Below are 234,604 nucleotides of genomic sequence, written 5' to 3'. Positions count from 1 at the left end.
AGGAGTGGTACAGTAGCACGATCTTGGCTCACTGCAGCCTCCACCTCTCGGGCTCAGGCGATTCTCCTGTCTCAGCCTCCCAAGTTGCTGGGACCACAGGCGCGCGCCACCAGAAACGGCTAATTTTTTTTTTTTTTTTTTTTTTTTTTTTTGTATATTTACTGGAGACGGGGTTCATCGTGTTGCCCAAGCTGATCTTGAACTCCTGGGCTCAAGCGATCCACCTGACTTGGCCTCCCAAACTGCTGGGATTACAGACGTGAGCCACCACGCCCAACCTCCTTGCGTACTTTTTTTTTTGAAACGGAGTCTCGCTCTGTCTCCCAGGCTGGAGTGCAGTGGCGCGATCTCCGCTCACTGCAAGCTCCGTCGCCCCCCGCATTCACGCCATTCTCCTGCCTCAGCCTCCCGAGAAGCTGGGACTACAGGCGCCCGCCACCACGCCCGGCTAATTTTTCTATATACTGGAGACGGGGTTTCACCGTGTTCGCCAGGGTGGTCTCGATCTCCTGACCTTGTGATTCGCACGCCTCGGCCTCCCAAAGTGCTGGGATTACAGGCGTGAGCCACCGCGCCCAGCCCTTTGTGTACTTTTTAATATGAATGTATCGCCCGAGATCTTGCCACTATACTCCAGCCTGTTTAAAAATTATTATAGTTGAAACTTTGTAAATTATTGTGAGTATTCTTAATCTGCTTCAGGAGGTAGCAGTAAACAAGATGTTCTGGATTTGGGAGGAGAAAATACAAAAAAGAAATGAACAAGATATTTTTAAAATGTATCAGGCCGGGCATGGTGGCTTATGCCTGTAATCCCAGCACTTTAGGAGGCTAAGGCAAGGCAGATTGCTTGAAGTCAGGAGTTCGAGACCAGCCTGGCCAACATGGTTAAACTCCATCTCTACTAAAAATACAAAAATGAGCCAGGCCTGGTGGTGCAAGCCTGTAATCCCAGCTATGGGAGGCTGAGACAGGAGAATCGCTTGAACCCTGGAGGTGGAGGCTGCCGGAGCCAAGATGGCACCACTGCACTCCAGCCTGGGCGACAGAATGAGTGAGAATGTCTTAAATGAATTAATTAATTACAATAAAATAAAATTTATCAAATGTGAAAGAAATTTAAGGGTTGAACGCTGGGCATGGCGGGGCACACCTATAATCCCAGCTACTGAGGAGGCTGAAGTGGGAGGATCTCTTGAGTCCAAGACTTCCAGATCAACCTGCTCAAAATATTGAGACCCCTAAAACAAATTACCCACATGTGGTGGCTGTGATGGCTGCCACCTCTAGCCCCAGCCACCCGGAAAGCTGAGGCAGGAGGTCCAGGCTGCAGTGAGCTATGATAGTGCCACAGCCCTCCAGCCTGGGTGACAGAGAAAACCTCGTCTCTAAAACAAAAATGTAAATATAACAAGAAAAAAAAAATGTACAGGACAATGTGATAGAAATTAATGGGAGGGAAGCTGGCAGTAGACTGGCTAGGGAAGTCCTCTATGGTGAGAGGAAAAATAGCCAGAGCTGAGGTTGGCCTTGGAGGTATTGGGCCAACGTTTGAACCAGTGATACAAATCCCCTGACTCATGGGAACACAAAGGTGTGACTTTCTTCTTGGAAGGAAAAGAAAATCCTACAAGAACATGGTAATACATTAATAACAAAATGTCAAGGAATAAAATCCTGAACTGACTGAAGAAATAGATCACCTAAAGGGAGAACAAAAAAGAGGAGAGTGCTTTTGAGAGTAGGAAGGCAAGACTGAAAGCAGAGAAGAGAAAAGATACGTCTCTAAGACTATGAAGAAAATGAAGGTCTGGAGGCCAGGCACAGCTCGTGCCTGTAATCCCAGCACTTTGGGAGGCTGAGGCGGGCGAATCACTTGAGCCCAGGAGTTCAAGACCAGCCTAGCCAACATGGTGAAACCCCATCTCTACCAAAAATACAAAAATTAGCTGAGCATGGTGGCTTGCGCCTGTAATGCCAGCTACTCAGGAGGCTGAGGTTGGAGGATTGCTTGAGCCCAGGAGGCAGAAGTTGCAGTGAGCCAAGATCACACTACTGCACTCCAGCCTGGGTCACAAAGTGAGACCCTGTCTCAAAAAAAAAAAAAAAAGAGAGAGAGAGGAAGAATGGAAGGGAAGGAAAGGGAAGGTCTGTGGATTCTGTGGGCTCCCTGCAATACTCTGGAAAAGGAACGGGATCTCAGTTTTATCTAAAGAAGCTCAAGAATTCGAGAGAATCCCCCGCTACAGATGTCTCAGGAATTTTGGAGGACTACACAGCTTTGAACAGCATATTCTGATACAAACCGAAGACATAGGGCCTTTCCCCAGATGGGCTTCTGTTCCACTTAAGAAACTAGGGCATTCTCCCAAGTTTTTACAGGTCAGAAAGTAAATAGTGACTAAGATTCAATTTCCCACCAGTAAAGGGATGGGATCAGAATCAGATTAAGTTTTATTATTAAATATAAAGCCATAAGACATTTGTTACACAAGTTTGTGGAGTAAATTCTCAGTGGCATCATAGTAATTTTTTAAATCTCTACTTTTCTCTGAGAGACATACCCAACACGTTTTGTGTACATGGGGTATATCATGTGTAGCCCTACGACTTAAAAACTGCAAAATTTTTCAGCTGCAAATAAAAATGTTCAGTGACATTAAATTGAGAGAACATACAAAAACAACTCTACCACCTACCGGCCGGGTGCGGTGGCTCGCGCCTGTAATCTCAGCACTTTGGGAGGTCGAGGCGGGCGGATCACGAGGTCAGGAGATCAAGACCATCCTGGCTAACACGGTGAAACCCCGTCTCTACTAAAAAAGAATTAGCCAGGCATGGTGGCGGGCATCTGTAGTCCCAGCTACCGGGAGGCTGAGGCAGGAGAATGGCGTGAACCCAGAAGGCGGAGCTTGCAGTGAGCTGAGATCGCGCCACTGCACTCCAGTCTGGGTGACAAAGCGAGACTCCATCTAAAAAACAAAACAAAACAAGCAAACAAAAAACCAACTCTACCACTTACCTTCCAATCCCACCCCATTCCCTCTTTAGATGATCTTATCTCTAAAGATCTAGTAATCCTAGCTACCGGGAGGCTGAGGCACAAGAATTGCCTGAACCGGGGAGGCTGAGGCTGCAGTGTGCCGAGACTGCACCAGTGTACTCCAGTCTGGGCAACAGAGTGAGACATTGTCTCCAAAACAAAACAAAACACGGTGCTAGAAAGTCAATCTTTTCCTTTCAAGTTACTTCACTCAGTGGAAACAGATGTTAGCAGTATTAAGGAAGAAAGGTGGGGTGTGGGGATAGGATAGTGATGTGTGCCAGGCTCTCTGAATTTGAAGGAATAATGACAGAGCTAACATATTGAGTGCTACCATATGCTGGGGACCTAGTACTTCACATACATTAATTCAGTTAATGAAGGAGGTACATGCCTCCCCATTTTACAGATAAGAAAGCTTTAACATAATGAAATAGTGTCCAAGTTGACATAGCTACTAATTAGTAGAGATGGACTTTCAACCCAGACAGTTCATCTCCAGAGCTCCTCAGTCTTTACTTTCTCCACCTTCTCTAAAACAGACGATTGTATGAGGTAATAATTGAAGTTTGGTCGCATCTCCTTGAGGATTCGTTATCCTTGTTACTAATGCTCTCGTACTGTATAAATGTCAGATCTTCCAAAAATAAAAGTTTTTAAAATATAGGGCAATGTGGGGTATCCAAATCATCTCAGTTTGTAACAATGTTATCTTTTGTTTTTATTCTTGCGTGTGTGACAATGACAGAGGTGAACAATGTAATTATATGCCACATGAGCCATAGAAGCATCTCTACACGTGTTTCTACCAATGACGGATGGTCCACAGCTTTTACGTAGGTTCCGAGGTTATTCTGGGCTATTCTGAATGGTGGTTAAGACTGCACTCCCTGCCATCCTCTCCCCACCAAACAACCTAAGCACACAGTCAGTAGCCTAAAACTACTAAAGCACTGTGGATCGTGACAAGGGCACTGGGATAAACTGGAAAATAAATAGGCTTTAGAGTCCGTCTTAAATTTTATTCTCATAACAATTCCTACTCGGTTAAGTCTGTCTCTTCTGCAAAATGAAAACAATGAAGCCTACCTTGCAGGGTTGCGTTTAGAATGAGGAAGGAAAATATGTAAAGGATAAGCAGTGCCTTTTGCAGAGTTACCCTCAATCTGTTCAGTTCCCATCCACCACTCTCCGCCTCCGCAAGGGGATGAATGAAAGCTAATGTTCTTTGCCAAAAAGTAATATATTGTAGAGTTTATTGTCATTTCCTATTAAAAAAAAAAAAAAAAGGTGGGGAGCTGGTGGAGCCCCGCCCCTGTGTCTGGTGCACAGTAGGGAAAATCCACACACGCCTATGCCTCAGTCAGAACAGAACCCGCTTTCTGGGCTCTCTCTGGGATCTCCCAGGCATTTGTTGCAGCAGGGCTCCCGGCGCTGCCAAGTCTCCACGAGCTTCGGAGCTCCGGCCCTGCCCTGGCCGCGCACGCGCAGTGACGCGCCGGCCATGCCGCCGGCTGTTGTCTGGCCTCCAGTGGGCGGGGCCGCTGGCGGAGCAGAGCGGAGGCGCAGCCGGGCGGAGGGCCCACGCGGGCTCAGCCTTCCTGGTCAACAGTGGTGACAGTAGCCCAGAGTGCCAGGGAGCCGTTGCTTTTCCCAATTGCTCTCTTCCAGGCTCCCTCGGTGGTCGGCATGGCCCGTGAGTGTGCAGACTGGGGTGGGAAGCTGCGGGAAGCGTCCGGCGTGGGAGCCTAGCGCTGAGGCGCGGCGGGCGGGGGAGGCGGGGTCTGGCTGAAGAATCCCTTTGGGTCCCGCAGGGCGGGAATCCCAGCTTCAGTCTGCAGAGAGAGAGCTCGCGGGTAGTTCTGGTCCGGCTTCTGAGGCCGGACTGGTGCCTGTCTCTTAGGTGCGAGTTTGTGCGGTAAAGAACACACCCCGGAGATGTGGACACGGCCGCCCGGGGAGGGTCCTTGTTTGGAGGAGGTTTATAGCTGATACCTCAAGTCTTAAGGCCTAATGAGGACCGGGAACTCCAGTGAGTCGCCTCCCTGGTTCTTTTGTTTGGCGCTCGCAGCTAATAGTCGAAAAAACAGGAGGCTTTAGAGCCGGTCCTAAATCTGATGCTCGTTTCTACTAGTCCTAGGTATTAGGTCAGTCTGTTCTGCAAAATGAGAACAATGAAGCCTACCTTGCAGGGTTGTGGCTAGAATAAGGACGTAAAGGGCCCACATTGCCTTTCGCAGTTACCTTCAATCTGTTCAGTCCCCATCCATCCCTCTCCGCCTCTACATGGGGATAAGGATAACTCTCAAGTGATGGGCTGAACTTGTGATCTCTGTGTCTAGCTTTCTCCTTCCACCCACTCCCCTCAAAAGCCAGAACTTATTTTGGGATACTGGCCCAAGATTCAAGTATCTGTTTTAAAATATCTGGTATTTATAGCTAGTGACCACCTTGATTGGGATGATAATACTCTTAAGTCTTTAAGTGTTTGCCTTTAAGCCACTTCCTTTTTGTCAGATTTGGGAACACCATCAGTCTGTTACTCTGCTGGTTTATCTATTAAAACACAAACTAAAGATGCATTTAAACAAGACCTATTCATTGGAATTATTAATAATTTTGGAGATGGGAAAAGAGCATGACTGTTTGACTTTGTAGGTGGAAATCAACGAGAACTTGCCCGCCAGAAAAACATGAAGAAAACCCAGGAAATTAGCAAGGGTAAGAGAAAAGAGGATAGCCTGACTGCCTCTCAGAGAAAGCAGAGATAAGTGGTACTAACTTAATTCTAAAGTCGCTGACGTTGTGATTGAAGCCACATTTGGGGCTGGGTGTGTTTTATCATGCCTGTAATCCCAGCAGTTTGGGAGGACTGCTTGAAGCCAAGAGTTTGAGACCAACTTGGACAACATAACCAGCCCCTGTATCTACAAAATATATATTTTTTTAATTGGCCAGACATGGTGGCACATGGTTGTGGTCTTGACTACTCCAGAGGCTGAGGCGGGAGAATCGCCTGAGCCCAGGAGGTTAAGGCTGCAGTGAGCTGCGATTGCACCACTGCACTCCAGCCTCGGTGGCAGTTAGACCATGTCTGAAAAAAAAAAAAAGGCCTCATTTTTGGGGAACGAAAAGCATTTTGTTAAGCCCTCGGTAGAACAGGGCCTAATGATTTGTGCCAGGCAGACTAAAACCACGTGGGGAAGCCATCCCAACCCATAGATAAAGCACGTAAAGCTCTGAGGCTATTTGTTTCGCAGAGACTCATGCAGCTCCTCTACAACCATAAGAACTTTATAGGCTGGGTGCAGTGGCTTAAGCCCATAATCTCAACACTTTGGGAGGCCAAGGTGGGTGAATCACCTGAGATCAGGAGTTTGAGACCAGCCTGACCAACACAGTGAAACCCTATCTCTAATAAAAATACAAAATTAGCTGGGTGTAGTGGTGCATGCCTGTAATCCCAGCTACTTGGGAGGCTGAGGCGGGAGAATCGTTTGAACCGAGGAGGGGGAGGTTGCAGTGAGTGAAGATCGCGCCATTGCACTCCAGCCTGGGTACTAAGCAGGAAACTCCGTCTCAAAAAAAAAAAAAAAGCTTTATTCAGCAAAATAACATCTTCCATATGCAAAACACTGTGAGGTGCTAGAGTTACAACATTTTCAAAGCAGACAGCGTACCCAAACTACTCTGGATGACAAGTGACTCAATTGTTGATATAATGATAATAGTTCTGAAGAAGATGCAAAAAAAGTATATGTATAATAGCTAGCTATGCTGATTTCTGAAGATCCATTGCATTGGAGAGAATTCACGTACATAGCCTTAATATATGACTATATGTGCCAATGTAAAACTGCTACAGAAATACTTTAGACTGCAGCTTAAGTAAAAAAAGTACATTCATGTTTCTGAAAGAACTAATCAAAGCTTAATTTTATTCTCAAATCATGTTGTCCATATGGAACTTGGAGGTTAAGTGAATAAGTGACTGCACGTGCTTCAGTGTGGCTTGTTTGGCGTTCTCAATCCTGGCTGCACATTAGAATCACCTGGGAAACCTCGACAGCTACTCAAGCCTCGCCTTATGCTCAGTTCTGATTTTTTGTTTTTTAAAAAATTGAATTACGATAGTTGTACATATTTTGGGGGTACATGTGATATTTTAATACCTGTATGTGGGCTGGGTAGTCCCAGCCACTTGGGAGGCTAAGGCAGGAGAATCACTTGAACCTGGGAGGCGGAGGTTGCAGAGAGCCGAGATCCTGCCACTGCATTCCAGCCTGGGTGACAGAGTGAGACCCTGTCTCAAAAAAAACAGCAAGAACAAAAGGAAACCAGCTGGGTGTGGTGGCTCATGCCTGTTATCCCAGCACTTTGGGAGGCTGAAGTGGGCAGATTACCTGAGGTCGGGAGCTCAAGACCAGCCTGACCAACATGGAGAAACCTAGTGTCTACTAAAATTATAAAATTAGCCGGGTGTGGCAGTGAATACCTGTACTGCCAGCTACTTGGGAGGCTGACACAGGAGAATCACTTGAACCTGGGACGTGGAGGTTGCGGTGAACTGAGATCTTACCATTCCACTCCAGCCTGGGCAACAAGAGCGAAATTCCATCTCAAAAAACAAAAACAAACAAAACCTGTATGTGTAATGATCAAATCGGGGTAATTGGGATATCTCTATGCTCAAACATTTATCTTTCATCCAGTTCTGATTTAATTGGTCTGAGGTCGAGCATTAAAAAGCACCCTAGGTAAATTTTATTGTACTTAGGTTAAACCCTTTTTTTTTTTTTTCTTTTTTGAAGACACAGTCTTATTCTGTTGCCTGGGCTGGAGTGCAGTGGTGTGATCTCGGCTCACTGCAACCTCTGCCTCCAGGACTTAAGCGATTCTCCTGCATCAGCAATCCAAGTAGCTGGAATTGCAGGTGCCCACCACCACACCCAGCTAATTTTTGTATTTTTAGTAGAGACAGGGTTTTACCATGTTGGCCAGGCTGGTCTCAAGCTACTGACCTCAAGTGATCCACCCACCTCAGCCTCCCAAAGTGCTGGGATTACAGGCGTGAGCCCCGCGATAGCCCAGTTATACCTTTATTTTTTTATTTATTTTTTATTTATTATACTTTAAGTTCTAGGGTACATGTGCACAACGTGCAGGTTTGTTACGTAGGTATACATGTGCCATGTTGGTTTGCTGCATGCATCAACTTGTCATTTACGTTAGTTATTTCTCCTGATGCTCTCCCTCCCCCAGCCTCCCACCCCACCCAGTTATACCTTAAACTGAACTTAAAACAGCTCCCAGGTGATTCTGATGTGCAGCCACTAGTAAGAATCATTGATTAATGAGATTAAAGACCTTAATTTAAGGCAAAGGTCCTGACACTTTTTTTTTTTTTTTTTTTTTTTTTTTGGAGATGGAGTCTTACTCTGTAACCCAGACTGGAGTGCAGTGCCACAGTCTCACCTCTCTGCAAGCTCTACCTCCCAGGCTCAAGTGACCCTCCCACCTCAGCCTTCTGAGTAGCTGGGACTGCAAGGGCACACCACCAATCCCAGATAGTTTTTGTATTTTGGGTAGAAATGGGGTTTCATCATGTTGTCCAGGCAGGTCTTGAATTTCTGGGGTCAAGTGATTTGCCCACCTCAGTCCCCCAAAGTGCTGGAATTACAGGCGTGAGCCACCATGCCCGGCCCTAACATTTATTATTAAAGTGATAAGCTTTGCCTTCAATTTCTGTTTACTCACTTTAGAGTAAAAATGAACATGGTATAAATCAGTGACCCTGCAGTAGTATTTTTATTGGAGAACCTAGTCTAGCTTGGTTCAGAAATTGTCATTGTTGGCCGGGCACGGTGGCTCACGCCTATAATCCAAACACTTCAGGAGGCCGAGGTGGGTGGATCACCTGATGTCAGGAGTTCGAGACCAGCCTGGCCAACATGTTGAAACCCCGTCTCTACTAAAAATACAAAAATTAACTGGGCATGGTGACAGGCGCCTGTAATCCCAGCTAGTCAGGAGGCTGAGGCAAGAGAATCACTTGAACCTGAGAGGGGGAGGTTGCAGTGAGCGGAGATCGTGCCATTGCACTCCAGCCTGGGGGACGAGAGACTTCATCTCAAAAAAACGAAAGAAAAAGAAATTGTCATTGTTTACCAAATATGCACTCCTTATTAAGTTCTGTACTAGATGTTCTATATGTGTTATTCTTTATTCATCATAACCCTGAAAAATGGTATTAACACTAATGTGTAGAATAGGAAACTGAGGCTCTAAACTTCAGTAACATTACTAAGGTCATATAGTAAGCACAGCAGAGCTTGGTTTCAAATAGGGAAGTAACCGTCATGGTTGTTTTTCCACTGTACTTCATTTCTTTATAGCTGTGTTTTTTTTTTTTTTTAGTGAAAGCAAGTTTGTTAGGAAAGTAAGGAAATCAAGATTGGCTACTTCATAGGCAGAACAGCCTGTAGCTGTGTTATTTTGCCTTTCTTCTTTATTTTTATTTATTTATTTTTTTTGAGACTGAGTTTCGCTCTTGTTACCCAGGCGGAGTACAGTGGCGCAATCTCGGCTCACCGCAACCTCCACCTCTTGGGTGCAAGTGATTCTGCTGCCTCAGCTTCCCAAGTAGCTGGGATTACAGGTATGCACCACGATGCCCGGCTAATTTTGTATTTTTAGTAAAGATGGGGTTTCTCCATGTTGGTCAGGCTGGTTTCAAACTCCCGACCTCATGTGATCCACCTGCCTCAGCCTCCCAAAGTGCTGGGATTACAGACAGGAGCCACGGACCTATTTTGCCTTTCTTCTATTCCTTTGTTTTTGCTATTGGCTTTACAGAAATGTCTTACTGTCATGGCTGTAGAAATCAGTTTAGCAGTTCCTCAAAAAGTTAAAACAGGCCAGGCTCAGCGGCTCACGCTTGTAATTCCATCACTTTGGGAGGCCAAGGTGAACGGATCAACTTGAGGCCAGGAGTTCGAGACAAGCCTGGCCAACATGGTGAAACCCTCTCTACTAAAAATACAAAAATTAGCTGGACGTGGTGGCACATGCCTGTGATCCCAGCTACTGGGAGGCTGAAACAGGAGAATCACTTGAACCAGGGAGGTGGAGGTTGCAGTGAGCAAAGATTGTGCCACTGCACTCCAGCCTGGGCAAAAGAGCAAGACTCTGTCTCAAAAAAATAAATAAAAAAATAAAAAAATTTGAAATATGAGGTTAATAAGTCAGAGTTGTGGGACTTTAACCAGAGCTGGTAGAGTGCTTGACACACAGTAGATGTTGAATACATGGCCGTTTAGTCTATTTTTAAAATATGGGTCCATGGACTCATGAATCACCTAACCCAAGTAGTCTGGTCATAGTTCACAGTTTATATGGCATGTGTCAGTTTGACCAGAGATGAAAAGGGTTAAGGGCCGGGCGCAGTGGCTCACGCCTGTAATCCCAGCATTTTGGGAGGCCGAGGCAGGCGGATCACGAGGTCAGGAGTTCGAGACCAGTCCGGCCAATATGGTGAAACCCCGTCTCTACTTAAAATACAAAAATTAGTCAGGTGTGGTGGCGTGGGCCTGTAGTCCCAGCTACTCAGTAGGCTGAGGCAGAAGAATTGCATGAACCTGGGAAGCGGAGGTTGCAGTGAGCTGAGATCATGCCACTGTACTCCAGCCTGGGCAACAGAGCGAGACTCCGTCTCAAAAAAAAAACAAACAAAAAAAGTACCCTGAACATCCAGCTTTTCTTTAGTATAATCCAGTTTCAGTGACTAGCTTTTGGGCTTTTTTGCTTCTGAGAAACTGAAATCCTTCATAATATCTATGTTCTAGTCATAGATACCAGTTAGGATATCTAGGAGAATTCATAAATGCCTCTTCTTTCAAGAAAAAAAAATTAGAATGAATTAACTAGTTAACAACCAGGAGTAATAGCTATTATTTCTACATGTAGCTGCCTAATGTCAGACACTTTTAGTGATTCCTTGTGACAACCTTGATACATATTGCTCGGATTTTGTAAGGGCTTTGAGGTTATTTGCCCAAGGTCATTATAACAGAGATGGTATTCAGAGTAAGATCTGACTTCGAGGTCTTTCCAGTCTTTGTCTTTCCATTTTGTCTCCAGCCATGAAAATGGAAAGACAAGAATGTTTACATCATCTTTTCAATTGTCTTCTAATACACTGAATGGGTTATGTGTAGAAAACAAGTGAGAATATAAAATTGGTTTTTCTGTAACAACTTATAGACTTTTCCCTCATTGTAGGGACTCTGAGATCATGCAACAAAAGCAGAAGGCAGCTAATGAGAAGAAGTCTATGCAGACAAGAGAAAAGTGATGACTGGCTATTTGGAAAACCTGGGTGCTAATGCCAACTGGGTGTATCATAAGCTCTAAGATCAAGATTTTGTAGAGTGGACAGTCATTACATATGTTATAACTTATCCTTTAAAAACTATTTTAAACTTTGCCATTTCAGCTTGACTTAGTGCGATGTTTTAGAAGCAGTCTTCAAAGAATAAAACACTAACCATGCATGTGACGTATTGGTGAATATTATTTTTATTATTGAACATTCATATATAATTTATCAGGTAATATGATCAGATAATAGGATCTCTTATGTAATAAAAAAATCTTTGTCATCAGCTTTGTTAACGTAGTTTTTTTCCTCACAGTTTCTAAGGATAAGGATAAAGTAGATCTTTGAAGTAAACTTAAATATATAATAGAAGTTAAGATCCATTTGTATAATTTTGCTTTGAAATCAACTTCCAGGACCAGGCGCAGTGGCTCATGCCCGTAATCCCAGCACTTTGGGAGGCCAAAGTGGGCGGATCACTTGAGGTCAGGAGTTTGAGACCAGCCTGACCAACATGATGAAACCCTGTCTCTACTAAAAATACAGAAAAAAAATTAGCCAGGTGTTGGCGGCACATGCCTGTAATCCCAGCTACTCGGGAGGCTGAGGTAGGAAAATCGCTTGAGCCCAAGGTAGAGGTTGCAGTGAGCAGATACTGTGCCACTGCACTCCAGCCTGGACAACAAAGCGAGACTCTGCCTCAAAAAAAAAAAAAAAAAAAAACCAACTTACAAAGCTTTCTTGAAGAATTTACAACAGATACTACAAACCACTGGAATAGAAACTAAGTGGATGTAAACTGAGGTCTCAGTTCTACTTATAACTTTAATATTTTTTGGAATGGAGTACCATATTTTCTGTTCTCAGCCCCTTCTAAAACTTGAGTCTTGATGGTAGTTATAAATTTGGAAATATGTAACCTAGGGAAATTAAGGTTTGAGACCTTGCTGCATTCTGAAGTAAACGCAAAACTATGTCAAAGAGAATAAAAATGCCGTTGTAATAGTAAATAGAATAACTTTAAAGTAAGTATTCTACAAATACTTGATTTTTCACATAATGCAGTTTAACAAATTTTTCTGATCGTCCAATACGTCAACCACTCTCTGAATGGACAGATCCTGAAGAGTTAGCCTAATATAATAATATCGTGTGATATGTCTCTTACCAGTGGTAGCACCCATAGGTTATAGGCTATAATTTTTTGTGTCTAATATTGAATTAGACAACCAGGAAGTTTTTTGTTTTTTTGTTTTTGTTTTTGTTGTTTTGAGACAGAGTCTTGCTCTGTTGCCCAGGCTAGAACGCAGTGGTGCCATCTTGGTTCACTGCAACCTCCGCCACCTGGATTCAACTGATTCTGCTGCCTCAGCCTCCTGAGGAGCTGGGACTGCAGGTGTACGCTACCAGACCCAGCTAATTTTTGTATTTTTAGAAGAGACGGGTTTTCACCATGTTGGCCAGGCTGGTCTCAAATTACTAACCTCAGGTGATCCACCCCCTTCTTGGCCTCCCATAGAGCTGGGATTACAGGCATGAGCCATCCCACCCAGCTGAAGTTTTTTAGCCTGAGTTTTTATCTTCATATTAGCCTAAATTTTTCATTAAATTAAAACATTGTTCTGGATCTTTGGTTAACTTTAGTCTTCAGAATATTCTATGATGGTAGTCACAAAGGCAAAAAGATTACAGTAGCTTAATTTGTGGGCCTGATTTCTGTAATTCTGTCTCCAGAATTTATTTCTACACAGAGTAATAAGCCATAAGTTTTCTTTTCTTTTTTTTTTTTTTTTTTTTTTGAGACTGTGTCTTGCTCTGTTGCCGAGGCTGGAGTACAGTGGCACAATCTTGACTCACTGCAACCTATGCCTCCTGGGTTCAAGCAATTCCCTGTCTCAGCCTCCCAAGTAGCTGGGATTACAGGCGTGCACAACCACACCTGGCTAGTTTTTTTGTATTTTTAGTAGAGACAGGGTTTCACCATGTCAGCCAAGCTGGTCTCAAACTCCTGACCTCGAATGATCTGCCTGCTTCGGCCTCCCAAAGTGCTGGGATTACAGACATGAGCCACCATGCCCAGCCCTGGAGAGTAATTATTATTATTATTATTACTATTATTATAATTTTTGAGACAGAGTTTCCCTCTTGTTGTCCAGACTGGAGTACGTTGGTGTGATCTTGGCTCATCACAACCTCTGCCTCCTGGGTTCTCCCACCTCAGCCTCCCAAGTAGCTAGGATTACAGGCATGAGCTACCACACCCAACTAATTTTGTGTTTTTAGTAGAGACAGGGTTTCTCCATATTGGTCAGACTGGTCTCAAACTTATGACCTCAGGTGATCCACCCGCCTTGGCCTCCCAAAGTGCTGGATTATAGGCGTGAGCCACTGTGCCTGGCCTTAGGAGAATAATTTTAAAAAGTAAATTCATGTAATGACTTTATTTAGTTTGGATATTCTTAGGGCTTGTTGCTAAAGAAAGATAAAATTATTAGGTGAGATAGTACCAACTTTAGAATGTAATTTGGAAAATACCAAACTCCATGGAACCTCCCCTTTAAACATCAAAAATTATATTTTGCATCATTCTCAAGAGGAGGTAGTGCATTATCATTAGCAATTTTCAGTAAGTCCTGCTGAAAATGAGAAGTAGCGGCCATTACTGCCCAAGATACACTGTGGTCCATTTTATCAGTTCCTTTTTTTTGAGACAGAGTCTCGCTTTGCCATCCAGGCTGGAGTGCAATGGTGCGATCTCCGCTCACTGCAACCTCCATTTCCATGCCTGGCTAATTTTTTGTAGTTTTAGTAGAGATGGGGTTTTACCATCTTGGCCAGGCTGGTCTCGAACTCCTGATTTCAAGTCATCCACCCACCCAGCCATCAGTCATTTATTTTTGAATGCCTCTTCTGTTAGTAGCATGTGTAAGAAATTGTGTTCCATTTATCAAACTCTAGCCTGTTTTTGAAAATAGGGCTAAAAGGGAACATTGATTTCTGATATTTTCCAAAAACTTAAAAAAATTTTATATAGGCTGGGCACAGTAGCTCACGCCTGTAATCCCAGCACTTTGGGAGGCCAAAGCAGGTGGATCAGTTGAGCTCAGGAGGTTGAGACCAGCCTGCGCAACACAGCAAAACGCCATCTCTACCAAAAAAAAAAAAGTTAGCTGGGTGTGGTGGACTACACGCCTGTAGTCCCAGCTACTTGGGAGGCTAAAGTGGGAGGATCACCTGAGCCCAGAAGGTCAAGGCTGCAGTGAGCCGAGATTTCATCACTGCCTTCCACCCTGGGCGATAGAGTGGGACCCTGTCTCAAAACATACACACACACACACACACACACACACACACACACACACACACACACACACACACACTCTCTCTCTCTCTCTCTCTCAACTTAAAAATACTTGGTCTGTTACTTTTATGAAATTTTCATAGTTATCTCTTAGACCAGAGCTGAGTAAGAACATTTATTATATTGCCTCCTACAACTTTATCAGCTAATGTATTTGCTGTGTAACAATTACATATTGTAATATATTATCTTTAGAGATGGCCAAGTCATAAAACTGTCACTGAGAAAAGGAGAATGACACTGTGTATCCTCAAATCTACTTCCCTATAAATTCCTGAAAGATATGAAACTTACTACAGGTTTGTTTGTTTTTTTTTTTTCACAACTTCACTTTTGTTTTTGTTTTTATTTTTTTTTTTAGGCAGAGTCTCGATCCATTGCCCAGGCTGGAGTGCAGTGGTGCCATCTTGGCTCACTGCCAGCTCCGCCTCCCGAGTAGCTAGGACTACAGGTGCCCAGTACTACGCCCAACTAATTTTTTTTTATTTTTATTTTTTTTATTTTTAGTAGAGAATGGGGTTTCACTGTGTTAGCCAGGATGGTCTTGATCTCCTTGATCTCCTCAGCCTCCCAAGGTGCTGGGATTACAGGCGTGAGCTACCGCGCCAGGTCCCACACCTTCACTTCTTAAAAACAAATCTTTTACATAGCAGTAACTATCTAATGCACATTAAAAGTTTGTAAATAGCCTGCTATTGGATCATTTGCTTTGAAAAGTTGAGATATTCAAATTTGATTATAACATAACTTTTGTAGAAATACACAGCCAGGTGCAGTAGCTCACACTTGTAATCTCAGCACTTTGGGAGCCTGAGGTGGGAGGATCGCTTAAGGCCAGGAGTTTGAGACCAGCCTGGGCAACATGACAAAACCCCATCTCTACAAAAAGCACAAAAATTAGCCAGGTGTGGTGGTGCACACCTGTAGTCCCAGCTACTTGGGAGACTGAGGTGGGAGGATGGTTTGAGCCTGGAAAGTTGAGGATGCAGTGAGCCAAGATCACGCCACTGCACTCCAGCCTGGGTGACAAAGTGACACCTTGTCTCAATACTAATTTTTAAAAGGCACCTGTAATCCCAGCACTTTGGGAGGCCAAGGCGGGTGGGTCACGAGGTCGGGAGTTCAAGACCAGCCTGGCCAATATGGTGAAACCTGTCTCCACTAAAAATACAAAAATTAGCCAGGTATGGTGGAGTGCGCCTGTAATCCCAGCTACTGAGGAGGCTGAGGCAGGAGAATTTCTTGAACCCAGGAGGTGGAGATTTAAGTGAGCCGAGATTACACCACTGCATTCCAGTCTAGGTGACAGAGCAAGACTTCGTCTCAAAGAAAAAAATAAAAAAACAAGGCTGGGCACGGTGGCTCAAGCCTGTAATCCCAGCACTTTGGAAGGCCAAGACGGGCGGATCACGAGGTCAGGAGATCGAGACCATCCTGGCTAACACGGTGAAACCCCGTCTCTACTAAAAAAAATATAAAAAACTAGCCAGGTGAGGTGGCAGGCGCCTGTAGTCCCAGCTACTCGGGAGGCTGAGGCAGGAGAATGGCGTAAACCCGGGAGGCGGAGTTTGCAGTGAGCTGAGATCGGGCCACTGCACTCCAGCCTGGGCGACAGAGCGAGACTCCGTCTCAGAAAAAAATGGTGTCTCACGCCTGTAATCCCAGCACTTTGGGAGGCTGAGGCTGAGGCGGGCAGATCACCTGAGGTCAGGAGTTCGAGACCAGTCTAGCCAACATGGTGAAACCCCGTCTCTACTAAAAATACAAAAAATTAGCCGGGCATGGTGGCGGGCGCCTGTAATTCCAACTACTTGGGAGGCTCAGGCAAACGAATTTCTTGACCCCAGGAGGCGAAGGTTGCAGTGAGCTGAGACTGTGCTACTGCACTCCAGCCTGAGCAACAGAGTGAGACTCTATCTCAAAAAAAAAATTCCATTCCACATACTACTCGTGCTAGTTTACCAGTTGGACATGACTGCTTGCTGGTACATAAGTGCCAGACCATTTCCTTGAAGCGGTCTGGCTGACTCTTTGTGTTTACAAGAAATTTACCTACCAGCCTGGCTATAATTGACACAATCCTATTGAATACTTTCCTTTTATGAACATGTATCACATAAGTTTTTGTCAAATACTTTTTTTTTTTTTTTTGGTCAAAGGCTGTAGCCTTGTACCACTCAAAGGGGCTGTTAGGGTAGCTTGTGAATGGATATTTCACACCGAGTTATGTATTTAACCCATTTCCTGTTTAGAAAAAAAAAAATACAGCTCGCTGCCAGCGCCCATTTAATTTTACATAAACACACTCTTAGAGGTTGATGCCAATTAATTTTCAATGTGAAAATAAAATAAACTATTCTAAGAGTTATTTCTAAACAGAACTTGTCTCTAATCCTAATATAACAGAAATGTATATGATGTTACATTAGGATTTGAGGCAAGAGTATTCTTGGGGCAAAAGGGAAATGGGTTAATATATACTTGAAGTAATGTAACCACATCTAACCTGATTTCATGATATATTGGAATTTTTGGTTGCAAGCAACAGGATCAGATTAATTAACTTACTGATTAAAAACCTTATTTGAAAGAATGAGAGACTCCAGAGTCATGGAGAAGTTGAGGACTTAAGGCTTTGGAAAGATCAAGAATTGCAACAGTTTCAGGTATCTTAAGAGTAGGTGTGGCCGGGCGCGGTGGCTCAAGCCTGTAATCCCAGCACTTTGGGAGGCCGAGACGGGCGGATCACGAGGTCAGGAGATCGAGACCATCCTGGCTAACACGGTGAAACCCCGTCTCTACTAAAAATACAAAAAAAACTAGCTGGGCGAGGTGGCGGGCGCCTGTAGTCCCAGCTACTCGGGAGGCTGAGGCAGGAGAATGGCGTAAAAACCCAGGAGGCGGAGCTTGCAGTGAGCTGAGATCCGGCCACTGCACTCCAGCCCGGGCAACACAGCGAGACTCCATCTCAAAAAAAAAAAAAAAAAAGAGTAGGTGTTATGAAGTGTTTCCCCCCGCCCCCTCCCAGTGCTGATATCAGATTGAAATTCTGACAAGTATATTTAGCCTTTATGTCACTTGGAGTGCCTCCAACTGAAGTTAAATGGGTTAGGTACCCATCCCTCAGCAAGAGGAAGGCAAGTTGATGGTAAAACCAAGACTATGTCTAGTAAGGAATAGGTGGTCCCCTGTATTAGTCCATTCTCATGCTGATAATAAAGGCATACTTGAGACTGGCTAATTTATAAAGGAAAGAAGTTTAATTGACTCACAATTGTCTATGGCTGGGGAGACCTCAGGAAGCTTACAATCATGGCAGAAGGGGAAGCAAATGCATCCTTCTTCACAAGAGGGCAGGAATGAGAAGTGCAAAGCAAAAGGGGAAAAGCCCCTTATGAAACCATCAGATCTCCTGAGAACTCACTCATTATCACGAGAACAGCATGGAGGTAACCACCCCCATAATTACCTCCCACCAGTTCCCTCCCATGACACACGGGAATTATAGGAGCTACAATTCAGGATAAGATTTGGGTGGGGACACAGCCAAACTATATCATCCCCCCCAAAAATTTAGGATTCTTTGCCAAAAGGAAGGAAGAATGGATGCTAAGCAGACTAAAATAATAGATTTTAATCCCTCTTATTGAAAGCTAAGACTAAATTTTTTAAATTGTATATATATATATATATATATATATATATATTTTTTTTTTTTTTTTTTTTTTTAGATGGAGTGTTGCTCTGTTGCCCAGGCTGGAGTGCAGTGGCGCAATCTCGGCTCACTGCAACCACCACCTCCCGAATTCAAACAATTCTCCTACCTCAGCCTCCCGAGTAGCTGGGACTACAGGTGCATACCACCACGCCCAGCTAATTTTTGTATTTTTAGTAGAGATGAGATTTCACCATATTGGTCAGGCTGGTCTTGAACTGACCTCAGGCGATCTCCCCACCTTGGCCTCCCAAAGTGCTGGGATTACAGGCGTGAGCCACCACGCCCAGCTAATTTTGTGTTTTAAGTAGAGACGGGGTTTCGCCATGTTGGTCAGGCTGGTCTTGAACTCCTGACCTCAGGTGATCCGCCAGCCTTGGCCTCCCAAAGTGCTGGGATTACAGGCGTGAGCCACCATGCTTGGCTATATTTTTAAATATAAAAATTAGCCAGGCATTGTGGTGGGTGCCTGTAATCTCAGCTACTCTGGAGGCTGAGGCAGGAGAATCACTTGAACTCAGGAGGTTGCAGCGAGCTGAGATCACACCTCTGCACTGCAGCCTGGGTGACAGAACGAGACTCCATCTAAAAAAAGAAAAAAATGTATTTTTAAAAATACATGATATGGCAAATCATGAAGGTGGTATCTGAAGTGTGAGAAATAATCATGCAGCTTATGCAATTTTTGTCTCTACAAACCTTTCAAACCCTCAAACTACAATGCTTGCTCATTATAGAAAATCTGGGAAAATACAGTAAGTTCTAAATATCCATAAATTCTAAATAGCAGCTCTTTGAAAACTAACTCCTTGGGCATTTATCCCAGTGAAATGATAATAAACAGCCAGCATTTGAAATGTATGTTTCAATGACTCGTATATGAATACTATGTTCAGATCACAATAAAGGACATTTCCAGCACCGTCTTAGATAATGCCTCCTCACTGATTATCACCATAAATAGTTTTGCCTGTTTTTGAATTTTATATAAATGGGATCACACGGTATGTGCTGTAGTGAGCCTAGCTTCATTTGCTCAACATTATGTCTGCAAGAATCCTCTATTTTGCTGCTACGCAGCAGTTCAGCCTTTTTCACTGCTGTATAGCATCCCGTTATATGAATATACCATAATTTAGTTACTCTACATTTCATGGACCTTTGAATTGCTCCCACTTTGGAACTGTTATGAATAATGCTACCATAACATTTTTATATATCTTACGGTGGTCTTAAACACGCTATCTACTGAGTATATGCTAGGAGTGGAATTGCTGGGTGATAGGGTGTGTGTCTATACACACATATACACACATTTTTTAGTAGGTACCATTAAACAATTGCATTTTTGTTGTTTTTGTTTTAGTTTGTTTTTAATGACCATACCATTTTACCACCATCAATAAATGAAGGTTCCATTGCTCCATACCAGCATTAGGTATTATCAGTCCTTTATCCATATTGGTGGGAGGTAGTGATATCTCACTGTGGTCTTAATTTACTTCTGTATACTTAATTTAAATACACTCAATTTATATACACACATGTATACTCTCTCAGCCTTCAATAAGCCAGTCTCATTCCCCTGAACTAACCAATGTTAAAAATGGTATACTTCTCTCAGTGCTCATGCAAACATGCGTACACACACACACACATGAATAAGGGATGTGGGAAGGTATTTGATTCTGAGAGCTGCTGTAACAAATTACCACAAACTTAGTGGCTTAAAACAACAGAAATATTTCTGTTCACAGTTCTGGAGGCCAGAAATCTGAGAGCAAGGTGTCAGCTGGGCCACACCTTCCTCTGAAGGCTCCAAGGGAGGATCCTTGCTTTCCTCTTCCAGCTGCTGGTGGCTCCAGGTATTACTTGGCTTATGGCATATAACTCCTATCTCTGCCTTTGTCTTTGTGGTCTTCTTTTCTGTCTTCTTCCCTTCTTTTTATGAGGACTTTTGCTATTGGATTTAGGTTCCATTCTAACCTAGGATGATCTTATCTGGAAATCCTTAATTGATCTACAAAAACTATTTTCTCAAATAGGTCACATTCATGCATATCAGATGGACAGATGTATCATTTTGGGGTCCACCGTTCAACCCACTACAAGGAGTTTTTTTAAACAAAAATAGGAAACTTAGATGTAACCTAGCACTTTTTTTTTTTTTTTTTTTGAGACAGAGTCTCGCTCTGTCACCAGGCTAGAGTGCAGTGGTGCGATCTCAGCTCCCTGCAACATCTGCTTCCGGATTCAAGAGATTCTCCTGCCTCAGCCTCCCTAGTAGCTGGGATTACAGGCATGCACCGCCACACCCAGGTAATTTTTTTTTTTTTTTTTTTTTGAGACTCGCACTGTTACCCAGGCTGGACTGCAGCAGTGGTGTGATCACTGCTCACTGCAACCTCTGCCTTCTGGGTTCAAGTGATTCTCCAGCCTCAGCCTCCCAAGTAGATGGGATTACAGGCACCTGCCACCATGCCCAGCTAATTTCCTGTATTTTTAGTAGAGACGGGGTTTCACCATGTTGGCCAGGCTGGTCTCCATCTCCTGACCTCGTGATTCACCCGCCTTGGCCTCCCAAAGTGCTGGGATTACAGGCATGAGCCACAGCCCCCGGCCATAATTTAGCACTTTAAAAAAAAATAGCCATGTTGGGCCAGGTGTGGTGGCTCATGCCTGTAATCTGAGCACTTTAGAAGAATGAAGTGGGTAGATCCCTTGTGCTCAGGAGTTCAAGACCAGCCTGGGCAACATGGTGAAGCCCCATTTCTACTAAAAATACAAAAATTAGCTGAAGGGAGGGGATAGGCCGAGTTCCGGGTGTGAGGGGGCCGCTAGGGAGAGCAGAGCAAGGTGGCTGAAGGCTGGTCAGAGCCCCGATCTTCCAGATTGAGGGCCTTACCCAGAAGCTGGACCCCAAGGAGATGAAACGGAAGATGCATGAGGATATGATCTCCTCCATACGGAACTTTCTCATCTATGCGGCCCTGCTACGAGTCACTCCATTTATATTAAAGAAATTGGACAGCATATGAAGATTGGACATCACATGTGAATGCATGATATGAAGAACCTGGTTACAGTTTCTACTGCCCTCTGCAAGTAAATAGGCCCAGAAAAGTGTAAGAGACTCTTTGAATGGACATAAAAATTCTGCTTGTTAAGAACAAGTTTGGCTCTGGTAACTGATCTTAATAGCTAAAACATAAAAATATTTGGGAAGTCTGAAACGAGGTCTCCTGGTCATGGTGTGCCGTTATGTCTGTGGCACTTGGCCTCTGTGAATATTGGTATAATTGTAGATAATGTCAAACTCCATTTTCTAGCAAGTATTAATAATTAAAGGAAGTATGTCTGAAATGGCACTGTCTTGTCAGTCATTTCTGTTTACCCTTCTGTCTGGAGTGTATTTGTGAAGAGTCCCTTATAAGTTATGTTTTACGGACATCAGCACATAACCACAATGACATTTAAGCACAAGATCATTAGTCTACATTTTATTTTATTATTATTATTGTTATTTTTATTTATTTTTTTTGAGATGGAGTCTTGCTCTGTCGCCCAGGCTGGAGTGCAGTGGGGCAGTCTCGGCTCACTGCAAGCTCCGCCAACCGAGTTCACGCCATTCTCCTGCCTCAGCCTCCTGAGTAGCTGGGACTACAGGCACCATGCCCGGCTAATTTTTTGTATATTTAGTAGAGACGGGGTTTCACTGTGTTAGCGAGGATGGTCTCAATCTCCTGACCTCATGATCCGCCTGCCTTGGCCTCCCAAAGTGCTGGGATTACAGGTGTGAGCCACCATGCCCGGCCCATTAGTCTATATTTTAAATAAACATACCAATTAAGAAACAAGCCAAAAACAAAAAGTAGCCAGGTGTGGTGGCACGTGCCTATAGTCCCAGCTACTTGGGAGCTGAGGTGCGAGGATCACTTGAACTCAGAGGCAGAGGTTGCAGTGACGCAAGATGGTGCCACTGCACTCCAGCCTGGGTGACAGTGAAACCCTGTTTCCACAAAAAGAAAAAAAATAGCCATGCTTATACTTCAGTACTTACAGATTTAACTTTAGTATAGATGTACAGTAATTTATTCAATCATTTCCTTACTCCTAGACAATTAGGATGTTTGCAACTTTTGCCACTACAAACAATTCTGTGATGTAGATTATCATATTTATTCCCATTTACTGGTGCTTTCATTTCTATAAGAATGGATTTTTAAAGATAGAATTCCTAGGAAATAGTTATGTCAAAGCCAAATATCATACAGAGACAAATCTCTAAAATTTGGTAAGCAAGAGCTGCAATTCAGGGCATACACACAGACCAGGCTAATCATTGTTATGATCAGGAGAATAAAGGGAAGGTTGGGGCTGGGCGCTGTAGCTCATGCCTGTAATCCCAGAACTTTGGGAGGCTGAGATAGGTGGATTACCTGAGGTCAGAAGTTTGAGACCAGCCTGACCAACATAGAGAAACCCCGTCTCTACTAAAAATACAAAATTAGTTGGGAATGGTGGCGCATGCCTGTAATCCCAGCTACTCAGTAGGCTGACACAGGAGAAACGCTTGAACCCAGGAGGTGAAGGTTGCAGTGAGCTGAGATCGCCCCATTGCTCTCCAGCCTGGGCAACAAGAGCAGAACTCCGTCTCAAAAAAAAAAAAAAAAAAAAAAAAAATGAGAAGGTTCAGGGTTTTATGAGAAAGAACAGTGTTACATACTCTTTTGGAAGAAAGCTCATTCACACTAGAGCTTGTGGGAGCTAGCAAGCTCTGATTGGTGAGTGATGCTGTAGGTAAAACCAGTCTTAGAGTCATGGCAGTTCATTTCAGCAGCTATTAGGTAAAACTGGTCTTAGGGATACAGAAGTCTGTTTCAGCAGTTGGACTTGTGGAAAATTTAATTCTTGAAGCAGATGCTGTGTACCCCAAATGCTTTTTCCCCCTGGCCCTTCAAGTCTGATTTAGTTGAGTATTTCAAGAATGACCAAATATATGTAATCAACTTTCACAGGTATACATGTCTTAAACTTTAAACAGATGTTTTGGGTTTTGTTGTTGTTGTTTTTGAGATGGAGTCTCATTCTGTTATCCAAGCTGTAGTGTAGTGGTGTGATCTTTGCTCACTGCAACCTCTGCCTCCAGGGTTCAAGTGATTCTCCAGCCTCAACCTCCTGAATAGCTGGGATTACAGGCGCCCGCCATCACGCCCAGCTAATTTTTGTATTTTTAGTAGAAATGGGGTGGGGTTTCACCATGTTGGCCAGGCTGGTCTTGAACTTCCGACATCGAGTGATCCGCCCCCCTCAGCCTCCGAAAGTGCTGGGATTACAGGCATGAGCCACTGTGCCAGGCAGTCTTTCTTTCTTCTTCTTCTTCTTTTTTTTTTAATGACATGGGGTCTTACTTTATTACTCAGGCTGGTCTCAAACTTCCAGCCTCAAGGAATCCTCCCACCTTGGCCTCCCAATTTGCTGGGATTACAGGCATGAGTCATCATGCCAGACTATAAACAGATATTTTCAATAAGAGGATAAAAGTTCATTTCCCCATACTTTGCTAACATCAAATGTTACTAATTCCTGATAGTTTTGCCAAACAGGGTGGAAAATGGTGTGTTAGTTTTTCTGGGTTTTCTTTTTAAATTTTTTTTTTCTTTTTTATTCATTGTGACACTATTCACATTTTTTTTATTTTTTATTTTTTTGAGACAGGGTCTCCCTATGTTGCCCATGCTGTTCTTGTACTCCTGGGCTCAAAAGATCCTCCTGTCTTGGCCTCCCAAAGTGCTAGGATTACAGACATGAGCCACCACGCCTGGTTCACAATTTCTTTTTATTTTTACTAAAGGCAGGTATATTCCTGAATTTTTTTGTTTTTTTGAGATGAAGCCTTGCCCTGTCACCCAGGCTGGAGTGCACTGGCACGATCTCGGCTCACTGCAACTTCCGCTTCCCAGGTTCAAGCAATTCTTCTGCCTCAGTCTCCCAAGTAGCTAGGATTATAGGCACTGCAACCACACTCAGCTAATTTTTGTATTTTTAGTAGAGACGGGGTTTCACCATGTTGGCCAGAATGGTTTCCAACTCCTGACCTCAAGTGATCCGCCCACCTCAGCCTCCCAAAGTGCTGGGATTACTGATATGAGCTACCATGCCAGGCCCGGAAATGTTATCTTAGTTTTCAATTTGTAATTCCTTGGCTCTAGAGGTTGGGCATTTTCTCAGATCTCTAGTGGACATTTGGATTTGCTTTTTGGTGAACTGTGCAGTTTTTCTCTCTGCTTTACAATCTTTATTATATGTAATCTTCACATGTAGGTACTACCATTTTTTTGGTTTTTCAAACAGGGTATTGCTCTGTTGCCCAGGCTGGAGCACGGTGGCAAAAACATGGCTCACTGCAGCCTTTGACCTCCTGGGCTCAAGTAATCCTCCTGCCTCAGCCTCCTGAGTAGCTGGTACCACAAGCCCACACCACCACACCCAGCTAATTAATTTTTGTAGAGATGGGGCCTCACCATGTTACCCAGGCTGGTCTCCAACTCCTGGGCTCAAATGATCTTCTCTCTCCCACTCAGCCTCCCAAAGTGCTAGGATTACAGGCATAAGCCACCATACTTGGCCCTGTTTTGTTTTTTTTGTTTTTTTGTTTTTTTTAGGCAAGAGTGTTGCTTTTTCTCACAGGCTGGTGTGCAGTGGCATGATCTCAGCTCATTGCAACCTCTACCTCCCAGTTTCAAGTGATTTTTGTGCTGCAGCCTCCTTAGTAGCTAAGATTACAGGCATGCACCACCATGCCTGGCTGACTTTCGTATCTTCAGTAGAGATGCGGTGTTGCCATGTTGGCTAGGCTGGTCTCAGACTCCTGACCTCATGTCATCCACCTGCCTCGGACTCCCAAAGTGCTGGGATTACAGGTGTGAGCCACCGCCCCAGCATCATTTACTTTATCATGAGAGAGGTCCAAAAGTCACTGAAGAGAGATTTTTGGTGTGAAAATTACATATGAAAAAAGACTGATTCCAGTACATGAAATTAAATTCAGTATTTACATTAAGTGCCTTCAAATCTGGTAAAATGGTTTCTTTTGGCAGTTTACCTCATTATATTTTGAATGATTTGTCTATCATATGAAGTAACTCTTATAGTAACTCAGTCCTGGGCACAGCGGCTCAAGTGGGAGGGCTACTTAAGCAACTGAGTTTGAGACCAGCCTGGACAACATGGGGAGACCCCTTCTCTCCCAAAAAATAGCTGGGCATGGCAGCATACTGCTAAAGGAGACAGAGTTTTTTTTGTGGGTGATTAAATGTTCTGGAATTAGATAGCAGTGATGGTTGCACAACCTTGTGAATATACTAAGGTTTCCATTCAATCTATCATTCAATTGTACTCTCTAAAATGATGAATTCTATAGTATGTCAACTATATCTCTAAATAATAAAAACAACAGGAAACAGCTGGGCACAGTGGCTCATGCCTGTAATCCCAGCACTTTGGGAGGCCAAGGCGGGTGGATCACAAGGTCAGGACGAAACCCCGTCTCTACTGAAAATACAAAAATTATCTGGGCGTGGTGGTGCACTCCTGTAATCGCAGGTACTTGGGAGGCTGAGACAGGACAATCACTTGAACCCAGGAGATGGAGGTTGCAGCGAGCCGAGATCGCTCCACTGCACTCCAGCCTGGGCGGCAGAGCGAGACTCTATCTCAAAAAGAAAAAATTTTAAAAACAAACAAAAAGAAACCTAGTTCTATATTTTGTTTAAATTTCTTTTTTTAACCATCATGGAATATGTCCATGTAATTTGTTTAAATTTTGACATCAAATGCAATTGTGAGAATTTTTATGATTGAGAAAAATATAAGCAAGCTTTACAAAAATACATATCTTTTTTGACTTTTTTTTTTTTTTTCTCAGAGAGTCTCGCTCTGTCACCCAAGCTGGAGTGCAGTGGTGCGATCTCAGCTCACTGCAACCTCCACCTCCCGGATTCAAACAATTCTCCTGCCTCAGCCTCCTGAGTACCTAGGATTACAGGTGGGTGCCACCACCCCTGGCTAATTTTTGTATTTTTAATAGAGATGGGGTTTCACCATGTTGACCAGGCTGGTCTGAAACTCCTGACCTCAAGTGATCTGCCTGCCTCAGTCTCCCCAAGTGCTGGGATTACAGGAGTGAGCCACCGTGCCCGGCCTTTTTGACTTTTAAATTATCTTGATCCTTTCATAGTTCATAAGTGTGATAATTGGGTTTTCATGTTGATGTATGAGATGTACCTTTGGCACATTACTCTCCTGACATGACATTTAAATTTTTTTTTTTTTATCTTGTGACAATTTAACTTTTTTGACATATAAAAACTGTATGTATTTATTTGTTTGAGATGGAGTTGCACTCTGTCACTCAGGCTGGAGTGCAGTGGCGTAATCTTGGCTCACTGCAACCTCCGCCTCCTGGGTTCAAGTGATTCTCCTGCCTCAGCCTCCCAAGTAGCTGTGATTACAGGCCTGCACCACCACACCTGGCTAATTTTTGCATTTTTAGTAGAAACGGGCTTTCACCATGTTGACCAGGTTGGTCTCGAACTCCTGACCTCAAGTGATCCACCACTTTGGCCGAGGATCCCTTGAGCTCGGGAGGTCGAGGCTGCAATGAGCCGAGATGGCGCCACTGCACTCTGGTGACAGAGCGGGACTCTGTCTCAAACAAAAAAGGTTGGGGGATCAAATGTCTTCTAGTGTTTAAGGATCTGCCTTCCTTCCCGCCCCCATGTTTGTCTTTCCTTGTTTGTCTTTATATAGATCAAGCAGGTTTTAAATTCGTAGTAGGAGCTTACCATTTACTTTTCCAGTGGGCGGGGGCGGAGGGGAATACACACACACACACACACACACACACACACACACACACCCCATTTACTTTTCCAGTGGGCGGGGGCGGGGGGGAATATACACACACACACACACACACACACACACACACCCACCATTTACTTTTCCAGTGGGCGGGGGCGGGGGGGAATACACACACACACACACACACTCGAGTTAGAGACCAGCCTAAGCAACATGCCGAAACCCCGTCTCAACTAAATATACAACAAATAGCTGGGCGTGGTGGCGCACGCCTATAGTCCTAGCTACTGGGGAGGCTGAGGTGGGAGGATCGCTGGAGCCCAAGAAATCGAGGCTGCAGTGAGCCGAGGTCGCGCCGCTGCACTCCAGGCTGAGTGACAGGGCGAGGCTATGTCTCAAAACAAAACAAAACAAAACAAAAAAGAAAGGAAATTATATAACACAGTGAAATGAAAGGATTGAGGGAGGCTGGGCGCGGTGGCTCAAGCCTGTAATCCCAGCACTTTGGGAGGCCGAGACGTGCGGATCACGAGGTCAGGAGATCAAGACCATCCTGGCTAACCCGGTGAAACCCCGTCTCTAGTAAAAAATACAAAAAAAAAGCCGGGCGAGGTGGCGGGCGTCTGTAGTCCCAGCTACTCGGGAGGCTGAGGCAGGAGAATGGCGTAAACCCGGGAGGCGGAGCTTGCAGTGAGCCAAGATCCGGCCACTGCACTCCAGCCTGGGCGACAGAGCAGGACTCCGTTTCAAAAAAAAAAAAAAAAAAAAAAGGATTGAGGGAAATTAAAATTACACGCCATAAAGGTGGGAGGGCGATAACCACTCGTACAAAACGTGCGAAGTTATTTCAAGCGGTCCTCCAGGCCACCGTGCTGTTCCGCTCCCAGAAGCCCCGGGCGGCGGAAGTCGTCACTCGAAGAAGGGAAGGGGCCCCACGCTGCGCACCCGCAAGTTTACTATGGCGATGAGCAGCGGCGGCAGTGGTGGCGGCGTCCCGGAGCAGGAGGATTCCGTGCTGTTCCGGCGCGGCACAGGCCAGGTGAGGTCGCAGCCAGCGCAGTCTCCCTACCGGCGCTCGCAGCACCCTTCTTCCGGCCCGACTTTCCTTCCACAGCCGCGGGACGGCGTCAAGTCAATCCGCTCACTGGAGTTGTCCGCGTTTTTTACGTCTTTTCTCACTCCGTTCCCTGCGAACCCCATCCGTAAGCTCCTTCCTCGAGCAGTTTGGGCTCCTTTATGGCGTTGAGTGGAGGCCCTGCCGCGACTTGGCAGTAACTTATTTTGTTCACCCGTCTTTGGCTGGTGTCGGGGAGGTGAGGGCATTAGGCCAGGGTGAAGCAGGGAAACCACTTAGGAGTCTGTTAAGATGATCCGGACTTTAGATCAAGATGTTATTAACAGAGTTAAAGTATTTGGATTGTGGATATATTTTGAAATCGGAGGCAACAGGTTTTTCAAATAGATTCGATAACGGAGGTTATCCTGAATAGTTGAAAAGATACAGTTGCTTTTTACTTAGATGCGAAAGAGCAGATTGCCAGTAGAGCAGATTTCTCAGGAGTTCAGTCTTGGGCATAGCATGGTGGGGGTGAATTTGACTGGAGTGAGTTGGAGAGTAGGAGAAGAGAAATCCAAGGCAACATTTGACCAGCCTGGGCAACATAGTGTGACTCCGAGTCCACAAAAATTAAAAACACAAAATTTACACAGGCGTTGTGGTTCGCGCCTGTGGTCCCAGCTACTTGGAAGGTTCAGGTCTTGGAAGGCTCAGGGAGGTTGAGGCTGCAGTGAGCTGTGATTGCGCCTCTGGGCGACAGAGCCAGACCCTGTCTTAAAATAAACAAAAACATCGGTAGACATATTTCAAGGAATTTTATTTAAAAAAAATTTTTTTTTTAAGAGACAAGGTCACTCCCTGTGGCCCAGGCTGGAGTGCAGTGGCGTGATCCTAGCTCATTGCAGCATCAATCTCTTGGCCTCAAGCGACCCTCCTGCTTTAGCCTTTGGAGTAGCTGGGACTAAAGGAGTGAGCCACCACGAAATTTTATTATAAATGGAGGGTAGAGAAATTGGGCAATAAATGGAGGGGAAAGTGAGGTAAGAGGAATTTTAATTGTGTGTGTGTGGTTTTGAGAGAGGGGGGTCTTGCTCTGTTGCCCAGGCTGCTGGGGTGCCAGTGGCGCAATCATGAATCACTACAGCCTTGACTCCTGGGCTCAAGCTATCCTCCCACCTTTGCCTCCCAAAGTGCTGGGATTACTGGTGTGAGCCACACTGCACTAAGATGGGAGCAACGTGTTTCAGCATGTTTGTGGATTGATGGGAAAGAAGAATGGGAAAGTTGATGTCGCAAAGAAGAGAATTGCTAGAGCAGTGTCCTAGAGTAGGTAAGAAGGGATAGATTTGGCCTTTGTTGGAAACATTAGCGGTTCTTTTGGTAACTAACAGCTATATAGTTACACATCTATGATATGTGAATGGGCAGATAGGATGGCAGGAGATTTTGAAAGTTCTCTTGATTCTTACTGTTCTCTTAGTGAAAGAAGCAAGGTTATCAGCTAGGAGCTAGGATGTGAGAGGAAAGAGAAGTTGGGAAGTAGATAGTTCTTTAGAAAAGTGGGCAAGGGTTGGACAGGGAAGTTTAGTGGAAATGTTGCTAGGCAACATAAAAGGCCTACTTGAGATTCGTGGTCATGAGTTGAAGGAGACCAGACAGCAAGATTGTGTGTATGAGGGCAGCCACAGAGTAAATGGAGAGTTGAAATTAATACGATTGTAGTTTTACCACGTGGATATGAAGAAGTGAGGGGGAGAAGTACAAAGGAGTTATCTTAACAATTGACCATGAAATTTAAGCTGGCTAAGAAAGGAAATGAGGATATTAAGACCCTAAGAGACAGTTTAAAAAGTGGGAGGATGGGCCGGGCATTGTGGCTCACTCCTGTAATCCCAGCACTTTGCGAGGCCGGGGGGGGGGGGGGGGGGGCAGATCACAAGGTCAGGAGTTCGAGACCAGCCAGGCCAATATGGTGAAACCCAGTCTCTACTAAAAATACAAAAATTAGCGGGCGTAGTGGCACATGTCTGTAATCCTAGCTACTCGGGAGACCGAGGCAGAAAAATTACTTGAACCTGGGAGGCAGAGGTTACAGAGAGCCGAGATCACGCCTTTGCACTCCAGCCTGGGCAACAAGAGCAAAACTCCATCTTAAAAAAAAAAATACAAAAATTAGCTGGGTGTGGTGGCACATGCCTGTGATCCCAGCTACTTGGGAGGCTGAGGCAGGAGAGCCACTTGAACACGGGAGGCGGTGGTTGGAGTGAGCTGACATCGCGCCACTGCACTCCAGCGTGGGTGACAGAGCAAGACTCCGTCTCGGGGGGAAAAAAATTAACTGGACATGGTGGCAGGTGCCTGTAGTCCCAGCTACTAAGGAGGCTGAGGGAGGAAAATTGCTTGAACCTGGGATGTGGAGGTTGCAGTGAGCCGAGATCGCGCCACTGCACTCCAGCCTGGGTGACAGAACGAGATTGTCTCAAAAAAAAAAAAAAAAAAAAAAGTGAGAGGATCAATGTATTGCCAGTCCTAGTGAAGTGGAATGTTTGTCCCCATTAAACCGCTAGTAGGAGTAAGTTGCAGAGCCTAGAAGGTGATGGTTGAGAGAGTGGGATTCTTGAAACTGTGTTTATGGAGAGGTTGTGATTATTGGTTATAATAAATAAATACTCTTGAAGCGAGTGAGTAGCTGAGATTTGGGGATGTGTCAGTTCATTCTCATACTGCTACAAAGACATACCTGAGACCAGGTATTTATAAAGATAAGAGGTTTAGTCAGCTTACAGTTCTGCGGCCTGTACAGGCTTCTCTTGTGGAGGCCTAAGAAAACTTAACAGTCATGGCAGAAGGTGAAGGGGAAGCAAGCACAGTCTTCGTGTGACCAGCAGGAGAGAGAGAGAAGGGGAAAGTGCTACATACTTTAAAACAACCAGATCTTGTGAGAACTCTTAGCAGGAGACAGCACTAGGGGGATGGTGCTAAATCGTTGGAAATCACCCCCATGATCCAGTCGCCTCCTATCATGCCCACCTCCAACACTGGGGATCACAATTCAGCATGAGATTTGGGTAGGGACACAGAGCCAAACCACATCAGGGAATGTACAAGATTGTGGTGGATAGGAGTTTAGAACCCTGCAAATACAGGGTAGTTGAAGGGATCATTTACATGGATATTTAAATCACCAAAAATTATGGCAGTGTTGGAGAGAGAACTGCAATGTAAACATTAAGGAATGAGGAAGAGTGACTCAGGATGCTGTAGATGACTGCAGTAGGAAGTGATAATAGACTGTGAGTCTGGTGACAAGATTTTCCTTCTTACCCCGCCCCCCCCAAACAGAGACTCTTTCTCTTGCCCAGATGGGAGTGCAGTGGCGCAATCATGGCTCACTACAACCTCCTCCCAGGCTCAAGTGATTCTCCCACTTCAGCCTCTCAAGTAGCTGGAACTACAGGCACTGACCACCATGCCTGGCTACTTTTTGTCAGGATTTTCAAAGCTGGGAATTTTTAGAGGGGAATGGAGGAGAATAATCTGGAAGTGCAAGTAAGAAGCAGGGAAGATTTCTTTCCCACATCTCCAGTAGGTACCGTGATATGAAGAGTGTGGAGGAGAAAAGAGGAAACATCTAACATTTGAGATGACTGCAGAGGAAAAGGCATCCTCGGGGAGTTGGATTTTACTTAGAGTGAGAAATGAAGGGATGATTCAGAGGTTAAAGAGTGGGATTTTGTTATTTACTCAAGGGAGCACAGTGGAACTTTCAGGAAGTGGTAGGAGAAGGTAGAAGATGGCAGGGTGTTGGGAATAATTTGAGAAATCTGAGCTGCTGGAAGTGACTGAGAATCGGATATAAAGGCGGTCCTGATGTTCTGTTCTGGCTGCCCTTGCTGTGTAACGAATCTGCCAAAACTTAGTGGCTTGAAACAACAAAGAACATTTTATTATTTCTCATCGTTTCTGTGGGTCAGGAATTTGTGAGGGCCTTGCTGGGCAGTTTTCGTGCAGCTGTCTCGTGGTTGTGCCTACATAGTTGCTAGAGCTTCAGTAGCTGGGGACTGAGCAACTAGGGATTGGCGGGCTATCTCTTTTTTTCAGGTAGTCTCATGAAGATTTCTTTATGTGGTTTCAATGTGTGGGCTGGTTTGGATTTCATTATAGCGTGGTGGCCTCAGTTGGATTGATGTTTTGTGATCCTTCTCATCCCTCCTTGTCCTGTCCCCAGACAACCACTGATCTACTTTCTGTCACCATAGATTAGCTTGCATTTTTAATAATTTTATAAGCATGGAATGATAAGTACCTTTTTTGTCATGTTTCTTTTACTTCGCATAGCTATTTTGATTTTCATCCATTTTATTGCTGAGTAGTGTTCCATTGCATTTATATACTATACTGTATCCATCGCTTAGTTGTGAACATTTGGGCTTTTTCCAGTTTGGGACTGTTAATAAGTAGAGCCACTGTGAATATTAGTGTATAAGACTTCGTATAGCCAAGGCTGGCAGATCACTTGAGCCCAGGAGTTCTGAGACCAGCCGGGGAAAAATGGTAAAGCCCCTGTCTTTTTATTTTAAAATCAAAAATTAAAAATTTTCTATAAAAAGAATTTTAGAAAGACTTTATATAGACGTATACTTTCATTTTTCTTGAGTAAATACTTAGGTCACAGGGTAGATGTATTTTTAAGTCTTTTAGGAGCTGTCAAACTCTTCTTCAAAGCGGTGGTTGCACCGTTTTACTTTTGAATGTAACAGAGTTTAATTGAGCAAAGAACAATTCAAAAGTTGGACAGCCCCCTCAACTAGAATAGGTTCAGAGCAGCTCCCCCATTTTGCATTTTGACCAGCAATGTATGAAAGTTCCATTTGCTCAGTGTCCCTGCAAACACTTGGTATGGTCAGTCTTTTTAATTTTAGGCATTATAATAGATGTAGTGGCGTCTTGTGATTTTAATTAGCGTTTCCTAATGACCAGTGCTGCTCTTGATCATTTCATGAGCTTATTTGCCATCCGTATATCTTCTTTGGTGAAGTGTCTGTTCAAATCATTTGGGTTTTTTTTTATTTTGGAGACAGTGTCTCACTCTGTCACCTAGGCTGTTGTGCAGTGGTGCAATCACACAGCCTACTGCAGCCTCCACCTCCTGCTCACAATCTTCTTGTCTCAGCCTTCTGAGTAGCTGAAATTACGAGCACGCACCACCATGCCTGGCTAATCTTTTTTTTCTTTTTTTTTTACACGGAGTCTCGCTCTGTTGCCCAGGCTGGAGTGCAGTGGCACAATCTCGGCTCACTGCAACCTCTGTCTCCCAGGTTCATGCCATTCTCCTGCCTCAGCCTTCCCAGTAGCTGGGACCACAGGCGCCCACCACCATGCCCGGCTAATTTTTTGTATTTTTAGTAGAGACGGGGTTTCACCGTGTTAGCCAGGAAGGTTTCCATCTGCTGACCTTGTGATCCACCTGCCTCTGCCTCCCAAAGTGCTGGGATTACAGGCGTGAGCCACCACGTCCGGCCAAACTGGCTAATTTTTTAAAAATTTTGTAGAAACGAGGTCTCGTTATGTTGCCTGGGCTTGTCGTGAACTCCTGGGCTCAAGCTATCCTTCCTGCCTCAGCCTCCCAAAGACTGGGATTGTAAGTATGAGCCACTGCACCTGGCCAACTTACTCATCTTTTAATTGAATTTTTTTGTTGTTGCAGTTTGAGAGTTCTTCGTATTTGCTGCGTACAATATCTTTATCAGATAGGTAACTTGCATGTATTTTCTCCCGGTTTACCACTTGGTTTTTCATTTTGTTAGCAACATCTTTTTAAGAACAGAAAATCTTAATTTTGCTGAAATCTAATTTTTCAGTTTTCTCTTTGATGGTTTTGAGAGAGGAGGTAAAAAGAGACTAGCTAGGCCGATAGACAAAGAGTCCTCGGTAGAACTTCCCTTCTAACAAAAAGCAGCCCAAGAAATCACTTCTGTTCCAACTAGGAGCAGCCTGGAAGATCGGGCTGTAAACATTGATAAAGAAGCAGTTCTGACACCGAGAGGGAGCTTCCTGGGTAATCAGCAAGCTTCACATATGTACAATGGGTCCCAGTAAACAACAGTGGACCTTAGTGAGCACATTCCTTTTTTTTTTGGACATACTCAGATAAGGAAGCTGAAAGCGTGCATGTTGTGGGTTGTTGGGGATGCCTGCAGCTGCACGGAGAGAAAGGGGCACCTGGGACCAGGCATGTCCACCATGGAGGCTCCACCTCCCCTTATTTAGCACATGCACGATAGGAAAGAGATAAGCAATGTGGAGTAGCTCAGGCCAAGGACCTGCCTGCATAATAAAAGGTGTCCACCATGGAGGCTCCACCTCCCCTTATTTAGCACATGCACTATAGGAAAGAGATAAGCAATGTGGAGTAGCTCAGGCCAAGGACCTGCCTGCATAATAAAAGGTTGGGGTGGGGGCTGCCAGAGATTCACGCTCTATGCAGATGGCACACCTGGTCCTAACTGGTTTTTTGCTCCCTATGGAGATAAGATACCCCCTTTCCATTAGGTCATTTATAAAAATGCTTGCATTTCACCCTGGAATGGCAACCCTTTTCAGGACTCCTCTCTGCAGGAGAGAGCTATTCTCTTTTATTTGCCTATTAAATTTCTGCTCTAACCTCACACCCTTGGTGTGTCAGCGTCCTTGATGTCCTCGGTGTGAGACCAAGAACTTCGGGTGCCATCCTGGGCAACAAAGCCATTTCAGTTTGTTCTTTTGTTATAGGCAATCCGTGATCACAGATTTCTCTCTCTTTTTTTTTTTTTTTAATACAGTTTAGAGTTTTAATTTTACACTTAGGTCTGTAATCCATTTTGAGGTAATTCTTATATATGGCTCAATGTAGGTGGAAATTTGGTTTGTTTTTGCATAAGGATTTCCAATAGTTTTACCATCATTCCTTGAAACTACTATGCTTTCTCTGTTAAACCACATTTGTAACTTTAGTTAAAATCAATCATAAGGCCGGGCGCGGTGGCTCAAGCCTGTAATCCCAGCACTTTGGGAGGCCGAGACGGGCGGATCACGAGGTCAGGAGATGGAGACCATCCTGGCTAACACGGTGAAACCCCGTCTCTACTGAAAAATACAAAAAAAAAAAAAAACTAGCTGGGCGAGGTGGCGGGTGCCTGTAGTCCCAGCTACTCAGGAGGCTGAGGCAGGAGAATGGCGTGAACCCGGGAGGCAGAGCTTGCAGTGAGCCGAGATCCGGCCACTGCACTCCAGCCTGGGCGACAGCGCGAGACTCCGTCTCAAAAAAAAAAAAAAATAAATAAATCATAATATCACAGGGCTATTTCTGACTCTAAATTCTGTTACATTGTCTATTAGCCTATATTGATGTCAGTACTACACTTTTAATTACTATAGCTTCAGAGTATGTCTTGTAAACCAAAAATAAAATTATAGGCACCCCCCTGCACAACCAACTGAATGGACCCATCCTCTCATCCAAGGGCATTCCAAAATTAACCTGAAAAACTAGTTCAAGCCATGATGGAAGGGGGAGTTGGACATGTCTCATCACACCCTCCTCCCTTTTGGAATTACTGATACAACAGACTCTTAAAGTCTGATAAGAAACATTTACAACCTACCCTCTCTGAAGCCTGCTACCTGGTAGCTTCATCTGCATGATAAAACCTTTGTCTCCACAACCCCTTATGGTAACCCAAACATTCCTTTCTACTTGAAATTCTGTTGATTTCAAGTAGTGGCCAATTAGAAAATCTTTAAATCTTCCTATGAGGTAGAAACCTCCCTACCCCCACTTTGAGTTGTCCCGCCTTTCACGACAGAACTCATATACATCTTACATATATTGATTGGTGCTGCATGTCTCCCTAAAATGTATAAAACAAAGCTGTACCCCACCACCTTGGGGACATGTCATCAGGACCTCCTGAGGGCTGTGTCATAGGTGCGTCTTTAACCTTGGCAAAATAAACTTTCTAAATTGATTGAAACCTGTCTCAGATACTTTGGTTTACAATCTTAAAGTTAGGTAATGTAAATTGTCCAGCTTTGGTTTATTTGTGTCCTTAGTATTTCCATATAAATTTTAGAATCAGCTTTTCAATTTAATATACTACTTTTCTCTTAGATCCACAATTAAATATATTTGATGCTAACAATTCTGGTTTTTTGTTTTTTTGTTTTTTTGTTTTTCTGGACAGAGTTTCACTCTTGTTGCCCAGGCTGGAGTGCAGTGGCGCAATCTTGGCTCACCACAACCTCTACCTCCTAGGTTAAAGCAGTTCTCCTGCCTCAGCCTCCTGAGTAGCTGGGATTACAGGCATGCACCACCACGCTAATTTTGTATTTTTAGTAGAGATGGGGTTTCTCCATGTTCATCAGGCTGGTCTCGAACTCCTGACCTCAGGTGATCCACCCACCTCGGCCTCCCAAAGTGTGGAGATTACAGGCGTGAGCCACTGCGCCTGGCCAGTTCTGTTATTTTTAAAACCCAAGTTTCCCTGGTCAATCTTGGTTGGATGAAGCTTATTTTTAGTAGATTCCCCTGAAAGGCTAGGGAGTACAGTATTCTACATTTTAATCTTTTCTTAGTCTTGCTACTTCAAGCATATAAAATTCTTGGCTCATACTTTTTCCCCATAAATTTCTATGAGAAAGTCTAATGATAACTGATTTTTTTTATTTTGTAACTTAGTCTTTTTGCTTAGAGGCTCTAAGGATGGGAGGGGGTTCTTCCTCCCATCCCTAGGAATTTTTCTTTTTTTTTAAATTCCTGACCACTAGACCACCAGGGACATTGTTTTGTTTTTATTCTTCAGGGACCCCATGTGTACCTATGTTAAATAAATACTGTTTGCCAACTTATCAACCATTTTGCTTTTTATTTATTTTTGTTCCTTTGGTTCTTTTTCATGCCTTTGCTTTGGTGCTCCTTAGGTTTTCAGTCAGATATATTTGTCCTTGGGTACCTTGTAATCAGTATTACTTTTTCTTCTGTCAGTTTGTTTTCTGTTCGTTTTGAAATTACTTGTTTCCTGGTCTGGCAGTAACAGTTGAGATATGAGGAGTTTGAGTTACCATCTGTCTGTGTATCTTGCTTTAAGACTGCACTCTTCTATTGATATCACTGTTCTCTGATTCTGTGATTTCCTTATTTCTTCAGGACCACCCTTCATTTTCTACTGTTTGCTTCCTTTTTTTTTTTTTTTTTGAGATGGAGTCTCACTCTATCACTCAGACTGGAGTGCAGTGGTGTGATCTTGGCTCACTGCAACCTCTGCCTCCCGGGTTCCAGCAGTTCTCCTGCCTCAGCCTCCCAAGTAGCTGGGACTACAGGTGCACACCACCATGCCCAGCTAAGTTTTGTATTTTTAATAGAGATGGGGTTTTGCCGCATTGGCAGGCTGGTCTCAAACTCCAGACCTCGAGTAATCCACCCACCTCTGCATCCCAAAGTGCTGGGATTACAGTCATGAGCCGCCGTGCCCGGCCTCCCCCGCCTACCTCCCCCCCCTTTTTTTTTTCGAGACAGAGATTACAGGTGTGAGCCACTGGACTCCAGCCTGTTTTTATTCCTTTTACCACATCTCCAAGGAACATCTTCCCTTCCAAGTGGGAATGTAACCTTGAACAAGTCAGTTAATCTCTTTGTGATTACTTTTCTTATCTGCAAAGTGACTTAATGCTTTTAAGTACTTTTTTTTTTTTTTTAAAGACAGGGTCTCTGTCACCCTGGCTGGAGTGCAGTGGCATGATCTCTGATCTCCACTCCCTGCAATCTCCTCTTCCCTGGTTCAAGCAGTCCTGCCACCTTAGCCTTCTGAATAGCTGGGACTACAGATGTGAACCACCACGCCCAGCTAATTTTTGTACTTTTTGTAGAGATGGGGTTTTCCCATATTGCCCAGGTTGGAATTATAAGTACTTTTTATCATACAGCAAGATTGACAGTTTTATATTGGAACACATTTATCTCTATATAATAGAGATTAACAGGAAAATGACAAGGCTGGGTGCGGTGGCTCATGCCAATAATCCCAGCACTTTGGGAGGCTGAGGTGGGAGGATCACTTGAGGTCAGGAGTTTGAGACCAGTCTTGCCGAGATGATGAAAGCCCATGTCTACTAAAAATATAGAAATTAGCCCAGCTTGATGGTGGGAGCCTGTAATCCCAGCTACTTGAGAGACTGAGGCAGGAGAATCACTTGAACCTGGGCAGCAGAAGTTGCAGTGAGCTGAGATCATGCCACTGCACTCCAGCCTGGGTGGCAGAGCGAGACTCTTGTCTCAAGAGAAAGTGAACAAACAAACAAACAAAAAAAATAACAAACTTTTTTGGAATTCATTGGCTAATACCGTACCAAATCCAAAATACTCTATAGTATACCAAATCCAACTCTACCTTATAGTATAAATTGGATTCTATTTGGACTTGTCTCACTGATCCCTCAAACAGTGTGTTTTATTTTTTATCGAAGTAAAAAAATTTGTCATTTTAGCCATTTTTAAGTATATAGTTCAGTAACATTAAGTATGTTCATGTTGTTGTGCAATAGATCTTCAGAACTTTTTCGTCTTACAGCCTGAAACTCTACCCATTAGCAAATCCCCATTTCTCCTTCCACTTAGCCCATGGTAATCATCATTCTTTCTAATTCTATAAATTTGACTATTTTAGTTACCTCACATAAGTAAATTCTTTTTTTTTTTTTTTTTTTTGAGATAGTCTTGCTCTGTTGCCTAGGCTGGAGTGCAGTGGCACTATCTCGGCTCACTCTAAGCTCCGCCTCTTGGGTTCACACCATTCTCCTGCCTCAGCCTTCCAAATAGCTGGGACTACAGATGCCCACCACCACACCCTGCTAATTTTTTGTATTTTTAGTAGAGACAGGGTTTCACCGTGTTAGCCAGGCCAGGGTGGTCTCGATCTCCTGACCTCGTGATCCACCCGCCTTAGTCTCCCAAAGTGCTGAGATTACAGGCATTAGCCACTGTGCCTGGCCTCACATAAGTAAATTCTTATAGTGTGTTTATTTTTGCTTCCATACCTTTTTTGTTGTCCTTGTTCATGTTCTTTCTTGGAATGCGTTCTATTTTGTCTACCTGTACAAATCCTATTGGTTTTTTGGTTTTTTTCTTCCCCCCCCCGACAAAGTCTCAATTTGTTACCCAGGCTAGAGTGCAGCGGCACCATCTCCACTCACTGCATCCTTGACTTCCTGGGCTCAAGTGACCCTCTCGCCTCAGCCCTGCAGGTGGCTGGGACTACAGGCATGTGCCACCATGCCCAGCTAAATTTGTTTTTTGTTTGCTTGTTTTTGAGACGGAGTCTCACTCTGTTGCCCAGGCTGGAGTGCAGTGGCACAATCTCGGCTCGCTGCGATTTCTGCCGCCTGGGTTCAAGCGATTCTCCTGCCTCAGCCTCCTGAGCAGCTGGGATTACAGGTACCTGCCACCACGCCAGTTTATTTTTGTAGTTTTAGTAAAGATGAGGTTTCACCTTGTTGGCCATGCTGGTCTCGAACTCCTGACCTCGTGATCTGCCTGCCTCGACCTCCCAAAGTGCTGGAATTACAGGCGTGAGCCACCATACCCAGCCAAAATTTTTGTATTTTTAGTAGACACAAGGTTCTTACCCTGTTGCCTAGGCTGGTCTCGAACTCCTGAACTCAAGCAATTCACCTGCCTTGGCCTCCCAAAATGCTGGGATTACAAGCCACTGTGCCCAGCCTAAATCCTGTTGGTTTTTTTTGTTTTGTTTTGTTTTGTTCTGTTTGTTTTTTGAGACAGAGTCTCGCTATGTCTCTCAGGCTGGAGAGCAGTGGCGCGATCTTGGCAGACTACAACCTCCGCCTCCCAGGTTCAAGTGATTCTCCTGCCTCAGCCTCCCAAGTACCTGGGATTACAGGCATGTGGTACCATGTCCAACTAATTTTTCTATTTTTAGTAGAGACAGGGTTTCACCATATTGGCCAGGCTGGTCTCGAACTCCTGACCTCGTGATCCACCCACCTCGGCCACCCAAAGTGCTGGGATTACAGGCGTGAGTGGTTTTTATTTCTTAGGTCGGATTCCTGCATATGATCTTTCAGTATACATTAGTTTCTTTCCTTTTTAATTAAAATACTGTTTATATTTCACATTTTGATGTTTGTTCAGATTTGTTTTATATTGTTTTTTGTTTCGTCTTGTGTGATCGTCTTAAATCCCTAGTTAGATCATAACTGAACAGTAACATGTTTCTATATATCTCTCAGTGACTTGCACAGTGCTAGTAGTGCTAAAAAAATATTTATTATTCTTATTTTGTCGTCGTCGTTGTTAGACAGGGTCTTGATCTGTCACCCAGGCTAGAGGGCAATGGGAAAATCATTGCTTACAGCAACCTCCAACAACTGGGCTCATGTAATTCTCCTGCCTCAGCCTCCCAATTAGCTGGGGTTACAGGCATGAGCCACCATGTCTAGACAAAAATATTTCTAGGTGCGGTGGCTCATGCGTGTAATTCCCACACTTGGGAAGCCGAGCGAGGCTGGAGAATGACTTGAGCCTAGGAGTTCAAGACCAGCTTGGCTAAGTGGCGAGACCCCATCTCTACAAAAAATTTTAAAAACTAGCCAGGCATGGTGGCATGCACCTATATTCCCAGCTACTCAGTGGGCTGAGGTGGAGGGTCGTTTGAACACAGGAATTTGAGGGGAGAAAAAAGGCAGAGAGAGAGAAGTGAAGAAAGAAAGGAGGGAGGGAGAGAAGAAAGAAACAAAATAAAGGAAAAGAAAGAAAGAAAACTGATACCAGGAAAGCAGGAAAGGGAAATGGAAGTAAAAAATAATAATAAAAATAAAATGAAAATTGGTTAGTCACTATTAACTATTTTGTATCCTTATAATCTGGAAACATAATTTCAAAAGAAAAAATATTCTTTGGATCATAGGTTCTGAGGTCAGAACAGCTTTCCCATAGTCTAGATGAAGTCAAGTTTTATCTGATCTTAATTGAAATAAGTGTAGCTGGCCTTGAACAAATCTACTCATGGTCTGTAGATAGGAATTAAATTGTAGGGGCATTCACTTTATGGCATTCATTCTTAGAACATTTACCTGTGTCCAGCTTTTGAAGTAAAGTCACAAAACCTCTAAGCAGGTTAAGTTTCCTGTGGCTTTATTTAGGATTTTAAATACTCATTTCAGTGTAATTTGGTTATGTGTAGATTAAGATGACTGTTGGTACTAACATACATTTTCTGATTAAACCTATCTGAACATGAGTTGTTTTTATTTCTTACTCTTTCCAGAGTGATGATTCTGACATTTGGGATGATACAGCATTGATAAAAGCATATGATAAAGCTGTGGCTTCATTTAAGGTATGAAATGCTTACTTAGTTGTTTTCTTATTTTCTCTCGTTATTCATTTGGAAAGGAATTGATGACATACAGTAAAGTGTTAAAGTACATGTTACTCAGTTTTCGTTTTGAAGATTAGATGATAATATGAGTTAGTTAAATCAGGTGATATCTTCCTTTAGAAGTTGATAGCCTATATATGTCATCCTTTTTATGAAGGCAATTTAAATAAAATTTAAAATATTTATTCCTACCTGGGTATGGTGGCTCACTCCTGTAACCTCAGCACTTTGAGAAGCCAAGGCAGGTGGATCACCTGAGGTCAGGAGTTCGAGACCAGCCTGGCCAACATGGTGAAACCCCATCTTTAATAAAAATACAAAAATTAGCCAAGCGTGGTGGCACATGCCTGTAATCCCAGCTGCTTGGGACACTGAGGCAGGAGAATCACTTGAACCTGGGAGGCAGAGGTTGCAGTGAGCAAAGATCGTACCACTGCACTCCAGCCTGGGCGATAGAGTGAGACTTCATCTCAGAAAACAAACAAAAAGTGTATTCCTTTTAGTATTTTTACATTGTATCAAACTATAGAAGTCCTCTAATTGAGATTAATAGGAAAAGGACAACCTGAATTATAATTTTAAACATTTAACAAGCATTTAATAAAATAATGATGAAGATAAATAGCATTAGTACGGCAATTAATACTTGTAGCATGCTGACAGTACTCTATGTGCTTTGCATATATTAAATTAATCTAATCATCTCAAATTCTGTAAGTTGGGTATCAAGTCAAGTGTTCCTATTGGGTAGGAATATACAGTTCTTTTAGGAAGTGTAGTATGGTTCTGTGTCTCAAGACACTTATACAGTTGGCCAACATCAGCACCTTCTCCACTCTCTGAGATGTTTAATCTTACTGAGCACTAAATAAGGGTCATCAGTAGTCCAGGCTACCTTGAACAGAGCATATACTCATACGGTGTATAAAGAGTACCAAGCATACAGAGTTCATGTCTTTCTCATAGTTACTCTTGTAACGTGAGCTAAGGATCAGACCTCTATGTCACCTTTGTAACTGATTTCTAGATTTTTTTTTTTTTTTTGAGATGGGGTCTTGCCGTGTCACCCAGGCTAGAGTGTGTAGTGGCATGATCATGCCTCATTGTAGCCTTCAACTCATGAGCCCAAACAATCCTCCTACCTCAGCTTCCTGAGTAGTTGGGACCACAGGTGTGTGCCATCACACCCAACTCACTTTTGTTTTCTATGTAGAGATGCAGTCTCACCCTGTTGCCCAGGCTGGCCTGGAACTCCTGAGCTTAAAAGATCCCTCCGCCTTGACCTCCCAAAGTGCTAGGATTACAGGCATGAGCCACTGCACCCGGCCTAATTTTTAAATGTGCTTTCCAGTATACACTGAAACTAGAAGTCAACGAAAGAAGAATTACCAAGAGAGTTCTATAAAATAGAGATTGAAATGGGGCTCAGTGTGGGGTGGGTTGGTTATATTTCGGGGAGAAGTAATCTGAGTAAAGGAGGAAAAGAACTGACGCGGGAAAACGATAGTTTTAGTAGTGAGTTTGAGTATGAATTAAGTTGAGATTGAGTTTGAATTAAGTTGAGGTTGAATATGAATTAAGTTGAGGTTGAGTTTGAGGTATGAATTAAGATGTGAAATTGATCATTGGAAATGTTAGATTGAGAACAGTCAGAGCTGGATTAAGAGCTTCATAAGTGTGTTTGCAGACTGTTGTAACTAAAGTAATAAGAATAGATGGCCTTGGCTGGGTGCGGTGGCTCATGCCTGTAATCCGAGCACTTTGGGAAGCCAAGGCGAGCAAACCACGAGGTCAGGAGTTCAAGACCAGCCTGGCCAATGTGGTGAAACCCCATCTTCACTAAAAATACAAAAATTAGCTGGGCATGGTGGTACACACCTGTAATCCCAGCTACTCAGGAGGCTGAGGCAGGGGAATCGCTTGAATCCGGGAGGCGGAGGTTGCAGTGAGCTGAGATCAGCGCGACTGCACTCCAGGCTGGTGACAGAGTGAGACTCTGTGTTAAAAGAAAAAAAAAGATGGCCTTAAGCAAGTAAAGAAGGATGGCCAGTTCTTATTGGGAATGCCTAAATCTAAGGTTTAATCAGAAGTAATGAAACCACTGGGCCCTACATTGCCATGACATCCAAGGGGCCATGAATATCAGGAAGAAAGATAATTAACAGGGTCTAATGTTACAGAGAGGTTGAGAGGAAGGAGATTTGATTAAAAGGGTCTTTAGAGCTGATAATCAGATGTATGATGCCTTTAAGAGCAGTTTTATAGTGTAGGGAGTGGTCAAAAGAGGAAATAGATGCTTTCTGAGGTGATGGAGCCTTGAGACTAGCTTATAGTGGTAACTGGGTTGTGTTGTGACTTTTATTCTATGCACCACCCTGTAACATGTACATTTTTATTCCTATTTTCATAGCATGCTCTGAAGAATGGTGACATTTGTGAAACTTCAGGTAAACCAAAAACCACACCTAAAAGAAAACCTGCTAAGAAGAATAAAAGCCAAAAGAAGAATACTGCAGCTCCCTTAAAACAGGTTATTTTAAAATGTTGAGATTTAACTTCAAAGGATGTCTCGTTAGTCCTTATTTAATAGTGTAAAATGTCTTTACCTTAAGTGATTAGTACAGTGTTTATGTTGACATATAATTACACAACTTCAAAAACAACTATTAAATTTTCTGTTATTTAGGAACATGCATGTTAGTCATGAAAGTATAAAGAATTAGATGGGAATGATAAATGCTAAAATCAGGACATGTGTTCCATTTGTGAGTGGAAGGCAGGGAAAAGGTGCCGTTTGGGAGGAGTACCCAAGAGCCGTAAGCTGAATTGGCAGTGTTTTACATCTTAAGCTGAGAGATAGATTTTTTTTCCCCTTTTTCTTCAAAAACCCTAAAACTATTAATTCCAAGGAACCCAGAAGTCTAGGTGGATTATTTCTGCTAGTAGTCCTGAAAGCTGAATATTTTGGTGTCTTTTGAGCCAACTTTAGTTTCATCATTACCAAGGGGAAGAGAGCTGACAGTTGACGAGCACTTGGTCTAGGCCAGTCCAGAGTGCTGGGCACCATATGCATTTTCTCTCCCTCCTGCTGTTCACCACAAATATGGGAGGTAGCTTATATTATAGCCATCTAATAAGATAGGGAAACTAAGACTCAAAGAGATTCAGAAACTTGTACATGATTATAAAAGCGAGAGTTGGAATTCAGATTTATGTATTTAGACCCCAAGCCTTTCTCATTACATTATTTTGCCTTCCAAGTGTCTACCCTCTATCCTTTGCCTCCACACTGATCAAAACAAGATATTAGTTTGCCCTCTTCAAAAGAAATGTGTGCATGTATATATCTTTGATTTCTTTTGTAGTGGAAAGTTGGGGACAAATGTTCTGCCATTTGGTCAGAAGACGGTTGCATTTACCCAGCTACCATTGCTTCGGTTGATTTTAAGAGAGAAACCTGTGTTGTGGTTTACACTGGATATGGAAATAGAGAGGAGCAAAATCTGTCCGATCTACTTTCCCCAATCTCTGAAGTAGCTAATAATATAGAACAGAATGCTCAAGAGGTAAGGATACAAAAAAAAAATTCAATTTCTTGAAGCAGAGACTAGATGAGAAACTGTTAAACAGTATATATAGTTGTCAGTTTGATCCACTGAGGCATTAATTTTTTCTTAATGACACTCTTATAACAAAAACCTGCATATTTTTTCTTTTTAAAGAATGAAAATGAAAGCCAAGTTTCAACAGATGAAAGTGAGAACTCCAGGTCTCCTGGAAGTAAATCAGATAATATCAAGTCCAAATCTGCTCCATGGAACTCTTTTCTCCCTCCACCACCCCCCATGCCAGGGCCAAGACTTGGACCAGGAAAGGTAAACCTTGTATGAAAGGTTTTCCAGAAAATAGTTAATATCGGGACATATAACCTCTCTGTTAACTAATTTGTAGCTCTCCCATGAAATTTTTGTAGCTTAAATACACAAGAATTTTTTGAAAAGGAAATAAGGTGATGCAAAATAGTTAATTTTTAAAAAAAGTTAGACACTGCAGTGGATGCAACAATGCTTTATATGAAAGATTTATCTGGTTACTTTTGTGGAGTATTAGGTATTAGACTGATAATTAGTACACTTATATAAGTTAGAAAGTATAATAGTGGGCCAGATGCGGTGGCTCACACCTGTAATCCCAGCACTTTGGAAGGCCAAGGCGGGCGGATCACGAGGTCAGGAGTGGAGACCATCCTGGCTAACACGGTAAAACCCCATCTTTAGTAAAAATACAAAAAAATTAGCCAGGCATGGTGGCAGACACCTGTAGTCCCAGCTACTCGGGAGACTGAAGCAGGAGAATGGCGTTAACCTGGGAGGCAGAGCTTGCACTGAGTCAAGATCGTGCCACTGCACTCCAACCTGGGCGACAGAACGAGACTCCATCTCAAAAAAAAAAGTGTAATAATAATTTATCATTAGCTGGATGATACGCTGTTGTTTCCCATGTTACCTGTATAAGATATGTAAAATAAGAACACTTTATTTACATCTAATACAGATAAAATCCTGAGGCGCTCTCAGATTGTTTTGTAGAGTTCACATGTAAATATTGTTTTCATTTATGGTCCTTTTGGTTATAAGTAACAGAAATCAACTCTAAAAAGATTTTATTATAGGTTAGATTATGTCATGGAACCTAAGGGCTTGTCCCTTTCTAGTTCTTTTGTGTAAAGTAGTGATTCTTCCATGGAGGGGATGGTATTTAGGCAAATTTTGTGGTTTTTTTTTGAGATGGAATTTTGCTCTGTTGCTCAGGCTGGAGTGCAGTGGCGCCATCTCGGCTCACTGCAACTTCCACCTCCTGGGTTCAAGCTGTTCTCCTGCCTTAGCCTCCTAAGTAGCTGAGATTAAAGGCACCCGCCACTGCACCCGGCTAATTTTGTATTTTTAGTAGAGACAGGGTTTCACCATGTTGGCCAGGCTGCTCTTGAACTCGTGACCTCAAGTGATCTCCCCACCTTGGCCTTCCAAAATGCTAGGATTACAGGCGCCCGGCCTAGGCACTCATTTTTAAAAATCAAGCATGACTCATCAAAAGTTTTAAGATTTTCCGTGATAATGTTCTTATTGAGGCTTACATTATATTATAGTTTCTTGACTCTAAAATGATGTATCCTCTTAGAATATATATATCATGCTTCATTGGTCTCAGGGGGCTGATTTTTATAAGGTGAGAGATTTGCTAGTTTTCACAGCATGTGCTTTAAGTTAGCATATATAGCTAAACAGGCTTTCATAAAAACATTATACAATTTAGTTAATGAAATTCGGGATATAGTCTTTTATGATTGAAATAATTTTGCTGAATAGACTGTCTTCTGATTTATTAGGTAATTACCACTCTTATTTTGTTTTACTTCCTTAATGTCTACATAGAAAGGAAATGAGAAAAATCCAGAGGTTGTCATTTGACTTATGAGTCGGTTTGACTTCAGGATTTGGTACATGAAATTTCACTTAATCTTTTTGATATGTATAATACAAATATTCTGGGTAATTATTTTTATCCTTTCGTTTTGAGTCCTTTTTATTCCTATCATATTGAAATTGGTAAGTTAATTTTCATTTGAAATATTCCTTATAGCCAGGTCTAAAATTCAATGGCCCACCACCGCCGCCGCCACCACCACCACCCCACTTACTATCATGCTGGATGCCTCCATTTCCTTCTGGACCACCAGTAAGTAAAAAAGAGTATAGATTAGATTTTGCTTTCATATACAATTTGATAATTAGCAGAATAGAGGATCGGAAAATGTCATTGTAGACCATCCCTTGGGCCAGATTCTAATGGGTAGAAATTTGAACTAAACCTCCGGGGTTTTTTGTTTGTTTTTAATGCCTTTCTGTTACCCAAATGCAGTGCTCTTGTAGTCCCAGCTCTAAGCTCTAGGTTGCCTGCTTCTTTCCTGGCAGAAGTTGGTATCTAGTCTATAGGGAAGTAGTTCCTGTTAGAAGGGATTTAATTATACCATATATAAGGGATTAGTGTTTGCCCTTCTAGGTATAGTTGGATGTTAGCTTCTGATGTAAACTGGATTTCTTTTTCTTTCTTTTTTTTTTTTTTTGAGGCAGAGTTTTGCCATTGTCGCCCAGGCTGGAGTGCAGTGGTGTGATCTTGGCTCACTGCAACCTCTGCCTCCTGGGTTCAAGCAGTTCTGCCTCAACCTCCCGAGTAGCTGGGATTACAGGCGCCTGCCACCATGCCCGGCTAATTTTTGTATTATTAGTAGAAATGGGGTTTCACCATGTTGGCCAGACTGGTCTTGAACTCCTAACCTTAGGTGATCCACCCACCTTGGCCTCCCAAAGTGCTGGGATTACAGGCGTGATCTACCGCACCCAGCTGTAAACTGGATTTCTAATGTTAGATTTTTAGGTATTAACAATAGATACAAAGATACTTTTTGGCATACTGTGTATTGGGATGGGGTTAGGACAGATGTTCTACCCAAGATGTTTGCTTAAAATGGCCCTTGAAATGATATGTGAGCTGTGTGTGTGCGCGCGCACGTGTGTGTGTCTGTGTGTGTGTGTATTAAGAAAAAGCATGAAAGTATGCTTGACTTTTTTTTACTCATAGCTTCATAGTGGAACAGATATATAGTCTAAATCAAAATGTTTAAATTTTTATGTCACTGTCTTTTGATCCTTGTTAAATTTAATTTTGTTGGTATTTTGTTGTTATTAGTTGGCTTTCTCCAAATGCTAGCTATATTAAGAAATTTAAGGCCAGGTACAGTGGCTCATGCCTGTAATCCCAGCACTTTAGAAGGCCAAGGCAGGAGGATCACTTGAGCTCAGGAGTTTGAGACCAGTCGGGGCAGCATAGCAAGACCTCGTCTTTGTTTAGGGGAAAAAAAGAAATTTAAGTAGGAGATGATCTAAGCAAACATACAATTAATATCTAGCATTCACTGTATAATATAAATCTCCAGACTTTACTTTTTTGTTTACTGGATATAAGTAACATCTTTTTCTGTCTCCAGATAATTCCCCCACCACCTCCCATATGTCCAGATTCTCTTGATGATGCTGATGCTTTGGGAAGTATGTTAATTTCATGGTACATGAGTGGCTATCACACTGGCTATTATATGGTAAGTAATCACTCAGAATCTTTTCCTGACAATTTTTTTGTAGTTATGTGACTTTGTTTTGTAAATTTACAAAATACTACTTGCTTCTCTCTTTATATTACTAAAAAAAAAATAATAAAGTACAACTATCTGTCTGAAGCTTAAATTACTCTTGCATTGTCCCTAAGTATAATTGTAGTTAATTTTTAAAAGCTTTCATGCTGCTGTTAGATTATTTTGATTATACATTTTTGAATTGAAGTTATACTTTTTGTAAATAATGTTTTAATATCTGCTTTGATTTGAAATTGATTGTACGGGAATGGAAAAGATGGGATAATTTTTCATAAAAGAAGAATGAAATTCTTTTTTTTTTTGAGACAGAGTCTTGCTCTGTCGCCCAGGCTGGAGTGCAGTGGTGCGATCTTGGCTCACTGCAAGCTCTGCCTCCCGGGTTCATGCCAGTCTCCTGCCTCAGCCTCCCAAGTAGCTGGGACTACAGGTGCCTGCCACCACACCCGGCTAATTTTTTGTATTTTTTAGTAGAGGCAGGGTTTCACCATGTTAGCCAGGATGGTCTCGATCTCCTGACCTCGTGATCCACCTGCCTCGGCCTCCCAAGAAAAATGAAATTCTTCTTATGCACAAAGATCTGGGGTAATATGTACCACATTGAACTTTGGGGAGTATGGCTTCAAACTTGTCACTTTATACATTAGTCTCCTACAGACATGTTCTATTGTATTTTAGTCAAAACATTTAAAATTATTTTTAGAAGGAAGCTCATGTGCCCTGCTAAAATTATGATGTGATATTATAGACACTTGAATTTTTAGTAAATTAATATAGAAGAAACAACTGACTTAAAGGTGTATGTTTTTAAATGTATCATCTGTGTGTGCCCCCTTTAATATTCTTATTTAAAAGTTAAGGCTGGGCATAGTGGCTCATGTCTATGATCCCAACACTTTATGAGGCGGAGGCAGGCAGATCACTTGAGATCAGGAGTTCAAGACCAGCCTGCCAGCATGATGAAACCCCGTTTCTACTAAAAATACCAAAAAAAATTTAGCTGGGCATGGTGGCATATGCCTGTAATCCCAGCTACTTGGGAGGCTGTGGCAGGAAAATTGCTTGAACCAGGGAGACGGAGGTTGCGGTGAGTTCAGATTGTGCCACTGCACTCTACCTTTGGTGACAGAGTAAGACTCTATCTCAAAAAAAGAAAAAGACCTGGCACAGTGGCTCACACCTATAATCCTAGTACTTTGGGAGGTTGAGGCAGGTGGATCACTTGAGGTTAGGAGTTCAAGACCAGCCTGGACAACATGGTGATACCCTGTCTCTACTAAATACACAAAATTAGCTCAATGTGGTGGCGGGCAGCTATAATCCCAGCTACTTGGGAGGCTGAGGCAGGAGAATCACTTGAACCTGGGAGGCAGAGGTTGCAGTGAGCCGAGATCACACCGCTGCATTCTAGCCTGGCCAACAGAGTGAGAATTTTGGGGGAAAAAAAAAGTCACTCGTCAGTTGTTGTTGTATAACCTTGGTATATTTGTATGTATCATGAATTCCTCATTTTAATGACCAAAAAGTAACAAATAAACAGCTTGTAATTTGTTTTGAGATCAGTTATGACTGTAATACTCTAAGCTTTTATGTTTTTTAAATTATGAAATAGTTGAAGAAAAAATATATAATATAAATATAAAGTACTGGTATAATTTATGTTCTAAATAGCTTTCTTGAGATATAATTCACATGGTGTGCAGTTTACCTTTGAAAATACGCAAGTTGGCTAGGCGCAGTGGCTCACGCCTGTAATCCCAGCACTTTGGGGGGCCAAGGCAGGCAGATCACGAGGTCAGGAGATCAAGACCATCCTGGCTAATATGGTGAAAATATCATCTCTACTAAATATCCAAAAAAAATTAGCCAGGCATGGTGGCGGGCGCCTTTTGTCCCAGCTACTCGGTAGGCTGAGGCAGGAGAATGGTGTGAACCCAGGAGGTGGAACTTGCAGTGAGCCGAGATTGCACCACTGCACTCCACCCTGGGTGACAGAGCGAGACTCCGTCTCAAAAAATAAAATAAAATAAAAAAGAAAATATACAAGTCAGTGGTTTTGGTTTTCACAGTTATGCAACCATCACTACAATTGTAGAACAATTTCATCACCCCAAAAAGAAACTGTTACCTTCATTTTCCCCACCCCTAGGCAGTCAGTACGCTTTCTGTCTCTATGAATTTGTCTGTTTTCGATATTATATATAAATGGAAATATACGATATGTGGTCTTTTGTGTCTGGCTTCTTTCACTTAGCTTACTATTTTCAAGATTCATCCATGCTGTAGCATGCATCAGTACTGCATTCCTTCTTATTGCAGAATATTCCATTGTTTGGTTATATCACATTTTATCCATTCATCAGTTCATGGACATTTAGGTTGTTTTTATTTTGGGGCTATAATGAATAATGTTGCTATGAACATTTGTTTGTGCTGTTTTTGTTTTTTGGTGTTTTGTTTTGTTTTGTTTTTTGAGACAGAGTCTCGTTCTGTCACCCAGGCTGGAGTGCAGTGGCGCGATCTTGGCTCACTGCAAGCTCCCCCCACCAGGTTCACCCCATTCTCCTGCCTAAGCCTCCTGAGTAGGTGGGACTATAGGCACCCGCCACCACACCTGGCTAATTTTTTTTTTTTTTTTTTTTAGATGGGCTCTTGCTCTGTCACAGACTGGAATGCAGTGGCATGATCATATCTCACTGTAGCCTCAAACTCCCGGGCTCAGCAAGGCCACTTCCCCACCATGCCCAGCCCAGAACATTTTCATTACCCAAAAAGAAACCCCATACCCATTAGAATTCACTCCTTAATATCCTGTCGTCCCAGCTCCTGAGAACCACTAATTTACTTTCTGTGGATTTGCCTATTCTGGACATTTTATATAAATGGAATTCTACAATATGTGGCCATTTATACCTGGATTCTTAGCGTAAGTTTCTCAAGGTTCATCCATATTGAAGCCATATATCAGTACTTCGTATCTTTTGTTGCTGAATAATATTTCATCATATGGACATAGAACATTTTATCCAGAAAGGTGTTTGGGTTGTTTCCTCTTTGGGTTATTATGAATAATGCTGTTAGGAATGTTTGTTTGCAAAATTTTGTATGGGCATGTTTTCAGTTCTCTTGGGTATACAACTAGGAGTGTAACTGTTGGCTCTTAGGCTAACTCTGTGTTTAACTCTTTGAGGAACTTCGAAACTGTTTTCTGAAGTGGCCGTACCATTTTACATTCCCACCAACAGTGTATAAAGGTTCTTCTTTCTCCACATTCTCTTCAGCAGTTATTGTTGTCTCTGATTATAGCCATCCTAGTTGTGTGAGAAATGGTACCTTACTGTGGCTTCAATTTGCATTTCCTAATGACTGAATGATGTTGCATCTTTTCATAAGATGCTGCTGGTCATTTATATATCTTCTTTGGAGAAATATCTTTTCAAATCTTTTGGCTTTTTTTTAATTGGGTTTGTCTTTATTGTTGAGTGTTAATAGCTCTTTGTATTTTCTGGATAATAGGATATCATCATAATCTCTTACCTTACTGCAGTAGTTCCCAAATCTCATGTCTCACCCTGCTAAATTTATTTTTCATACAGAAGCTAGAGTAATATTTTAAAAATGTAAAGTAGATCCCACCTCTTCCTTTAAAAGACTCTCCAATAGCTTCCAGTCACACTTGGGTTAAAATCCAAACCTTTTACCCTGGTTTGCAAAGTATATCATGTTGTATTTCTTGCCAGTTTCTTTGCCTAAATCTCATTTCATGCTCTCTCTTCCTCTGCTCCAGCAACACTGGCCTCTTTTCTTCCTCTTATATACCAGGTTTATAGCTTCTTCAGGGCCTTGGCACTCATATTCTTTCATCTGGAAACCCTACCTCAGATTTCACTTGTCTGGCTTCTTGCCATTCAGATATCATCTTAAATTTCACCTTCCCTGTTCATTCTGGAAGTGACACCCCCTCATTCTCTGTCACTTTATCCCACTTAGATTCTCTGTGTAGCATTTGTCATTCCCTGATATAATTTTTCTTTCCTGTTTTATCTGTTTATGTCTAGTAGAATGTAAGTGCTGTGAGAGCAGGGACTTTGTCTGTCTTGTAGTCCTTGTATCTTGTATCTGTGGCCTTTAGAACAGTGCCTGGTTCAGAATAAATTTGGTTCAGAATAAGTTGGTATTTTGCCAAATGTTGAACATTAACAAGGTTTAACTCTGATAATGAGATAACCATTTTTATATATAAAGTTTTTTTGTAGATTATTTCCTTATGACTAGGAAGTATCATTATCAGGTGAAAAAGTATAAACATTTTAATAGCTTTTGATACACGCTGACAACTTGCCTTCCAAAATTCTTATTCCTATATGCATTGCCACCAGTACAATTTGAAAATGCCTATTTTACCATAGCTCTAGATAGTTATGGATCTTATTATTGATGGTTCTAGCAATAATTTAAAAATATGAATGCACTTATGTGTTAGAATATAGTTGATTTGAAGGTCGATAAGGATGAAAAATTAGAGTTAAATTGTACTTAAACATTCCTGTTTCAGGTACTTGATAGAACTGTTATTAAAACCTAGTAGGTTTTTCAGTAGACTTTTGACTTTTACTGAAAAGTCAGGACTTTTTTTTTTTTTTGAGACAGAGTCTTGCTCTGTCGCCAGGCTGGAGTGCAATGCAGTGGCACAATCTCTGCCTCCTGGGTTCAAGCGATTCTCCTGCCTCAGCCTCCCAAGTAGCTGGGACTACAGGCATGCACTACCACACCCAGCTAATTTTTGTATTTTTGGTAGAGTCGGGGTTTCACCATGTTGGCCAGATGGTCTCGATCTCTTGACCTCATGATCGCCCCCCTTGGCCTCCCAAAGTGCTGGGAATACAGGCGTGAGCCACTGCGCCTGACCTTTTTTTTTTTTTTTTTGAAACAGTGTCACTGTCATCCCGGCTGGAATGCAGTGGTATAATTTTGGCTCACTGCATCCTCCGCCTTCTAGGCTCAAGCAATCCTCTCACCTCAGCCTTCTGAGTAGCTGGGACTACAGGCATGTGCCACACCTGGCTAATTTTTTTTTTTTTTGAAATGGAATTTCGCTCTTGTTGCCAAGACTGGAGTGCAATGGCACAATCTCAGCTCACCGCAACCTCCGCCTCCCGGGTTCAAGCGATTCTCCTGCATCAGCCCCCTGAGTAGCTGGGAGTACAGGCTTGCACCATCTTGCCTGACTAATTTTGTATTTTTAGTAGAGACCGGGTTTCTCCATGTTGGTTAGGCTGGTCTCAAACTCCCAATCTCAGGTCATCTGCCTGCCTCGGCCTCCCAGAGTGGTGGGATTACGGGCGTGAGCCACCGCACGTACAATTTTTGTGTTTTTTTTTTTTTGTAGAGATGGGGTTTCACCATGTTGCCCAGGCTGGTCTTGAACTCCTGAGCTCAAGTGATCCACCCACCTCAGCCTCCCAAAGTGCTGGGATTACAAGCATGAGCCTCTTGACCAACAACATCCAGATGTTTCTGTTTCTTTTACTGGAGTTTGAGCAGCAGTTGTTGGGCAGCGCCTTTTCCAGAATATTTGCCACAAATTCTAGCTACCTAGAGAAATGATCTTTACTTTTAGAAATATTTTTTGCATATATGCATTCATTAAAGTTAATTAATTAAAATATAAACATATGAACTTCAGCAGTGTTAGGAAATTCCACTTTCCTGAGCCTGCATTTTTGTCTCTTGGAAATTTTTATCATTTAAAAACATAAGCCAGCTGGGCACAGTGGCTTAGGCCTGTAATCCCAGTGCTTTGGGAGGCCGAGGTGCAGTGATTGCTTGAGGCCAGGAGTTGGAGACTTGCCTGGGCAACATGGTAACAGCCTGTGTCTGCAAGCATTTTCTTTAAAAATTAGCTAGGCACGGTGGCATGCGTCTGTTATCCTAGCTATTTGGGAGGCTGAGGCAGGAGGATTGCATGAGCCCAAGAGTTTAAGGCTGCAGTGAGCTATGATATACACCATTGTGTTACTGACCATGGGTTCTTCGGCTCTCAATGCAATAGAAATTGTGAGGCCAAAGGAGTTTTCCCAAATAAGGCTTTATTGGACCATATGCCCAGGCATAGGGATGGCAGCACAAGAGAGAGAGAGTTTTCTGGCTGGCTCCCCAGAGGGAGTTGGAAAGGCAGTTTTTAAGAGGCTACAGTGGGAAAAGAGTGACTTTACGTATGTAGAAGCAGGGAACTTTTAGCACCTGTGCAGTTTCATAACATGCTTCTTCATGCCTGGCATGTCACATTAACATGTTACATCTCCACCCCAGGTGTGATTTTTAGTATTATAATGAAGCTAAGTTAAGGATTGGTCCTTCTCTGGCCTTGTGTGTATGCTGGAGATAGAGCTAACTCCCTTGAGTGAGATTTATGATGGGAGCTGCTTATTTTAGCTCCAAGGCATCATAATCAGTAGGTATGGCCCCTTGAGTAAGATTTGTGGTGCATGATCCAAATGGTTTGGTTGGGGTCTCCGCTGGCCATGGGGCCTCCCCTGCACCAGCTTGCAGTAGAGGTCCTTGGTGGGGGATCGGGGTAGGGGAAGGAGACACTGAGTCCTGTCCCTACTCTGTCTGAACTGCACTCCAGCCTGGGCAACAGAGAGAGATGCTGTCTCTAAATAAACAAAAAGAACAAGCCACTGCTGATGGTTAGGTTTTCCAACAGCTTTAGTGTGTTTTTTTGTTGTTGTTTTGAGAAAGGAATTTTTTTCTTTACATTTTTAAAAAGTAGAATCAGGGTCTTACTCTGTCTCCCAGGCTGAAGTACAGTAGCACAGTCATGGCTCACTGTAGCCTCAATCTCCCGGGCTCAAGTGACCTTCCCACCTCAGCCTCCTGAGTAGGTGGGACTACAGGCACAAGCCACAACGCCCAGCTGATTTTTTAAATTTTTAATAGAGATGAGGTCTCCCTGTGTTGCCCAGGCTGGTCTTGAACTCCCGGGCTCAAGTGATCCTCCCACCCTGGCCTTTCAGAATGGTGCAGTTATAGGTGGGAGCCAGCCATTCCCATTCCCTGGCCCAGCCTAAGTGGTTTTCTTTTTTTTTTTTTTTTTTGAGACAGTCTTGCTCTGTCACCCAGACTGAATGAAGTGCAGTGATGTGATCTCAGCTCACTGCAACTCTGCCTCCCGGGTTCAAGCGATTCTCCTGCCTCAGCCTCCCAAGTAGCTGGAACTACAGGTGTGTGCCACCATGCACGGCTAATTTTTTGTATTTTTAGTAGAGACAGGGTTTCACGTGTTAGACAGGATGGTCTCAATCTCCTGACCTCGTGATTTGCCCGCCTCAGCCTCCCAAAGTGTTGGGATTACAGGCGTGAGCCACTGCGCCTGGCCTTAAGTGTTTTTAATATGTCATTGCCTTAAGCTAGCAATTCTTAACCTTTGTTCTACTGAAGCCATGTGGTTGAGATAGGCTCTGAGTCTAGCTCTTAACCTCTATCTTTTTGTCTTAGAAACCTAAGCAGAATGCAAATGACTAAGAGTAATGTTGAAATAACACAAAATAGGTTATAACTTTGATACTCATTAGTAACAAATCTTTCAATACATCTTATGGTCTCTTAGGTGTAGATTAGTAATGAAGTGGGAAGCCGCTGCTGCAAGCTAGTATACGTGTAGGAAAAGATAGAAAGCATTGAAGCCAGAAAAGAGAACATTTGGGCTAGATCTGACAAGAAAAACAAATGTTTTAGTATTAATTTTTGACTTTAATTTTTTTTTTAGTGAATACTGGTGTTTAATGGTCTCATTTTAATAAGTATGACACAAGTAATTTAAGGTCATATATTTTATTTGATGAAAATAAGGTATAGGCCAGGCATGGTGGCTCATGCCTGTAATCCCAGCACTTTGGGAGGCCGAGGCAGGCGAATCACTTGAGGTCAGGAGTTAGAGACTAGCCTCAACATGGAGAAACCCGGTGTCTACTAAAAAAATATACAAAATTAGCTGGGCGTGGTGGTGCATGCCTGTAATCCCAGCTACTTGGGAGACTGAGGCAGGAGAATTGCTTGAAACCGGGAGGCGGAGGTTGCGGTGAGCCAAGATCACACCATTGCACTCCAGCCTGGGCAACAAGAGCAAAACTTCATCTTAAAAAAAAAAGGAAGAAAAATCTTTTTTTAAATTAATTAATTAAATTTTTAAGATGGAGTTTCGCCCTGTCGCCAGCCTGGAGTGCAATGGCGCGATCTCGGCTCACTGCAACCTCCGCCTCCTGGGTTCAAGCATTTCTCCTGCCTCAGCCTCCTGAGTAGCTGGAATTACAGGCATGCACCACCACGCCCAGCTAGGTTTGTTTTTTTTTTGTTTTTTTTGTTTTTTTTTTGAGAGGCAGTCTCGCTCTGTCCCCCAAGCTGGAGTGCAGCGGCGGGATCTCGGCTCACTGTAAGCTCTGCCTCCCAGGTTCACACCATTTTCCTGCCTCAGCCTCCCAAGTAGCTGGGACTACAGGCGCCCGCCACCATGCCCGGCTAATTTTTTTGTGTTTTTAGTAGAGATGGGGTTTCACCGTGTTAGCCAGGATGGTCTAGATCTCCTGACCTTGTGATCCACCTGCCTCGGCCTCCCAGAGTGCTGGGATTACAGGTGTGAGCCACTGCACCTGGCGTAGTTTTGTATTTTTAGTAGAGTTGGGGTTTCTCCATGTTGGTCAGGCTGGTCTCAAACTTTGACCTCAGGTGATCCGCCCACCTTGGCCTCCCAAAGTGCAGGGATTACAAGCATGAACCACCGTGCCCAGCAATGTTTTTAAATTTTTGAAATTTAAATTTTATTTTTTAGAGACAGGGTCTCACTCTGTTGCTCATGCTGGAGTGCAAAGGCACATTCACAGCTCACTGCAGCCTTGGCCTCCAGGGCTCAAGCAGTCCTCTCACCTCACCTTCCCGAGTAGCTGGGACTGCAGGGATATGCCACTGCACCTGGCCATTTATTTATTTATTTATTTGAGGCACAGTCTCGCTGTGTCACCCAGACTGGAGTGCAGTGGTATGATCTCGGCTCAGTGCAGCCTCCACCTCCTGGGTTCAAGCGATTCTCCTGCCTCAGCCTTCCAAGTAGCTGGGATCACAGGTCCCTGCCACCACACCTGGCTAATTGTTTGTACTTTCAGTAGAGATGGGGTTTTGCTGTGTTGGCCAGGCTGGTCTTAAACTCCTGAGCTCAGGTGATCCAACTGTCTTGGCCTCCCAAAGTGCTGGGATTATAGGCATGAGCCACTGCACCCAGCCTGAGCCACCGCACCAGCATACTTTTTAAATTTTTTATAGAGACAGGGTCTCATTATGTTGCCCAGGGTGGTGTCAAGCTCTGGGTCTCAAGTGATCCCCCTACCTCAGCCTCCCAAAGTCATGGGATTGTAGGCATGAGCCACTGCAAGGAAACCTTAACTGCAGCCTAATAGTTGTTTTCTTTGGGATAACTTTCAAACTTTTAAGTTGATTAAAAGACTATCAACTTAATTTCTGATCATATTTTATTGAATAAAATAAGTAAAATGTCTTGTGAAACAAAATGCTTATTAACATCCATATAAAGCTATCTGTATATAGCTATCTATATCTATATAGCTATTTTTTTTTAACTTCCTTTATTTTCCTTACAGGGTTTCAGACAAAATCAGAAAGAAGGAAGGTGCTCACATTCCTTAAATTAAGGAGTAAGTCTACCAACATTATCAAAGTGAATCTTACTTTTGTAAAACTTTATGATTTGTGGAAAACAAATGTTTTTGAACACTTAAAAAGTTGAAATGTTAAAAAGTTGAAAGGTTAATGTAAAACAATCAATATTAAAGAATTTTGATGCCAAAATTATTAGATAAAAGGTTAATCTGCATCCCTACTAGAATTCGCATGGTGTCAAAGTATCATTGCACCAAATACTTAACGGGTTGGTTGTGTGGAATAAACATACTTTCACAATAAAGAGCTTTAGGATATGATGCCATTTTATATGACTAGTAGGCAGACCAGCAGACATGTTTTTTTATTGTGATACGAGATAATCTAGGCATACTGCACTGTACACTCTGACATATGAAGTGCTCTAGTCAAGTTTAACTGCTGTCCACAGAGGACATGGTTTAACTGGAATTCGTCAAGCCTCTGGTTCTAATTTCTCATTTGCAGGAAATGCTGGCATAGAGCAGCACTAAATGATACCACTAAAGAAACGATCAGACAGATCTGGAATGTGAAGTGTTATAGAAGATAACTGGCCTCATTTCTTCAAAATACCAGTGTTGGGAAAGAAAAAAGGAAGTGGAGTGGGTAACTCTTCCAGATTAAAAGTTATGTAATAACCAAATGCAATGTGAAATATTTTATTGGGCCCTATTTTGAAAAACCATCTGTAAAAGACTGGGGTGGGGGTGGGAGGCCAACACGGTGGTGAGGCAGTTGAGAAAATTGGAATGTGGATTAGATTTTGAATGATACTGGATAATTATTGGTAATTTTATGAGCTGTGAGAAGGGTGTTGTAGTTTATAAAAGACTGTCTTAATTTGCATACTTAAGCATTTAGGAATGAAGTGTTAGAACGTCTTAAAATGTTTAAAATGGTTTAACAAAATGTGTGATGTGATGCATATGTGGCAAAATGTTACAGAATCTAACTGGTGGACATGGCTGTTCATTGTACTGTTTTTTTCTATCTTCTGTATGTTTAAAAGGATATAATAAAAATATTTAATATTTTTTTTAAAATTAGCTATGTGTCTGTGATTGTATTTGTTTTTTGCATATTATTTTGCCCTTTGGCCCATATTTTGATATGGATGCCACCATAGCGTTTTGTGTATGTGCATGTGTATTCCCACTTAATGTCACATTTTTCATGTCTTTACATATTCTTATTTTTGTTTATTTTTGAGACAGAGTCTCACTCCGCTGCACAGGCTGGAGTGCAGTGGCGCAGTCTCAGCTCACTGCAACCTCTGCTACCCGGATTCAAGAGGTTCTCGTGCCTCAGCCACGTGAGTAGTTGGGATTACAGGCATGTGGCACCACATCCCGCTCATTTTTGTATTTTTAGTACAGATGGAGTTTCACCATGTTGGCCACGCTGATTTCAAACTCCTGACCTCAAGTGATCTGACCACCCCGGCCTCCCAAAATGCTGGGATTACAGGTATGAGCCACCGCGCCTGGCTTTTCTATTTCTATACATAGCTTTTCACATATTATGTTTATTGTTTATATATTGTTTATATCTGTATTTCCTCTTTCATTAGAAGAAAGGTACTACATCTTATTCTTCATGGTGTCTACAATATCTGGCAGTTTTTGGAAGTCGAGGATGAACTTAGAGCATAGACTGGTGGGATTGTCAAAGAAGAGAGCAAATGGAAGAGAAATGTCAGTTATTTTTGGATCAGTCTTTAATTCATCATGACAGGTTAGGCATTAGTTGTAATTCTTGCAAATTTTGAAGAAGACTTAATAAATCCTACATTAGGTAAATGGCTTTGAAAGTTGAGTTAATCATAATGGTGTTTGACCGAGGCCCTATTTATCTTAATATCGAATAATGAAGCGGCTTCCCCCTTAGATATAGACAGAAAACATCAAAGCCACCACACTACCTGACTGGACTTATCCTAGTAATAAAGTCAAAACTGAGCTAGTTCTCTGGCTTTAACTGTAACAATTGTCCTTGTGGTTGTAAGGAATCTAGATGAAAATTACATGGTCTGTTCTACAGCCATAGCTGTACCTACATTCAGAAGACAGGCACAAGTTGCTGTGTTTGAAGAGATCCTTCATTAAGGGATCAGACAGAGATTACTTTGAGACATCTAAGTTTAGCTTTTCTGCAGGTTTGCCATTAACAGAAATAAACTACAGAGTTAACTTTTTTTTTGTTTTTTCGATACAGTCTCACTCTTGCCCAAGCTGGAGTGTACTGGCATGATTTCGGCTCACTACAACCTCTGCCTCCCAGGTTCAAGCAATTCTCCTGCCTCAGCCTCCCAAACAGCTGGGACTACAGGCATGTGCCACTAAGCCTGACTAATTTTTGTATTTTTAGTAGAGACAGGGTTTCGCCATGTTGGCCAGGCTGGTCTTGAACTCCTGACCTCAGGTGATCCACCCGCCTCAGCCTCCCAAAGTGCTGGGATTACAAGTGTGAGCCACTACGCCTGACCCAGAGTTAAGTTTTTAAAAATGTTTTTATGAACTTAAGTCTTGTGTTGTTTGAAATAATGGATTCAATTTAGACATCAAATTCCAGAAGTTACTAAGAGCAGCTGGGTGCGGTGGCTCACACCTGTAATGCCAGCACTTTGGGAGGCCAAGGCGGGCAGATCACCTGAGGTCAGGAGTTCCAGACCAGCCAACATAGTAAAACCCCGTCTCTACTAAAAATACAAAAATTAGCCGGGCATGGTGGCACGTGCCTGTAGTCCCAGCTACTCGGAAGGCTGAGGCAGGAGAATTGCTTGAACCCGGGAGGTGGAGGTTGTGGTGAGCCAGGATCGCGCCACTGTGCTCAATCCTGGGCTAAAGCGAGACTCCGTCTCAAAAAAAAAAAAAAGTTACTGAGAACAACTCTGGGCCAGGCACAGTGGCTTACACCTGTAATCCCAGCATTTTGGGAGGCTGAGACGGGCGAATCACTTGAGCCCAGGAGTTCAAGACCAGTGTAAGCAACAAAGCAAGACCCCTGACTCTACAAAAAATTAAAAAATTAGCAAGGCATGGTGGTGCATACCTGTAGTCCCAGCTATTGGAGAGGATAAGGCAAAAGGATCACTTGAGTACAGGAGGTTAAGGCTATGTAATGAGCCATGTTCACACCATTGCACTTCAGCCTGGGCAGCAGACTGAGACCCTGTCTCAAAAAAACAAAACCAAAAGCAACAAACAAAAAAACGAGCAACTCTGCTTCTGTACACTTTTTTTTTTTTCTCTGCTTCTGTACACTTTTTTTTTTTTTTTTGGTAGCAACATGATCTCATTATGTTGCCCAAGCTGGTCTCGAATTCCTGGGTTCAAGCCATTCTCCCACCTCAGGCTCCCAAAGTGCTGGGATTACAGACATGAATCACCATGCCCAGCCCTTCTGTACACTTACCCTTTTGTGATTTTTTAAATGTTTGTGTGTACATTTATTGTGAATTTTTTAAAACGTAATTAAGGCTAGAGGCAGTGGCTCATACCTGTAATCCCAGCACTTTGAGAGGCCAGGGTGGGTGGATCACCTGAGGTCAGGAGTTCGAGACCAACCTGGCCAACATGGTGGAAACCCCATCTCTACTAAAAATAAAAAAAAAAAAAATTAGCTCAGCATGGTGGTGGACGCCTGTAATCCCAGCTACTGGAGAGGCTGAGGCATGAGAACCACTTGAACCCGGGAGGCGAAGGCTGTAGTGAGCCAAGATCACACCACTACACTCCAGCCTGGGTGACTGAGTGACTGTCTCAAAAAAAAAAAAAAACACTAATTAAATTGTATCATGATGTATCATCATTACCCTTTTTGAACTTTTAAAATTTTTTATCTTTAGAGGTAATTCATACAATGTTCTTTAATAGATAAGTGCTTTTCTGCCAATATATCTTAGAGAACACACCATATCAGTATTTAAAACTCTTATTCTTTTAAGCACTTATAGGATATTCTTATAGATAGGTGTGTACCACGCTTAATGAATTGAGCTCTTGTGGATGACAGTTTGTTTCTAATCATTTGCTATTTAATAGTACAGTCAGCATCTTTAGGATTAAGTATCTAGAATTAGAACTACTGTGTTGAAGAGGATATTGCATTTAAATTTTTTTTTTTTTTTTGAGATGGAGTCTTGCTCTGTTGCCCAGGCTGGAGTGCAATGGCGTGATCTCAGCTCACCACAACCTCCACCTCCCGGGTTCAAGCAGTCCTCCTGTCTCAGCCTCCTGAGTGGCTAGGATTACGGGCGCACGCCACCATGCCTGGCTAATTTTTGTATTTTTTTGGTAGAGACAGGGTTTCACCATGTTGGCCAGGCTGGTCTCGAACTCCTGACCTTGTGATCTGCTCGCCTTGGCCTCCCAAAGTCCTGGGATTACAGGCGTGAGCCACTGCACCCGACCTACATTTAAATTTTTAATAAATGTTTACTAAATTGTTCTCAGTAGAGGTTATATTAATTTATATTTATACCAACATGGAGAGTTTGTTTCCCACAAAATAGCCAATAATTTATCAAACCTTTGAATCTTTGTCAATTGAATAAAAATGATTATCTCATATTTATAAATTTTTATCTTATTGTGAGTTCAGCACCTTTTCGTGTGTTTAAGAACTTTTAATTTTTGTTGTTTATATGGTCTTCCTGTTACCATTTTAGGTATTTGTTTTTATTTTCACAGTTTTTGCTTATAAAATTTTATTTACAGTCAATTCTCATCATTTGTGGAATCTGTATTTGTAAAGGTACCTACTTGCTAAAATTTATTTGTAACCTAACATCAATACTCATGGCAGTTTCATGGGTTTTCATGGACATATACAGAGGTGAAAAATTTGAGAACCTTACCCAGATATTCCCAGCTGGGGTTGAACAATGTTTTTTGTTTAGCTTTCTTACTATAAACAAGTGTCCTTTTCAAAAGCAGTTTATATAGTTCTACATTTTTCACATTTTTGTGCCTTCTGTTTGGGATTTTACTGTTCAAAGTGATTCCCAAGCATTGTGCTGAAGTGCTATATAGTATGGTATTCCGAGGCGCATGCGGGCTGTGAGGTGCCTTAGAGAATACATATGTTAGATAACGTTTGTTTCGTCATGAGTTTAGTACTGTTGAGTGGGACTTAGATGATGATGAGTCATCAATATTTATTTATTTATTATATTTTTTGAGATGGAGTCTCACTCTGTCGCCCAGGCTAGAGTTCTGTCGCATAATCTTGGCTCACTGCAACCTCCTCCTCCCAGGTTCAAACGATTCTCCTGCCTCAGCCTTCCCAGTAGCTGGGATTATAGGCGCCCACCACTGCACCCAGCTTAATTTTTGTATTTTTAGTAGAGGTGGGTTTTACCATGTTGGGCAGGCTGGTCTTGAACTCCTGACCTCAAGTGATCCGCCCACCTTGGCGTCCCAAAGTGCTGGGATTACAGGTATGAGCCACCCTGCCAGGTCTATATTTATTAAGTAATGTGTCTTTAAACAGAAACAGATATAAAACAAGGTTATGTATTCATAAGTTGAAGAAAATGTGACCAAAGGCTTACAGGAACCTAACCCTGTATTTCTCTTAGGAAAAATGGCTAAGTATTCACTAATTTGCGTGTTTGTGGCAACTTTATAGAACATAACTACCTCAAGTCATTTTATAAATGATTTACAGAAGAATAAAGGGATGGCGAAAATCAACTTTGCTACCAATTTTAATGAGAATCCAAATATAGGAGACCCAAATTTTTTCCCATATTTTCCCAGTTTTGAATGTTTATGTATACCTAAAAGGCATTACATCCTTTGAAAGCAACTGTTCGTTATGCATGAATCTGGAACATACCTACCTTATAAATACTGATTTTGGATTTCATGCATCTCTACCATGTTCTACCTTATTATTTTTATTCTTCATGAACTCACTTGGTCAAAATGCAATACTTTTTGTTTTTTAATTTATTTTTATTTTTTGTAGGAATAGGGTCTCACTGTGTTGCCCAGGATGGCCTTGAACACCTGGCCTCAAGTGATCTTCCTGCCTTCCAAAGTGCTGGGAATTGCAGGGATGAGCCACGACACCTATCCAAACTGCAATACTTTTGAAAACTTAAGGGCTTATAGTTTTGTTGAAGTGATAGATGATGGCTATATTCTTTGTTACGTAACAGCAAAACATTTTTGTTTTTACATTTATAAATACCAGTTAGAATGACTTTCAGTGGATTGGTTTTCATTTTTCAAATCATCTTTACCTTCCTGTTACCTTGTATACATATCTGTCTTCCATACTTGTCCCCTTACAAACTTTTTCAAGTAAATTCTGGTGTACAGGCATAAAAGATGAAAGAACATTGTCACATTGTCACTTGTCCTTTTAGCAATTATGCGATGATTCAGCTGTTCTAGGTACAACTAGAGGGAGAGTATCCCAGGCGAGGGAGATAACAAGTACAAAGGCCCTAAGACACAAGTGTATTTAACATGTTTGGGGGACAACAAGGAGTTAATCGTGGCTGGAGTGGAAGTAAGGAGGAGAGATTAAAGAGATGGAGCTAAGAGAGGTAGTCAAGGATCAGGCCATATGTCAGCGACAGTAAGGTCTTCAGCATTTACTTTAAGTTGGGAGTCCATTGTTGAAAGGTTTTGAACCCAAGTTACAGCATGATCTGACTTACACAAAGAGACTTCTGATTGCTGTGTTGAAAATACACTATAGGTTTCAATGGAGGAAGCAGGCTGACTACTTAGAGCCAGTGTGGGTAGCAGTGGTTGGATCTGAGTATATTTTCCAAGTGGAGCCACCAGGATTTTCCAGTAGATTGATTACATGTGGTGTATGAAAGAGGAGTGTCAAGTATAACTCCAAGATTTTTGGCTTATGCATCTGGAAAAATAAAGTCAGAATTTAATGAGATGGAGGTCTACATAAGGAGTACTTTTGTGGCAGGAAAGAAGTTGGGTTTTGAACATGTGAAAATTGAGATGCCCATTAATAGAAGTTGGATGTGAATAGAGTCCAGGCCAGGTGCAGTGCCTCATGCCTGTAATCTCAGCACTTGGGGAGACCAAGGCAGGAGAATCATGTGAGCCCAGGAGTTCAAGACCAGACTGGGCAACAAAGTGAGACCCCATCTATATTATTAAAATAAAAATATGGTTCAGAGGAGAGGTCTCGGCTAGAGGTGGAAATGTAGAAGTTAGTATAGATACAGAATTTAAAGCTATTCAACTACAGGAGATAGCTGAGGAAGTTTAATCAAATAGAGAAGACGTCAGAGGAGAACTCTGGGGTTCTCTCAGTGGTTAGACATCAGATATGAAGAGAAACAGTGCAGGAGACTAAGAAGGAGCTCTCAGTGAGTTAGGAAAATCAAGAGGGATGCTCTGGAAGCCAAATGAAGGCAGTGTTTTGAGGAAGAGGGGATGATGGGCCATATGAAAACCAATAGGTCAAATGCTGTTAATGGGTCAACTAAAGTGAGGACTGAGAAGTATTCACGAATTTAGCAATGTGGAGCTCATTGGTGACCCTCATAAGAGCTGTTTTGGTGGAATGGAGGAGGTAAAATCCTGGAGGGAGAGAACATAAGAATACGCGAACAGTTGACAGTGCATATAAACAACTCTTTCATGGAACTTTGTATTTCTGAATTTTCATTTATTTGGATGTTAATAAAATCATCGGATATAGCTGTATTTTAGTAAGATTTGTTTTGTGGAACTTCAGTTGTGTATACGCATATGTGTGTGCATGTATGTGCGTATGGCGTTTTGATGGAAAATTTATTAATCGTGGGTCATGGTTAAAAAAAAAAAAAGCCTGAGAATAAGGAGTTAGATCAAGAAGGTAGAAGGAATGTTGACATAAGTTGTGGATATAGGAGATTCTACCCATATGGACACAGTGGAAGGATTTAAGGAGTTGGAGCAGGTTAGGATATATATGTGACCAAAAAGCAGGAGTTTAGCTCTCTCACTTACCCCTGCTTTTACCATGTGATGTGTCTGCTACCCCTTCACCTTCCACGATGACTGTAAGCTTCCTGAGGTCTCCCTAGAAGCCAAGCAGATGGCAGCACCATGCTTCCTGTAAAGCCTGCAGAACCATGAGGCAATTAAACCTCTTTGTAAATTATCCAGTTTGAGGTATTTATAGCAGTATAAGAATGCCCTAATTCAGAAAACTGGTACCAAGAAGTTGGGCATTGCTATAAAGATACCTAAAAATGTGGAAGCAGCTTTGGAACTGGGTAGTGAGTAGTGGTTGGAAGAGTTTGCAGGGCTCAGAAAAAGACAGGAAAATGAGGGTAAGTTTGGAACTTTTTTTTTTTTTTTTGAGGTGGAGTCTTGCTCTGTCACCCAGGCTGGAGTGCAGTGGTGTGATCTTGGCTCACTGCAACCTCTGCCTCCCAGGTTCAAGCGATTCTCCTGCCTCAGCCTCCCATGTAGCTGGGGTTACAGGCATGCGCCACCACGCCTGGCTAATATTTTTGTATTTTTAGTAGGGATGGAGTTTCACCATGTTGGCCAGGCTGGTCTTGAACTCCTAACCTCAGTGATTCACCCACCTCGACCTCCCAAAGTGCTAAGTGTCATGCGCGTCTGTGTGAAGAGACCACCAAATAGGCTTTGTGTGAGCAACATGGCTGTTTATTTCACCTGGGTGCAGGCGAGCTGAGTCCAAAGAGAGTCAGTGAAGGGAGATAAGGGTGGGACCGTTTTATAGGATTTGGGTAGGTAAAGGAAAATTACAGTCAAAGGGAGGTTGTTCTCTGGTGGGCAGGAGTGGGGGTTACAAGGTGCTCAGTGGGGGAGCTTTTTGAGCCAGGATGAGTCAGGAAAAGGAATCCCACAAGACAATATCATCCCTTAAGGCAAGGACCGGTCATTTTCACTTCTTTTGTGGTGGAATGTCATCAGTTAAGGTGGGGCAGGGCATTTGCACTTCTTTTGTGATTCTTCAGTTACTTAAGGCCATCTGGGAGTATATGTGCAAGTCACAGGGAATGCGATGGCTTGACTTGGGCTCAGAGGCCTGACTCTAAGTTTACAGGGGTGAGCCACCACTCCCGGCAAGTTTGGAACTTCTTTTTTTTCTCTGTCGCCCAGGCTGGAGTGCAGTGGCGCCATCTTGGCTCACTGCAAGCTCCACCTCCTGTGTACATGCCATCCTCCTGTCTCAGCCTCCCAAGTAGCTGGGACTACAGGCACCCAACACCAATTTTTTAAAATTTTTTGTAGTTTTAGTAGAGACGGGATTTCACCATGTTAAGCCAGGATGGTCTCGATCTCCTGACCTCGTGATCCACCTCCTTCAGTCTCCCAAAGTGCTGGGATTACAACCGTGAGCCACCGCGCCTGGCCAAGTTTGGAATTTCTTAAGAGACTGGTTAAATGGTTGTGACCAAAATGCTGATGGTGATATGGACAGTGAAGTCCAGGCTGACAAGGTCTCAAAAGGAAACAAGTAATTTATTGGGAACTGGAACAAAAGTCACATGTTATGCCTTAGCAAATAACTTGGCTGCATTCTGTTTGTGCCCTAGGGATCTGTGGAAGTTTGAACTTAAAAATTATGACCTAGGGTATCTGGCAGAAGAAATTTCTAAGCAGCAAAGCATTCAAGATGTGGCCTGCTGCTTCTAACAGCCTGTGCTGAGATGTGGGAGCAAATGAATGACTTAAAGTTGGAACTTACATTTAAACAGGAAGCAGAGCCTAAAAGTTTGGAAAATTTGCAGCCTAGCCATGTGGTAAAAAAATAGAAAACACTTTCTCATCAAGGAATTCAAGCAGGCTGTGGAGCAACCACTTGTTGATATTTGCATAACTGAAAGGGATCCAAGTGGTAATATCCAAGACAATGGGGCAAAGGCCTCAAAGGCATTTCAGAGACCTATGGGGCAGCCCCTCCTATCATAGGCCCTGAGGCCTAGGAGGACTGAATGTTTTCCTGAGCTGGGCCCTGTATGCACCCTCAGAACACTGCATCCAGATGGCTCCAACTCCAGCAGGGGCTCAAAGGGGCCCGGGTATAGCTTGGGCTGTTATTTTGGAGGGCATAAGCCACAGCCTTCACAGCTTCCATTAGGTGGTAAGCCTGCAGGCGCACAGAATGCAAAAATGGTGGATTCTTGGTAGCCTCTGCCTGGATTTCAGAGGATGTATGGAAAAGCCTGGGTGTCCAAACAGAAGCTTGCTGCAGGGGCAGAGCCCTCACAGAGAGCCTCTACTAGGGCAGTGTGGAGGGGAAATGTGGGGTTAAAGGCCCCATGCAGAGTCCCTACTGGGGCACTGCCTAGTGGAGCTGTGAGAAGAGGGCTACTGTTCTCCAGACTCCAGAATGGTGGAGCCACTAGCAGCTTGTACCCTGCACCTGGAAAAGCCACAGGCAATCAACTCCAGCCTGTGACAGCAGCCTCAGGGGCTGAACTCTGCAAAGCTATAGGAGCAGAGCTGCCCAAGGCCTTGGGAGCCCAATCCTCATATCAGCATGCCACATGGAGATCATTGTGGAGTTTTATGATTCAATGACTGGCATGCTGGGTTTTGAACTTGCATGGGGCCTGTAGCCCCCTTTTTTGGCAGATTTTTCCATTTTGGAATGGAAATATTTCCCCAACCCCTGAACCCTTACTGTATGTTGGAAGTAAATAATTTGTTTTTCATTTTATAGGCTCATAGGTGGAAGGGATTTGCCTTGTCTCAGATGAGACTTTGGACTTCTGAGTTAATGCTGGAATGAGTTAAGACTTTGGGGGACTGTTGGGAAGGCATGGTTGTATTTTGCAATATGAAAAGGACATAAGACTTGGGAGGGGCCAGAGGTGGAATGATATGGTTTGGATATTTGTCTCTACTCATGTTGAATTGTGTCCCCAGTGTTGGAGATGTGGCATGGTGGGAGGTGTTTGGATCATGGAGGCAAATCCCTCATGGCTTGGTGTTATCTTTGTGTTGATACCGAGTTCTCATGAGATCTGGTCATTTAAAAGTGTATGGAACCTGCCCCCCCCCCCCCACTGTCTCTCACTTGTTTCTGCTTTTGTCATGTGACATGTGTGCTCACCTTCCACCATGATTTTAAGTTCCTGAGGCCTCCCTAAAAGCCGAGCAGATGCCAGCACCATACTTCCTGTGAAGCCTGCAGAACCGTGAGTCATCTAAACCTCTTTTCTTTATGAAAGAAAGAAAAGGAAGGAAGGGAGAGAGGGAAAGAGAAAGGGAGACAGGAAGAGATGGATGGAGGAAGGGAGGGAGGGCTTACAACCATGAGGACAGGTGCTGGGTCAATGAGGGATGACTTGGGAGTCCTATGAAGACTGATGTAAACTAGAATAAAGGGCGTGATGAGCTTATGATTCAAAAGTATTTTGTCATAGAAGTAGTTCATTTTCTGTAAAACAACAGAGTAAATATTTTAGCTTTGTAGGCCACTGATAGTCTCTGTTGCTTTAAAAAATGTGAAAACCATTCTTAGCTTGAGGGCTGGACAGTCCAGGGCCATACTTTACTGACCCCTGCTTGAACTAAAAGCCCTTAGAAGAAGCTCTGGACAAATAATTTGCATGGAATCTTACGAGTTTTTAACATATTATGATGTTCGGTAGTTTAGGTATATTAAATGCCTGACGTACAATATTTTTACTTACAATGGGTTTTTCAGGATATAACCCTGTTGTAAGTTGAGGAGCATCTGTATATTTTTATTTTATTTTTACTTTTTTTGAAACAGAGTCTTGCTCTGTCACCCAGGCTGGAGTGCAGTGGCATGATCTCGGCTCACTGCAACCTCCGCCTCCTGGGTTCAAGCAATTCTCCTGCCTCAGCCTCCCAAGTAGCTGGGACTACAGTTGCACACCACTACGCCTGGCTATTTTTTTAAAATTTTTTTTGTATTGTTAGTAGAGACAGGATTTCACCATGTTGGCCAGGCTGGTCTTGAACTTCTGACCTCAAGTGATCTGCCCACCTTGGCCTCCCAAAGTGCTGGAATTACAGGCGTGAGCCACTGCATCCGACCAAGCATCTGTATATTAAACTTTCCCCATTCAAATTGCTGTGTGGTTTCTGTCTCCTGACTGGATTCTGATATAATGCTTAACAACCTTTCTAATTACAAAGGTATTACATATAAAATCAGACAAGCAAGAAGACTATCCATCCCACCTTCTAGTACTCTTGCCCTCCAGAGGTAGCTCCAGTTAACGTCTTAGTGCTAAACTAGATTTATTTTTGTTTTAAATAGAAAAATAACGCAGGCACTAGTAAAACAAAAAGCGATACAGAAAGGGAGAGAGTGAAAACTAAGAATGGCTTCCAGGCCCACTTCCTAGAGGTACCCACTATTAACATTTGTAGATACATCCTTCCAGAATATTTTTCCAGTTTTATTTAGGTATAATAAATTAAAATTATGTATATTTCAGTTGTACAACATGGATGTTCAACATGTTTTGGTATACATATACTTTCTGATATGATAAACGGTTACCACAAGCAAGCTCATTAACATATTCAGAAATTCTTAATGTAGCTAGAAATGTAAGTGGTTTTGTTTTTTGTTTTTTGTTTTGAGACAGGGTCTCACTCTGTTGCCCAGGCTGGAATGCAGTGGCGCCATCTCAGCTCACTGCAACCTCTGCCTCCCGGGTTCAAGCAAGTCTTGCATCTCAGCTGCCCTAGTGACTGGGACTACAGGCATGTGCCACCACACCTGGCTAGTTTTTGTATTTTTAGTAGAGATGGGGTTTCACCATGCTGGCCAGGCTGGTCTCAAATTCCTGACCTTAAATGATTCGCCCGCCTCAGCCTCCCAAAGTGCTGGGATTACAGGTGTGAGCCACTGCACTCAGTCGTAAGTGGTTTTCTAAACAAATGAGACCACACCATACATACTGTCCCTATATTTCATACTTGGGCAAGGGGAGGAGAATGGACTTCTTTCTTACTAAAAATAAAAATGAGGATAAAAGTATGGTTGTTTACCAACTTATAGTAGTATCATGAATTTAGAATGGTCTTCTGGCCATTCAGAAAACTACTTAACTGGTAGGAATGAAATTCTGGACACTGACATTGATATAGACACTCATATCAAATATAATACTATGAAATACTATGATATGGAAATAATATTATGAAATCACTAGAGATAAAATATTTTCTACCCAAGGAGAGTGGATTCATAAGAAAATTCTAACTTATAGCATATGTTGAACTCTGAAAAGCCTCTGGAATAAAGTCCAGGTCCCTAACCCCTGTTTCCTCTTTACACTGGCAGTGGATAAAGGGAAAGTAAGTTAATTCTACTGTACCAAAGCTAGTTCAATATAGAAAACAGGTTCTATAAGGCTTAAGGAATATCTCTTGACCCACAGAAGATTCATGTGGATCCTGTGTTAAACTCGTTTCATCCATGTATGAAACCGATTCAACCATTAAGTTAGCCATTTATTATATAAATTGAACACTTCTTCCATATTGTGGCTTTTAGATAGATTGGCAGACCTGTCCCCAACCCCTTCCCTGTTGACCATGGACAATAGAGCGTTAGCTGTATCAACTTGATTGAAGGGTTTACCTTTAGCTGGGGTGGATTTTTCAGGGACCTCAAAGGTATTGGTGATGATTTATTTCTTGAGCTTGGTGGTGAGTATGCAGGACTGTTTTTTGTTTTGTTTTGTTCTGTTTTTTAGCGAGCCTTACACATTTTCTTTTGTATGCAATATTTAATAATTTTGGATAAGTTGGTTTTTAGCATTAATTGAACAACTTTTTTTACATCCTCAATGTGCCACAAGACAAATTATTGATTCAGCAGTTTTTAGCTGAATCTTTTATTTCTGAATGATTGGAGAGAACGGCAATATCCATTTCTGGAGAATAGTTAAGTACTTAGATTGAGGATGTCTTTCTTTCATGACATTAAGCAATGCAATATCATCTGCATCCAAGAGCCAACTTAACATGTTCAGTCTAATGAGGCTTGGCAGTCGTAACACACATTGACTCAAAGACTTGACTGTTGTGGCCTGAGCTTTGATACACTCTGTGAAATGCCTGCAGATGTTCAACTCCTGCAAGTTTGGCATGTTGTCCAGTGCTCGAAAGAAATTTCTGTATCCTTCCTCTGTAATCTTGTGATTGATTGAAAGATTTAAGTTCTCAAGTTTCTGGAAACCTCCATTGATTGCTACTTTGGCTACAAAAACAAAATATTTATGAAAATAGAATCATAAGGACTTCCATTTCAATAATGGTGGACTAGGTTATTTTAACCAGCCTCCTCTCCCACCACCACTACTAGTAGGAAGTGCTCAATATAATTTTGTTTTTTGAAATGCGGTCTTGCTGGGTTAACACAGGCGGGTCTCTTTTTCTTTTTCTTTTTCCCCCCTTTTTTTTTTTTTTTTTTTGAGATGGAGTCTTGCTCTGTCACCCAGGCTGGAGTGCAGTAGTGCAATCTCGGCTCACTGCAACCTCTGCCTCCCAGGTTCACGCCATTCTCCTGCCTCAGCCTCCAGAGTAGCTGGGACTACAGGCGCCCACCACCATGCCAAGCTAATTTTTTGTATTTTTAGTAGAGGTGGGGTTTCACCATGTTAGCCGGGATGGTCTCGATCGCCTGACCTTGTGATCCACCTGCTTCGGCCTTCCAAAGTGCTGGGATTACAGGTGTGAGCCACTGCACCTGGCCATCACAGGCTGGTCTCAAACTCCTGGACTCAAGTGATCCTCCTGCCTCAGCTTCCCAAGTAGCTGGGATTACAAGCACATGTCACTGTGCCCAGCTTAATGTAATATTTTAAAAATATCTCCTTAAAAAACTCAAAGAGCTGATGGGTTAATAAAGAAGCACCTGGCAAAAATATAAGGGAGAAGCAGAAACCAAAGAAGTACAGCCAAGTCTTAAAGCACCGACGCCATTGTGCTGAGAGTTTCTCCATCCTGGACAAATACGAGCTTCTCTTTTGGTCTCACAGGAGGTCACATCGTGGCTACAAACCAGACTAAGTTGGCCGGTCACACTGGCTCACGCCTGTAATCCCAGCACTTTGGGAGGCCGAGGTGGGTGGATCACTTGAAGTCAGGAGTTTGAGACCAGCCTGGCCAACATGGTGAAACCCCGTCTCTACTAAAAATATAAGAATCAGCCGGATATGGTGGCGCATGCCTGTAATCTCAGCTGCTCGGGAGGCTGAGGCAGGAGAATCAGTTTGAACCTGGGAGGTAGAGGTTGCAGTGAGCCGAGATCCCACTACTGCACTCCAGCCTGGGTGACAGAGCAAGACTCCGTCTAAAAAAACAAAACAGAAAAACAGAACAAAACAAAAAAAACACAAAAAAACGAAAAAGAAAAATCCAGACTAAATTACAAGGGACTTCAGAAATTGTGGCAACTATGTCTTCCCCTTTTATAGAGAAGGGGGTGTGACATTCCTAAAGCCATGTCATCTGACTGTCTACTGCTATGCCCTATTTCTGTTGCCCAGAAGGGACCCTCCTGTTTGAGACGAAAGCCTCTGAAGGAAACGGAAGCTGGGCACACCCTGTGTTCTCAATGAACACAGGTTGACTAGACTTTGGAATGGGTACCGAGCAGAGTTTTTGTTGTTTCGTTTTGGGGTTTAAAACAAAATTTTTTTTTTGAGACAGGGTGTCACTTGGTTGCCTGGGCTGGAGTTGCAATGGTTCAGTTATAACTCACTGCAGCCTAGAATTTCTGGGCTCAGGCAATCCTCCCGCCTCAGCCTCCTGAGTCCTAGCTACTCAGGACTAGCCACCATGCTTGGCTAATTTTTTCAATTTTTTATGGAGATAAGGTCTTGCTATATTGCCCAATCTTGTCTCAAACTCCTGGCCTCAAGCAGTCCTTCTGTCTTGGCCTCCCAATGTGTTGGGATTACAGGCATGAGCCACTATGCCCAGCTTTGTTTTTAATTGCTAAACCTCTTTTTTTTTTCTAACTTGGGCAAAGGTTAAGTTTGGTTTCAATCTAGAATCTATGACTGTAGCTTGACTGAGGTTAAAGAACAGAGGGACTGAGAAAATGTCTTCAGCTATGTCCTGAATAGGTATCTTCAGTAACATTCAAGAGATATTTCTCATTCCCCCACATGAAGGACACTTCTGGAGGGACTTGAAGACAGACTCAGGTCTTCCACATGCATTCCCTTCTTTCCCCTGTTTCAGCATAACGTCCACTTCCTATTGTGTTGTTAGCCAGTTCCGTGATGTGTCTGAATGCTGTCTCCCACAGGTAAAGTTTAAGCATTACTGACTACTGGCAAACAGTGGCCTCTCAGCTGTCCCTCAGAAGCAGCTACAGAAAAGTAATCTTGCTTTGTTCAGTCAACAGATATTTATTGAGTTCCCACTGTGGGCCAGGCATACCCTGCTGGGTGCTGGGAAGAGAAAACACCCGCTGTCAGGAGGGAGAGGGACAGGGGTTACTGGCTCAAGAGATCTGTGTGAGAGTCAAGTTCTAAGGAAGGCTTTGACCTAATGTAGTGAGAAGAATAAAACACAAATAATTTATAGTAAATGAGGATGAGAGAGACCATAAAATTTAATGTCATTAAATTCTTCCTCATAAGGAGGAAGAAACAAGGCCTTTAAGAAAAAAGGCTGTAAGTTGTCATTGTTTTTTAGTTTTTTTTTTTTTTAGATAACATAAAATAACAGTGCTGAGCAGTAAGAAAATGAGATGCAGCCCTTGTAACACACCCGGCAAAGCCTCTCCGTTCGGGCTTTTACTTTCCAGTCTTTTTCTCACAACTCACTCCTGCCTTTTGCTCCAGATATTCCTTTTTTCCCCCCAAGTTCTTCAAATACATCTGGTTCTCTTTAACTCCAGGCTGTGACCTAAGTGATTACCTCTGTTTGAAATGATGTCTCAATCCCTCCTCTACCAACTATGTCTGGGTCATTCTTCCTTCAGGTCTCGACAGAAATCTCAATTCCTCAGGCCAGGCACCGCGGCTCATGCGTGGAATCCCAGCACTTTGGGAGGCTGAGGTGGGCAGATTACTTGAGGTCAGGAGTTTGAGACCAGCCTAGATAACATGACGAAACCCCGTCTCTACTAAAAATACAAAAATTAGCTGGGTGTGGTGGTGTACGCCTGTAGTCCCAGCTACTCAGGAGGCTGAGGCAGGAGAATCACTTGAACCCAGGAGGCTGAGGTTGCAGTGAGCCGAGATCCCGCCACTGCACTCCAGCCTGGGCAACAGAGCAAGACTCTGCCTCAAAAAAACAAAAGAAAAAAAAAAAAGAAAAAGAAATCTCAGTTCCTAAAAAAGGGCTCCCCTGGTTCCAAATTAGGTTGAGTCATTCTGCTATATGCAAAAAGAGCAGAGAAAGAATGGCGGAGAGGAATCGGGCAGAAGCTATATGCATATTGGCCAAGAACTTCCCAAAACGGATAAGAGACATCAAGCACAGAGCCAATCAGTTCTAGAAACCACAAGCAGAGTAAATACAAAGAAAACCCACCAGGACACATTAGCGTGCACCTGCTGCTGTTGTCTGCTCAGGTGGCCATAACAAAATGCCCTAAAATGTCCTATCTCCAGATACAAACACATTGGGGGTTAGGGCTTCAACACATGGATTCTGGGGGGTACACAAGTTCATAGCAACTGCCACAAAAGAAAACAAAGAAAATAATCTTAAAAGCCACCAAAGGAGGGGGAAAAGATACCTCACCTTCAAGAGCACAACAAAAAGACGACAGCCGCCGAAACAAAAGATACTATGGAAGCTAGAGATGTGAGAGAAAATACGCGCCAAAAATAGAAGTCTATACTCACTGAAAAAAATATATTTCAAAAGCAAAGTAAAAGACCTTTCTAGGCTGGGCACGGTGGCTCATGCCTGTAATCCCAGCACTTTGGGAGGTCAAGGAGGGCGGATCACTTGAGGTCAGGAGTTCGAGACTAGCCTGGCCAACATGGTGAAACCCTGTGTTTACTAAAAATACAAACACTAGCCGGGTGTGGTGGCAGGCACCTGTAATCCCAGATACTTGGGAGGCTGAGGCAGGAGAATCGCTTGAACCCAGGAGGCAGAGGTTGCAGTGACCTGAGATCGTGCCATTGCACTCCAGCCTGGGCAACAAGCGAAACGCCATCTCAAAAGAAAAAGAAAAAAAGAAAAGAAAATTCAGTGAGCAGTACATATATGATTTTTGTACTCTCCTGTGTGTGTATTCATCTTCAGTTTTAAAAAGGAGTACTTAGGAGGATATGTGACCAGGTGTCTGAAACACCAGGTGACAAGAACACAGATTTGAGGGCTTGTATATCCACAAATGGGAGACCTTTTTGTACTTCCAAATCTGACCAGAATGCGCCTAAATCCAAGAAGGACACTAGGAGGGACAGTATGATAGTGAAAATGAGGAAGTGGGTTGAAAATTTCTAGAGGGACAAATGTTTATATAGACATGTTGCAGCAGAAAGCTTGGCTATACCACTGGCTTCCATGCAAGCTGAAACACTAGCTCACCAATTTCCACCACGCTGTCATCATTCAACGTCTGGAAAAATGAGAGGACTCGGAGACAGTGAAGCTGCTGACACTGCTGGATGATCAGTTTGGCCACTTGATAAATTGCATCCCCAGTAGGAAGGATCAATTCTTCCAGGTTACTAAGAGAACCTAAAATGTAGGCTGTCAGAAAAGACCAAAAAGCTATTCTCTTTGTACTTTTTGTTCCTGTGCAACAGTAATCTGAAAATCATGCATGGTCTAAACATCATGCACAGTCCAGGAAACTCCATGTAGCAAAGAGGCCATTCCTCTTGCTCTCCCAGGGCAAGAGAAGGGCCGGCACATGCTTTCATCTTCCTGGCTCCTCCAGACAATTCCTCCACCACCCCCTACCAACCAATCTCTCCTGCACTGAAGTCCAGGCTGCCAGTTAAATCTCCATTTCCTCATTTAGAATGAAGCTTTTCCTGACCTGCAGTTTCCTTTCCTAGCTCTGCAATGCCTTCAGCCACCTCCTTTCCCATTCCACCTCCCATTGTCATCCTCAGTGATTCTGCACCGGCCTCCCAGCCCTAAAGCCTCACACTCCACCACTCTTAGAACCTTCCTTTTCACTTTGACGCCTTCCTAGCATGGCACACTATAGATCATTTGATCATTAGAAAGTTAACTTCTGAGGCCTCACGCATGGAAATATATTGATGTCCCAGGCTTATTTTCTTTCCCTGTCTCAGTTCTTGAATCAGCCAATTTTGCAAGGACCCTGGTTCCTTTAAGGAAGGACAGGATTTAGAAATCAGTATCTAGGCACTTGGTGTGTTCATTATTACTGCAGTACCTTCTAGTCTCTCCATTGACTGAACTGAGAAATATGTATGTGTGTATCTACAGACATGGAGATCAGTGTATATATACAGAGGTATCTATTTATGTATGTTCATAGGTTAAAAAACCATGAGGCCAGACCAATATTTCCAATTCTAATCCAATACCTCGAAGCTCGTTCTAGCCTCACCTTTCAGTATTAGTAAATTCCTTTTCCAACTGTGAGGAAATGTGGCTCTCGTTATACTCACTGTTTTGTTTCTTTGTTTGTATGTTTGTTTTTGAGATGGAGTCTTGCTCTGTCACCCAGGCTAGAGTACACTGGCCTGATCTTGGCTCACTGCAATCTCTGCCTCCCAGGTTTGAGAGATTCTCCTGCCTCAGCCTCCCAAGTAGCTGGGACTACAGGCATGTGCCCCCACGCCCAGCAAATTTTTGTATTTTTTAGTAGAGACGGGGTTTAACCATGTTGACCAGGCTAGTCTTGAACTCCTGACCTCAGGTGATCCACCCACTTCGGCCTCCCAAAGTGCTGGGATTACAGGCATGAGCCACTGCACCTGGCTATACTCACAGTATTATTTGCTTAATCAACCTGTGATATATGCCAGCCATCCCCTTGGCCCTGATCCTACCTCTGCCATCTCAGCCCCCACCCACCTAGCTACCTCCAAAGGAAGAGAAGAGAAGAGGAGGATCCTGGCAATCTTTATGCACGCTTATGTTTGAGAAGCACTTTGAATAGCACAGCTCTACAGTTCCTATCTCCACTGCCTCACTTTATTTTTTTTTTCCTGTTAGAATATTTTCGATGAGCATACATTACTTTCATAATCATTTTTTAAAAATCAGAAAGTATTTAAATTCTATAGCTATCATTTTATGAAACATAGGGTTTCACATATTGAGTTTTCTTAACCTTAAAAGATAGATTTTTACTTATATTCTAGTAACCTTTGAAACTATGAGGTCTTATATTTGGAACAGATACCTGACAATGAAATTGCATAGTGCTATAATGACCAAATATGTACTCTAAGAAGTCATTCTGCTTTGAATGAGATCAAGTCTGGAGGTAAAACTATAGTGAAGGCATTTGGTGGGTAGAAATTGAGCATCACTATCGCTTCGTTCTAGTAAGCAAGGGTAGCTAATACATATCTTACTTCCTTGTGGCTAACTAAAAATAGGAGAAAAAGGATTCTGGGCAGAAAGAGAATAAGAGTACGTAAAAAGCACTATTTTGTAAACATACCAAATTTTTCCGATGTTTCCTCATCAGGAAAATGCTGGCCTGCAAGATTTAATATCTTCAGAGAAATAAAATTTGGCAAAATGGCAACTATGAAAGGGAAAATAAAAATTTAGTTATGTCCGCTACATCTCTCACAGCAAAGCGTAACATCTTTAAAATGAAGAAATTAGAAATTAATGTAATAATTCGGATTGAATTCATATGACTAAGTAGATAAAACAAATTTTTGCTCAGAAAATAATTCTGATAACTAGAAATGTCATTAAAATTCTAGAAATTTCAAATCCAACTGAACTTAAAGGTAAAAAAGAAAATTCTGGAAACACATATACTTTATTATTTAAGAAACAATTTTTCTCTTTTTTTCTTTCTTTTTTTAAAGAGACAAGGTCTCTGTCACCAAGGCTGGAGTGCACTGGTACCATCACAGCTCGCTGCAACCTCAACCTTCTGGGCTCAAGGAATCTTCCTGCCTTCTTCCCTGGTAGCTGGGATTACAGGTACCACTGTGCCCAACTGATTTTTTAAAAACTTTTCAGAGATGGAGGACTTGTTATGTTGCCCAGACTGGTCTCAAACCCCTGACCTCAAGCGAGCCTCCTGCCTCAGCTTCCCAAAGTGCTGGGATTACAGGCATGAGTCACCACACCCAGCCTCAAAATATGGCTCTTTTTAAAGAGTGGTTAATATGACTCTGTGTCCATAGAAACATCTTTTTTTTTTTTTTTTTTTTTGTGAGACATAGAGTCTCGCTCTGTTGCCCAGGCTAGAGTGCAGTGGCCAGATCTCAGCTCACTGCAAGCTCCGCCTCCCGGGTTTATGCCATTCTCCTGCCTCAGCCTCCCGAGCAGCTGGGACTACAGGCGCCCGCCACCTCACCCGGCTAGTTTTTTTTGTATTTTTTAGTAGAGACGGGGTTTCACCGTGTTAGCCAGGATGGTCTCGATCTCTTGACCTCGTGATCTGCCCATCTCGGCCTCCCAAAGTGCTGGGATTACAGGCTTGAGCCACCGCGCCTGGCCAGAAACATCTTAAACCACAATTGTAATATTATAACTCTTACCAAATGGGACGGCTTCAAAAAATGAACCCGAAAACTTAATTTCTGTGAGTTTCTTACAGGAAGCAAGTACAGTCATGAGAGACTCAAAATCCGAAAAGGAGTTACACTTCAGATGGAAAACATGAAGGTTTGGAGAATTTCGAATCAATTTTACTGTAAAAGATCAAGGATTTTCAGAAATTAGAAAATACTGCAAATTTCTATCAAAATTAGCCAAGTAGTTTATTATTTTGTTTCAATAATACTGAATTAAAACCAGCTACCACGATGTCATGATCTAAGAATCAGGTCACTGGACTTGGGTTCAGGTTCTGCAACTAACAACTGATGTGAATTTTGACACATTATTGACCCTCTCTGGATAACAGTTTTCTCTTCTATAAAATACAGGCATTGACTCAGTAGCATCACCTTCAGCTTTAACATCTAATAACTCTTAAGTTTGTACATGACATTTGCACAATAAGAATACTGTACAAAGAGGCCAGGTGCAGTGGCTCACACCTGTAATCCCAGCACTTTGGGAGGCCGAGGCGGGTGGATCACCTGAGCTCAGGAGTTCAAGACCAGCCTGACCAACATGGTGAAACCCTGTCTCTACTAAAAATACAAACATTTGCCGAGCGTGGGTGGCAGGCGCCTGTAATCCCAACTACTCAGGAGGCTGAGGTAGGAGAATCACTTGAACCCAGGAGGCAGAGGTTGCAGTGAGCCGAGATCACGCCACCAAACTCCAGCCTGGGCAACAGAGCAAGACTGCATCTCAATTAAAAAAAAAAAAAAAAAAAAAAAAGAATACTACACAAAGAATACTGTAATCCTAGCACTTTGGGAGGCCGAGGCGGGCGGATCACCTGAGGTCAGGAGTTTGAGACTGGCCTGGCCAACATGGTGAAACCCTGTCTCTACTAAAAATATTAAAAAATTAGCCAGGCTTGGTGGTTGATGCCTGTAATCCCAGCTACTTGGGAGACTGAGGCAGGAGAATTGCTTGAACCCAGGAAACGGAGGTTGCAGTGAGCCAACACGGTGCCACTGCACTCTAGCCTGGGCGACAGAGTGAGACTCTATCTCAAAAAAAAAAAAAAAAAGAAAAAGAAACATAAAAGGAATGACAACTCTGAAGCAAAACCTAAATTTGTTTCAAAAATTGCTGACAAATATAACTACCACCTCCAGCTTCGATGTGTATACGTACACACACACACACACACACACACACACACACACACACACACACACACACACAAACACACACACAAGTTTCGCTGTTGTTCCCCAGGCTAGAGTACGATGTTGCAATCTCGGCTCACACTGCAATCTCTGCCTCCCTGGTTCAGGCAATTCTCCTGCCTCAGCCTCTCAAGTAGCTGGGATTAGAGGCATATGCCACCATGCCAGCTAATTTTTGCATTTTTAGTAGAGACAGGGTTTCACCATGTTGCTAAGGCTGGTCTCAAACTCCTGACTTCAAGTGATCTGCCCTTCTTGGTCTCCTAAAGTGGTGGGATTACAGGCGTGAGCCATCATACCCGGCCTATATTAGGGATTAAGAAACTCAGATTTTAGAGTCAATATTCCTCTATTTGAGTCACAGATCTACATTTCCTTAGCTGGATATTACAAATTACTTAATCTCTTTATGTCTCAGTTTTCCCAGCTACAAAAGAGCATTAGTAATAGTACTTTACTTCATAGAGTGAGTTATGAAGACTGAGTTAATATTTGTGAAGTGCTTAGGACACTTCCTAGTGTGTAGTAAAGGCTCAATAATTACAAATAGCGCTCTGCTTTCTTAATGAGAAAGAGTGCTATTCCTCACAATTTACCATGGATACAGGCTACACCCTTAGAACCACAGAAACTTTAACTCTTAAGTAAATTATTGACCAAGTAGCTTTTCCAACCGATGTAAAAAACAAGCATATTAAAGTGCCATCCTTACCTAGTTTGGAAGGATCACAGTCAGCTGAAATTTGAATCAATAATTTCTCCATATGATGGAAGTTTGGAAATTCTTCAGGAATGACTGAAAAAACATTTATGTTGCCCTTCAGATCCACTGACAGTTCTTTCAGGCACAGGAACTTATCCAGATTAGGAAAGATTTGGTCTGGAAAACAGCACACAGTTTCCCATTATTAATCTAAAGAGTTCTGAATGGACATTTTAAAACTGTCATTTTGATTCATCCAGCTATTTTCACATGCAAACCTTCCACATACCATAAAACATTTTTTTTACAGAGTACACATATGGAGATATTGCTGTTTGCAGCATTTACTGATTACGTACTGTGTGGGAAGCCCTGTGCTACTCTTTAGACTCACAGAAATATAGCATTTCGGCCAGGCGTGGTGGCTCACGCCTGTAATCCCAGCACTTTCGGAGGCTGAGGTGGGCAGGTGATGAGGTCAGGAGTTCGAGACCAGTCTGGCCAACATAGTGAAATCCTGTCTCTACTAAAAATACAAAAAAAAAATTAGCTGGGTGTGGTGGTGTGCATCTGTAATCCCAGCTACTCAGGAGGCTGAGGCAGAAGAATTCACGTAAACCTGGGAGACGGAGGTTGCAATATCTAGACAATAGGCAAATTCATAGAGACAGAAAACAGAAGAGAAGTTATCAGGGGCTGGTGGGAGGGAAGATTTTTTAATTTTTATTATTATTATTTTTTGAGATGGAGCCTCACTAGGTAGCCCAAGCTGGAGTGCAGTGGCGTGATCTGGGCTCACTGCAACCTCCGCCTCCCAGGCTTAAGTGATTCTCATGCCTCAGCCTCCGAGTAGCTGGAACTACAGGTACATGCCACCACGCCAAGCTAATTTTTTGTATTTTAGTAGAGACGTGGTCTCTAACTCCTGAGCTCAGGTGATCCACCCTCCTCAACCTCCCAAAGTGCTGGGATTACAGGCGTGAGCCACCGCACCCGGCCCGGAGATTTATTGTTTAATGGGTAGAGTGTGGGATGATGAAAAGGTTCTGGAGATGGATAGTGGTGATGGTTGTACAACATAGTGAATGCACTTAATGCCACCAAGTTGTACACTTAAAATGATTAAAATGTAAGTTTTGTTACATGTATTTTACCATAAGAAAAAAGTACTTGAAAAAAGATGAAAAATTTTCTAAATTTGGTAAATGTCAACCCACACATCCCAAGAAAGTTCAGTGTACCTCAAGCAAGATATATAAAAAGCAAAGCACACCTAGGCAGGTAACAGTCAAACTGCTTAAGACCAAAGCAATACTAGCAACAATTAGAAAATGAAAAAATATTTTTAATGACATTTACAATACATTCAAAAGATATGAGTATCTAGGAATAAATTTAATGAAAGATGGGTAGAGTCTACACTGAAAACTATCAAATAGTGCTTAGAGGAGTTAAGACACAAATAGGTGAAGATCTTATTTCCCATTAATTTATTTATGTCCCAGGGACTATAGGTCTTTCTTCCTTTAGGCAGCTAGGGTGAAGGTAATTTCTAAGCATCATCTCACATATAGCTAATTCTTTTAGTAATAACAAATAATTCATGTCTTTATTAAGAGCCTTCAATAATTTATTTATTTTTGAGACAGTCTCACTCTGTCGCCCAAGCTGGAGTGCAGTGACACAATCTCGGCTCACTGCAAGCTTCGCCTCCCGGGTTCACGCCATTCTCCTGCCTCAGCCTCCCGAGTAGCTGGGACTACAGGTGCCCACCACCACGCCCGGCTAATGTTTTTGTATTTTTAGTAGAGACGGGGTTTCACTGTGTTATCCAGGGTGGTCTCGATCTCCTAACTTGTGATCCGCCCGCCTCGGCCTCCCAAAGTGCTGGGATTATAGGCATGAGCCACGGCACCCGGCCCCTTCAATAATTTAATGTAAATATTTTATTCATTTTATCTAAGTTATTTGAAAACCATTCAATTATTCAGGGACTTTTCACTAATTCATGCTACTGTCAAAAAAACATTAGTGAAGGTTTATTTTATATCTATTCTGTCAATGAGCATTCATGCTTTCATGGCGTCAGAAGTTTTCAACCACTTAAAGTAAGAAAAAGAAATTACACATCAGAATAGTCATCCAAAATATATACAGGTATACCTTGTGACTGGATTGTCCCTGAGATTTCAAGAGATTCCAGGGAAGGCAGGGTGAGAAGCATTTCCTCTTCGGCTGCGCTGAGTTCCAATTTGCTTATGGAGCACTTGGTGACAGAGGCCTTAGACAGCTCAAGAGCTGGGCGGATGCTTTCAATAAAGCCTCCGCTGTGGTTTAAATGGAGTTCGATGCGCTGTGAAGCTGAGAAAACTGTCATTAGAATCTCGAGCATCTCCTGGTCTACAGCATCAATATTATTCACATGGACTTCCAGACAAGGAATCTTGTACTGCTTTGGAGAAAGTTTCCAATAGCCAGTACTAAGGTCTGGTGGTGCTGTGCGCTGGATAGCCATATAGCTCTTTACGTTATCCTCTTTTTCAGCTAAATTTTGCTCCCATTCATTCATAGGTTCAAAGGCAGAAGCATAGTCCTGATCTATAGTTGGTGCCTGTGATTTGTCCAAACATGCTTCCAGGACTGAAAAATCGAATCTGGGTGATGTCTTCTTGCCATTTATCGAGACGTGGATGCTCCTCAGCAATGACAAGCTTTCTGGGTGGTCGAAAAAGTACTGTAAGTTAAGTACTTTCAAAGTCAGTGTTCTCCCTTGAAGGAATTGCAAAACAAATGGAGAACACGCAGCAACAGTGTTGCTTTGATAAGCAATTTGCAGGGCAAGAACCAGTAAATATTCTGAAACCATTGAAAAGTAAGCTTGTGGACAAATTTGCCACAATCCCCTAATTAACTGCATCTTCAGTGAAATTTCTGGCTGGTACTTTAAGTAGTCATCATTTTCAGATATATTCTCCAATGACTCTTTTTTATCCACTAAATGGAGCAAATGAGACACAATTTTGGGCCCTGCTTTTGTTGAAGGGAGGCTGGAGACATAGTTCAAAAAATTGTTGTAGGCGCTTACAGTCATCATGGGTGAGTTGATTTGTGTCAAATAATACAGTCCCAAATCTTGATGTTCCTGCCTATCTGAATCCAGGAGTTCTATCAGCCTCATCCCCGCAAGAAATTCTTGGAAGGCAGGACTTAAAAACTGGTAGGATGGTCTTAGTCTCTGGGCTGTAAATTTGCTCATCAAGCACATGGTTAGATCTTCATCTTCATCAACCCCTGCTTCTGTGAGATCATCATCATTAAACTCAAAGCAACATGAAAAAAACCCTTTCAAGGCCAGCTCACCACAGGAGGATACAGTTGCTTTGAGAAGTTCAGCTGCCACTTTGTTCCTTAAGAAAAGGCGTTCCATATAGGATTTGAAAACAGCCACATCATAAAAGGATGGGTCAAAAGGATACTGAAACCAATGAGCGCAGACTGCCGCCACAAAGAGAGGAGTTTTCTGAATCTTCTGCAAACTTTCGTTCTTTCTAAAGTAAATCATAAACTTTTGCAGACGAGTCATATTATGTGAAAAGAGTTTCCGTAATATAAAGATAGTATTATAAAAGGGAAATGCTTTGATCTCTAGAATCGTCTCTAGGTATCGGCGGATGTCCCTGGCCCTGTCTGTACGAACAGCAATCAATAGGCAGGTCCGTGACAAGTGGTTTTTTTGAATCAGTTTTCCTATGACTTGAGGGACTGAACATATTTCTTTGTAGTCATCTAAAAGGAATAAGACCTGATTCTTCAACTGCTGGAGGATGTTTCTCATGCACATTTCAGTAACAGATACTTCTTTCTCTAGGAGTTGGTCACAGATGATACTGACCAGCCCCTGATCTGGTCTGGTGGAACTAAGGGAGAGGTAGAAAACCAGCTGGAACCTGTTTAACAGGGGACAGCATCCAGACGCCCACAGAAAAGCTATTTTCTTCAGGAGAACCGTCTTTCCACTTCCAGCTTCACCCTCCACACACATGACAGAGTTCAAGCTGGCAAAAACCTCAGGCAGCACCAGGGGCTCCTGCACAGGTTTGCTGATGTGTTTTGAAGCCATGGACAAATCACAGCCCAGCAAGTGGTCCGTGCCCAGATCAGAAGAGATATCAAGCAAAGACATGTGGCGGAAACTGGCGCTGGTATAAGCTGCTCTCAGCTGCTCATTCAGATTCTTCGCCTCTTGAAACCACTGGGCTTCACCCTGTGCCACTTCTGTAGAGAAAAGAAAGGGGAAACAATGGGGATACATAGTCACATCTCCCTCAGTCTCAACACCATGCCCTTTTCACTCCATAATTCTGCCTGTCTACTACAAATGTGTTAGGACTTTCCATAGCCATCCACGATTCCCACATTGCGATCATCTCATAGGTTTTGGCACAAAATCAGAATGTGGGAAGCACGTGTCCAAAGTGCCCCACTTGAAACAGGGACCTAGACATAATGTGTGCTTATCATAAGCACCATGGTATCCTATAGTTTCCCATTTAAAACATCTCAGGAAAGAGGCCAGGCAAAGTGACTCAGCACTTTGGGAGGCCGAGGCAGGTGAATTGCTTGAGCCTAGGAGTTCAAGACCAGCCTGGCCAACATGGCAAAACCCTGTCTCTACAAAAAATACAAAAATTAGCCAGGTGTGGTGGCACATGCTTATGGTCCCAGCTACTGGGGAGGCTGAGATGGGAGGATCACTTGAGCCTGGGAGGTCGAGGCTGCGGTGAGCCGTGATCTTGCCATTGCATTCCAGCCTGGGTGACAAAGACCCTGTCTCAAATAAAATAAAATAAAATTAATAAAAATCTCAGGAAAGAAGCTTGCTGATTGGTGCTTCTAAGGACTGGTTTGCTTGTACCTGAGACACGTTGCCTACTATCAGTTTGGTCCTGCCTGCACTCTGGAGAAGCCACAAGAACCTTGACTTTTGCTCATACACGACACTGTTGCAAATGCTGTTCCTCTTTGGAAGCTCTTTGAACAATTATAAATACTCTTTTTTTGCAACTGCCCTGTATACAAACATATTTACACATACATATAATCCTACATGCTACTTCAAAGTTCTTACCTGGCACTATAGGATCAACTGCTATTGAATCTTCAAGATGGCTTTCACTTGTGGTTTCCTTTGGAAAATAAAATCCTTTCTTAAATCAAAATTTATATAGGAGGGTGGTGCATCATGTTATAATCACTGGGGACTAAACATCTTCTAAACACAGCCCACCCTCAAATATTTATGGTGACTGAAGGGAAGGGTGCTCCAAATATAAAGCAATTAATAATCTGCAAACATCTGCAAGAGTGTGTGTTCCTCAGTAGTTCATATATGATACAATCCATAGATGAATACTATTCAAGTAATGAGAATCATAGTGTCTAGAGCAAGAAGGATCCTCAAAAGTCATTAGGTGTACCCTCTGTCCTTGGTTAACCACATTTTCAATATTACACATCTGGGATTTAGAAAGGTTATGTTTCTTCCTTAAAAAATAAGCTATTTCTGGCCGGGCGCGGTAGCTCAAGCCTGTAATCCCAGCACTTTGGGAGGCCGAGATGGGTGGATCATGAGGTCAGGAGATCGAGACCATCCTGGCTAACACAGTGAAACTCCGTCTCTACTAAAAATTACAAAAAACTAGCTGGGCGAGGTGGCGGGCACCTGTAGTCCCAGCTACTCGGGAGGCTGAGGCAGGAGAATGGCGTAAACCCGGGAGGCGGAGCTTGCAGTGAGCTGAGATCCAGCCACTGCACTCCAGCCTGGGCGACAGAGTGAGACTCCATCTCCAAAAAAAAAAAAAAAAAAGCTATTTCTATATCCCTAAACTTTTTTCTTTAGTACCATTTTTCAATTCACATAAAAAATGAATCAAGTGAATAGCAAGTGGGTTTGTGTGTGTGGGGTGGGGGGATGACAAACATAACATACCTAACACACAGCCTCAAAATAAGGTGGTATGTGTGTGCATTACATTAGTAGTGGCCTATATTCCAGAAAACTATGTAGGATTTCTCAGCTTAAAGTGGTCAGCCTATTACCTGGGTTTATGATTTTCTTGGGCACTTGCTTTTGTTAAAGTAACATCTTCTCAACCCCTAAAAAGGCCAAGTAGCAAATCCAGCCTTATTGCCCTCCAAATGAAGATCCAGAGATGATTCATTTAGTCTAGATGCTAATCAACAAAGTCTAAGAGAGTCTAGGCCTTAAAGTAGAAGAGACTGACTATACATTTCACGAAGCTAGGTATTGTGCCTGACTGGCTTATTGTGATTTCCCCAATCTGTACCTAGAACATAATAGGTGTTTAGTAGATTTTTGTAGAATTTATTAACTTATTTATGATGAGACATTCCTGTTCAAAACAGTTTTCAATTACATGATCATGTGCTACTAAAACAGACAAGATGGTGGTGATCATTACCGGTAATTCACAGACTTCACCAGGGCTCTGAAGGTCTGGAATCACTTCCACAGAGGACTTCATATTTTGGAGAAATGGACAACTACGTGTAAAAGTTAAAAGTTATAAAAATAGTTGTATGCATTTAAGTATTTGTGTTAGATTTTTTTGTTGTTTTGTTTTGTTTTGTCAGAGAGAGGGTCTCACTATGTTGCCCAGGCTGTTCTGGTTTCCAACTTCTGGCCTTGAGCAATCCTCCTCCTTAGGCATCCCAAAGTGCTGGGATTATAGGTGTGAGCCACCACATCTGGCCTTGTATTTAGGTTTTTAAAAACACTATTAGAGTGTTAGTGACAAGAATTAAGTACAAAACTATTATTTCCAGTGATTTCTCTGTCAGTGTCATCAGGTAAGGCATTTAGGTTGTGGCACTCTGCAAGAGAAACATAAATGGTTTATAAAGTAATGGTAAAGATATCAAGGGAATTTGGTGGAATGAGTGCATATTTAACACTTTTCCATGCAACCAACAAAAATGAACTTAAAGAATCAAAAATAGAAAAAAAAAAACACAACTATGAATTCTGGAACAAAAAAACCACATTAGTGGAAAAACTGGTGAAATCCAAATAAAATCTGGATTTTAGTAAATAGTAATGTACATTATATGAATTGGTACATTGATGATTTTGACAAATATGTCATGCTAGTGTAAGATGTTAGCATTAGGGTAAATTGGGTATGGCAATATATAGGACTCTTTGTATTACTTTGCACTTTTTCTGTAAATCTAAATAATTTCAAATAAAAATGTATTAAAAAAAAAAAAAAAAAAACTCTGTGAGTGAGGTGGTTCATGCCTGTAATCCCAGCACTTTGGGAGGCCAAGGCGGGCAGATCACTTGAGGCCGCAAGTTTGAGACCAGCCTGGCCAACATGGCAAAACCCTGTCTCTATTAAAAAGAAAATTCAAAAATTAACCCGTTCAAGTGATTCTTGTGCCCCAACCTCCCAAGTAGCTAGGACTACAGGCTTGAACCCGGGAGGCGGAGGTTACAGTGAGCCGAGATTGTGCCACTGCACTCCAGTCTGGGTGATGGAGTGAGACTCTGTCTCAAAACAAAACAAAACAAAAAAACAAACAAGGCCGGGCATAGTGGCTCATGCCTGTAATCCCAGCACTTTGGGAGGCTGAGGTGGGTGGATCACTTGAAGTCAGGAGTTTGAGACCAGCCTGACCAACATGGTGAAATCTCATCTCTACTAAAAATACAAAAATTAGCCAGGCGTCGTAGTGGATGCCTGTAATCCCAGCAACTTGGGAAGCTGAGGCAGGAGAACTGCTTGAACCCAGGAGGCAGAAGTTGAAGTAAGCCAAGATTGCGCTATTGCACTCCAGTCTGGGCAACAGGAGCGAAACTCTGTCTCAAAAACAAACAAACAAACAAACAGAAAAAAACCAACCAACCACAAACTACTCCATTGCCAGGTGCAATGGCTCATGCCTGTAATCCCAGCACTTGGGGAAGCCGAAGTAGGAGGATCGCTTGAGGCCAGAAGTTCAAGACCAGACCAACCTGTGCAACATAGAGAGATCTCCTCTAAAAATTAGCTAGCGGGGTGGCATATATGTATAGTCCCAGCTACGTGGGGGGCTGAGGCAAGAAGATCGCTTGAGGCCAGGAGGCTGAGGCTACAGTGAGCCGTGACTGCATCACTGCACTCCAGCCTGGGTGACAGAGGAAGACCCTGTCTTAAACAAACAAAAAATTAAAAAAGAAACTCTCCATCAGTATCAAAACAAAAGAATGGCCACAAACATACTCTCTAAAAACTATTTGCCAATCTCGTGAAACTAGGATGCAAATACCCTCTAAACTCAGGTTTGATGTGTGCTTAAAGAACAAGAGAGAAAGTTTAAAAAGATCCCTAGTTGCAGTTATTAAAATGGACAGATGAGAACTATACATGTGAGTAAGTCAGTGGCCCATTCCATGCTGCAGAATCACAGGAGAGCAGGAATAAAGCAAAGAGATACTTTTTTTTTTTTTTTTTTGAGACAAGATCTCACTCTGTTGCCCAGGTTTGAGGCTAGTGGCACGATCAAGGATCAATGTAGCCTCCAACTCCCAGGCTCAAGTGATCCTCCCACCTCAGCCTCCGAAGTAACTGGGACTACAGGCACGTGCCACCATGCCAGGCTAATTCTTTTTTTTTTGTAGAGACAGGGTCTAACTATGTTGCTTAGGGTGGCCTGGAACTCCTGGGCTCGAGGTATCCTCCCACCTCAGTTTCCCAAAGTGCTGGGATTACAGGCGTGAGCCACTGCATCTGGCCCAGATACTTCATTTGTATTGCCTTCAAGTGACTTGGCGATGAGTCCAGAAATAGAAGCATAGCTTCAGGAAAACAACAAGTAGAACTTTTAATGTTTCTATCCAAAGTCAGCCACATAGAGGCAAATAAAAACAGACCCACAGGGGAGGGGTGAAGTGGCTTACAAAAGAAAAAATATATTTTAATAGGCCCATCAAGGAAAATAACCATGAAGGAAGGTAAAATATAAACTTACTCATACAAACAAATGCCAAATAAAGTTAGTTACCAGCACAACTGCACTACAAAAAATGTGAAAGGGACCGGGCGTGGTGGCTCACCCCTGTAATCCCAGCACTTTGGGAAGCTGAGGCAGGCAGATCATGAGGTCAGGAGTTCAAGACCAGCCTGGCCAACATGGTGAAACTCTATCTCTACTAAAAATACAACAATTAGCCTGGCATGGTGGTGGGCACCTGTAATCTCAGCTACTCAGGAGGCTAAGGCAGGAGAATCACTTGAACCTGGGAGGCAGAGGTTGCAGTGAGCCAAGATTGCGGCACTGCACTCCAGCCTGGGAGACAGAACAAGACTCCATTTCAAAAAAAAAAAAAAGAAGTGAAAGGAAGCACATCAGTTAAAAGGAAAATGATAGCAGATGGAAATTTGGTTCTACTCAAAGGAATGAATAGTACAGGAATGATAACTAACAGGGTAAAAATGGAAGACATTTTCCATTGTAAAAATGTACTTAAATTGTTTAAAGCAAAGATATAACATTATATTGTAATATTTATTAAAGTACATGGAAATGAAATGTATGACAAAAGCACAGAGGATGAGAGGGGAGAAATGAAAATATACTATTGTATGGTTCATACATTTTATGTCAAGGTTATATATTTTTTTGACACAGAGTCTCACTGTGTTACCCAGGCTGGAGTGCAGTGGCACGATCTCAGCTTGCTGCAGCCTCTGCTTCCCGGGTTCAAGCAATTCTCGTGCCTCGGTCTCCCGAGTAGCTGGGATTACAGGTGTGCGCCACCACACTGAGCCAATACTTTTGTATTTTTAGTACAGACGGGGTTTCACCATGTTGCCCAGGTTGCTCTGGAACTCCTGACCTCAAGTGATCTGCCTGCCTCAGCCTCCCAGGTTACCAGGATTACAGGCATAAGCCACTGTGCCCGGCTGTTATAATATTTTTTGAAGATGACTGTGATATGTTAAATAGGCATATGGTAAACTCTACAGCAAGTAGTAAAAAGGTAAAATAAGGATGAATAGCTAATAAGCTGACATAAATAAGATGGACTACTAAAAAAATACTCAAGGAGGGAGTAGAAAAAAGAAAAAAAAAAACCCTAAACCCTAGAAAGTCAGGAAAAGAAAAACAAAGGAGTGATGAAATAAATAGAAAGCAAATGGTAAAATGGTTTAAATCCAACCATATTCATAATTGCATTAAATTTAAACATTCTAAATATTCCAGTTAGAAAGCAGTTATTGTCAGACTCTTAAAAAAGCAAGACCTGGCTGGATGTGGTGGCTCACACCTCCATCTCAAAAAAAAAAGCAAGACCTGCTGGGTTCGGTGGTTCACACGTGTAATCCCAGCACTCTGGGAAGACAAGGCAGGAGAATTGCTTGTGGCTAGGTGTTCACGATCAGACTGGGCAACATAGTGAGACCTTGTCTCTACAAAAAAATGAACAACCTTAGCCAAGTATGCTGGCAAGTGCCCATAGTCCCAGCTACTCAGAAGCCTGAGGTGGGAGGATTGCTTGAGCCTGGGAGGTCCAGGCTGCAGTGAGTCAAGACTGCACCACTGTACCCAGCGCAGGCAACAGAGTGAGAATCTGTCTCATAAAAAAATAAAAAATAAAATAAAAGACCCCACCTGTGTTGTTGCCTATAAGAAGTCACTTTAAGGCTGGGTGCAGTGGCTCATGCCTGTAATCTCAACACTTAGGATGGCAGAGGTGGGAGGACAGCTTGAGCACAGGAGTTTGAGATCTGCCTAGGCAACATAGTGAGACCCCATTACCCACAAAAAGGAAAAGGAAAAAACAAGAATTCACTTTAAATGTAGTCACAGATAGATTAAAAATAAAATGATCTAAAAGATGTAACATGAAAAAAACTAACAAAGGCCTAAAAAATACTATCAGGGATAAAGAGGGATATTTCTGTTTTTTAGAGACAAAGTTTTACTCTGTCACCCAGGCTGGAGTCCAGTGGCACAATCATAGCTCATTGCAACCTGTACTCCTGAGCTCAAGCGATTCTCCTGCCTCTGCCTCCCAGGTAGCTGGGACTACAGATGCATGCTACCACACCATTTTAAAATGTTTTTTATAGAAATGGAGTCTAGCTGTGTTGCAAAGGCCAGTCTCAAACTCCTAGCCTTGTGCACTCCTCCTACCTCAGCCTCCCAAAGTTCTGGGATTATAGGTGTGAACTACCATGCCTGCTTGGGATATTTAATATATTCTCTGGAATATGAAAGACCAAAGGGCAAAAAAATTGCTAAGACACACTCTTGAAGAGAAAGAACAAGACTATTTTGCAGGAAAATATGAAAATAAGCTCAATGGCCGGGCGCGGTGGCTCAAGCTTGTAATCCAGCACTTTGGGAGGCAAAGGCGGATGGATCATCTGAGGTTGGGAGTTCCAGACCAGCCTGACCAACACAGAGAAACCCCGTCCCTACTAAAAATACAAAATTAGCCGGGCGTGGTGGCACATGCCTGTAATCCCAGCTACCAGGGAGGCTGAGGCAGGAGAATCGCTTGAACCTGGGAGACGGAGGTTGCAGGGAGGTGGAGGTTGCAGTGAGCCGAGATGGTGCCATTGCATTCTAGCCTGGGTGACAGAGTGAAACTCTGTCTGGTGGAGGAGGAGGAGGAGGAAGAAGAAGAAGAAGGAGAAGAAGAAGAAGAAGGAGAAGGAGAAAGAGAAGGAGGAGAAGGAGGAGGAGAGGAGAAGGAGGAGGAAAAGGAAGAGGAGGAGGAGAAGAAGAAGGAGGAGGAGGAGAAGAAGGAAAAGGAGGAGGAGAAGATGAAGAGGAAGAAGATGAAGAGGAGGAAGAAGAAGAAGAGGAGGAGGAGGAAGAAGAAGAAAATAAGTTTAACATTATTAGTAATTACATTGACAAAAATTAAAATTTGGGCAATACCAAGTTAGTGAGGAAGCAAATCAATAGAAATGCATCTAGGCCAGTGGGAATGTAAATCAGTGCAACCACTTTGGAAAAAACTTTGCATTATCTAGTGGAGTTGAACATCCGCAAACTCTGTGACTCTGCAATTCTTTACTTTGTTATATATCCTAGAGAAACACACATGAGCACTGGGAAATATGTACAAGAATGTTCACAGGGCATTATTTGAATTTGCAACACTCTGAAAACAACACATGAGGTTAATCAACAGTAAAATAAATTATATATTCGTAACATAAAAACACTATTTACCAATGAAAACAAGGGAACTACAACTGTGTAGTACATATAAATATGGATGAAACTCAAAAACAGCGTGGAGTAAAACAAGCCAATTACAAGAAGAACCATGCAGTATGCTTCTTATTTGAACTTCAAGAATAGACAAAGCTATGGGCCGGGCGCGGTGGCTCAAGCCTGTAATCCCAGCACTTTGGGAGGCCGAGACGGGCGGATCACGAGGTCAGGAGATCAAGACCATCCTGGCTAACACGGTGAAACCCCGTCTCTACTAAAAAATACAAAAAACTAGCCGGGCGAGGTGGCAGGCGCCTGTAGTCCCAGCTACTCGGGAGGCTGAGGCAGGAGAATGGTGTAAACTCGGGCGGCGGAGCTTGCAGTGAGCTGAGATCCGGCCACTGCACTCCAGCTTGGGCGACAGAGCGAGACTCCATCTCAAAAAAAAAAAAAAAAAAAAAAAAAGAATAGACAAAGCTAAATATGTTTAAGGATATATATGCAGTTGGTAAAACCACAAAGAGAAGCAAGGGAATAATTAACCGAAAACTGAGCATCATGTTTACCTCTGGATTGGAGGGACAAGGATATAATCAGAATTAGGGGGTGGTTGGCATGCAGAGTTGTTTTTTGTTTTTCTTTCTTTTTTTTTTTTTTGAGACGGAGTCTTGCTCTGTTGCCTGGGAGTGCAATGGCGCCATCTCAGCTCACTGCAACTTCCGCCTCCCAGGTTCAAGCCATTCTCCTGCCTCAGCCTCCCTAATAGCTGGGACTACAGGCACGCCCAGTTAATTTTTTCTATTTTTTAATAGAGATGGGGTTTCACCATGTTGCCCAGGCTGGTCTCGAACTGTTGAGCTCAGACAGTCTGCCCACATCAGCCTCCCAAAGTGCTGAGATTATAGGCGTGAGCCACCACACCTGGCCACGGGGGTCTTTTAAGGCATTGATAATGTAAAATTTCTTGACTTTAGTAGTAGGTTCATAGGTTGCTTTTTATCCATTCTTTAAAGCATACATAAAAATTTTAGGCACTCATTTGGAGACATACTGGTTTGCAGTTTTTTTAAAAGAGGCAAAGGAAGAGTAAAAATCCAAAAAGGAGTTGGCTGGGAGCAGTGGCTCATGCCTGTAATCCAAGTACTTTGGAAGGCTGAAGCAGAAGGATCATTTGGAGCCAGGAGTTTGAGACCAGCCTGGGCAACAAAGCAAGACTCCATCTCTACAAAAAAAAATAATTTAAAAAAATTAGCCAGGCATGGTGACACGTGCTTGTAGTCCTAGCCACTGGGGAGGCTGAGGATCACTTGAGCCCAGGAATTTGAGGCCACAGTGAACTAGGATTGCACCACTGCACTTGCTCCAGCCTGGGTGACAGAGCCAAGACCCAGTCTCTTTAAAAATAAAAACACTAAAGGCCAGGTGTGGCGGCTCATACCTGTAATCCCAGCACTTTGGGAGGCTGAGGCAGGAGGATCACTTGAGGTCAGGAGTTCAAGACCAGCCTGACCAACATGGTGAAACCCTGTCTCTACTAAAAGTACAAAAAAGGCCGGGCGCGGTGGCTCAAGCCTGTAATCCCAGCACTTTGGGAGGCCGAGACGGGCGGATCACAAGGTCAGGAGATCGAGACCATCCTGGCTAACATGGTGAAACCCCGTCTCTACTAAAAACACAAAAAACTAGCCGGGCGAGGTGGCGGGCGCCTGTAGTCCCAGCTACTCGGGAGGCTGAGGCAGGAGAATGGCGTAAAAACCCGGGAGGCGGAGCTTGCAGTGAGCTGAGATCCGGCCACTGCACTCCAGCCTGGGCGACAGCGAGACTCTGTCTCAAAAAAAAAAAAAAAAAAAAAAAAAGGACAAAAAAGTAGCCAGGCGTGGTGGGAGGCACCTGCAGTCCCAGCTACTTGGGAGGCTGAGGCAGAAGAATCGCTTGAACCTGGGAGGCAGCGGTTGCAGTGAGCCAAGATCACGCCACTGCACTCCAGCCTGGGTGACAGAGCGAGACTCCATCTCAAAAACAACAACAACAACAAAACACTAAAATAATGATAATAATGATAGTATAAAAGGGAATTGATAGATTCCAGAGTAAGTTCTAAATAAAACTAGACTGCATCCTAGCTTATCCTTCCAAGAATTAAGTAGAATGTCTCCATTGTTCACAATAATTTATTACATACTAAGCCCAAATAAGAAAGAAAAATGAGGTTAACTGCTGCTGTCAAAACACCTTCAAGGTAATAAAATTAGATGGAAGTATTAATTTTATTTTATTTTTGTTTTTACCACTATACAAATGAGCAGGAAGCATTCATTTTAAAATCTGTATGTGTTCATATTCATTTCTAAGAAAAAAAAACTCTTACTAATTACATAGTGAAAACACAAATTTCTTCTTGCAATTAAACATTTCTAAAGAGTTTGATGGGTAAAAAAAATTAAGTTTAAAGATTCACAGAAAAGAAAAATTTTTTCATAAAATTTTAGAGCAGATATTTTTCTAAAAACTTCCAGCGCAGGAAAAAAAAAAAAAAAAAAACGTTGTTGTTTGCAATCAAAGGATTGAAAATCAGAAAGGCATGGAACTTCTCAATAGCACATTAGGAGCTAGTGGAAATGTAGCAATGCTTCTACAATTTACAATTAAAATGATTTCCAACCTATAATTCTACACCTAGCTAAACTATCAAGTAAGTGTGAGAATACAGGAAAAACACATATACAGATAGATCTATATGTCTATATATGCATTATGTACAACTAAAAATGTGTATTTCTTACGCAGTCTTTTCCAGTGAACTCTGATGAAGTGTTCCACCAAAATGAGTGAGTGAACCAAGAAGAGGATGACATTAGATCCGGGAGATACAACAGAGGAGATAATCTCCAGGATGCCTGTGAAGAAAGATCCCTGGATCCCAGGATGATTATAGGACAAGTTGTTCATAATCCAGCAGGCCAGAAGATTTCCAGGGAAACTCATTCAAGAAGGTGAAAATTATGGATGACTGCTTCAAGATGAAAATGGGCCAAGCGCAGCGGCTCACGCCTGTAATTCCAGCACTTTGGGAGGTTGAGGTAGGTGGATCACCTAAGGTCAGGAGTTCCAGACTAGCCTGGCCAACATGGCAAAACCCCATCTCTATTAAAAATACAAAAATTAGCCAGGCATAGTGGTGCACGCCTGTAGTCCCAGCTACTTGGGATGCTGAGGCAGGGAGAATTGCTTGAACCTGGGAGGCAGAGGTTGCAGTGAGCCGAGATCATGCCACTGTACTCCAGCCTGGGTGACAGAACAAGACTCCATCTCAAAGAAAAAAAAAAAAAGACAAATATGATGATGACTCTTTCAGGAAATGAAAATGATGAGATATCTGGTAGGTCTGGATGACTTAAGAGGAGATTTAAACATTTGGGATAATTTAAAGATGAGCTGGTGTTCGTCTTTATTTACTTAAATAAATGAAATGATTAATATGTGAATATTCTCTCAAGAAACAAAAATAAGCAATGTACATAAAAATTAAGCAGATGGCTATAATTTTTTTAAAAACAGAAAAGTTGATGAGAAATTGGAACCCTCATACATTGTTGGTGGGAATTTAAAATGGTGCAACACTGTGGAAAACAGTTTAGCAGTTCCTCAAAAAGTTAAAACAGACCAGGTGTGGTGACTCACGCTTGTAATTCCAGCACTTTGAGAGGCCAAGGCGGGTGGATCACTTGAGGTCTGGAGTTTGAGACCAGCCTGGCCGACATGGTGAAACCCCATCTCTAATAAAAATACAAAAAATTAGCCGGGCGTGGTGGCAGGCACCTGTAATCCCAGCTACTCAGGAGGATGAGGCAGGAAAATCGCTTGAACCCAGGAGTCGGAGGTTGCAGTGAGCTGAGATCGCAGCACTGTACTCCAGCCTGGGTGACAGAGTGAGGCTCTGTCTGAAAAAAAAAAAAAAAGTTAAAACATAGAATTACTATATAGCTAGAAATTTCATTGTTAGGTGTATGCCCCAAAGAATTGAATATAGTTACATGCTCCAACAGATACCTGTACCCAAATGTTCCTATCGGTATTACTCATGGTAGCCAAAAGGTAGAAACAACCCAAATATCTGCAAATAGATGAATGGATAAATAAAATGTAGTGTATCCGTATGGAATATTACTTGGTCACAAAAGGAAGGAAGTACTGGCTGGGCGCGGTAAGCCTGTAATCCCAGCACTTTGGGAGGCCAAGACGGGCGGATCACGAGGTCAGGAGATCGAGACCATCCTGGCTAACACGGTGAAACCCCGTCTCCACTAAAAAATACAAAAAAAAAGTAACTGGGCGAGGTGGCGGGCGCCTGTCGTCCCAGCTACTCGGGAGGCTGAGGCAGGAGAATGGCGTAAACCCGGAAGGCGGAGCTTGCAGTGAGCCGAGATCCGGCCACTGCACTCCAGCCTGGGTGACAGAGCGAGGCTCCATCTCAAAAAAAAAAAAAGGAAGGAAGTATTTATACAAGCTACAACATGGATAAACCTCAAAACAATATGCCAAGTGAAAGATCCAAATGCAAAAGGTCAAACCGTATGCTTCCATATAGAGGAAATAGTCAGAACAAATAAATCCATAGACACCAATTCGGTTGGTGTATCCCAGGGGCTGGGCATGGAGTGGGGTAGAGAGATAAGGAGGGCTTGCTTAATGGATACAGAGTTTTCTCTGGGGGCCATGAAAGCTTTTTGGAACTAGATAGAAGGGGTGGTTGCACAACATTGTGAATGTACTATGATAAATGCCACAGAATTGTACACTCTAAAATAGTTTAATTGCGGTGCATGGTGGCTCACGCCTATAATCCCAGCACCTTGGGAAGCCAGGATGGGAAGATTGCTTGAGCCGGGAAGTTTGAGACCAGCCTGGGCAACACAGGGAGACCCTGTCTCTAAAAAAAAAAAAAAAAAAAAAAAAAAAAAATTAGCTGGGTGTGGAGACTCGTGCCTGTATTCCCAGCTACCTGGGAGGCTGAGCGAGGAAGACTGCTTGAGCCAGAGAGGTCAAGGCTGCAGTGAGCCATGACTGCACCACTGCACTCCAACGTGGGCAAGAGAGAGACCCTGTCACGAAAAATAATAAATAAATAAATAAATAAATAAATAAATAAATAAATAAAATGGTTACTGTGTGAATTTTACCTCAGGAAAAAAAAAATAAGCAAACATACTAACAGGCCAGTTACTACTTCCTAAAGAAAATAAAGGAGGTACAGGAAAGGAAAATAAATAAAAATTTACCACAAGCTTCAGCTCTGCATAGCATTTACATAGTCATGATAATGTAAACACGTAATGTGAAAATATGAATCTAACCAAAACTATGCCATAACAATAAAGAGGCGAAGGCTAGTACAGGAAGGGGGTCATGGAGCAAAGGGATGAAAGACATGAAGACTCATCCTTCATAGCCTGAATCAGAGGAGTAGATAAAGACTCAATCTAAAGATAAAATAAGGCAGGAAATGGGGGGGGGGGGAACCAAACTGTTGAAGTGCATCCAAAGTCGCAGATGGTTAACATTCATTCCACTCACTTGGGAAAACATCTGGTGTGATTGTCTAATGGGTCATCACCTTCCTGCCACTTCTCTAAACACCCGCCACAGGAAAAGCACTGCACGATGTCCTTTATACCTAAAAGTAAGGAAACTTGATCAGTGCCACTGGCGTGGGCATCTGTCCATTAACATGCCCACATGTTAATGTCCAATAACCACCAGACCTGTAATAGTGAAAGCCTAGTCAGTCTCCAGCTGGGTTTTGTGACAGTCAGAAGCTGGTTACCAGTGAGGCAATTTTCTATATAAGACTCTGTCCACCAACGGGGTAACCAGCAAGTAGTCATTGAATGCTCCTACGCACCATGCACTTTGATGCGCACCATCCCTCTGCTCCATTCTCCTTTGATCAACCAACAGATTGGCAACCAGAATCTGGCATTGAAGCTCCATGAGGGGGCTGGCGCAGTGGCTCATGCCTGTAATCCCAGCACTTTGGGAGGCCAAGGCCAGCGGATCACCTGAGGTCAGGAGTCTGAGACCAGTCTGGCCAACATGGTGAAACCCTGTCTCTACTAAAAATACAAAAATTAGCTGGGCGTGGTGGCACATGCCTGTAATCCTAGCTACTCAGGAGGGCTGAGGCAGGAGAATCGCTTGAACCCAGGAGACAGAGGTTGCAGTGAACTAAGATAGCGCCACTGCACTCCAGCCTGGGTGACAAGAGTGAAACTCCGTCTCAAAAAATAAGAATAAAAATAAGCTCCATGAGGGTAGAGGTTTTTGCTCACTAATGAATGACATGAACCTAGAAGAGTGCTTGGCACTCACGTGGCACTCAGTCAGTATTCGTTTAATGAATGAATCGGAAAGAATATATTTAGAGCTCAAGAAAAAAAAATCAGCAAATCTAGCAGCCCTTATGTAAGTGAATGCATGATGAATTAATTGCATCTTACCACATTATTGCCAGGTTTATTACACCAGAAATAGGATTAAGTCTCTTTGTGAAATTATATGTCTTTGGAAAGAAACTGGTATTTAGCTCTGCAAAAGGATCAAACTAGAAAAAGAGCATTTCTCATCTTCCTTCCACTCTGGGAAAGCTGGGGCAGAGGAAAGCCTCCCAGAAGTATGAGATCCTAAAGCTTGCAAGATCTGAAAAGGGTGAGAGATGATTAGGATTTGTGTGGAGAGGTGGAGGATTGGAAAGGAAGAGGGCGAGGACACTGGTCAGAGGGGTCTTGCGGAAGGCTGACAAGAGGCAGACACAGTAGAGTAGGGAGAAATGGCAAACACTCTTTCCAAAGGCTTAAGATGGTGAGGCAGTCAGATTTTTTTTTCCTCAATGGAATATGTCTGCTAGGTAGAGTGACAACTATATTCTCTTTCTCTGTATTGCTCTGTGATATTTGTGACAGTTACTTGATCTCTCAGTTAAAGATCTGCATTAACCTCCACTGTAACTTATGCATATGTTTGGTCTGAGCAAGACCAGCAAAGTACCCAGGAACGTTTCCCTGATCATCGTGTATCTCAGGTAGAGATTTAGCTGAGAGGAACCAGCCCATCATTTGTGGACTGCAGAGGTGCTTCCTAATGACCAGCAGCTAAAGAGAAAATGTCACAATCTGGTGGAAGACGCTGCATGTTTAGGAATCATGAAAATGAATTCCCTGAGTTTCTCCTGCAGGCAGAATGTGGCAAAGATTGCTATCCATGTTCTTACTATCTCAAATCCTTCCATACTAATAGAAATTCCAATTTTCAGCTGGGCATATTGCCACCCAGGAAAAAGATTAGGTTTCCCAGCTCCTCTTATAGCTAGGTATGGTCATCTCCATCTGACTAAATTCTTTTTTTTTTTTTTTTTTTTTGAGACGGAGTTTCACTCTTGTTGCCCAGGCTGGAGTGCAATGGCATGATCTCAACTCACTGCAACCTCCATCTCCCAGGTTCAAATGATTCTCCTGCCTCAGCCTCCCAAGTAGCTGGGATTACAGGCGCCCACCACCATGTCTGGCTAATTCTTTGTATTTTTAGTAGAGACGGAGTTTCACCATATTGGCCAGGCTGGTCTCGAACTCCTGACCTCAGGTGATCCACCCACCTCGGCCTCCCAAAGTGCTGGGATTACAGGTGTGAGCCACCATACCTGGCCCATCCAATTAAGTTCTGATTAAAGAAATATAAGCAGAAGTGTCCTGTGACAGTTTCTAGGAGCACCTTGTCAGGGGACAAGAGGTGAGGAGAGTAACGTGTAGAAAGAAAAGACACGATGATGATCACAAATAGAATACTTGTATTCATTGTTAGTCCAGACCTTAAGGTTTCAAATGTGAAGGTTTACCACCTAAGGGAGGAATAGAAAACTGGGAGAGGATTTATGATGCAGGAAAGAAAAGGGATCTGTGTCAGGTGCAGTGGCTCACACATGTAATCCCAGCATTTTGGGAGGCCAAGGCAGGAGGATTGCTTGAGCCCAGGAGGTTGAGGCTGCAGTGAGCCATGATCTCACCACTGCCCTCCAGCCTGGGTGACCATGTTTCTAAAAATAGAAAGAAAAGAAAAAGAATCTATAAGAAATGCTGAAGCGAGGCCTGGCGCGGTGGCTCACGCCCGTAATCCCAGCATTGGGAGGCCAAGGTGGGCGGATCACGAGATCAGGAGATCGAGACCATTCTGACTAGTACAGTGAAACCCCGTCTCTACTAAAAATACAAAAAAGTAGCTGGGTATGGTGGCACACGACTGTGGTTCCAGCTACTCCAGAGGCTGAGGCAGGAGAATCACTTGAACCTGGGAGGCAGAGGTTGCAGTGAGCCGAGATTGTGCCACTGCACTCCAGCAACAGAGCGAGACTCTGTCTCCAAGGCAAAAAGAAAAGAAAAGAAAAAGAAATGCTGAAGCTAGTGAAGATTGCTGAGTGTAGCTAAATGCAAGCCCAGGAGCATCAAGTGTATGTGGGAATTAAAGGTTAAGCAAGCAAGTGGTCACAACCTACTGACTCACCTGTGTAGAAAAGACCTGCTTTGGCCAGTGCTGCAGCTCCCACAGCTGACTCCCAGGGCCAGTCCTTAAAAGAGTCCAGCCGTAGTTCTTCGTAAGCAAAGATGCTGTCATTGCAATAAGCTTGAATAAAAAGCACAGAGTGAGACCAGCAGGCTTTAGTCTTTTTTTTTTTTCCTATGTCTCTATTGCTGTGGCACAAATTAAAGAGACCAGTAGGCTTTGATATTGCAAGTATCAGTGTTCAAGTTGTCCCTTCACAGTTACAGATGGAATGATGTCTAGAGTGTGCTTCAGAACAAATGGGGGAAAAAAGACAAAAAGAGATAGGGACAAAAAAATCAAAAGAAGAACTAAACAAGCAAAGCCTTTGGAAAATGTTTGAGGTTTTACCTGATGCCATAGGTAATTCTCTCTGGACCCAGGAATTCACAAAATGTTCTGCCTGAGGGAAATTAAAATTCAAGTTGTTGTCTTTTTTTTTTTTTTTTTTTTTTTAGGCAGAGTCGCACTCTGTTGCCCAGGCTGAAGTGCAGTGGCACATTCTCGTCTCACTGCAACCTCCACCTCCTGGGTTCAGGTGATTCCCCTGCCTCAACCTCCCGAGTAGTACAGGCATGTGCCACCACACCCAGCTAATTTTTGTGTGTGTGTATTTTTAGTAGAGACAGACACCATGTTGAAGTTTTTTTTTTTTTTTTTTTGGAGACAGAGTCTTGCTCTGTCGCCCAGGCTGGACTGCAGTGGCGTGACCTTGGCTCACTGCAAGCTCCGCCTCCCGGATTCACACCATTCCCCTGCCTCAGCCTCCCGAGTGGCTGGGACTACAGGCACCTGCCACCACGCCCGGCTAATTTTTTGTATTTTTAGTAGAGATGGGGTTTCACCATGTTAGCCAGGATGGTCTCGATCTCCTGACCTCGTGATCTGTCCATCTTGGCCTCCCAAAGTGCTGGGATTACAGGTGTGAGCCATCGCGCCCGGCCCATGTTGGAAGTCTTGAGGTTGGTCTCGAACACCTGATCTCAAGAGATCTGCCCAACTCGGCCTCCCAAAGTGCTGGGATTACAGGCGTGAGCTACTGCGCCTGGCCTGATTGTTCGACTTATGAAGTATATACCTATCTGTGAACAAGAACTGAAGGAACTTTTCCCCAGAATGAAGAGTTTCATTGGCTGGAACGGCAGGGTCGTAGGAGAATTATCCCTTTAATTTTGATTTCTGTTGATGTTGCAATTGTTTTTATGCAGTGCAAGCAAGCAAACACACACACACACACACACACACACACACGCATGCATGCAAGCTGTGAATGTTTATGCCTACTCAGTAGGAAGCCTTCTCAGGGTCACTGTTTCCAGAAACTGACCTTGAAAACAGACTTGCATTTAGATATCACAGATGTACTTTGACGAATGAGGAAGTAAGAGACATAGAATGGTATCTAAATTCATCAGGGTATTATATATTGAGCAACTGACTCTTCTGGGAAAGCTGCATCCAATTTCTTTTTGGGGAAACACCTCTCTTCCCCCACTGTCTGGCCATGTTCTCTCTAGAGTTCTGGTCTTCTGAGTCATGTTAATCAATACATTCTCATTTTTATTTAAGCCAGTTTGGATTCCATTTCCCATCACTCTCCACTAGGAAATTGGTACTGATACAGGATAGTTAGCCAGTGGGGAAGAGCCAGCTCTGCGGCCCACTGTGGGTGACAGCGCATAGGTCAGGAGATCATAGCAAGCGTGCAGATGGGGCAGCAGAGGGAAGCTGGGACAAGTGGATTCATTCATAGAGGGGAAGACTATCAGGAAGGCAAGCAGAGCCCATCAGAAGCCAGCTCTGGAAAAAGAAAAAGGCTCTAGGTCAGCAAGTGAATGTGATATTTTTTCACTTTGAAGATGGGAGCCAGGGGAATGAAAGGAGAAAGGAAGAAAGAAATCAAACCCATGACATAAAAAGAATGCCTACGCCCTTCTGAGTCAGACATTTGTAGGTAATCCAAAGACTTGAGAAAAAAATTGCTGTTCTACATTACCGTTATGTCAACAAATCCCTTGTAGCTTTGAATATACTGGGCAATTTCCTCTGAGGATTTCTTACTTTGAAGAAATTCACATCTGTAATTAATGAATATAATTAAAATTTACCCCAATACTGTGATAGAGCTGTCCTATATCACGATGAACATTTATAAAAACGTACTGAATTGTTGAATTTTATTATACTTCAATAAAATTGCCCAAAAATTTACCACAAAACTTACTTAGGAGAATTACCATTATTCTCATATAATTATTTTTTATTTCTATTAGTGACAACATATGTAGTTATTTAAAATTAAATCTTCAGATTAACTTTTTTCTTGAAATAAAATATACAGTACAAAGAGACTGATTTACAGTAAATATAGGATGGAGCTTTTGATTTTTGGAATTAAGCAGTGGTGACTAAATCTAGTACCTGGGGTTATATGAAAGCTACTGGCAGTAAAGAGAACTACATTTAAAATAATAGGCCAGATGCAGTGGCTCAAATCCAGGAGTTCAACACTAGCCTGGGCAACATGGCGAAACCCCATCTCTACAAAAAATACAAAAATTAGCTGGGCATGGTGCCACACCTCTGTTGTACCAGATACTCGGGAGGCTGAGCGGGGAGGATCACCTGAGCCTGGGGAGGTAGAGGCTGCACTGAGCCACGATCAGGCTGCTGCACTCCAGCCTGGGCAACAGACTGAGACCCAGTCTCAAAAATAAACACAAAAAATCTTTTTAAAATAACAATAATATATTTATCTACCGAACAAAAAATTACCATGCATTAGAAAGTAATGTATATTAGGCACCAGGCATGATGGCTCACACCTGGAATCCCAGCACTTCGGGAGGCTGAGGCAGGTGGATCACGAGATCAGGAGTTCGAGATCAGCCTGGCCAAGATGATGAAACCCTGTCTCTACTAAAAGTACAAAGATTAGCTGGCTGTGGTGGCAGGTGCCTGTAATCCCAGCTACTCAGGAGGCTGAGGCAGGAGAATCGCTTGAACCTGGGAGGTGCAGGTTACAGTGAGCCAAAATCACGCCCCTGCATGCTAGCCTGGGCAACAGAGCAAGACTCTGAATCAAAAAAAAAAAAAAAAAAGAAAAGAAAAAGTAATGGATGTTAATTTATAAGTTTTGATTTTTTAAAAAAAGAGCATATTGAATACCATTTTAAAAACACATTCATTTCCCATAAAAGAGAAGCAGTTTTAAAATTAACTTTTAAAAATTCCTCCAATTCAGCTGGGCATGGGGGATCATGCCTATAATCCCAGCACTTTTGGAGGCTGAGGCAGGTGGATTGCTTGAGGCCAGGAGTTCGAGACCAGCCTGGTCAACATGGTGAAAGCCCATCTCTACTAAAAATACAAAAATTAGCCAGGCATGGTGGCAGCCACCTGTAATCCCAGCTACTTGAGAGGCTGAGGCAGGAGGATCACTTGAACCTGGGAAGCAGAGTTTGCAGTGAGTCATGATTGCACCACTACACTCTAGCCTGGGCGACAGAGCGAGACTCTGTCTCAAAAAAAAAAAAAAAAAAAAAATCCCTCTAATTCGAATTTCAGTTTTCTTTCTATGGTGCTGTAGCAAAGAATGGGTTGTGAACCCAAAGGCTGGAGCATTAGTCCCCGCTCTTCCACCAGTGGGGTGTGACCAACCTTGCCATCATTCTCTTAAATAAATCACAGGAGAACATGGATGCCATCAGATGATCTGTATATTTCCCCAGGGTCACGATTCTATGTGATAGGCAGCCAGGGTCCCCAGTTTTCAGGTGTAAAAATCTTTCCAAAGATTGCCCTAAGTCTGCACATAATCCATATGGTACACAATGCACGGGGTGTTTCCCTGTTCTCATGATTTATATGGATTGAGGAGGAACTCAGTACCTTAAAAACTTACCATAAAATCAGCTTACATTTATGGAGTGCCACATTTTAAAAAGTGTTAGGGTATACTCATTTTGTTGAGAGTTTATAAAAGAAGCAACAAATTAAAGCCCAAAAAGCTAAAAACAGAGTAACCAGCAAGAAACTTGGGGATTCTTGCTCTAATTCCAGCTCTTAAATTTTATTGACTGACCATATGCTTATGATGACAAACAAATGAAAGGCAAAACAGTTGGTCATCAGTCATCCTCACATTATACATGGTAATTTTTACAAAGCATTTGATCCATATACTTTTTTTCTCATCCTTACAGCCACCAGACAAGCTGTATATTATTATCTGCTGTGGAAGTTGCAGATACCAAGATGAAATCACTTTTGTCAGACCCATACAAAATAGGGCTTGGAAGGCGCGAAGGAATGGGGTTCAGGTTTACATGTCCAAGATAGGAACGGTTCCAAAGACTTTCTTTTTTTTCTTTTTTTTTTTTTTTTTTTTTTTTTTGAGACGGAGTCTCGCTCTGCCGCCCAGGTTGGAGTACAGTGGCCAGATCTCAGCTCACTTGCAAGCTCCGCCTCCCAGGTTTACGCCATTCTCCTGCCTCAGTCTCCCAAGTAGCTGGGACTACAGGCGCCCGCCACCTCGCCCGGCTAGTTTTTTGTATTTTTAGTAGAGACGAGGTTTCACCGTGTTAACCAGGATGGTCTCGATCTCCTGACCTCGTGATTCGCCCGTCTCAGCCTCCCAAAGTGCTGGGATTACAGGCTTGAGCCACCGCGCCCGGCCGGTTCCAAAGACTTTCTAAGAATCCCATAAAAATCCCTTCACGCCTGTCACACATCTCCTGCTTTGCATTGCTTGCATGTATGCACATATTTCTATGACAAGGTTTATTACTGCACATTCTTTAGGACTGCAGCAATTCAGATAAGATAAGATGAGATGAGATGCTCTCAAAAGAACACCTGCCCAGGAATGGCATCTCCACCAATGAACACACAACAACTCTGGCTTTGAGCCTTCAGAACCAAGGAATTCTCTTTGCCCCTCTCGCCTCTCCCCTCTCCCCTCTCCCCTCTCTTCTCTCTCTCTCTCTCAAGAAACTGGAGCCTTGTCATATTGCCCAGGCTGTTCTCAAACTCCTGGCCTCCAACAACCCTCCCGCCTCAGCCTCCCACATAGCTGTGATTACCCATATGAGCTACCATGCACTGCTATGAACTCTGTTTCTAAGGAGCTTATGTGAACCTCTCCCTTTTGCCAAGAAAACTTCCCTTTACCCTCACTGCACGTGCCTGGGGTTTACCATAGTGCATTCCAAATCATAACCCTCTTTTCTTATTCCTGAATAAATTTGACATATTTGGGGATATCTTTCTCTAATTTTTTTTTTTTAGGTTGACACTGCATTTTACATATGAGATTCAGACAAGGTCAGTCCCTTGTCTAGGGTCTGGTAGTCAGGTAGCCGCAGATTCAAGCCTGGCTCTATCTCCTAAGCCTCTGCACTACCCCCTGCCCTTGTATGACAGCCTGAGCTCCTTCCTGCTCTAGGAGTGGTTGCTGGACTGCTGTCTCCCCTCCCTGTGCTTATTACCTTACCCTCCGTCCTATGTTAGAGAAGGCACATGAAGGACCCTCCAGACAGGATGTGTGGCTCTAGTAGGTGCTAGTCACATGATAATGTGATAATGTGTGAATGGTGCCACTGGCACTTGTCCAGTGTATAACCCAGCGACACTAAACACAGTGACCCTGAGGCTAAGTGAAGCCTGAGCTGAGGTCCGAGCTGAGACAGGTGCCTACGAGCAGTGGCTTGTGCTCCAGCCAGGGCTGCTGTTCACTGTTACATACGCATAAATGGCGCACTGTGAGCTCGGACAAGGACTGCCTGGGGGGCTGTTTTGATTCGTCAAGGAGCCAGAGTGACTATCAAATGATTTCAAAATTCTAGCTTCATTCGTCCCTATAACCATCTCGTCTGCTTGTCTAACTTTCTCCTCTTCCTGCCTCTTTTTCCCCTCTTCTCCCTTGTTTACTTCCTCCCTCCTAATCTCCTCACTTTCTTTTCAACTGCAAAAGTAATATATACTTGTTTCCAAAAATTTAAACAAGACAGCAATGAACAAAATAAATGTGAAAATCTGTCACTACTTCACCCCCTGACAAATCCAGATCCAGAAGTATCTACAGTTTGGTTTATATATTTTCATAAGTTTTTCTATGTATTTTCTTTTTTTTTTTTTTTTTTTTTGAGACGGAGTCTTGCTCTGTCGCCCGGGCTGGAGTGCAGTGGCCAGATCTCAGCTCACTGCAAGCTCCGTCTCCCGGGTTCACGCCATTCTCCTGCCTCAGCCTCCCGTGTAGCTGGGACTACAGGCGCCCGCCACCACGCCCAGCTAGTTTTTTGTATTTTTTAGTAGAGACGGGGTTTCACCGTGTTAGCCAGGATGGTCTCGATCTCCTGACCTCGTGATCTGCCCATCTCGGCCTCCCAAAGTGCTGGGATTACAGGCTTGAGCCACCGCGCCCGGCCTTCTATGTATTTTCAAACAACTCCATGTACAGTTTAGTGGTCTTAAACATTTTCAAAGTCTCATACTGCACTTATTGTGCATATTGCTTTCCCACATAACATATCAAAACATATCAAAGATATCCATTCCCTTTTTTTTCTTTTGAGATGGAGTCTCACTCTGTTGCCCAGGCTGCAGCACAGTGGTGTGATCTCAGCTCACTGCATCCTCTGCCTCCCGGGTTCAAGCAATTTCCTGCCTCAGCCTCCCAAGTAGCTAGGACTACAGGCACGCACCACCACGCTCAGCTAATATTTGTATTTTTAGTAGAGATGGGGTTTCACCATGTTGGCCAGGGGAGAGGGGAGATGGGAGAGGAGAGAGGGGAGAGAAGAGTTCAGCACTTGAACTCTAGCCTCAAGTGATTTGCCCGCCTTGGCCTCCTAAAGTGCTGGGATCACAGGCATGAGCCACAGTGCCCAACCATTTTTTTTTTTGAGATGGAGTCTTGCTCTGTTGACCAGGCTGGAGTGCAGTGGTGCGATCTCAGCTCACTGCAACCTCTGCCTCCCGGGCTTAAGCAGTTCTCCTGCCTCAGCCTCCCAAGTAGCTAGGATTACAGATGCCTGCCACCACGCCTGGCCAATTTTTGTATTTTTAATAGAGACAGGGTTTTACCATGTTGGCCAGGCTGGTCTCGAACTACTGACCTCAAATGATCCACATGCCTTGGCCTCCCAAAGTGCTGGGATTATAGGCACGAGCCACCGTGCTGGGCCTCCATTCACTTTTGTGGGCATGGCTGTCCATGTGCAAGATGACTTATAAATGTAAATAACTGTGCCCAGGTTTGTGGTTAATTTAGCATCCAACCAACAACTTTGCATGTAGTACATGTGTGACAAATATTTGTTTTTTTGTTTTTTTGTTTTTTTTTTTTTTTGTTTTTTTTTTTTTTTTGAGACGGAGTCTGCTCTGTCGCCCAGGCTGGAGTGCAGTGGCCGGATCTCAGCTCACTGAAAGCTCCACCTCCCGGGTTTACGCCATTCTTCTGCCTCAGCCTCCCGAGTAGCTGGGACTACAGGCGCCCGCCACCTCGCCCGGCTAGTTTTTTGTATTTTTTTTTAGTAGAGACGGGGTTTCACCGTGTTAGCCAGGATGGTCTCGATCTCCTGACCTCGTGATCCGCCCGTCTTGGCCTCCCAAAGTGCTAGGATTACAGGCTTGAGCCACCGCGCCCGGCCTGACAAATATTTGTTAAAGAAAATAGAATCTGAGGCTAGGCACAGTGGCTCATGCCTATAATCCCAGCACTTTGGGAGGCCAAGGCAGGTGGACTGCCTGAGGTCAGGAGTTTGAGACCAGCCTCACCAATATGGAGAAAACCCATCTCTACTAAAAATACAAAAATTAGCCAGGTGTGGCGGCATGCACCTGTAATCCCAGACCTGGGTGGGTAAGGAAGGAGAATCACTTGAACCCAGGAGGTAGAGGTTGCAGTGAGCCAAGATGGTACTGCTGCACTCAAGCCTGGGCAACAGAGTGAGACTGTCAAAAGAAAGAAAGAGAGAAAGAGAGAGAGAGAGAGGAAGAAAGAGAAGGAAGGAAGGAAGGAAGGAAGGAAGGAAGGAAGGAAGGAAGGAAGGAAGGAAGGAAGGAAGGAGGGAGGGAAGGAAGGAGGGAAGGAAGGAAGGAAGGAGAGAGAGAGAGAGAAAGAGAGAAAGAAAGAGAGGAAAGAAAGAAAGGAAGAAAGGAAAGAAGGAAGGAAGGAAGGAAGGAAGGAAGGAAGGAAGGAAGGAAGGAAGGAAGGAAAGGGAGGGAGGGAGGGAGGGAGGGAGGGAGGGAGGGAGGGAAGGAAGGAAGGAAGGAAGGAAGGAAGGAAGGAAGGAAGGAAGGAAGGAAGGAAGGAAGGAAGGAAGGAAGGAAGGAGAAAGAAAATAGAGTCTGAGTCTGACCAGACTGCTAGATCCAAGTGTCAGGTTCCTGGAAATGCAGAAGGTAGAGGAACATGTTAGATGATGCCAGAGGAACACATTTGCTAAATCTAGAGTAGACGAAATTTTACAGGACAGATTACATGACTTCTTTAACAAATAAGCGACAAGAAAAAAGAGATGGATAAAGAGGAAATCTACAAATTAAAAATCTTAAGGGGCTAAAAATACAAAAATTAGCCTATCTTGGTGGTGTGCACCTATAATCCCAGCTACTCAGAAGGCTGAGGCAGGAGAATCACTTGAACCTGGGAGGCAGAAGTTGAAGCGAGCTGAAGTCATGCCACTATACTCCAGCCTGGGTGGCAGAGCAAGACTCTGTCTCAAAAAAAAGAAAGAAAGAAAAATTTAAGCAAAAATTATCTACTTACTTGGGGAACCATTTGGCATGTTCCTTCCAAGGATCATCTCCTTCTTCCCAATTTCCTAAACATCCACCACAGGAAAAACACTGTACCGTGTCCTGTTTACCTATATATGAAGGAAAATATTTAGATTGCCTGGCAGTGGCACCAGAGGGTATGTACACAGAGTTGATTGTTTTGTGCAGGAGCAAGACATGCTCCAGCGTGCCTGTGCACTCCCGATCTTATTGGCCTGAGTCTCCATCCACAGTCCCACCACCCGAAATGGGCCCCTCCACCACGGCCGCACTCCAGGTACAGAACCCTAAGCTGTGTAACTCAATATCCTTCCCCAGCTGCCTCCCAGAGCTGGTATGTTGCTCTTTGAGCTCTCAGGGTCAAAGTGATAAGGAAGCCGACTAACACCAGGACCAGCTGAAGTAATGTGCAATTAGAAAACCTATGTTTTAGCTTTGCCATGACATTTCAGCAGAAACATAGGCATGTTTCGTAAACTCTCTGAGCCTCCATGAACTCAGCTGTGAAATGGGAGAGAAAGAGGTAAATTCATTGGATAGGAATTAGTACTCACTCTATGCCTAGCATAAAGTAGGTACAGTACTCAGTAAATGATCATTGTTATTGTAAGAATTCTCATTTATGTATCATAACCCCTAGGGCAGGGCTAGGACAAACAAACAAAACCCTCCAATACTGCAGCAATGAGAAGAATCAAAGAAAGATCATGTAAGAGCAGTAGAGGGAGGATGGGTGAGGAGACTGATATCAGGATGACCACATGAGTTATTTAATCTTTTCAGGGCCTTAAGAATACAGCCAGTATTTTCTAAGGTCCAAGTTTAAGGAAAAGTAACTTTCTTATTTTATGTATATTTGGCAAATTAACACAGGCTGTACTAAATATAAAATGAGCAAAAATAAAAACATTGACGTTGAATTTTGATAAACTAGACCTTATACCTAATATAACACATTTAACCAGGGAAGAAAGTTTAGCCAAATATTGCAAAAGCAATTGAAAAATGAAACCTAAATGTAAAACGCCAGAGAAACACTTCAGAGAATAATTTCAAGGTACCTGTAAAGACAAAACCAGCCTCTGAGAGCACACGTGGGGATATCCCTTGGGCGTAAAATGGCCAGTGCCTGAAGGATCCAAGTCTAGCCTCCTCTTCTTGGTACCTCATTTTACCTCCTCTCAGCCTGCTCCTCAGATTCTTCACCCTTATGTCGTACTTGGCAATATTACCAACATCCTTGTTCAGAAGGAACCCACAGTCTGGATGAAACTTCTTGTGGTCTTCTATGGGGAGTCTCCTGAGGCTGGCACCAAAGAGGATGAGGCTACAGCAGAAGCACTGAACCCCAGCTTTTACCCCAGTGAAGTAAAACCCAGCGGCCGCCATCTCCTGCGGTGTCCATGAGCTGTACGGTTCATAGGTCACAAAAGTCTTTAACCTTTTTGCTTCACTGCGCATTTGAGAGTTGTAGCCTTTCCGCATTTTTGCCTGCACTTTCTGCTCATCTTCTTCCATTTCCTTTGCCAACTGAACTGCATCTATGCCCAGAAGAGCAGACAGCTCTGGCAGAAAATCGTAATCAAACTGGGAGATCCTCTCATCAGAGGCTTCCTGCTGGGTGGCCATTTTCTGAAAAGGGAAATAAAGCAGGTTGATCCCTTAGAGTAAGATTTTTCTTAGAAGAGCATTTCCCACTGTTTCTGAAGAAACCAGGAATTAAAGGAATGCCTGAAATTTCAACGCAAAAGAGAAACTGTTGGGAAAATTATGAAACATCAGTATTCGTCTACTTAATCAACAACTATTTACTAAGCACTTCCTATATATCAGGTACTGTGCTAGGCACTGGGGATCTAGCAACCAACAGGACAGACACCGATCTGCCTCCATTCACGAAGCTTTCCAGACATTAGCTATGGACACAATGTGGTAACACGAGCATATACTTACCATTTACATTAAAGAAAAACATACACAAAATTGGATAGCCTGGCAGCAATGATTTGATCAAATTACTCAGTTTTTAAAAATCATTATTTTGTGTTCAGTTTGAAGTCCCAGTGCTCTGTGCCAAAGCTGCAGATGTCCCACTATAATTATAGCCAGGGGAGATGGCTCATGCCTGTAATCCCAGTGCTTTGGGAGGCCAAGGTGGGAGGACTGCTTAAGGCCAGGAGTTTGACCAGCCTGGGCAACACAGCAAGATCCCATCTCTCTACATGTGTCTCTTTATATATATGCATATATATGTAATCTCTCTCTATATATATATTCTCCGTGTGTGTGTATATATATAATATCACATTAATAAATACATATCTGCAAATTACTCCTTAATGGCTTCATGAATCTCCTCATTTAAGACATTCAGGCTGTTGCCATTTTTCTCTGTATAAACAAATGTTATAGGATAACTGAGTATCCTATAACAAAAAGTGTTTTTCCAGTCATTATTTTTTCCTCACAACAAAGTTTCAAGAGAATTCGAGTCAAGTCATATGTATATTTTTCAAGATTTTTATATATGTCACCAAATTGCTCTGGAGAATGGTGAAATGAAGTCCTTCATATTGTCAGGGTCCTGGTTCTCTCCCAGAATGTTCTCTGTCCTGGGTTTTCAGATCTCAAAATAATTTTATATCCTTCCATTATAGAAGCAGCCCATTAAAGCCCAGTAACAGGCCAATGACTGTTTTTCAGAGGACATATACCTGCCAGAAGCCTCAGGTAACTTTCTAGTCCCAAATCCCCATGACCATCCCTGAGGGGCAGTCACAGGTTTGGTAAGAAGCTCCATGAGCGTGAGTCGGTTGCCGACACTGCTAACATCATTTGAACACTGAGGTGCTATGGCCCCAAAGGAATCTCTTCGAAGTTCCCAAAGAGTCTGACATTTGTTCATTTTTCAAAGCTCCATATAAATTAGCTCCCCATTCCGTCTTAACTTTGAGAATAAGGGTTGATAAAATTCCCAAATGTGGTAGGTGATTTCTCCAGGAACCAAGAAATTGAACCAATTTTTGTGCCTTTTCCTCTGTCTTGTAGCTAGCAACTTACTTTTGGATGTTTGGGAATGTTTCTAGTGGCTCTAGCCCAAGTACTTTCTTTCCTTTTTTTTTTTTTTTTTTTTTTTTTTTGAGACAGAGTCTCACTCTATCACCCAGGCTGGAGTGCAGTGGCGAGATCTTGTCTCACTGCAACCTCTGCCTCCCGGGTTCAAGCAATTCTTCTGCCTCAGCCTCCTGAGTAGCTGGGATTTCAGACAGATGCCACCAAACCCGGCTAATTTCTGTATTTTTAGTAGAGACGGGGTTTCACCATGTTGGCCAGGCCGGTCTCCAACTCCTGACCTCAAGTGATCCGCCTGCCTTGGCCTCCCACTCTTGTCCTTGTCGCCCAGGCTGAAGTGCAGTGGCACTTCGGCTCCCACACTGGGATTACAGGCATGAGCCACCACATCCAGCCTAGCCCAAGTAATTTCTAAGAATTTTACCATTTATACTAAGCCTTGCATTTTAGCCAGGTAATCAGCCCCTCCCTGGTAGTTACATGATTAACAAGCACTTCCAATTCAGTCTTAGCTGGATATTTGGATTGAGAGATTAACATTATATCATCAATAAAATAAGACATAGTATTAGCCAGGTGCAGTGGCTCATGCCCGTAATCCCAGCACTTTGGGAGGCCGAGGTGGGCAGATCACCTGAGGTCAGGAGTTCAAGACCAGCCTGGCCAACATGGTGAAACCCTGCCTCTACAAAAATATAAAAAATTAGCCGGGCATGATGGTGGGTGCCTGTAATCCCACCTACTTGGGAGGCTGAGGCGAGAGAATCACTTGAACCCAGGAGGCGGAGGTTGCAGTGAGCCGATATCTTCCCATTGCACTCCAGCCTGGGCAACAGAGTAAGACTCCATCTCAAAAAAAAAAAAAAAAAAGGCCAGGCGCGGTGGCTCAAGCCTGTAATCCCAGCACTTTGGGAGGCCGAGGCGGGTGGATCACGAGGTCAGGAGATCGAGACCATCCTGGCTAACATGGTGAAACCCCGTCTCTACTAAAAATACAAAAAACTAGCCGGGCGTGGTGGCGGGCGCCTGTAGTCCCACCTACTCGGAGGCTGAGGCAGGAGAATGGCGTAAACCCGGGAGGCGGAGCTTGCAGTGAGCCGAGATCGCGCCACTGCACTCCAGCCTGGGTGACACAGCGAGACTCCGTCTCAAAAAAAAAAAAAAAAAAAAAAGATACATTATTTTCCAGTGAAATCAAATCTAAGTTGTTCCTCATTACGTTGTAGCAATAAGCAAGAGAATTTAAATGTCCTGTGGGAGCACCTTAAATGTACATTGGTGGCCTTTTCACACAAATGCAAATTGGTTACGATTTTCTTCTGAAATAGGAATCAAATAGAAAGTAAGTGGCCTGGTGTGGTGGTTCACACCTGTAATTCCAGCATTTTGGGAGGCCAAGGTAGGAGGATTGTTTGTGGCTAGGAGTTTGAGGCCAGTTTAGGCAACTTAGTGAGACCCTTGTCTCTACAAAAAATTTCAAAAATTAGCCAGATGTGGTGGCACAGCTACTCGGGGAGCAGAGGCAGGAGGATCACTTGAGCCCAAGAATTCAAGGTTACAGTAAGCCACAATTATGCCACACACTGTTCATTTTATGAAATCTCTTTCCTCAAAGGCATCCCCATTCAGATGTCATATCCATTCCAATAATACATCAGGGAGAAATGACAACAATTACGCAATTATATTGCATCATTGAATTATATTGAAATATAATTCACTGGGAGTAGTGCCTCATGCCTGTAATCTCAGCACTTCAGGAGGCCAAGGTGGGTGGATCACCTGAAGTCAGATGTTTGAGACCAGCCCGGCCAACATGGCAAAACCCCATCTCTACTAAAAATACAAAGAAACAAACAAAAAAATTAGCCGGGGGTGGTGGCGCGTGCTTGTAGTCCCAGCTACTCGGGGCCAGCCATGGTGACTCACGCCTATAATCCCAGCACTTTGGAGGCTGAGGCCAGGAGTTTAAGACTAGCCTGGCCAACATGGTGAAACCCCATCTCTACTAATAATACAAAGAAAAAGAAAAAGAAAAACCTGGGCATGGTGGTGCATGCCTATAATCTCAGCTACTCAGGAGGCCGAGGCAGGAGAATTGTTTGAACCCAGGAGGCGGAGGTTGCGGTGAGCCAAGATCATACCACTGAACTCCAGCCTCGGGGACAAGAGTGAAACTCCATCTCAAAAAAAAAAAGAAAGAAATGTAATTCACCCATCATAAAATTCACCCATTTAAAATGAACAACTCAGGGTGTGGTGACTCATATCTATAACCCCAGTGCTTTGGAGGCCAAGGTGGGAGGATTGCTTGAGGCCAGGAGTTGAGATGAGCCTGGGCAACATAGCTAGACCCTGTCTCTAAAAAATTTTTTTAAAAAGAAAATGAAAACTTAGCTGGGCACGGTGGCACGTGCCTGTAGTCCTAACTACTCGGGAGGCTGAGGTGGAAGGATCTCTTGAGCCCAGGAGTATGAAACTGTAGAGAGCTACGATTGCACTACTATACTCCAGTCTGGGAAACAGAGTGAGGCTCTGTCTCTAAAAAAAGTAAATACAATGTACAGTTCAATAGATTTCAGCATATTAATAAACAAGCAGAACCATCACCACAATCAATTTTAGAACATTTTCATCCCCCTAGAAAGAAACGCTATGCCCATTAGCAGTTGCTTTCCATTTTTCCCATTACCCTCCTACCCCTACGCAACTACTATGCTATTTTTTGTCTCTATAGATTTGCCTACTGGGGACATTTCATATAGATTGACTCAAACAATACGTGGTCCTTTGTGTCTGGTTGCTTTCACTTAGCAAAATGTTCATGTTGGTAGAGGTGCTTAAAAAATAAAATAAAAAGAACAACAAAAAAAGGAAGCCAAATTCATCCATGTTGTAATGTTTTAGTACTTCATATTCCTTTTCATTGTCAAATGATATTTCATTATGTGGATATACCACATTTTATTATTATATATACCTTATTTTATTCCTCAACCCAGTGGATATGTGGATTGTTTACACTTTTTGGCTATTATAAATACTGCCGTGCACATTAGTGTACAAGTTTTTGTATGGACATTTTTCACTTTTTTTTTTCTTGAGACAGGGTCGCGCTCTGTCACCTAGGCTGGAGTGCAATGGCTTGATCACCATCCATTGCAGCCTCAACCTCATAGGCTGAAGCGATCCTCCCACCTCGGCTTCCCAAGTAGCTGGTACTACAGGAGCACACCACCGTTTTTTATAGAGACGGGGTGTGGAGGGTGTTCGGGGGGGTCTCCCTATGTTGCCCAGGCTAGTCTCAAATTCCTGGGCTCAAGTGATCCTCCCACCACAACCTCCTAAAGTGCTGGGATTACAGGCATAAGCCACCACACCTGGCCCATTTTCCACTCTTAAACTTACAGTTGCATTGTCATATTAAACTAATTAAGTTAATTGCCCTTTAATTTTCTATTAGCAGGTATAACAATACCTTATGTACCATGCTCCAATGATGACAACAAAGTTTTTCACCACTCCGGGCATTTTATCCACACCAATGTAAATGTCCTTAGGTCCCATAGCACCGAGAAACTCTGCCACCCTTTTCTTTACACCACACTGCTCTAAAGCAACTGTAGATTCTGCTTTTGCATCATCCTAAAGGTTTATTTGTTTAATTCATCAAGACTAGGATACATTAGAAATCTTGGCAGGGCACAGTGGCTCACACCTGTAATCCCAGCACTTTGGGAGGCTAACGCGGGAGGATTGCTTGAGCCCAGAAATTTGAAACCAGCCTGGGCAACAAAGTGAGATGGAGTCTCGCTCTGTCACCCAGGCTGGAGTGTAGTCATGCAATTTTGACTCACTGCAACCTCCGCTTTCCAGGTTCAAGCAATTCTCCTGCCTCAGCCTCCTGAGTAGTTGGGATTACAGGCATACATGCCCGGCTAATTTTTTTTATTTTTAGTAGAGACAGGGTTTCACCATGTTGGCCAGGCTGGTCTCAAACTCCTGACCTCAGGTGATCCGCCTGCCTTGGCCTCCCAAAGTGCTGGGATTACAGGCATGAGCCACCATGCCCAGCCCTTTTTTTTTTTTTTTTTTTTTTTTTTTTTTAAGAGACAAGGGTTCACTCTGTTGCCAAGGCTGTAGTATAAGTGCAGTGGCATGATTCTAGCTCACTGCAGCCTCAGATTCCTAGGCTGAAGCGATCCTCCTGCCTCAGCCTCTCAAAGTGCTGGGATTACAGGTGTGAGCCATGACACCTGGCCTCCTTTCTTTTGAATGATATTAATCTGTTCATCATTCAGCACAATTTGGAGCAAAGGAGCTAGTAAGTCTTCAACAGCCTCTCACTTCATCCTGCTTCCCCAGTAGTAGGGTCACACAAAAAGTCCACAAAGGTGGAGGCCCTCTTATCACAGCATCAATCATCACTTAAGTCAAAGAGATAAAATTAAGGGATACCTTAGTTTCATCACAGAACCAATCCCAATGTGCTTGCTTGCATTCTCAATGTTTCAGTCACCTCTAGGGAGTATTTCATCTAATAATTATGGGTGTAATTGGGCAGTTCCCCCTTACAAGATGTGTTTTATGTACTCCCACCTTTGTCCAGCTCAACTGATTTGGAATTTGCCCAGCTAACCACATTCCGGCAAAAGCTGCAGCTAATTGAAGATCTTCAACGAATTCAGCTAATGAAGACCAAGCACACCTTGTGTACATGTACATTCATTTGAAGGTACATTTGGCAGTACCTAATACAAGGAAAAGAGCTCCTTTGTCATTCATGTATATCATGTCCAGCAGTGGTTCTGCAGGAAGCTCTGTCAGTCCACAGGCAACTTAACTCTTGTGTAGTTCCCTGTTTCAGTTGTCTCTTGATGCCCTCCCACTGTAGTTTCTTTGGTAATTATCTACCAGATGAGGGTCACATTCCCATTAGAAGAAATATCTGCCCAACTCCCCTTTGGCATCATGTTCCTTCCCTTTACAGAAGGAACTTGGTGGATTTGGCAACGCAGGGCTCTTTTTTAGTTACTTTCATTTTTGCCAAAGCAGCCTAACCAGCTAGGGAACTGGATTCTTGGCTGACTTCCTCTGTGTCTGGATTTCTTTTTAAATCTATTTAACTATTTCCTCTTGCTCTGCATCAACCACATTCAAGTTCCATTGCCATCCCTTTCTTCCCATTGAGAGTTGTAGCACTTCAGCAAATTCAAACAGGGATTCCCCAGCAACCAGCCTGGCACCGGTGGCTCTAAATCTTCCCCACTTTTCATCTTTCTCCCAAAGCCTTAGCTATCATTTAAATTATAAAGTAAAAAACTGGGGGGCCAGGTGCAGTGGCTCACACCTGTAATCCCAGCACTTTGGGAGGCTGGGACAGGCAGATCACTTGAGTTCAGGAGTTCAAGACCAGCCGGGCCAACATGGCGAAACCCCATCTCTACTAAAAATACAAACAAATTAACCAGGTGTGGTGGTGCAATGCCTGTAATCCCAGCTACTCGGGTGGCTGAGGCATAAGAATTGGTTGAACCCAGGAGGCAGAGGTTTCAGGCTTCAGTGCCACTGCACTACAGCCTGGGCAACAGCGTGAGACCCTGTCTTGAAAAACAAAACAAAACAAAAATCTTGGGCCCGGCGCAGCTGCTCACACCATAATCCCATCACTTTAGGAGGCCGAGGCAGGCAAATCACTTGAGCCCAGGAGTTTGAGACCAGCCCAGGCAACATGGTGAGACTCCATCTCTACAAAAAAATAATTTTGCTTAAAGTTAGGCAGCTGTGATGATGTGTGCCGTAGACCCAGCTACTCGGGAGGCTGAGGTGCGAGGATCTCTTGAGCCTAGGAGGTTGAGGCTATATAGCCATGATCGAGACACTGCACTCAACTTGGGCGACAGAGTACGACCCTGTCTCAAAAACAAACGAACAAAAATTTAATGATCCTATTCACAGTACCCTCGTCATCAATTACACAGGTTTGGATAATTGAAAAGACTCAGAGGGCCGGGCGCGGTGGCTCAAGCCTGTAATCCCAGCACTTTGGGAGGCCGAGACGGCCGGATCACGAGGTCAGGAGATCGAGACCATCCTGGCTGACACGGTGAAACCCCGTCTCTACTAAAAATACAAAAAATTAGCCGGGCGAGGTGGCGGGCGCCTGTAGTCCCAACTACTCGGGAGGCTGAGGCAGGAGAATGGCGTGGACCCGGGAGGCGGAGCTTGCAGTGAGCTGAGATCCGGCCATTGCACTCCAGCCTGGGCGGCAGAGCGAGACTCCGTCTCAAAAAAAAAAAAAAAAAAAGAAAAGACTCAGAGGACTCTGCATAGTATACTCACCTAAGGCTTTAATAAAGGTAAAGGATAGATTAAAAAACAAACAAACAAACAAAAAAAAAAAAACCTCCAACAAACCAAAAGGCAAGTGAAACACCAGGCCCAGTTCCTAGGGTCCTTTTGCAGACACAAAGGATGTGGAAAATGTGCTTCATCTTTAAGTAATGAACCAGCTAGATACATGCAAGACACCTTGGTCTCAGGAGAACCATAACCTCATCTGAGGCTCTTTTATACTCCTCTGATGAGGTAGCCAACACTAGCTTGCATACCAGGGCTCAAAACCAGGAACAAGCTGGTATAGTCAAGCTGGGGCAGTGGCATGCACCTGTAATCCCAGCTACTTGGGAGGCTGAAGTGGGAGGATCACTTGAGCCCAGAAGTTCAAAGCCAATGAGATTTCATCTCCAAAAAGAAAGAAAGAAACAAGAAACAGGCTGCTCCCTGATCTGTCTCCCACCCTAGCACAAGACTCTATTAATCACTGACTAGTACATTTCATTTAGGTTTGGCCAAGGAACAGCACCAAGGCTTCAGGCCTCCCCAGAGATGAATGAGTACAGGGTTGCAGCAGACCAGCAGACATTGATCCTGTCTGACATAACAAAGTTTGGTGGTCAATCATGCCAGTCTAGAGGCTGTTTCTGGGGGAGGAGAAGTAATTTCCAAGACCCTTTCCAGGTCTAATATTCTTTGACTACAGTGCTAAGAGTGCCACTGAGGTAACTGTGCCATGGAGCTAGGATTTAAATCCAAGTCTGTGTGACTCCAGTGTCTGTCCTGTTTCCTCCATACCATCCTGCCTCCAAAGAGAGAAATAATAGCAAGACAAAGAAGGGGCCATAGGTTTAGGTGTAGAAGAAAATCACCTTTGCCACAGATGGTAACTTACTTACCTGAGGTTTATCCACAGTTTTAGTCTAATGGAGGAGAATGCTGGCCAGGGGAAGGAAAGTAGGAGGCTGAAGTACAAATGCTCTGTTCCTCCTTTAATAGGAGGCAGTGAGAAAATATTTAAGGAACTGAAATGCAAAACAAATTGCGCAGTCATAGATGTTAACAGTAAATGCTCTAAGGTCTTGAGTCAACAGGATCCAATCAGGACCCAAGGGGAGTAATGAAACCTACGGAGTCTCACACCAGAAGTATTTTATTCTAGTTTTTTTGTTTCTGTTGTTTTTGAGACAGTGTCTCACTCTGTCGCCCAGGCTGGAGTGCAGTGGCACGATCCTAGCTCACTGCAGCCTCAAGCTCCCAGACTGAAGCGATCCTCCTATCTGGACCTCCCAAAGTGCTAGGATTATAGGCATGAACCACCACACCCGGACTTTCTTCTAGTTTGTTGAGATTGGTTAACAGTTAAGGTGCTAGTGTCTTATTTCTGTTATAGCAACAGTTTCTATCTTTCTGGTAGCTTTTAGGATCTTTTCTCCTAAGTGTCGATCTCTCTACGTTCATTGGGCTGGGTATTCAATGGGCCTTTTCAATCTGAACTCTTGGGTCTCCCATCAAGCCTGGGAAATTACCTTCTATTATTTCTTTGGTAACTTCCTACTGTCTGTTACTCTCTTTTTACTCTTTTGGTATTCCCACTGTTTAGGTGAGAAATTAATTGATCACTTTTTTTCCCCATATATTATTTTCCTACTTTCTAAGGGTCTTACTCTGTCATCCAGGCTGGAGTGCAATGGCACAATCACAGCTCACTGCAGCCACCACCCCTGGGCTCAAGTGATCCTCCCACCTCAGCCTCCCAAGTTGCTGGGACTACAGACATGTGCTACCATGCCCAGCTAATTTTTAATTGTATTTCGTGTAGAGATGGGGGACTCACCACGTTGCCCAGGCTGGTCTCGCACTCCTGGGCTCAAGTGGTCTGCTGGCCTCAGCCTCCCAAAATGCTGGGATTACAGATGTGAGCCACCACACCCAGCTGTCCTCTCCTTTATATTCCAGCTCTCCAATCGTAGTTTAAAATTTCAGCAATTAAAACTTCCCACAGCTCTTTCTTTTCTGTTATTTTCATAGTGTCAACTTTGCCCACACTGGTTCTCTAGGTCAGCTAAGAGAAAGCCATGTGTTCAATTTTGGGGGCAGCAGGGAAGGCTTCTTTAATTTTTTTGCCCCAGGGTAAACACTTGTGTGTCAAATATTCTGATCATGGGGTAGAGGGAGCTGACTGTCCCACGCACAGGCTTCCAATTAGTCCCTCAATTTTCAGCCCTTCATGTCACTCCAGCGCTCCTTCCTACCTGGCATCATGTCCACGGTTACTCCAAGCTTCTCCATAGGGCAGATAGTCTCTCATAGGAGGAGACTCCATATTCAGGAAGCGGTTTCCTTGGGCTGCTTCCTTCATGACTACTAGTCCGTTTAGTTTCTACTTTCCAAGAATGTGTTAAAATATTCTGTGCTACTGGTCCCATTTCTGTTTTATTTATTTATTTATTTTACCTTTAAGCTCTGTTGGACTTGACATTCCTATTTTCTTAATTTTCCTGGGTTTATACTTTTAAGAATCAGTAATATTGTGTATTACCAAAAACACGAATTAAAATTTACATAGAGTCTATAAAGGAAAAACCATTTCTCTACTCACATTTCTGACATCAAATATATGAGTTTTCCACCAACCAATTCTCCGCAGACAGCAGCTGAGTGTCCTACAATTTTACTCAATTCTGATGCTAAGTAACCAGAGTTAGTGCAGACCCCACGGGTTAGGGGCTCAGCCCCCAAGACTGCCCCCTACTTCGGATGCCAGCCACAACTATTAGGAGCCCAGGGTACCCACACTTCTGCCCAAGTTCACTACAAATCAAGGGCATCTGCAACCCCCTCAGGTTCAATAATTTCTTTCTTAGGGGTTGGGGGAGTTTAGGAGCAGAGGTTTAATAGGCAAAAGAAAGAACAATGAGAACAGATCTCTCCCTTCTGAAGGGCTTCCGAAAGGAAAATCCGGCCCGCGGTGGACTGCACCCGATTTTATAGGCAGGCCTGAGGAGGCGGTGTCTGATTTGCCTACAGCCCACAGGTTGGTTTGACCAGGTGTGACGTTTACATAGTGCGATGGGGAAGGTTGGTCACCCCACCCGAATCTTACTATGACAAAGGGCAGAGTGACCTTGACATGCCATGTGCTTTCCAGAGCAAGGGCAGAGAGTGACGCTCACTGTGGTGGGGGAGGAGACCCTCTGTTCCTAGAAAATCACAACAGCATGCCCCTGTGCTATATCCCCGGTTACTACAGCATTCCTTGTTCTTGCCTAACAAGATTAGGTCCCTGCACTGTAAAACTCCCGCAGCACTGCATACAGAGGGAGGATAGGAGACACGGTGGTCGTGGACAGGAAATGAGGGAATTATGATAGGAAAGTTGGAGGTCCTGTTGCCGACACTCCTTAGAGTGGTCGGAGGCTGGGGTGAGTCCAGAGGCCTTCGGATGGCACCAGGAGGTAGCCCCAGCCAGAAATCCTCCGTTGCTCCAGGACCTCTTCAGCCCCACACGACGGCTTGGTCCTCCGTGAAAGGAAACTGGTTCAAACATGGCCAATATGCCCAGCAGCCCGTGGGTACTTGGGGGTTCTCCATGTTCTCCCCAGCAAGCCTGCCCCCCGAGACTTGTAAGGCCGGCAGGCACGCTCATCATTTTTAAACGGCTAATTGTTGAAGGCAGTTTTCCCATTCACAGAAGCAGAAGGGGGCCCAGTATTTGGTTTGGTCTGATTCTAAAATGGAGGCCAAGAGCCTCGAAATCAAAGGACAGAGTTGAGGTCTGCTCCTCTACTCACCTTTCCAATGAATGCACCTTGGAATCCCAGACGAAGTCCCCAATATGAAGTGGCATTGTTGCCTGGGGTCAGTACCCGGGGTTCGTCGTCTCACACCAAGAAGGTTAAGGACTCAGATACACACGAGGAGTGGGTTTAGGAGCGGAGGTTTAACAAGCAAAAGAAAAAGGAGAACAGCTCTCTCTCTTGCGAGAGAGAGGGGCTTCCGAAAGGAAAATCCCAGTTTTGATCATTTCTTATAATGGCTTACAGAACTCAGAAACTGTACTTATGTTTACTGATTTATTGTAAAGGATACAGATGAACAGGCAGTTGAAGAGGTACACAGGGCAAGGTCCAGAAGGGTCCCAGGTGAACACAGGACCTTTTGGCTTCTTGCAGTTTGAGGTGCATCGCCTGTTAGGGTTAACCAAACCAAAAGCTCTCCAAACCTGCGGTTTATTTTTTAATGGAGGTGCCATCACTTAGGCATGATTGGTTAAATTACTGGCCATTGGTGGTTAGTCAATCTCCAGCCCTTTTACCCTCTCTGGAGGTCAAGGGGTGGGGCTGCAAGTCCCAGACCTCCAATCATGCCTTAGTCTTTCAGGGCATAGCCGCCATCCTGAAGTTGTCTAAAGGATCCCAGCCACCAGTTAGCTCATTGTCATACACTCTTATCATCTGGAGATTCCAAAGGCCTTAGAAGCTCTTGTGTCAGGAACCAAGACCAAGTATTCTAATAAAAGATGTTTCTATCACCCCTGTCACTCAGGAAATTACAAGGGTTTCTGGAGATCCGTGCCAGGAACTGGATGAAGATCAAATATATATGTTTATTATATCACAATATTGCAGCCTACTACTTGCCAGGGACAATTCTAAGCACTTTAATGTGTCCACTTAATTCCTTTAACAGTCCAAATCAGCTATTGCTATATCTCCATATTACAGATAAGGAAACTCAAGCACATAGAGGTTAAGGTTAACCAGGTGATCTGGCTAGTCTGTACTTTTACCTGATGTTATGCTGCCATACAGACTAGAATTTTTTGTTTGTTTGTTCGTTTTTTTTTTTTGAGATGGAGTCTTGCTCTATTGCCAGGCTGGGGTGCACTGGCATGATCTTGACTCACTGTAATTTCCACCTCCTGAGTTCAAGCAATTACCCTGCCTCAGCCTCCCAAGTAGCTGGGACTACAGGTGCGCAACACCACACCCAGGTAATTTTTTTTGTATTTTAGTAGAGATGGGGTTTCACCATGTTGGCCAGGATGGTCTTGATCTCCTGACCTTGTGATCTGTCCGCCTTGGCCTCTCAAAGTACTGGGATTACAGGCGTGAGCCACCGCGTCCGGCCTATTCCTACATATTTACCCAAGAAAAATGAAAACACATGAACACACAAAGATTTATACAATAATGTTCATAGCAACTTTATTCATAATAATAACCAAAAAATCAGAAACAGCCCAGTGTCCACTGGGGATAAACACATGGATAAACAAAGTATCCATAAATGAAATACAGGTGGTAAAAAGAAGCAAAGTATTGATATATGCAACAAATGAATAAGCTCAAAAACATCATGCTAAGCAAAAGAAGCCATACATATTTAATTTTTAAAAATTGTATATAACAGACAAATCTCATCTACAGTGACAGAAAACAGATCAACGTCACCGGCGGCTGGAACTCCTCAGGAATACTGACCGCAAAGGAGCCCTTCTGGAATGAGGAAGATGTTCTCTCTCGATTGTGGTGGTCGTGGCATGGGTACAGAACACTTGTCAAAAGGCATGGAATTACTCAAAATGGGAGCATTTTTACTGTATGTTAATTATAACTCAATAAAATTGATTTTTAAAAATTCTAAGTACATATATAAATACACTAATGTTTACAGAGCATTAAGAGAAGTGAAAAAGGCCGGGCGCAGTGGCTCACGCCTGTAATCCCAGCACTTTGGGAGGCCGAGGCGGGTGGATATCGAGGTCAGGAGATTGAGACCATCCTGGCTGACACAGTGAAACCCCGTCTCTACTAAAAATACAAAAAAATTAGCTGGGCATGGTAGCGGGCGCCTGTAGTCCCAGCTACTCGGGAGGCTGAGGCAGGAGAATGGCGTGAACTTGGGAGATGAAAATTGCAGTGAGCCGAGGTCGCGCCACTTCCCTCCAGCCTGGGCAACAGAGCAAGACTCTGTCTCCAAAAAAAAAAAAAAAGAAGTGAAAAAATAATTCCATGTTTGAGATTTGTTTTTTATTAAGGTTACCTGAATTTGTTTTTTAAGTTTAGAAGAATTCTTTTATCAGGACCTGTTTTTAAGTTACCTACATACCTCTGTAATGGGATTACAGGCAGTAACTCTCATACTTCAACATTTATTGTGACCACCTGGAGGATTTGTTAAAGCAAAGACTGCCAGACCCATCCTCAGAGTTTCTGATTCAACAGGCCTGTGATGGGGCTTAAGAATTTGCTTTTTTTTTTTTTTTGAGATGGAGTCTCACTCTGTTGCCCAGGCTGCAGTGTAGTGGTGCGATCTCAGCTCACTGCAGCCTCCTCCTCCCAGGTTCAAGTGATTCTCCTGCCTCAGCCTCCTGAGTAGCTGGGATTACAGGTGCCCTCCACCACGCCCGGCTAATTTTTGTATTTTTAGTACAAACAGGGTTTCACCATGTTGGTCAGGCTGGTCTCGAACTCCTGACCTCGTGATCTGTCTACCTCAGCCTCCCAAAGTGCTGGGATTACAGGCGTGAGGCACCGCCCCGGCCAATAATTTGCATTTCTAATGACTTCTTGGGTGATGCTAATGCTACTTACTGGTCCAAACACTACATTTAGAGTCACTGACTGTAGAGATCCTTAAAAGATCCCTAGTCCTCCAAAGAGTCAATTCTTAATGCTTAAAACTTGAACTAGGCTGGGCACAGTGGCTAACGTCTGTAGTCTGTAATCCCAGCACTTTGGGAGGCCTAGGAGAGAGGATCGTTTGAGGCCAGGAATTGAGACGAGCCTGGACAGCACGACAAGAGTCCATCTCTTAAAAAAAAAAAAAATCAGCCAGGCATAGTGGTGCACGCCTGTAGTCCTAGCTACTGGAGAAGCTGAATTGGGAGGATCACTTGCGCCCAGGAATTCAAGGCTGCAGTGAGTTGATTGTGCCATTGCACTCTAGCCTGAGAGACAGAGTGATACTGCCTCAAAAAAATAAAAATTTAAATTTAAAACAGAAACACAAAAACCCTAAACTAAATTATCCCCTAAGTCTGGCCACAGTGGCTCACGCCTGTAATCCCAGCACTTTGGAAGGTCCAGGTGGGTGGATCACTTGAGGTCAGGAGTTCCAAGACCAGCCTGGCCAACATGGTGAAACCCTGTCAGTACTAAAAACACAAAAATTAGCCAGGCATGTTGGTGCACGCCTGTAGTTCCAGCTACTCAGCAGGCTGAGGCAGGAGAATCGCTTGAACCCAGGAGGCAGAGGTTGCAGTGAGCCAAGATTGTGCCACTGCACTCTAGCCTGGTTGACAGAGCGAGACTCTGTCACAAAAACAAAAACAAAAAATAAATAAATTATCCCCTAAGAGGAGTATATCCCAGGAAAGTATAACACCTGAAACTTATAAGAATATCTGCCCTGGCCGGGCGCGGTGGCTCAAGCCTGTAATCCCAGCACTTTGGGAGGCCAAGACGGGCGGATCACGAGGTCAGGAGATCAAGACCATCCTGGCTAACACGGTGAAACCCCGTCTCTATTAAGAAATACAAAAAACTAGCCGGGCGAGGTGGCGGGCGCCTGTAGTCCCAGCTACTCGGGAGGCTGAGGCCGGAGAATGGCGTGAACCCGGGAGGCGGAGCTTGCAGTGAGCTGAGATCCGGCCACTGCACTCCAGCCTGGGTGACAGAGCGAGACTCCGTCTCAAAAAAAAAAAAAAAAAGAATATCTGCCCTGATGATAAGTGGTAGAAAAGAGACAGGCCAGGCCAAAGTTTGTAAACTGGTGGCCTGAAGATATTTAGCCTCTGTGTTTTTCTAAATTAGATGCCAACATCTCAAACTTGGGAGAATTCACTTTAAAAATCCAGTTTTTACGGCTGGGCACGGTGGCTCAAGCTTGTGATGCCAACACTTTGGAAGACGGAGGCATGCAGATTATTTGAGCTCAGGAGTTCAAGACCAGCCTGGGCAACATAGGAAGACGCTGTCTCTAAAAAAAAAAAAAAATCTTTTTTAAAAATTAGCCAGGCACAGTGGCACACACCTGTGGTCCCAGCTACTAGGGAGTCTGAGGTGGGACCATCACTTGAGTCTGGAAGGTCGAGACTGCAGTGAGCCATGATTGTACCAATGCACTCCAGCCTGGGGAACAGAGCAAGGCTTTGTCTCAAAAAAAAAAAAAAAAAAAAAAATTCCAGTTTTTAGTTTAAGTATCATTCCCAGAAGAAAAAAATAGGCTGGGGCCAAATAATGGTTACCTCACTTTAAAATCTTTATTTTTACATTTTTTTGAATTAAGTAACAAAATTTAAAAGATACAAAAGGATCTACAGTGAAAAGTACATCTCCCTTCTATCCCTGATCCCCAGCCTCTCAGAGGCTGCCTCCTTTAGATGGGATGGGTGCTTTCCAGATGTCCCCACTGTGCATCAACTGGCCCCCTTTCACTTATCTGCATTGTCTGCCTGACCCCTTTAGACATCTGAGCTGCCTCCCAACCCACTTTACCACGCCTCTCCTGCATCCCCACAACACTTGGCATCTCGTTAGCGCTTTCACACAAGCTTCTTTACAAGGCTGTGTCTTTTCAGATGGGGAGATTCACAGATGCATGAGGTTAGGTTTACTTCTTTTGAGTATCTACATCCCTGATAACTAGGATTGTGTCAGACTTACGGCAGATGTACAAGTTTGTTGAGTGAATTAATAAATGAATGAATGGGCAAATTGTGTATTGTTTCCAGAGTCCTGAGATGTGACACAAATAGCAATTCAGTCAGGTGAAATCAATAATTTAAATCCCTTCAGGATCCCAGCTGAGTTCCCAGTCCATCTTGTAATACTTCTCCCCAGAACAGACTTAGATTACCTGGAAATAATGAATCCTCTGCCCTTACAGAACTGGATCCAAAGCGGGTACTAGGGCACTCTAAGACTACTTCTCAGAAATGTGACAACCTCCTGTACCGTTTTTCTCCTTACTACAGGGCCCAAGGACTGAAACTTCTTACCTTTTCTCCTAAACTCTGCCACCCACTAATGGCCTCCAGACTGGGGTTCCACTCACCCATTTCCCAAGGGCTGACTGCACCCTTTCTTTGTCACCACTCATGAAATCATTTCATGCTACGAATTTGCCAGCCATTCTAGAGATACAGCTGAACACAGACATGACCACAAACATGAGGAAGTTATAAAGTATTGAGAAATCCTTCTAGAGGCGGATGCAATGCCACACCACTGAGCACGAGATCTGGCTTCCTGAGCAGTTACCACAGGATATGACACAGCCCTGTGGGCAAACTAGGATCAATGGGAAATGGAAGAACTTAAGAAAAGTGAGTTACTTCTCCTTCCTCCCTTCAATGGACTGCTCAGAGGGGCAGTTTCTCCTTATAAACCTTCTGGAGAAGCCCCACACTCTAAGTGAACACACTTGCTGGGAGGCTCCTGTATCTCGTCACAGCTTGTCATGAAGTCCAGCCACCGCAGTAACGCAATGCATCACGTTTTTCCTTGCCTTGCTTTCCCTTTTCTTCCACACTCTCACCCCCCTAGATCTGCCCCTTCCTAATAAAGTAACAACACTTTCATCTTTGCCTCAGGTTCTACTTTCTAGGGGACTTAAGTTAAGAAATTGTTGTTGGCCAGGCGTGGTGGCTCATGCCTATAATCCCAGCACTTTGGGAGGCCAAGGCAGGTGGATCACGAGGTCAGGAGATCGAGACCATCCTGGCTAACACAGTGAAACCCTGTCTCCACTAAAAATACAAAAAATTAGCCAGGCATGGTGGCAGGCGCCTATAGTGCTAGCTACTTGGGAGGCTGAGGCAAGAGAATGGCGTGAACCTGGGGGGCAGAACTTGCAGTGAGCCGAGATCGTGCCACTGCACTCCAGCTCTGTCTCAAAAAAAAAAAAAGAAAAAAAAAAGAAATTCTTCTTGTAATTTCTTGTTGTAATTTTTGTTTGTTGTAATTTCTAGGGTAACCACTGAAAGAATAAAAACAAAGTATACAATTTTCAAACTAGTGAGGGAAAACACAGAATGGTAGAAAGTAAGTAATCAAAAAGAAGGCAGGAAGGAAAAGATACTGTCAAATATGCAGTTAAAAAAACTAAAAAAAAAAGGAAAGATGGAATTGTTGGAACCAATAACACAAAGATAATAAATTTAAACCCAAATATATCAGTGGTAATCTTTTAATAAATAAATATATTTATTAAATATAAAATGTACACAGTAAATATAAATGAACTAAATGCTTTAGTTCAAAGACAAACAGAATAAAAATTATGAAATAAAAATATATACACTTGAAAGTATTTAAAATAAATCTAATTTTCATAATGAATTTTAAGCATTAAGGAGTTTTGTAACTGAATAGTGGAACTCAGAAAGATATCCTATTCAGAAGGATCTCTCATGTTAATAGTTTCCTTCACTATATTGTATATTGTAGTATACTGTAGAGTTTCAAGAAAACAATTAAAGGCCAGAACTGTCTTACATTACCATTTCTATTTCTGCAATATTCAACAAACCAAAATTTTCTCTGTAATTGTGAAAAAAGAACTCCTCCTCAAGCATAAGCAAAATTTTGTCTTAACCTTATCAAATACCCAAAACTGTAGAAAGAGATAAAGCTGTTAACAGAGACATGGATATCCCTTTTTATCAGGTCAAGAAGGTGAGTCTCTAATAGAGAGTTCTAGTAACTTTTCAATAGGTAATTAATGAAGGCCTTCCTTCTAAACCAGATAGGGGGAGATAGAATGCTCTGAGAGTATTAAAGGCATCTCCTGCAAGCCACTGATACCTTTGTTGACAGAGCAGATGGAAGAAAATAGCAGTTACTAGGTAACCTATAGCTGAAATTTGTGTCCACGTAAAGAACCACTGGGTCTAGGCTCATGGAGTATGACTCCTGAGAGAAACTCCTGTTACTCTAATCACATTGTGTGTGTGTGTATGTGTGTGCATGTGCACACACACTTACTAAAGATGCATATTCCTGGGCTCCCCTGAAGATCTATTGAATAGACTCTCCAGGGTGGGACTATATTGTCTTTACTGATAATGTTCTTAACTAAAAATTGTTAGTTATAAAATCACAGATTTCCGCTGGGCACGGTGGCCGAGGTGGGTGGATGACCTGAGGTCAGGTGTTGGAGACCAGCCTGATCAACAAGGTGAAACCCCATCTCTACTAAAAATACAAAAATTAGCCAGCCATGGTGGCAGGCGTCTGTAGTCCCAGCTACTCAGGAGGCTGAGACAGGAGAATTGCTTGAGCCCGGGAGATGGAGGTTGCAGTGAGCCAAGATCACGCCACTGCACTCCAGCCTGAGTGACGGAGCAAGACTCCATCTCAAAAAAAAAAAAAAAAAAAAAAGTCACAAATTTCATAGTGAAACTCAATCTAGAGTACCTGAAGTTTATATACATAAAATAGACATACCTTTGCTATGAAAGCCTGATTTACTCTTAACTGGGTAAAACCAGAAAAGAGTTCTGCCTATAATGATATATCTGCATTGAACCTAAAACACAGACTTCATCATACATTCTCACCTAAATTTCTCTGATGACCCAGAGTAAAGCAAAAGGTTTAGCATATGAGAGTGAAAGGATTTGAATCTCACTTTCTGTCAAACTTTTAGAGCTCTGTTAACCATGGTTAGTATCAACTATGATTTTAGGCAACTTTGCTTATAGTAAAAATAACTCGTAATTGTTACAGTATCTAGATTGGGATGCACTATAAATAATCTAATGGAGACTTCAAGCTTTAGGCTTTCCTGAGTGTGGTGACTCATGAAATTGACACATCCCTTGTGGATACCCTGGAAGCTGTGTTTATGGAATTGTTAAGAGATATTGGTTCCTTGATGCCTGTGGAGGATCTTATCTCCTTGCACCTAAACTGTAACAGTGGACGGCTGCAAAGACCTCCACTGCTAATGAGGACCACTTGATGCTGTGCTGGCAGGCTGTTGTTTCTGTTTAGTATCCTTTTGAGTAAGCGGGTACCAAGTATGGCCATGGCAGTCTTGTGAGTCTGAATGTTTAATCTAAAGTGACATCTGTTGGTCAGAGCCACAAATAATTTCAGATGTACTAACTTGATAAACATATTCCAAATGTTTGGTTAAACCTAAAAAGACCTCTCTGGTGGATGTAGCAGTACATCATTTCATATGTATTAATTTCATAACTTGTTTTTTTTTTTGAGATGGAGTCTCACTTTAGGATGGAGTGCAATGGCACCATCTCAGCTCACTGCAACCTCTGCCTCCCGGGTTCAAGCAATTCTCCTGCCTCAGCCTCCCAAGTAGCTGAGACTACAAGCATGAACCACCATGCCCGGCAATTTTTTTGTGTGTTTTTAGTAGTGACAGGGTTTCACCATGTTGGCCAGGCTGGTCTCGAACTCTGGACCTCAGGTGATCTGCCCACTTTGGCCTCCCAAAGTGTTGGGATTATAGGCCTGAGCCACAGTGCCCAGCCTAATTTCATAACTATTGATAAATTTTCATCTTACACTGAATTTACATTTCGACTTAACTTTCTTCTTACACTAAATTAATGAATTAACATAAATCATATTCTGTATTTAATTATAAAAACATAAATAAAATTATCACATCAATTTAATTATTATAAGTAATTTATACATACTGCATAATGACTTTGAAAACAGTATAACTCAAAATAATAGAAAACAAAATCAATTGAATGAAGTACTACTGAATTTCAGGTATTTCTGTGACAGAACACAAATTTAAAATTTAATAAAATAATACCTTTTCTTAGCAAAAAGTTTCTTAAGTCAGATTATCCTTTCATGTTTTAAATGAAGCTTCTTCTAAATAAGTCATTTTATTCACAGTTGCAAATTTCTTTTCAACACATACAATGTATAGTACATGCTGGAATCAAACACCTGAAGGAGCTGGAATCTTATGAATACAGCCAGGGCAACAGTGTAGAGAATCATGAACAAAAACATCACAGTCCACACAGAAAACATTCTGGCACACAGCACAAACATAAACCTGTAGTGAAAAGAAGAAAAGTGATAAACTAGTTTCCAAAAGTTAATTACAGCACAGCTTGATGACATTCAAGGTGTGCTTTGCTCTTTTGTATCTCTACCAGTTTTTTCCCACTACCTACTTTATTACTTCCATGTACTCTATATTCTCAAATCTAAGGCAATTAATTTTTTACCCCAAACTATCCCTTAGAAATGAGGGAATGACTTTGTTTTTGAGCCTTTAAAGTCTATTCTATTATAGTTCACTCTCAATTATTTCATTCTAAGGTTTGGGAAAGACATGAGCTTCAAACCAGCGCTACTTTTGAATGCTTAGCAAGACCACCTAATTGATTCAATTAAAAAGAGAAGCATAAAAATTTAACATAGATTTAATTATTCTTAGGGAATGACCTCACAATTGCAAACGCTATATTTCCTTTTCAAGTAAACCTTTCAAAAAAATATGTCAAATGACACAGATAAGACAAATAAAAAGGAAAAAACTACATTTGTTCTTTCAGCATTACATATATGAGTACTTATGCCTTGGGATAAAATTTCCAGGGCAGCTTCATACACAGATTCAAAAATCACTAAATCTCAGAAGTATGTGGCTTTGGATAAAAAAATAAAAACGAAATGAATGAATAAATAAATCTCAAACAACACAGACAATGACCTATTCTTAAAAACTCAAATGAGGCTGGGTGTGGTGGCTCACACCTGTAATCCCAGCACTTGGGGAGGCCAAGGCGGGCAGACTGCTTGAGCCCACAAGTTCAAGACCAGCTGGTCAACACGATGAAACCCAGTCTCTACTAAAAATACAAAAATTGGCTGGGCATGGTGGTACATGCCTATAATCCCAGCTACTTGGGAGGCTGACTCACAAGAATCACTTGAACTTGGGACGCAGAGGTTGCAGTAAGCCAAGATTGCATCACTGCACTACAACCTGGGTGACAGAGCAAGAGTTCGTCTCAGAAAATAAAACCAAAAACCTGTCAAATGACTCAAAAAGTAGTTCCAGTAAAGAGGAAGCTACTGATGTCAAAGAGGTATATACAATTTAATAAAATTATAAATTGTGACAGTGGAATAGCAATACTTATAATTATTATTTTATATAATTTATATAGTTTTAAATAGGAACATGTAACTAAATTAAAAATTAAAGCTAGACAGTGATCCATATTATATACATCTATACAAGTTTATATATTAAAGTTGGCCCTCTTCAAAATTGAAAAAATATTTTCTCATTGGCATAATGGAAGAATCACCTATTATCTGTGGCCACCTTAAACAACTTCAATGTGTTATCACACAGCTTAAAGTATAACATGAAGAAAATATTTTAAATACTTTCAGATTAAATGCAGTTTAGCTTGAAAGATAAAGACAAATTATATGTTCTACAAGGGTGTACCAAAGTAGACAAAACAATCAAAGAATTTTAAAAAATAAGAAAAATATTTAAAAACTTTTAATACAAAAAAATTTTTTTTTTTTTTTTGAGACGGAGTCTCGCTCTGTCACCCGGGCTGGAGTGCAGTGGCCGGATCTCAGCTCACTGCAAGCTCTGCCTCCCGGGTTTACGCCATTCTCCTGCCTCAGCCTCCCGAGTAGCTGGGACTACAGGCGCCTGCCACCTCGCACGGCTAGTGTTTTGTATTTTTTAGTAGAGACGGGATTTCACCATGTTAGCCAGGACGGTCTCGATCTCCTGACCTCGTGATCCGCCCGTCTCGGCCTCCCAAAGTGCTGGGATTACAGGCTTGAGCCACCGCACCCGGCCCAAAAATTTTTTAAGAAGATGAATTATAGCCCGGCATGGTGGCTCATGCTTGTAATCCCAGCATTTGGGGAGGCCAAAGTGGACGGATCACGAGGTCAGGAGATCGAGACCATCCTGGCTAACACGGTGAAACCCCGTCTCTACTAAAAATACAAAAAAATTAGCTGGGCATGGTGGCGGGCACCTGTAGTCCCAAAAACTCAGGAGGCTGAGGCAGGAGAACGGCGTGAACCCGGGAGGTGGAGCTTGCAGTGAGTCGACATCATGCCACTGCACTCCAGCCTGGGTGACAGAGCCAGACTCAGTCTCAAAAAAAAAGAAATGAATTATCAAGTATCTTTATAGCAAAAATTATAATGCAGAATAACAAAACTACTATTTAAACTATATTGTTCCCATTTTACCTCCACCTATTTTAATTATCTTTACAAGAAATAAACTGATATGAGCCTGGTCTTTAACAACCTGTTGAAAACTTATAGTACCATTTATTTCAGTATTTCTTGTACATTACTTAATATTTAGAAAGCCAATGAACTTACATGTTGGTCTTTCAATTCCCCCTGACATCCATAACAAAATCTGAAAAAAAAGTTTAACAATCAGTTTTTTCTTGAAATTCACTCATTAAAATAGTTCAGCAAAATCTCAATAACTAGAATCCTTTAATTAATATGTACTTGTCTTCACATGACTTTCAGGAAAAAGAGTTAAGAATACCAAAAGGCCAGGCACGGTGGCTCATGCCTGTAATCCCAGCACTTTGGGAGGCCAAGGTGGGTGGATCACCTGAGGTCAGGAGTTTGAGACCAGCCTGGCCAACATGGCGAAAACCCGTCTCCACTAAATACAAAAATTAGCCGGGCGTGATGGTGGGCGCCTGTAATCCCAGCTACTTGGGAGGTTGAGGCAGGAGAATCGCTTAAACCCAGGAGGCGGAGGTTGCAGTGAGGCGAGATGGTGTCATTGCACTCCATACTGAGTGACAGGAGCGAAACTCCATCTCAAAAACAAAAAAAAAGGATACCATAAATTTAAAAAAATTCCACAGTATATACAAGGTCATCTGACAGCCCAAAATGTAGTTTTTATTTTCATTAAGGTTAAATGTGAGCATGCTTTATTTTTCTTTTTTTTCAAGTCAAGGGTCTTGCTTTGTCTCAAAGGCTGGAGTGCAGACATGCTATCATGGCTCACTGCAGCTTCAACCTCCTGGTGATCCTTCTGCCTCAGCCTCCTGAGTAGCTAGGACTACAGGCATGCATCTCCACGCCTGGCTAAGTTTTTATTTAGACAGGGTCTCGCGATATTGCCCAGGCTGGTCTCGAATGCCTGGGCTCAAGCAATCCTCCCATCTTGGCTTCCCAAAGTGTTAGGATTACAGTCATGAGCTACCGTGCCCAGTCACAAGCACTTTCAAACTTTTGTTTGATAGTTATTCTAGTAAGTGCTACTTTGTGATTCTTCACAGTTACTGGCTATGAACCTCCAACTACGAAAGAAGAGAATTTAATTCTCTTTCAACCATCTTGAACCCAGTAATGCATAAATATGTAACTAATGTCATTCTCAATTCTTTCTACATAGTTAAGTCTTCCTTTTGGATAGAACAATAATCAATGTTTAGTTTACTATGCCTATAAAAATATTCTCAGCTAAGCCATAAGTTTTCCCCTATTTAAAACATTTTTTTTTTTTTCCTGGAAATACTGTGTTGCTATTCCCAAGGTTAGTTTCCTATGTAATTGACACTAATTCAGGCCTAGTTTTCTCTGGAATAATATAACTGTCCTCTCAATATATTTAAATACATCAGGAGTTCTGCAGTTTTCATCCCCTTGGTGATATCTTTCCTGGAGCATTCTGACTGTCTCCAAACTGGACTGTTCCCCATATGTGACACACAGGTATCATTCTGGAATTTCTTCTTACCATCATGCTAGGCCGTTCTTCCGCCTGTTTTGAATTAGATACATATTACTAGACCCCATGTCATTCTCTTTCTCTGTTCCTTTGAATCATCTACCTCTTCCAGACCTTCCCCAGAAAAATATCTTTTTGAGACTTTACAAGTCTGAAAATGTTGTTATTCTACCTTCACTTAACTATAGCTTGGCTGGGTATCTAAGGGTAACAATTTTCACTACAAACTTTGAAGGTGACTGCTCCCTCTCTGCATCCAGTGTTGCTAATGAGAAGCCAAACAAGTTTAATTCCAGATCCTTTGTATGTGACCTCGTTTTTCCTCTCTGGAAATGTTTAGGGTTAAGGATTTATTGTGTATTCTGAAAGTTCACAATTATGGGGTCTGTCTTCCTTCAATACGTCAGGCACTTGGCAGTCCCTTTCTTTTATCTTTGTTGTAGAGATGAGGTTTTGCTATGTGACCCAGGCTGGCCTGGAACTCCTGGCCTCAAGTGATCCCCATCTCAGTCTCCCAAAGTACAAGGATTAGAGCTATGAGCCACCCTTCCCAGCCAACAGAACCTTTCAATCTAGAAAGTTCTGTCCTTCAACAGAAAATTTCTTTGAACTATGTCTTTGATGATTTTCTATCCTACCTTTTTTTCCCTCATATTATTCTCATACTGGACCTTCTGGATGAATCTCCAGTATTCTTATCTTTACTCTCCTATTTCAACCTCTTTATTTTACTCCTTTTATTGTACTTTCTGGAATATTTCTTAAACTCCATTTTCTATAGTACTGGGTTTTTCTTTTCTACTACATTTAACCTCAACCATAAGCAAATAAATACCAAGCTAAAACAATGAGACTTTTTTTTTTTTGTCTGTCAGTTTTAGCCAATATAAAAAAGTTTCATAATACCTAATGTTGGCTAAATGTGGGAAAACAATAAATGAAACTTCTTTGAAGAACAACTTTACAATATCTATCACAATTCACAAAACATGTAAAACTCCTGACTCAGTAATTTTACCTCTAGGAATTTACCATGCATTTATACTTGTACAAATGTTCAAAAATATAGATATAAGCATTATTTGTTAATAGCAAAAAGAAAAAAAAATCTTATATCCAACAGGAAGCAATTGGTTATAATTATCCCTGAAATATGCAACAATTTCAAAAACAACACTGATCTAGATACGGTGACGTTAAATGACTTCCAAATGATTTAAGTGTGAAAAGCAAGATGGATACATAAGCCCAGCGCAGTGGCTCAAGCCTATAATCCCGGCACTTTGGGAGGCCGAGACAGCGTATCACAAGATCAGGAGATCAAGACCATCCTGGCTAACACGGTGAAACCCCGTCTCTACTGAAAAATACAAAAAAAAAAACCTAGCTGGGCGAAGTGGCAGGCGCCTGTAGTCCCAGCTACTCGGGAGGCTGAGGCAGGAGAATGGCATGAACCTGGGAGGCGGAGCTTGCAGGGAGCTGAGATCCGGCCACTGCACTCCAACCTGGGCGACAGAGCAAGGCTCCGTCTCAAAAAAAAAAAAAAAAAAAAAAAAAAAGATGGATACATAATTGTCTTCTGCTAGCCAGTAAGCATTTAATGTGATTCCTAAATCCTGGATGTTCTTTTTTTTTTTGAATGGAGTTTTGCTCTTGTCGCCCAGCTGGAGTGCAATGGTGTGATCCACGCTCACTGCAACCTCCGTCTCCGAGGTTCAAGCGATTCTCCTGCCTCAGCCTCCCGAGTAGCTGAGGGTTACAGGCACCTCCAACCACACTCGGCTAATATTTGTATTTTTAGTAGAGACGGTGTTTCACCATGTTGACCAGGCTGGTCTCGAACCGCTGACCTCAGGTGATCCACCTGCCTCGGTCTCCCAAAGTGCTGGGATTACAGACATGAGCCACCATGCCCAACTGATCCTGGATGTTCTTAAAAGTAGTAAATCTTTATTTTCTGAAGACTATTCTATAAAAGATTGACTACCTCTATTTCAGACTTTATTTGTTGTATTTCACACAAATACCATTCATAAAAATCCTTAAAGATTTTAGGTAAATTATGTTATGCCAGATTTTTATTTTATTTTATTTTATATTTGAGACAGAGTTTTGCTCTTGCTGCCCAGGCTGAAGTGCAATGGTGTGACCTCAGCTCATTGTAACTGCCGCCTTTCGAGTTCAAGCGATTCTCCTGCCTCAGCCTCCCGAGTAGCTGGGATTACAGGCATGCGCCACCACTGGGCTAAATTTTGTATTTTTAGTAGAGATGGGGTCGAACAGGCTGGTGTTGAACTCCTGACCTCAGGTGATCTGCCTGCCTTGGCCTCCAAAAGTGCTGGGATTACAGGCATGAGCCACCGTGCCCAGCTTTTTTTTCCTTTTTTAAGAGATGGTGTCTCACTATGTTGCCCAGGCTAGTCTTCAACTCCTGGCCTCAAGTGATCCTCCCACCTTAGCCTGCCAAAGTGCTGAATGAGCCTCTTATTTTCAGTAGTATGCTAGGACTGGATTGTACTGGCTCAAGAGGATATATTGTTAAATATGTATTCAAGGATTTTGAGAGCTGGTTGTTAATTGGTAGCTAAAAATTGGCCATAGTGGGAGTATTCAAACCATGGAAATCTGTGAATACTACCAGTCAGGGTTTTTTTTCTTTTCCTTCTGGAAAACTGATTTAGTAGTACAATCATTACCCTTATTTATACATACGTGGGTTTAGTGAAATTATTTGGTTTCTGGAGATTCAGATCTATTTAACAATGAGTCATTTCAATCACAACCACGACATTCTTCACCTCATCTTCCATATTAGAAGTACTCTTGTCCAAGCCAATTGGATTATTTTTTAAGGTAGTAACAATCTATTCAAACATTAGCTTACCACTTATAACAGATATAAATTAATCCAAACTGATATACCTTTCTCCATTATATTCTTCTAGGGGAATTTCTTGAAAAGCATCCAAAGGAAACAAATGATGGTAAGACCGTGCCAAGTGGGGAGCAGACACCAAAGTAAGACCTAACACATGAAGCAGAGAGACATGTTGAGTAGCCCAAACCTCATGAAGACAACAGCTGAAAAGACAAAAGATGTAACTTTGGCAGAATATTTTCAGTTTCTTTTAGGATGGCAGTTATTCATTTTACCTGTGGCTATAACAGAAGATTGTATGATGGAATCTTAGTTCTGTCACTAAGTGTGTAACCAACCTGTCTTGGTCTATTTGCTTACTTATAAATGAAATAAAATTAGACAATTCTATTAGTTCAATTATTTATTCTTGTATATATTTACTTTATAAAGGTAAGAGATGGAAAAATGTCTACTAGATCTACTGCACTGCCTTTAAAGAATATACTTTTTTCAGAAAGAGGATCAGAAAACTAGAACGCTACATTTATATCTGGAAGTGGAGTACTAGGCACTCAATTTAAAAAGTAATCTATTTTTCTTTGCACAGATTAATTCCAGAAACATAGGAATAACTTAACATTTACATTAATTTTAGCAGCAATACAGATAAGTCATTCAACATTTACTGAATAATGAATAGTTGGTTTCTTACCACAGATTTTACATTCAACAGGTAGCTCACAGTACTTTGCCCGACACTGTGGACAGAAATAGCCTCCTAATGTAAGTCCTGGCTCAGTATTGCCATCCAAATGCCTGTAGAGGGGAAAAAAAAGGTAATATATAAGACTCTGAAAAGTTAGAGCAGGAAAGCACATTATCTTGACCTTAAAATCTTGACACTATTTAAAAATCTATTTAAAAGTCTGTATTTTTGGCCGGGTGCAGTGGCTCACACCTGTAATCCCAGCACTTTGGGAGGCCAAGGCGGGTGGATCACCTGAGGTCAGGAGTTCAAGACCAGCCTGGCCAACATGGTGAAGCCCCGTCTCTACTAAAAAATACAAAAATTAGCTGGGCATCTGTAATCCCAGCTACTTGGGAGGCTGAAGCAGAATTGCTTGAACCCAGGAGGCAGAGGTTGCAGTGAGCTGAGATAGAACCACTGCACTCTAGCCTGGGTGACAAGAGTGAAACTCTATCTCAAAAAAAAAAAAAAAAAAAAAAGAAGTCTATATTTTAAAAAAATTTATAACTTTTTGTAGAGATGGGGGTCTCACTATGTTGCTGGTCTTGAATTCCTAGCCTCAAATGATCCACCTGCCTCAGCTTCCCAAAGTGCTGGGATTATAGGTGTGAGCCACCTGCCTGGGCTGAAAGTCTATTTTTAAATCTGTATGTCTTATAGCTCAATTATGCTACATTCATTTTTTTCCCTCTCTTCAGTTTTTTTTCTTTCTTTTTTTTTTTTTTTGAGACAGAGTCTCACTCTATTGCCCAAGCTGAAGTACAGTGGCACAATCTCAACTCACCGCCTCCACCGCCCAGGTTCAAGCAATTCTCGTGCTTAGCTTCCTGAGCAGCTGGGATTACAGGCACGTGCTACCACGCCCAGCTAATTTTTGTATTTTTATTAGAGATGGGGTTTCATCATGTTGGCCAGGCTGGTGTCAAACTCCTGGTCTCAAGTGATCTGCCTGCCTCGGCCTCCCAAAGTGCTGGAATTACAGATGTGAGCCACTACACCCAGCCCTTCATTTTTATTTTAAAGTTTCTATTACTATCTTTGAATTCACTAACTTTTTTCTTCTGTAGTGTCTAATCTGCTGTTAATCCCAGCAAATATATTTTTCATCTAAAACACTGTATTCTTCATCACTAGAAGTTTATTTGGGTCTTTTTTATACCTTCCATATCTCTTCTTACCATTCTCATGTTCTATAATATCCTGAACATACAGAGTACATTTATAATTGTTGTCCTAACATCTTTATCTACTAATTAATTAATTAATTAATTAATTTTTAAGCCTGTCACCCAGGCTGGAGTGCAATGGCACGATCTCAGCTCACTGCCATCTCTAGCTCCTGGGTTCAAGTGTATTTTATACCTCAGCCTCCTGAGTAGCTGGGATTACAGGCGTGCGCCACCAGGCCTGGCTAATTTTTGTGTTTTTAGTAGAGATGGGTTTCACCATGTTGGCTATACTGATCTCGAACTCCTGGGCTCAAGTGATCCGCCCACGTGAGCCTCCCAAAGTGCTAGGATCACAGGCATGAGCTACTGCACCCAACCCTTTGTCTATTAATTCTACCAACTGGGTTATTTCTGGGTATGTTTCCATTCTGTGATTTTTCTCCATTTTATGGGTCATATTTTCCTTTGCATCCTTGGTAATTTCTGCCAGGGATTGTGAATTTTGCTTTGCCAGACATTGTGAATTTTGCTTTGTTTTGGGTGCTGGATTTTTTCTTTTTCTTTTTTTTTTTTTTGTATTCCCTTAAATATTTAAGGGTTTGTTTTAGAATATACTTCATTAACTTGGAAATAGTTTAATCTCTTCAAAACTTGCTTTTAAGCTTTGTTAGGCTGGTCCAGAACAGCTGTTAGTCTAGATTTTTCTCTCTTTTTTTTTTTTTTTTTTGCCTCTGGTTCCAGTTCTTGTGATAGAATTAATTTGATCCCATTACTGTGGACTCTATTCAATGCCTGTCATGTTAAGAGGTATTTCCATACAGACTGGTGAGAACATGAATGTTCTCTGTGTGAGCTCTGGGAATTGCTCTGTCTGCTGCTTTCCAGTGATTCTTTCCCTGACTTCCAGTAGTCTCCTCACACGAAAGTGCTGATCAACACTCAGCTGCTGACTCATGAGCAAGTCTCTGCAGCTCCCCAGAGAGTTCTCTCTGTGCAGCTCTTTCCTCTCCAGTACTCTGACCTGCAAAATTATCACCCTCTCAGCCTCCTTGAAAGATGAACTTTGTTTCTTCAACTCAACATCTCCAGCCTCCATCTGCAGCCTGGGAATTCCATCCAGGCAGTAAGCTGGAGTGCTCTTAGGGCCCATCTCATTTGTTTCCTTTTTGTCAGGGATCATTATCGCAAGGCTTGCTGTCCAATGTATGAAAACCACTGTTTTATATACTTTGTCTACTTTTTTTGACAGGAGGGTAAATCTAGTCCCTGTTACACCTTTTTGGCTGGAGGCAGAAATCTTGTTTGTGATTTTTAAGAATTACTCTCTTAAATTTAATTTTGTTTTATAATTATGTAAAATACAAAGCTCTGAAGTTAAAACACGGTACAGTAATATTCTATGTAACATTTGGTCAGTGATGGACCACACATATGGCAGTGGTCCCATAAGATAATACCACATTTTAGTTGCACCTTTTCTGTGTTTAGTTACACAAACACTAAGTGTTACATTAAAACTGCCTACATTATTCAGTACACAATATGCTGTACAGGTGTGCAGCCTAGGAGAAATAGGTTATACCATATAACTGTGATGTTAGTAGGCTACACTATCTAGGTTTGTGTAAGTACACTCTGTGATGTTTGCACAATGATGGTATCACCTAATGACGCATTTCTCAGAACAGATTCCTATCATTAAGTGATGCATTCAGAAAAGTCTAGGGTCTATCCCTTTGCTTTTCCCTACGCACTCACTGAGGTAAACATAAAAAAAAAAAAAAAACTTCCCCCTCTACCCCTTTTAAGTTTTTATTATTTCCATACTACTGTTTTTATTATTAACATAAACAAGCAAATATATCCACTTACATCTCTACTTTCTTCTTAGGTGATCAGTAGCATACTACAAAATTCTCTCAAACTTACTATTTTATTTAGTAATAGATCCTGAAGATCACTCCATACAAGTATACAGACATACTCTTCATTGCCTGTCTTTTGAATTTATAACTTAAAAGAAGGAATTAAAAATGTAAAAACATTATCACTGATATTTTCAAGGTCTTTACTTACGCCATGCTGAAAGAGGGTTTTGCATCCTGGTCAGATAAAGAAGCAATGGTGTGCTGAGGAAATCCTTCATAGAAGAAAATGTATTACTTTCTTTTTCCAAGCAAACAGCAGAATTCTAGGACTAAGAACCTAAAGATGTTCTTATCAAAAAGCCAACGAAGTTGTACAAAATATCACTTTACCACCTTTCAGATAAGCTTATTATAGCATGATGAAACTAATTCCAAGCTACAAGAAAAAGTAGAGGAAACAGGGGAAAGACCTGTCTATATATATGACCTCAGATTCTGAAGTTCATATATATATTTTTCTTTTTCTTTTCTCTTTTTTTTTTTTTTTTTTTGAGATGGAGTCTTGCTCTGTCACCCAGGCTGGGGTGCAGTGGCGTTATCTTGGCTCACTGCATCCTCCACCACCCGGGTTCAAGCGATTCTCCCACCTCAGCCTCCCAAGTAGCTGGGATTACAGGCATCCGCCACCATGCCCAGCTATATATTTTCTAACTTAATAATGATCAACACTACTTTTTAAAGAGGTTGTAATTTTTACATCATTTCTGATACAAGTGAAGATATAGTACACCTTCATTTTATCTAAGTTTATACTTTTATGTTTAAAATTTTGAAATGCTCAAATCTTTCATGTAATTTGTTTTCCATATATAATTTTAAATTCTGAAAACATGTTCAGGAAAAGCAGAAACCATTTTTAAAAAGAGATATTACATAAAAAATTTAAATGTATCTACATATCAAAACAAATAAATAAAAGTAAAGGCAAATAACCAACAAGAAAAATATTTGCATCAGGTGACTAAGAAAAGGTTAATGCCGGGCGCGGTGGCTCAAGCCTGTAATCCCAGCACTTTGGGAGGCCGAGACGGGCGGATCACGAGGTCAGGAGATCAAGACCATCCTGGCTAACACAGTGAAACCCCGTCTCTACTAAAAAATACAAAAAACTAGCCGGGCGAGGTGGCGGGCGCCTGTAGTCCCAGCAAATGTAGTCCCAGCTACTTAGGAGGCTGAGGCAGGAGAATGGCGTAAACCCGGAAGGCGGAGCTTGCAGTGAGCTGAGATCCGGCCACTGCACTCCAGCCTGGGCGACAGAGCGAGACTCCGTCTCAAAAAAAAAAAAAAAAAAAAAAGAAAAGGTTAATATTCCTAAAGGACTCTAACAAACAAATTATAAATTTAAAATGGAATAAGAATATATATCAGTAAATCAAAAAGATTAGCTAAATAAGATCTAAAATGTATTGAATGTTTACATCAAGCATTATTCTAAATGCACCATCTGTATTAACTCGATCCTTGCAACACACAATAAGGTAGTTAACTAACATCATTAAACACATGAGAAGACCGTGGAAAAAAGAGGTCGACTAGTAATACAAAAGGCCAAAAGTAGAAAAGCATCCTACTTAATTAACATTTAAAAATATATATATTAAATAAGGAGATTCTTTTTCTATTTAAAAGTTATACCTTTTTTCAATATAAATGTAATAAATCTTCATTGCAACATTTTTGTAAAATAGAAGAAAATAACATTTTAAAAAAGTCATCCAAGCCCGGGTGCAATGGCTCACGCCTGTAATCCCAGCACTTTGGGAGGCTGAGGCGGGCGGATCACGAGGTCAGGAGTTCAAGACAAGCCTGGCCAACATGCTGAAACCGCGTCTCTACTAAAAATCCAAAAGTTAGCTGGGTGTGGTGGTGCCCGCCCATAATCCCAGCTACTTGGGAGGCTGAGGCAGGATAATTACTTGAACCCAGGAAGCAGAGGTTGTAGTGAGTTGAGATCGCGCCATTGCACTTCAGCCTAGGCAATAGAGTGAGACTCTATCTCAAAAAAAAAAAAAAAAAAAAGAAAGAAAAAGTGATCAAAAACCAATAATTTCCCCTCCTTTGAGCAATTTGGTGTACTTCCCTGCAAGCTTTGTCTTTGCACAGTTTGTATTACACAGCTTTGATCATACAGTACAGAGAATTTTGTAGCTTATTTTATTTTTATTTTTTTTAAGACAGTCTCGCTCTGCCACCCAGACTGGAGTGCAGTGGCACAATCTCAGCTCATGGCAACCTCTGCCTCCTGAGTTCAAGCGATTCTCCTGCCTCAACCTCCTGAGTAGCTGGGATTACAGACATCTGCCACCATGCCCTGCCATTTTTTGTAATTTTTAGTAGAGACAGGGTTTCGCCATATTGGCTAGGGTGGTCTCAAACTCCTGACCTCAGGTGATCTGCTAGCCTCGGCCTCCCAAAGTGCTGGGATTACAGGCATGAGCCACCACGCCTGGCTTTTGTAGCTTATTTAAAACATTTCTTAATGTAAGTATTTTTCTTTTTTGTTCTTTTCTTTTTTTTTTTTTTTGAGACGGAGTCTTGCTCTGTCACCCAGGCTAGAGTGCAGTGGCGCGATCTCGGCTCACTGCAAGCTCTGCCTCCTGGGTTCACACCATTCTCCTGCCTCAGCCTCCCGAGTAGCTGGGACTACAGGCACCCGCCACCACACCCGGCTAATTTTTTGTATTTTTAGTATAGATGGGGTTTCACTGTGTTAGCCAGGATGGTCTTGATCTTCTGACCTCATGATTCGCCCACCTTGGCCTCCCAAAGTGCTGGGATTACAGGTCTGAGCCACCATGTCCAGCTTAATATAAGTATTTTTCTATAAACACAGTTTATACCTTTCTAGCCTTAAAAATAAAGAAAGCCAACAGTATTTTCTGGGTGACAGGACTACTGGTAGTTTTAATTTGTTTTTTTTTTTTTACTTCTCTGTACTTTCCAAAATTGCTTCAACAAGCATATTTTTTCTTTAAAAATTCTTAAATATTAAAATAACTTGTGCAAATAAAAATAGAGAGCCTAGATATATATTTTTTAAAAACATAAAAACACTTACCCATACGAATAAGGGAGCATTCAGAACTTGAGCTAGCAGGAGGAGGACTAACATGATGTGTGAGCAACTCTTTGTAATGGCTTTCATCTAAAATAACATGGTATGTGCCTAACAAGATGAAAAGGAAAAAAAAACAGCTTCATAGACATAACGAAGTATACGTTCTATGTAATTCTGTAAAAGTTTTATCATCTGAAAATGTACATTTTCAAAATAATGATTTCAGCTAAATTATCACTTTTAAAACCTTATTTAAATAATACATCTAAACCAACTTCTCTAGGAATAACTGTAATTACCATTTATTATTATTACTATTATTATTATTTTAACATATAAATAGAGACAGGTCTCACTATGTTAATCAGCCTGATCTCAAACTTCTGGCTTCAAGTGATTCTCCTGCCTTGGCCTACCAAAATGTTGGGCTTACAGGCAGAGCCATCATGCCTGGCCTGTAATTAGAATTTAATTAAAGACAAGTTATAAAATCTTTATAAAGAATTACATACAGTAAAATTTCCAGCTTTCCAAGAGTTATACTACTTCCTCTAAATATTGACATAAGTACTGAAAACTCTTTGCATTTTGAGATGATTTCTTACAGAATCAATGATATATTTAAGATGACTGCCCATATTTTAGACTACTTTTAGTAGCTCAGAACAGATTAAAACATCCTAATTTAATTAATAAATTATTTCCTACACAGTAATTATGAGCAAATATTAAAGAAATTATATATATACCACCAGTTTCACGAGCAAGTACAGTGCAAACGCGAACCTCTGCAGACAATCCAATAACAGATACTCTAATTTTAGCTGCCTTTAGGGTCTTCATAAAATCCAAGTAGATAGATAGTTTTAGGGAAGAAGAAAAACATTTAAGAATTAATGTATTTGAAATATAAAGAATGCTCTGAAAACTAGTAATAAATTCACTACATCTACCACAAAGATGAATTAGACACACAAATATATATATATATAAAAACAAATTTGCTACAGAATTCTCTTTAGAGTTGTAACTTTGGTTTTGATTTTTTGGTCTACCTTGATTAGATCATAAATATTAGATGGATCACAAGTAGTAAGGCTGCTAAAGATGATTAGTACTTCTCGACTTGTATGTCCAGGCATGTGTCTTAAAAGAAAGATAAAATACACTCCAATTAGGTACAACAAATTACACTACCAAAAAATTTACCCAAAAAGAATAGTAAACATAGGAATACACATTTAGACTATAGAATACCTCATTTGTTTCAATAATGCAAGGAAAGGTTGTGAGTATATTTTAAACACTTCAATGTAAATTTTTCTAAAATGAACTATGCACTTCAAAAAATTGATAATTGATTCATTTAATAAATACTGAGTACTCAAGTTCTGGGGATAGAGTGATAAACAAGACTGACAATGTTCCCGACATCATGAAGCTTACATTCCAGTGGCTTGTTTCATACAAAGTCTAAAGTATACACTAAGAAATACAACAATATATGGATAAACTTTAAAAAGTGGCAATATCATATGGATCAGCTTTAAAGTATATAGATGTGGCTTCAAAATAGTAACACACATTTCTTTCTCAAAGACTATATAGTAGTCCCCTCTTATCTGCAGAGGATACATTCCAAGACCCCCAATGGATAACTGAAATCAAGGATAGTACTGAACCCCATATATACAGTCATCCTTCGGTATCCTTGGGGGATTGATTTCAGGACCTGCTACGGATACCAAAATCTGCAGACACTCAAGTCCCAGATACAATATGGCATAGTATTTGCATATAACCTATACATATCCTCCCACATGTTTTAAGACATCTCTAGATTATTGATAATACCTAATACAATGTATACTATGTAAATAATTGTTATCCCCTTTTAGGGGATAATGACAAGAAAAAATGTCTATTTGTTCAGTACAGGTACAATTTTTTTCCAAATATTTTCGATGTGTGGTTGATTGAATTCACAGAAGCAGAACCCAGGATTCGGAGGGCTGACTATACCATGTTTTTTCCAATAGAGGCATACCTTGGAGATACTGCAGGGGTGGTTCCAGACCACAGCAATAAAGCAAATATCACAATAAATATTTGCAATACAGCAAGTCACATGAACTTTCAGGTTTCCTAATGTATATAAAAGTTCTGTTTACAGCCAGGGGTGGTGGCTCACACCTGTAATCCCAGCACTCTGGGAGGCTGAAGCAGGTGGATCACGAGGTCAGGAGATCAAGACCATCCTGGTAACATGGTGAAACCCCGTCTACACTAAAAATACAAAAAAATTAGCCGGGCGTGGTGGCAGGCGCCTGTAGTCCCAGCTGCTCAGGAGGCTAAGGCAGGAGAATGGTGTGAACCCGGAAGGCGGAGCTTACAGTGAGCCGAGATCGTGCCACTGCACTCCAGCCTGGGTGACAGAATGAGACTCCATCTCAAAAAAAAAAAAAAAGTTCTGTTTACACTATGCTGTACTCTAATAAGTGTGCAACAGCATTATATCTTAAAAAAAAAGTACACACCTTAATGAAAAATACTGCTAAAAATCAACAGAGCTGTCAGTGAATAATATCTTTTTGTTGATGGAGAGTCTTGCCTTGATGTTGATGGCCACTGACTGATCAGAGTGGTGCTTTCTGAAGGGTGAGGTGGCTATGGCAATTTCTTAAAATAAGACAAAGTAGTTTGCTACATGGGTCAACCCTTCGTTTTATGAAAGGAATGCAAATGCTGTTTGATAGCATTTTATTCACAGTATTACCTCTTTCAAAATGGGAGTCATTCCTTTGAAACCCCACTGATGCTTTATCAACTAAGTTTATAGGGTATTTTTTTTTTTTTTTTTGAGACTGATTCTTGCTCTGTCACCCAGGCTGGAGTGCAGTGGTACAATCTTGGCTCACTGCAACCTTCACCTCCTGGGTTCAAACAATTCTCCTGCCTTAGCCTCCCCAGTAGCTGGGATTACAGGCATGCGCCACCATGTCCAGATACTTTTTGTATTTTTAGTGAAGACAGGGTTTTACCATGTTGGCTAGACTAGTCTTGAACTCCTAACCTCAAGTGATCCACCCGCCTTGGCCTCCCAATGTGCTGGGATTACAGGCATGAGCCACCACACCCAGCCAGTGTGGATATTTTGAACTCCTTCCATGAATGGCATTTAGAATGGTGAATTCTTTCCAGAAGGTTTTCAGTGTACTTTGCCCAGATCCATCTATGGCAGTCACAGCCTTATGATATGTATTTCTTAAATAATCAAGATGTGAAAGTTCAAACTATTCCTTTATCCAAGGGTTGCAGAATGAGTGCTATGTTAGTAGACATGAAAATAACATTAATCTCCTTGTACATCTCAATTAGAGCTCTTGGGTGACTGGGTGCATTGTCAGTGAGCAGTAATATTTTGAAATAAATCTTTTTTCTGAGATAGATCTCAACAATGGGCTTAAAATATTCAGTAAGCCATGCTGTAAACAGATGTGCTGTCATCCGGACTTTGTTATTCCATTTGCAGAGCACAGACTGAATAGATTTAGCATAATTCTTAAGGACTCTAGGATTTTCAGAATGGTAACAAACATTAGTGCCAACATCAAGTCACCAGCTGTATTAGCCCCCAACAAGAGAGGAAGCCTATCCCATGAAGCTCTGAAACCAAGCATTCACTTCTTCTAGCTATGAAAATCCTAGATGGCATCTTCTTCCAACAGAGGGCTGTTTCATCTACATTGAAAATAAGAGGCCAGGTGCAGTGGCTCACGCTTGTAATCCCAGTATTTTGGGAGGCAGAGGCAGGAGGACTGCTTGAGCCCAGGAGTTCAAGACCAGCCTGGGCAATGTGGCGAAACCCTACCTCTACAAAAACAACAACAACAAAAAATACAAAAATTAGCTGGGTGTGGTGGCACATGTCTGTAGTCCCCCCTACTTGGGGGGCTGGGAGAATAGCTTGAGCCTGGGAGTTTGAGGCTGCAGTGATCCATTACTGCACCACTGCACTCTAGCCTGGGTGACAGAGCGAGACCCTGTCTCAAAAACAAACCAACAACAAAAGAAAAGAAAAAGAAAATTTAATATTTAGTGTAGTCAGCTTCATCAATTATTTTAGCTAGATCTTCTGGATAACTTGCTGCAGCTTCTACATCAGCACTTGCTGCTTCCTCTTGCACTTTTTTTTTTTTTTTTTTTTGGAGACGGAGTCTCACAGTATCGCCTGGGCTAAAGTGCAATGGCACGATCTCAGCTCACTGCAACCTCCGCCTCCTGGGTTCATGCAATTCTCCTGCCTCAGCCTCCTGAGTAGCTGGGATTATAGGTGCATACCACCACGTCTGGCTAATTTTTTGTATTTTTAGTAGAGACAGGGTTTCACTATGTTGGCCAGACTGGTCTCGAACTCCTGACCTCATGATCCGCCCACCTCGGCCTCCCAAAGTGCTGGGATTACAGGCCTGAGCCACTGTGCTTGGCCCCTCTTGCACTTTGGTTTTGGAGATAGCTTCTTTCATTAACCTCATGAGCTCAGCTCTGTTAGCTTCAAACTTTTCTTCCGCAGCTTCCTCACTGCTCTCAGCCTTCATAGAATTGAAGAGAATTAGAGTCGTGCTCTGGATTAGGATTTGACTTAAAGGACTGTTATGGCTACTTTAATCTTCTATCCAGCCCATTAAAACTTTCTCCATATCAGCAATAAAGCTGTTTCACTTTCTTATCATTCATGTGTCCACTGAAGCAGCACTTTGAATTTCCATTATGTTTTTCTTTTTTTGAGACAGAATCTTGCTCTATCATACAAGCTGGAGTGCAGTAGCACAATCATAGCTCACTGCAGCCTCAAACTACTGGGCTCAGTCTCCTGAGAAGTTAGGGACTACAGGTGCTCACCACTGTGCCTGGCTATTTTTTTTTTTTGGTAGAGATGGGGGTCTTGCTATGTTACCAGGGCTGGTCTCAAACTCATGGCCTCAGGTAATCCTCCCATCTCAACCTCCCAAAGTACTGCAGTTACAGGTAAGAGCCACCAGGCCCAGCCAAGCACTTCTAATTTCCTTCAAGAACTTTACCTTTACATTCACAATTTGACTAAGTGTTTAGCACAAGAGACCTAGCTTTCAGCCTGTCTTGCATTTTGACATACCTTCCTCACTAAGCTCAATCATTTCTAGCTTTTGATTTAAAGTGAGACATGCGACTCTTCCTTTCTCTTGAACAATCAGAGGCCACTGTAGGGTTATGATTGGTGTAATTTGAGTTTTTTTTTTGTCTTAGGAGATGGGGGGCCCGAACAGAGGGAGAAAGACTGGAAAACAGCCAGTTGGTGAAGCAGTCAGAACACACATAATACTTATCAATTAAGTCTGTTGTCTTATATGGGCCCAGTTTGTGGTGCCCTAAAATAATTACAATAGTAACATCAAAGATCACTGATCACAGATCACCATAACAGATATAACAATAATTTACAAAGCTTGAAATATTGCAAGAACTACCAAGTGTGATATAGAGGCATGAAGTGAGCACATGCTGTTAAAAAAAATGGCACCAACAGACTTGCTCAACACAGAGTTGCCATAAACTGTCAGCTTGTTAAAAAAAAAAAAAAGTTATCTGAAAAGTGTAATAAAAGTGCAACAAAATGAGGTATGCCTGTACATACACACCTATGATCATGTTTAATGTATAAAAATTAGGCACAGTAAGAGATTAACAATAATAACTAATAATAGAACAATTAAAACAATGTGCTGGCATCACTACTCCTGCACTTTGGGGTCATTATTAAGTAAAATGACACAAACACTGCAATAGTTTTGACAGTCAGTAACAGTTAATCTGATGACTTAGGCCATTACATGGGTGGGCAGCATATACTGTGTGGATCTACAGGACCAAGGGATGATTCACATCCTGGGCAGGACAGAGAAGGAAGGTGTAGGATTTCATCACGCTACCCAGAATGGCATACAACTTAAATCTTATGAATTATTTATTACTGAAATTTTCAATTTAATATTTTTCAGACCAAGAATAACTAAAACTGGAAAGTGAAACTGCAGATAAGGGGAGATTACTGTAAACCTCATAGTAATTCGGTCATAATAATCACGAACATTAATCTTGTATACCATTTAATTAAAATGATAGCTTGTAGAGTTTTAAGTTGTGGTGACCAGTTTTCACCTATACTAAATAGATGTTTCTATGCTTTCTGCAGCAATTTTATCAGTTAGTTATAGCTTTCGTGCTTATGTTTTCTTTTTTTTTTTTTTTTTTTGAGACGGAGTCTCGCTCTGTAGCCCAGGCTGGAGTGCAGTGGCCGGATCTCAGCTCACTGCAAGCTCCACCTCCCGGGTTCACGCCATTCTCCGGCCTCAGCCTCCAGAGTAGCTGGGACTACAGGCGCCCGCCACCTCGCCCGGCTAGTTTTTTTGTATTTCTTAGTAGAGACGGGGTTTCACCATGTTAGCCAGGATGGTCTCGATCTCCTGACCTCGTGATCCGCCCGTCTCGGCCTCCCAAAGTGCTGGGATTACAGGCTTGAGCCACCGCGCCGGCCACCTGCTTATGTTTTCATTGTTATCTTCTCAGCTGTCACTGGTAGACCCTGCTACTGTACTTACCTCTATTACATGTGTTACCTCCTTCTCATCCACTTCAGAACTAGAAAAATATCTATTATGTAAAGTTATAAAGTCTGAGCCAGGGCAGACTACCCAGAGATAAAATATGTAAGCTTTAGGGAGGCTGAGGTGAGCGGATCGCTTGAGGCCAGGAGTTCAAGACCAGCCTGGCTAACATGGTGAAATCCCATCTGTACTAAAAATACAAAAATTGGCTGGGCATGGTGGCACACACCTGTAATCCCAGCTACTAGGGAGGCTGAGGCACAAGAATCACTTGAACCCAGAAGGCGGAGGTTGTAGTGAGCTGAGATCATGCCACGGCACTCCAGCCTGGGTGACAGAGCAAAACTCTGTCTCGAGGAGGAAAAAAAAAAAAAAAAAAAAAAAAAAAAAAATATATATATATATATATATATATATATATAAGCTTTAACTATACCAAGTATTTCCTTTCGGGTCTTGGCTCTATTCCACATAGCTGAACTTGCCATATCTATTAATTTACAGATATATGAGGTTGGTGCAGAAGGAATTGTGGTTTTGGCCATTATTTTCAAAATAAATTAATAAATGTTAATAAAGGTACAACCAACCTACAATTATTATACTACATTAAATCTCATTTTAATAAAATATTTTTTACCAATATATTTCTTTTGTACTATTGATATTGCCAACAGTTTTAAATTATATTTTTATAAAACCTTTAACAATATCCTATTAAAATGTAAAATAGAAATTACTAGCCAACACCACACTAAACATCATAAATGACATTACATACTTTTCGTACTTAATAATTTTGTTATAGCTGTGTTTATGGGCCCCATATTAACACATCATTTCAACTTAACTCATTTAAAAAACTTCTAATTCAATTATACATAATGTATAATACTAACTTTAGAGTTTGCATAGCCATGCTTAGGGAATTATAAAGAGATGGCTCTCCATGACAGGTCATATCCACAGCTTTCTTCAAAGATGTTATATGTTTTCTTGGGTTTCCTAAAATAGAAATAAGATCTTTAAATAAAATCCTATATATTAAAAAAGTTTCTTTCTCTCAAAATTTACATATCTAAGATGTTAAAGAACAGAATCCTTTCAATTTGCATTTCTGTTGGAATTTTATCTCAAATATTTTGTAAATAGTCTCACTTCATACTGAAAAACATAATACAAATAATCTCCTTATAGACTAGCATACATATTTTAAGATAATATTAACCTAGAGTGCATTTTTTTACTCTTTAATATTTCCACATTTCATCATTTTTAAGATGAATACATTTTCACATTTTAACATCTCTGAAATCAGCATGTGTTTAATAATCACTGGTAGCCAGCAGCACTTGTAACATAGTCTTTGCCTGCTCATATGTGAACCTACAAATAGGTCTTCACATATTGTTGCTTCAATTACATTATGTACATTGTCCTCTTCATGGTGAGTTTAACTGCCATTTAAAATGTTTTTAAGGCTGGGTGCAGTGGCTCACGCCTGTAACCCCAGCACTTTGGGAGGCCATAGCATGCAGATAACCTGAGGTCAGGAGTTCAAGACGCACCTGGCCAACATGGTGTAAACCCCATCTGTAGTGAAAATGCAAAAATTAGCTGGGTATGGTGGCACACACCTGTAATCCCAGCCACTAGGGAGGCTGAGGCACAAGAATCGCTTGAACCCAGAAGGTGGAGGTTGCAGTGAGCTGAGATCACACCACTGCACTCCAGCCTGGGCAACAACAGCAAAACTCCATCTCAAAAAACAAACAATAAAATGTTTTTAGAAAGGTTGTTAATACAAAAGGCTATATTTTTATGTAGAAAGGTGTGGAACATAGAAGTGAGGCATAAATTTATTATTAATGAAGCAAATATTGATGGAAGAATGCATGCAATCCCGTATTTTTCTTGAGGGAAGAAATCAAGAGGTTTACAAGACCTAAGAAAGGAATAGTCCCACAAATAGACAAAGCTGTGTTATCTTCTCTTACCAAATAGCATCTGAAAAGATGGTCTATCTTATGCCAAGCAATTCAAATGAAGGGGGGAGAAGTTGCCAAATCCTTCTTTTTCTTTTTAATATAAAATTTTTTTATAGACAGGATCTGGCACTGTTGCCCAGGCTGGAGTGTAATGGGGCAATCTCGGCTCACTGCAACCTCTACCTCCCAGGCTCGAACCATCCTCCCACCTCAACCTCCCAAGTAGTTGGGACTACAGGTGCCCAGCACCACACTCAGCTAAATTTTTTTTTATATTTTTGGTAGAGACAGGGTTTCGCCATGTTGTCCGGGCTAGTCTTGAATTCCTGGATTCAAGCAATCCTCCGGTCTCAGCCTCTCAAAGTGCTGGGAGTACAGGTGTAAGCCGCCACGCCCAGCCCCCAAAGTGACAGACATGTCAAATTACCAAGAAGCTAGTATAGCCAACTCATATATCATTTGATATTGTGTCAAAGTTTAACTACTACGACTTTTCCTTCTTAATGGCTTATAAAAGTATACTGTAATTGATGGAATCTGAGTTTCAATGAAATATAGTATTCCGTAAACATTTTCCATTTCAGCACTGTCTTCGTATCAAATCATTAAATTGATTTTGTCATAAAATATAATCCATCAAAGTATACTTTTAAACGTTTAATTTTTAATCTGTCACTATTACACATAATGTTACAAAGAGTATTTTTGTAGAGTGATCATTCTCCTTCCATAACATTTCCTAAATATAATTTCAGGAACAATTTTTATGCTGTTCTAAAAAATGCTGAACTAATTTATAAGACTATCAGCACTATAAATAACAGTTTCTCTGTGGTTCCACAAGCAACATATTGCTTTTGAAACTTAATTTTGCTCATTTAAAATATATTAAAAAATAAAATGTTATGGAATTGGGTGGAGTTTTTTTGGATTACTAGTTTCCCTTATTTAATTTCTGGGTTTTTTTTCTGTGTGAATCATGTCTTGTCTATTCATCAACTTGGGAGCTCCCTTGAGTTTTTATTCATCTGAATAAGTTTTAAAATATTAACTATTTGTAATAAATATTAACTATTTGTAATAGTTAATATTTACTGCAAGTATTTTAGATTCATAAATTTTAGAGATGAAAAGTACCTCACTAAGCAGACCAAATCCCTCACTTCATAAGTGAGAAAATTAATCTAAATCTAAACAAGTGAAATGACTTGCCCAAAGACATATGCCTACTTAACTGCAGGACCAGCAGCACCCAAACCTAGATCTCCTGGCTCTCTATCCACTTCTCTTCCTACCCTACAAAATTATTTTTAATCTCCCACTGTGTTATGGGTATAGGAAAAAAGCATACCACAATAGTGTCAGTGTGGTTTACAGCAGTGGTCTGATTGGAGGAAAAAAGGTGGCTTCAAGAGGCCTGTCAGAATCTCCAGAGTATTTTTCATCTTTACGTATATGACTTCCATAGAAAACTGCTGGGGCTGAACACAGTGGCTCACGCTTGTAATCCCAGCACTTTGGGAGGCTGAGGTGGGTGGATCACCTGAGGTCAGGAGTTTGAGATCAGCCTGGCCGGCATGGTGAAATTCTGTCTCTACTAAAAATAAAAAAATCAGCCAGGCCTGGCAGTGCACACCTGTAATCCCAGCTACTCGGGAGCGGGAGGCAGGAGGATCACTTGAATCCGGGAGGCGGAGGTTGCAGTGAGCCAAGATAGCGCCACTGCACTCCAGCCTGGCAACAGAGTGAGAGACTCCTTCTAAGAAAGACAGAAAGACAGACGAAAGACAGAAAGAAAGAAAGAAAGACAGAAAGACAAGAAAGACAAGAAAGACAAGAAAGACAGAAAGAAAGACAGACAGAAAGAAAGAAAGAAAACTGCTGGTAATTTGGGGTGGGTAAAGTGAGAGGAAAGTATTGACCCTATAGCCCTACCTTGGAGGAACCATCTTCTTCCACTACATAATAATCCTGCTTAGTTCATATGGTGCTGACCCTACTTCTATCCTCCTCTGGGCATTGGCAGGCAATCGAAGCACACAAACAAAATACTTCATTCACTGGCCACTTTGTTCATGGATGGGCAAATCATAAGTCAGGCCAGGCCGGGCGCGGTGGCTCAAGCCTGTAATCCCAGCACTTTGGGAGGCCGAGACGGGCGGATCACGAGGTCAGGAGATCGAGACCATCCTGGTTAACACGGTGAAACCCCGTCTCTACTAAAAAATACAAAAAACTAGCCGGGCGAGGTGGCGGGCGCCTGTAGTCCCAGCTACTCGGGAGGCTGAGGCAGGAGAATGGCGGAGCTTGCAGTGAGCTGAGATCCGGCCACTGCACTCCAGCCTGGGTGACAGAGCGAGACTCCGTCTCAAAAAAAAAAAAAATAAATAAGTCAGGCCAATCAGAGTTCTCCCAAGACGTGTGCTGAAGCTATAGGCTACGGGTACAATGTAGACTGGGACAATTAAGAGACATCTTTTCAACTTCCAGAAAATCTATCCGAGAATGAAGCCCGACAAAGCCAGGACCCCAACATACACAGCAGCTATGTATGGAATTGGCCCATCTTTGAATATAGCCAAAAATGTTCCTTCTGCACCTAAGCTAGCGTGACATTCTTTTGGTTACTCACAACTGAGTTTCTTGGATCACTCCAAGCCAATGTACATTTCACTCCTCGCCAATGTACATTTCACTCCTCACTGCATTTAATGAAAAACTACTAATGAAGAAAGTATGTCATTTCCCTTATGTGTGTTGGCAAGGATAAAAGGTTGAGAACCAGATTTAAGGGATAGCGTGTTTCACAGAAAATAAAATAGAATCAGTGATGCAAATTTGTAACAGCATATATACCAAAGCAAATTTAAAAATGCCATTACTACGTTTTGCAACTAAAATTCAGTTAGGTATGTCATGGAAGCAGAAAAATTGATTCATTAGCAATAGCTACAGTTTAATTTTTATACTTTTTCCCTTTTAAATTAGATGCTTAACTTTTTAAGAATTTAAGATTAACTGGATTTTATAAATGATTACAATAACTGTATTTTAATATTTTCAGGATAAGGCCGGGCGCGGTGGCTCAAGCCTGTAATCCTAGTGCTTTGAGAGGCCGAGGCGGGCTGATCACAAGGTCAAGAGATCAAGACCATCCTGGCCAACATAGTGAAACCCCATATCTATTAAAATACAAAAAATTAGCATGGTGTGGTGGTAGGCACCTGTAGTTCCAGCTACTCAGGAGGCTGAGGCAGGGAATCCCTTGAACCCGTGAGGCGGACTTTGCAGTGACCCGAAATCACGCTACTGCACTCCAGCCTGGTGACAGAGCAAGACTCCGTCTCCAAAAAAAAAAAAAAAAAGAAAGAAAGAAAGAAAAAAAAATTTCAGGATAAGCACATATAGATTTTAAATAAAAACATTTATATTCAATGTAATTATTATTTGCCACTATGAAGAACTCAATTTAGAATAGTTAAACTTGTATCCTAAGAATATAATGGTGGGGGAAATGTTATTAAATTGTTTCCCCTAGAGAAGACTGAGGAACCCTTCACGTTACTTATTAAGCAGACATACAAACAGGGCTACGAGGTTGGGTAAATAAAGCAAAGTCCTTGAGTCATGTAAAGGTAATTTTATGCATACCTGAGAGTTCAGTCAATTTTTCAGCTCTTTTACTCTTAGTCACAATTATTCCAATCTTGAAATAAAAACAAAAATTATTATTAATCTAACAAGTTATTTCTTCCCATTAAGAATATATATAACTATTCCTGTAGATCATATTGGGGCAGAAAAAAAAAATTTACATAGCTAAAATAAACTAGTAATTACAAAAGAAAGAAGCAACAGGTGAGAAACTTTTTCTCATGGTGTTTTTGGCAAATAAATTTAGCTATGAGTTCACCATACATTGTTTAACTTTTAGAGTTATTATGCTTTTCATTTTTAAGTATACCGGAAACTGGTTAAACAATTTGGGTAATTCACAAAATACATGTCCAATTTTTAAAAATAAATTACATTTGGAAGCAAAACATGAATCTAATTCTGAATTCTATCATTTATATACGTACCTGACTAATAGGATTTTGATCAAAATATTCCTCTACAAAGTATTCCAACAACTGTTTAAATAAAAAAAGACATACTAGATAAAGGCAAAATAACAATCATAAAGAACATGTCCAAGTGATGTTTCAAGCATCACTTCTTATGACTTTTAAACTTACAGATTTTCAAAAAATTTTAAGTAATAAAAATATTAAACAGTAAAAACTTTAATTTGAAATGGTGGGTAATGAGATAGGTTTGAGCTAGGTTTTAAAAGATGGAACCATTTGGATGTGTCAGAAAAAATTTCAACGAGGAAAAGATCCAATGAAGAGAGATGGGAGAATGAGCAGAATTGAGAATAGGTTTTGATAAATTAGGAATAATATGAACATATTTGTAATCTGAGGAGACAGATTTAAGTAAGGCAAAGGAGAATGAAGATTCAATAAAGAAAAGGGATAACTGACAAACCAAGATCCTGACGTGGGGTGGGAGGATAGAAATTAAAAACACAAATAATTAGCTATGTTGGTTTAAAATTTCCCTAAATGACCTGGCAGTACTTCTACTTAGCTATCATTAGTACTAACTAAAAATACAAGGCAAAAAATAAAAAATATTGCATTCTTTAAAAATATCCTTTAGAATCCAGTGTTCTTCCCCACTTTCTTAGTAGAAGTTTAAGTGATTTTGGTATAAATTTAAATGATTTAGTATAAATTTAAATTTTACCTTTAAAGTACATGTCAGTCTATTAGGCTTTAAATCTTGGTCTTCCATTGTTCTTGATCCATCTACTACCACATAAAGGTGGCGCATCTACCAGAAAAAAGAAAGGGCCAATTTCAAGTACTTGTTTTGTTTTGTAGAAACTGGGTCTCACTCTGTTGCCCATGTTGGTCTCAAACTCCTGGGCTCAAGCAATCCTCCTGCCTTGGCCTCCCAAAGTGCTGGGATTATAGGCATGAGCCACTGTGCCCAGCCTCAAGTGCCATTTTGATTAGTAAAAATAGCATTTAATAATTTCATATTCTATGCATATATTTTTAATGCAACTTTGTTATTTCACTATTGTTTTTTCTAGCAAGTCAGAATATTTCTCTAACCTAAACTAGTTCTGTACTAGTAAAAAATAATGACATACCATTCCAAGTCGAACTTGTCCATGGTGCTCAAATACTCTGTTAAAATTACACAAACATTTTAATGGAATTCAATATACTATCCCCCCCAACACACGAAAAAAATACAACTTTCCAATTGACCTGCTTTCTCTTTTTTTCTAATTCTGATTAAGAATGTCATAATGTGCATTTTTAGTGGAGTAAATAATTAACTTATGGAATACAATACACATAATTATAGGTATTGTAGATAGTCTCTAAAGACCATTTCCTGCTGAGGCAAGGGTAGGTGGCTAGTTCTTTCCCCATAGTCAGAAGGCAATAGGTCAGTTTCCCTGAAACACAGCTGAAGTGAAGTACTGAGGAGTGTTTATAGATAGAAAGGCTTAAAATGAATATATTTTACCTTTTTAACATACATAGGAAGGTTACATACCTTTTTCTCTTTGCCTTGAATAGAATGTCTTCTATTGTAGCTTTAAGTGATCCAGATTCATCTTCTTTAAGAATCTCCCTATAAGTCATAATTATTTGTTTGAAAAGACAAGCTAAAATGATTACTAGCCCAAATAAAATGAAAATATACGTCCACACAAAGATTTGCATGTGAGTGCTCATGGCTGCATTTACCTAACAGCCAAAAACCGTAAAGAACCTAAATATCCACAGACTAGTGAATGGATAAACAATAATGTGGCATAACCATAGATGGGAATACTATTCAGCAATAAAAAAGGAATGAAGTATCAATACATGCTGCAACATGGATGAGAAATAAATGAAAGCCAGCCACAGCAGACCACCATGCTATAATAAGTCATGCATTGCTTACTGACAGGGATACGTTCTGAGAAATCCATTGTTAGGTGATTTCATTATTGTGTGAATATCACAGGGTATACTTACACAAACCTAGATGGTATAGCCTACCCCACGCCTAGGTTATGAACCGGTACAGCATGTTACTATACTGAATATATTAAAGACAACTGTAACACAATGGTCAGTATTTGTGTATCTAAACACACATAGAAAAGGTATAGTAAAAATACTGTATTATAATATTATGGGACCACTGTCATATATATATACAGTCTATCTTTGACCAAAACATCATTATGCAGCGCATGATTGTATATGATCACATTTTTGTGAAATGTCCAGAAAAGGTTAAAATTTAGAGACAAAAAGTAGACTAATGATTGCCTACAGGTGGAATTAAATCCAGATTAAATTAATTGTAAATGGACATGAAGGATCTTACTGGAGTGGTTACAATGTTCTAAAACTGGTTTATGATAATGGCTGCACAGCTCAGTAAAGTATTAATAAAAAATCACTGAATTGTACATTGGAAATGAGTGAATTTTAACAATGTAAAATATACTTTAATAAAGTTGTAAAAAAAAAAAAAAAAAGACAATGTCTAAAAGAAAAGACAGGGCAATAATGCTCTCCTTACCATGTTCTTTCATAGCCTCCTTCCCATCGCTTAGTTCTTTCAGGTTCTTCATCCATTTTTTCAAAACTGTATTTTATTATTCAGTAATCTATAAAAATCATTAGAATGTAAGTTATCTAAAGATGTTTGTTACAAAATGCATCCAATTAAATTTGAAAATTAGACACATATATAAAGTAAAAAAAATTGAATGCCAGGTCATCTTATTCTTTGTATTTTACTCAGTAATTGTCATTAAAAATCTTCATAGAACTCCATTTCTCATTTTCAAGAAATAATATGAACATGTATACACAAACTTGGTACTAATAAAGCATCTTTTTATGATTTGTAAAAGAACAAAAATGCTTTATAGATGTGTCACATGACAAAACTGCTTTATAGATGCTTTATAGATGCGTCACATGACACATGACTGTAGAATTGTGAGGAGTCAGTATGGGTATAAACTATTATAGCTGAGTGACATGTGATTCATTGTAATATCTTTGTGTATGTCTGAATTTTCTCATAATCAAAAGTTTTGAAATAACATTTATTATTTATAAATGGGTAAATGCTATGGCTCATAATTCAAAAAAAAGGACACAAAATTAAACATAGTTCTTTGAGACATCTCCAAACTGCTTTCCACAGTGGCTGAACTAATCTACATTCCTACCAATAGTGGATAGGCATTCCCTTTTCTCCACAACCTTGCCAACATCTGTTATTTTTTGACTTTTTAATAATATCCATTCTGACGGGTGGTGAGATGGTTCCGTGGTTTTGATTTACATTGTGGTTTTGGTTTGCATTTCTCTAATGATCAGTGATGTTGAACATTTTTTCATATATTTATTGGACACATGTATGTCAACCCAACAATCCCAATACTGGGTATATACCTAAAGGAAAATAAAATCATTCTACCAAAAGTATACATGCACTCATGTTAATCACAGCACTATCCAAAATAGCAAAGACACTGAATCAACTTAGATGCTCATCAGTGGTGCACTAGATAAAGAAAATGTGGTACCTAATATATCATGGAATACTAGCAGCCAAAAAAAAACAACAAAAAAACCCCACAATGAAATCCTGTCTTTTGCAGCAACATGGATACAGCTGGAGGCCATTATCCTCATTGAATTAACAGGAACAGAGTCCCAACGCAGTGGCTCACGCCTGTAATCCTAGCACTTGGGAGGCCGAGGCAAGTGGATCACCTGAGGTCAGGAGTTCGAAATCAGCCTGGCCAACATGGTGAAACCCTGTCTCTACTAAAAATACAAAAAAATTAGCCAGGCGTGGTGGCGAGCACCTGTAATCCCATCTACTTGGGAGGCTAAGGCAGGAGAATCGCTTGAACCTGGAAGGCAGAGAGGCTGCAGTGAGCCGAGATCGTGCCACTGCACTCTGGCCTAAAAAAAAACAGGAACAGAAAACCAAATACAGCATGTTCTCATTTACAAGTGGGAGCAAAACACTGAGTACACATGGACATAACGATGAGAACAGACATTGGAGACTACTAGATGACGAAGAATGAGAGAGAGTGAGGGTTGAAAAACTGCCTATTAAGTACTATGTTTACTACCAGGGTGACGGGATCATTTGTACACCAAACCTCAACAACAAGCAATTTATCCATGTAACAAACATGCACACGTACTCCCTGAAAATAAAAGTTGAAAACAAAACAAAACAACAAACAAACACAGGCCAGGCCCAGGTGCGATGGCTCCATCCCTGTAATCCCTGCACTTTGAGAGGCCAAGGTGCGGATCACCTGAGGTTAGGAGTTCAAGACCAGCCAGGCCAACATGGCGATACCCGTCTCTACTAAAAATACATAAATTAGTTGGGCATGGTGGCGGGTGCCTGTAATCCCAACTACTAAGGAGGCTGAGGCAGGAGAATTGCTTGAACCTGGAGGGCAGAAGTTGCAGTGAGTCACAAAAAACAAAAACAAAAACAAAACCAGGCCTGGTATGCTGGCTCACACCTGTAATTCCAGCACTTTGGGAGACTGAGGCAGGTGATCACTTGAGGTCAGGAATTCAAAAATTAGCTAGGAGGTTGGTAGGGACGGGCGCCTGCAATCCCAGCTACTAGGGAGGCTGAGACAGGACTGTTTGAACCCAGGAGGCACGGAGGCTGCAGTGAGCCAAGATCATGTCACTGCACTCCAGCCTGGGCAACAGAGTGAGATCCTACCTCAAAAAGAAAGAAAAGAAAGGAAAGAAAGAGAGAGAGAGAGAGAGAAACAGGCACGGTGGCTCATGCTTGTAATCCCAGCACGTTGGGAGGCCGAGGCCAGCAGATCATTTGAGGTCAGGAGTTCGAGACCAGGCTGGCCAACATAGTGAAACCCCATCTCTACTAGAAATACAAAAATTAGCAGGGCATGGTGGTGCACACCTATAATCCCAGCTACTCAGGAAGCTGAGGTAGGAGAATTGCTTGAACCTAGGAGGTAGACACTGCAGTGAGCCAAGATCGTGCCACTGCACTCCAGCCTGGGTGAAAGAGCAAGACTCATTCATTCATTCATTCATTCATTCATAAATAAATGTCCTCATCATACCTCCACCCTCCCCAATGCAATCTCCCTCTCCACTCCACCACCTCCTGACTCACTGCAACCTCCGCCTCCCGGATTCAAGTGATTCTCCTGCCTCAGCCTCCCGAGTAGCTGGGATTGCAGGTGCGTGCCACCATGCCCAGCTAATTTTTGTATTTTTAGTACAGTCAGGGTTTCGCCATGTTTTGTATTTTTGTAGAGCCAGGGTTTCACCTGACTTGCCAGGCTGATCTCGAACTCCTGACCTCAAGTGATCTGCTCATAAATGGAACATTTTTGTTTGTTTTTTGTTTGGAGACAGAGTTTCACTCACCACCGAGGCTGGAGTGCAATGGCGCGATCTCGGCTCACTGCAACCTCTGCCTCCGGGTTCAAGTGATCCTCCTGCCTCAGCCTCCCAAGTAGCTGGGATTATAAGAGCCTACCACCACACCTGGCTAATTTTTGTGTTTTTAGTAGAAATGGGGTTTCGCCATGGTGGCCAGGCTGGTCTTGAACTCCTGACCTCAGGTGATCAACTCACCTCGACCTCTGAAAGTGCTGGGATTACAGGCGTGAGTCACCGCACCCAGCCTAAACTGAACATTTTGCTCTTCCCTGTTTTCTGTTACATATTGCGAACTTCAAAAATGAAAAACTCACATAACGTTCTCAATGTTTTAAAACTCAAATTCTTGGCAGGGCACAGTGGCTCAAACCTGTAATCCCAGCACTTTGGGGGGCCAAGGCAAAAGGATCGCTTGAGTTCAGGAGCTCAGATCAGCCTGGGCAACCTTGTCTCTACAAAACATCAAAAAATTAGCTGGGCGAATTGGCGAGTACTTGAGTCCCAGCTACTTGGGAAGCTAAAGTGGGAGGATGGCTTGAGCCCAAGCAAGTCAAGGCTACAGTGAGTCATGTTCACTACTGCACTCCAGACTGGGTGACATAGTGAGACCCTGTCTCAAAAGAAATAATTATAAATATATAATATATATTATAAATATAAAAATAAATAGCAACTGAGAGACTTTTGGATGATCGTGTCAAAGGACTTCTTTTTTTTCCTTTTTTTTTTTCCTGAGACAGTCTTGCTCTGTCGCCTAAGCTTGGAGTGCAGTGACACGATCTCAGCTCACTGCAACCTCCACCTCAGGGTTCAAGCGATTCCACTGCCTCTTCTGTCTCCGGCATAGCTGAGATTAAGGCGCATGCCACCACAGTTAACTTTTTTTTAGTAGAGACGGGGTTTCACCAGTCTGTTGGCCAGGCCTTGTCTCGAATTCCTAACCACAACTGGTCCTCCTACCTCGGCCCTCCAAAGTGTTGGGACTAGGGGCATGAGTCACCACGCCCGGCTAAAAGGACTTCTTAATTAGAGCTGCCTGCAATGGGCAATCAGAGACTGGACAGGAGGTATTAAGGTCCCTAAAACTGCAGACGTTCAATGGGAAGTCTGATTGTAAACATGCACGCTGTTTAAAGGATTCATGCATCTTGAAGATTGACTTTGTAAAGATCTCCAATGGCCTATCATTTCCCAAGAGTCCATCTTCTTCTTAAAAATATCAGTGAGGCCGGGCGGGTGGCTCACACCTGTAATCCCAGCACTTTGGGAGGCTGAGGCGGAAGGATCACGAGGTCAAGAGATCGAGACCATCCTGGCCAACATGGTGAAACCCCGTCTGTACTGAAAATACAAAAATTAGCTAGGCGTGGTGGCGCGCGCCTGTAGTTCCAGCTACTCAGGAGGCTGAGGCAAGAGAATCGCTTGAACCCGGGAGGTGGAGGTTGCAGTAAGCCGAGATCGCGCCTCTGCACTCCAGGCTGGGGAGAGAGCGAGACTCCGTCTTGGTGGGCGGGGGGGGGGGGGGGGGGGGGGGGGGGGGCGGAATTAAGTGATCTGTTTCCTGGAATCCAACCCCAAACAATCCACATTCCTCAGCATAAGCCTACTGGTGTGATTCCCATTACATGAGCTCGGAATGCTCTCTGGAAACAAATGAGAGCACCAAACATCCCAATTTAAGAAGCTTTTCTTCACACCTTACCCTACCAAGCTATGTGAAACTGGCAAGGCTGATTACTGTCCTTGTTTTTCAGGTATGGGATTCAGGCTCAGAGGGTGGTCACTTTCTCAAGCGGGTCACAAACTCGAACCCTGAACCATCATTTCTAAAAGTCGCGCTTTTACTTAGGGAGGGACGGCCTGCAGCCCCCCTCCCTACTCTACGCCTCCCCACACGAAAGTTACCTTCCTCTGCCTTCACAAGCTCCTTCACATCCTCCTTCCCTAGGAGCACAGGCAGGGCAGTTCAGCCTCCGTTCCCCGCCACGAAAACCCTCCCAGCCGCCTACCTAGCCAAGCAGCCTGCCCCACCTCTGCGCCACACAGACTTCCACCCGCGGACTCACCGGCCCGGCTAGAAGGACTCTCAGCCGGAAACTCCGCCCCGCCGTTTTAGAGGCGCCCCGGAAGTCATTCCGCCTCGCGCTGCGGCCAAGGCGAAACGTTCCGGATGGTGCAGGCGACAGCTGCCGGAGCGGGGCGCTCTGGTGCAGGGCATGCCCGCCGCTGAGTTGGGGCGCGGAAAGGGATTGTCTTCCAGCTGGACTTCGCAGAGAACTGGAAAACAGTGATCGCCATTCGCTCTCGGAAGGTCGAAGGCTCTGCAGCCGTCGACCTGGGTTCTGAGGAGCTCGATCTTGTTTTTCTACCTCTAAAAAGTTGAGATAAAAGACCCTGGCTACAGAAGTAAGGCCAGAGTTATCCTTGCTTCTTGCTGTGTATTTCAGGACTCTTCCGTTGCTCTTGCTGTTCATTCAGCAAACATTGAGCATCTACTTTGAGCCTGATGCATGTCTAAGCACTGAGGAAATAGCAATGAAAAACTGACAAAAATCCTTACTCTCGTGGAGTTTTTCTCCAAGGGGAGTCAGTATGAAGAAAAACATATACTATATGAAATGGTGATAGTGCTGTGGAGAAAAACTAAGCATTGAAGGGGAAAAGTTGACAGTTTAAAATAGGATGGCTAGACCGGGTGCGATGGTTCACGCCTGTAATCCCAGGCATGGTGATTTGGGAGGCCTAGCGGGGATGGATCACCGGAGGGCAGGAGTTTGAGACCAGCCTGGCCAACATGGTGAATTCCGTCTCTACTAAAAATACAAAAAAATTAGCCGGGTGTGCTGGCAAGCGCCTGTGATCCCAGCTACTCGGGAGGCTGAGGCAGGAGAATCACTTGAATTCAGGAGGCAGAGGTTGCAGCGAGCCAAGGTCGCACCTTGCACTCCAGCCTGGGTGACAGAGACTCCGTCTCAAAAAAAAATAAAGTAGGGTGGCCAGAGGAGTCCTCGCTGAGAAGACAGTTAAGCCATGACCTGAATGAGGAAGGGTGTTAACCCTGCTGATATCTAGGGGAAAAGCTCTTCAGACAAAGACAGCTGCAAGTGCAAAGGCCCCGTTAGAAGTGCATTGGGGTCTTTGACGAGTGCAGGAGTGAGCAGGGGATGAGTGATGGCAGCTACAATCAGAAGGGTAAGGTGGGGAGGAGAGGCTGTGAGCATTGTTAAGAACTTTGCCGGGATTGTGATGGCTTGGACCAGCAGCTGGTGAGAAGTGACTGAATTCTAAATCTTACTGATACACTGGATGTGTGTTATGAGAAAAGAATCAAGGATACCTCCAAAGTCTTCAGCTGAGCAACTGAAAGGTTGGGGTCGCAATTATTGAAATGTTGGTGGGGTGGGTAAGATCAATTCAGTTTTGGACAAGTTGTCTGACTGCCAATTAACACAAGTGGAATTACTGGCATTTCCCATACTTGAGAAATGGAGAGGCAGTGCACCCCCAGATGAGAAGAGGATTAGGAATAACAGAAAGCAACTGCAGAAGCTGGGGCCTCTTTCCTTCCCCATCAGCATATTCATCCCCTCCGTTGCCTTTATTGTTAAAAATTCTTCCCATCTCTGTTGTCTCCCTCAAAAATATAAACAGAAGGTATCTTGCATAGCAGTGGAAAGAACAGCCCTGGATTTAAAATCAGGTTCTGACATAGTGGCTGGGTGACCTCAAGGAAGTCACACCAAGTCTATGAACTAATGTGTAAAATGGGGTTGTCTCCACCAACCCTACAGGGCTTAGTGGCAGCTCTGTAATCAGTCTCATTTCCTCCCAGAAGACAAGATTTTATTTAGTTATTTGTGTTGGCTTTGCATGAACACGATTTTAAAAGGGAGAGGAGGGGAAATTAGTATCACAGTGCCAGGAAGCTTCCATGCTTGCCTCCCTCCCACCTTTGACCTCATTAGAGGACTCACACCCAAACTCCACACTTTTCCGTTTGTGCCCTTCCTTCCTATCCACACTTTTGCTTCCTTCCATCTTAATTGACCATCCTATTTGCAAGATGGGATGCATTCCTCTAGGACAAACAGCCTAGAGGAATCCCAAGCCCCAAGTTTCTTGTATATGTTTGTTATCCATCAGCCTGGGAAGACTTTAAGGAAAATCAGGAAAAGGATAGAGGATTCCCCAATAAATGTAAAGCATATTTGCAGAGAGGAGACTAAAACAGTTTTCCTAACTGTAATATTTGCTCTGTATAGATTTTAGACATGGATGTTAAGATTCAACTAGGAATGGTACTAAAGCAAAACAAAATATGCATAAATCCATAATCTCTTGGCGTGATTATGACTGACATATTCTAATCATGTACAAGTGGTAGAATAAATTATCCAACCTACTCAGATGTTTTTTCAAATTGTAAAACTAAAAGGCATATAGACTATGTCTTTTATATGTCTTTTATAACATATAGACTATATGTCTTTTATAACTATAAAGAATGGAATAAATCTGCTCTTTGCCCACGAGTGGCCAGACACAATCAACAGGATTAGGACATTCACAATCAGCTCAGCCAACGGAATCAAACAGATATAAAAAGCATGCAACTTGAAAGACTGGGAGAGCTGATTCCCTTACAGGGAAACTAAATCATTCCAGAAAGCCTCATCTAAAACCTCTGTAATTGACAACAGTATCTAACGATCTTGATCTTGATATGTAAGTATTTGCTCTAACCTAAAGAAGCATTTGTTTATCACGTACAAATATTTAGAATGCCAATCCTGCATTCTCAGCCTAGAATTCAAAAGAATTCTAGGCTCTAAGGCTGCACCCAGCACAGATCAATCATATGGGATTGGATGATACATGCACTTCAAAAAACACAATTTGCGGCCGGGTGCGGTGGCTCAAGCCTGTAATCCCAGCACTTTGGGAGGCCGAGGCGGGCGGATCACGAGGTTAGGAGATCGAGACCATCCTGGTCAACACGGTGAAACCCCGTCTCTACTAAAAATACAAAAAAAAAAAAAAAAAAAAAACTAGCCGGGCGAGGTGGTGGGCGCCTGTAGTCCCAGCTAGCTACTCAGGAGGCTGAGGCAGGAGAATGGCGTGAACCCGGAAGGCGGAGCTTGCAGTGAGCCGAGATCCGGCCACAGCACTCCAGCCTGGGCCACAGAGTGAGACTCCGTCTCAAAAAAAAAAAAAAAAACACAATTTGCAGCCCGGTGCGGTGGCTCACGCCTGTAATCCCAGCACTTTGGGAGGCCGAGGTGGGTTGGATCACGAGGTCAGGAGATCGAGACCATCCTGGCTAACACGGTGAAACCCCATCTCTACTAAAAAATTAAAAAAAAAAATTAAAAAAAAAATTAGCCGATCGTGGTGGCAGACACCTGTAGTCCCCACTACTCGGGAGGCTGAGGCAGGCGAATGGCGTGAACCCGGGAGGCGGAGCTTGCAGTGAGCCGAGATTGTGCCACTGCACTCCAGCCTGGGCAACAGAGAGAGACTCCCATCTCAAAACAAAACAAAAAAAAACCCACAATTTGCTTTTAGAAAACTTGTCAAAGTTTTACCTTCTGGCTTTGAAAGATAGGGGTAGCTAGGCATATTTACTTTTAGACAAGGACTGAGTCACACATTAACTACCTCCTTAACTATTAGATTATTACAAATGTATTTTACAGATACAAAAAACTGAAGTACAGAGAGGCTAAGTTAATTTCTCCAAGGTCCCACAGCAAGTAACTGCAGAAGGGCAAAGCAAAAATAGGACAACACATGTAGGCAATACCAAGCAGGTCTTGTGGCAGCAACTGGAAACCTTTTGGAGACACCATTCTGCATTTTGTTGTAGTCATACACAAACCTAGTTATGTATCCAGGCTTCTTTCTCATAATGCCAAAGTAGCACTATTCTAATTTACTAACACAACGTTTTCTAAAAACTACCCAAATTATTGAGGTGTTTTTGCTCACTTCTTCCCATTAGAATAAATGTAGACAATAAGAAAAGCATGAGGGATGACGTAGTCCTCCATCAAATTTGTCCTTTCACACAAGAGATGGCATGGTGTAGTGTAGCAGAATCATAAGCTGCCAGGAAATTATGAATTCTGTATTCCTTCAGCTGAGTCTTTGAAAAAGTCCAGATGGGAAACACTTCCATCCTGATGCTGAAGGAAGGAGAATGTCCTTGTGTGAGGAATTCTCACACCAACTGAACCTAAGGTCCCTGGAGCCATGATAAAAGCACTCTTCTGCCCTGATTCTTCTTTACACATATGTACCCATTCAGGTCTTTACAGATATTTCACAGGAAGCATTTATGTTACGAGTACTTAAAATGCACTCAAAATTAATATAGAACACTTTATTTACATCAGAGTGATCTCACATTATCCAATCCATTAACAAAGTCAACACAGGATGGAAGTATAGAATCTAACAGTCCAAGAGACCAAGATCCTAATCCCTTGTTTTGCCACTTGCTAGTGTGACAATGTCCAGTTAATCTATCATATCATTAGTTCCTTGTCTGTAAAACAAGAATAAGAAATGGTCACATATCAAAAGATCGTTGTAAGGATTAAATATCCTATATGTACTTATGTGTATATAACTTATTTACTATAAATACTAGTTGACTTCACTTTATTTCAAAAACTATGAAGCACATATGACAAAACATTAACAGATGTTATTTCTGGGTGGATGGTACTTATATTTTATACTTTTCTGTATTTAAAATTTTCAAAATAAAATAATGATCCTATATACTTTTAATACAAAGCCACACATGTAGGGCATCACTTTATATACAGGGAATCTTTACAAAATGAACTATGTGCTATCACAACGAACTCCTTAGAACAATAGTTTATAACAAAGCAGAATTCCAGACAAGAACCACAGGTCAGAAATGGAAGGGATGGCGGAAATCTAATCTAAACCTCTGACTTGCTAGACTAGGAAACTTTCTGAGTGGCTTTTCAAATTTACATCCAGCTAGTTAATGCCAACACCAACAGAAACACTCTGATCCTGGTTTCCTAAAATGGTATTTAGTATAAATACATATGAAAATTTTTCCTATTTTTAAAATTTCAAAGTCCAATTTTATAACACAATTTTACAATGCAAATTCTTGCTATTTCACCTTCTGGATTCAGCTGAATAGTTTTGTTTTGTGAAAATACTGACAAACTTGCCTTCATGAATTAAGTACACTGACTTCCAAGAACAAATTGTTAAAAATTTAACACAGAAAAATCAGTTAAAGGTGCTCGAGAGTCCTTTTCATTTGGTATAAATCCAAAAGCTATGAAAATACCTTTTCTATTATGTGCAGCATGCAGAAAATTAAGAATTTATTCAATTTGCAGAAATAAATCAGTGATATAATGGAAACATTTAAAATTTTATCTCCGGAAAATAATTCAAAATCATCTATCAAAAATTATAGGCTGGGCACAGTGGCTCACACCTCTAATCCCAGCACTTTGGGAGGCCGAGGTGGGCAGATCACCTGAGGTCAGGAGTTCAAGACCAGCCTAGGCAACATGGAGAAACCTCATCTCTATTAAAAATACAAAAAAAATTAGCCAGGCATGGTGGCGCATGCCTATAATCCCAGCTACTTTTGCTTGAACCTGGGAGGCGGAGGTTGCGGTGAGCCAAGATCACGCCATTGCACTCCAGCCTGGGCAACAAGAGCAAAACTCCATCTCCAAAAAAAAAAAAAAAAAATATATATATATATATATAAAAACATATATATATTATACACACACACACACTTAGGCTGGGCGTGGTGGCTCACGACTCTAATCCTAGCACTTTGAGAGGCCAAGGCAGGTGGACCACAAGGTCAGGAGTTCAAGACCAGCCTGGCCAATATGGTGAAACCCCATCTCTATTAAAAATACAAAAATTAGCCAGGCATGGTGATGGGCACCTGTAGTCCCAGCTACTCGGGAGGCTGAGGCAGGAGAATCGCTTGAACCCAGGAGGTGGAGGTTGCAATGAGCCAAGATAGCACCACTGCACTCCAGCCTGGGTGACAGAGTAAGACTCCATCTTAAAAAAAAAAAATTATATACCTAAATATCTGAAATGCATACTAAAGGTCACAGATTATTCTAAAAAAAGGTTTTTCGAAAAGTCTAAGCTGGGATGGTCATGATCAACTTGGTCAGCACAGTGCTATCAACTAATTTTACTAATAAGAATCTGAATTTTTAAAAAAGTGATACAATTTAAGGGCACCATTTGAAATTATTTGGTATTTCGTGGTATAGCATTCTATTTGCAGACATACCAGCATTCTTACAGCCAAAGGATTGGGAAACGACTAACCAGCACAGCACCCAAAAGAGTATAAACAACAACAGATACAACTCCTGAGTGTGGTTTTCCACAGCTGTATGTTAACAGCACTAACAACATCAAACAGGTTATTATGGAAAGAAAACACCAGGTTGAATACCTTATAAAATATGTATAGAAATTGAACATTCCTGTAAGATACAGTTCAAGTCACAATTGAATTATAAATGTAATCAGATATTCTGATATAAAGAAAAGGTTTAGTTGTTTTTTTAAAAAATGCATGTAAACCATAAAAGATAAAAAGTATTTAAAAATACACAAAATTCTAACCACTGGGTTTAAACTTTGATCTTAAAAAAGTAAATGTATATTTACAATCTTTAAATTTCACACATTTGTTACTTTTACATGATCTTTATTATTTAAGAAAAACTTCTTTTAGCCATTTATATGACAGAAAAAAATAGGGAGGCTGGTAGATCATCACATATATAGTATCTAAAATATGAAAGGCCAGGGAGTTTATTATTAATGGAGTCATAAAACAGACTTAACCAAAAGTGTGTGCTAGGAAACAAGCAGTTTCACTTCAGAGACTTCATTGCAGGAACCTAGTTTCCTTAAGTGGAAAAAAGTGATTATAAATAACAGTTATCTGAAGGGTGGTTGAGAGGATTAAATGAGATCACCTATGCAAACAAATACATGTAGGTATTAAGACAACATCTGGGGTGTGAAAGTTTAGTTCACACCAGAACCTTCCTTTAAGGCTTAAAAACCTCAAACAGTATTTCATTCTTAATACAAGAACCAATGTTTAAAGCATAAAATCCTTAATTGGAGTGTTCAGCCCAGTTGATTATCAAAAGCTATTTATAAAATGCTTCAATACTGATGATATTAAAGCAACCAAAACTTTGTGATGCTCACAAGGTTTGGCTTCCTGGGTTATGGTCCAAAGTCATTTGCCTTCTGAGAAGAATGCAGAGATGTCAGATACTTAATTTCTCAAACAACTTGGCATCAGCCTTCTATGTTTTCTGTCTATCATAGTCTCCAACCATCTTCTTGATGTGTGACAATTTGCTCTTTAACTGCTTGCAATGATCCTTCTTACTTTTGTAATCTGCAGACTAAAAAGGGAGAAAATGAATCACATAAATTCAACAAAATAAAAACAGGTCTGCTAGGAAGGCAGAGGTGAACAAAAAAATGGAATATTTAGTCAGAGAATTGTTGGGAGTGTTAATTGAAGTAATACACTCAAGGTGCCTGGCAGTATCACTAACCACACAGGCAGCTGATTCTGTTTGCTCAGTTCTGTCTTCTAACCTGGGTTTTTAAAAAGGATACCCCATTTCTAAAAACCTGTAAAATGACCAAGAAAACTTATCAGCCTTTTTGCTAACAGATCATCTAAAACTGTAAGTAAAACAAGAGACTGGTGATCTCAGTTGATTGGGGAAAGGGAAGCTGAATAGGGGATAAGTGAGATGGGAAATTTTACTGTATACCCTTTAAACTCTTATTGCAAATCATGATGCCTGTAATTGATAATTTTTTGTTGTTGTTTTTAGAAAGGGTCTCATCCTATTGCCCAGGCTGGAGCGCAGTGGTACAATTATAGCTCCCTGTAGCTCTGAACTCCTGGGTTCAAGGGATCCTTTTGCCTCAGTCTCCCTAGTAGCTAGGACTACAAGCACGTACCACAGCACCTGGATAAGTAATTTACAGAAATTTTAATATAATTTTTGTTAAGGTTTTAAGTCAATAGTGACTGACATGCCAAGTGTTAGCAACGATATAGGGCAATAGGAGTCTGTAGTGGTTGATGGGAAAGTAAACTGGTACAACTACTTTGGAAAGCCATTTGACAGTATCTACTAGCGCTGGATACACAAATGCCCATCACTTCTATGTTCAAACATTTACAAATATGTTTGAAGCTGTGATATTTTTAAATGCCAAAAATTGGGAACAACCCAAATGTTCATTAACAATAGAATGGATGAATAAAGTTGCGTTTTATATACAACACTACACAGCAATAAAAATTAATCAACCGGCCAGGCATGGTGGCTCATGCCTGTAATCCCAGCACTTTGGAAGGCCGAGGCAGGTGGATCACTTGAGGCCAGGAATTTGAGACCTGCCTGCCGAACATGGTGAAACCCCATCTCTACTAAAAATAGGAAAATTAGCCGGGTGTGGTAGTGCTTGCCTGTAATCTCAGCGGCTCGGGAGGCTGAGGCAGGAGAACTGCTTGAACCCAGGAGGCAAGAGGTTGCAGTGAGCTGAGATCATGCTACTGCACTCCAGCCTGGGTGACAGAGCGAGACTCCCTCTTAAAAAAAAAAAAAAAAATCAATGAACCATGGCTGGGAATGGTTGCTCATGCCTGTAATCCCAGCACTTTGGGAGGCCAAGGCAGGCGGATCACCTGATGTTGGGAGTTCAAGACCAGCCTGGCCAACATGGCAAAACTTTGTCTCTACTTGGTGTGTGCCTGCAATCCCAGCTAGGCTGCAGGAGAATTGCTTGAACCTGGGAGGCGGAGGTTGTAGTGAGCCAAGATTGCGCCACTGCACTCCATCCTGGGCAACAGAGCAAGACTCCGTCTAAAACAAAAAAATAGTAATGAACCATGAATGGACCCTTACAAACACAATACTGAGCAAAAGAAATCACACACAAAATACATACTGTATGGTTCCATTTATGTAATGTGCAAGAGAGACAAAACTCTATAATGTTAGAAGTGAGCATGGTGGACCCCTCTGCAGAGAGTGTAAACACTGGAAAGGAGTACAAGCATGGGGTGGGGAGGTACTGGGAAATACATTTCTTGATCTGCATACACAGGTATGTGGTCACACTGTGAAAATTCATCATGTTATACACTTTGATTTGTACACTTTATGTATACTTCAACTTTTACAAAATACATAAAATAAAAAATGAAAAACATGTAATAGAAAAGCTCTTCCTCCAGATGAGTAGGTATGGGAATTAAAAGAAAAAGAAGAGGAGGAAAGTTCTTCCTACAAGAACGATCTCGGATACTTACTCCCTTCACTTGCTTCAGTCTATTGTATTCATCAGCAGCAGCCTATTAATGAGAGACACAAACGAATATGTTTACTGGGGCATTTTATCTTTCAAAAGTAACATTCCTGATGTTATACTTTGGAGCTAAAAGTGACAGCTTATGACAAAAATATAAGCAATTAAAAGAACAAAGTCATAAAGCTCTTAAAACTCATGATCAGTAGGAAGGTCTGAAGGAATTCAGTGAATAGATATTTATGATACTGTATCTTTCACATTCCACTCACACAGGCAGGTAACTATCTGTTCTGCTACTTCTCATCTCTCCTCATGCCAGTCCCCATGCTACACTGACACCAGGAAGATCTTTTCAAACACAGCGCTGATCAGGTAATATCCCACTACAAAACTGGTCTGAGCTTCCCATTAACTTCTCTCTTCATCCAGTTTCCTACCTTTCCAGTCTCAGCACCCATCATCAGCAACTCCTTTAAAAACTGAAACATGTTAAATGCTTCAAGATTTTGATCATGTTTTCCTTATGGCTGAAATCATGCACCTCCCCGCACCCTTCTGTCTGGAAAATTCTTAATGATTCCCTCACTGTGAAGCCTCGAAAGACTTTATTTCTCCTATGAGCAGTTAAGTTATAGTGCTTTCTACACATGATAAAATACAGCATTAATCATATTGTCTAAATTGGTTAGATGTCAGTTTTTTTCTTAAAATATGAGCTCTTTGAGGGTGGGGACAGGATTTTATATATCTAACCTCAGCATTTCCACATCAAAGAGCAATAAGTGATCAATACATGTTCACTAAAGAAAGATCTATAACACCCTATAGAAACCATAAAAGAAATACATAAATCTAACTATACAAAGATGTGAATATATCAAAACTAAAAAGCAGATCACTTCAACTGAAAAATGGCAGAATATCTAATTTTTCAGGTGTAAGTGACATGTGCATCAAATGAGCCCTGTATTGTATCAGGAGGGGGACGCAATTAGTGCAATCTCTCTGGAGGGCAATTTTGCAACAGAAGTTTAAAGATACATACCCTCTGACTCTCAGCAATTTCACATTCTGGAATTAGTTTTAATTAGATAAGCAGGCTGGGCGCTGTGGCTCACACCTATAATTCCAGCGCTTTGGGAGGCTGAGGCAGGCAGATCACCTGAGGTCAGGAGTTCGAGACCAGCCTGACCAACATGGCAAAACCCCGTCTCTACTAAAAATACAAAAATTAGCCAGGTGTGGTGCTATATGCCTATAATCCCAGTTACTTGGGAGGCTGAGGCAGAAGAATCACTTGAACCTGGGAGGCGGAGGTTGCAGTGAGCCAAGATAGAGCCATTGCACTTCAGTGTGGGCGACAGAGCAAGACTCTGTCTCAAAAAAAAAAAAAAAACTAGATAAGCAGACAAGAGTACAAAAATGGAGAGGTTCACCAGTGCATACTGGTACTACTGGAGTAGGGGGAGACATACTTAAATGTCTATCCATAGAAAATGACTCTTAAATTATGATGCAACCATAAAATTGAAAGTTGTTTACCTAATTTTACACATAAAAAACTTAAAACTAAGTAGGTCTTTATTACTGATATAAAAAAAACTTGCTGTTAAGAAAAGCCAGAAATAAGCAGTGCAAGAAAGTTTTGTTTTGTTTTTTTTTTAAAGATAAAACACCACAATGATAAGAGTACATCAAAGGGACACAGGAAGCAACTGAAAGAGTTCCCAACGGTCAAAGTGAGAACAATTAGAGCTACAAAGTAAAGCAGCCTTGGATTATAACTCACAGTATAAAACAGATATCCATGAGTCCACAGTTACGTAAGTGATTGATCAATAAAGGAACAAATAAACAAGAAGAGACTAATCTCCCTCTAAAAGGTGGTGTAACTACATTAATTTCAGTACGTATACAAAATACAGTATGAAAAGGATGGATTTAAAAAAAAAACAAAACCCAGTAACTCTACATGGACAAATTCTATCTCAGCCAGGTGATCAAGGGAGGAAAAAAAAGATAACTATAAACTGTTGATTTAAAAGACAGGAAGAAAGTAAGTGGAACATGGAAGATGATAGATGATGTTTCCTTAGAGAAAGTTATATGTACCTCGGTGACTCCTGCTTGGAGAGATTGTTTTAACAACTAATATTTTGGTGATAAGGATTTCTTGATGGTAGGATTTAAGGTGATTTCTTTTTCTTTTTTTCTTTTTTTTTTTTTTTGAGATGGAGTCTTGCTCTGTCGCCCAGGCTGGAGTGCAATGGCGCAATCTCCACTCACTGCAATCTCTGCTTCCCGGGTTCACGCCATTCTTCTGCCTCAGCCTCTCATGTAGCTGGGACTACAGGTGCCCGCCACCACGCCCGGCTCATTTTTTTTTTTTAAATGTATTTTTAGTAGAGATGGGGTTTCACCGTGTTAGCCAGGATGGTCTCGATCTCCTGACCTCGTGATCCGCCCGTCTCGGCCTCCCAAAGTGCTGGGATTACAGGCGTTAGCCAACGTGCCTGGCCACGGTGATTTCTTTTTCTGTATACAATTCTGTGTTAAGTTCTTTTCTACAGAAAGGATGGCTTTATAAATAGGAAAGATAATAGGGCTATTTTATTATTATTATTATTATTATTATTTTTGAGATGGAGTCTCACTCTGTTGCCCAGGCTGGAGTGCAATGGCGCAATCTTGGCTCACTGCAACCTCCCCCATCCCAGGTTCAAGCAATTCTCCTGCCTCAGCCTCCCGAGTAGCTGGGATTACAGGTGTCCACCACCATGCCCTGCTATTTTTTGTATTTTTAGTAGAGACGGAGTTTCGCCATGTTGGCCACGCTTTTCTCAAACTCCTGACCTCAGGTGATCCACCCGCCTTGGCCTCCCAAAGTGTGGGGATTATAGCCGTGAAACCACCATGCCCAGCCTGGCTATTTTAAATAGGAAAGCATAGATGTACATAGAATAGTGCTTTGTAGGGGCTGGGCACGGTGGCTCATGCCTGAAATCCCAGCACTTTGGGAGGCTGAGGTGGGTGATCACAAGGTCAGGAGATCGAGACCATCCTGGCTAACACGGTGAAACCCCGTGTCTACTAAAAAAAGAATACAAAAAATTAGCCAGGCGTGGTGGTGGCAGGCACCTGTAGTCCAGCTACTCAGGAGGCTGGGGCAGGAGAATGGTGTCAACCCCGGAGGCGGAGCTTGAAGTGAGCCAAGATCGCGCCACTCCAGCCTGGTCGACAGAGCAAGACTCTGCCTCAAAAAAAAGGAATAGTGCTTTGAAATTCTTAACTATTATACATTAGTTCAGTCTTCTATTAGAAAAGAATTTCATCCAAAACCCAATCTCAACTATTCTTCAATGCAACTGCAGTTTGATAATTACTAGCACATTTTAATCAACATTAATATAAAGGATGCTGTACCTCCACAGATAAGATTCAAATTCTGCATAATATACAAATATTAGGTTGAATTTACCATGTACTCTTCACTTTCTTCTCTATAGTCATCCAATTCTTTATCCAAACGGGAGAGTTCTTTATTGATCTCATCAAGTTCTGATTGTAAGCTCTTGTATTCCTGTAGGCCAGTGTCAAAATTTCTCTTGTACAGTTGTCTTTGTTGATCTGAAGTGATAGGTGGATATTCCCTAAAAGGTGAGAGAAAATGACTACATATGTATCCTTAGCAGACATAAAATTCAATGCTCCTTTCTCAAAGATAATAAAGCTGGTGGGGTATGGAGAATGACATTTTCTTGTTTCCTTTTTGTTTCTTATGGGTAAAGAGAGAGAGAGTACAAATAGGTTCTATTAAGAGTGACTATATATTACTGCTCATTTTTTTAAAACTATGCCGACATAATTTGCAGAAATAATTTTGAAAATCATTTACAAAATTGAAGGTACAAGTCATAGGAACTCATTTATTCTCCATACACAGTATCAATAGTGGACTACTTATGTTTCAAGTTTTTCTTTCTTTTTTTTCTTTTTTTGAGACAAAGCCCGCTCTATCACCCAGGCTGGAGTGCAGTGGCACAATCTCGGCTCACTGCAACCTCTACTTCCCGGGTTCAAGCGATTTTCATCCCTCAGCCTCCATAGTAGCTGGGATTACAGGCAGCTGCCACCATGCCCAGCTAATTTTTGTATTTTAGTGGAGACGGGGTTTCACCATGTTGGCCAGGCTGGTCTCAAACTCCTGACCTCAGGTGATCCACCCACCTCAGCCTCCTGAAGTGCTGGGATTACAGGAGTAAGCCACCACGCCTGGCCTGTTTAAAGTCTTAAAACTGGAATTCTGGAACACAAAGTACGCTTTGATCACCACAGTGGCAGCACAGCTGACTGGAAGTGGCTGTTTCCTGCTACCACCCATAGTTTTCAGACTGGTTTATTTATTTTTTGCTCTTGTTTTTCCAAAGTGGAAATAGCTTATCTACTTCTTTCATAATAAAAATAGACATTAAAAATGTACATGTATAAAAACATGTGCTCATTATTAAAATAATCTGGCAATTCATTAAAGTATAAAGAAGAAAAACTGAAATTTTGTATCACATGTATCTCTCAATATGCCAGCTACTCCTTACATAGGAAGATGATGCCATCAACCCATAATCCATAGAGAAAATACTCTGAATCCTTTCACAGGACTGGAGTTTCACAATGATGTGGAATTTCAAATTTTAGATCTAACAATCTAGTATCTTCATTTTACAGAGGGGAGAAATTTAAATGATTTGATCCAAAGGGAAATAAGAATTCAGATTTTGAAAATTTTCATGCTGGGCACAGTAGCTCACACCTGTAATCCCAGCACTTTGGGAAGCCAAGGCGGGTGGATCACCTGAAGTCAGGAGTTTGAGACCAGCCCAGCCAACATAGTGAAACCTTGCCTCTATTAAAACCTCAAAAATTAGCCAGGCGTGGTGACACATGCCTGTAATCCCAGCTATTTGGGAGGCTGAGGTAGGAGGATTGCTTGAACCTGGGAGGTGGAGGTTGCAGTCAGCAGAGATTGTGCCACTGCACTCCAGCCTCGGCAACAGAGTGAGACTCTTATCTCAAAAAAAAAAAAAAAAAAGTTTTCAGTTAAATCTTCTGGATACAGGTTAGGTGAATATTTTACAGATAGATAGCTAAGCCAGGCCAAAAACTCTTGAGGGGAGAGGGGAAGATAAAGTATCAGAATCATCAGTGAATAGGGGATCTCAAGCTACCCATGCCCCGCCTATCCTTCCTCACTCTCTGAGAAGCAATGTTTTGATTACCATTCACATTGCAAATGTTTCTGATGTGTGTCTTAGTCCTCAGAATACTTGGGCATAGGAAGGCTACACATCATAAACAAATACATTTGGTGATGGTGAGTGGACTGTAACAAAACTACGGACACACAAAGAAACTTAACCACAACTGTGGCTGAATACTAAATTGTTACCTCAATTGTTTATGAAACTCTTTGGATTAAACTTTAAAAGAAACTCTGGTCTTATCATTTTAAGCTTAACTTAAAAAATAATTGCCAGCCAGGCGTGGTGCCTCACACCTGTAATCCCAGCACTTTGGGAGGCTGAGGCGGGCGGATCATCTGAGGTCAAGATTTTCAAGATCAGCCTGGCCAACACGGTGAAACTCGTCTCTACTAAAAATACAATTAGCCAGGCATGGTGGTGGGCGCCTGTAATCCCAGCTACTTGGGAGGCTGAAGCAGGAATCGCTTGAACCCGGAAGGCAGAGGTTGCAGCCAGCCGAGATCATGCCATTGCACTCTAGCCTGGGTGACAGAGCAAGACTCCGTCTCAAAAAAAAAAAAAAGTAATGCCAAAGGAAAACCATAGCACTGGTCTGGGAATTTTATAATCAGTAAAACAAAGTTCCTCTATACCTGGATTTTATTTATTTGAAAGGCCTTTCTTTGGTTGTTTTTTGAGACAGGGTCTAGCTCTATCGCCCAGCCTGGGGTGCAATGGTGCAATTAAAGCTCACTGCAGCCTTGAACTCCTGGGCTTAAGCAATCCTCCTGCCTCAGCCTCAGCCTCAGCCTCCTGAGTAGCTGGAACTACAGGCCCATACTACTATGCCTGGCTGGTCTTGAATTCTTAGCCTTTGCCTCCCAAAGTGCTGGGAGACCTTTCTTGCGTGACTATTGGTATAAGTAAGAGCACTGGTGAAGTTCACCAGCCACGCTGTGGAAAGTTCAAAGTGCTTACTGCCAAAGTTCAAAGACATGGTTACTGCCAAACATTCTCTCCACTTCAATCTTTATCACAAAAGGGTGCTAAGGAAAAAACCAACCAACACCACACAAAAAACTGTCTCCAGTCCTGGCTGGCAAAGAATGAAATTACACCAGTGACCTCAATTTGGGAGGCAACAACTCCGACACCTGGTTGGTCTCCTTTAATCATCAGAAGGTGCACGTGGCCCAGGAAAAGGAGAGCTGAGTCGGTACCTGATCCAGTCCTCCTCCAGCTCATCACAGGACTCGCCGCCAGTTGTGTAGTCTGTTTCATAGTGATCTTGCTCTGTTCTCTTTGACTTTCCTGCTCTTCCCTTTGCAGAAGTCCTTTTTGAAGGTGTCTCAAAGTTACCACTGCTGCTGTAACGAGGCTGCCTGAAGTCATCCACAGGCGAAGTCACTGGAAGCTCCTGAACCACTTCAGGAACCCTAATAAAAACAGGCATCATTGTTCAGTACACTACAGCCCTTTGCCAGTGCACTGTAATCACAGAGTGCAGCCATAATAAACACCAGGAGACATCTGCACACAGGTGCACTCAAGCAAGGACTTCAGACAATTGAAGTCTTGAATTGCTTGAACTTCAGTTCAAGTAATCCACCTGCCTCAACACTAGCACTGAGCAGATGCCTCATTTTCTGCACGCAATTTGACAGCAGTTCAGAGTCCTCTAATACACACAAGTAGTAGGTTCCAATTTAAAGGGGAGTAGCCATTTTTATACCTTCTAAGTACAATGGATCTCAGATTTCATTTTAAAAAGTTCAGGCTGATCTATAAGAGGTGTTTACTTGACCTGTGCCAGGGACTTACTCTACAAATGCTGTCGGGAAAATAATGATCATTCTTTTCTACAGGCTCTTCTGGTTCCCTGGAATACTGCGTGGGGAAGAATGCACATATGCTCTTTGTAATATTAATCTTATACTACCATGTAGCAATTATCATATTAAGATAAAATCTTGCAAAATAAACTAAATATCTAAACTAAAAAACTAAAAAGCTTTACATTACAATAAATTAAAGAGTTCCCTTTAGGATTCTTTTTAAAATTGCTGTTAATCCTGAAGTCATGTAGAATGAATAGAAGTGTTACCATTACACACTTATTATTTTTTCTAATACAATTAAAGTTGCATCACAATTGCACATTTATAGTGTTTCAGACATAAACATGAAAATAACCCTAACTGAGGAATAAAATACCAAAGTTGAAAGTGGGAACTACTTCTGAGTAAAAGAAATACGAAGTTTCATTTTCTTGTAGAAAAGGGCAAGAACAGAAATGCTTCTCACTCTCTGAGAAGCAATGTTTTGATTACCATTCACACTGCAAATGTTTCTGATGTGTGCTTAGTCCTCAGAATACTTGGGCATAGGAAGGCTACACATCATAAACAAATACAAAGAATGGGCCTAAGACTTTCCAAGCATCAGCCTTGCCATTCCAGTCAACTATTTAAAACGTCTGAAGAGTTTCTTTTTGCTGCCAATTTACATAAACTATCATACTAAGCTTTATCTTCCAGGTTTAGTCCCTTTTCTAGGTGATCCACATGTGCTTTGCTCTAACTGTTGTCAGAGTCTTAGATTTGTAAGCATACAATTTCTTGCAGACTCTAAACTTTGGGGTATGTGTGTGTAGATGCAGGTGGGGGTGGTATTTATTTCTTCTTTCAAGATTTATGGCCGAGGGCGGTGGCTCACACCTGTAATCCCAGCACTTTGGGAGGCCAAGGTGGGCAAATCCTTTGAGGCCCCAGGAGTTCAAGATCAGCCTGGCCAATATGGTGAAACCACATCTCTACAAAAAATACAAAAATTAGCCGTGCATTGTGGCGAGCATCTGTAATCCCAGCTACTCGGGAGGCTGAGGCAGAAGAATTGCTTGAACCCAGGAGGCAGAGAGTGCAGTGAGCTGAGATCGCACCACTGCACTCCACCCTGGGTAAAAGCATGAGATTCTGTCTCAAAAAAAAAAAAAAAAAAAATGTATTCAGGTAATATGGCTTTGTGTGCTATGCTAATGTTACTTCTAATGGAGGGAAAATGTGACTTTCTCCATGAGTCAATGATTAACAAGTTCCTAGACACTCTGCCAAAACTGCCAAGTACTATGCTTCTTCTTCGAGGTAGCAAAACAAAACCTTTAGAACGCAGTGGATTTATTTTAGGGGTAAGGCCAAAGAGGGAGGAAACTAAAGGGCAAAAGAAATTACAAAAAAACATAAAAAGTAAAACATCGAAGTAGGCCTCCTGCCAGAATTTTTATATTCTTGATGTATCTTTACCTTCGAAGTTTTCCTCCCCTCCTCCTACACCCCTTTAAAATATTAACATACTTGATCTAGCATGAAAGCTAAAAGCAAAATGTTTCACAAGAAAAGTACTGACTACAGGTGTGAGCAACACCACACTGGGCTAATTTTTAATTTTTTTTGTAGAGACAAGGTCTCACTCTGTTGCCCGGGCTGGGCCCTCCACATTTCCCGAGCTGCATTGATCTTTTCAGCCCAGCATGAAGTTTCCTTTCCCAAAGCTTACATAGCAAAAAGGTTCTGATTGGCCCTTTTCAGGTCACTGTCATCCTTGAAGCCAGGAGAATGTTCTCTGATTAGTAAGACTTAGATATGCCTCCCAATAATGGTGGCAGCTCTAAAATACACAGTGTATAACAAACTTCATTCTAATAGTCATGGCATTGTTGATCATAGGTTGTTTCTCTGCTGTCACTGATTCCGTGTGTAATCAGAAAAGGATTCTTATACATATGTTTTCAATTCAGTAATTGTCCTTAACACCTGACATGCATAGAGTACTGAGCCAGGTGACCCTGGGAAGACCAGGTCCATGTTCTCACGGAGGCTGCAAAACAGGGGTGGAGGAAAGTGCACAACTCCACTGAGATCAGGGCAAGGTAGGAGCAATAAAGGCAGCATGAAGGAGTGTGTGTGAGAATGAAACAAATGACTGAAGAATAAAAACAAGCCGGCCAGGTGCGGCAGCTCACACCTGTAATCCAGCACTTTGGGAGGCCTCGGCAGGGGGATCACTTGAGGTCAGGAGTTTGAGACCAGTCTGGCTAACATGGTGAAACCCTCGTCTCTACTAAAAATACAAAAATTAGCTGGGCATGGTGGTGCACGCCTGTGATCCCAGCTACTCGGGAGGTTGAGGTGGGAGGATCACTTGAACCTGGGAGGCGGAGGTTGCAATGAGCCAAGATTGTGCCAAGCCTCCAGCCTGGGTGACACAGCAAGACTCCATTTCAAAAAAACCACCACCAACAAAAACCCAGGCGTGGCTGCATGCACATGTAGTATTAGCTACTCAGGAGGCTGAGGCAGAAGGATCACTGAGTGCAGTAATTTGAGAATTCAGTGAGCTATGATCACACCACTGGACTCCAGCCTGTGTGAAACAGTGAGACTCTATCTCTGAAAAGTAAAAACAAATAAATAAATAAATGTAGATGGCTATGCTGTCACAACAGAAGCTGAACTGAGAATAAAGCCAACATACCGACAGATGAAAGCATATAAGAGCCCTGCTATCTTCTGAATCCCTCGATTATGCCATGACTGAAGCTAGAGACATCCTTGGGCCTCATGTGACTCAGATAATTCCTCCTTTTGCTTAAGCTACTTTTTTCTTCATGATTTTTTAAAAAATTGAGACAGGGGTCTCCCTATGTTGCCCAGGCTAGTCTCGAAATCTTGGCCTCAAGCAATCTTCCCACCTCATTGGCCTCCCAAAGTGCTGGGATTATCAGCCTGAACCACCATGCCCTGTCTTAAACTCGTTTAAACTGGGCCTCTGTAATTCCTCTAACTTGCATAAAAGTCCTAACATCATCCTACCAGCCTATTGCTACCAAACAATAGTCTCATTTGGCAATGCAAGGAGTCAGTATTTGAAAGTTTTGCATTGCAGCAACATTCAACTTCCTTGATTTATGAAGGCTAATTCAACCTGGGTGTGGACAGGATAATAGACAGTGTACCTAATAGGGCTCTCCCAAGTTCGTTTAGTAAGTTTGGAGAGGCAACCATCTTCAGCTAAATTCTGGTGTGCCCTGATGCAGGATTAATTCTCATAGCCAACTGCCTTAAAATTCTAAGGTATAGGACATTATAAGCAAAAGGAACCAGATATGAGAGTAAATTGCATGATTCCATTTTATATAAGTTCACTAACAGATGGTGACAGACATCAAAATAGCGGTTACCTTGGCATGGGTGTGGGTGGGTATTGATGGAGAAAGGGCACATGAGGACCTTATGTGGGGCTCAAAATGTATCTTGGTGGTGGGAGTTAAGTTCATATATGGGAAAACTCATCAAGTTGTATACTCAAGATTAGTGCTCTTTTTATGGAATGTACATTATGCGTTGGGAGAAAAAAACATCTTAATACTGAGTTACCTCATCCTTAGCATGGATGGATGGATGGACGCAATGTTCTCCATCTAATTCCTTCTCTATCCACTAGAGTGGTGAGGAAGAGACGTGCTCATGGGTTACTAAGCACTTGCGAGAATGCCTTAGGAAAGACAGGCTATGACTTATGTCTTCTTATTCCCATTCAAGTGGATGTCCTCTGAATGCTCTACAGCACTCAGTACTCTACTGTGAATAACACTTGACAATTTCTGTTGCCCCCCAGAAGCTGTAAAATACTTCCATCATTACCATGCTCTGGGGCAGATGCTGTGCATTTGTATCTCTTAGTACCACTCCCATTCACCCATTCATCTGGGTTCTAAAATGAAGCATCATGTTTGCATTTTCCAGACTTTCAAAAAAAATTCCGGGGCATAAGTTCAGAGTAGAAACTAGTACAACCCTTATGAAATAAAATTTTTACATCTATCAAAATGAAAAAATGCACACTTATTTTAGCTCAGCAATTCTGCTTGTAGTATTTATCCTCCAGATACGTTCACATATGTATAAAGTGATAAATGTATAAGGTTATTCCTTAGAGTGAGTGGTCTGTAATAACAAAACATTGGGGGAAGTGTGCATCATATAGAATTAATACATTAAGTATACCAGCCGGGTGCGGTGGCTCACACCTGTAATCCCAGCATTTTGGAAGGCTGAGGCGGGCGGATCACCTGAGGTCAGGAGTTCAAGACCTGCCTGGCCAATATGACAAAACCCCATCTCTACTAAAAATTAGCCGGGCGTGGTAGCAGATGCCTGTAATCCCAGCTACTCGGAAGGCTAAGGCAGGAGAATCACTTGAACCTGGGAGGCAGAGGTTGCAGTGAGCCGAGATCACACCACTGCACTCCAGCCTAGGCAACAGAGTGAGACTCTGCCTCAAAAAATAGTAATTAAATAAAGTATACCTATTTGATAGAATATTATACGGCTATAAAACAGAACAGTGCTTCTTCTTGGTTATAATTTAAAAAATAAAACAGAATCAGTCAACTCATTGTATACTGCTATGGACAATATCCAAGATAAAATATATTGCTAATGATACTTTTGATATGCTAATATTTTCTGTCTCTTTGTTTCGAAACAGGGTCTCGCTCTGTCACCCAGACTGAAGTGAAGTCGCACGGTCTTGGCTCACTGCAGGCTCGACCTCCTGGGCTCAATCAATCCTCTCACCTCAGCCTCCCAATAGCTAGGACTAGAGAGGCATGTGCCACCAGAGGGGCATGTGCCACCATACCTGGCAAATCTTTATTTTTTTTGTAGAGAGGGGGTTTAGCAATAATGCCCAGGGTGTTCTCGAACCCCTAGGCTCAAGCAATCAACCCACCTCAGCCTCCCCAAGTGCTAGAATTACAGGCATGAGCCACTGTGCCCAGCTCTGGTATTTTAGTATTTTAACGGGGGTGGGGGTGGGGGAAATCAATGTACTTTGGCCAGGATCTTTATGTTTTAAAATCTCAGGAGAAATATAAAAGAAAGTGATGACATTAGTTGCCTCTGGGGAGAGGAACTAGGTAGCTGATACCTTTTGTCCCTTTTAAATTTTACACTACCTAAGGTATTCAAGAATAAGAAAGATTAATATTTAAGGAATAAGATTTTCAAATTAATTTCATATGAATTTGTGAAACTACCCTGGTTTTCGTGAAAAGGGACAACACCTGGGAATGCTGTGTAAGCATGCAGGCCTCACAATTTAGAGGCACAGCTGGTGCCAAGATGCAGTATAGGCAGACATTTTGCATGTATGAAAGTTCTACAAATCGGTCCTTTTATAGTTCATGAGCACAATGACTGGGTGTTCACACGCATGTGTGAAATGTGCCACCCTCAAACCTTGTTACAATATTGGCATATTACCCGTGTGACATAAAAAAGAAGAGAAAAAAAAAAAAAGCTCTGCAAATCATAGCTTAAAATTTTTAGAGGTTGAGGCAGGAGGATCACTTAAGGCCAGGAGTTCAAGACTATCCTGGGCAACAAAACAAGACCCCTTCTCTACAAAAATAAAAATAAAAAATTAGCCAGGCATAGTGGTATACACATGTGGTCCTGGCTAAAGTGAGCTATGAGGCAAGAGGACGGCTTGAGCCCACGAGTTCAAGGCCACAGTGAGCTATGATCACACCACTGCACTATAGGTCTGGGCGACAGAGTGAAACAGCGTCTCAAACAAATGATGAAAAAAAAACTTAGAAGGACTGCATCTCTCTTGTGTACCCTTGTCCCTAACAGTCTCAAGTGCTTTAGTTTTTGTTAAAATCCAAAGACACAGAGAAAAAGTGCTTTCTCCAAATCATTCACAATTGAAATCAACAGCAAGATCAAGTCTGAATACCAAAACAACTATGCACTCAGAGTAAATCTCATACATCATGGGCCACTAATCACGAGTCGGGCGTTGTGGATGAAACTTCAAAGTAGGCAAGGTGCGGTGGCTCACGCCTGTAATGCCCACTTTGGGAGGCCAAGACTGGTAGATCACCTGAAGTCAGGAGTTCGAGACCAACCTGGCCAACATGGTGAAACCCCGGCTCTACTAAAAATACAAAAATTAGCCAGGCGTGGTGGCTACTAGGAGGAGGCTGAGGCAGGATAATCATTTGAACCCAGGAGGCAGAGGTTGCAGTGAACCAAGATCGAACCACCGTACTCCAGCCCGGGCAACAGAGTGAGACTCAGTCTCAAAAAAACAAAAAAACAAACAAAAAAAACTTCGAAGTAACAAAAAAGTTATTTCCAGTAGATACACTTTTAACATAGACATTCCAACTAGCTGAAAGGAAGTTTTTTGGGCTTTTTCAGCCTCCAAAGGAACCTGGAGTTCTAGAATTACAGTCACAAAGTCAAAAGGGCATTTTAGTCAATGATGGACTAATAAAAGTACACGGCAAATGCAATTACATACAGTATATAATACTTGACAATAAACGACTATGCTACCGGTTTATGTATTTACACTATATTTTTTATTATTAGATTCCTTCAACTTATTAAAAAAAAAGAGTTGAAAGAGAAAAAGAAGTTAAAAGAGGTTCAGACAGGTGCTTCAGGAGGTATTCTAGAAGAAGGCACTGTTACCACTGAAGATGACAGCTCTGGGTATGTTATTGGCCCTGATAACCTTCCACTGCAACGAGACGTGGAAATGGAAGACAGTGATATTAATGTAGGCCTAGGCAAATGTGTATATTTGAATCTTAGCTTTGGGTTTGTGTGTGTGTGTTTTTGTTTGTTGTTTGTTTGTTTTGAGATAGGGTCTCTGTTGCCCAAGCTGGAGGGCAGTGGTGCAATCACAGCTCACTGCAGCCTTCCAAAGTGGTGGGATTACAGGCATGAGCCACTGCACCCAGTCTGTATCTTAGTTTTTAACAAAAAAGCGTAGAAACTAAAATAAAATTTACATGGTAAAAATAGAAAACAGCACTTTGGGAGGCCAAAGTGGGAGGATCACTTTAGGTCTTTTCTAGAGAGTCTAAGAACAGCCTGGTGGCAAGGCATGGTGGCTCATGGCTGTAATCCCAGCACTTTGGGAAGCCGAGGCAGGCAGATCGCTTGAGCCCAGGAGTTCAAGACCAGCCTGGGCAACATAGCGAGACCCTGTCTCTACAAAAAAATAGAAAAAAAATTAGCTGGGCATGGTGGAGCACATGTGTAGTCCCAGCTACTGAGGTGACTAAAGTGGGAGGATCGCTTGAGCCTGGGAGGTCAACGCTACGGTGAGCTGTGATCACAGCACTGCACCCCAGCCTGGGTGACAGATCGAGACCATGTCTCTACCAAAAAAACAAAACAAAACAAAACAAAAAACCAAAACCAAAAACAACAACAAATCTTATAGAGTAAGGCAATTATTCCTCTATATCTATACAATGTAAGTACGGGTTTTTTGGCTTTTCTTTTTTTTTTTTTTCTCCTGTCTCACTATATTACCCAGGCTGGATTTGAGCTCCTGGGCTCAAGTGTGATCCCTCCCACCTCAGCCTCCCAATTAGCTGGGACTGCTGGTGTGCACCACTGTGCCAGGCTTTGTGATTGTGTTTTTCGTTGTTGTTCTTTTTTTGAATTTTTTTAAAACAGAGTTTCACTCTGTCACCCACGCTGGAGTGCACTGGTGCAATCTCAGCTCACTGCAACCTCCACCTCCCAGGTTCAAGCAATTCTCCTGCCTCAGCCTCCTGAGTAGCTGGGATTACAGGTACGCACTACCATGCCTGGCTAATTTTTGTATTTTTAGTAGACGGGGATTCACCATTTTGACCAGGCTAGTCTCGAACTCCTGACCTCGGGTGATGCGTCCACACTGGCCTCCCAAAGTGTGGGGACTATGGGCGTGAGCCAGTGCACCCAGCCATGTGATTGTGTTTTAAGTGCTATTACAAAAGAGTCAAAAAAAGTAAAGTTATAGAAAGCTAAGATTATAGAAGAAAGAAAAATGTTTAGTAAAGTTAGCATAGCCTAAGTATAGTGTTATAAAGTGTACAGTAATGTCCTAGCCCTTCATATTCACTCACCACTTACTCCCTGACTCACCCCGAGCAACTTCTAGTCCTGCAAGCTCCATTCATGGTAAGTTCCTTACAAAGATGTACCATTTATTTATTTATTTATTTATTTATTTATTTATTTATTTATTTTAGATGGAGCTTCGCTCTTGTTGCCCAGGCTGGAGTGCAATGGCACGACCTCCGCTCACCGCAACCTCCGCCTCCCGGGTTCAAGTGATTCTCCTGCTGCAGCCTTCCTGAGTAGCTGGGATTACAGGCATACGCCACCATGCCCGGCTAATTTTGTATTTTTAGTAGAGATGGGGTTTCTCCATGTTGGTCAGGCTGGTCTTGAACTCCTGACCTCAGGTGATCCGCCTGTCTCGGCTTCCCCAAGTGCTGGGATTATAGGCGTGAGCCACTGCACCCAGCCAAGATGTACCATTTTTGATCTTTTATATTTACTGTAACTTTTTTGTGTTTAGATATACAAATACCACTGTATTACCTCTGCCTAGAGTATTTGGTATATTAACATGCTGTCTGCATTTGTAGCGTAGGAGCAAGAAGCTATACCACATAAGCGGGCTACCCATCTGGGCTATCCATCACAGTGTTAAGTACACTGTGATGTTCACTCAAGGATGAAATTGCCTAAAGACACGCTTCTCTGTATTCCCATCGTTAAACAATGCATGACTATATATGTAAAAATACCGATTTTATCATCCTTAGGCAAAAATTACATCCCCGTCCATACCAATTACCTCCAATATTCTTCTCTCACTAGTCATTAGGTGGAATTAGAATTGGGCTTTAGGGTAAGTGTTTCCACCACAGAGATATCATTTCAATAATCATATGGCACCTACCCTAGGCCAGACGTTCACTGAAGTTTCACATCTCCCAACAATACTGAGGACCTAGCACAGCAAATGAAATACCACAATTCCTGGATTCAAATGAAGTCTTCCAGTTTAACAGAAATGTATGTGGACAGGGTTGATTAATGTGCAGTGTCCTCCTTCTGTTTATGAGATCCAACAATTACAGGCAAAAGGAGAGGCTGAGCACAGCACTGACCTCTGCTTAGTCACTTCCTCTCACCCTCACCTAAACTTCAAAACCAGAAATAGCAGAACCACATTCCTAGAGTGAAAGAACCCAACCCAGCCTTTCAATTAAACAAGCAAGTGAAAAGAAGCATTTTCAACTTAGAAGGGAAAGAGAACCCCACCCTCCTCAACCTGGTCTTCTAAGTGGCCGTAGGCCTCTCTACCAACAAAGCAAAGATTGTTGTAATACCAAGATCCAGATCCAGCTTTTGTGTGCACTGCTGGATACTTTTTTAAGCAGAAAGGTACAAAAACCAATTATGTGCAAATATTCATTTTTACACTCAGTCTGTCAAACTAAGAGAGACGCTACTTACGGTGTGGATTTATAGGAAGACTCTGGATAAAACCGCTTGTCATTCACTTTGCCGTTGGAAGAGTATGCCATGGGACTGTCAACTCTTTCCGCATAGTCAGATGGGGGTGGAGGCACGTCCTGTGTGCCTGCAGACACATTTTTAACCTTAAAAAACCCCAAGAGATAGTTATTATTTATCTTGTAATGAAAAGGGGGCATACACTGAAGAAAATTATCTTATATGCATTATCTAGTATTTATGTGGCCCATTAATGCTATTAATGCTAATTTAAAAAAGGCAATCATTACAGGTTAATAGTCAAATCCACTTTTTAATAGACATATAAATAGTGCTACCACTAGTTGAAACAAGTATATTACCAAGAAGAAAAATCTGATCACCTCGTTCTCATTCTAATGTGATTAGGTTTAATAATTATCCATGGCAATTTCCCACCTCCATATTAGGAAGACTGGTCTCATTACCTCACACCCACATTAGAAAGACCATTCTCATTTAACCTAAGCCAGGTCCGGGTTAGGAGAATTTTCATTTCTAACAAGCTCTCAGGTAATGCTATGTTGCTGTCTGTGCACCACACTTGGAAAAGCACTAATCTAGAACAAAGTACACTGGTGGTTCTTAATCCATTCATCTCTCAACGTGGAATGTTAAAACCACAGAAGAAATCAAGCAGTTCAAGCTGACTTCTGCTCTTTTAATAAGAGATTTGTTTATTCTCCCTTAATGTAGGTTCTTAATGGCTCTATTACTAATAGCCTACGCAATATATCTCACAACATCAGTGCCTTCCCTTTCCACTTTCCTTATTTCATTGTGATGTGTAAGTGAATTCATCCTACAGAAGTAACATGCATTAGAAATTATGCCTTAATAGGCTGGGTGCGGTGGCTCACGCCTGTAATCCCAGCACTTTGGGAGGCCGAGGCGAGTGGATCACGAGGTCAGGCGATCGAGACCATCCTGGCTAACATGGCGAAACCCTGTTTCTACTAAAAATACACACACACGCGCACAAAAATTAGCCGGGCGTGGTGGCATGCGCCTGTAGTCCCAGCTACTCAGGAGGCTAAGGCAGGAGAATCGCTTGAACTGGAGAGGGAGAGGTTGCAGTGAGCAGAGATTGTGCCACTGCACTCCGGCCTGGCCGACAGTGAGACTGTCTCAAAAAAGAAAGAAATTATGCCTTAATGTTAGATACATATACAGGTTCTTCTTATCTGAGGAATGTAAGCCCTTTCTTAAAACTTATCAGGCCTGGAGAGGCATTAAAATGAAACAGCAATCAAGTCCTACTGCCCCCTTGAGCTATGTAGTTATCTCCAGAAACTGCATAACCTAACAATGCTCCACACTGGGCACCATGACCCTGCTATAGCTCAACATGTAACAACGTTATTTCTGTAAACCAGTGAGAATTCTGATGAACAACTTTGTTTCTGCCCACTCCTCGTGCCCCTTTTTTGCCTTTAAAAACTTGCTTATAAAAAAGGCTGAATGGAACACTCCCCAGGGCAGCTTGGAAGCATGTCCCAGGCAGCTGTTCTCAACCTTGGCCCAAATAAACTCTCTATATTAATTTTGCCTCAGGTTCTTCCCTTAGGTCAATGTTAACATGGAAGGCTTACCACAGAACCTTTGGGATAAAAAATTTAAACATAAAAAGCACAGCCAATTAGACTCCCAACACTGTTTTTTATATATATACACACACACACACACACACACACACACACATATATATATATATAGAGAGAGAGAGAGAGAGAGACAGAGACACGGAGTCTCACCCTGCACCCAGGCTGGAGTGCAGTGGTGCGATCTCAGCTCACTGCAACCTCCGCCTCCCAGGTTCAAGAGATTCTCCTGCTTCAGCCTTCTGAGTAGCTGGGATTACAGGCGCCCGCCACCATGCCCAGCTAATTTTTGTATTTTTAGTAGAGACAGGGCCTAACCATGTTGGCCAAGCTGGTCTCGAACTCCTGACCTCAAATGATCCACCCACCTTGGCCTCCCAAAGTGCTAGGATTACAGGCGTGAGCCACCCCACCCAGCCACTGTTAGATTTTATGTTTTATGTAACAGCTCCAACACTCTTGACATTTCACCTAATAGTCTTTAAATTATTACATATCACTCTGTAATTGAGAAAAAAAATTGGAAAAAAAAAAATCAAAGATCTCAAACAAGTGCTAACCCTAGATGAATCATTTAGTTGTTTTAAGGCAAAGGAATAGAAATAAAGGGTGGAAAAAAACTAAATCTACAAATCATTTCTGTGAAAAAGAGCTGCTATTCAAAAGGGTAGAACCGCTTTAGCTTTGTGATAGGATCAATGACATTTTAGCCAGGTTTGGTACACGTGCCTATAGTATCAGTTACTCGGGAGGCTGAGATGGGAAGACCTCTTGAGCCTGAGAGACGGAGGCTGCAGTGAGCTCTGATTGTGCCACTGCACTCCAACCTGGGTGACAGAATGAGACCCTGTCTCAAATACATACACAAACAACCAATGGCATCAGATTATCTGGGCTCACCCCAGGTCTGCCAACCACAAATTCTATAAAGCCTCAGTTTTCCTCTGGAAAAAAAAAAAAAAGAAGAAAAGAAAGAAGAAGAAGAAGAAGAAGAAAGAAGAAAGAAGAAAGAAGAAGAAGAAGAAGAAGAAGAAGACTACCTAGTACATAAAGTTATTTGACGATTAAATGAGGTGACAAGGTATCACATTTACCACAGTGCCTTTAAACACAGTAAAAATTCAAAAGATGCTGGATTTTGGAATTAAGGCCACTGGATCTGATCAAATTAATTTTTACAAGAATTTAGAGGTGGCAGAAGACCTTTATTTGGATTATTTTGCTATTATAAAGCCTTACAATTAGGTTCAGCTTCAATATAGTGTATCTTCCTGCAATACACATTCCTTACATCTTAACTTTCCCATTCTTAGTAGCATTAAAACACAAGATGCAGTCTCCGGACTTATCCAGGCAGTACTGCATGCAGAAAGATATTTACCTACCCCTCCAAGTCCATAGGGGTATTCTTGATTGTTTAACATTCAGAGTCAGAAAGGAATAGAATCATTTCCCTCTGAAAGTGGAATTTGGCAGCAACTGCGAAACCAGTGGGTGGGTTACCACGGAGTGTGCTCAGATCCCACCACAGGGGGGAAGGGAGGGGAGCACTCGGTTCCCACAGAATTCCTTACAACAAAAGTTTACAGCAGAAGTTGCCAAGCTTCACAGGCAAATGCTTCACCAAACCAAAGCCTATTCTTAATCCAATACCTCATCAGAATTTGAAAATGCTTCCTTTACTTAAAAGCCCATTTTATACTTCTCTAGGTCCCACCCCCTCCTCACAGCGTGAGCTTTAGCAGAGTCTGGGTATCTTTTCAGAGATTTCTTACTGGCTAGAATGCCCCTCCCCTTTTGCCAGCTATTCCTTAATTGGGCTTCAATTCTTGGCTCACGTGCCACCACCTCCTCCTCAAACAAGCCCCTCCTGGATGAGGCACCAACCTGTGCTATTTCCCTACACCTGTGCATACAAACCTCCCACCAAATCACGTATACACTGCCGAACAATGGCTTACTCACAGTACAATGGCTTGCTCACCTATCTCACTTCAGTAGGCAGTGGACTGGGCTTAAGCCACCACTATCTGACTGCTTACAATGAGCCAAATATTGAAGTGACAGATCATTTAGTAGGCATGGCTCTACAGACATTTCTTTTTCAGAAATGAGGAAGCTGTGGCTCAGGAAGTTAGACAAGTTTCCCAAGAACCTAGACATAGAAAATGGAAGTGAGCTGAGATCCGGCCACTGCACTCCAGCCTGGGTGACAGAGTGAGACTCCGTCTCAAAAAAAAAAAAAAAAGAAAAGAAAAGAAAATGGAAGGGTGGGCAGTCTCCTGCTTTCCTCTTCGAGTCTCCAAAGTACCACACAGTGTCTGGCACAAATCGGGAGCCCCAAGTTTGCTGCATAAAGGTTACCTCACTGATAACTGTTATATTCCTACATGTATACCGAGGTATCTTATCAATGAGGCACGCTGAGCTGACCTTTCTCTCTTAGCGTCAGCAGAACTGGACTAGCTTGACCACTGACTCCACCCTCCAGCACAGATCTTTGATTAAACCTTTTCTATACACGTGCATAATAAACTCCAAGGCAGTGCTCCCTTCAGCAGCATGTATATAAAGCTGAACAATACAGGGAAGGTTAGCATGGCCCTTGGGCAAGGATGGCACCCAAATTCATGAAACATTCCACATATTTTTTTTTTTAATTCTGAGCCAGCTATGATGCCACTCCAAGAGTCTAGAGGCAAAGGCAAAATATATTTGAAAAACAAAATATATTTGAAAAGATCATTTTTTTTCTCTCTTTACGCTTCAATTTTTCTGAAAAAAAGGCTAAAATATTTTTTCCTCTAACCCACTTAATGGTATCAATGCAAAGTAAGTATAAACCCAGTATCTGTGGCTTTTGAAGGACAGGAGGAAAGTAGAAGGGGGTTGGAGGGGGCAATACAAAGTGAACAGGTGCTCATTTCTACAAGGAATCCCCAACCTGTATTTCCTATTATGAGAGAAAGGACTTCTGAATTTCACTGTTATTACTGATAGGATCCCCAGTCAGCTCATAAAACTCAATGATGTAGTTAAAGTTCTCTTAAAAAAGAAAAAAAAAAAAAGATTTTAATTTTCAGTAAGATTTTTTTTTCTTAAGAGATGAGGCCTTGCTATGTTGCCCAGGCTGGGCTTGAACTCCTGGACTCATGCAATCCTCCTACCCCAGCCTCCTGAGCAGCTGGGACTACAGGCTCACACCACTACACCTCGCTTTTAAAGAATGAGAACTTGAGAAAACCAGCTAGGCATAATTCTAAACAGTAAAATGTCTTTGTAACAATTTTCCCTTAAGTAACTTGAGGATATCTCTAAGAAACTAGGGACAGAAGAAAGCAGGATGAAAACACAAATTAAAGATTTCTCTAGGCTGGGCGCGGTAGCTGATGCCTGTAATCCCAGTACTTTGGGAGGCTGAGGCAGGAGCGATTACCTGAAGTTGGGAGTTCGAGACCAGTCTGGCCAACATGGTGAAACCCCATCTCAAAAATAGCCAGGCATGGTGGCGCACGCCTATAATCCCAGCTACTTGGAGGCTGAGGCAGGAGAATTGCTTGAACCCAGGAGGTGGAGGTTGCAGTGTGCCGAGATCGCACCACTGCACTCCAGCCTGGGTGACAGATTCCATCTCAAAAAAAAAAACAGTAACTCAGACTTACTCTTGAAATTACATTCAAAAAGGACAAGTGCTCACACTAAACATGCTTAAGGAGTACGAATTATTAATTTAGGGGATACTTAGGGAAGTTTTTTTAAGATTCTTATTCCAATCAAGAAAGAACTTCAGTATTTCCAAAATAGCAAAATGAAATATCTTTTTTTTCTTTTTTTTTTTTTTTTTTTGAGACGGAGTTTAGCTCTTTTTGCCCAGGCTGGAGTGCAATGGCACAATCTCAGCTCACCACAACCTCCACCTCCTGGGTTCAAGCAATTCTCTTGCCTCAGCCTCCCGAGTAGCTGGGATTACAGGCATGCGCCACCATGCCTGGCTAATTTTGTATTTTTAGTAGAGACGGGGTTTCTCCATGTTGGTCAGGCTGGTCTCAAACTCCCGACCTCAGGTGATCCACCCGCCTCGGCCTCCCAAAGTGCTGAGATTACAGGAGTGAGCCGCTGCGCCTGGCCGAAATATCATTTTTATTGATCTTCACAAGAGGTAATTATGAGGATAAATTTTTATTCAAAGTTTAATTGTACTCATTAGAAGTGTTCTGATTCTGTCACTTGTGAAAAAATTCTTTGTGACAAATAACACCTAACACTCCTTGGAGAGTTAATGAAAACATCCTAAACCCCTGTGGGATGCCAAAAGGAAAACAAAGAGGGCAGCTCTCCTTTAGCGCAGCTCAGGTGCTCTTCTCCGAATATGTACCGTGATTCTTCCTCGCCTGAGAGTAAGATGGGTCTACACCACCATGTTGGTCCCACCTTCCCCACCCTGACTCCCTGAAGTCAGAGAAGGAATAAAAAGGTCAAGAAGGAATGTTCTAGGTCACTCTGAAAGAAAATCTTCTCTCCTCCAAAACAAAGATTGGGGAAAACACTTATCCCCACTTAAATCAATTTCATATTTCATTTAGAGTTACTAAAAGCAAAATATATGCAAATTATATGCAATTATAGCTAATCCTAATTTTTCCCCTCACCCTAATTTCATCCCTAGTTCACATATGGGAGAGAGTCAGACTAGACCTGCCTCCATGTGGCCTAGCAATGTGCAAAAGCCATCTATCACTAAGAAGGAAAGGGAAGTTCGCCTGCTGAGTATCCAGCATGTGCCAGGCAAACCTGACTGTTTATTCTCACCGCCACCCAGGGAGACACAATTATCTCCATTTTCGGATGAGAAAATTGAGCTTCTATGGTTAAATTAACTTGCTCAAAGTCACAGAGAAGGTAAAGTAGCAGAGGGGAGATTTGAACCCTGGTCCATCTAGCTCCAAAGCCCAGCTCTTTCTGGCATAACAAACTGCCACCTCAAGAATTCAAACATGGCTTGAAGTACCCATCTTGGGTACCTGGTATTTTGACTGGTCTTTGTAACAAAGGAGACCATTCTCATTGTCTTAAACTCCTCACTGTTTTGAAGAATTTTATTTGCCTATTAGTTTAACTTGGTAAGAGCAGCTATTGGTGCAAAATTATTATGAGTATGTTTCAGTCACCATGTGCTTTTGTTTGGGTCAGCGTTTAGGAACACCTCTCTCAAAAAGGAAAGAGTAGGTTTTTCCCAGCTTGGTGATTAAAGTGGAGAAATACCTCAGGCAGCAGAGGGAGGAGCATCTTAATCTCAAGGATCATCTCCAGGTTTACAACCTGCCCATTCCACCCTCCTCAGCCCTATGCCCTTGTACTACAGGTTCTCAACAGTAAGTGGTCTAACTCGTTTTTCCTGTTTTCTGATATTTTACACCCTCAGATACTCCCCCGAATAAAAGCTTCAAAATTGACTGGAAAGTTCTCTTAGACTTTTCTCCACCTTTGGTCACTGGAAGGCAGACGGTCTCACATGTACTAATCCCACAAATAAAGAGATTGTGGACCAGGTTTAAACATGTCTGGTTATTTTACCTTGCTCAGGTGGCACTCAGGATTTAGGAAACAAATTGCCCCTACTCAACTACACGCTGTCCAAAAATACTAATAATATAGACTAATGAGAACTATAAATAAAATCCTAAGCCCCCAACCGAGAGACTCCCTTTTGGTCAAGAGTACTTCAGAGAAATCTTAATTGAGTTCCTGGCCATGAGAGAATGGGAGGTCAGACACAACTCATTTACTCCCTCCCTTTTGTGGTTCAGGCACAACTGACCAGCATTCATGTTAACATAGAGATCATCAAGATTGATAGAAACAGACTCTTTGTGGCAATAAAACACCAAGTTATAAACAAGACCTAAGGCCATGCCAGACAAGGGTTAAATCCCATACCCCTATATTTGTCCTAACCATATACTATGTTCTAACTACCATAATAAGGTTGCTCTTTTTCTCCAGCAGCCAAACAAGCACTAGCCTCAAGGTAAGCAAGATTAAAGCAATTGCATAAGCCTACTATGTGCCCACAAAAATTAAAAATAAAAACTTACCAAAAAATACAAAAAGAAAACAACCGCAGCTCATCCACCAACGGATACTGACTGACCCCTGTTCCACAAGCCATACAGCTTTGACTGGACAAGGAACTGATTTCAGTAACTTCCTCCTGATCAGAGTGGTTCTGGCCAGCTTGCAGAAGCTGCAGGTGAGCGCCTTGTGTTCCTGTTTCACCTTTTTTTTTTTTGAGACGAAGTCTCACTTTGCTGCCCAGGATGGAGTGCAGTGGCACTGTGTCGGCTCACTGCAACCACCGTCTCCTGGGTTCAAGCAATTCTCCTGCCTCAGCCTCCCAAGTAGCTGGGATTACAGGCGCCCACCACCACACCCAGCTAATTTTTATATTTTTAAAAGAGAAGGAGTTTCACCATGTTGGCCAGCTGGTCTTGAACTCCTGACCTCAGGTGATCCACCTGCCTCGGCCTCCCAAAGTGCTGGGATTACAGGCGGGAGCCACCGTGCCCGGCCCCTGATTCACCTTTTGATGTACAGGGTCTAACTGTAATACATTTAAATGTTAAGTCTCCACCCCAAAGTGAACGTGGGATGCATGTAACATCAATGTTTGTTCATTACGCATGCATCAGGACCCCATTCATGGATATTCATAGCTCCTCCTATAACCTGTTGAATAGGAACATATAGCCAACCTGTTCAGCATTAAGCTCTTGTCCCAACTCCATCTCCTTCTAAGTGCCTTTCTGTGTCTGCCAGAAGCTACGCTTCCAAGACTGTCAAGGATGGCCACCTTGCAGGTTGTAACTCTTTATAATAAACAGTCTCCTTTCTACTTTTTTCTTCTCTTTCACAGCTGGAGATTCTTTCTAAATTTATAATTGTGTCATCTTTAGGTTGACATCAGCAAAGGTAAATTCTGAAATTCCCTGACAGTCAACAAGTTATTAGAGCTCTGGAAGAGGATGAGGTAGAAAAACCTTGTACTCAATGAGGCTTATCAATAATCTCATTCAAGGCCCCTTACTTAAATGAAAATCCCTGTGAATTTCAGATTGTTAAATATACCTGTACCTCATGCCAGAGTTTTTCAACAGGTGTGCCACGATGTCTTTGGTCATTCAGCCTGTGAGCCAATCATCTGCACTTCCAGATCCCCCTCAGTTTACTCCAGTATCTTGTACTAAGTTACCATTTTCCAAGTATGCCATGATGTAATGATAACTTGCTTACAGTTTAATGGTTGCAGCTTGAATCTATAAAATAGTGGTTCTCAAAATATGGTCCCCAGACCAGCTACATTAATATTACCGACCTACGCCCCACCCAGGCATAGCGTGCGCATCATAAACTCCAGGGTGGGAGTGAGTGGGCTGTTTCAATGAGCCCTCCAGGTGACTCTGTTGCCTGCAAAAGTTTGAGAACCACTGATGTAGACACAATTCTCTTCAATGTTGCAGATCACTGTACCTCATAAAGACATACAAGTTATGGGTCTCGTTTGCCTGCAGTGATGCACAAACCTGACAGTGCCTGTTGTTTGGGCCCAGGTATCATAAAATAACCTAGAGCAACAGTGAGAAGGTTCACTCAGCATGACAACAGCTGAGGGTACCTACTTATAACACAACAGAAACATTAATTGATTCTCAACCCTGAGAAGGACTTCTATCATACTAACAACACAGTGGAAAAGGGAAGGAACACATCTTTCCCTAAATAAAGGAGAGAAGGCACTTTGGCTTGTCGTATCTATAAAGGGTTACTCATTTGTGAAAAGGACACTAATGATCAGGCAATAGACTATACTTCCTCAGGACTATGCCTCATAAAAAGTTGACCTTTATCCCATCAAAACGCTTATAAAAATCAAGAGTATCAGAGAAACTGGTTGAGTTTTGCCACCTCAGCAATTGCCAAAAGGTAAAAAGTAGAAGAGAAAACACATTAGGCCAATAAACATGACATGTTCAGAAGAAATATAAACCAAGACAACAGTGATACACTTTTACACATTTGACTGGAAAATATTATAAAGTCTAACACCACTAAGAGTTGCTCGTTTAGATTATATATGAAAAATAACTTGGCATTGTTTTATAGAAATGTACACTCACAGGCCGGGCACGGTGGCTCACGCCTGTAATCCCAGCACTTTGGGAGGCCGAGGCGGGTGGATCGTGAGGTCAGGAGATCGAGACCACCCTGGCTAACATGGTGAAACCCCATCTCTACTAAAAATACAAAAAATTAGGCAGGTGTGGTGGTGGGCACCTGTAGTCCCAGCTACTCAGGAGGCTGAGGCAGAAGAATGGCGTGAACCCGGGAGGCGGAGCTTGTAGTGAGCAGAGATCCCACCACTGTACTCCAGCCTGGGTGACAGAGTGAGACCCCATCTCAAAAAAAAAAAAAAAAGAAAGAAATGTACACCCACAAATGCTGCATCCCAGAAGCTCCACTCTTAGGTACATAGCCAAGAGAAATGTTCACAAGTATAGGTGATTTAAAAATGTTCATGGGGCCAGGCAGGGTCGCTCATGCCTGTAATTCCAGCACTTTGGAAGGCCAAGGCAGGTGGATCACTTCAGGTCAGGAGTTTGAGACCAGCCTGGCCAACATGGCAAAACCCCGTCCCTACTGAAAATACAAAAATTAGCCAGGTGTGGTGGCATACGCCTGTAATCCCAGCTACTTTGGAGGCTGAAGTGGGAGAATTGCTTGAACCCGGGAGGCGGAGGTTACAGTGAGCCAAGATCACGCCACTACACTCCAGCCCAGGCAACAGAGCGAGACACTATCTCAAAAAATATAAATAAAAAATAAAAATGTTCATGGCATTTGTAATGGTTTTAATAATCCAAAACCCCATTAAAAGGAAACTGGATAAACTGCTATGAAATGTTATAAAATAGAGGACCAGACAATGGTGACATCAGATGGACTTCAGCTCCATCAACATGCATTAATCTATAACCCAACTCTCAGTAAAACGGCAAATGCCAAGACACTACATGCAGGTACGCCTTCTACGAAGTTAAAAAACACCCAAAACAAAATCATGTATTGCTAAGTTATACATATACATAGGTAAAAACTTCTTAAAAAGCAAATTATAATAAACTCCAAATTCTAGACAGCCTACCTCTGGGGACAGGTAGAAGCAAGTAGATGAGAGAGTGAAAACTGTATAATGTCACTTAGTAATGTATTGTAATTATTAGGTGGGATGGTAGATCTGCAGGTGTTCATTATGAAACAATAAATGTACCAGGAATGCTATGCATGGACTAAAGGTGATCATGTCATAAGCTAAGAATTGAATTCATCTATTTCTGTGCACCTGAAGTCCAGTTTTTGTTTTTAGAGACAGAGTCTCACTTTGTCACCCAGTCTGAAGTGCAGTGGCACATCTCGGCTCACTGCAGCCTCCACCTACCAGGTTCAGGTGGATTTCCCACCTCAGCCTCCAGAGTAGCTGGGACTAGAGGCGTGTGCCACCAGGCCCGGCTAATTTTGTATTTTCAGTAGATATGGGGTTTCACCACATTGGCCAGGCTGGTGTCAAACTCCTGACCTCAAGTGATCCACGCACCTTGGCCTCCCAAAGTGCTGGGATTACAAGTGTCAGCCACTGTGCTCAGCCTTAAAGTCCAGTTTTTAAAAAGGTAATCATTGGCTGGGCACGGTGGTTTACACCTATAACCCCAGCACTTTGGGAGGCTGAGGCGGATGGATCACCTGAGGTCAGGAGTTTGAGACCAGCCTGGCCAACATGACGAAACCCCATCTCTACTAAAAACATAAAAATTAGCCGGGTGTGGTGGCGGGTGCCTGTAATCCCAGCTACTCGGGAGGCAGAGGCAGGAAAATTGCTTGAACCCAGGAGGTAGAGGTTGCAGTGAGCCGAGATCACGCCACTGCACTCTAGCCTGTGTGACAGAGTGAGACTCCATCTCAAAAAATAATTTAAAAAAAAAAAAAAAAAGGTAATCATTAAGGTTTTTCCTAAGAATCTAATGGCATGGAAATGCTCAATTAGGGTTCTAATCCTGGCTTTGTCGCCCATATGTGACCCCAGGAATGCGGATGAAAATGCTTTCTGTTAATATAAAACCATATTTAACTTCAACATCAATTTTGTCTATTCTCTAAAAATATTATCATATACAGTTACAAAATGGCTTAATAGCCCCCTTTTACACAATTATTCTGGCCAAAATGTGTTCAAAAAAGGAAGAATAATCAAAAGACTCAACTTTCACCAAAAAATGTAAAATTTCAGAAAACACAATTTCAGTATTATTCAAGTTGACCATCTGGGAACAAAATTAAGTTAGTGTTTATCTCATACTATAATAAAAAACAAGCTTCTCAATCTGAATAAAGTTATGACATTTGGTTAATAGCAAATATCAATATTGGTTCAGTAGTGGTGACAAATGTACCATACTAATGTAGCATATTAACAATAAGGACAACTAGCTGCACTGTGTGTAGTGGCTCACACCTGTAATCCCACCACTTTGGGAGGCCAAGCCAGGAGAACTGCATGAGTTCAGGAGTTCAAGACTACCCTGGGCAACATAGCGAACTCTGTCTCTACTTTAAAAAAAAAAAAAAAAAGTCAGCCAGGCATAGTGGCATGTGCCTGTAGTCCCAGTTACTTGGGAGGCTGAGGTGGGAGGACTGCTTGAGCCCAGCAGTCAAGGCTGTAGTGAGCTATGGTTGTACCACTGCACTCCAGCCTGGGCAACAGAGTGAGACTTTGTCTCAAGAAAAAAACACAAAAGGGAAAACTGAGTGCCATGGTATACAGAAATCCATCGTACTATAATTGCAACTTTTCTGTAAATCTATTAATAAAACTATTCTAAAATGAAACGTTTATCTTCAAAAACAAGGGGAGTGGTCCATTGTATATCCCGGATGTTAAAAAAAACAAAAACAAAAACACAAAAACTGGATTGGGTGCATGACACTTCTAAGTTTGCTAAAAATTACTGTAAATTTTTAATGGGTGATTACTATTTATGGTATATAAATTGTACCTCAATAAAGCTGTTTAAAAAAACAAGTTTCTGGTGGTCTAAAGCTTCTGGTGATCTTAAAGGTCTAGACTGGGCAAAAATAAAAACAAGAAACATGAGAGGAACATTACACCAATCAAGGATGTTAAAATGTACCAAGGACTGACATATGTTTAACTCAACCCTCTACACACATTTAGTACACATGGGGTAAAAAAACAAAACTTTAAGATACCAAAGAAACTATAGGAGGGTATTATTTAAACCTTGAAGGGGGTATAAAACTTTCTAGGAACAAAGATATGTAGAAGCCATAAAGAAACAGGAAATATAAGTACATAAAAAAATAAGTCTGGGCACGGTGGCAAATGCCTGCAATCCCGACACTTTGGGAGGCCAAGGCACAAGGACCACTTGAGGCCAGGAGTTCAAAACCAGCCTGAGCAACACAGTGAGACCCTCTCTCTTAAAACAAACAAAAAAACACTGTAGACAAAGGTGAAAGACCACAATAATATGTGAGAAATTATCATCAATAAGACAAAATATTAATAACCATAATATAAAAAACTCCAGTCAGGAAAGAACGAACAATCACAGAAAACTAAGCTATGCTCTGAAGACATCAAGTGATGAAGAACAGGAAATAAGCATATGCTTAATCACCAAATTTTGAAAATGAAACTTTATTTTTACTTACTGGATTAACAAAAATGAATGACAGATAATAACCAGAGCAGAAAAAAAATGTTGGGAACTGAGCAATTTCATATACCATTAGGGTTAGTAGAACCTGCAGAGCTTTTAAAAACAATTCAACTTGGTAATCCCTCGTAAAATGCTTTTTTTTTCAAGAGAAGGGTCTTGCTCTATTGCCTAAGCTGGAGTACAGTGACACAACCATAGCTCACTGCAGCCTCAAACTCTTGAGCTCAAGAGATCCTCCTGTCTCATCCTCCTGAATAGCTGGGACTACAGTCGAGTCACCATGCCCAGCTAACCTAGTAAAATTTTAAGTGTGCACACTCGATGACTAGCTCTGGAAATTTATCTTACACAAACACTAGCAAGAGTGCATAAAGACATGTGAGAGAACGTTCACTGCAGCATTATCTGTAATAGTAAACCGAACACAATTAAAACATCCATAAATAGGAGAATGAATCATCGTTTACTCATACTATGAAATACCACCCAGCTGCTAAGAGCAAGTAGGTCTGTGTGCTGACAGACTTGGAAAGATGTTCACAAAACAAAGTTTTTAAAAAAGCAAACTGCACACAATGTGTACATTATGATCCTATTTTTGGTTTTAAAATAACACAAAATTGGCTGGGCACGGTGGCTCATGCCTGTAATCCCAGCACTTTGGGAGGCTGAGGCAGGTGGATCACCTGAGGTCAGGAGTTCAAACAATGTGGTGAAACCCCGTCTCTATTAAAAGTACAGGCCGGGCGCGGTGGCCACGCCTGTAATCCCAGCACTTTGGGAGGCAGAGACGGGTGGATCACGAGGTCAGGAGATCGAGACCATCCTGGCTAACATGGTGAAACCCTGTCTCTACTAAAAATACAAAAAATTAGCCGGGCGTGGTGGCGGGCGCCTGTAGTCCCAGCTACTCGGGAGGCTGAGGCAGGAGAATGGCGTGAACCCGGGAGGCGGAGCTTGCAGTGAGCTGAGATTCGGCCACTGCACTTCAGCCTGGGCGACAGAGCGAGACTCCATCTCAAAAAAAAAAAAAAAAAAAAAAAGTACAAAAATTAGCTAGACATGGTGGTGTGCGCCTGTAATCCCAGCTACTCAGGAGGCTGAGGCAGAAGAATCACTTGAACCCAGGAGGTGGAGGTTGTAGTGAGCTGAGATTGCGCCACTGCACTCCAGCCTGGGTGACAGAGCAAGACTCCATCTCAAAACAAAAAAACAAAAAAACCACCAAATTATTAAAAATAACATTACATTATTTACCATATGCAAGGTATTATACTAAGTATTTTACAAATATTAACCAGTTTGAGGCTGCAGTGAGCTATGACTGCACCACTGCACTCCAACACAGGTGACAGAGCTACACCCTGTCTCTAAATATTAACAAAATTAAAAAAAAAAAATTTAAGGAAGTATGACCATACTTCTGATTTAGAGTAAGAAGTAGGAAAGGAAAAAGATGATTAAAGAAAGTGCCCTGGGCCAGGCATGGTGGCTCACGCCCGTTATCCCAGCACTTTGGGAGGTGGAGGCGCATGGATCACGTGCTCAGAAGTTCGAGGCTAGCCTGGCCAAGATGGTGAAACTCCGTCTCTACTAAAAATACAAAACTTAGCCAGGCATGGTGGCAGGTGCCTGTAGTCCCAGCTACTTGAGAGGCTGAGGCAGGAGAATCGCTTTAACCCAGGAGGCGGAGGTTGCAGTGAGCTGAGATAGTGCCATTGCACTCTAGCCTGGGCAATAGAGCAAGACTCCTTCTCCCAAAAAAAAAAAAAAAAAAAAAAGGTACCCCAAAGTGCTAACTGAAAACCACTTGAACCTGGGAGCGGGAGGTTGCAGTGAGCTGAGATCATGCCATTGCACTCCAGCCTGGCAACAGAGTGAGACTTTGTCTCAAAACAAACAAACAAACAAAAAAAATTACTTTATATAGTCGGCCCTTGAACAACCAGGTTGGAACTGCATGGGTCCACATATATGTGGATTTTTTTCAACTAAACACAGATGGAAAACAGTATTGGCGGGATGCAAAACCCGGGTATCCAGAGGGCCAATTTTTCATACACATGGGTTCCACCAACTATAGGAGTTGAATATGCATGGGGGTCCTGGAACCAACCCCCTGAGTATACCAAGGAATGGCTGCACTTCACTGTATTTTCCAAATAATCCATACTTAAACAAACATAATATTTAACTTAAAAAATCAGATCTGAAATTTGAGGGCAGAACAAAACAAAGACCTGCAAAGTTTAATTAAACAAACCTTAAAACATTTAAAATACAAACTGGTATCCACCTGAGTGACTATAAAAGACCAGGTTATAAATCAAGCAGTGTGCAAACATGAGCTGTTTATTTTACAAGGTACAAGATATCCAGAAAAAGGAAGAGAAAAAAGCAACAACACTAAAAAGCCCTAAGAAGGGCAGAGAAACCACCGTGTTCAGCCAACAGGGACAGGGAATTACAAAACTCTAAGTTTTCTCACAGATTATACAAAAGGGCTAAAACCTGTTTTAAACACTGAAGGCACAGCTTTTGACTACCCTCTGCTCTGAGAGGTGGCGGGGCAGGAGGCGTGTTATAATCCTGAAGATGCTAAAAATCCAAGAAGGAAGGCAGTAAGATTTAGCAACATAATAAAATTCTAGACCGACCGCAATCTGTAGGGAGGGATTAAACTAATATTGAGTAGCTAATTGTTACTGTAGTAATTTTTTGTTTTGCTTTTTTGGGACAGGGTCTCATTCTGTCACCCAGGCTGGAGTGCAGTGGTGAGATCATGGCTCACTGCAGCCTTGACCTCCCAGGCTCCAGGAATCCTCCCACCTCAGCTTCCCAAGTAGCTGGGACTACAGGCACCTGTGCCCACGTCCGGCTAATTTTTTTAATTTTCTGTGGATATAGGGTCTTGCCATGTTGCCCCAGATGGTCTTAAACTCCTGGGCTCAAGTGATCCTCCTTGGCCTCGCAAGTACTGGGATTACAGACTTGAGTTTTTCTTTTTGCCCCCAAATCAACCATCATTAGCTATTCGGGGAGTCACCTGTCTCGGCTCTTTGCAAATCAATAAAACCCAAATTTTAATTCTCCTTTAGTGCAAGTAGTTAATTCTAGATTCTTGTCCATTATTTTAAGTAGAAATTGTTTTGATATTAATTTCTCATGACCAAAAGGAAGAAAACTCCCTAATCTACTCCACTGTGAACAGTTTAGATGCAGGAAGACACAATTCCACAGCGATAGCCACATTATCAGGGTGAAACTAATTCAAGCAGAAATGAAAGTAACAGGCTACATCTGCCTGTTGCCATCAATTAAGGAAAGAATGAGAACGTGGTATTGAATTCCGCGTCGTGAACTTGGGCAGGTGAGGGGAGAATAAAAAGAAAGGCAAAATACCAGTGGTTAAACCACCTCCAAATAATTTATTTTAAATAGGCTTTCTAAGGCATTTCAGTTCAGAAAACTGAAGGGGAGAGGAAAAGAAACGAGGAATTTGCCTCTGGTTAAGTATCACATAAAACATCAGTCTGGGCAAAATCATATATCTGCTATTCAACAGATAGTTCTTTTACATACAATGAAAATACTTGTTACTAGAGAGAAACAATGAAGTCCATGTGCAACAACCCACAGGGTAACAAATTTCCAGAGGTTCAAGGAGGAATTTTATTAAAATAATACCTTTTTAAAAGCTAAGTCATTCTTTCACCTTAATCATCATCACCTCCATAAGTTACAATAGTTATCTTTTGCCAAGTTATCAAAAGCAACTAGAACTGATTAAACCTACATGATAGTAAATCAGATGAGAGGCCAAAGTTCACTGGCACTCTAATATTACTGGCATTGGTCTCTCTTGAGTTGGGTTTGTTGTTTTTAAGCCTCTTGAAACCTTAAGTAAACAAATCTAACTGCCAATGAAAACTAACACACCCAGAAACTCTCAGCGAAACATTTACTTCATACCTCCTAATATAGACCTGTCCTATTCCAGCTACAGGTGGCCTTGCCTGGAGGTAAAGGTCGAAAGAAAACACTTCCAAACACCTTCTCATGTTAAAGCGAGGGAAAAAAAAAAACAGGGCTTTGAGTCAAGGGCAGGGACATAAGAACTATCATCTCAGTGGTGAATACATACCACAGCCTTCTTGGCTTTCCTAAGACTGCTTCATTTTTGCTCCTTAATTAACCAGAAAAAAAATTCATCTATCTTCCTAGATTCCCTTAAAAATCAGACTTATAGAATGTTAGAGCTAAGCCTTCAAGATAGTAATGTCTCGCCTATAATCCCAGCATTTTGGGAGGCCAAGGCAGGCAGATCACTTGAGGTCAGGAGTTCGAGACCAGCCTGGCCAACATGGTGAAACCCCGTCTCTCCTAAAAATACAAAAGAACTAATCAGGCGTGGTGGTATGCACCTGTAGTCCTAGCTACTCGGGAAGCCGAGGCAGGAGAATCGCTTGAACCTGGGAGGTGGAGGTTGCAGTGAGCCGATATTGCACCACTGTACTCCAGCCTGAGCAACAGAGCCAGACTCCGTCTCAAAAAAAAAAAAAAAAAGATATTAACGTCTTTACCCTAGACCTGACCAGCAGCAGCCAGCATCCATCTTTAGCCAGCCTACTCCCCACCCCACTCCTAGAGGCCAAAATAAACCTCCCGGGAACCAGTGGCAATACCTTCATGACAATCAATCAATCTGCTCAAAGAACCCTGTGATGTCAGTTTCTGAGGTAGCTTCTAACAGGACCCTAAGAGGATTTCTTAGAAAAAGTTTCACTCCAAACATCTTTTCGTTTTTATTTTTTCCAAGACAGGGTCTCACTCTGCCACCCAGGCAAGAGTGCCAGTGGCAGAATCACAGCTCACTGCAGCTTCAACCTCCCATGCTCCAGTGATTCTCCCACCTCAGCCTCCTGAGTAGTGGGGACTTCCAGCATACACCATCATGCCCAGCTAATTTCTTTTTTTTATTTTTTGTAGAGACAGGGTCCCATTATGTTGCCCGGGTTGTTCTCAAACTCCTGGACTCAAGTGATCCTCCCACCTTGGCTTCTCTAAGTGCTGGGATTCCAAGTGTGAGCCACCACACCTGGCCTCTAAACATCTCTAAAGACAGTTTACTAACACTCATTTTGGAGGCATTTTTAAAGAGATGAACTTTCTAGGCTTTCAGCAAATCACATCATATAGGAAGCCTGGTAAGATTAATAGCATATATTTTTAAAAGGAAATTGTTCTAATCTGTCTTTGCCTCACTGAAGTATTTCATAATGTTAACTCAGAATTAGTCACTGTGGTTTGTCATGCTGTTATCTATGTCAAAAGTTTAAAAGGCCTGCCACCTGCTATTCCAAAAACACCCTTGCCAATCTTGACCCAAGAGAGCATCCTTGGCAATGGTTTCTGTTTATCTCCAAAATGATAAGCAGAAAAATAAAAGGCAGTAGGGGAAGAAGCAGTTTTTGTTTTGCAAAAACCAAGTTCTTTCTGCATGATTTTTTTAGAAGCCATTTCTTTTCAAAACCTAGATTCACTTCTTGAAAATAGAAAGCTGATTTTCGCCTTTTAGTAAAACCATTTCCACTTAGCCCACCCTCTTAAAATTCTGAGTAAAAACCAATGCAACAATTTTTGCAACATATACAAACATTAATTATAAGAATAAAGTTTAACAAAGCACTAAAAATTCAGACACATATTTGGGGCTTTAATAAAAGATGTAAAGTTATTTTTTTAACACTTACCCACTCCTCGACATTGGGGGACTGCTCTTCATAAATGTGTTCCTTGTCCCACAAAATATTGGACTTGTCATACCTGTCCATCTTTCTTCGAGTTTTCACAGCAAAGAAAATTATTAAAGCAAAAGCCACAATAATCAAGAAACCCAGTACAATGGCAATGGCCTAAAAAGGGGCGAAAAATATTGGCATAATTAGATTTTAATTACTTAATCACAATTCACCCTCTACATACTATTAAAACCCTTATCTACCTAAGGCCCTACTAAATCCATGTGGTTTAACTTACAGAAAACTGAAGCAAATAGTTACATTTCAGACATATCATAAAACCTAACCCACACTAACTGGGCTAAGGCCAGCAAATGTACACACATACATACTACTTGATTCAATCCTCAGAAAATGCCTAACGTTAAAAACTATCAATCATCACCCTCATTTCAGAGCTGTAGAAAATTAGTTCCAAAGCTTGTGCATCTATGGGCCACAGTTTTATAAACAGATGAGAATGGCCAGTAAAGTAACTCAATCATTGGTATACTTCTAAAGGGCCTGAAAAATGCTATTCAAAAGCTTTAAAATAGCCAATCATGCTTGTAATCTTCTTCAAAACACATGCTTAGCAAGCCTTTTTACAATGAATGTAAATTTCAGTCCACAGATCTCTATCTTACCAAAAATGATGAAGACATGGATCTAATCAAGCTATAAGTAGTAAATTGACTAGTGATTTGTTTGGTCTGGCAGGTTTCTCTGTTTTAGGAGTCTTGCATACTTACTAGAAAGGGCCCTGTGACAAACTTCCTACTCTTAACAGTTCTCCCAGCAGTGATGGGATATTAAATGGTATATTGGCCTAGGAGGCACTTGGAGTTGAGGGAAGTACCAGGCCTCTGCCCTGGATGTCTGCTAATGGGAACAAGAGGCTCTCCTTCCAGCTGTCTGACAGTGACATCATTTTTCAAAGACTACAAGTTTCAAGTAGTAAGAGAACTAAGAGGGATGGATGGGGGTGTGATAGGATAGGAGTACCAACCTTCAGTCCCTATCTACAATGGGCATGTCTAAATGGCAACAACGAGCACTGTGAAAACCTACATCTGCAGGGAAAACCTTCTGTCTTCAAAATAATGGCAGAGATACTAGAGGTCTAACTCCAAAGGAGTGACTCATTCAGGAATGAGAATTCCTGAGTCAGTGTAAGAAAAAAGGAAAACAAGGGAAAAAAGATTAGTAACTCAGAAATGTTTCAGATGTTAATATAATCAGGATGACTCATGGTTACTAAGGTAGGTTTCTCAACCCCAACCTGAACATTGAATCACTTGCATTGCTTTAAAACATACTTACACTCTGAAAACTATAAAACACAATTAAAAGAAGTTTAAGAAGACCTACATAAATCGCAAGACATCTTATGTTCATGAATCAGAAGACTTGTAATTGTAAAGATGACAATACATCCAAAATTGACCTACAGATTCAATATAACCCTTCAAAATCCTAGCTGGCATTTTTTTCCAAAATTGACATGCTCATCTTAAAATCCATATGGAAATGCAAGGAATCCAGAATCTAGCCAAAACAGTTTTGAAGAACAAAGTTGGAGAACTCCCAGTCCACAATTTCAAAACTTACTACAAAGCTACAGTAATCAAGACAGTATGGTACTGGCATAAGGACATATGATTAATGGAACTGAATTGAGAGCCCAGAAATAAATGTCCACATTTATGATCAATTCATTTTTGACAAAGGCATGAAGAAAACTTAGTTTTCTAGGACTTAGTTGAAAAGTCCTTTCAACAAGAACACTAAGACAACTGCATACAAACATGTGAAAGCTTTCAGAACCCTTGCTTCCATCACGCCCAAAATTAACACAACATGAATCACAGACCTAACGGTAAGAGCTAAAATTATGAAACTACAGAAAAGTTAAAAAATAGACAATGTAGGAGTAAATCCTTGTGACCCTGAATTGGGCAAAACATTAGCTATGACATGAAAAATACAAGCAACAGAAGAAAAATTAAATAAACTGGACATCATCAAAACTAAAAACTTTTTTCTTTCTTTTTTTTTTTGAGACAGAGTTTTCGCTCTTGTTGTCCAGGCTGGAGTGCAGTGGCACAATTTCGGCTCACTGCAATCTCCACTTCCTGGGTTCAAGTGATTCTCCTGCCTCAGCCTGAGTAGCTGGGATTATAGGAGCGTACCACCATGTCCAGCTAATTTTTTTATTTTTAGTAGAGACAGGGTTTCACCATGTTGGCCAGGCTGGTCTCGAACTCCTGACCTCAGGTGATCCACCCACCTTGGCCTCCCAAAGTGCTGGGATTACAGGCGTGAGCTACCATGCCCAGCCCAAAACTAAAAACTTTTATGCAAAGGACACCATCAAGAAAGTGAAGATGCCTATAATCCCAGTGGTTTGGAAGGCCAAGGCAGGATTGCTTGAGCCCAGGAGTTCCAGCCCAGACTGGGCAACAAAGTGAGACCCTATCTCTACAGAAAAAATGTTTTTAAAATTATCCGTGTGGTGGCATGCCCCTGTGGTCCTAGCTACACAGGAGACTGAGGTAGGAGGGTCACTTGAGCCCAGGAGGTCAAGGCTGCAGTGAGCAGTGATTGCATCACTGCATCCCAGAGTGGGTGACAGAGTGAGACTCTGTCTCAAAAACAAAACAAAAACAAAAATAGCCCAATTAAAAAATGGGCAAGTCTAGGCCGGGCACAGTGGCTCACGCCTATAATCCCAGCACTTTGGAGGCCGAGGCAGACAGATCGCGAGGTCAGAAGATCGAGACCATCCTGGCTAACACGGTGAAACCCCATCTCTACTAAAAATACAAAAAATTAGCCGGGCGTGGTGGAGGGCACCTGTAGTCCCAGCTACTCGGGAGGCTGAGGCAGGAGAATGGTGTGAACCCGGGAGGCGGAGCTTGCAGTGAGCCGAGATCCGGCCACTGCACTCCAGCCTGGGCGACAGAGCAAGACTCCGTCTCAAAAAAAAAAAAAAAAAAAAGGGCAAGTCGTCTAAATAGCCATTTCTCCAAAGATAAAAGAGAAATGGCCAGTAAGTACATGAAAAGATGCTCAATAACATTAGCTACAAGGAAAATACAAATCAAAATCACAATGAAGTACCACTTCACTTCTCACCCATCAGCATGGCTAGAATCAAAAAGACAATAACAAGTGTTGGTGAGGATGTGGAGAAATCGGAACCATCATACATCTCTGGTGTGAATGTAAAATGATGCAAACTCTTTGGAAAAACTCTGGTAGCTCCTCAAAAGATTAAAGAGTCACCATATGATCCAGGAATTTCACCCCTAGGTATAACCCAACTCAAGAAATCATTAAAACATAGGTTTACACAAAAACGTATACAAGAATGTCTATAGCATGATTCTTATTTTTTTTTGAGATGGAGTCTTGCTCTGTCGCTCAGGTTGGACTATATGGGCGCGATCTCGGCTCACTGCAAGCTCCACCTCCCGGGTTCATGCCATTTCTCTTGTCTCGGCCTCCCAAGCAGCTGGGACTACAGGCGCCTGCCACCATGCCCTGCTGATTTTTTTTTATTTTTAGTAGAGACGGGATTTCACTGTATTAGCAAGGATGGTCTCAATCTCCTGACCTCGTGATCCGCCCGCCTCAGCCTCCCAAAAGTGCTGGGATTACAGGCGTGAGCCACTGTGCCTGGCCTAGCATGATTCTTAATAGCCAATGTAGACATGGCCCAAATGTCTATCAACTGATAAATAAAATGTGGTTTATCCACATACTGGAATATTAGCAATAAAAAGGAACGAGGGAATGGCACAAGCTATGACATGGGCAAACCTTAAAAACATTATGCTAAGTAAAAGAAGCCCATCATAAAGGCCACATTGTGTGATTCCATTTGTATGAAATACCTAGAGAATAGACAAATTTATAGACGTAGGATTAGTGGTTGCCTAGGGCTAAGAACAGTTAGGGAAACGAGGAATGACCACTAACAGGTACAAGTTTCTTTTTACGATAGCGAAAATGTTCTAAAATTGATTGTGGTGATGGTGGCACAATTCTGTGAATATATTAAAAACCACTGATTAAGTAACCAAATTACATGGTATGTTAATTATATCTTAATGAACACTCAGTCCCTCCCCCAGATTTAATTAGAAGTGGAGCCTTGTCATTAATATTTTTTAAGAGTTTCCAGAGTGATTCTATTACATATCCCAAGTTGAAAGCCTCTGGCTAAGGAGATGGAGAAAAAACCCAACACACCACTCATACCTCCTGGGGATCCACAACACAGTAGTGATATAAATACTGATCCACGTAGAGTCCAGTAACGGCAGGTGTATAAAATTGGTTGCAGAGGGCATATATTTGTGAACCATACAGAGATCCAGAAGACTGAGCAGTTGGGTTCACTCCCATTATATAGACAATTGTGGCAATAAACACCATGATGCCCAGGATAGCACTCACTATTATCACACTTAAGTAATATCTTCTTGTTCTGGACATTTCAGATCTTATAACACTGGTAGCAAAGATCACCAACGCGGCAATGAAACAAAAGGCAGCCATGGCCAACATGAAGCCCTTTGCTGCTCTTGGGTCTGTATATCCTCCATAGCCATAGCCATAACCATAGCCATAGCCATAGCCACTTCCGTAGCTACCAAAGCCACTTCCTCCATAAGGGTAGCCTACACTACCTCCTATAAGGGAAGTTCCATAGCCTCTGTCCCAGGCAAGCGTGGAGGCCACACATGCAAAGATGGCAATGCACATCACAATAATGAGCATAGACAGAATCCGAATCACTCCTGGAGGAGAGGTCCATTTGTAAAAGTGAAGAATTTCATCTTCTGGGTAAAAAGAGTATGCTGGCTGAGACAGCATCGGTCGAACATGCATCTCTCCACCATACATGTCATTGCTTGGTGCATAATGATTCGGTTTGCTGAAATGAACATGAAAATAATTTCAAGTTAGCACTTTTTGGTAGTAAGCAGAAAGAACACAACTTATTTGGAATAATTTAAACCACTGGGTAAATGAAACTAAAGCTTATCTGTGCATAGGAATCACCTGGAGGGCTTGTTAAAACATAAGATTATTGGCCTCTGGCCACAACCTATTGTGCTCGGACATCTGGGTTATCTCTGTTTGGGGGTATTGTAAACAGTTTAAGTATAAACATCCTTCAATGTGTATTCTGGTATAGAAAAGTACTCATTTTTCTAGGGTATATACCCAGGAGAATTTCTGGATCACATATTTTTTTATCTCCAACTTCACTAGACAGTATCAAACTGTTTTCCAAAGTGATTGTACCAATTACCTACAGTGGAAAGGGTAACTGTAATATATCCATACAATGGAATACTCCATAGCTATACTGTCCAATGTGGCAGCCATTAGCCACTTGGGTCTATCATACACTTGAAATGTATCTAGTCTGGCTGGGCATGGTGGCTCACGTCTGTAATCCCAGCACTTTGGGAGTCCGAGGCAGATGGATCACTTGAGGTCAGCAGAGTTCGAGCCCAGCCTGGCCAACATGGTGAAACCCCGTCTCTACTAAAAATACAAAAATTAGCCAGGCATACGCCTGTAATCCCAGCTACTCAGGTGGCTGAGGCACAAGAATTGCTTGAACCCGGGAGGTGGAAGTTGCAGTGAGCCGAGATCGTGCCATTGCACTCCAGCCTGGGTGACAGAGCAAGACTCCGTCTCAAAAAAAAAAAAAAAAAGAAAAGAAAAGAAATGTGGCTAGTCCAAACTCAGATATGCTGTTAAAATGCACAGCGGTAAGTTCGGGGCGGGCAGATCACTTGAGGCCAAGAGTTTGAGACCAGCCTGGTAAACATGGTAAAACCTCATCTCTACTAAAAATACAAAAATTAACCAGGCATGGTGACACATGCCTGTAATCCCACTTACTTGGGAGGCTGAGGCACGAAAATCAAGAATCACTTGAACCCAGAAGGCAGAGGTTGCAGTGAGCCGCGATCACACCCACTGCACTCCAGCCTGGGTGACAGAGCAAGACTGTCTCCAAAAAAATTTAAAAATACACAGTGGATTTCAAAGATATAATATGAAGAAAGAATGTAAAGCATCTCCTGAATCTTTCATTTTTATGTCAATCACATGATGAAATGTTTTAGATATCCAAGATTAAGTGAAGTATATTAAAATTAATTTCTTCTTTTGGCCGGGCACGGTGGCTCATGCCTGCAATCCCAGCACTCTGGGAGGCCGCGGCGGGTGGATCACCTGAGGTCAGGAGTTCAAGACCAGCCTGGCTAACCTGGTGAAACCCCCATCTCTACTAAAAATACAAAATTAGCTGGGTGTCGTGGCGGACGCCTGTAATCCCAGCTACTTGGGAGGCTGAGGCAGGAGAATCACTTGAACCTGGGAGGTGGAGGTTGCAGTGAGCCGAGACCATGCCATTGCACTCCGGCCAGGGCAAAAAGAGCGAAACTCTGTCTCAAAAAAAAAAAAAAAAAAAATTCTCCTTTTATTTTTCATGAAAGTATAAAATTACATATATGGCTCATGTTATATTTCTACAGTGCTATGAAGCCAAAACTGATGAACTATGAATACATGCAGTTACAGATAATGCTGAAAAAAATGAAAAAATACATATAGCATTATTATATTTATATAAAGTTTTAAAACAGGTAAAACTGGCTGGCCGTGGTGGCTCACACCCATAATTCCAGCATTTTAGGAGGCGGGAAGGTCACCTGAGGTCAGGAATTCGAGACCAGCCTGGCCAACATGGCGAAAACCCATCTCTACTAAAAGTATAAAAATTGGTTGTGCATTGTGGTGGTTACCTGTAATCCCAGCTACTTGGGAGGCCGAGGCAGGAGAATTGCTTGAATCCAGGAGGCAGAGGTTGCAGTGAGCCAAGATTGTGCCACTGCGCTCCAGCCTGGCCAACAGAGTGAGACTCCGTCTCAAAAATAAATAAATCAGGTAAAACTAAACTGAAATGTTTAGGATATACAAGGTGATAAAATAATAAAAGCAGCTAATGATCATAACGTCAGGACAGGGGTCTCCACAGAAAAGGAGAGGACACAGGGAAGGACTTTGAAGTGTTCTGTTTCTTGACGTGGGTAATGAGTATGTATGTTTGCTTGGTCTTTCCTCATGATCTCCTACATACATTGTATGTCCTTTTCTTTATGTATGTTTCAGTTCATCATTATTTACAAAAGCAACACAAAATAAGTGTCAGATTAGTGGTGTACTACTCAATTACTATATTCTCTAGTATGTTTTAAAAACTGTATTGTCATAAACAACTTGTGTCCCCACCATGTTTTAGGCACTAGTAAGGAGGTTAAATAACTGGAACACAACCTCCACATGATATTGTGAAATATGTATTTGGTCTTCATCTCCATTTTCTGGCATACAACTCCTAAAATCTCTGGAATCTCCAAAGTGATAAATGTCCCTTATATGTTAATGAGATGATAGGTTCCTAGCAGCCCTAGGAAGCTTTAGGATGGGAGCTAGGATTAGAGGGTTGGAACTTTTCAGCCCCAAATCCCTCTGGACAGGAAACGGGGGCTGAGGCTTACACTGCTCACCAATGGCCAATGATTTAGTCAATCATGCCTGTGTCATATAGCTTCCATAAAAACCTAAAAGGACTGAATTCACAGAGCTTCTGGACAGCTGAACATGTGCAGGTTCCTGGAGGGTGGCACAACCAGGGAGGGCCCCTTCCCACATACCTCGCCCTGTTCAACTCTTCATCTGGTGTTTGTTGGTATCCATTGTAATATCATCTGTTTGTTCATTCATTCATTCATTCATTCTTAAAAGACAAGGTCTCCCTATGTTGCCCAGGCTGGCCTCAAACTCCTGGGCTCAAGCACTCCTCCTGCCTCATACTCCCGAGTAGCTGCGATCACAGGTGTGCACCACCACATCTGGTTTTCGTAATACCCTTTATAATAAACCAGTAATGATAAGTAGTGTTTCCCTGAGTTCTGCGAGCCACTTTAGCAAATTAATTGAACCCAAGGAGAGACCTGTGTGAATCCTGATTTACTGTAGGTGGGTCAGAAACACAGGCTACAACCTGAGCTTGTGGCTGCTACGTGAAGTGGGGGCAGTCTTGTAGGAATGAGCCCTGAACCTGTGATCTGATGCTATCTCCGGACAGTGTCAGAACTCAACTGATAATTAGAGGACACAGAGCTATTGTCCACTGTAGAACTGATTACTTGGTTGCTGGTGGGGAAAAATCCCCACAAATTCTGGTGATCAGAGGTCACAGATGTGTTGTGACAGAACAGCAGGGGAAACTGTTTTTGCCTACATTACACTCCACTACACTTATCAGGGTTAAAGCTGCAAACTACTTAGAGGAGGAAATCCCTATCAATGTTTGATAGCAAATTTGGAATTCAAAAATTCACTGATAAATCTTCACATGACGAAGGAGCCCAAAACCCCTCAACATTGCTTGTTTTAGATAATGGCAGGAATCACTCTTAAAACTGACAGTATGGAAAGTATTATGCTAAGTGAAAGAAGCCAGTTACAAAAGGCCACATATTACATGAATCCTCCATTTATACAAAATATGCAGAATAGACAAATCTATAGAGACAGAAAGTAGATCGATAGTTGCTTAGGGCTGATGGAACTGGGAGATGACTGCCAATGGGTAGGTTTCTTTGGAGAGTAATGAAATGTTCTAAAATTAATTGTGGTGATGGTTATACAACTCTGTGAACATACTAAAAATCATTAAACTATCCATTCTAAATGGGTAAATTGTAAAGTATGTTAATTATATCTCAATAAAGCTGTTATTTTCATTTATTAATTTATTTTTTGACAAGGAGTTTCGCTCTTGTCTCCCAGGCTGGGGTGCAGTGGTGCGATCTCAGCTCACCGCAACCTTCGCCTCCTGGGTTCAAGCGATTCTCCTGCCTCAGCCTCCCAAATAGCTGGGATTACAGGCATGCACCACCATGCCTGGCTAATTTTGTACTTTTAGTAGAGATAAGGGTTTCTCCACGTTGGTCAGTGTGGTCTCGAACTCCCGACCTCAGGTGATCCACCTGCCTCGGCCTCCCAAAGTGCTGGGATTACAGGCATAAGCCCCCCGGCCTGGCCTTTTTTTTTTTTTAGATGGAGTCTTGCTCTGTCTCTAGGCTGGAGTGCAGTGGCATCATCTCAGCTAACTGCAACCTCCGGCTCCTGGGTTCAAGTGAATCTCCTGCCTCCCGAGTAGCCAGAATTACAGGCAAGTCGCTGGGATTACAGGTGTGAGCCACCACACCCAGCTAATTTTTATAGTTTTAGTAGAGATGGGATTTCACCATGTTGGCCAGGATGGTCTTGATCTCTTGACCTTGTGATCCGCCGGCCCTCAGCCTCCCAAGGTGCTGGGATTACAGGCATGAGCCATGGCACCCGGCCTGGCCTAAAGCTGTCATTTTTAAAAACTGACAATATATTGCCAGTGCCCATCTAAACAAGGCATTTAAATGGAAGCTTCATTATCATTTGTACAAAACAAAAACGAACATAAAAATATAAACCTTGGCAATCTCTTGAAACAAACATTAGCAATAGGTGACGGTAGTTGTCCTAGCAGAGACAAACTGTCACTCTGAAAGTTGAGAGAAATTCACTTTTCAGTGCAGACCCTTTGATACAATTTGAATTTACAAGTACACGTATCATTTTATTTTTAAAAGCAAACACTTAAAATTGAAAGTTTCAACCATACTTATTGTTTACATGTGACAGACTTTTTAAAAGAGAATAACTAAAGGATTATTTACTTACAATTCATCAGGTCTGTAAGGAGGTGGACTTTCAAGAGGCCTGGATGACATGGCTGATGTCAATGGTCAGCTGATCTTCAGGATGAGCAATGCCCTATAGCTCCCAAGATAAACCAATCTAAGCAACAAAAGTAGGGTTATGGCATCACTACTGAGCTCACAGTTTCTTTCTTTTCTTCACCCCCTCCCCCCCACCGAGACGGGGTCTTACCCTGTCACCTAGGCTGGAGTGCAGTGGTCCAATCACAGCTCACTGCAGCCTTGACCTCCCAAGCTCAAGCCCTCCTCCTACCTCAGCTTCCCAAGTAGCTGGGACTACAGACGTGCACCACCATGCCTGGCTAATTCCTCTATTTTTTGCACAAAAATTTGAAATATATATAATTTCATATTACTTTTGAAAGTTCATATTAAATGAGAACACATATGAAAGTGCACATATAGCAGCACTAGCACATACTAGCTCCTCAATGCAAACTAACAATCTAATGGGTTAAACGCCTTTATCATTAAAAAAGATAATAAAATGTATCTATAAATGGCAGAATTGTAGATATTTTCCCCCTTATCTCCTTTTCCAAGTCTTCAAAACCGAGCATACTTTTTATACAAGGGGAGAAAAAACACTATGCATAGTATTAATTGGTCGTTTTCTGAAATTTTGTCCTAATATTCTTCAGCACAAGTTCCTAAACATCTGAGAAGCAATTTCACTTACCAAGCATTTATTAAGTGCCTACACTAGACCAGGAGAGCCTGTGGGAGTGACGCATGAGAGCCAGCGCTGGGGTCCTGGTTCTTCCAGGCTGGTGTGGTGCTGATACACAGGTGGCTAGCTTATGGAACAGTGAGGAGACCAGGTGGGAACATGGTGGAATGGTGTAGTCTTTTAAAATAAGGTTACAGTAAGAATATAGTGGATGGAGGATGAGTAAGAAAAGGGAGGGCTTTGAAAGTCTAGTGGAAATGTCTCACTTCCTTCAGGTAGGAAACAGGGAGCCAGTTCGTGATTCTCGGCAAGGGAGGTGTAAGTTTGATTTGAAACAGATTTGAAGGACAAAGTCAACAGTAAAAAGAAGCACCTAGAGTCAGCAGCAGCAAACCTAGGTGTGAGGCATCAATGAAAGGCTAGCTTAGGAGACAGAAGATGGGAAGGAAACTAACATTCAGCAGACACCTACCGACGTGCTGGGTGCTTTAAACAAAATCCTCCTTTCATCCTCAAAACAACCCTCCATGGTTGATTAGTCACTTTACAGATGCAAAGAGGGTCAGAAAGAGATGTAAAGTAATATGCTCAAGGTTATATGGATGACAGGGAGTCACTCAGAAGTAACTTGAACCCAGATGATCTCCTGTGCTTTTCACTATGCTAGTTTGAAACAGTGAGTTCCATTTGGGAAACACCAGCTTTTGTGGGGAGTGCACAGCTGGTGTTAGCATCCATGAGGAAGTGAAGATGGAGATCCTATGCCTAGGTCTGTAGGTGGATCCATGGGCACTGAGAGCTCTCCAGGAAAAAGACAAGTCTCAGCAAGATCTGGTAAACACACAACTCCCAAACCTACAAAGCTTGAGGATTATTCTAGAAAACTCAGTGCTGGAGACACTGGCAAGGTACTTCCCACATCAGCTACAGAACTTTATGCCACTCCTTAGCTATGTTGAACCAACAATAAATTCTTTCCAGGCTATACCAGTGATTAGTAGAGTAGGGAACTTTGAGATCTACTAGAAGGTAAACTCCACGTGAACAGGAATTTTTGCCTGTTTTGTTCACTGATTAAAACAATGCCTGGCACATAGTAGACGTCCAAATAATTTGTTGAATGTTTACAGGAACCAGATTGGACCATGGATATCTCTGCCTGCAAAACCTCTTGTGCTTTCAAGTTGAAGGTAATGGAAAAGTATCAGAGTAACTTTAAAAGGTATGATCCTTGAATGACACTTGAGCAACATCTATAATGAGTATATTAAAGTATCTGATTTGTTTTCCTTTTCTAATAAGGCCTGTACAATCATACATTACTATATTAACAGCAGTACATCAATTTAAACTGTTAAAACTTTTTTTTAAATTAATGGCAGCTCTTCTTTTTTTTTTTTTTTTTTTGAGCCGAGTCTCGCTCTGTCGCCAGGATGGAATGCATTGGCACGATCTCAGCTCACTGCAACCTCTGCCTCCCGGCTTCAAGCAATTCTTCTGCCTCAGCCTCTAGAGTAGCTGGGACTATAGGCGCATGCTGCCACGCCCGGCTAATTGTTTGTATTTTTAGTAAAGACAGGGTTTCACCGTGTTGCGGAGAATTAACTGTCTCAGAATTAAACTCTGCCCAACTGTTAGATAAATCCTCAAAGATGGGAATATAATGTTAATAACACCAACACAATTAGCATAATTTTCCAAAGACATGAAGGAAGATGACTTTTCTACATTTTTGAAAACCACTTTATTAAAGTATACCATATAGAAAAGTGCAGAAATCATAAGTGTACACAGCCCTGTAACTAGCACTCAAGTCAATTTCTCTGTATTTTTTTTTTTTTTTGAGACAAAGCCTCACTCTGTCACCCAGGAGGAAATGCAGTGCCATCATCTCAGCTCACTGCAACCTGCCTCCCAGGCTCAAGCCATCCCCCCGCCTCAGCCTCCCAAGTAGCTGGACTACATGCACATGCCACCATGCCTGGCTAATTTTTGTTTTTTTAGTAGAGATAAGGTATCACCATGTTGCCCAAGCTGGTCTCAAACCCCTGAGCTCAAGCTATCCACCTGCCTTGGCCTCCCAAAGTACTGGGATTACAGGCATGAGCCAACACATCTGGTCAATTTCTCTATATTCTAATAATGGTGAAACACACACACAAATGAGCAATTTAGGCCAAAATGTTTTGGTACTATAAAAAGGCAAAAGTCCAAACTGCCTTCCAAACTGATGTTCAGAAAAAGAACATTAAGGAAAACTGATTTTAGGCCAGGCGAGGTGGCTCACACCTGTAATCCCAGCACTTCGGAGGCAGGTGGATCGCTTGAGGCAAGGAATTCAAGACCAGCGGACCAACATGGTGAAACCCCATCTCTACTAAAAATACGAAAACTTAGCCAGGCATGTTGGTGCATGCCTGTAAACCCAGCTCCTTGGGAGGTTGAGGTAGGAGAATCGCTTGAACCTGGGAGGCGGACGTTGCAGTGAGCCAATATTGAATATTGCGCCATTGCACTCCAGCCTGGGCAAAAAGAGCAAAACTCCGTCTCAAAAAAAAAAAAAAAAAAAAAAAAAGCAAGCTCGTTAAGAACAAGTCCCGCCACACCAACTTCACTTCCTTTTCTGGGAAGGTTACCAGACTGGTGGATGACGGGAATGCAGAGAGAAAGAATCCTGAGAATCTTGAGCACATCCTTGTGTGGGTGGGCAGATTCCCAAGGGGCTGAATTATGGCACCCCATTAGCACAAAAGAATGAACCATTTATGTCCACCTGGTGGGAGGTCTCCAGTGGTAACCACAAAGTGGAGGAGACAGCTTATCCAGATTTGCAGCTGACCAAACACACCGGAAAGGATAACTAACCCATTGGCTAGGCCATCAACACTAAGCAAGAACTCTCTGTAAAATAAGAATGATGAGTTTAAAACAACCTAGTGGTTTGTTGTTGTTGTTGTTGTTGTTGTTGTTGTTGTTGTTTTTTGAGACAGAGTCTCGCTCTGTCGCCCAGGCTGGAGTGCAGTGGCGCAATCTCAGCTCACTGCAAGCTCCGCCTCCCGGGTTCACGCCATTCTCCTGCCTCAGCCTCCCGAGTAGCTGGGACTACAGGCGCCCGCCACCTCGCCCGGCTAGTTTTTTTGTAGTTTTTGGTAGAGACGGGGTTTCACCGTGTTAGCCAGGATGGTCTCGATCTCCTGACCTCGTGATCCACCCGCCTCGGCCTCCCAAAGTGCTGGGATTACAGGCGTGAGCCACCGCGCCCGGCCCAACCTAGTGGTTTTAACAGCCCCCATTTACTGGCTCACAATCTGAGACAAATTCTTTATCTCCTCTAAGTGCACTCCTCTGTCAAATGCGGGAATAATCCTGACCTCTGCACTGGGATAAGAAAAAGTCTTAAAGAGCTAAGCGCTGTGGCTCACACCTGTAATCCCAGCACTTTGGGAAGCCGAGGCAGGTGGATCACGAGGTCAAGAGATGGAGGCCATCCTGGTCAACTGGTGAAACCCCGTCTCTACTAAAAAAAAAAAAATACAAAAATCAGCTGGGCGTGGCGACGTGCTCCTGTAGCCCCAGCTACTCAGGAGGCTGAGGCAAGAGAATCTCTTGAATCCAGGAGGAGGAGGTTGCAGTGAGCAGAGATCGTGCCAATGCACTCCAGCCTGGTGACAGAGCGAGACACCAGCTCAAAAAACAAAAACAAAAACAAAACCCCACAAGAAAAAGTCTTCAAGAAAATGGGCAACAGGCCGGGCGCGGTGGCTCAAGCCTGTAATCCCAGCACTTTGGGAGGCCGAGACGGGCGGATCACGAGGTCAGGAGATCGAGACCATCCTGGCTAACACGGTGAAACCCCGTCTCTACTAAAAAAAAAAATACAAAAACTAGCCGGGCGAGGTGGCGGGCGCCTGTAGTCCCAGCTACTCGGGAGGCTGAGGCAGGAGAATGGCGTAAACCCGGGGGGCGGAGCTTGCAGTGAGCTGAGATCCGGCCACTATGCTCCAGCCTGGGGGACAGAGTGAGACTCCGTCTCAAAAAAAAAAAAAAAAAAAAAATTTAAAAAAAAAAGAAAATGGGCAACAGCATTCATCATAAGGTGGTTATCCTGAAAGTGAGAAATTTCAGTGCTTAGGCACTTAGGTATATTGTATCCATTTTCAAATACAGCTGACCCTCCACATCCATGGGTTTTAAATCCAGATTCAACCAACCTCAGACAGAAAATATTCAGGGGAAAAAAAATTAAAAATAACAGGGCAGGTACAGTGGTTCACACCTGTAATCCCAACACTCTAAGAAGCTAAGGCAGGAAGATCACTTGAACCCAGGAGTTCAAGACCGACCACAGCAACATAGCAAGACCCCATCTCTACAAAAAATTTTTCTTAAAATTAGCCAGGTATGGTGGCACATGCCTATAAGCTCCAGCTACTCAAGAGACTGAGGTGGGAGGATCTCTTGAGCAGAGGAAGTTGAGGCTGCAGTGAGAGCCATGATCACGTCACTGTATTTCAGCCTGAGTAACATTAATACCTTGTCTAAAAAAATAATAAACAGTAAAACAAAAAATACAGATTTTTAAAACTACAATATCACAATTCTATGTAGCATTTACACTGTATTAGGTATTATAACTAACCTACAGATTATTTAAAGTCTACAAGAAGTCTGGGTGCGGTGGCTCACACCTGTAATTCCAGCTCTTTGGGAGCCCAAGATGGGCGGATCACTTGAGGTCAGGAGTTCGACACAGCCTGGCCAACATGATGAAACCCTGTCTCTACTAAAAATACAAAAATTAGCTGGGCATGGTGGTGCATGCCTGTAATCCCAGCTACTTCAGAGGCTGAGGCAGGAGAATCGCTTGAGCCCAGGAGGCAGAGTTTGCAGTGGGACAAGACTGCATCACTGCACTCCAGCCTAGATGATGCAGTGAGATTCTGTCTCGAAATAACAATTAAAAAAAAAAAAAGTATACAAGAGCATTTAGGCCATATGCAAATACAAAGCTATTTTGTAATAGGGACTTCAGCCTCCTCAGATTTTAGTATCAAGGGGTCCTGGAAGCAACCTCTCACAGATACTGAAGGGTGACTATATTGGTGGCATAAATGAGTCATTTTTAAAATGTAAACTGATTTTTTTTTCTTTTTCTTTTGAGACAGAGTCTAGCTCTGTCGCCCAGCCTGGAATGCAATGGCGTGATCTCGGCTCAATGCAACCTCCACCTCCCAGATTCAAGCAATTCTCCCACCTCAGCCTCCTGAGTAGCTGAGATTACCAGCGCATGCCACCAGGCCAGGCTAAGTTTTGTATTTTTAGTAGAAATGGGGTTTTACCATGTTAACCAAGCTGGTCTCAAACTCCTGACCTCAGGTGATCCACCCGCCTCAGCCTCCCAAAGTGCTGGGATTACAGGCATGAGCCACCACGCCCAGCAGTAAACTGAATTTTTTAAAAGTCAATTCCATAGTACAGTATAGAGGAGAACTAACTTAATAATCGTTCATTTTTAAAGGTGCATTTCTTTGGTAAGAATTTCAACAAAAGCTAACAAGCGATCCCAAACTTTATTCACAGAAATAGTGCTCATATCTAGGAATAATACGCTATTAAAAAGAACTAACAAAACCTGATTTGTACATCATATTCTAAACTACGTGCCTCTCCAGGAGGGTGACTAAGAACGGTAAAGATCTAGAAAAGCTGGCCAGGCACAGTGGCTCACGCCTGTAATCCCAGCACTTTGGGAGGCCAAGGCAGGTGGATCACAAGGTCAGGAGATCGAGACCATCTTGGCCAACATGGTGAAACCTCGTCTCTACTAAAAATACGAAAATTAGTTGGGCTTATAATCCCAGCTACTTGGGAGGCTGAGGCAGGAGAATCGCTTGAACCCAGGAGGCAGAGGTTGCAGTAAGCTGAGATTGTGCCGGTGTACTCCAGCCTGGAGTGAGAGCCAGAGTGAGACTGTGGCCCCCCCCAAAAAAAAAAATCTAGAAAAACCATGTCTTAAGACAAACAATTAGAAAAACAGGAAATGTTTGGCCTGGAGAACTGAACATTAGAAGAATCACTTTAGTAGCCCTGAGGTATCTGAAGAGCTGTATCCTAGAAATGGTTAAAAAAAAAAAAAAAATCCAAAAACCACCATGTTAGGAAGCCTCTCCCTCACCCTGACCCCACACCCCCTCCAAAAATAACGAACAACAATTTGAGCTCATGCAATTTATGCAAAGCTTAAGTTATTTGATATTTTTTTGGAGACCAGACTGGAGGACTTCTAAGGTCTCTGAAATTTCAAAGTGAATCTGTGACTGTGCTTTAAGGCCGGCAGCCAAAGGTGAAAGAGGACCAATGCCCAGCACAGCAACATTAACAATCTGTACATGTGTTGAGTGAAGGAAAAAATAAAATGAGGAATGAAGAGACCACTTATTAACTACATGAACTTATGTCAAGAGTGACAAGGACAGAAGTCAGATAGCTAAATGAGAGTCAGGGGCAAAAGGGAAGCAGCAGATCCTTGTCAAATATGTTAATCTGAAAACCAGCATCTTGAGCTAATGATAATATATAAAAAGCATTCTCCCCTTGACAATGTTTACTGACCAAAAGCTATCTTAATGGAAAACTAAGCTAAGATGAAAAAAAACAGGCTGAGGCTGGGTGAGGTGGCTCACACTTGTAATCCCAGTACTTTGGGAAGTCAAGGCAGAGGGATTGTTTGAGCCCAGAACTTCAAGATCAGGCTGGACAACAGAGACTCCGTCTCCATCTTTAAAAAAAAAAAAAAAAATATATATATATATATATATATAGTAGAAAAAAATAGACTGAAAATGCTTTGCCCTCAAATTATTCTTTAAAGAAAACTTTCAATAAGTGAAAAATAAACATATTTAAGAGAAGTCTGTTCCTTTTAGGGCACAAGCAGTAACTGTCAGTTTGTCTTTAAAAAGTTTAAGTTGTGCCTTATATTAAATGATTTAGATTATAGGCACATCATTAAATTGTCTAAAAATTTGAAGTTAGGCAGATTTTGTAATAGACTGTGTCAGAAATTGTATTTTTAATAAACCTTCCAAGTGATTTTTTAACACACCACGTATTTTGAGAATTGCTGTTTACAGTAATGGTGTCAATCCAAAAAGGACATTGATCTTACAATTTCCTGTCTAGAAAGCCCAGATCTTTTACACAGCAGACACCTGCTGTTCACATCTCAGCTCAGATGCCACCTTCTGGGAGATGCCCTCCCAGTCCCTCACTCCATCACACAAAACTTGTTTTTTCAGAGCAAACTCCCCTCTGCCCTCATACCTAAAATTATTTTAGGTATTATCTCCACCCCATCTGGAATGCCTCCATCCCAGGCATCGAATGTCTATTTTGACCATCATTTATATCCCTGGTCCCTGAAACTAGCCCTGGCACAAAGTGATTGTCAATGAGTACTCAATTAATAAAACCACGTCAATTGTTAGAGTTGGGATTTCAATCCAGCAGTGAATGCCTTGAAGTTCTTCACACAACACCCAATCAACACCCAATAAACCTATTTTTTTTTCCTTTACTTCCAACTTCAGTGTTCAAATGTAATTGAGTAGAGTCTAAGAGAAAGGGAGAAAAAGAGGACAGAACAGTCTGAGAATCACCTGTGAGCCTGTTAGAAAGGCAGAATCCCAGGTCCCACTCCTGACCTCCCAATCAGAATCTGTGTTTTAACAAGATCCCTAAGTGATTCATACTACAGCCAAGACTGCAATCACTGGGTTACGGAACAGCGGCAAGCTTAGGGGTTAAAACGAAAAGCCTAACAGAAATCTACATGGTCTGTTTACTCTATTTCTATAAATAGTAATTTGATGAAAAAGATCCACTGATATTCCAATCAAATAAGCCTTAAAATGCAACTGAAGAAAACTTCCTTCTGGGACGTTCCTGGGAAGGTGAAAGATATTACATCAGATCATTTATGTGGTTAAAAGTAATCTATTATTTTGGAAAGGCAGTAATTCCAACATTACCTTTAGAAGAAAAAAGAATTTTACCATGACATCAAGCAAAATGCGGGAAATCTTGTATCAGGCTACAGGTACTAGTCAATGGTACAAAGGTCCAGAAATATCCCCCAAATCTGGTTCTGGAATATCAAGGACCGCTGCTTCTGATATTCCTTCCCAGATTAGCTGAAGCAGTTTGCAAGCAAGCCCACGCAACACGTTTCCCCCACAGCATATGCCCGCTTTTAAAACGGAGTTCTACTAAGGTCTGCCTTTTAGAGTTGTTGGGATAATTAAATGAGAAAATACAGAATGCTTTTAGCACTGTGCCTCACGTGCAGGAGACACTGCCCATTATTTCCCGAAATGGCCTGGAAGCTGCCAAAAGGTGGAGAATCATGTCTTAACGACCTCCCTATCCTCCGCTCCATCACCTAACAAAGGAGGCCCCTAATAACTAAATATTGCAAAACGACAAAAAAAAAAAAAAGTGTTGCTTTGTTTGAGGAAATATCTGTGCCGCCCCCACACACTCAAAAAGCACCACTAAGAAAATATTCATAAAGGCTGGGCGTGGTGGCTCCTGCCTGTAATCCCAGCACTTTGGGAGGCCGAGGCGGGTGGATCACCTGAGGTCAGCAGTTCGAGATCAGCCTGACCAACATGGCAAAACTCCGTCTCTACTAAAAATACAAAAATTAGCCGTGCATACTAGTGGGTGCCTGCAATCCCAGCTACTCGGAAGGCTGAGCAGGAGAATCACTTGAACCCGGGAGGCAGAGGTTGCAGTGAGCCCAGATCACGCCACTGGGAGACACAGTCGGACTCCGTCTCAAAAAAGCAAATAATAATAATAATAATAAAAACAAAAGAAAGACTCATACGTACAGTGCAAAAGAACTATTGTTACACTTGGGAATGCCTAGTTTTCTAAATCACCATAAGTGCCTTCATGGGAAGCGTTTCTCTTTTCCAGGTATTCCAATAATACACCTGTTGCCTAAGGGCCACACACTAACTGGCCTAGAAAGCTGCCGCCTCCTCGCCCGGGATAATTCCCCAAGCGGGCAGTGTAGCCAGCAAGCCCCGGGTCCGGCCTGAGGATGCCGCGGTTTTCCCCTCGGGCCCTGTGGCCTCCAACCCGTAGGCGCAGAGGCCATCTTGGCCCTTGACCCCCGCTCCCCGCAAGCTTCCTTCCACGCAGGCAACATGGCTGGCGTGCGAGGCCGGCCCAGTCCCGGAGGTCCCCAAACTCCGTGGCCCGGCTGGGCGCGGGTCCCGGCGTCCGTGCGCCCCGAGGTGCTCCCGGGCAGCGCGCGCCCGCTTTCGCTGGGCAGGCACCGCCCGGAGGCAGTTCCGCCCCCCTGGCGGCAGCCCTTTTGGTCACGGGTGAGAATCCCAAGCGTGAGCAGCTTCCCTCGAAATTAACTCCGTGAACCCCAGCTTAAATCGGCGCGGGTTCACACAACTCCCAACAAGTGGATTCCAAGTAGCCAGTGTGGCCCACACCGTGACTCCCGGAATATTTCAGACTGAATCCAGCCCCCGTCTCCCCGGGATACCCAAAGGAGTGGGGTGGGGTGGGAGCGGAAGGGATGAAATTCCCCCCGGGATCTAAGCGGCTCGGACCAGCAAGCAGTCTCTCGCTGCAGCCTCAAGCTTAGGACCCCCAACGAGCTGGGCGCAGGACCCCTCTCCATGAGGGCCGCCCCCCAAAACTGCAGCCCCAGAGCTGATGCAGGATCGTCGCTGTTCAGGAATGTCCTGCCTCATAAAAGTGAAAAGTTGCCCGCGCCGCTGAGGCACTGCTAGCTTTAAGCGTCTCCGCGGAATAAAGCTTGATCGGCGGCTCCAAGCCGCCCCTTGCCCGGGGAGGCAGCCTCCCAAGTTGGCCGGTGCTGCTCTCTCCGCAGACCCGCGCCTCTCCGGTTCCCACGAGTCCCAGCCCGGGGACGAAACTGCCACCGAAACCAGCGCGGAGCGTCCTCCCCCCCGCACCTCCCCTAACAGAGGCGCCGCGGTCCCCCCACGGGGACCCTGGGGGCTCCCGTGCGCCCCTGACGCCGCGCCCAACACTCACCCACTGGCCGCACCTGGGCCCGACCCTCCGGGGGCCAACCGAGCCAGTGAGCGCGCTCACCTGGCGGGCGCACCTGACGCCGCGCCGACCGCCAGCGCGCAGCCAGGGACTGGGCTGGGGACGTCTCCTCCCCCTCCTCTCTCTCCTTCCCCTCCTCCCCCTTCTCCCTACAACCGGCCCTGCCCCCGGGCATGCGCACCAACGTGGAGGGGGGTGCGGGAAGCCTGCGGGCCAGCCCCGAGAGACCCACCTGCTGCGTCCCGGACGGGCTCCTCGGCGCTCTGGCCCTAGCTCTCGGTTCTTGCCGCCTCCGCCGGAGGAAGCAGGGAGGGAGAGGTGGGCGCGGGAGTGTAGGTGTGGTGTGTTGGCCTCCTCCCTCGGTGACCCATTCACCTGAAACTCGGATGGGAGGGGGCGGGAGGACGCAGCCCTGCTTCCCACACCCTGCCAGCGCGCTGTTAAAGGAACCGCGCGATGTTCCGGCCGGAGGGGCGGAGCGCAGAGGAGCAGCGCGGGCTCCCAGGGGGCAGCACGCATGGGGGTCCTGGACCACCTAGGGGTGCGTTTGGTGCTCCGCCTGCTTCACATGGAACCTTGGGTGTCTGACGGAGAGACGTCGAACGAGGTCCGGAGGGGACTGTTTCCTCCGGAAAGGGTCTAGGCACTAAGCACTTTGATAGGAAAGGCACGT

At 42.4% G+C, this 234,604-nt stretch overlaps 6 protein-coding genes, 1 long non-coding RNA gene, 2 other non-coding genes and 1 pseudogene across 40 annotated transcripts; 7 read left to right on the top strand and 3 right to left on the bottom strand.

The window, feature by feature from the left end:
- The first annotated feature begins 4,573 nt into the window (after positions 1-4,573).
- Positions 4,574-20,606, top strand: LOC102130119 (small EDRK-rich factor 1). The gene is given in 4 exon segments (XM_005557108.5): positions 4,574-4,739; positions 5,702-5,810; positions 20,254-20,378; positions 20,381-20,606. Coding segments are annotated over 4 exon segments (330 nt in total). The 5' UTR covers positions 4,574-4,732; the 3' UTR covers positions 20,470-20,606.
- Positions 20,607-21,199: 593 nt separating this feature from the next.
- LOC135971515 (mitochondrial import receptor subunit TOM5 homolog) lies at positions 21,200-21,859 on the top strand. Its single transcript, XM_065547196.2, has 2 exons — positions 21,200-21,204; positions 21,363-21,859. Exons 1-2 carry the CDS (start codon positions 21,200-21,202, stop codon positions 21,532-21,534), a joined length of 177 nt encoding a protein of 58 aa, XP_065403268.1. The 3' UTR covers positions 21,535-21,859.
- Positions 21,860-26,723: 4,864 nt separating this feature from the next.
- On the top strand, positions 26,724-26,806 carry LOC123574310 (small nucleolar RNA U13; annotated as a pseudogene).
- Positions 26,807-28,272: 1,466 nt separating this feature from the next.
- On the top strand, positions 28,273-59,813 carry LOC102130507 (survival motor neuron protein-like). 5 transcript variants are annotated; one of them, XR_010587402.2, is made up of 10 exons: positions 28,273-28,400; positions 41,735-41,806; positions 44,259-44,378; positions 45,214-45,414; positions 45,571-45,723; positions 47,489-47,584; positions 48,894-49,004; positions 56,163-56,281; positions 58,709-58,762; positions 59,235-59,412. XR_010587402.2 is itself a non-coding variant. In XM_045393841.3 (9 exons), the coding sequence occupies exons 1-8, from the start codon at positions 28,320-28,322 to the stop codon at positions 58,757-58,759; spliced, it is 885 nt and encodes a 294-aa protein (XP_045249776.1). In that variant the 5' UTR covers positions 28,273-28,319; the 3' UTR covers positions 58,760-58,762; positions 59,235-59,813. The 5 variants fall into 5 exon arrangements, 3 of the variants coding, with proteins under 3 accessions (XP_045249776.1, XP_065402443.1, XP_073849706.1); XR_010587401.2 differs by having other exon boundaries at positions 56,159-56,281; XM_045393841.3 differs by lacking the exon at positions 56,163-56,281 and having other exon boundaries at positions 59,235-59,813.
- Positions 59,814-59,983: 170 nt separating this feature from the next.
- Positions 59,984-60,531, top strand: LOC141407009 (uncharacterized). Its single transcript, XR_012413721.1, has 2 exons — positions 59,984-60,236; positions 60,340-60,531. It is a non-coding gene; the product is annotated as an uncharacterized lncRNA (long non-coding RNA).
- Positions 60,532-66,644: 6,113 nt separating this feature from the next.
- On the bottom strand, positions 66,645-125,239 carry NAIP (NLR family apoptosis inhibitory protein). 11 transcript variants are annotated; one of them, XM_045393839.3, is made up of 15 exons: positions 122,260-122,327; positions 113,014-113,584; positions 111,942-112,041; positions 105,165-105,246; positions 103,520-103,571; positions 103,130-103,249; positions 100,154-100,253; positions 88,825-88,906; positions 87,471-87,528; positions 84,506-86,617; positions 82,352-82,519; positions 80,407-80,559; positions 79,344-79,430; positions 77,279-77,443; positions 66,645-66,863 (listed from the first exon to the last, which is right to left on the bottom strand). In XM_045393839.3, exons 2-15 carry the CDS (start codon positions 113,579-113,581, stop codon positions 66,784-66,786), a joined length of 3,927 nt encoding a protein of 1,308 aa, XP_045249774.2. In that variant the 5' UTR covers positions 113,582-113,584; positions 122,260-122,327; the 3' UTR covers positions 66,645-66,783. The 11 variants fall into 11 exon arrangements, with proteins under 11 accessions (XP_045249774.2, XP_005557162.3, XP_005557161.3 ...); XM_005557105.5 differs by lacking the exons at positions 66,645-66,863; positions 122,260-122,327 and adding exons at positions 71,137-72,971; positions 125,155-125,239; XM_005557104.5 differs by lacking the exon at positions 66,645-66,863 and adding an exon at positions 71,137-72,971.
- An 8,672-nt stretch (positions 125,240-133,911) lies between these two features.
- On the bottom strand, positions 133,912-168,159 carry GTF2H2 (general transcription factor IIH subunit 2). 12 transcript variants are annotated; one of them, XM_005557101.5, is made up of 16 exons: positions 168,125-168,159; positions 163,162-163,249; positions 162,136-162,213; positions 161,720-161,756; positions 161,308-161,394; positions 160,596-160,646; positions 160,165-160,219; positions 155,425-155,530; positions 148,937-149,027; positions 148,631-148,718; positions 147,882-147,989; positions 144,972-145,035; positions 141,691-141,794; positions 141,041-141,143; positions 136,738-136,777; positions 133,912-134,413 (listed from the first exon to the last, which is right to left on the bottom strand). In XM_005557101.5, the coding sequence occupies exons 2-16, from the start codon at positions 163,215-163,217 to the stop codon at positions 134,294-134,296; spliced, it is 1,188 nt and encodes a 395-aa protein (XP_005557158.1). In that variant the 5' UTR covers positions 163,218-163,249; positions 168,125-168,159; the 3' UTR covers positions 133,912-134,293. The 12 variants fall into 12 exon arrangements, 11 of the variants coding, with proteins under 11 accessions (XP_005557158.1, XP_005557156.1, XP_005557157.1 ...); XM_005557099.5 differs by having other exon boundaries at positions 167,964-168,146; XM_005557100.5 differs by having other exon boundaries at positions 168,068-168,146.
- Positions 168,160-174,792: 6,633 nt separating this feature from the next.
- OCLN (occludin) lies at positions 174,793-234,237 on the bottom strand. Of its 7 annotated transcripts, none has more exons than XM_073993603.1 (10): positions 234,164-234,237; positions 223,120-223,236; positions 221,046-221,260; positions 217,564-218,242; positions 213,271-213,432; positions 194,086-194,231; positions 183,925-184,140; positions 180,943-181,114; positions 177,466-177,507; positions 174,793-175,531 (listed from the first exon to the last, which is right to left on the bottom strand). In XM_073993603.1, exons 4-10 carry the CDS (start codon positions 218,209-218,211, stop codon positions 175,430-175,432), a joined length of 1,488 nt encoding a protein of 495 aa, XP_073849704.1. In that variant the 5' UTR covers positions 218,212-218,242; positions 221,046-221,260; positions 223,120-223,236; positions 234,164-234,237; the 3' UTR covers positions 174,793-175,429. The 7 variants fall into 7 exon arrangements, with proteins under 7 accessions (XP_073849704.1, XP_065402436.1, XP_005557154.1 ...); XM_065546364.2 differs by lacking the exon at positions 234,164-234,237 and adding an exon at positions 233,914-234,024; XM_005557097.4 differs by lacking the exon at positions 221,046-221,260.
- LOC123574295 (small nucleolar RNA U13) lies at positions 189,933-190,036 on the top strand. The gene has a single exon (XR_006699178.1). It is a non-coding gene; the product is annotated as a small nucleolar RNA U13 (small nucleolar RNA).
- On the top strand, positions 198,273-198,375 carry LOC123574211 (U6 spliceosomal RNA). The gene has a single exon (XR_006699104.1). It is a non-coding gene; the product is annotated as a U6 spliceosomal RNA (small nuclear RNA).
- Positions 234,238-234,604: the final 367 nt, after the last annotated feature.

The sequence above is a fragment of the Macaca fascicularis genome, chromosome 6 (assembly GCF_037993035.2).
Source record: "Macaca fascicularis isolate 582-1 chromosome 6, T2T-MFA8v1.1".
NCBI lineage: Eukaryota > Metazoa > Chordata > Mammalia > Primates > Cercopithecidae > Macaca > Macaca fascicularis.
The sequence above is the reverse complement of the archived record's forward strand: the minus strand, read 5'-3'. Positions and strand labels throughout refer to the sequence as shown.

Coding starts and splice junctions, on each gene's coding strand:
- LOC102130507 (XM_045393841.3), top strand. CDS start 28,320: ATGGCGATGAGCAGCGGCGGCAGTGGTGGCGGCGTCCCGGAGCAGGAG. Junction 41,807..44,258: donor AAGCTGTGGCTTCATTTAAG/GTATGAAATGCT, acceptor CTATTTTCATAG/CATGCTCTGAAGAATGGTGA. Junction 45,724..47,488: donor CAAGACTTGGACCAGGAAAG/GTAAACCTTGTA, acceptor TATTCCTTATAG/CCAGGTCTAAAATTCAATGG.
- NAIP (XM_005557105.5), bottom strand. CDS start 113,581: ATGGCCACCCAGCAGGAAGCCTCTGATGAGAGGATCTCCCAGTTTGAT. Junction 88,907..100,153: donor CACACCAGATGTTTTCCCAA/GTGAGTGGAATG, acceptor TTTTACACGTAG/TTGTCCATTTCTCCAAAATA. Junction 77,444..79,343: donor GGAAACATCGGAAAAATTTG/GTATGTTTACAA, acceptor CTTTTCTGACAG/CCTACATTTTAGGTTCTCTT.
- GTF2H2 (XM_065546369.2), bottom strand. CDS start 163,217: ATGGATGAAGAACCTGAAAGAACTAAGCGATGGGAAGGAGGCTATGAA. Junction 161,757..162,135: donor TTCAAGGCAAAGAGAAAAAG/GTATGTAACCTT, acceptor TAATTTTAACAG/AGTATTTGAGCACCATGGAC. Junction 161,395..161,719: donor GACAAGTTCGACTTGGAATG/GTATGTCATTAT, acceptor TTTTTCTGGTAG/ATGCGCCACCTTTATGTGGT.
- OCLN (XM_005557097.4), bottom strand. CDS start 223,169: ATGTCATCCAGGCCTCTTGAAAGTCCACCTCCTTACAGACCTGATGAA. Junction 184,141..194,085: donor TCTTCCTATAAATCCACACC/GTAAGTAGCGTC, acceptor TGTTTTTATTAG/GGTTCCTGAAGTGGTTCAGG. Junction 181,115..183,924: donor CTGGAGGAGGACTGGATCAG/GTACCGACTCAG, acceptor CTCACCTTTTAG/GGAATATCCACCTATCACTT.